This window comes from Acomys russatus, chromosome 5, assembly GCF_903995435.1.
Source record: "Acomys russatus chromosome 5, mAcoRus1.1, whole genome shotgun sequence".
Lineage (NCBI taxonomy): Eukaryota > Metazoa > Chordata > Mammalia > Rodentia > Muridae > Acomys > Acomys russatus.
In genome coordinates this window covers 43,531,659-43,795,911 of record NC_067141.1, presented here as the reverse complement: position 1 = coordinate 43,795,911, position 264,253 = coordinate 43,531,659, and the positions used below count along the sequence as shown (strand labels likewise).

The 264,253-nt window shown below is 43.8% G+C and overlaps 1 protein-coding gene across 2 annotated transcripts; it reads right to left on the bottom strand.

The window, feature by feature from the left end:
• Positions 1–27,690: 27,690 nt before the first annotated feature.
• Positions 27,691–233,882, bottom strand: Apba1 (amyloid beta precursor protein binding family A member 1). 2 transcript variants are annotated; one of them, XM_051146264.1, is made up of 13 exons: positions 233,668–233,882; positions 96,542–97,812; positions 61,482–61,577; positions 58,394–58,433; positions 56,736–56,881; positions 42,337–42,369; positions 41,271–41,357; positions 40,092–40,277; positions 38,507–38,686; positions 36,793–37,005; positions 29,932–30,051; positions 28,653–28,793; positions 27,691–27,985 (listed from the first exon to the last, which is right to left on the bottom strand). In XM_051146264.1, exons 2-13 carry the CDS (start codon positions 97,739–97,741, stop codon positions 27,914–27,916), a joined length of 2,514 nt encoding a protein of 837 aa, XP_051002221.1. In that variant the 5' UTR covers positions 97,742–97,812; positions 233,668–233,882; the 3' UTR covers positions 27,691–27,913. The 2 variants fall into 2 exon arrangements, with proteins under 2 accessions (XP_051002221.1, XP_051002220.1); XM_051146263.1 differs by having other exon boundaries at positions 233,691–233,882.
• Between the last annotated feature and the right edge of the window lie 30,371 nt (positions 233,883–264,253).

The window sequence follows — 264,253 nt, the reverse complement described above, 5'->3', positions numbered from 1 at the left end:
AACACCGAAGACAGAACAGAGAATAAAGTGTTGGCTTTGGAACTCTGGACTCTGTGTGTAGTTTTTGTGTGTACTTAAATGACCAGGCCTTAACTCATGGAGGGATTGGAGCTTGGGGATGTGGTGCCCTTATAGGTCACCAACGTAGTTTAATTTCCACAGCACCTGGATCCCACAGATAAAAATGCATCAGGCAAGCCCTGGCCTAAATCTTAAAAATGTTAGGTTGAAGGACACTGTGGACCTGCATTCTAGTGGGGCCAGAAACAGAAAACCAGTAAAGCAACTACTGATAGGATTAGTGCTAAGAAGTGAGGAGCTGGTTAGGGAGGGCTTTGGGGAAATGACATTTGAGCTGAGGTCCAGGGGAGACTGAGGCAGAGAGCAAGGCCAGGCATACTAGGAATTGCAGATTTGTATTGAAGGAGAGATAGATGGATGCCTGGCAAGTTGTGCTCTATGCTAACACTGAGATTCTGTGGAAGTTTCTAACACAAGAAAGATTGGCTTAACCATATTTTAAAATGATCGTCATGCTACTGGGAAAACAGTTAATTTAGATGGAAGAGGAACCACGGAGCTGGGAGGTGAGCACTGGCTCTTATTGGGCCCCACCTCAGTTCTAGGATAAGGGTGTTAAATTCTCATTTGATGTTTTTTTTTTACAGCCTATTTGATTGGAGCTGTTGTTTGTCTCCATTTTAAAGGCTAATGATATTTTATGGCTTGTCCAAGATCACACAGAAGCCAAGGGGCAGAGCTGTCATTCACACCAACATGGCTGGACTCAGACATGGAGATGTCTGACTTCCCAGGTAGCATTTGTATTTCCTGTTTCTTTGAGAACATTGTTGAATTGAAGGCTCTGAAATAAATCCATACAACTATGGGCACTTGATTTTTGACAAAGAAGCCAAATCTATACAATGGAAAAACGATAGCATCTTCAACAAATGGTGCTGGTCTAATTGGATGTCTACATATAGAAAAATGCAAGTAGATCCATATTTATCACCATGTACAAAACTCAAGTCCAAGTAGATTAAAGACTTCAACATAAAACCAGACACACTAAATATGTTAGAAGAAAAAGTGGGGGAAGAGCCTTGAACTCATTGGCACAGGAGACAACTTCCTGAACAGAACACCAACAACCCAGGCACTAAGGTCAACAATTAATAAATGGGACCTCATGAACTAAAAAGCTTCTGTAAGGCAAAGGACACTGTCAACAGAACAAAGCAACAGTCTACAGACTGGGAAAAGATCTTCACCAACTCTACATCTGACAAAGGGCTAATATCCAAAATATATAAAGAAATCAAGAAATTAAACACCACCAAACCAAATAACTGAATTAAGAAATGGGGTTCAGAACGAAACAGAATTTTCAACAGAGGAATATCAAATGGCTGAGAAACAGTTAAATATTCAACGTCCTTAGTCATCAGAGAAATGCAGACCAAAATGACTCTGAGATTCTATCTTACACCCATCAGATCAAAAACTCAAGTGACAGCACATGCTGGTGAAGATGTAGAGAAAGGGGAACACGCCTTTGTTGCTGGTGGAAGTACAAACTTGTACAACCACTTTGAAAATCAATCTGGTGCTTTCCCAGAAAATTTGGAATAGACCTATGTCAAGACCCAGCTATTCCACTCCTTGGAATATACACAAAAGATGCTCCAGCACACAACAAGGACATTTGCTCCACTATGTTCATAGCAGCCTTATTCATGATGGCCAGAATCTTGAAACAACCTAAATGTCCCTCAGTCTAAGAATGGATAAAGAAACTGTGGTACATTTACACTATGGAATACTACTCAACTATTAAAAACAAGGAAATCTTGACATTTGCAGGCAAATGGATAGAACTAGAAATGATCATCCTGAGTGAGTTAACTCAGATCCAGAAAGACACACATGGCATATACTCACTTATAATTGGATACTAGCCCAACATGGATGTCCTCTGAGAGTCTTCACTTAGCAGGAGATCAAGACAGATGCTGGAACTCCAGGTGAGAGTGGAATGGAAGCATGGGGAGATAGAAGGACCCAGAGGGTTCAGGAACCCTACAAGAAAACCATCAAGGCTGGAAGATCTGGACCCAGGAGGGCCTGCACAAACTGCTGTACCAACCAAGGAGAATGCATACAGTAAACCTAAACCCCCTATTCAGATCTAGCCAATGGACAGCGCATTCTCCATGGTTGTGTGGAGAGTGGGGACTGCCTCTGACATGAACTCTGGTGCCCCCTATTTTACCACTTCCCCTTGGTGGGGAGGCCTGGTGGCACTCAGAGGAAGGGGAAGCAGGCTACCAAGATGAGACCTGATAGTCTGTGATCATATGGTGGGGGAGGAGGTCTAGGGGAGGGGAATAGGGAGATACAAGTGGTGGGGATAACAACCGGGATTTAATCTGAATAAATGATTTTTTTTAAAGGCTTAAGAGAATCAATAGGAAAAAAAATAAAAAGAAGAAAGTTGTTGAACTTCCTGCTTGGTTCATGGGACTGTAGACTTCCCTGGCTCCACATCAACTACTTATGCCAGAGTGGAAGTCGGAGTGGCCTCGTGGGTAGGGGGTGCCACTGAGCTAGCATGGAAAGTGGGCTTAGGGTACATAGAAATAAAGGAGAAATGTAGAGCCATGAACAGGCTGGCTCTGGCTGACTGTGCCCAAGCGAGCTTCTGTCCTTACCACCTCCGCCCCATCCTGAGTCTGCTGCCTATGGTCAAGCCTGTCTTCTCTGTGAGTCTCTGCAGTACCCAAACCTCTGGCCTGCTTGCTGTTGCCTGCTCACACAGTAGACTGCCCATGGAACCTGGTCTTGCCACTTCCCTGTGCAGTCACTCCAGCCATCTTCTCCAACAGAGGCCCAGGCGTTCTCAGCCTACCAGAGGCTCTCCACCATGGCTGGAGAAAGGGAGTGCTGGCCACGCCCCCATGGCCACACCACCAAGCTTGCAGCATGCCTCAAAGGCTCAGGGCACATGGCTAAATGGCAGAACTGTGAACCCTTGAGGCATGGTACAAAGATGCTCCTGGATGGCCTGAGGAAGACACAAAGCCTGAGCGCACCACCCAAAAGGGAATCAGGAGGCAGAGGGGCTGCCTCAGTTTATCAGAATCGCCTCTGGAGGGTCAAAAATGCCTCATGTAATCCCAGAACTTGATACTGTTGGTGAAGATTCCATTCTCTTCCTTGACCTCTGACCTCCCTGTAATATTGCAATATTGATGATACTACAGTATCTTATGAATATTTATCTTGCGGGGCACTTAGAAGTACTACCATTCATTTCCCTGCTCGGTTTTTTGTTTGTAAATAGAGAAATACTCTCAACTACCAAAGTGGTAACAATGTGGCATGTGTGCTCATAGGTTAACTGAGTATATACAGGGTCACAGTCAGAATGATGACAGAGCATTGATTACTGAGCATAGAGATGCCTGAAGTAAGTCTTTACTAGTGAACTGAATGTCGTTCGGGATATCTGGCTGGCTGGAACACTGTACAATCATCATTGGCTCTGCTTCAGTGAGTACGAACATGGCACTCACTTAGTGAGATGGGCACAGGATAAAGCAGGACGGGCGGCTCCTTCAGAACATTCCAGAAAGCTCTTTGTCTGGGTGTCCAAGGCCAGAGAGGAGGACTTTCCTGGCTTTTGCTCTTTATGAAGACTGGCTGAGGCATGTCTAACTGGCCATTGCCCGAAGGCTCGCTTTCCTCAGAGGCCTGCCCAGTGGTGAGGTTTGGAGGAGGTGGCTGTTAGTTCCAGCTGCCTGCCTGCTTTCACTTACCACAGGGACCAGACATTTGCTCACACTGTCTGGCAAAATCTGGTTACTCTCCTTGCTCAGCTTGCAAGTGAGGAAACTGAGGCACAGTACTTACTAATTGTGCAGCGGAGGTGGGAGACCAGCACTGTAGGGTTTGGGACCAGAGTTTTCGGTCAAGGCCAGAGCAATCTCAATTTTGGATAAAAGAACAGTTCTTTTCCACAAATCTGTCATGGGCTAAAAACTTTTGTAAATTATAGTAAACAGGTTTAATAGGAAAATTAAGTAAGAGCAAAAAGAGACATGTATAGCTTATATAATATATATTACAAGACTATATAGCATATTCTTGTAAAAAGAGGCTTCTGAGCTCATTGGAAAATTGGGTGGAGGGATCACAGATTCTTGTCTGTCCTTTGTCCTCCATCGGTGTAGCCTCCCTTATTATCAACACCCCTAACCTGACTGGCACACTCATTACAGTAGACTCATAATTACCATCCAAGTCCGTGTGTGTGGGGACTGAACACAAACCTGAGTGAATGTGCGTATTTGACATGTCAAGGACCCCAATGCCTCAGACCCATAGAAATGGCAAGTCTTTCCTCTGGGCTAAGTCCAGATGTTATGAATGACGGACCTTTAGCTAACATCAGTGTATGCGGAGACTATCAACCACAGCATCTTCCTCCCGGACAAACCTGGAAACTCTCTCCTCTAGAGAACACCTACCAAGATTCACCCTCCATTATATGTATAAGGGAAGCTCCCTCCTTGTTCAGCTGTTTACAGTGAATGTCCCACCTCACTCAGTGCTATATAACAGACGAGCTGAGCTTCTGGGCTGCTGCTGTGTCAGCATCAGAGTGCACAGCTCACCAGGTCCCAGCTCTTCTAAGTGTGGGTGTGTGTGTCTGTTGTTTCTTCATTCCGTAAGCCATGCAGGGAACAGCAGTGGTGCATATGAGAGTTCACTATTTATTTATATCTTATGAGTGTAGACAATAGTGTACTACACATAGTGATTTATTTGTCTAAAAACCGTCTTTGTTGTGAGTATTCACTCCTGTTTCCTTTAACTCCCAAAAGGCACGGGGTCTTTTGTTGTCACCATAATTTCAGATTTGCTGGAATGCCATACAGTTCTTATGTTAACATTTCCTGGGGATGCATGAACAATCTCATCTGATTCCCTTCGCTAAGGCACCAACAACAGACCAAAGGTAGGATTCCACCCAAATCCAGTATGGTGACCCAAGCAGTTTCTTTACAAGAACATGGGTGTTCCCAAGTATCATTGCAAAGTCTCGCCCCGTTATGGCTGGTGACCTTTTGAAGGCTGTACCATGGGGTCTCCTTCAGCTAACCCTCCAGGTTAGGTCTATCAGAAACCTGGCTGTCACTGTATTGTTTTTCGTATTTAGTTGCAGTGGTTAATAGCTTCTTGGAACAAGGCCGGTCTTTGGTCAGATTGGCACCCATTTTGGCAGTTACCAGTCTTAACCGGTTTGCCCTTGCCTGCCTTCTTTTGTTTGCTTTCTTGAGTGTTGCTGCTTCAGGAGGACCTGCAGATGACCTGGCTCAGCCCTAAAAAAAAAAAAAAAAAAAAAGAAAAAGAAAAAAGAAAAAAGAAAAAAGACCTTTCAGATCATCTTTCAAAACTCTTCTGTTTGTTTTTTGAACTTAATCTTGTCTCTGGCCTATACTGGCTTGGGGTTGCTCTGGGGCCCACTCTGGTCTGAGTCACCCAGTTTCCCTTGGGCATGTTCTCTGTGGCGGCACCTGGGCATTGAAGAAGAGGACTGGAAGGGAACAGGAGCAGGTGGGCACACACCCTTGCTTTGTACCTCCTCTCTGTACAGGAGACTGCTAGAGGCTGAGGTTCCGCGGAGAGGCCTGTAGTGCCAAGGCCCAAGGCTCTTTGACTCCCTCAGCAGCAGGAAGAGCTGGCAAAAGGAGAGGGAGTGCTGCCAGGCCCTCCACCCAGTGGGAGAGGAATTCTTGAAGCAGAACAGTAAGCCCATCTCTTACCTTTCCCCGGGCTGCTGCAACAGAGCACCACGGAGGGGCCCCTGGAAAAGGCCTCCACAAAGCCTTCCTCCTTGGGGCTTCTGAAAAGCTAGTCAGGCCTGCAGCCAAAAGACATCACCTTTCTCCCATTGCTCTCTGCTTGTCACTCAACAAGTGTTTACTGAGCTACAGAATCCTAGGCAGAGGGCCAGGGGCTGAGGAAAGAGAGAGAGGGGTGGGTAGGTGCTAGTTACCCTAACAAGTAGGACAAATAATAATAAGAAAACAAGTAAAAAGTGCAGTAAAAGAAAAGCTTTGTGCTGGTTAAAGGCATGCTATTCAAGAGGGTACTACTGAATTGAAGGAGAGAGGTCAGATTCAACCCAGAGCACAAGGACAGCTAGAGATGTGTGCCAGGGTGTGTAGTGGTGGTGGTGGTGACAGTGGTGGTGATGGTAATGTCATGGTGGTGATGGTGGTGGTGTGGTGTGGTACTGGGTTTACAGGTTTTATGTGTGTGTGTGTGTGTGTGTGTGTTGATGGTGGTGTTCTGGTAGTGGTGCTGGGATTACAGGTTGTAGTGGTGGGGATGGTTTGGATGGTAGTGTCATAGCGGTGATAGTCGTGTCATGGTAGTGGTGCTGGGATTGGAACCCGGAACTCTGTGCATGATAGGCAAGCCTGCTTCTAAGGAGCCATATACCCAGCCTTTGAGTTATTTAATAAAATTCTTGCAGAAGGCATGTCAAAGTGAGAAGATGGAGAGTGGAGAATGAGGAATCGGTCAGATCTAAAGGGTGCAGTTTTCTTGCTAAAATTGCATCAAGTAGGTCAGGAGTAGAGCCTGAACATCCGAAAGGGGACTTGAGAAGGTCAGGGATCTCAGAGTTTGGTCCAGGAGATACTCCGCAGTCTGTATTATTTTTCAGAGTAGGAAGCTGTGCCACCCTCCTTCTTGCCTCAGGCACGTGGCTTCTGAGCAGGGAGCTCTTCTTAATTCCAGCAGCTGGCAAGCTCTCTTGGGTTTTGCCCTAACCAAAAAACAAGAGCCAAAATTCAGGATGAATCATCATTTTGCTCTTGCCAAGTGGCCGTAGGTCCCAGGGCTGTGGAGGCTTTCCCAGTGCCCTTGAGATACTGTGCGTGAATTCTGATCCAAAAAAGAGTAATTCACAGTGGACTTGGGGAGCGATTAGGCATGAGAAGATCCCAAGCAAGGAGAATGGTTGGACAATTTCTGCTTTGTTTGTGAGCTGCTTAGCCTATGTGCCTCATGCTGGCTTGCAGAAGGTGAGCAGGTTTTCAATAGTCAACCCAAGTCACAAGCCAGACGCACATGATAGGGAAGGCTGCCACTTTATTTTGTAGATGAGGAGCCATATAGTGAGTGAAAGAAATGTACTTGCTTGAGATTACATAATCTACAAGTGGTCAAAGTATGGTGTTTGTTTTCTGCCTCTGTCATGAGGGACTGTTCATTTCAGGACACTGATGAATAGGAATTAGGAGGTGAAGAGAAATTGGGAGCTGACAGATCAGTACCATGACGTCATTACTCTTATTAAACTTTTTTTTTTGTATTTGTGTTTGTGTATTTATGTATTGTTTGTGTATATGTACATGTTGCAGTGCATTTCTAGAGGTCAGAGGACACCTTGCTGGACTTGGTTTTCTCCTTCCACTATGTGGGTCCCAGAGATTGGACTCAGGTCATCAGGCTTAGCAGCAAGTGCCTTTAGCAGCCGAGCTATCACAGTGGCCCGACGTCACTTTTCTAAAGAGTCATAATAACACTACGTGTGGATTATCAGTCTGTAATCCCGGCATTCAAGAGACTTTGGTGGTAAATCATGAGTTTGAAGCCAGTCTGGATTTTGTAAAAGACCCTGCCTCAAAAAAGTCTGATTTATTATGAAATCTTGTAGAACTTTCTTTCCTTATTGCAGTGGCTGGTGTTTCTACTACAATGTGGAGAAGAATTGATATATAAACATTTTTACCCTCTTAATGATCTTAGAGGAAACAATCCTGATGCTTTCTTTCTTTTTTTTGTTTAGAGTCAGGGACCCATGTAATCTAGGCTGGCCTTGAACTTCTGAACATCTTGCCTCCATGTCCTTCACCGGCCAGGTGTTGGTATTACAGGCATGGTTTATGTAGTGCTGAGAATTGAACCCTTCAGACATGCTAAGCAAACACTGCACCAACCGAGCTATACCTCTAGGTTCCAAATATATATTATTTATCATATTAAGACGGGCCCATACTATGATGTTAATGGATTTCTATTGGCAAAACTCCTGACTTATTGAACAAATCCCACTAATTCGTGATGCATTATTTCTTAATGTAATGCTGGACTCTGCTAATATTTTATTTAGAAAACTTAGTGGTGTTTGTATATTTTCTTACATTGATTTCTTCTTGTTTCCACACAGGTATTATATTTGCTTTATAAAATTAATTAGGAGGGTTTTCCTTCCTTTTTTTGGGCCCTGAAATAGCTTAGAGCATTGGAATCTTTGATGATAGAGTTGATGGTGAGGACAGATTTCTTGTCCTGGTTCTTTTGTGGGTGACAGCTCATCAATACATGTCTGTTGTTAATATATACCCCCTCCACACCTTTTGGTACATGTTTCTTAGGGTCTTCATAGCTGCAATATTCCTGTAAAATTTAAATTAAGGAAACTTGTAAATTTGTTTTTTTGTCTTGTTCATGAACCTATGATGGGTGAAGGAGATTTTCACTCCATCTCCTATGATCTCTTTTAGCATGCCCCGCTCCTGGACAGTGACACTGGGTGCACATGGGGACTCAAGGATTTACTCTTGCTAAGGTTTGTCACAAAGGGGAGTTTGAACAGGAAGATGCTGTCGTCTTCATGATGGCTCACTCTAAGCCTTGCCTTTTTCTGTGGTTCAGACAAGGAGCTGTCTGCATTCACACATCCACTCACTCAGCATGTTTTCTCAAGCAATGAATAGATAACCAGGTACAACCGCAGATATTGGGTGCTTATGTTTGAGGGTAAAATGTTCCTCAAAGTCTTACATACTTGAACACTTGGTCCCCAGCAGGACCAATAGCCTCGCCCCAGTAGGTCACACAAGGAGGGCTTTAAATGTTATAGCTATTCCTGGCTCTGACCTATACTCTGCTTCCTGTTGCCTAACTGCTGTAAGTCACCCCTGTCTTCACACCCCTTGCCCCAAGCCTCCACACCTTCCTTGTATGATGGACTGAAATGTCCTTGAATGGCGACCCCCAAATAGGCCTTTGCTTCCCCCAATTGCTTCTGTCTGGTGTTTTGTTACAATTATGGAAAAGTTAAAACATATGAAACAGACAGCAAGAGGAAGACAGAGGTCTTTGATCTCCTTTAGCGCAGGAGCCTTTTGGTCAGCAGGAGCCGAGAAATGGATGAAGAAGTTAAAAATACCAGCATGGGCAGGCAGGGCTGTGTGGTGATGGGAGTTCCTCCCCTATACCCAGCAGCCAGCATAGGGCATGCTGCACAGTGTAGGATGCCCAGTCCTCTCTGATAGGTGACATCTCTGCAGAATCCTAACCAAGAAGAATGAGCCATGTGGGTACTGGGCCAGAAGTCTCAGAATGTGTCCATGGAGTACTGCGGTTAGAGTAGAGAGTTTGCAGAGGGGGATCTGGCGGTGGGGTGGGGATGAGAAACGAGACCAGAGGGGCTGCTGGGGTTTCCGGAACTGTGGATTTCAGGCTATGTAGGACAGTGGGATGAAACTTATGTGGAGGGCTCAAAGAAGGGGATAGAATTAGGCCTTACCAGTTTTTTCCTGCTAGGAAACAGGGGAACAGGGGTGGTGAGGATAGGAGCTGGCAGGCTACTGTAGGTGGGGGAGGGGGCTGTAGATGGTGGCAGCTAGCTATAAAAAGGACAGTGTAGGTCAGAAGCAAAGGGCAGAGTCAAGTACCCCTGTAATCGCTGTATACCAAAGGCAGCACTTCCGGGCCCAACACCAGAGGTTTCTGTTGTTTCTCTGTATTCCTGGCCAATTGATGACTTTCCCCAAACACTCAGGTTACAGAGAGTGCCAGACACTTTGCTGATGCAATGGGCCTAGAAGCGAACAAGACAGACACCTTATCACCCACACAGCACTCACAGAGTAGCAGGGAAGAGAGGCAGAGGGCATCAAGTGAATATGCTGAATATGTTCAGCTCTGAGAAAGGCACGCCATGTCCCCCTGGGGGTGTGGAAGGGTAGCGAGTGGTGCATTCTGGGAACAGCCTGGAGTCTGAATAGGACTTCTCCTGACAGTCCCCAGCCACTGAGACAGAAGAGCTTAGAGAACTGTGTGGTCCCAGGAGCCTCAAGGAATCACAGAGGCTGTGCCTGGATGGAGGTTGAAACCAGGCTTGGGGTGTCGTCCCTGATGCGTTAAGGCCTGGGACTTCATCCTGTCTGCCCAGTCAGTGACCTGGAAGCTAGCCACCTGCAGTGAGGTTCCGAGTGCAAAGGACTGGAAATATGGGCTCTTCTTGCAATAGTATTGCTCATACGTCTGGAAAGGTTTAGGGATTTAAGAACCAAGATATGAACTGCATACAAGTTATGAAAGAAAATCATCAAAATTGCCTACTATCTAGCAAGAGGCAGGAGAGTTTTGCTTTTAGAATTATCTTCACAGCTTGGGGTGTAGCTCAGTGACAACGCTTCCATAGCATATTTGAAGCATGGGGTTTGATCCCCAGCATGGATTAAAACAAAGTGTGTGTGTGTGTGTGTGTGTGTGTGTGTGTGTGTGTATTATAATACAAATATTAAAAATGTTTTCAAATAATTTCAACTTTATATTTAAAAGTCTGAAAGGAAGCCTGCCTTACGTAGGCCAGTAGGGTTGTGGATTCTCTTGGGATATTGAGGCAGTCGGTTTTTCAACTTGCCCAGGTGTGCGGCTCTGCGTTAGTCTTCCAGCGCCCACTCTTCCACCAGCTCCTTCCTTCCTTCGCTGTGGCCTGGCCGAGCCGCTGTGGCTCCTTCGTGTTCCTGCCTCAGGGCCTTTGCACTCCCCACCACTCCAAGCATGCTGCTCAGAATCTGTGTCAGGCTTTCCCACCTTCACACAGACGCCTCTTCCCTCTCCCCCCTCCCTCTCCCCCTCCCTCTCCCCTCCCTCTTTCCCCCTCCCTCTCCCTTCCCTCTTTTCTCCTCCCTCTCCCCCTCCCTTTCCCCTCCCTCTCCCCTCCCTCTCCCCAAGCTGCAACCCTATGCATGGCTTTCCTTATTTGTTGGGTTCTGCCCAGCTGCCCAGAATTAAAGCTGAAGCCACTCTTGATGACAGATAGTGGTAATCTAAAAAGACCCCGTATCAGTAAAAGACCTTTTGACTCACCACTGGCTATTTAAAGTATTACAAATGGTTAGGCTTTTTTGTTTTTAAAATAGGAACCTTTCTCAGTGGTTGTTTTGTTTTTTGTTTTTGTTTTTTTCCAGTTAGATTGCATATCAAAGAATTGTTTCCACATTATTTTTCATTTTAATTACCCACTGGTCAGTTTTGTTGTGTCCAGGAACAACATATACATATTATCCATTTGACTTTCAGATTGGAGGAGGCAGCAGCAAAGAAAATGACTGTGCAGAGAGCAAGGTGGGATGTCTGGGGTTCCTTGCTGGGAGGGCGGTAGCAGATAGCAGATAGACATCGGTGCAGGGACAGAGCAAGGCCTGGCCAGTGCTCACGGGGCTTTTGCTGCGCGAAGCTGCTCAGGGCCTGAAGTTCTGGTAGCAAGTAGCTGGGGAAGCCGGGTCGGAGGGTCCGGAGACCCTCTTCTCCTGAAGCCTTTTGGGTATCATCACCCCGTATCCTCCAGATTGCAGCCGCAAGTGGATGTGGCACACTTCTGAGCTGTGGAAATCTTGGGTGTCTCAGGTCAGGAGAAACACACCCTGCTGCCAGGTTGGCTGAACTCTGAACAGCCAGTGGGGGCCACGGTGGTGGAGGGAATGTTCTGGAATGTGGATGGGGTTGCTGGGAAGCCCCCTAAGGGCCAAGTGTTCTGGCTTGATAACTTTCTCTGCTCGATTTACTTTTTAATGAAAGCATCTTGAAGAGTAAAACAATCAAAGGGGAGTGGCTTCTTCCCTGGCCCGCTCTCACCTGACTTGGAAGGAGAAACCAGGTGACTAGAGAAACAAGAGCAGCAGAGACCCTGAGCTCGCTTGTACCTGCACCAGGTTCTAAGAGTACTGCAGCACTTTGCTGTGTGCCACCAGGTGGCGGCAGAGTACAACAGTTTAACGCACCGACCTGGGCGCTACCACGCAAAGCATGGCGACTCCCAGAATTCCTGTGGGTTTTCAGCACTTCTGCCTTCACTTACAGCTTATTTTTAGTGAGAAATGAAATAGAAAACGGTTTCATCTTGCCCTTTACTACGTGGATCCAACAATCTAACTGCACCTGCCCGGTTGTGCTCTTCACGTCAGAAAATCCCCTGGTTCCTCCGTGATTTCTGTCTTCGGACTCACTTCTTCAAATTTACACGCATTCATGTGCCAACAGGTGCTAGGGGCCCACCCGGTGTGGAGTGCTACTGAAATCACTTGGACGCATTGTAGCTTTTGATGCTGATGCGTGCGTGCGTGTGTGCGTGTGTGTGTGTGTGTGTGTGTGTGTGTCTGTAGTGGGTGTCTTCCTATGTTGCTCTTCACCTTAGTTTTTGGAACAGGGTCTCTCACTGAACCTGAAGCCCACTGGTAGGCTTTACTGACTGGACAAGCAAGTCCCTTAGGAGACTGTTGTGTCTCCTTGCTGTCTTGCTCGGATAACAGGCCTGTACTGTCACACTGTCACACTGGGGCTTTTAATGGGCCCTCGGGATAGGACCTAAGTTCTCATGTTTGCATACTGAACACTTTATCATCTGAGCCATCTCTTTAGTCCACAAATTAATTTTTCAGTAATGATTGTGCTCAGCACTGGTTCCTGCAGGGGAATGAGTGGCTGCCATGTACCACGGGCTTGGGCTGTCCCCACAGCAGCGTGTACACCTGACCCTCTGGTGAAGCCTCCGGAGTACAATAAAGGGCTGCAGTCATTTTCTCAGTGGCCCTCGGGAGTCGCTGAGGCTGTGACAACCCACAGTTCTTCCTCCTTCAGGCTTTGATCTCTTCATGAGGATCCGGAGCTGGTTTGTGGGCACAGGAAGGAAGCTGTCTGTCTCCCTGACTGGGAGGCGAATGTGTTCCCTTCAGCGTCTCTTGTGGGATGCTCCGTGGAATCCTCCTAGGGACTCAGAACCACAGGCAGCTGGATCCAATCTGAGTCCTTTTAATTAGCAGTGCGGTGTCCTTGGCCCACTGCCCTCTGGAGGATCCATGCCTGCTTCCTTAACAACAGTAGGAGGATGAGGAGGTCCCTGCAGCTGCCATGGGGTCCCAGATCTGTTGGATGGGAAAGGGTGGCGTGCATGGCCATTGAGGAGGGGGTCATCTTTACAGAAGCTGGAGCTGTCCTTTCCAGCTTCGGGTTCTTGGAAGCACACTTAACATGGGGGAAGCTATTGTCTCTGCTGCTGCCGTAAAGCAAGGACCAGATTCCTCTTATAAATGTCAGGAGTGGAAGGAGCAGAGGGTGGCCAAGCCAAAGCTACTTAGCAGGTGTCACGAAGTACATCATGCTTGGGCGGGCTGCCTCAGGCTTCTCCTGTTCCCTTCTGTGCTTGGGTTCCCTCAGTGTGTGGGAGGGAGGGAGGGAGGCACCCCCCCACACACACACACACACAGCTCAGCCAAGCACACCTGTACTGGCCAGGAAGAGGGCCCTGTTCGAGGTGTGACCTCTGGCCCCAGCAAGTCATGAGGACAGAGTGGCATGGAGCCAGCCACTGTTGCCCATCACTTCTATGGTGGAAACCTGCAGGAGGGGTTAGCTGTACTGCACTCGGCCCCAGACTCAGCAGCTGAAGTGTGTGTGTGTGTGTGTGTGTGTGTGTGTGTGTTTGTGTGTGTGTGTGTGTGTGTGTGTGTGTGTGTGTATGCTGCTGGCCATGTACACCATCAGCCAGTGACCATGGGTGTGCACTTCAATTCTCATGATGTTACACAGGCCTGGCTTTGAATACCTCTCTGAATCTCTTTTGTGTTTCTGTGGCCAACCAGAAGTTGGAGTCACTTGGACAGAATTCTAGAAAACAATAGTCTAAAGTTTAGGTTGACGCAGGGAATTCTACTGCACTCTCTTTATGCTGCTGAGTATGTGCGGATATCCTCACCACGCTGTTCCAGGGTTTGTGTCTTTAAATTCTATGGTCTCCATCAAATGACCTGACAAACTCTGGGGTGGCTATTAAGCAAGGTCAGTGCATTGTAATCTGCTTGCCTCCAGGGCTCCAGGACCTGACCAGCTTGAAGAGCCTGCTGCTGGCCTCTGGGTTTTCACACTGGAGCATTAGTTAGTGAGTCCCAGCACTAACGTTGCCTGCAGCTATAGTGTCCTCATCTAGGCTAGGTCATTATAGGCTAGGTCAATAAAATCCCTCATTCCCCTGCAGCTGCCCTCTGGGAGTCAGGACCGGTAAGTGTGACTTTTCTCTCATTATTCCACCAGAGGGCGCCAAATCTATCATTAGGTTTGTGAAGCGCCCCCCCCCCCCCTTTTCCTTGGGTTTCCTCTTCCTTGGGAAGAGCTGGGGAGAGTTGAAAACGCATGCTGAAGCAATTAGCAATGAGAGCTGTGTAGCACTACCATTCTTCCAGCCACTTCCGCCAGGGCTACCCTCCGCCAGGGCTACCCTCCGCCAGGGCTACCCTCTGCCTGCTGAGCGCAGCTGCAGCCACCAGAGTCAGCACTGCTGGGAAGGCTGGCTTCAAGCATCTCAGTCAGTTTGGAAGCCTCACTCATTAGACACCCATAGTCTCAGAAAGTCCCTTTCTCGCCAGTCTACGTAAAATAAACATCACCAAATTAATTCCATGCTAAATTAAGAGTTTTCAAATTGTGGTAGAGGATATGACAACACAAAAGTTGCCATTTCAACCATTAAAAATTTTAAATTGAGCAACATACATTAAACATAATTTGCATTGCCGAGTGTTGGACTTTAGGACCTCATGTATGCTTGGTGATCAGTCTGCCTCTGAGCTGTAAGCCTACCTGACCTTAGCTGTGGCATGTAAGTGCTCCTGGGTACTGAGTGCATGAGTGTGCATGCACTGAGTGAGGACACGTGTGGAGGCCAGGGGTCAGCATCAACAGGTAGTTCCCTCAACCACTCTTATTTTCAAGACAAGGTTTCTCAGTGACCCTAGAACTCATAGATTTAGCTAGACTGCTAGCCAACAAGTCCGCAGGATCCTCCCTCTCCCCCTCCCCGAGGCTGGGAAGGAATATAGGTTTTTTGCACCAGCGCTGGAGAGTGAGCCCAGGTCCACATGTTTACATGGCAGGCACTTTATCAACCAAGACTTCTCCCTCAGCCACGTCGGTTGTTCTTAAGTGAGCAGTTGGGTAACTAATGTCAAACACACTTGCATTGTTGTACAATTAGCCTTCCGTGCACACATCATCTGCAGCTGTTTCAAAGAAGGGATTATTTCGTAGAGGGGCCTGGAAACCCTGGGAGCACACTTGTGTGTATATATATCTCACACTTGCATTTAATGCTGGACGAAGGTCGTGATTTCTGGGTGCCTTAATGTCTTGTTCATTAATATCCCTTCTCTCATTAAGAGTCCAACAAAAACTCCAAGCTAAAGAACCACAGGATGTATGCAGAGCCTGGCCTAGACCCATGCAGATGCTATGGTCGCCACTTGAGGCTCTGTGAAGCCCTGTGAGGCCCGCTTAGTTGATTCTGTGGCCTGTGTTCCCCTGGTGTACTCGACTCCTCAGGCTCCTACAATCCTTCCTCTCCCTCTTCTTCGAAGTTCCCCAAGCTCTGCCTAATGTTTGGCTGTGGGTCTCTGCATCTCCCCACATCAGCTGCTGGAGGAAGCCTCTCTGATAACTGTTAGGCTACCAGAGTATCATTAGGAACCATTTCATTGCCTTTTTTTTTTTTTTTTTTTTTTTTTTGTCAGTCGAATTTTGTTTTACCCTAGGTCTCTTAGCTAGCCAGCTTCCGGATCCTGGCCATCTAAGCAGTGAGGCAGTGCACTTTGGTGATGTGGGGCCTCAGGTTACTTCTTTTTTTTCTTTCTTCTGAAACAGGGTTTTCTTCTGTAGCCTTGGTTGTCCTGAACTCGCTTTGTAGACCAGGCTGGCCTAGAAAGCACAGATATCTGCCTACCTCTGCCTCCAGAGTGCTAGGTTACTTTTAGAAGAGTAAAATCAAGCAATTCCGTGAGTCTTAAGGCGGTTTGCCAAGAGGCGGAGCTTGCCGAGGGGCGGGGCTTGTCGAGGGGCGCGGCTTGCTCACAAGAAGCTCTCTCAGGTTCCCCTGGTGGTACTGCCCTTCAGTTGAGGGGGCGTTGTCTTTTGAGCAAATACAACAATTTGGAAAGTAGCTTGTTCTCCCTCCTCTTCTGGTGGGGTAAGGAAGGATTTCCTTTGTCTTTGAGACCCGGCCCCCTGGGAAACGCTGGTGCCACTCATTGCAGGTGGCCCTTTTCACCCCTGCGATGGATGGGGTGAGTGTTGTGGAGGATAGTTGAGCTGGTAGCGGCAAATAGAGGGCAGTGGGCAGTGGAGGGGTGGGGGCGCGCAAACGAGAGGCAAGGCCTCTTGGTAAGGAGGGTGCTACCTGCAGCCAGGGACACAGCTCTATCAATACGGTTCTCTTTATAAGACTAGACTGCCAGGGTCTGGAGGGGGTGGCAGGGGTGGCCCTCTATCTCTTGAAACTCCTGGCCAGTAGCATAGGGTAGATGAGTGGGCCAGGAAGGGTGATCTGTGACTTCTCAAAGGAATTCTGTCACCATCTCACAGAATGGTGGTGGGGGGTGGGAGAAGGCAAGCAAGCAAGCAAGCAAGCAAGCTTCTTTTCTCAGCTCCAAGCCCCATCTAGTTCCTGCTGGGAGGTGCTCCAGTGTTAATTACTTCGGAGGTGACTGGGAAGAGTACATTTAAAACTGGTCAGGGGTCCAGCCCAGCTAGACGCACTGAGGCAGTAACTGATTTCTTAAACCCTAGGTTCTTTGGCTATACATGAGCAGGAGCCTTTGCCTCCTGCAGGTGTTGTGCGGGTTAAGCTAGTTACAGGAGGTACTTTGAAAAGGACCCAGCCACTGGGCTTCGCCCTAGGACCAGCTGAGACTAATCCTGTGAACCGCAGCTCTTAAACCTGTCATCTGCAATAGGGGCTCTCTGTTTTATGTGATGGCAGAAGAGGCTCTTGCTTATCTTAGATTTAGTGTGCCCCCAAAGTGGAAACCAAGAAGCTTTGAGTTGGTATTGCAGCCTCCGGGGAGTGGCTGTGTGGAGGAGGGGCCTAAAGCGCCACAGCTGAGTGGAAGGTGATCAAGGCTAGGACACACCTCCTTCCAGAAAGGTCCGTGCTGTCTTGGAGAAATGGGATTGGCTGATGAGTTACGTCATTCTAGAGCAGGAGGTTAAAAAGGCAGGCCACTGGCTCCCTTTCTTCACTTCGGGCCTCTGGACAGGACAGTGGTGTGAGGCTGCTCAGAGCTTCCAGAATTGTGAGTCAATGATTTTCTTGGGAAGATATTGTCCTTTGTAATTTAAAAAAAATTGACATTAAAATTCACATGTGTATGGGTTATTGTGAACTAAAATTCTCAGACAAAAGCTATACCTGTATTGAAGATTCTACCAGGAGAATTGGTTGATCAGAAGAGCGTGATTCTGGAAAGTTGGAATGTTAACAGAACCCAACTCAAATTATGTTGGGCTATTTCTAGCTCCGTTATTAGCCATCCGTGTTAGCCACCTCTGTGTCTGACCTAGCGTCAGTGATGATCCTATGACCCTCTTAGGACATAACAGACCACTACCTTTCACCAACACAGAGGCTAAGAAAGGCATCAGATAGCACCCAGATTTTCATGTAATGTTACTAATTCGCATCCTATTTTTTTCTTCTATTTCTCCATGTAAATTGTGAACATTCATTCCTGTCTCCTTTGCCATTTGTCCACGCCACATCGAACCGGTTCATCTGATTGTGGCTCTGCACTGCTTTCCTTGATGATCAGTGATGTTGCCCACAGTGCCACACACCTGTTTGTCATTTGTTTTCCCCTTTCTTCTTATGAGAAGCATCTGTTAAGGTTGGACTCCCATTTTAAAGAAGATTTTTGTTGTTGCTACTAATCTCCTTACATATTCTAAAATCACCCTTTTGCTAGTTGCATAGTTTGAAAATATTTCTCCCATTTAAAAAATTATTTATTCACTTTACATTCTGATTTCAGCCCCTCCTCTCCTAGTCCCCTTTCATATCCCGTCTCCTCAGAGAAGAGGGAGGTCCCCCATGAGGACTAGCCTACCTTGCCACATTAAGTTCCTGCAGGACTAGGTGCATCCTCTCTCACTGAGGCCAGACAAGGCAGCCCAGTTAGGGGAACAGCATCCAGAGGCAGGCCTCAGAATCAGAGAGGGCCTCTGCTCCAGTTGCTGAGGGACCCACATGAAGACCAAGCCATGCATCTGTTACATATATGCAAGTGGCCTAGGACCAGTTCATGGATGCTCTCTGCTTGGCGGTTCAGTCTCTGTGAGCCCCCATGGGCCCAGGTTAGTTGACTCTACAGTACTTCTTATGGTGCCCTTGACCCATCCAGCACCCTCAATTGTTCCTGCAGATCTTCCATAGGTCTCCACATGTTCTGTCTAATGTTTGGCTGTGGGTCTCTGCATCTGTTTATATCAGCTGCTGGGAGGAGCCTCTCAAAGGAGTTATGCTAGGCTCCTGTCTGCAAGCAGAGCAGAGTAACATCAATAGTGTTAGGGATTGGTTCTCTCCTATGGGATGGGTCTCAAGTAGAGCCAATCTTTGGTTGGACATTTCCCTCAATCTTTGATCCATCTATGTCCTTAACACATCTTGCAGGCAGAGCAAATTTTGGGTCAAAGGTTTTGTGGGTGAGTTGGTGTCCTTACCACTCCTTTGAAAGTCCTGCCTGCCTACAGGAGGTGGCTACTTCAGGCTCCTTGAGGCACAAGTTGTACTCCCACCTGCAAAGCAGGAGTGTTCCCCTTTCTCCACATCCTCACCAACATTTGCTGTCACTTAACTTTGAATGTTAGCCCTTCTGACTGGTGTAAGATGGAATCTCAGAATTATGCTGATTTGCATTTCCCTGATGAGTAAAGATGCTGATCATTTCTTCAAGAGTTTCTCGGCCATTCTAGATTCCCCTGTTGAGAATTCTGTTTAGCTCTGCACTCCATTTTTTAATTGGGTTATTTGGTTTGTTGGTATCTAATTTCTTGAGTTCTTCATATATTTTGGATATTAGCCTTCTTGCAGATGTAGGATTGGTGAGGATCTTATCCCATTTTGTAGGCTGTCATTTTGTCCTATGGACAGTGTCCTTTGTCTTGCAGAAGTATTTTTGTTTCATGAGGTCCCATTTATTAATTGCTGATCTTAGTGTCTGAGCTGTTGGTGTTCTGTTCAGGAAGTTGTCTCCTGTGCCAATGAGTTCAAGGCTATTTCCCACTTTTCTTCTATTTATTTATTTTTTGTCTCCTTCACTCTTTTAGAAGTTTTTCAGTTTGATTATCTCATTTGCCTATTTTTTATTTCCTGTGTTTTCTTATTTAAAAATTCTTGGCCATCTTTGATTTCTAATGTATTTCCCCTATGTCTGCTTCCACTCTTTTAGTTTTATGATTGAGCCTTTAATTAGAGTTGGCTTTTATATGTGGTAAGAGATTGAGGTGCAGTTTTACTCTCCTACATGGTCTAGTCTGTTCCGTTGTGTTATGGGCCCATATTTTATATCAGTAGCTTGTTTCAATTCTTATAGCTTTGTAGTGTACTTTTAAGCTAGATGATATGATGATGTATTCTATGTTCTTTGGGCCCAAATTTGGGCTCAAATTGGCTTTACAATTATTTTTAGCTTTAGCTAATATTTACTTGGTAATTCTAAATGTATCCTAGAGTGTTTTTCTACACATGGGAAGAAAGTCATTGGTATTTGATTGGGTTTGCACTGGATTTGTGGATTGCTTTAGTCAGTTCATTTTGTCAGTGTTTTATAGTTTTCATTGTGGAATTATTTTCTCCTAGATAGTTCTTTTTTTGTTACTGTTTTTTGTTTCAATCATTTCATTGTCGCTATGTAGAAAAACTCCTGATTTCAGCCTGTTTTATGTGTTGCCCTACAATTATGTGGAGTCCACTTATTACATATTTGTGTTCTTTGGTGGGGTCTTTGGAATTGTCTAAATATACACTCAAGCCATTTATCTTTTCAGTTTTTTATTTCTCTATGCCTCAGTCTTGGAAAGTTGATTATGAGCAGGAATTTGTCCATCTTTTTAGCTTACCATTTTTTATATTATTGTTCATAGTCTCTAATGTTTTCATATTTTATAGTATACATTGCATTTCTTTCCTATTTCTGCTTTTGTGTTGATTTATTTTTCCTTAATTTTTAATTGTTTTTGTAATGACCAACTTTTTGTTTTTACTAATGGTTCATTTTTTTTCTCTTTTATTTTTCCTCAGGTCTTTATTTTTTCCTTCTATTAACTCTAGGTTCAGATCTGTCTTGATTTCTTTCTTTCTTTCTTTTAAAATATATTTTATTAATTTATTCATATTACATCTCAATTGTTATTCCATCTCTTGTATCCTCCCATTCTTCCCTGATTTTTTTCTTTCTTTCAGGTACAATGATAGGTTTCTTATTTAAGAACCTTCTTTCTCTTCTTCATACTCTTCTCTTTCATTTTTCTTTTCTTTCCTCCCTCCCTGCCTCTTCTCCTCAGTTTCTCCCTCCTTCCCTCCCACCTTCCCTCCCTCCATCTCCCCCTCTCTCCCTCCCTCCCTCTTTCCTTTTCTTTCTCCCATAGATTGGATTTGTTATGTTTCTGCTGTAATTTAAAGACATTAAAAATGTTCTTTACATCTTCATTATTTATTAGTTATCTAGGAGTTGTTTAATTTTCGTGTATTTGTAGTTACCGAAGGTTATGTTAAGAATTCTTTATAGTTTATTGCAATGTGATTGGAAGAGATAGTTGATGTGAGATTCTATTCTGTTGCCATTATTGTGGCCTATTATACATATGCTTTATTGTAAAGAATGTTCCATGTGCTATTGAGAGTATATATTCGATAGCAGTTGGTAGGAATGTTTGATGTGCTTGATATGCTTGGAGCAGAGTGCAGGTTACCCCTGCCAGTTCTTTTTTGATTTTTCTGGTTGGATGCCTTGTCCATTGCTGAAAGTAGGATGTTAAACTAACTCAATCAGCATCGCATTGTGGCCTCTCTATTAACATTTGTTTTATATTCTTCAGTGATGGCTATGGGTATTTAATCATCATTTTCTCTTGTTGAATTGACCTTTCTATCACATATGAAATAGCCTTCCATGCCCATTGTTGGGGGTTGGTCTGGTATGTCATGTATTCAGATGCTGAATTCTGTGCCCTAAGAGCTGTTTGCAGTCCAGACATGAACATTGGTTAATAAAGTTGCTCAGAGCCTATAGCTGAGCGAGAGGACAGGAGGCAGGACTTCCGTTCCCAGTCTGGGGTTCTCAGGTAGGGACCATGAGAGAGGGGGAGAAGAAAGAAGAGGTAGAGAAAGGGTGTGGTCATGAAGACTGACCCAATGAAGCAGTAACAGCCCACGCAGAATCAATGTGGTAAGTAATTCAGAGTGTGTGGCTGGAAAGTAGCCAGAATACCATGGAGAGTTAGAATAGATCACATTGGCCCAGTTATAGAACCTAAAGCTTATTAATAAATATATAGGTCTTCATATCATTTATTTGGGAGTTAGAATGAGTGATTAGAAAAAGCCCCCCCCCAAATTATAACATTGTTTCAGCCCATTGTTATTGATTCTGATTTAAGGTGCATTTTAACTAATTCTAATACAGCAGCTCATGATTTTCTTTGGATTGTTTACACAGAATATCTCCATCTGCAGTAGTGTTTGTGGCAAAATACCGGGCAGGAACAACTTAAGGGAGGAAGCCTTTATTTTAACTAACAGTTCCAGAGGGGTCAGTCAGTGATGTGCGCAACAGAGCAGTTCATGTCACCATGGTCTAGGAGGCAGGGAAGTGTAGAATGCCAGTGCTCAGCTGGCTCTTTTCTTTTGCTTTTTTATTGTATCCAGGCCTCCAGCCCATGGGACAATGGCAGTCATGGTCAGGCTAGGTCTCCTCCACCTCAGCTAATCTGGAAACACCCTTGTAGATACACTTATATGTATGGCTTTCCAACCTTCTATGTGATTCTAAATCCAGCTACATGCACAATGAAAGTTAACTATCACACACTACCCTGTCATTTTCAGCCCATTACTTATCTTTAGAAGTGAATTTCTTGTAAGCAGCATATAGTTGGCTCTGAGGTTGTAACCCATTGGTTGGTTCAGTAAACCCACAGTGGAATGGTGTGGTGTACTAGTGGCAGGAGACTGATGCCGTAGGGGTTGATGCAGGTTAGGCTACAAATCTATTCCACTAGAGCTCAGCCAGGGTAGTTGGTCTACATTGTGTAAAGGTGTGTCTCTGTATATTCAATTGCTAATCGATAAACTGGCAGAGAGTTAAGTACTAGCCAGATCTTGGTATTGTTATTTCTGTGGCCCATCACCTGTCTTATATTTTGTAAATATTCATCCTTCCTTACCTGCCTATTGGTTCTAATAAAGAGCTGATGGCCAAAAGCTGGGCAGAAAGTAGAAAATGAATTGGGGAGGGGGTGAAGCTGGGAGAAGGAAAACGTGGGAGATTCGCCAGTGGACATGGGAGTGAATGAACAAACACAACAGAGTAGAGAGATAGCGCTAGCCACATGCTGGGATGTAATGCCAGGATTAGTCAGGTTAAGCTAGAGTCAACTGGGAGACTGCCCGAGCTGAAAGGCCCATGCTTTAAGACATTAAAAGACTACATGTCATTATTTTTATCACTCAGCCTTGAATCCATGTCAAAGCACTGTGCTTACTTCCTTGTCCCCAGCAACTGGAGTCTTTCCCTATGCTCTGCTTCCTGAGGTCACAGGAAGATAATGGAAGTGGTCCATTGGCCACCAAATCAATGTTCATGGACATTGGATCAGGGCAGAGGTCATGGAGTCTATACCAAGTTTGGCATTTGGTTCCACATTTAAGGGCGTCATTCAATGTTCTTTCCCTTCCACAGGTTGGAAGCGTCACTCTTCATGTTGTGTCCTTTGGAGTTGGGAGTGATATAAGCAGTTCTTTCTGGCCAACACATCATTTCATCACACTAGAACTACGTCTTACTGTGGAGGAATGCCTTGAGTGGACATAGCAGTTGTCAATAAAGCACTGGTTGGCCAATCAGCTGGACAGGATAGGAAATGGAAGGCAGAGCTTCCAGGGGGAAGTTGGAAAAACTGGCGGCTGGACAGTTGAAAGTTAGGGAGGCATCAGATTGGCATATATGTAGGCTTTGAAGCCATAGGATTAGCTGGTTTAGTTTACTAGTAGATTAGTAGTAGTTTACATTCTGCCCAGCGTAATGCATCCAGCTTTAAAATACACTATAATTTCATTGTATCAGTAATTGGCTTCCTAGGCCATACAGGTAAGTTATTTGCAACAGTCTGTGATCTCTCATCTGGTTTTGTTAGTTCTTGTAAAAGTGACTTTACTGTTGAATAGAGCTGTTTAAGATGTTTCTGTGGGGAGACAACTTGAGAGGGTTTTAGCCCACTGTCATCTTTTTAAGCCTTCCAGTGATGCTGGAGCTCAGCTGGCTGCCACAAGGGTTTTCCAGTTCTCAGTCACTACCTCCCAGGACTTCCGGCAGCTCAGATGCACATCCCCTAAGGGACCTGCAACTAGTTTTTCAGGAAAGACAAGGCAGATGTTGTCCTAATGAAGACTAGGACACTAGTCGGGTACCAGGTCTTCTGTGACGGGGACCTGCTGGCCCACTCATGCCCCTGGCAGCAGGAAATTCACATTACCAAAAACTGAAAAGTGGGATTGCAAAGAGTACTAGGTAAAAGGCTTCTGGAACATTCTCACAGAATGTTCAGGTTGGTCTCTACTGAGACACTTTCTTCCACTCTGGCTCCAGCCCTCAGTGAAGATCACTTCTGTTCTTTTTTCTTGTGGGGATTAATTTTTGCTTCTCTTCCCTCAGTGATGATACAAAGTATGAGACCCAAAGAGCCCGCTTCTCCCTTTCAGTGTGCCCCAATGAGGCTGAGAACACTGTAGGGTGATAGGCCACTGAGCCAGTTTTACAAGATAAATACCTAGGTAGCAAGCAGTTTCCATAAACCTTAGGGCTGGAGGTGGCCCACTAAGGAAAAGACAGAATCCTCCCTCCCTGCACACAGAGCCCTGTTCCTCCTGAAACCTAAGACACTCAGCCAGAGCCAAGAGGCGAAGTCCTTGTTTATTGTTGCAGCAATTCTTATACAGACGTTAGCGTTCAGTTAAATAAGGAGATAACACATTAAATACATCACAACCCCAAACTAGACAACTGCGGCCACGGCACAAAGACGGGGAGGGTGGGCCAGGACCGGTGACCAGACTGTCAGAGGAAATACATTCAGTGGGTGTGCAGTGTCAACATTCCAGGCTCATGTGTAGATATATTTTATTTATATATATTTATATTTATATATAGAGATCATTGAGTTTCATGTATACAAAGAACGATATTGTTACAAATACAATACTATACTTCTCCCGATGTTTTACAGTAGGCGCTAATGCACCCCGCTACAGAAGGGGAGTGCGGGTTCATATCCCAGGTGCTGTGCTAAGTATGTACAGGAGAGTTCATTCCCACACGGTCATCACACACTGCCTTGGATGGAGGGAAAATAAAATCAGAGTTGTGTGCTCGAGTGGACCCTACCCAGGGAAGGAGCAGATGGACGTGAAACTAAAACCAACAGGTAGCCTTGTGAAGGTGAGAGTAAAAACATCAGGAAGAGGTGGCCCTTGGTTGTAAACATTGGTGACAGCTACACCAGTGGGTGGAGAGACCCTAGCAGGGCTCTGTGGTAGGTTTTCATCAGTGTGCGACAGGGAGCATAGGTGTGGACAGGGCTGCAGGAAGGAGGGGGAGCAATGGGGGAGGTAGTAGGTTACTCTGGACTCCCTGAAGGCCAATGTTGATGGGCGAAGTTCAGAAAGCAAACCTGTGCAGGGAGGTGGCAGCCTGCTGTGTGTATGCTCTACCGCCAGGAGCCTGCTGTGGTGAGGAAGGAAGGGCTCGCTCAGGAAGTGGGCTCCCACCAGTGATCTGTGGGGCTTTCTCCCTCTCACTAACTCAAGGCTGATGGTGGCTCCCTGAAATGTACCCACTGGAGAAGGCAGAGGCAGAGTGGGTTGTGGCGCAACCTCATTGGACTAGGAGTGGGAGGGGCATCTTGGAGCCTGTCCCCAAAGCCAAGCTACCAGCATGTCCCAGCTGAGTGGGCAGAGTGGCTTTATGCCTTGCAGTTTGGGGAAGGGGGCTCCTTATGTAGTTGGCCCCATTGCTGGGGGTGATGAGATATTTACATATGTAACTATGTGTATGAGGATGCCCCAGAAGAAGGCCTGACCCCAAGTTTAACCACTCAGCCTGGTGCTTCAGCCAGGGAGCCTGGGCCAGGCTCCAACAGCTCTCCCTCTGAGAGGGAGGAACCACTTTGATTAACACAGAAACTAAGTCATCCTTAGTCACGCTAAACTGTTAGTTCTCCAGGAGCCCTCACAAGGAAAACCTGGCTTTCCAGCCCCTCTCAAAGTTTCCAGGTCTCTTGTGCAACAAGAATGGGATGTATTTTCTCTTTCCTCTTTCCCTGGGGCGAAGACACTTCCTTGTGATCACTTGGGGGTTATACTGGGCGTGACATTTGTGGAGCCTGTCCCTGACCAGACTGAGCCTCTGCTGTCCCACTTCTTTCTTCCTGTCTGGGTGCTTGGGCAAGCAGAAGCCTCTCAAGTGACTTTGCAAGGTTTCCAATGCCTGAAACGCAGCAAGTAATGTTTCTTCTTGTCCTAAGCAGCATCTCTTTGGCGGAGGAGAGATGGCCTCTTGAGCATGTATTATATTAGATACCCGGCAGATTAGTTAGCTCAGCAGATAGGAAGAAAAGCCGGGCCATGGTTCCTGGTCTTCACACCTCACTTGCTGGAGTTTGGCCTTGGACCTGGTCACGCAGCAGCATTCTGCTAGTCGCCCTTAAAAATATGCCCAGACAGCCTGGCTCCTGTGGCTCTAACTCCACAAAGCTCCAGAGCAGCATGAGGACCACTCCTTCTGAGGCAGCTATCTGGGCAGCTGGTGGCCACACATCACAAACTTTTTGTGCTAAAGTAAAGCTGAGGGTTCTACTGCAAGCCCTGGGCTTTCCCGATTCTCCCAGAGACCCCAGGGGGGGCTGACTGTCTCTTGTTCCTCATCTTGTTCTATTCACATCCCTCCCTCCCCCAGATCCTTTTCTGCCCTCCATAAATTCATCCACCCCAACACTGCTCGCTGAACTCCCATTTCCACAGATACAACGCAAACATCCCAGACGCAGAGAACAGGGGCTATATTCATAGTACAAAATATATTAGTTTTCTTTCCCTGTCTCTACTGAGGTCATCAATGAAACAAAACAAAAACAAAAACTAGCCACATCCCACACGAAAAACTCCTCTTTGGACCAAGAATAAGTGGAAACTGGCTCAGAATGATATTATTAAAACACATGTTCTAGACTGAGACGTGATCCAAAACGTGAGGCATCTGATGGAGACATCAAGCCTTCTACACCAGCTGTGAACTCCCAGACCTACCAGACAGTAGAGGATGTTTCTGGGGTATGTTTGGGGGATTCCTAGGCCCAACGCCAAGTGTTAAACGTGTCTCATTTTGTGGCTTATATTCCAGCCTTTGAAATATCACATCGTCACTAGTGGCTGTGAAAGGGCCTACACTGGCTTAGCCTTGGGGCAGGAAGCATCACATCCAGTGTGTACATGAGGTTGGGGGGGGGGGCGCTTAGAGGGCACACTGAGCCTATCAGGATTGGGAAGGCCATATCTCAGTCGGACAGCCTCTTTCTCAGGATGAGGCTGGGCACTTTCTGTGTGTGTCAACCTTCTGCTAGGAAAGTGCTGAGATTCCCTGCAGGCTCTTTGTGCTAGCTTCAGCCTGCTTCAGTGCAGGTAGAGAGCAAATGAGACACCATGCAGTGTGTGTGGTGTACTCGTAAGCGCACAGGAGGATAGTACCTGCCTGTGGCTATCTTCCAATTGCTAACCTTGGGACAATCTGGGAGGCCTCAGAGGCCCTGTGACTTGCCAGGATCTCTACAGTGTCACAGCAGCCTTGTCCAGGACGTCACCTCCTCATCTCCCTGCAGTTAGGCCTGTATTAGCACACACTAAAATAAACTATGGAAGATATATTTAAGACTGGCTCAGGAATTCTGGGCAGAAACAATGTACAGGGCGGGGCGCCCGCCACCCATATAGCAGGCAGTAAACACCCGTAAAGATGTCGGCTCTAAGGGTGTTCACCACCATCACCTGTCACCACTCTCTTCCCAACAAGTGAGGCAAAGAGGGCAGAGAGGCCAGCAATTGAGTTTTAGGCACTGCTCACTGCTCAGTCAGCTCCTATGCTGCCCCCGGGAGCTCCTTCAGGGAAGCTGTGCCTCATGGGGAGGGACAGTGCCTCCCTGGGCAGTGACAACCACCTTAGGATCCCCCAAAGGCCCTCCACAAGGATCCCAGGTAGATATTAGCTGTTCTCCACCCTCAAGGGGGCACACACAAAACTTCCCTGGTATTAAGGAAGGAACAGAAAAAAGCAAACTGGAGAGAGGGAGACAGACAGAGAGCAAAGAGGTCCTTGCCGATTCTTCTCTTCCCGTTTAAGACCAAATGCTGGGCGCGAGAGGGGAATGTCTCAGTGGGCACACGATGCAGCACAAGAGAGACGACCACGGTGAGGACAGTCCTCCATGCATGCCGCAGCCACGGAGGTGCGGCTCAGATGTAAACGGGCTGCTCCTGGGCTGTCAGCAGTCTGTACATGGCTGCTGGCATTGTCTTCATGTGGATCTGAGGAGAGGGCAGGAAGCCATGGTGCTTCTGACCATACAGAGTTTCCAAGATAGCCCACCCCACCGCTGATCCTGGGACCTGGCCTAGGAAGAGTGAAGCCCACAGGCTTTCTAGAAAGTTGGGGTGATTGTAAATGATGAGAAAATCTGGGTAAGGCTTAGTTTTCCTGTTAAAGGATTTTGTTTTCACAGCCCTTTGAGAAACAAAGGTGGCTCCATGCAAAGAAGGGCTCTGGGCTTCTGGTGGCCTGCTTCCCTTTTTTGTCTTGGCAATGTGGACATGCCAACCCATCCGAAACTGCTCTGCCACAAAAGCAAGGACAGCAGGCCCAGACATTATGTGAGGACTTGGTGTGAGCCCATACCGACACTGGGGGCTGCTGGCTTGAATATAAATAACTTTGTGTCTCCCAAGCGCATTTGGTGGAGCTAATTGGGGAAATGGAGAGAATTTGGGGAGCCACAAAGAGTGGCGACAACAAAATGACTGGAAGAGGAGGTGAGGGGGTGAGCTTGCTTCAGCCAGGTCTGAGGCAGATGGCCTGCTTACTGAGGAGCATCTCAGGAGGGGAAAGGAGGCTCTGGAAGGTTCCCAGGAAGGCTAGTGTGGCACCAGGGGCACACACAGCACCCCAGCCCTGTTCCGCCCCCAGCCTCATTCCTACCTCCCCAACAGCATTGGAGAGGATGTGGACGATCTTCTCGTGTGGCGTGGCTACGACACTCTGGCCATTGATTTCAATGATCCGGTGTCCCACTCGGACCCCTCCTCTCTCAGCGATTCCCCCTCTCATGAGGCTGCAGATCTACCAGAAGCAAACACCAGGTTACACTTGGTGGGCAGTGCCATACCTCAGAACCGCATGCGGGTGGAAGGAAGGCTGTCTTCCCTGCAGCCCTTAGTGCTTGAGTGCCCGCCTCTGAGAAGCTGACTTGGTGACTCTTTGGCCATGTCAGGCTGCAGCTCTTAAGTTCTTCTTATGAGTGATGGGCTCTGTAGCTCTGCATGGAGCTCAAGGGGCAAATGTTTTACTGGCATGCACACAACCTGTGTCTGGTCCCTATTTCACTATACAGCACCAGCAAAAGCAAGTTCTGTAGGCCCACCTGGCTGCCTTGTGCAAAAACTTTGCACAGGAGATATGGCAGGTGTGTGTGAACTTACTAGTGCCCTGAACTCTGACCACTTTCCATCCTTGGTGGGTTTATCAGCTGTTGGCTAGTGTTTCAGCCAGCCTTCCACAGGCACAAGTAGGCTCATCCACTGAACTGTTTGGTGCCCCTGGAAGCCTGCATTTGAGAATTGCTACTGCATGAGCCAAAGAGGCAAGGGAAAGCTACTCTGTTGCACAGTGTGGCTCGAGGAGAGCGATATTCATTGTTCTCAACTTGGTGGTCCCAGGCCAAACTCACAGGAATGGAATCGGTGGTACAGCCAGGCACTGCACAGGGCCAGCTGTGACCACTGGTCAGGAAAGTCCCCCCCCCCCCCCGCCGCGCTGCAGCCTGGGGTGCCCTCAACTTACACAGGAAGCAAGAGTGTGTGTGAATTTACTAAAGCTGACTTTACACTCCAGACTGTGCACCTTTATCCAGAAGTTGATGCAGACAAGACCTGCAGCAAGGCAGTTTAGCGGTTCGGGGTAAATGGGTCCTTCTGGCTCTAAGGGACTCTCAGGTCAAAGCATTCTTCAGCTGCTTTCACAGTGGAGACAAGACCAAGGGTCTAGGCTAGGGCTGTGGCTCACTGGTAGAGCACTTGCCTGGCATATGCCATCCCCAAACAAACAAAATCCCAAGAAGCTAGTCAAATTAAAACTGAGAACCCCAACCTCTCTACTGAAGGAAAAGATGAAGGGAATGGGTCAGCTGGAAAAATTTCAATATACCTCCATTTTCATTTGTCAGTGTTGGGGGAAAGGGTGTGGCATGCCTTGTACTTACAATTCCGTTCTGCACGCTGAAACCCAGCTGGTAACGAAGGTCTGGCCTCCTAATTAGCACTGTGGTCACCGGAGGGCACCTCACAATGTTCAGCTTTACTCGGGACTGGTTCTTTAAGCCCTTAAACACGAACAAAGTACAGTGTAGATGGTGACCACTGAGGCAGGCAGAGTATATAGAAGCAGATGTCACCCAACACAGAGGCGGCATCCACACCTGTAGTTTCCTGAAATCCTCACTACCACCTCCAGCCTGAAGGGGCCTGAGCTGGGGCCTTCCCCACGACGCCTCCCTGGAACCCATTCAGTCTGTGTGAGATGGGTGTCCTGGAGATGGCATCTTCATTTTAGAAAATGGCCTGTGTCAAGGGATCTGAGGAAAGTATGACTATAAGAAAACAAGTCACATGTGCTTGAAAGATGAGGGCTGTACCCTACCGGTAGAGAGCCAGGTGGAACAGGGGCCTTTCCCTCTGTAAGGCAGACTCCAGCACACAAAGGGCACACACGTGACAGCAACAGCTCATTCGCCCAGCTGGGGCAGTCTGGTCTTGACCTCTTCCTCCCCCTCCTTTGTCTGGAGAGATCTTCCTGCTCATGGAAATCACCACCACAACCGGAAGCTCCAGGGAGTGTTTGCCTTCTTGGGATGTGATGGATTATGAAGGAATGAAACAGGAAGACTGAACTAGGGTTCATCCTTGGTCACCTGCTCTTCCTCTAGCTCAGAATGGATTACAGAAGAAAAACTAGCCTTTAATGATGAACAGGAAACAGTTTCAGAAAGCCTGCTGGCACTTTCTACCTATTAGCCTCCTTCAGGCAGGCCCATCTACCAGCTCATCAGCTATGTGCTGAGAAGTGAGGACCAGGCAGAAGAAGCCAGCTCAGAAATAACCATGCTCCCTCTAGTGCTACTGGCTCTGAGGAAGGCCTGCTCTGCCCAGGCTGCCTCCTGCTTGCTAGAACAGATACTCTATAGAACGCATGCTCAAAGCTCCCAGAGCCGCTCCCTGCACCTGCTCTCCAACAGATGCTTCACATCCCAATTAAGAGAAAAAGTGATGATTTTTACATCTTGGAGCAAATGGACCACACTGGTGTGTCTGAGGCCATGCTGCTACAGATGACGCTGGGAGATCAGAGCACTGAGGAAATTCCTGACTCACTGAACTATCTGCCAAGACCAGCTGATTAAGCATGGTTCCTTGCCAGGCTCAGTGGCACATGCCTGTAATTCCAGCACTCAGGGAGGCAGAGGCAGGCAGATCTTTGTGAGTTCAAGGCCAGCCTGGTCTACAAATCAAGTCTGGGACAGCCAAGGCTACATAGAGAAACCCTGATGCAAAACAAAACAAAACCCAAAAAGGCTTAAGGTCACTTAGACTTTCCTTCAAGGGAGCACGGGTGAAGGGTCTTAAGGTAGGTGAGCAGGCTCTCCTCTGAGAGAGAGAGAGAGAGAGAGAGAGAGAGAGAGAGAGAGAGAGAGAGAGAGAGAGAGAGAGAGAGAGAGAGAGACAGAGAGAGAGAGAGACAGAGAGAGACAGAGAGACAGAGACAGAGAGAGACAGAGAGACAGAGACATAGACAGACAGAGAACGTGCGCAACAACTGGAAAGGCAGGGATTTGGGGGGAATGTTAGGTTTTCTTCAGCTTCATGATATCCCCTAGAGCTAGCACTGGATGTGACTTGATGCTCAAACTCATGTTGGTGTCACCCAGTGGTCTGAAACAGGCCAGGGGACTCCTTGTTAGGGGAGCAGTATTTTCAATTCAGTGGAATGAACTGAATGTGCTTTTCCTGCAAGAGATGCCAGTGACAGATGTGGGCCTTCTGTTGACGAGTCTCATAGTTATGTCAACGAGGGAGGGAGAAGGTCTAGCTTTCTGCTCCCAGCATTGGGACAAGCCAGGTGAGGACATGGTTGGTGGCCCTAGACCTGAGTTCCTGCCATGTTTCTGTTGTCATAGGCAGGAAGCTCTTAGGCACTTTACCTTATTTTCTCCACTGCTTTGTACACAGTGACACTGAGGTGTCTGCCATTAAGCTTCAAGATGCAGCCTCACCCCCTAACGTTAAAACTGGTATTGCAGAGCATGGCCGCCTGGACTTTGCCACATATATATATTATAATTTTCCTTGAGCACCTCCTCTTTCTTTGTTTACTTAAAAGTCACTTATATACCAAGGAAAGGGTTAGGTGCTGGGCACTGGAAGGAAGAAGATTCTCTAGGTCTCCTGGAACAGGGGTAGGGGTGGGGGCATGAGAGGCTTTGAGAAGACACACAGAGTACAGAACTAAGACATGAGGTGGGACTGAGACAGCCTGTGTCCTACTACATCCTCACACCATATCTTCCCCCTCCCTTGCACACCCTCCCCCACCCCCACAAGACCACACACACCTTGAGGCCAGGAATCTGTGGAAAACAAAAGCTGAGAGTGACAGTATCTGACTAAGGGATTGTGGGCCTTCACACAAAGCCACTTGTTTAAATGCTTATGCCTGTTGGAGGCCCAGGATTATTTAGGTGTGCTCAGGTCATTATGACACATCAAAACCCACGAGAATGCAACTGTTTTCCCAGTGTTACCTAAGGGTTTCACATTGCTCTGGTGAACTGATTTAAGATGCCTGCTGGGTCCCTCAGCAAAATGATTTTAAGGCTGGAGAAAATGTGCTCCAACGTAAAGCTCAGGAAATGGCCATCTCAAGTAATGAGGGCATCATCTGCTCTGCTATCCCTAATCAGTGTTTCAGGCTGGGTCCCATTAACTTAGAATTCTTACCTGCCATTTGGTTGGAGGTGCCAATTAAATAAGCGGTCATTTCGTCCCCATGACAACAGTGAATGATGCAGCAAATTAAACAACGGTGAGAAGGGAAAGAAGCAAGAATGGTATCTATAGCAACAGGAGCAGAACCACAACACTCTTGAGAAGGAGAAGGAAGCTGGGCACTAGGTTGGAAAAGAACAGATGACTACACTTGGAGGCAGTTGCATGAACAGAGACAGCTGCTAGCATGCTTCGCCTCCCAGTGGCTATACTTTTGGAATAAATTACAACTGGAAAGCTAAGAGCTAGGCAAGAAATAATTCAGAGGGTTTCTATAACTAGAAACATGTTCTACTTCCTGTAATCTGTGGAAGAGGGTAAGGCCAACGGGCATTGAAATGGTAAGACACAGAACACATCGCTTTAGATGTCTGTGCCTCAAAGTGCAGGCCAGGAGACTCCCTCTTGGGAGTTTGCTGGAAAGCAGAGCCTTATTTAAGGCTTGTCAGTGAGAACCGACATCTTAACAGGATCCCCGGGTAGCTCTAGTGAGTCTGAGAAGCAATGGCTGATCAAGATGCAAGATGCTGGGTAGAGTAACTACAAAGTACACTGGGGCCAGCTGAAATAAGCAGCACTATGGTAAATTTTTGAAGCCTAGACATTCTTCGGCAGTAGCTGAGGGGTTTGGGGTTGGGCAGCGTGAGCATCCTTCTAGTTCTAGGTACAAAGTGACGTCTACAGAACTATAAAAATGGCACTAAACATACTGAGTGCCAGTCCTCAGTTAGTATTGTGGGTTTCGGAACGTTGTGGCAAATGCACCCCAGCCAAGCCAAGACACTGTCTTGTGGCTATCTGATTTTTCAGCTCAACAAATCTGAGACTCTCAGGACACTGAGGGTACGTGGACAGTTTGTAGCTGGACCTGCCTGCTGCGCACATCCCAGGAGAGGGAGGCCGCTGCTTTCCCACGTTCTCTTCAGCTGTTGTATCTTTCATCATCACACAGCTTTTTCATCTTCTGAGTCCATGGAGACTCCGTTTACAGGCATCAAAGTTCAGTTCCTCAAAGAAACTTTCCCCCCAGGCAGCTCTAGGGCCCCTCTGTTTGCATTGAGCAGGCAATCTGTGGACAGACCTATGGCCCCAGGCAGCAGTCAAGGTGGCCGGGCTAACCCCCTGCACAGCACAGCCTTCATCTTGTCTCTGACAATTAGAGGGCAATCGGAATGGGTAAGAGGAGAGCTGGTGAATGGCCAGCTGGGGGCTCTGAGCCTTTGGGGTTTCAGGTAAGAGGCAGCTTATAGGAACACAGGGCTGGGAGTGATCAGAAACTCCTGCTTCACAAACTCAAGCCCATCCCAATCTTCACTCAAGTTTCTCTGTGTCTCTCCTTTCTCTCCTCTCTCCCTTTCCCCCTCTGTCTCCAGTTAGCTTGGGTTGCCACAACAAAATATTACACACTGTGTAGTTTACAGTCAATGAAAGTTACTTCTACTAGTTACGCAGGCCAGAAGTCTGAGATTAGGGTGTCAGGAGTGATGGGGGGCCTCGTCTGGGCTGCAGATTCCTGGCTTCTCATTGCGTTCACATGGAGGAAGAGGGGCCTGTAGGGTCCCTTGCATAAAGGCACTGATCCACTTCATGAAAGCATCAGTCTTAGGACTAATCACCCCCCCCCAATGTCCCCTGTGGTTAGGGCCTGAACATGATATTTAAAGAAACATATTCAGTCTAAAACACCCCCCAAAACCTTTCTTGACCCAAATCAACTCTCTATAAAATCGCCATCACTGACTTCATTCACCAGTTTCTCTCTCTCATATCTGAAATCTGCAGCCCACACACAGATCCTCAAGACAAGCACTATAAACAGCTGGGGCTAGGTAAGTCTTGACTGTGCTGGGGGCCGTCCAATGCATCACAGGATATGGCTGTAGTACCATCTTCACAGTGGACAGCCAAGCCAGCCTCCAGGCTTCTGGGGCATGCATTATTACCTATGGCTGAGGATGTACATTTGGATAGACACCTTCCCTGGACAGCACTGTCTTGGGAACAGACTGCTCACTGGGTGAGTTATCTGTCTCCACCAAGGGCCAGCTATGTATGTGATCACTGTTCTGTGCCTCAGTTTTCTACTTGTGCAATAAATGACAACAATACCTGGTGCATAGAAGTTTATGTGTAACCAGAAACTAATCCACAACTACCCTCTGGTCAGTGTTGGGTGCATAGCCCTTGACTTCTGTAACTGTGGGGCCAGTCACCTCTTCTTACTAGGCCTAGCTCCTGGGTGAGGACCTACTCACTGTCTGGGCCACACATTCCCTTGGAGTTCTCAAATGCACACACAAGTGATTTGTTCACAGGAGAGAGAGGAGAGGGCAGGCCAATGGGTAGTGGCTCTGCCTTTCAGGAGAGGTCACCATGACAATGCCAGATCAAACCTTGCCGGTCAGGCTAAGTTCTTCGCCCAGATTCAATGCCAGCCCATTGTCCATCAATTCAGACAGACACTTCTAAAGACCACTGTCCTTCCTGATACAAAGCCAGGCTTTAACTCTTTCAAAGTCAGCTTATACATTGTCCTACTAATGTTTCTTCTCCTAAACACTTGCAGCCCTTTACCTCTTTGTTTCCACACACCCTTTCAGCAATGTGATTATTGTCCACATATATGGCTTCTCTAGGGTTCAGCTTAGCATCTAACAAAGGTCCAGTTAAACATATCTGAAGGAATCTGTGCATTAAGCAGATTCTCTGAGCTCATCATTATGTACAACCATGTGTGGCACAGTGATGCTTAGTCAACCACAGAAGTCCTGAAAGACAGTAGTGGAACTGACAGATTCCAGGACCTGGAGACCTCCATAGGCCTCCACAACTCACTCCTCATGTCTGTGGTGACATCTGTGTAGACTCACTGCTCTGCCAACTTTTATGCATGCACACACATGAATGTACAAGATACTTAATAAAGGTTATGTTACTAGCACATATAAGTTTTTTTTTTTTTATCATTATTTTAGGGTATAGCCCTACTCGTTAAAACACAACATAAGCCATAAGATAGTATGTTGTCTTATGCTCTCAGCCCCTCATGAGCCCTACAATTACTGCCTCTCTTGGCAAGTACTCTGTGATATATGGAAAATGACAAAAACACCTAATGACACATCTCTCAGAACTTACTTCTCTATACATGGCTGAATAAACAAGTATACCCTGGTGATAAAAGCACAGACACATCACCCTGCTCGCTCACACCCTCGTCCCTGCTCCTCAGATGAGGGTGTTGACTTTTGTGGGTTTCTTTTGGCATAGAATGTACAGATTTATTTACTCCTCCCAGAGTAGTGTTCTCTTTGGAAGCCCTGGGACCAAGCTTCCCACTGCTGGGTGCGGGTTAGTGTCATACTGGCTATAAAAGCAGCGGCGTCATTGTTTTCTAAGGCTACACACACAGGTGCTTCACTGCTACAAAAATCCAGCCCCCTCCTACCCAAAGGAGTCACATTCATTTTCTCCTTAAGTAGCTCTTTTCGTTAGTGATGGCATCGGTGTGGGCTGAACAAAAAACGAACGTGTGGATTAGAGCAGGCTTTCTCCCTACGGGCATTCAGGCAGTGGCTCGGGGGAAGGGACAGGTGGACCCGCAGCAGTGTTCTCTGAAGAGCTGAAGTGCTGCCGTGAGCTTCAAAGGGTGGTGAGTCATCTTGCGCATGTGTGTCTGGCTGGCTATAAAGGATTACCTGGGGTAGAGAGCTGAGCAAAATCCTGCTGGGGCTGAGCCTGGTTACGTGGGAGAGAGTGACTTAACTGATGAGGTATGCTAGCATGGGCACTGGATTAGAGGTGGGTGTTATGTAAGCTACATATATTATCCTGACTTATGGAGAAACTTCTAACAGTAACTTGAATGTTAGCTGCCTTGAGTGCAAGCCCACGCCATTTGTATTTGGGTCTTCCTCAGGGCCTGGGCTTAAACGCGTTCACAGGTTTTGAGGACTTAGTGGCAGTCACACTTCACATCATTTCAAGTCTGTTACTGAGAAGGTTTTCTCATGCCTACGTACCTTAATAATGCTCTGGCAGGTGGAGAGAGGCAGGCCCACCAGGCTGGTGCCGTTAATGGACATGATCTGGTCCCCGATATTTAGCTTTCCTGACTTCTCCGCGGGGCCCCCATGCATCATGTTGGCAATGATCACGGTTGGTAGAATGGACCCCCAGCCAGACTCCACAATCACAACGCCCAAGATTTCTCCTTTCTGTTTCTCTATGAAAACCTGCAGAAAGAAAAATATGCAGAAATCTCAAATCAGCAGCTATATGGGACAGGTATCAGAGCTGGTCCCCCTGCCTGTGTGTGGGGAAAGAGAGATACTTTATTAGTCAAACAGGGAGGCAAGGTTCAATGGCAATACCTGGGGTACATGACAGTCTGCAGGAAGAATCTCAGGGGTTGGGGGGGTCAGCACTTAACAAAGACAAAGCACCAGACCACACCCCAACAAATCCCATGTCGTAGTTCTAATTCCCAGTACCTTCTCCAGTGCCTCACTGTGGTGACAGCTGAGCTAAGCTGGGCATTTTATGGTGTACTCTAATCCAGTGTGACTGGGGCTCTCATAAGAGATTTGGATGCACACAAGATGACAGAAGGACATGAATAGAAGAGGCCAACCATGAACCAAGGAGAGAGGTGTGAGCAGAGCCGTTCTTCCCAGCTCTGAAGACTCAAGCCATGCAACATCTTGACCTTGCATTTCCAGCCTCCAGAACCTCGAAGTCAATCCTGCCTACTGTTGGAGCCGTCTAGCCCGTGGTGTTTACTATGGCAGTCCTAGCAAACGGATATATCCCTGCCCATCCTGGGCCAATGAGACAGCGGGTATAGCTACTTCCAGGGCCTCTGCCCTGTGGCTCAGAAGGAGGGCTCTGCCCACTAAGACCATACACTCTTCCTCAGTACCTTCCCCAACCCCGTATTTGCTTTGAGTGCAGGCTTCCATTGAGCCTCATTAAGAATCTTCTCGGCTGTGGTCCAAGGTACCTGACCAGTGACGGCAAATGGGTCCAAAGCTCACTTTCTTATTCAGAAGTTCTTTTTATCTGGAGGATAGTGTCTGAACCTTTTGGCTGGATTTTCAAATTGGCACATTATCTCTCCTGTCTCCTCCAGTGTTCACTTCCTGCTCCAGCTGACTTACCTCCTTCCTGATGTCCCAGCATTCTAACCCTCGGGCTTTCCCACTGTTCCTTACCCTTCTATTCTCAGCTGCCCCTGAATGTTGCAATGACCCAGAACTCAGGGCAGCCTAGTTGGCCCTGTCTCCCTCCAGATACCCCTGCAGAGCTCAACCTGAAAGAGCAGAGGACCGAAGCAGCATCTATTGTATGGTCATGTGCTCTGTTTTTGCCAAGTGCAGCTGTCTTCCATCAGTGCTTGTGGTGTCCTGTCACCGATCATTTTCAGTGCCCTTACTTGGATTGAGGACTTCGTAAGGACAGAAATCAGGTCCTGTGCTCATACGTATAGAATTCCCGCAAAAGTCTATCTGACTCACAAGAGTATTTATACTTGATTTTGATAGTTATTAATGATAGGAGTCCTCTGAGGAGGCAAAGCCAGAGATAGGCATGAGAGCCACAAAATGTCCTGTCAATACCACGGTCTTCAGCCTCTTTTTCCACACACAGCAGGGCTGCCAGCCCCGCCCCCGTGTGCCCTCCCCCTGCCTTCACCCAGCTGGCTCAACCTGGGAACAAGTCCCGGGAGGTACCTACATCTTTGCAGTTTTCCGACTTGGAGAAGTGGATCAGGTCATCGTTGTACATGTCTTGGGTGTTGAGCAGGTCACTGTATTCCTTCTGGCTGAGGTCTTCCGGGTTAATCCCGTTGGCCCTGAGGAATTCCTGGTATGCGACACTGAAGGCCTGTCCTATGGACTGTGCGATCAGCTGGGCCTATAGCAGCAGCATAAGGGATGATAGTGGTGAATGGGGGAACTCCTGGCGCACCCACCCCTGGATGATCCCTTGTGGCATTTGAGGGTTCTAAATAGCAAGCCCCTCAGCCGTTCCACACCAGGGGACCAGGGCATACCAGGAACTGTTTGAAAAAAAAATTAATGTGTTTCTTCTTATGATCACCCAGTAGACAGGGTATCCTGCTATGTAAAGGTCAGTCATACACTATGACAAGCCATTCTACATCCTGTGCCATTTTTGGATATCCCACTGGACATTCATATTATATATAATTCCTGTTTCTAATAACTGTATCCTTGACTAGATTCTAGTTTACATTTAAATACAAAGACTCACCGGGCAACCCTCGTTACACTACACATTTAAAAAATATTACTATGCAAGGCGAAGGTCCTTTGAGATTTTATAGGCAAGTTTCATGTCTTTCAAGATCATCCATGTCATTCGTGGGTATGGCATCTGAGTTATCAATGATCATATCCCTGTCAACCCATGTATTCACTATGGTGCATGGAGATTCTGCTTGTGTTTATAGACCTGGATTCTTGCTTTGCCCTCAATTCAAAATGTGAAGTAGATGTTACCGCAGCATTGCACCGAATGCAATTCTAGTCGCACAGCCAAACTTAAATAAGCAGGTGTAAACATCTGGCTACTTCATGATGCTCTTTGGAATGGCTGGCCCCAAGCATTTATACAACGTATCGTGGCTTTATATTAACTTCTTTTTCTTTGTTATATTTATGACTATAAGTTATTTTGTAGGAAAAAGGGAATTGGAGAGATGGCTCAGTGGTTAAGAGGTCTGGGTCTAATGGATGATGCTTCTTCTGTCATAAGGCTGGGAGGAACAAGTGCACTAGTTTAACTATGACAGTACAAACAGTTCTGCACACCTCTGAACTTTTCCTCTGCAGAGACTCTGGTGCCATGAAGACTGGCAATCTGGATCTCCCTCTTCCAAAAAGCATGGCTGCTCTTCCTTCCCAAGCAAACTCAGTACTCCCCTGCCTTGGGGCCTTTACACTAATTATTTTCTATTATCATTTCATTCAGGTCTCTGTTCAAGGGTCATCTCCTTGAAAAAAAAAAATAGACTATGCTAATCACGCAGCTTGAGCTACTGCTGTCCTTTGTGCACTGACCCTGTTTGACACTTCAGTAAAACCACTCTCCCTGTCTCATTCATAAAGTTGGTTTATCTCCTTATTCTCTGCCCCTTCAGCCTGTATAAAGAGTAACCCCTGTGCTTTATTCAGCCTTACACCTGCAGTTCTAGAACAATGCCCGGCACACAGTAGGTGCTCAGTAAATATGTTTAATGTATGATGAACTACACTGACTCAGGTTCTCAGAGGGAGGTTGGGGAAGCCAGCCTTACGTCCTCAGACTCAAAGACATGGCAGATCATCTTATACTGTCTTTTTCCATCCTGGGAAGGGTGCGAGGCTTCCACATTCTCCTGGGAGTTGGAGCGGGGCATCCGCCTGCGGGCCATCAGCACAACAATGTTCCCAATGTCTGCGATGTAGGAAATGGTCCTCAGAGGGTGATCCATCATAGGCTCCTAGAGGCGAAGGGCAGAGCAGGGTGAGTGCTGTGCAGGACCTTAGGACTTAGGAGATGGTGCTCTTTTTCCCTCACTCCAGCTGAATATGGAACTTAGGTTGGATGGGCCAGGAAAAAGCCCTCACTGACAGACTTCTGAATCCCATCTCCAAGGCCTGAGGCTTTATTTTATTTTATTTATTTTGGTTGGTAAAGAGCAAGCGAAATGAGCAGGAGAAAAACAAGTAAGAAATATCAAACATTTTACATTTTACAGAATCTCTTGTGGTGAAGCTGAAAAGAAAATAATCTAAATGCCACTGTGTGCATGTGTGTCTGTGCACATGTATGCATATGTGTGTGTGCGTGTGTACGCGCGCACGTGCATGTGTATGCATGTATGCTGTGCAATTTTAAATAGAATTCCTTACGGCTAATGACATCTCCCCAGAGAAGTGACATGAGTGATGCACAATACACATATTCTAAGTTTTCCTTTGTGCTCTAAGAAATTAGTCACAGTCCTACCTAGCATTAGGCTTTGTGAGCAAAATCTTTTGAGCTTGATTGGAGTCTGGTGTGAGGAATGGATGAAGTCCTGACTAAATGTGTATCACTGACACAAAGGATTGAATGTCTCAGACCCATGGGGATGGCATAGATGCGTAGATGTTGACAAAATGTGTGCAGAAAACACAGACCCCAGATTTGTCCTCCCCAGTGTTTACAGCCGGAGACTGCTCCCCTAAAGTCACCTCCTACTGAGATGTAAGAGAAACACATTGAGTTTTGAGGCTGCTGATAGTTCCATCAGAGCACACGGTCCACCAGATGCCAGCTATTCTGTGTGTCTGTCCTTTCTTCATTCCCTCATCACCCCAGTCAGGTTTCCAGGACCCAGCATGCAAGGTGCAGCACCCCAGAACCTGGGCATAGCAACTTTACAGGCAGAGAGTTTATGTTAGAAGTCCCCTGGCCTTCACCACTGACAAAGGCGGGAACAAGCTGGTACCTGTGTATCTGCATTCAATACTTTGATCCTCTGGGTAGAAATGAAGAGGTCCACCTCAGTCATTGGCTGAGATTCGCCTTCAGGAGCCTAAGAAGAAAGTACACCAAAAAGAAGTTTTACTACATTATCTTAACCCAGAGGCATGGGAAAAGGTTAGCTCATACACTGGGTTACCAAGACACAGTCACCAGAATGGCAACACAGGGTTAAATTGCCAAAGCTGAAGGTACTACAGAGAGGATGGACACATGGGCAAGGGTTAGCTCTATGTTACAGGGGAAAGGCAGGGTTCCCTCTGCGCCTCCCCTACAGCAGCAGCCCACTGCAGCAGATTAACTCTGGATTTGATGGCAGGAGGTCCCTTCTGCAAGGGTGTTGGAGACCGAAGGGTAAGAGCAGCTAGCGCATAGTGAGGAGCTCAGAAGAGTCACTCGGTTTACCCTGCCAGAGCTGATGGAGGACAGTGTCTGTAGCAGGTGCAAATGAAGCCACTGGATGCAGTTCTGGTAAGAGGGCCTTCATGTTCACACATCACCACAGCAACACAGCCGCAGCTGCCTGCTCCTGCAGCCACCCCATTACAGAGGAGCCCCCAGTGTCTCACATCCTCGGAGTAATTGACAAACACCTAGAAGCTCTGAGACCCCCCAAAGTGCAGCCTGGCTCATTTAGGGCTAAACCCTGCGCATGTGTGGTTATTAGCGAGTTTTCTTTTTTGCATCCAGCAATCTGAGAAATCCTCAAATCGAGTGTAACTGCCATTGAGTAGTCCCAGGTCCCTGCCACATCACTGCTCCTGAACGGCTGCAGCTTCCACACTAGAGGATTCATTTAGCGTCTCCAATCTGCTCCCTGTCGTTCCTCTGAGGTGAAATGACCAAATGAGCAACAGAAAATGGCCACTTGAGGCAACTGAGTTTGGAGAAAGGCTGGCTTATGGAGCGATCCAAAACGAAATCGGAACAAAAACTTGCTGGATGCAGAAAACAAAAACACGAAATCATAAAAAGGCAAAACATAAGAGAAAAGGACAGGCGTAACACCAAGGGATGAAGTTGTACTGCACCTTCTTCCTGCTTTTGGCTAATTTCTGGGCCGTCTGCTTAGCATGGAACAAACAGAGACAGGAGAATAGTTAGGAAAGAATTTGCAGACTCAGTCAAAAGGGAACTGACACACTAACACTGCTCAGGGGTTTAAAGCGCTTATAGGAAGGAGATGGGCTCAACACCCCACTTTAAGGGGAAATATTCCTAATATAATGCGAGTGTTGGGACAGGGCATGAAAGAGCTCCTTATGCTTTACTGTAATTTGTCTTTTTAAAGAACTCACTTTGGGTCTGTTTAACCCTTGCCTCATTTGCTACGTCACTGATTGCAGCCTACATATTTACTTCTATCTACTTTCTTTGGGAGTAACTTGCTGAATTTTCCCTCAGCTTCTGATAAACTGCTACAGCTGTCCAGACTTTTTTCTTCTACTAAGGCTTTGGACTCCTTTCTAATCCTTGCTTTAGCCGTATTGTAGTTTTATGCACTGCAATTTCTTTACTGGCACATAACCGCCCTTCAGCTGGGACATCTTTGAACCCTGGATTATTTAGAGCTGTGTTATTAATTCCAAAATACTTAAGAGGTTTTCTAGCTATCCTTTTGGTATTGGTTTTGGAATCAATTTTCCTGTGACCCGAGAACATGGTATGTAAGATTTCAGTCTTTTTGGAAGTCGCCGTGGCTTAGATGTTGTCGGGCACATGACTGACTTTGGCGAACATATCATATGGACTGCACAGTACAGTACGCATTCTCAGTTGTCGGTTAGGATGAATTTTCAGTTCTCACATGGGTTTGTGCATGTGTCCTGATTGTCCCATCATTTTATTGATAATGATATGCTAAGACTGCGAGCTGTTACTGTGGCTTATCTTTGTCCTGCTTTGGTTCTCCCGACCTTTACCATCTCTGTGTGTAGCTGTGTCAGAGAGTTCTTATATAGTTAGGGTTGTGTGCCTTCCTGTTGAGTCAACCCTATAATTTTACCTCTTAAATTTTATAGGATTAATATAGTTTGTACCAATAAAAATGGACATATTTCTCCTTTTACTCATAATTAAAAGAAAGCATAGTTAATAGAAGCTGAGATGGACTTTCTAAATCCAGATCTTGGCTCTGCTACCTACTATTTGTGTGATTTTTAAGCAAGCCACTTAGTCTTTTTATTTTCTATATGGATTAAGATAGTATCTACCTCAAAGGGCTGTTTTAAAAGATAAAATGAACACATGAAAAAAACTTTGAGCAAGGAACTAAGTATTATATCTGTGTCTGCTATATACAATTATTATTTATATGTGTAGGATGCAGTTATTTATGTAAATGTGAGTCAGTGGCCAAACTGTGGATGATGTTATGATGGGTGTGGGGTGGGTAAAGCTGCATCATTGTGATGGATGGGTAAGGCTGGACTATTGTGACAGTGTGGGGTGGGTAAGATTTCACTGCTGTGCTGTGTGTGGGATGGTAAAGCGAGACTGTTGTGAAAGCTATGGCACTAGTGGGTAAAGCTGTGCTGTTGTGATGGGGGTGGGTGATGGGGGTACCATTCCTTGGTACTTACCTGTTGGAAAAACTTTGTTCTCAGCACTGTGTCTCTAGCTCACTAGTGATTACAATGTGTTGCCTGCGTTACCCCATTGTGGAAACTGGATGAGTCAGCCATCCAGACACCGCACAGCTAATTGCTGCTATACCTAGGAAAAAGGGCGACCCCACACCCACACAGCTTCCTCACCATTCTTCCTGTGAGCAGTCTGCTCTGGAAGACTCTGAAGTTAATAAACCACACAAAGGGTTGTAGAAGTCAGTGGCTGTACTTCTGCTTCTGAGAAAACCCTAAGCAGACACAGGTATGTACCACTCTCATGCTCATGAGTGAGAGACCTTCCCTGGATGTTCTGACCTCAAGTCAGGTTTCACCTGCCTGGTAACTTCTCCCCTAGGATCTAAGATGCTTCTTTTCTCTGCCTCTCTTGAGATGGTGTGAAATGGCCCAGGAATTCCTATTCCTGCTGATATCAAAAGCCCAACAAGACTCCCCAACTCTAGGGGAACTGTGTTCCAGCTTTGCCATCAATAAGTCACCCAAATTCCATTTTTTTCTCTGAAACTACAGAAAGATGAGGAAGGCAAACTGACATTCACAACTGGTGTTCTGACATGGCTTCCACAAAGTAGAAAATATTTATGCAGGTAGAGCAATACTGAAATCTCTTGGATTTCTGAGAATTCTGCAGCAGATCATAACATTTAGGTGTAACACTGACAGGATGAGAGAGTCAGAGCCCGAGTGAGAAATTGAAAGAGGCTTCCTAAAACCTCCTAAGGCCGAGGATGGCAGTGCCCTGGGAGGAGCTGGGTTCGCTCCTCTTACTTCAGGCTCAGTGTGCACCAGACGCTCACCTGAAGACAGCCCTTCTAGGTTGTGGGGAGGGCCTTGGCTGGCTTATCTATTCTTTACCCAGCTAGCATCGATTGAGTTACCGTTCTATGCCAGGATCCTTAGAACTGTTGCACATGTCACTGTCAAAACTCACAGCGGCCTTGTGAGGCAGGAGTTATAGTAAGACACTCAGAAGATGACAACAAAGCACAGAAAGGCTAGGTAATTTGCCTAACGTCACACAGCAGTGAGGTAGCGGCAATCTAGCCCTACAGTCTATGCTCCCCTTTGTGCAGCTTAGGCAGGCTTCTCTTCTGGACTTTCTCAGTTCCCCATAAAATAGGGCTAATAAAACCTAACTCCCAGCACTCCCTATCCCCACCCCAATGTCCTGTCTCAGCAGTGAATGAGGCAATATGGGAAAGGCCTGGTAGGAGCCAGCAGCACCCTCTCTACTGACCCAGGTCTCTTCAAGCAAGCTGGGAAGTGACATGACTTAGACAAAGCTACAATGATAGAATGTTTAATTTTACGATGAAACCATAGTTTTTGATATTTGAAAGAAATAAAAAAGGAATGGACAAATAAGAACTCTGGAATAGGCTAGTAAAGACATAAAAGAAAAATGATAACAAATGAACTGAACAAAAACGTGTGCACAGAGAATCCCTCAACAGCACCAGTGATGTCACTGTGTGAGCCTCACAGAGAGAATGGAGATGAGGACACCCTCTCTGTGTGCTCACCCACGGCCTCAGAGGAGCACCCTAACCTCTGGCTGAGGAGTCGAGAGTCCTGGGAAAAGATGACAAGGGAGCTAGCACAGGCTTACTGTACTGTAGACAGGGGACAGTCACAGTGGCCCAGCTGAGTGGAGAGGGCCATTCCACAGCATCAGGACGTGGGGCAAAAACTCTCCTGAGGTCTGTCCCACAAACCTTTCTAAGGTGCTACCAGCAGGCTTTAGCAGGCAATACACCACGATCTTTATAGTCCCTGCTTAAACAATTACGGGAGCTACTGTTTAAATAATATGAAGGGTACTGCTGCACAGTAGGAATTCTGACCATCGCTTAAGATGCTAGTCACATGTTTTATGTCTTGAGGGTTTTTCTAACTTGTCAACTTAAAGTTTTAAAAAAAATCATCCCTCATGATGCTTTGACCTTCTGTTGAATCAGTTATGTTTCCGTCTTTATTTTTGCAAATAACCAACTCTTAGCTTCACCACTCTTTCATACTGTTTTATTTCTGATCTTTGTTATTTTGGGGGTTTTAGTTCTTTTCAAACCCTTGAGGTACTTCAACAGGTTATTTGTAAAGTTTCTATTTTTATGTGGGCAATCATAAGTGTAACCTTACGGTGCATCTCACAGTTGTACTGTGTTATATTTATTTCTATTATAATTTTTTTTATTTGTTGAGGATTTCATATATTTGTACAATGAAAATGTAACCAATATTCTCATTCTCCCAATAACTTCTCTTCCTAGCTGCATGTCTTGTCTGTGTCTTTCTTTCCTTCCTTTCCCTCCCCCCCCCGGTAATGTACTAAGTTCAATTAGTTGTGCCCATGTGCACTGGTGCAGGACCATCCACTGGAGCATGGAGAACCTACCATTAGCCACACTCCCTGTTTGGGTTTGAGTAAAAATGGCCCCCACTGGCTCATGTGTTTGAATATTTGGTAGAACTGTTTGGGAAGGACTAGGAGGTATGTCATTGGGGGAAGGCTCTGAGGTTTCAAAAGACTCACAGCATCCCCAGTGTGTACTCTGCCCCCTGCTTAGGGTTTGAGGCGTGAGCTCTCAGCTGTTTCTGCCCCCATGCCTTCTTGTTACCATCACAGACTCTATCCTCTCTTTTATATAAGTTGCCTTGGTCATGATGTTTCATTACAGCAATAGAAAAAGTAACTAATATACACTCTAACTGCCAATTTGAGAAACGTATTAATCCACCTCTCACTTCCTCAGTGATCCACTGCTCTGTGTATTTGTATAATTTCTAGAGTTTCACTTGTTGGCTTCTGGTTTCATCAATCATTGTCATCAGAAAGGATCTAGCATATGACTCAAACGTTTTAAAATTTGTGACATAGTAATCTGTTCCAGAGAAATCCTAATCTGAGGGAAAAGGTGTGCTGCAGCCATGGGATGGATTATCCTATAAACATCTGGAAGTCATAGGGTTTATAGTATAACTTAACCCTGGTATTAATTGGACTTTAGGAGGTCTGGATAACCTGTTCCTTACCCAAAGTGGAGTGCAGAAATCCCGTAAGTCCATACTATTTCTGTACTGGATCCTCTCTTGTGTCTTAATGCTTATGCATAAAACTTGATGCTTCAACATTAGGTGCATATTAACTTATGTCTTGCTGTTGACTTAATACATTATCACATGGTGACTGCCTTTATCTCTTCGTAAAGTTATTGTCTTAATGTCTATTCCTATAGATAGTGATTGTTGCTCGCTTCAGGTTTTTATTCATCTGAAGTATCATTTACATCTTTCCCCTTTCAGTCTCTGTGTAATTACTTGTAAAGTAGATTACTAGCAGGCAGCATACTAGTGGCTTTTGTATTTTTAAAATCCATTCAGAAAGTCCCTTAAATTTAATCCACTTACATCTGGGTTATTACTGACAGGCAAGGACTTATTGCTGTCATTTTGATGTTGTCACGGGTATGTGATACATGCATATACATATATATGTGGTGTATGAGGGTAGAGGGCAGAGGTTAATACTGGGCATCTTCCTCAGTCACCTTATTTATTGAAGTAGGGTCTCTCAACTGAACCCAGAGTGCACTGATCCAGCTAGTCCAGGCAGCCTGCTTGCCCTGGGAATCTTGTCTCTATTTCCCTGGTGCAAGGGATACAGACATTACATAGGTGCTCAGAATCTAAACTCAGGGCTGAGCCATCTCTTCAGCCCTGATGATTTTCTTTTAGTGTTGGAATATTTTCATTTTCTTCCTGTCTTACCTTTGGGCTGTTGCTGAGGTAACGCTTGGTTCTCTTCCACTTGTCTTTGGCATATTGGTGAGGCTACTCTTGTAAGGGGATTTATGCGTTCACAGGCTTTAGCAATAGTAGTTCTCTCTCTAAGGTTTCCCTTAGGTGGTCTAATGGTCATAAATCAATTTTTGATTATCTTGGAAGGCCTTAATTTTTCTGCATGTCTGGAATAGTCTTGCTTCGTAGAGTAATTCTGATTTGGCATTTTGTTTCAGGGCTTGGAATATACTATTCTGTTCCATCACAGACTTCAGGACTTCAGCTGAGCTGTCTGTCTACTGCTATTTTAATGAGCACAAGATAAAAGTGAAAAGGTGCTTTTCTCTAGCAGGTTGTTATTTTCTTAGACTTTTGACAATTTGACTACAATGTTGGGGTGAAAATCTCTTTTGGTTAGCTGTATTAGAGGTTCCATAGACTCTTCTATCTGGATGATCATATCTTTCCAAAGACTAGAGAAGTCCTCTGATATTATTTCATGGAATAAGTTTCCTGTGTCCTTAAACAATGTTATATTTATTCACTTTAGAGTGTTACAAAGATTTTGTTTGATTCTTGTTTGTATGAGACAGTCTTGCTAGGTAGCTCAGGCTATCCTCAAATTCTCAATCCTCCTGTATTAACCTTCTAAGTATGGAAATTACAGGTCTGCTGGGATGGATTATAGGTATATATAATTTAATTATAGTGATGCTTAGATTATAGAAATATATAATCACCCCTGGCTTTCAAAGATCCTAAGTGTATATTTCTTTTTTTCCTATTCCCTCCCTTGTTTTCTTGCTTTCTTCCTGTGGGATTTCTGGGGCCTGAATTGGATAGCCAAGAAACTGCTTTTCAAATTCAGATGTCATTTCCTGTACTTGATCTAGTCTGTTGGTATTTTCTGGTTAACTGTTCTCTTTCATTCCAAGATTTCTATTTGGTTGTTCTTAAAAATCTCTGATGAATTTCTATTTCTTGTCTGGCACTGTTTTTCTAACTTCACTTGATTCTTTTAAAACATTCTCTTAGACCTCACTGAGCTTCTGTTAGCTACATTTTGAAATTCTTCAGCAGTCATTTAACCCATTTCTATTTCTTTGCAATTTGTTGCTGGACAGTTCAGTTTGTTAGGCAATTGGCTTTATTTCCAGTTGGGCACCGACGTGTAGTCTTCCTGTAGCTTTGCTGGTTATGATTCATGACTGGGCACTGGGTATGCTGTGTCAGAGTCAGAGAGGCACTGTGGCCTATGCCAAGTTGAGGCTACATTAGTAGCTTAGGCAGCACAGTGTTAACAGCCGAGAGTAGGGAATGCTGTATGGCCAATCTTACCCTGGGGGCTGTGGTCCCAGCCCAGCCATGTGTTTTCAGCTACTGATGTCAACTCTGCTCCTAGCAGGAGCCTCTGGTACGAGCAGCTCTAGCTGTGTTAAGGGACACAAAATCTTTGTCCTGTGAACAGACAGTGGCTTTGGAACAGACCCTGCACAGGGAGAGGCTAATGGGAACCACAGCCTCTCTTCTATGGTGCCTGATTATATCCAGTCTGGATGGCACTTCCTGTCAGACAAGGTGTGAGGACACCAGGAAGTAGATAGGTGAGGTAAGAGCAACTATTGTAGCATTCTCCTCTGCTGACTTCTGAGAGACTGCCCTCAGCTCCTCTTAGCCTTGTATGTCCAGGGGCAGGTTAATGGCTGGGGCTTCTTGCCTTTCTTTTCGACTCCAGGAGCCTAGTGATTGAGGAGCATGACCTGGCAGGAACAGGGCCAAGTTCCCCTTAAGGTCTCTTTAGTCTGGCATGCATGAAAGGTGACAGATGGAGTCTCAGCACTATTCAAGGCTACCTCAGCACATTCCGGTGGACAGAGCAGCCGGACAGCCATCATGTCCTGTCAGTGGCAGGTGGGTGTGGCACAGGGTGTCTGAGTGAGAGTCACCTTCAGTTCTGGTGCTGGTATGAGTCTTCATGCAGATCACCATGGTAAATGGTCTCAGAGGATGCCTGCATGATGGCTGGTTCCTAAGGGGTCACCGTCAGTTTGTCACTATGATGAAGTATCCAGCTCCAGTCAGTTGCTCTGGTGGATTTAGTTAAGTTGTCGAGGCAGCTACACACTGGGGCACGGCAGAGGAATGTGGCTAGGGTCTCAGAGATGGAAATATTAGGGGCTATGAACCCATAGAGTAGTTCTAATTCAGACGCCAGCTGCTTTCTGAAGGCAAACCCAGCAAGGCAGGCCTGGCGGTGCCTCGTGCAATCCCAGCACTCAAGAGACCAGAAAACTGCAAAGAGAACTTGGCTACAGAGACAAAACACTGCCTATGGCTCTGGACTACAGCATCGTTAGTGTTTGTAAGATTCTCTTCTGTATTAAAGCTACAGGGAAGATCTCAGGGTACTTCAGTGGTACGCAAGCCCATGAGGACAGTGAAACTTCCTCAGCTATGACTGTCCACCTCACCCTTCTTTCTGCAAAGGACAGGCTTGTCTCCCTCTCCCCTGGCTGTGTTTCTCTTACTATGTTGTCCTGTTTTTTTTTTTTTTTTTAAACTCTAACCACTTAGCTTAAAATACAGCCATACACCCTTTACTTGCATTTCTTGTTTGCGGAAGAAACGTGAGTTCTGGGAACCTCTATCCAGCCATCTTAGAAAGTCCATTCTCTAATCTTTTAACAAAGAAAAGAATTTGGAAAATATCCAGAGATTGAGCATTTCATGAACTTACTTGCTGATGCAGATCTACTAAGTAGCAAGTGCTCAGCTTAACTAGTGTTCTGGAGAACACAGCTGAAGAGAAGATGCTTCATAACACTTCCAGGGAGCAATTTTATAGTCCACCATGCACAGCAGGACCTCCTGGAGCTTGTCAGTACAGCCTCTTCCTATAGCATCATTGTCTAAGCTTCTGTCTCAGGAAGTCTGGGTCAGGAAGTCACTAGAAAAAGCCCTTTAACCCAAGTCTCAGATATATATGAGCGCCTGGTCAAATACAAGTCTTAAATTTTCTCTCCATTCGGCAAATAAACGTGGACATTTACGTTGTTAAAGAAAAAGTAACTGCTGGGTGGTGATGGTGCATGCTGTTAGTCCCAGTACTCAGGAGGCAGAGGCAGAGGCTGGTGGATCTCTGTGAGTTCAAGGCCAGCCTGGACTGATTGAATTCCAGGTCAGCCAGGGCTATGCAGAGAAAACTTGTCTCAAAAAAAAAAAATCTTCAAAATTCCAAGTGTGAACCCAACCCTGGTCCACAGCTGTGATGGATGCCACCCCGCAGAACAGGGATGCTCATAAATTGCAAGCTTTGGCTTCAGGCTGGTGGCTGGGTAAATTGCTACAACACCAGAAAGCACTCTTCCCTCTGGCTACATATACCATAGAGGCACAGGAAAGAGAGGAACAAAATGGGGGTTGTTATGGGGAATGAGAGAGAAGATAATCATAGAGAGTGACATCTCCTGAGCATGGATGGGATCCATGCCCACTGGGCTGCTGGGGTACACACTTCTTCCTCTTGCCATCAAGTCTGAACCAGCTCCCAACTCGGCTGATTTCTGGGTGGGATGGTTTACACAAGCATCTCTGCTTATCATGGAAGAAGCTTCAGGCTGTCTGCAGTGTTATCCCAACAGGCATTTAGATGGATATATTAGGAACATGAAGCAGAAAATATTTATTGACAGCCAGCAGTTCCTTCCAGCACATAGAAGCACATTGTAAAATGATACTTATAAGCTGTAAGTGAAATGTAACCATTTAATTTTACCACTTTCTAATGAATTCCTCACACTACACCAATTTACTTGTAAAAGATAAATACATGATTTTCAAATACCCACTGTGCTCTGGGAAGGCTTAAAACATAATCAGTTGGCCACCTGCTTGCTTTGAAAGTGCCATCTGATCTGAGGTTTAACTGAGCTGTGAGATTTTTGGGTGCTGGTTGCTTGGGAGTTTCAGAGTAAAGGGTCTGATTTTCATGAAGGAACTGGACTTAAAGGTAAAACCACACTGTCAGCCCCAACTATGGAAGCAAGAAAGCAGTTCAGGGTACAGTTGGTGCCAGGAGCTGGTGAAGAGATGTGGCTGCTTTCTGTCCAGGTGATGCTGTGTTTGTCACCCCCACCCACTCTGAGCACATCTGAGCCCTTCTTAAGTGGAAAGACATAGATGCTCATATGTGGGAGTACAAAGCTGTCAGGAGGTGAACAAACAAGGGGCCCCAACAAATACAGCCAAATTTGGGGGACTTGATAGGTAGAGTCGATAAGACACTAACCTCAGGGTAACCCTCAGTTTTCTGTTGCAGGAAGTCTTGAGTAACCATCAAAGTCAGACTGTTGTTTCCTTTGGAAAAATCATCTAAGTGGCCCTGGTCACCGGACTTGGTATTTTGATACAATTCTCACGTGTTGCTTTGTTCTGGATTATTACAGAGGGTGGAACATACTTGGTTCTAGCCCAGGAAAGGCCCCGTCTTAGTGGGACAATCAGTGACGTCCTGACCCATTCTCAGGAATATCTTGCAGAGCTAGTTCCTGTCTGTCAAGGGTCACTGGGCAGGCTGTGACAGGTCACTGCAGTCTGTTTAGCCATGGGAGGCTGATGGTCCTGCTCACCTGAGGGACTTAGTGCTCCATGTGGTGTTTGCAGGACTGTCCCCTTACAGTCTGGACTGAGACTCCATTTAAAAACTAGCTTGCATGAGGGCTGGAGAGATGGCTCAGCAGCTAAGAGTACTGGTTGCTCTTCCAGAGGTTCTGAGTTCAATTCCCAGCAACCACATGGTGGCTCACAACCATCTATAGTGAGATCTGGTGCCCTCTTCTGGTGTGCAGGTGTATATGCAGGATACTGTATACATAATAAATCATTAAAAAAAAAAAACTAGCTTGCTTTTCTTAAGATGCTAATACATTATTTCAAGAGCTGTGCTGGGAGGTGCTAAATTAAGATAAAGATGACCCCGAGGAAACTTTCTGGCATTTGTGAGTCTTTTCAGGGGGGTGGCGGGGGCTGGGGGTCGGCAGGCAAACAAGAGTAATTTAGGCCAACTGCTGTGATTTGGATCTGGACTGCTACTCTCCCAAAGGTCCATGGGTAAAGTTTTGGTCACTGGCCTCTGGTAATTCTCGGACATGGTGGAATCTTTTGAACATGGGGTCTAGTGGAAGGAAGTTAGTTTTTTGGGGGCATGCCCTTGAAGGGACTCCTTCCTTTCTATTTGCTTCCTGGCCACTGTGAAGCAAGCAGCCTCCTCTGCCATGTGCTTCCAGTGTGGTACTGGTCCGGAGCACTACTGCCCAAAAGCAACCCAGCCAAGGGGCTATGAGCTGACACACTCATGGACGTATGAGCCCAAATAAACCCTTCTTCCTTTGTTTATCTTGTACTTGTATGAGCTCACAGCTGTGTCAAGCTGACTGACGCACTAAGCATGGGCAGCTCATTAAGAATCCAGCAACATTCTTCTGAAAACATTACTTGGTTTGAAAACCCACAAAGTGTGAAGGTCAAACTGTTACTTCGCTTTCAAGGTGCTGCCCTGTTGGGAGTCAAGGACAGAACTTCTCTTAAAACAACAACCACCAAACCAAACCAAACCAAACAACAACAACAACAACAACCAAAAAAAACCCTCATCTTCCTGGAAGAGGCTCATTTTAAGATAAGACACTATGGGAGGGACCTCAAGGCACAGGCAACGTTTGTGTGTCACTGATGAAGTGGCTGAGTGGATCCCTGACACATGAAATAACTGTTAATCCAGACTCAACATCAAGAGTGCTATCAGTTCTGTGATCATACCTACCTTTGAGGCAGCTGTCAACTATTCCTTTAATCCTAACATATCAATGGTAACTTAAAAAGTCACATCTTACTATGTGTTCTATGGGTAGTTAAAGGAGAGGGCAGCTCTGAGCTCAGAAGAAGAGCGTTTGCTTTACAAATGAACTTCTCATAAGAGCACCTGACACTCAGAGGCTGCAGTAGTAGGTGCCCTGGAGAGCTACCAGATCAGGAAGCGATGAGAGAGGTGAAAAAATATCACAGAGCATCCTGGGGAAATGCGGAGTGAATAGAAAGCTGCAGACTTAAGATGCTTAGTCTGATTGATTGATTATTTAGAGACAGGACTTGTTATACAGCCCAGGCATTTTCCTGTCTTAGTCTCCTGAGCGCAGGGATGGCAGATGTATGTCAGCACACTGATCCTGGCGATTAGTCTTGATGAATGTGGGTAGAAGCCTAAGACAAGCACTCACTCTCAATGCCTGCCTGCTTTCTGGCTGCCACAAGGCAAGCAGCTTTGCTGATTTTTAGCCCCCTACCATGGTTTTCCACCCACTACAGCCCAGAACCAACACTTAGCTGACAATGACCTCTGCAGCTGTGAAGTAAAACCAGTCTGTCCTCTCAAGCACTTGTCATGGCAATCTACAGAGGAGCAGAACTCTGGCACCAGGAACGGTGCTGTCTTCATGGCCACTCAACTGCAGGTTCAGAAGCCCTTGTGTGTGGTTTGTGGGGAAAGTTTACAGATGCGTGTTAGAGTCCCCAGGATTCTCTCACTAAGGTTTAAGGGGTGGTGAGAGCTCAAATAATACACCATGGACAGTAAATCTGTGCTCATGGGGTTTCAAACGGAAACGGGGAGTTTATTTGGAATTGGACTAGAGGACATTTGTATTTTATTTTGTCCACATCCCAAGACTTTGTATTAGGTGCCCCTGGCATAGGGAATTTTAAGACAGTTGCCTTTCAGACTATTGCATGGACACTGCTGTGGCTTTTGGCCAGGTTTACAGTTAGAACAGGGAGCAAAAGCAGGGTGGAAAGATGTGAAAGCCTTGCAGCTTGATTTAAAGTCCATGAAAAGTTGGAGTTATGAAAGGCATGGTTTCTAAAAAGTAACCCTCAGAAAGAGAAAAAGTACTTTGTAACAAGTACAAGATGCCTCGAAAAGCATCTCAGGAATCAGCAAGATCATATGCATTGTAGGCTCAGTGATATAACAGTGTAAGGACTGGAAAGGCCTTCCCTGGAAAGAGTCGGCTGGCGGGGTACCCTGAGTGCACGCAGATGCCCAGGAAGTTATTATCATAGAATCATTTGCTGTGCTCAGCTGTCCAGACATTCAGAGGCTCCTGTAGCTGTGGTCCAAGGAGGTCCAGCTGCTGCTCTGAGCTGGGGCCAGACAAGGCTGTTATCCATGTGATACTGGTTTGGTGGGAAGCTCAAGGTAAGAGGTGAAATGGAGATGGCAGGAAATCAGATGCAAGAACAGGAAATATGTGCCACTGAAGCTGCAGGCAGTGAGTACAGCTTTCTCAGACAAAGCATGTGGGCTACACATGGGCAAGGTTGCAGGCGAGGCTGCCCAGGACCTCTGAAGCTCACGTTAAGGCACCCCATTCCTCCAGATGCTCAACAGGGGGCTACAGGACTTTGTTAGCTTCTGGGTTTGGTTCTAACAGTTCATTTCCTTGTTGTCATTTTTCTACTCTTCCCTCTGGAACGAGGATGTTTGTCCTTTGTCATTACATAAGTGTTTCACTTGCTTTTCACAGGGGCTCACAGTTGAGAGTTTGTCTAGTGTACCAGGGGAGATGTGGGAGAGTTAATAATATCCTTATTGTTTTCTTCATCTGGAGATTAATTATGGCTTGAGCAGGTATGCTTAGGGTGTTAGCATGAGAAAAGATGAACTTATGATGGTTACTTATGTCAACTTGGCTCTTGATTGGTCTGAGAGAGACCAAGTACTTAGGAAAGGATACAGCTGGGTGCTGGCGAGGGTGTTTGAAGAGGGGATTGGCATGCGTTCTTCTGTCTGTCCTCATGAGGTGAGTGACACTGCTGCTCACACTCTTCTGCCTCACTGTTCTGCCTCATCACAGCACCAGAAAAACACACCCAACCAGCCATGGACCAAGACTTCTGAAACCACGAGCCTCAACAAATTTACTTCCTTTTAAGGTGTTTCTCTCAGGCATGCATTTCCTTTCTCTTCTGCCTCTAGGGTACTCCTGTGGCGGTCCAAATCTGACATCCTCTCTTCCTGACACACCCAGTGTCTCTATTGAATGGTTAATTCCCTCTGAAGGGACTCACTTCCTCAACTGTTACCCTTCCCCATAGTCCTACACAAGACAGAGCTCAAGGATTCTCTTTTCTTTTGTCAACAGCCCAGGACCTCTCACTGTTTTCTCTTGTCTCTTTCTCACTCTATATAACCATAACAGTACCAGCCCTTATGGTATCAGAGGAGAGGGGCAGAGAAGATTTAGTTGTAACTAGTTGAAACTAGAAAAAAGTAAATTGGTGAACCCTAACGTTTCAATTTTCTGGCTCTATCTAAGCAGTGGTGCTGGCTCTGTGTGTTTCATGTGCTGGCAGCACAAAGGCATCTGGACAGCATGAATGCAAAGTCAGTGTTCCGCTGCTCTGGCATGTCTGTAATTCTAGGTGGCATTACGGTGGAGATTCTAGAGTTCTGCATTTAGACACTGATTTTGAGTGGTTCAACCTACTTGTGAACTATTGAAAGCAGATCAAATTGGTTCTTGATGTACTCATAATTGGCTTTCTCCTTTAAGTCTTGATAAAAAACTAACTTAAATAGGTTATAACTGTGTTCAAACTAGTTTTAACTGGGATTTGCTTGACTTCTTCAGACTACTCAAGTAAGGTTTGATCAAACAGTTCATTTTAATGGCAGTGGAACAGTTGGAATGGAACCTGACAGAAGACTGCTCCTGTCAATGACCTCTAGCTGCCATAGAAAGCCAGTGCTGGACCCTCGCCTTAGAGGCAGAAAGAGCAAAGTGCACGGCCATATATATTTATTCTTAAGAGCAACCTAAATAGTGTTTATATGTAAAGACTTGGGATTTTATCCAGGCAGGAATAAGCCCTACTTGCAGCGTATTAGTCCACTCTCTAAGAGCTGTGGGTTGGCACTGAGTGCCTTCAGCCACCCACCACCCCTCAGATCACGCAGACCCTCTCACCTTGATCCGGCTTACTGCTTCCTGGGCCTGCATCATGCGCACGTTTTTGGAGGGAGTTTTGTCTGAGAGTAGCTGAGTGGAACCAAGGTAATTGGCAGCAAAAATAATTCCATCGATCAAGTCTTCAGGGTCACAAGGTCCAGGAACTAGAACACACAGAGCCACAGTGGTGAATGATATCACGGGGTGGGGGGTGGGGGGGTACCCCATGCCAAGCTCCATGCTCACCGTGTAAATATGTGGTCAACCTGCTAGTCAAAGACATCTTAAGAGTCATTTATTATGAGAAATGATGTATTTACTTAAATATGAATCAGAGTCCAACAGTTTAAAAAAAAAAGTCTCCTAGACAGGCCTGTAATCCTAGTCGCTTGGGAGGCTGAGGCAGGAAGACAGTCTGTTCATGTGTGAGGCCCCAGGCAAAACAATTCCCCACCCCCTGAACACAATACTGGGGACTGGAGTACGAGCTCTTTGCCAACAGGGGACATGTCATACTCATCTTTGACTTTCATGCCTGTCACGTGATTCTATAAATTGTATGTTTGCTTGGGAGAATGGCTAGAGGAACAGAAAGCTGTAATAATGGAAGAAAACACCATTTCCTGACACTTCCTATTTCCTTTCTACCCACTCAAAATTTCCTCCTCTTTTTGGTCTCTGATGGAGAAATTACATTTCATACATGAGGAAAATTGGATATTTCTTTCCTATAATGGCTTCAGACTCCAACATTGTAAGTTGATAACATCACTGCAAAGCCATGGTCCCATGCTGGCAATAGTGCCACCTGATAGACCATGATGCTCCTGGCTTCACGTAGAGATCAATGTCCAGGAAAATCAGATTTTTCCGTTCTCACTCACCAATCTACTAAATCAAATCTCTGTTTTAAATAGAGGGACATCTGATTCTAATCATAGTCTCTATAATCCACAGCCCAAATTAAAGCGTGTCTGCAACTGGTATGTATAATGGGTTCACTGCAGACAAACATTTTAATCGTAAGTAAAACATGTATTTTCTTTGAATGGCAATTCTGAGGAGACTAAAATGTAAAACAGTTTGAAACCTCAGGTTCTAGAAATGAAGTAACTCGAGGTGGAAACAATTACTTTCCCTCTTGTGGGTCTAACCTGAAGTCATTTTTATTTTCATTTTTAATCGTCTAGCTCACCCATGAAAAACTGCTGGCCAGGGTACAAACTTAACTTATTCACTTTTTTTTTGAGACAAGGTTTCTCTGCGTAGCTCTGGCTGTCCTGGAACTCACTCTGTAGACCAGGATGGCCTCGAACTTACAGTGGTCTGCCTGCCTCTGTCCCCCAAGTGCTGGGATTAATGGTGTCACCACCACCACCCGGCGTCTTATTCAGTTTTCAACAACTAAGGCTGTGGTCAAAATAGAGAAGTAGGAAGTTAGTCAGGACCCTCACGGGATGTCTGAGGTGTAGGTTTACTCCTTGGCTAGCCCCCAGCCTTTACCTTTGGTCTGTGATGAGAACGAGCGATTCATGGTCATTACACCTCTAGTCTAAGACACTCAGAATTAACAGGTTTGTGGTCTTTCCCAGTGTTTTGTTTTACATCTGGTGCCCCCAAATGCTAAAAGATTCATGAGTGACCCCAGTACTCAATATTTTCTCTTCAGTTCTTACCTTCAACATAGGTTGGGAATGATGCCAAGCTTTTTCTTGACTGTAATCAAGACAAAGAAGTTTCAGAAAAGGGCACAGCATGATGAAATATGCATTAGACAAGCATCCATGTAACATAAAAAAAGAAATACATCAGCATTGGCATTTGTTAACCAGTTATCAGCCATTTCTCATTGCCGAGTGAAGTGTGGATAAATATATGCATTTACTTACCTACACCCAGATTTGCCCATTGAAGTTTGAAGTGATCAAAATACCTCTATGTTTCAGAGAGGTGTTTGTCAGCTTAAAAAGAGGTATAATCAGCAATAAAGACTATACTTTACATTTGAAGAATGTATTCAGTGTGAAAAACTATTGATTACTAAATACACCAATAACACAATGGTGTACTCTGGAAATACACCCTGGAGACAGGACTCCCTGGAGTTTTCTTTAGGTCTTTGACACAGGGAAGATATACTCGTATACCTTTTTATCTCTCATTGACTCTTTAAGTTGAAAAATACCATTCTGTAAATCATGAATTTGTGTTTCTTTAAAGTAAAAATGAAAGGGTAAGTTAAAAGACTAACGTTTCTTGAATTTAAGTGTCAGCTCATATCAGAAGTCAGCCTAACAGCGTTGTTGGATGGGATGAGCTAGAACCCGGCTGGCTGGCAAACCTTCCAGGAAAAATGCCAGGATGCCAAGTGGCAAAGCTTGCCATGGGCTCCTTTCAGAAGCACTTATGCTAGAAGCGGTTCTGCATGGTAGGAGGACAGGGAATTCAGTTCTGTTTTAAATGGTAACAGAGCTTGTAGCTGAAACGTAGGGGGCATCAAAGGCTCATGTTAAGAAGCAATCACCTAACATGGGCAAAAGGTAGGGTTTGCATGGTTGAGATGTTCGTTTCTGGAGATTTATCATGGGGGGATGAGATCACTTAAACACCTATCCTTTGGAGAAGGCCATCTGTTCAGTCCACTGATCTGGTAGATGACAGCATGCTCTGGGGACCTGATGGGCTAGGTGAGGAGGCTGGGTGGATAAGGACTAGGGTGTCACCGTTCCTATGCAAAGGCTCCTAACACTGCATGCTAATTGTTTTACGTGGAAAATGTGACAGGAATTCCACACTAATCGCATGGCAGACCACAAAAGGCAACGCTCAGCAGGGCCCCTGCAAATGTTCTCACTAGGACGAAATGGCACTTTACACCAAAGAAATTGGGTCTTGGATGCTATCCCATTTATGGAAAACTTCACAGCAGATGAGGCCAGATATGGCTAGGAGGCCCCATGCTATGCAGAAGCAGCTGGCTTCACAGGGGCCAAAGACGTCACTTCCCATCCCTCTCCCTGTCCTTGTTCCCAGTGTTCCAGGGATAATGAGAAGTCACTTAGCTTCATCAAAGTGGCTTAGTCTCCAGGTACCCTTAAAAAGCTGACTTGGTTTTCTTGGGCTACTAGGATACTTCTCTGAATGCTAAAACTTATTTTAGCAGAAGCTACAGCAGTACTTTAGAGTGACAATGGTAGGTGATTGGTACATTCACAGTCTCCATTTGTTAGTTTATCATCAATTTCATTTCTGGGGTAATACTGGAAAAAAAGTTTTGTGAAATGAAAGGATCTCCATTACACACAATGAGGATTTTCATCATTATTTCTAAAGATATGCAGAACCATGTATCAGGTTTTATAGGAAGTGGGAGACTAATACATCTACTTTGCTTGTTACAGCCAATGCATAATTGAGAGCTTAACATTCAGACACCTGGCTAGACCTGGCTTCTCACATGCAGACTGAGATGAACATCAGTTGATCCTTAGCATGAATTAATAAAGTTGCGTTCAAGACATTAGGCGCTAGGCTGGATGTGGTGGGGAACACCTGTAATCCCAGCATTGGGAGGAGGCACGAGGATTGTGAGTTCAAGGCCAGTCTCGACTTCATAGCAACACACCACTTCTCAGATAAAATGAAAACAATAGAAGAAATTAAAGCCAAGACATCAAGATTTTTCAGGGGTCACATGAACTCTGTTTAGAGTCCATAGGCATGGCACCATTTCCTTCTTACCCATCCATGTGCTATAAATTAAGTATCAAGTAATGCAAAGGGGCCAGCAGAAACTATGACCCTGCCACCTATATTCCAGTGAATAGACCAGAGGAGAAAACATATTTCCAGGCTAATGTTAGTATCACCTGAAGAAAAAATTTAATAAAAACTATAGCCCTCACTCACAAATAACATACATTTTAGAAGCAATTTGTTACTCAGGTAAAAACAATGCTTTGCTTTTCCAAGTTGATTTAACATAAAACTGTTAGCACAGTGGGGGAGCATGAGACATAGCTCTTCACCAAATCTCCTCAGTGCTGATGAAGGAGAAACTACTGCTGGATCCACACGTGCCCACACAGTCACTGCACAGGGAAACATTCACCTGGTGTGGACCTCCAACAGGAAGGCGGCAGTGGCTCTACTCAGGGGGAAAAAACTCTGCCTTTTTCGAGCCCCAGAAATCTTAGTGCCATCTCATCACTTAAGAGCTTTGTCAGGCTTATATGTCCCCATGAGACTTGCCCCCAAGTGACACCCTACAACCTTCTCATTGAGTAGCCCCAAGCCTAGGGTTAAATGAGAATTTCAGTTCTGCTGTCCTACTGGCCGTATTTCATGAGCTTTATGCGAACCCGAGGCTAGTGAATACCCCCGACAGCACGGATGTGGATCATTCCTTCCTCACAGATTGTTTTGAAAAAGATGCCGGTAGATAGTTTTTGAGATTCAATGTCCAGTAGAACTTCCTGCGATACAAAAGTTCCGTAACCAGCTGCAGATGGCACTGAACACCTGGAGTGTAAGCTGTATGCCTGAGGATCTGAACTCTCATATTCAATAATTAACAGACACTCGTGGTCACTGATGACCAAACTGGGCCAATCAGTCACAGCGTTCATTGACAAACTGCACAGAGGAGAGGAGAGAAAATATTTCTCCTCGGTGTAGCTTACATCAGGGAGGGCAGAGGTAAAAGCAATAAAGCATTATTGGGGTGAAGCAAAATAGGAATGAAGATTAAGGACGGCGCCCTACCTCTTTATTGGTGGAGGCTTCCGTGGGGTCACCGGGATGAAGGGGTACGCTTGATGACTCAGCACCCAGAGGTGAGGAACTTCCAGGAGATGGAGACTGGAACACAGCAAGAGGGACAGACAGCAGTGAGAGCCCGCGGGCTGCGTAGCAAGCGGCAAGGGGCAGACCTGCCCCAGGAGACACTGCCATGGGGAGAAGCCTGTGACAACAGCTGCCACCCGCACTGAGCAGACCTGGCCATGCAAACTTCCAACTCCATCTCTTCGAAGGAGTTTTATAGCTCTGAGTCTTTTTCTTCCCTTGGGCTAATATTTTAAAGAAAATACAGACCGACAGTAGGCATCAAACTTAAATAAGGGTTATTATACAATATTTTAATTTTTTCTTAGTTAAAGTTAAATACTTAGATTACACATATTTACATATCACCTGCCTAAGATGATCTGAATGGAAAAATTGAAAACTAGAACCACCCACTGCATTTTCCTTGTCAGCTCAGATGTCTATATGTTGTCTCTCTTAATTCGTAGGCCACTGAAAATTCAGACAAATTTCAACATTAAAACCACACTGTTCTGGAACATGTCAGCATATGTTAGAATCCTCTGTCAAATGACAGACTTGAAAATAAGGCTTAGACAAACAGGTTTGGGAAGCAGGCCCCTGTGTCAGTGTGGCAGTGCCTCAGTGGGTGGACACGGGCAGGTGATAGCTGTGAACATAGAACACAGCAAGTATCTTGTAAGTATGTGCTGAATGAATGGCCCAAAAAGCAAGCAATATGGCAAATACAGGCCTGGAAACATCCCCCTCCCCATATGACACCAGAAAGTTCTGTGAGCTCCTGAAATCTTGAAAGATGAGGGTCATCTTTGGGTAGCCTCAGAGATGGTTACTAATTCCGCAGTGATGGCACTGGGGGTGGGGGAGGAAGTCTGTGGTGCTTCCCAGCTGTGTGTGATATCTGAGGACCCATGTGCAACATAAAAGGAGCCATGCAGGATGTGTTCTCCCAGGAAGTGTGGAGATGGGAGCCAGCAAGGCAAATCCTCAGCTACGGAAAGCAGCACTTGTGCACATCTGACTTCCAGCAGGTGGCCCCTTTGGGGGAAGTTAAGGCACAGGGACAGTAGTAAAATATCTTCTCACAGGAAGAAAGAATGTTTCACAAACAGTGAAGTTGTGTGTGTGTGTGTGTGTGTGTGTGTTGGGGGTTGGGGGAGAGCATGTTAAGAGATCAGAGAACCCCAGCAAGCATTATTTAAAAATAAGTGAAAACTTTTCCAAAAAGTCTGAATTACAAGAAATACAGGGGACACTGAAAGATGACACAGTGCAATGCACTACTTAGCTAAGAGGCTGTGGGATCCTGGTCTCGGATCATATGGCTATTTGATTCTCAGCGGGGAGATGAGAGCCCATGAGTCCCTTACATGGTGGCACTGAGACATGTCACCACAGTCAAGGCCGAAGGGCAAGCATAAGGTGACAGCAGATATAAAGCAGTCCAGGCTCCACGGCCCCTGGCCACAATAAAGCAGCCTTACACACCTTTCAAAAGAAGCCTGAAGAAGTTTCCAGTCAGTGCCCAAGAGAGCTGCTGGGTGCTTACTGACTCAGCACTGTTTGACTGACTCAAAATTAATTTGGAAAAGGATGAGAATTTAATGCCTTAAATCTCCCCAGTTTTTCACATTGAAAAAGCATCTTTCGATATTTGTGGCTTGATTTTTCCCCCAAAGAAATTTTCTCTGTCCCAAAGACTTAAGGTTTGCACTGAGTCTTAGCAAAGCTGTAGTTGGGTTTTTTTTTTTTTTTTTTGAACTGCTTGCTTTCAGGACCTTGGACATCCTCATACAGAACTACCTGACAGCCTCATATTTCCCATTTCTTTATTTTCCACCCCAATATTCTGCAAATAGATTTCTTCCCACCCTGTGGGCATGGGACCTTCCTCTGGTGATGTGGGGAGACAAGCTATCTGGACAGTGGGCAGGGATGTGGAAGGTAGAACTCACACTGACAGATGGTTAGTGCCGGGTGCCTACCAGGGAATGCTGGGGAAGAGAGGACATGAGTGTGCTGATCATCCCCCAATAAAGCTTCTACAGCCCCACCCTGACCTGAGCAGGGGCCCACTCTCGCCAGACACCTGTGCTTGTGCCTTTTGCCCACGTACAGACTCAGGTGGGTTTTCTCCATCCGTGTCTCCCCTTCCTTTTCCCTATGTCAAAGCTCAGCTCAGGAGCACGCCCCTTACTGGGCTTTCTGAGATACCAATCATAGCTCACTTCTCCCCTATGTAATGTGCTCTGGTTTATGTTAAAACTTGTTTGCGAGTATGCCTAATCCCCAAGAACTCTTAATCAGTAGGGATCCTGTCTCCATGATAATGCAGGTGTCTAGGCTTAGGTCTTCAAAGTAGTTAGGTGGTCAGCAAAGGGAGGCATGGACAAAGGACTGGTTACCCTGCTTCCAACCTGCACTGAAAGAAGGCATGGAGCAACACTGCCCACTGCCTCCCTGGGACGATTTCTTTTAGTGGTCAGTGGTGAGTCCTCTACTGTAGTGTCCCTCTGCTTCTCTGTGTAGAACACTCACTGCTCGTCTTGAACTCTAGAAATCTATTTTTCCTGTGAGGACTCCAACTTAGGCTCCAGGGACGTTCTTTTGACACACAGGGCTACAAATTGTCACTTGCTGACTGAGGTGGTTTGAATAGGAATGGCCCTCACTAGACAGACTCATGTGTTTGAATGCTTGGTCCATAGAGACTGGCACTATTAGGTGGTGTTGGAGGAAGTGTGTTATTGTGGGCGGGCTTTGAGGCTTCCTATGCTCAAGCTATGTCCAGTGTGACACAGTCTCCTTCTGCTGCCTGTGAATCAAGATGTAGGACTCTCAGCTCCTTCTCCAGCGCCATGTCTGCCTGGACGCTGCCATGCTTCCTGCCATGATGATAATGGACTAAACCTCTGAAACTGTTAAGACAGTTCAATTAAACGTTTTCCTTATAAGAATTTACCATGGTCATGGTGTCTCTTCACAGCAATAAAACCCCAAGATACTGACCAAGGCAAGCATGCACAAGCTCCTTTAGACAGACCCAGCTCTTACAAAGCTATTCAAATACCTGCGTCAATGCCTTCTGTTTCCCTCAACCTCTCACTGGGTATACATAAAGTAAAAAGAAATTAGATAATGGGTTTCACTTTCAAAGCCTATGTCAGAGGCAAACATTATCATGGTATATCTGTGTTAGATTCTCATGCCTACTGGGCTACTATATGGGTCTTCAATCTTAGGCAAAGGGTAGGAAGCAAATGTGATTTGGTAATTCACAAGATGAATGCTGGGAAGCTGCTTGTGTGAGCCACAGACGCTAGTACCTATGTGCTCATCTTGTGGAGCCAAGGAAAGCCTGGCCCCATTCTATGGCTCCACATCAGACCCAGCATCTCCCACTCATATCCTGAGAATCCTGGAGGTCTCCTTCACAAGGTGTGGCTGCAGAGGCAGTGTTGCTACTGCTGCTGCTGCAACCATCAATGTCACCAGTCCTTCCCGTGACGACATGAGGACAGACCTATCCTCCCCACATTCTACAACACCTAAGCTATTTCAGCTGCCATGCTGCCTCTGTGTACTCAGGGATCAACTCTGTAACTCTACAGGCACATACAGAAGCCTATGCCATGACCCCATATAATATAGACACTGCTGACACCAATCAAAGGCAAAGAAATCAAAGGTTGCTTTGGAACCCACTAGAGCTAAACTCAAAAGAAAAGAACCCATCTAGCTGATGTCCTGTATCCCATCTAAACAGAAATATCTTTTCCTACGAAAGCTGCTTTATAAAATGTGAAGAAATAGAATGCTACACCAGATATGCAGACACCATCGACACAAGAAATATGAAAGGGAACATGATGCTCGCAAGGAAAAATAACTATGCAGAAATAGATCTATGTGAAAGAAACCTATGAAATGCCTAAAATAAAGAAATAAAATTAAGCAGCACTCTGAAGGAAACCCAGTGAGGCATGAAAGAGGTAAGCAGTACAAAGAAATGAGAAAAACAATTCAGGATTCAGGATATGAGTGAGACATCCTCCAAAGATAAGTCACACAAAACAAGAACTAATAAGAAAGCTTGGAAGTAAAAATGTCCATTGGTGACATGAAAAATACAAAGGAAGCTTCCATATCAGGTCGAAGGAGAAATCTCAGAATTTGAGAACAGCTCCTCTCAGAAGTTACCTAGTCAGACAAAAAATTAACAACAATATACGAGGATGAAGCAACTCTAGGAAACATGGGAAACCATTAAGTAAAAACACTTTTTCACCATAGGAACTGAAGAAAGTAAAGGGGAAAGACACAGAAATATTTTTTCATGGGAAAATTTCCCCAAAGCTCTCAAATCTTACAGACATGTGGACATCTAGATTCTGGAAGCTCACATGACAATAGATCCAACCCAAACAGACCCTTGCCAAAGCTTCTTACAGTCAAAATGACAGGAGCACATGGCAAAGAATCTTGAACTAGCAAGAGAAGAGGCCCATGTAAGGGAATGTCCCCCAGACTTACAGTAGGCTGCTTTGCAGAAACCTCACTGACAAGAGAATGGGATGATACATTCAAAATAATGGGAGAAGAAAGCCCTTCAGAACCACAGCCAGGAACATTACCAGATAATAATGAAGAGGACAGATCCCCTGTAGACCAGTGTTCTGAGATGTACTTCAGGGACCCTAGTGTAAAAACGGAAGGGTAGTTACTGCCCTGAAGACACCTGAGTACACACAAAGCTTACTAGGAGGACAGATGCATCACACACATAGAGAATTAGCCTCAGCAGGACAGAAAGGTATCATGATGTGAAGGGGGAACAGCAAAGCAAGCCCTGTAAAATTAACAAGACAGGAAGTTCATGCTTCTCAGGAGCAACCTTGAATGTAACTGGATTGCACTTACCAATCAAAACAGACTGAATGAGTGGGTTAAAAAGAAAAGACTATATACTTAATACAATGAACTCACTTCTCCAGGAAAGAATCACGAGACTAAAGCAACGTTTTAGAAAATGACACAGGCTGATGGACAAGATGGGGCACCCAGTATGTACTGCATATGGAGAGCAGAGGAGCAGAGGCTGGGAAGCAGACTGCAGAGAACAAAGCAGGGGCATCAAGCTTCTCATCGCAGCCAGACAACCTCCAGTTCAGAAGGCACAAATGTCAAGTACTCTGGACTCCTCTGAATACTGGAGCAAGTGCAGGCCCCTGGGGAACGGAGGATCTACAGAGTTCAGCAATACCCGTGAGGGAACAGACTGCTGATCCAAAACACAGTCTTGGGGACTTCTCAGACTGAACAATTGGGGAGGATAAAAAGAAGCTCGCCCTCCCACTACTCCTATTGCGGCTGGACATTCCCTGGGGTTGGGAATCACAAGCTCCAAGCACAGGGCACTCTTCTGAGTCCTGGAGTGAGTGTAGGCCCCTGGGGAACAGAGGACCAGCACTGCGAAACCAAGACAGCCCATACAGCGAGTCAGCGGTCTGGCCTCCACGCCACTGTTCTACTCTGCAGCTGATTCCTCTGAGGAGACATGTAGTGAGAGGAACCCTCCAATCCTAGGCGGCAGAGCTCAGAGAAATCTCGCTCCAGGATGACAGCGTCTGCCAAGCTAGTAAATAAAACAGCTGCCTTCCAAAGGGACTCGCTGCCTTGACTGCCAGCTTAGAAAAGCTGAGCCCCCTCAGCAGATGACTAAAGGAAAGAGTAAGAAGACAAAGAACAAAAAACCAGGACAGCATGGCTCCTCCAGAAAGCACAGGCAACAATAGACACACTAATGCAGTGGAATCTCAGGAAAATGACCTTAAAGCTATGCTTATACCATCGTTTGAGAATTATAAAATCAATTAATAAAACACAAATCGAGGAAGCCTTGGAAATGGAAAATTTAGAGAAGAGATCAGGAATTGAATAGATAAGTATTGACAAAGAACTCAAACACATGGAGGAGAGAACCTCAGGGGCTGAAGATACAATAGAAGAAATTGATACATCTCTCAAAGACAATATTAAAACAGAAAAACTCGTAACATAAAACATCCAAGAAATCAAGGACACCATAAGAAGGTGTAAACTCAGGATCACAGGAGTAGATGAAAAGGAAGACGCCAGGTTCCCGGGACCAGAAAATGTTTTCAAGAAAATCATAGAAAATATCTCCAACCTAAAGGAAGAGATGTCCTTGAATACACAAGAGGCCTACAGAACACCAGATAGGCTAGACCAGAAAAGAAATTCTTCCCACCACATAATAATCAAAACACTAAATCTGCAGGACAAAGAAAGGACATTAAAAGCAGCAAGAGAAAAAGGCCATGTAACACACGAAGGCAGACCCATCAGAATTATACCTGACTTCTCAACAGAGACCATGAAAACAAGAAGGACCTGGGCTGATGTCATCCAGACACTAAGAGACCACAGATGCCAGCCCAGACTACTATATCCAGAAAAACTTTCAATCACCATAGATGGAGAAAACAAGATGTTCCACAACAAAACCAAATTTTTACAAATTTATACACCAACCCAGCTCTACAGAACATATTAGAAGGAAAACACCAACACAATGAGGTTAACCACATCCAAGCAAACACAATATATAAATAAATCTCACAACAGCAAAACCAAAACAGGCACAGAAATACATGATCACCACCAACTCCACAATAAATGGATCCAACAATTATTGGTCACTAATATCTCTCAACATCAATGGCCTCATCTCTCCAATAAAAGACACAGACTAACAGAATGGCTGCAGAAACAAGATCCAACATTCTGCTGTATTCAAGAAACATAACTCAGCAACAAAGATAAATATTACCTGAGAGTAAAAGGCTGGAAAAAGATTTTCTAAGCAAACGAACCCAAGAAGCAAGCTGGAGTAGCCATTCTAATATTTAATAAAATAGACTTTCAATTAAAATTAATCAGGAAAGATGGGGAAGGATACTTTGTTCTCATCAAAGGAAAAATCCACCAAGAGGACATCACAATCCTGAATATCTATGCCCCCAAACAGGGATACCCACATTTGAAAAAGAATCACTTTTAAAGCTTGAATCACACATTGATCCCAACACATTAATAGTGGGAGACCTCAACATCCCACTCTCACCAATGGTCAGATCTTTGAGACAGAAACTAAATAGAGAAATAATGAAGCTAGCAGAGGTCATGAATCAAATGGACCTAATAGACATGCACAGAACTTTTCACCCAACCACAGAAGAATATACCTTCTCAGCACCAAACTGAACCTTCTCCAAAATTGACCATATAATCAGTCACAATGCAAGCCTCAACAGATACAAAAAATTGAAATAATCCCCTCCATCTTATTAGTCCACCATGGCCTAAAGCTGAACTTCAACAATAGAATTAAAAAAAGCCTACAAACACATGGAAACTGAACAATGTTCTACTCAATGACAACTGGGTCAGGGATGAAATAAAGACAGAAATTTAAAATGTCATAGAATTCAATGAAAATGAAGGCACAGCATATACAAACCTTTGGGACACAGTGAAAGCAGTGCTAAGAGGAAAGTTCATAGCATGAAGTACCTTCAAAAAGAAATTAGAGACATTACATACAAGCAACTTAATGGAACACATGAAAACAACAGGGGAAAAAAGCAGACATCTACCCCAAAAGGGGTAGATATCTGGAAATAATCAAACCTAGGGCTGAAATTAATAAATTTGAAACAAACAAACAAAAAACAATTCAAAGAATCAACAAAACTAAGAGCTGGTTCTTTGAGAAAATCAATAAGATAGATAAACCCTTAGCCAAGCTAACTAAAAGGCAAAGGGAGAGTATCCAAATCAACAAAATCAGAAATGAAAAGGGAAACATAACAACAGATACCAAGGAAATCCAAAGAATCATTAGGTCTTACTTCAAAAGCCTATATGCCACAAAATTAGAAAATCTAAATGATATGGACAAATTTCTTGATAAATTCCACTTACCAAAGTTGAATCAAGATCAGGCAAACAAATTAAATAGTCCCATATGCCCTAAGGAAATAGAAGTGGTCATTAAAATTCTCCCAATCAAAAAAAGCTCAGGGCCAGATGGATTCAGCACAGAATTCTACCAGACCTTCAAGGAAGAACTAATACTAATACTCTTTAAACTATTCTACCAAATAGAACAGAAAGAACACTACCAGACTCATTCTATGAAGCCACAGTCACTTTAATACATAAGCTACATAAAGACCCAACAAAGAAAGAGAATTTCAGACCAATTTCCCTCATGAACACTGATGAAAAGTACTCAATAAAATACTCACAAACTGAATTCAAGAACACATCAAAAATCTCACCCACCATTACCAAGTACGTTTCATCCCAGGCATGCCGGGGTGGTAATCCATCAATGTAATCAACCATACAAACAAACTGAAGGGAAAAAACTCACATGATCATCTCCTTAGATGCTGAAAAAGTATTTGACAAAATCCAATACTCTTTCATGTTAAAAGTCTTAAGACAGGTCAAGGATACAAGGCACATACCAAAGCATAGTAAATATAGTAAAGGCAATATACAGCAAGCCTCTACCCAACATTAAACTAAATGGAGAGAAACTTAAATCAATTCCACTGAAATCAGGGACAAGTCTGTCCACTCTTTCTGTATCTCTTCAATATAGTACTTGAAGTCCTAGCTAGAGCAATAAGACAACTAAAGGAGATCAAGGGGATACAAATAGGAAAGGAAGAAGTCAAAGTATCATTATTCTCAGATAATATGATAGTATTCAGCAATAACCCCAAAAAGTCTACCAAGCAACTGCTACAACTGATAAATACCTTCAGCCAAGTGGCTGGATAAAAAAAATCAACTCAAAAAAGTCAGTAGCCCTCCTGTATACTAAGGACAAACAGGCTGAGAAAAAAATTAGGGAAACCACACCCTTCACAATAGCCACAAATAATATAAAATATCTTGCTGTAATTCTAACGAAGCAAGTGAAAGACTTATGTGAAAAACTTCAAGTCTCTGAAGAAAGAAATTGAAGAAGACATCAGAAAATGGAAAGATCTTCCATGCTTGTGGATTGGGAGAATCAATATAGTAAAAATGGCCCTCCTACCAAAAGCAATCTACAGATTCAATGCAACTCCTAGCAATATAATACCTACACATTTTTTTTACAGACCTTGAAAGATCAATTATCCTGCATCCTTCATGTTCAAGCACCAAGTGTTTCAGGTTGCTGTTCCTTATCAGAGCAGGACATCTCCCAGGACAGCTTTGAACAAAGCTTCTGATCCCAATTGGTCCAGCATTTCAGACTGTTCCACACAGGACTTCTACTAAGCCTGAAATTTCTCAACATTTAGAAACTGGATCACAAATGATATTCCTAGCTTGTTTAACCATTTTCCCCAATTTTATTTGGGTCCCTACAAAAGTATTATTTGTCCCAAATCAGCTGGAAGAAACCTTAAGAGAATGGTGCCCCATTTCCCTTAAGGGTGGTTGGGTAGGTTTTTGGTTGCTTTCTTGGGATATAGATGTTTATTTTCATTGGGAGTTGGTTATAAGTTATTGTTGGTCTTATTCAGAGAGAAAATGAGGTTGGACTCAAGGATGTCTCTCTTTTCCTTTATCTTTCTTTCCTAGGTTTGAAAATAGGGTTGAAAAGAAAGAAGGGGGAATATAGAAATATGTAGGGATGATAGGACAAAAAGGAAATTATTGAATCTACTCCTCAACTTAAGCCCTTAATTGTTACTCACAAGGTTATTTTTAATTCACTGGCATAGAATTTTGTATATTGATGTGAAATAAATTTAATTTTGATACACTGGTATTGAATTCAAATTTAAGATTTTTCTTCACACACATTACATGTATTTCTACTGTAATATGAGGTATTGCACCCATGCAACTCAAGTAGAATGCAAGGTTTACCTCGGATACTTTGAAAGTGCTATTTCAGGCTGTTTAGGACTAGTAAGTTATACAAGTTAATTGTTAGTGGATCAAATCATGGTCATGTCAATTACTCGTCTATTTATATTACAAGAATATACATCCTAGGTTTAACAGATAGATATGATTCTATATATAGATAAGGTAAAATAGTTAGGTAAGGTCTTCAAAAACCTCAGAGTCATATAGAATATGACATTTAAAGTTTAAAATTTTTTTTTTTTTTTTTACTTTTTACTATTTTAAAGATTCATTGACAGTAAGATAGGTTAACTCCTGGCAACATCTAGCCTACCTCAAAGAAGATGATGAGCATCAAAGAACCTCCTTATGGAGATGGCTTCAAATATGGCAAAGCAGCCACTGAGCAAAATGTCCTTGTTTTGGCCACTATTAGAATTCTGCCTAAAAATGGGCAAGTTTGGATGCAGGCAGAATCAACAGCCAAACTCTGCCAAGACAAGGTAAGCAAGTCCCCAATAGTTCCTGCCTCACAAATATGTCTGTCAGATATACTGGGCCAGGAGGCTGAAGATGATGCTCCAATATTACAGAGAGTTTTGGGTGACTGTTCAAGGATTTTTTTCACTTTGGAAGCTGCTGACCTGCATTTCCTGTCAATCAGGTAATTATTTTTATTCCTTCTCAAGTCTCTGATGGAGTTGAAGACCAGATAGTTTTAGTTTTACAATTAAGTTTAGTTGTTTAGGGGTTAAGATGTGTTTAGGTCTAGATCAATGTTTTAATTTGAGAGAGATGAGATATGATAGATATTGATTTATGTTCAGAATTTTAGACTCACCAAGATAGGAAAGGTGTTTTCTTCAAGGTTGCCAAATACAAATAGCCAAAACACTATGAATGTAACATTAATATAAGTCCTGGGTTTTTTGTGGTTCTTCTTGCCGTATGTAGTTTATTTTATGTACGTGTAATAATATAAATGTATATATATAAATATTAAAAAAGAAAATGATACATCACACATGATACATGGAAAACATCAGCAAACAGGAATAACTACAGTAAGGCTTGATAAAGCAGAACTTAAATGAAAAAATGCAAAAAAGAGACAAAGAATGCCATTCTACAATGATAAAAAGATCAGTTTATAACAGATGCCCTTTAATAATTACCATAGGATGAAAAAGCTCCCACATCCCCCAGCGAGGCTGAATGTGTCCCTACATTATCCACTTAATGCTCAGCTTCCCAGTGTTGAGGGTGGGACCTTAATGACATGACCTGTTCTGCAGGAGATGTTTTGGCTGTTCCTGGACATGGGCTGAGGACGGGAGGGGCCCATAGTCAGCTTTAGTTGTCTGTCGGCTTGCATAGCCCAGAGCATCTGAGGGAGTATCAGCTAGGGGATTGTCCCAATCAGACTGGCCTGAGGGCAGTTTCTAGATTGCTAACTGATGCAGGGGAGCCTACCCCACTTCGGACAGGACTAGCCCTGGACAGGGGCTTCTGGGGTGTGTAAGAAAGCCGGCTGAGCAGAAGTAACCAGCATTCCTCTATGTCTTCAGTTCCAGTTTCAGCCCTGACTTCCTCAGTGATAGCGTGTGACCTACAAGTGTTTGATAAAATAACACCTTTATTGCCCAAGTTGCTTTTGACCATGCTGTTTATCATAGCAACGGAAATCAAACCAAACCAGATAGAGTTCATCCTTCCTTTCTTCCATGCATGCTTGCCTTCCACCATGCTATCACACAGCACACAGGCCCTTGGAAGATGAGGGTGCTGTACTCTGGGACTTTGTCGCCTGAACTATGAAGCAAATAAGCTATTCTTTATGAACACGAAGCAGCATGAAGCAGACAACGATGAAGATGATGACAATATTAGCAGTACCCTGAAAGAACGGGAGCATCACATGACTGAGTGAAGCCCTCAGAAAACAGCCACTGAAATGTCCATCATTTAAAAGATCCTTTCTGATCATGCTGCCAAAGTCACACGTGAATCAAGAAGGCTTTTTGATTTTATGCTTCAATGAGTTTTCTTAAAAAGCAAATTGCTTTCTCTTCCCTTCAAAGCAATGCTCTAAATATTTTCAAATGCACTATGACAGCTGCGACGAAGCAGTTCAAGCCTGAGAGGAAGCAGCGGCCACAGGGACCCCTTTCCTATCCCAGTACCCCAACTTTGTCCTGGGGACCTCCGAGTCTGTGGCTGGCTAAAGCATACACCAGTCAACTCATAAGACATTAGGTTGAGTCCTCAAAGCTACCAAGATGGGGCTCTGTGACACTAAAGGCCCATTTTATAAAACAGTGTGATCACAGGAAAGACAGTTGACATTTTTCCCCTTGAAAGTGACTTGGCTCTTTTAATTTTACATCATGGTCAAAAACAAAAGGCTTATTTTGTGTTTTAGAATGAAAATGTGGTTAAATTCTCAATCCCTGCCCTGGTATTTAATAGACAGGAGACTGAATTAGCCCTCCTTATTGATAGCTCCAAGGCTGGGCAGGTAGCTGATCCTTTCTGACCCTTCCTGAGAACAGGACAAGATGGTTCTGACCCCCTCTAAGGCTGGCAGGAGGACTGGCTGGTGTAAACGCACACTGATGGGTAGCTAGTTGTCTGGGCACCTAGTCAACATTCACCTAATGTTAGCAGTCTTTTACAATTCCAACATCACAAATTTATGTCTGTCTGTCTGTCTGTCTCAGCAAGTGCTTAGAGGGCCAGGACAGCCATGGGATGCTTTCTTCATCTCATTTTGTTTCCTCATTAAAAATTCATTCATGGATAAAGTGAAAAAGCAAGCAGAAGGCTCTATAAAACCAAACCACAGACTTTACATTAATTCATAAGCTCTAATACTTTAATGGCATATTGCTAAAAATAGCTCATTAGGGGCTATAGCTAGGGGGCCGGTGTCTACAACTGCTGTGCATAACTTCTGGCACATCCACTGCTTTCCATGCAAGAAAGGGCTGCAGATCTGTATGTTGAAAGTGACACTATTGTAGTGATTGATCTACAAGGACACGACCACCTCCCCTCCTGTTAAGTAGAGATGACCAGTAAACCTCTGAGTCAGGACACCCATAAAAGATGTCAGTTAGCTCCACCTAGCCTTGAGTCCAAGCGAGTACTGGTGCCTCTCTTCCAAAGAAAATCAGGCACAGAAATTCACTGCAATGAAGGGCAGGGAGAAAAATAAATATTAAAAGCGTATACAGCGTGGCCAAATCACCTGCAGTTGAGTTACTTAGTAATGTCACCTGAAGAGAACAATTCAGAGAAACATCTGGGTTTTCCTTCCTGCTTTTCTCCCAGCAACACCCACCCCCAATGACTGAGGAGCCATATACCAAATGAGAGCATGAAGAGTTCACAAGCCTTTTTCACCAGGGACCTATTTTCTCTCTTCATAAAAAGCTTTGAACAAATCGGTTTCGATTCAAGCCTTTAATCTATCTTCTTTGCTTGGAGCACAGGTTCCAGACCACCTCTATACTTAAGGCACCCCGAGGCTCAGCTATAACTCCCCAGCCCCCTCCCCCCAGCACTGCCACTTTGTTCTAACTCTTCTTCATTGAGCCAAACAGAATCATGTCCTGTTTCCAGCCTGTGACCTTGATGCTTCTGCTCAGTGATTTCATTTCTAACCCTTGCCTGGGCCCTGTGTACACATGAGCCTCAAAAGGCCACTGTAAATATTACTCCTCGTATGCGATCTTCCCAATCCTCTTAGGGCCCGAGGATTCCCTCTTGAATGTCTTGCATGCATTTTATCTGTGCCTTTCATGTACACCTTGACTTTTTCCCTTGTATTTTTACCAAACTACAGTACTCTAGCATAATATTTTAATAAGTCCAACAAAGGCAGGATTTATAATTAATTTACATGTTTCTTCTCCAAGTACCTAAGACAAAGGCCCTCATGAAATATACAATAGGATTTCAAAACATATGATGAATAAAAAATGCACAGACACCTAACTTGTATTATTTGAAAAAGCAAATGAGAATGGGTTTTATGTAAAAGAGTAAGCTCTGAGAACACACTTGGTTCTAACATCCATGGCTCTCCACTCATTCTGGATGAGGTTCCAGCATCCATGGCTCTCTGCTCATTCTGGATGAGGTTCCAGCATCCATGGCTCTCCACTCATTCTGGATGAGGTTCCAGCATCTATGGCTCTCCACTCATTCTGGATGAGGTTCCAGCATCCATGGCTCTCCACTCATTCTGGATGAGGGTCTGCCATCCTTGCTTGCAAATCATGCATCCTCGCAAGATTAAGACAGTATAGTAGGCACAGCAGTAAGCACTGGCATTCACAGAAGTGGCTTTTACACACACTGTGAGTGAGCACTCGGCTATTTAATCCTTCACAGCCTGAACAGCAACCTGCTTCTACTACTTTTCTACATGGAATTTCAAAGGTATAAGGCACGGGGCAAGCCATGGTACACGTCCCGGTTCTTCGGTCAACTCTGTTCTGAGACTGCATGGGACCTCTGAGTCGCAGTGCTCCCAGATGCTGCCTTTATTCCTTTCTCCAGTTCAGCACACACTGCTTCCCTACTTATCTGAGTTGTTTTAAATTAACCCAATTCCACTGTAGAATTATTTTGAAAAAAAAACCTAAGCATAATGAAGTTTTTTGTTTCTCCAGTGTATATTCATGCTTCTGAAATTTGAAGCTGATTAAGAAGTACATAATTATCTACTCTATAGTATAACTCAAACAATATTATCTATGCACATTTGTATTTCCTTAATGTGGGGAAGTAGTGAAGTTAACATGGGCATTGAATGAGCATAATTATGTCATTAAGATGATAATGGCTTGGGCTTAATGAGGTGTTTTTTATATACATTCATAATGGATTCAATTAATACTGGTGGAATACTTGGAGAGAACTGCCAGTTAACCTTCTCTTTTCCTACAGACGACATCCTTCAGTTCCCATTCCTAAGCTCATAAACCTGTGTGGAAGCTGCCAGGACCCTAGGGAGCCATGCTCAGCAGAGCTCAGCTCGGAGTGTGATTTCGTCATGGGAACAACACACATAATTTTTTTTTTTTTGGTCACCGTCACCAGAGAGTAAGCTTCTGAAGCCATGCTCTCAAGCCAAAAGCTTTACCAGTTAATTATAAACCACCCATCACCTGATAAAGCTGTGGGCATCTCTCTCTCCAAATGGCGTCACTTGGTGTATCTGAAATGCATCAAACTGGACAAACAAGAAAGTGTTTCATTCACTTCACTTTCAAGTCTGTTCACTCCTTGATGCTTGCCTAACGCTTTCCCAGTCACCTACCTGGTTCTGAGAGCAAACCCCAGGCACCTTAAATATGAGTTAGTAAATGCAGTTGAGCTGAGTGTAACCAAGCCAGGTGTGGTGGTGCACACCTGTAATCCTGGCACTCGGGAAGCCGAGACAGGAAGAGCAAAGGGTTTGAGAATGCCCTGGACTATACGGTGTGTTCAAGGCCTAGAAACTGAACTGCCTAGAAAACCCCTGTCTCAAATCAAAGCAGGCAGAGGAGGAGCTGCAGCTACACCCACAATTTATAATAGCACAACATCTGCTAGAAATGGTAACAGCTACTGTTTTCTAAGGGCTTACTGTATGCCCGGCACCATGCAGGGGACATTATACCTGTTACCACGTTTGTGCACAAGGCACTAATAACCACTGATATGCATCAGCTTTGGCAGTAAATGACACCACAGCCTAGAATGCAGGAATGCAGTGTCCAGATGAACTCATCCATCAGAACACGGAGAATAAAAAACAGCACTCCTGGGGAGACACAGCAACAAGCACACCTTCCCCAGGTCCTGGCTAAGTACAATACAGCCCCTGCTCTCTAGGCTACCATTCACTTCCAAGCTCACTTTTCTTCATCCTGGGTAATGGCCTCTCCTCACCTATCCCCTCCTATCAAGGGAAATGCAGAGCACAGTTCACAGTCTGGCCAGGCCAGAAGCAGAGGACGGAAGCCAGGCAGGAGACCCTGGTGCAGCCCAAGGGACACATACCTCTTCTTCATGACTTTCAAATTGGTACATCCAAAAGTTCTCCATCTTTCCAACTGCTGTTTGGGCAACGGGGTGAGTCTTACTGCATCCACTTGTGAGCTGGGGTGAACTGATCTCAGTGGCGCTTGGTGGACACTTTTGGTGGTGTCAGGTGCCCTCGTCAATAATGCAACCAGTAATAGGAGACGTGACCACCTCCAGAGTGTCTGACCCTCTGTATTAACCCTTCAGTGGCCGGTGGCCGGGAATGTCTCAAGTCATTGGTGCAGCATCGTCAGCTGATATTTCTGAGAAGAATCTGGCTCACTCTTGTCGTCAGCGGCACCTACTATTTCTGGGGAAAATACACTCAGCTCAGAGGTGCTACCAGAGACTTTCACACTCCCCAAACTCTGTTGTGTTTATAGAACCTGTGAAGAAGCATCCAGCTCTGGGGAAGGAGGTGGCTGCAAACGCTCTTAGGCCTTGATCAGAATGCATCTGGGTGCCTGGAGTGTGCTTAGGAAACCCTGATCACTGATGGCTGGGCCCCAATGGCACAGGCTGCTGGAAGTGTACCCACCCCCTTCCACTAACTGCATGATCTGTCACTGTGCTCTGACAACCCCTCCCCCTGTGTCACAAGTGAGAGGGGGCTCTGACAAATCAGAAAAGAGCTGCCCTGTGGTTGGCATGGCTTGGGCCAAGCCAACAGATGATCCCAAGTTGAGCTAGAATATAACTGTACCTGCTGAGCCAGAGCCAACAAGAGGAAGGAAGACATGTATCAGTAGAACTGATCTGGAGAGAACCCAGGGAAGCTGAGGTGGGAGGGGGTTGCACCAGATGGGGGAGGCTCCAGAGTTCTTATGCTCTGATTCATGGAGCTGGGGTGGCAGGGAGGGACCTGGTGCACAAAGGCTCTTGAGGAGCATCAGCTTCCTACTCAGCAAGCCCTCTGTCAAACCTGTCAGCAGGGCTCTAGTTAATGAGCTGTGGACGGGGCTAAATGGTAGAACAAAACACACAGGATCTAAAGCAATTTATAGCTGGAAAACCAACCATTCGGAACTGGTGGTTTCCTATGTGTGGGCAAGCTTCCCTGGACTGGCCCATATCTTTCATCCTCTGAGTCTAATCAGTCTTGGTGGGATCAGGGTGTACCCTCCATGCCCCTGGCTGGTGGCCTGCAATACCTGTAACTATTAGCCACCATTCAAGAAGGAAAGCCCTTTGCAGGACAGTGAACAAGGTGTTCCTAGATGACTGAGTTAGACATTTCTCCACATGGTTTTTTTTCTTTCTGTTACCTATTTTAAGTGAAGAAATCTTTGGGTGTTGGTTACGAAGTGTCCGGACTAAGACTCGCTGCCAGCTAACTCTCTCTGGCTCAGAAAGTGCTTTTGGGACCACTAGAACAAGGCTCTGGAAGCCACTGCTACCACAGAAAGCTTGTCATCTTTCTCAGGTATTAGCCAGAGAGGACCAGCTCACCCACGAATTAAGTTATCAGACAACAGAACACTCTAAATCAAAGCCCAGGCCTTCTGTGACACAGGAAGCACCTTCACGCAGCATCCTTTTGGCGTGTTGGAACGTGAACCGCTTCCCCTGGCTGTTTTGTTTTCATTCTTCCTTCCCTTTCATGTTCACTCTGTACCTGAAACCTCCTTCATTATTCATCACCACCTTCTCCAGGCCGCATCAATTATGGATCACATCTGTGATGGAAAAATTTGCTAGTAGCAAGATGGTGCTGAGATGGTAGCATAAAGAATAGGAACCACACAGCACACTAGAGAGAGACAGCACAGTGCTAGGACAGCAGGCAGCCTCAAGGCCGCTTCACTCTGCAGGCCTCCCACCTTTAATGCCTCTCCCAACCCCAGGAAGTCCCCTGAAATCCATGCCCCCAATCATCCCTGCATCTTGGTCCAGAGAGAAATGACATACTTCATATACAATATACTGGGTCAACTAGAGGCCCAAGTGAGGCTGAGCAGGGCTAAAGGCTACAGCCTGGTGGTAGGTACTTCTGTCCTCAAAGTCAAGGGAGACACCTCTCCCTGGGAAGGACATATGGGTCAGATATCAGCCTAAACATTGAAATAAGATGACAGTGGTGCAATGTCATTCTGTGTTGGATTACCAAGGACTATTGCTTCCATCTTGCCATCAGACTCTGGAGCCTTCTTGTGTTGCATACTTCAAGGGTGACACGATGCCCATAGGACAAAGTACCCTGGCCACTGTCAATGGGAAACTGAGGCTGTCAGCCAATTGGCTTTGAAGAGTTAAATCCTGCCCACAGCACGGGAGCTTAGAAGCAGAGTTTTTCCCTGATGCCCACTTATAGCCTCACAGAGGCTCTGAAACAGATATGTGGGTTGTTTTATGCTGCTAAATCTCAAGATGATCTGTTATGTGGCAGTAGTCTCAGACATCAAGTAAGGGTTCATATGAAAGCCTTAAAATCAGAATAGGCTGAAAGGTCTGCCTGTGGACTTGATAAAGGATTGGCCTAAGTAGAACACTATGCAGACAGATCCTTGTCCATCACACAAGTATCCCTGGGGTCTTGTACAATGCCTAAGGTGCAGACTACACTATAACATATTAAGATGGGCTTTCACCTTATGAGTAGGGGCCACAGTCCTAATTCTCTTCTACTTCAGTAGAAAAGTAAGGCACAGGTCATGGATGGAGGCAAGACTTAGAATTTAACTGCTGCTCATGCTCTGAGGTCAGGAAATGTGCAAAGACTTAGGACCCTACTGCCAGGTTGTGTTCTGAGGTCACAGAGGAGCACAAGACCTAGTGCCCACTGTTGGCCAGTCCCCACCCCAATTAGCCCTGTGAGGTAAGGGAGCATACTAAGACTCTTGCCCCACTGAGAGATTGTTTAGTGATTAAATTACTGGTTCTTTTCCAAAGGACCCAGGTTCAACTCCATAGTGAACACTTAGGAAAAGAAAGAAAAGAAAAGAAAACAAACTGTAGTGGCTTATATGATAGAGACACTTCTGCTCAATGTCCGGACATCAGAACCTGCTGACAGCCAAAGCAAGCACTGGATATAACCATCAATGCCTTAGAATCAGGCAGCCCTCACCAGCCCTCACCTCAGGTAGGGACTATGAGTCTCCAAGGTCTAGACAAAGCTCAGAAGAACCTAAAACCCAGGCTCCAGGCAGCTCAGCACTGCTGCTCTCCGGTGTACCTCAATGCACACGAGCCATGGATATGACCAACAAAGGACCCTCCCTGTGATCATGTCTTCCCCAAGATATCCTGCTTCTGACCTTGGTGACCACTGAGAATCCAGCACCCTGGTTGACCTGGTTAATCGGGTGACCATCTAGCCTTCGTTGTTCTCAATCTCTCAAGGAGCCCAGCTACAGAGCCAGCACCCATGCACTGTTCCTCCCCCATCAGCAGGCAGACATGGTGGCTTGTTGTGCACTGGGCTATTATCCTAGGCCTACTCACTGCCTGTGAGTGAATCCTGCCTCAGGATATCGGTGGTATCTCTTAGAGAGGTATTGTTAGGTGGTTAGATTTGCTTGCTGTGGATTGTTCCCATTTTTTATGCATGAACAATAAGCCATGCAGTTGGAAAAAGATACCTGTCTGTTTCTCTGTGAAGGGTAGATCATGTTCAATACAGATCTCCAGCACCCACATGGTGGCTCACAGACATCTGTAACTCTAGTTCCAGGGAATCTGACACTCTCTTTTGGCTTCTGGGGGGATGGAGCATATACGTGGTATACAGACATGCAGGCAAAAACATTCATATATGTTAAATGAGATAAAAGAAGTTTCAGAATAGGACTCCTGACACGAAGCTGGATTCCTCCCAGCTCTCCTTCTTCTCTACAGAGATTCCTTATCTATACAATAACTGGTCAGGAACACAGTAAGTTGCCTGTCCCCCACTGTTTTGAGTCTTTTCTTTTTCCTCTCCTGCAATCCTACCAAGGCTGCTGTGATATGTAGGGTTTCTCTGACTCGACCCACCCCACAAGCAATGACACTGTTCTACATGATCTAAATGCATGTCGTTACCCTTCTCTTTTCAGTGTACTTTGCATCCAAATGCTCATGCCCACCTCCTCTACCCCCATGCTAGTCCCCTCTTCTAACTCCTACCTAGTGTCCCTATACTAACCACCAACCTCACCACCACTTCTTGCTTCTTTATCTCCTCTTCAGACCTACAACTACTAGTAGACTAGTTGACACAGTAATACTGGTGTCCTTTACCCCCTCCCCTCCCCCCACACCTAAATGGTGGACATTTGAGGAGTATCTGACTGGGACTAGATGAAACTCAAAGGTTTTTTTTTGTTTTTTTTTTTTTTTTTGACTTTCCCTAACTACTAGGGATGATGACCAGTTTTTAAGGGATTTCTGAGCCATTTTCCCCCCTTCTTTTGAGAACTCTCTGTTCAGGACCCAAGCCCATTCTTTTTTTTTTTTTTTTTTTTTTTTTTTGACTGGGTCATTTGGGTTCTTTTAAACCCCTCTTTTTTCTTTTCTTTTTTTTAGTTCTTTATATATTCTGGATAGCAATCTTTAGTCAGATTTATAAGTGGCAAAAACAAACCTAATGCCCTTCAAGTGCTGAATGGAAAATAAAAATGTGGTATATACATATCATGGAATACTATTCAGAAAATAAAATCATGAAGTTTACCAGGTAAATGGCTGGAACCGGAAAAGTTCACACTGAGTGAGGTAACTCAGACTCAGAAAGAAAAATGTCATATATTCTTTCTCATCTGAGGCTCTTAACTCCAAAACTTCAGGTATGAGTGCATATCCCAGAGTAGCTGAAGAAAGCAGGAAAGTAAAAAGGGACCGTTGCTGGAGTGGAGGCAGGGAGCAACAGGTGGGGTTAGAGGGATACCAAGGTATAAGTGATCTAATAGGGGAAACGGGAAAAACAAGGTGTGAGGGTGCCCTAGCTAGCGAAAGAAAGGGAGGCAGATACGGAAGGAGGGTAAATTGGTAGTAAGGATGTCTGAAAAAGTCCTAAGGAATATTCACTAACTACCTAAAATTCCTATAGCATGCATAAGGTAGTATATAAATATACATATAACATTTAAATGAAAATTTCCCATCTGACAATGCTTCCTTCAAGAGCCAAAGGCTAATTAACAAAACCCCCAACATCAGACATGAGAAGCCCTCTTTTGAGTTGTTGAACAAAATCCTCCAGGATACTTGCAAAATATTATAGGATATTGCTATTGCCGTTGGCTGCCCCTCAGAGGTATAAAGTGAGTCCCTATTGCTGAAGTCACCACATATGTTAGACAAAGGGCCCAGAGGACTCTAAGCTGGAACTGATTTGAAAGAGTCTTCCCTAAGAACTAGCTTTCGTGGTACTAGACAATGCCATGCAAGTTTCCAAAGGAGAGATGCAACCAATAGTCTTACCCAGCTATGATGACTATGAACCAGAGCAATCACATGCGTAATAAACTTAAGAGTACAATAATGACACACATACCTTGGCAGTAACCAACAGTTCTCTGTTGGACTACAGATCCATTTAATAAGAGAGAATTCATGCCCGGTACTAAAAACTTAGCCAAATACCCAGGGCTAGTGAAGTCATAGATCTCGATAGAGAGTGTAAATGCCACTTTACTAAACAAGTATAATCTATACCTACATTCTAAGCATTGGTCCTTATACCTCTACAGGTAAGTGTAGTCCTTATCCCTCATCAAGGAAACTTCTCTTTGTCACAGATAGAGACCATTACAGAAAACCACAGCCAATCATGATGCAGAGTTCTGGAGGCCAGTACCAATGGATAAATAAAGCTAACATGGTATTAAGCAAAAGAGAGCTAGCACACATACAGCCACAAAATTAAAAAAGAAAGACAGGAATCAATATACACATTCAATAATAATACTAATTATTACTGGTCTGAATTCTTTGATCAAAAGATTGAGAATAGCACACTGAATTAGAAAGCAGGACTCTTCTTTCACTGTCTCCAAGAAACACCCATCACTATCAAAGGTAGATACCATTTTAGGCTGGCAGGCTAGAAAAAGTGTTTCAGGGAAATGAAAACAGGAAACAGCAGGATCAACATTCTAAACTATGACAAAATATATTTTAACAAAATCTAGTTAGAAGACATCAAAAAGGTACAATCCATAAAGGACATTGCAATTACAACCACATACACACTAAACAGAGGTAGACTTGATTTCATAAAAAATGCTATAATGCATAAAGCCATTGATTAACTCTACATCAAAACAGAGGATGATTTTAATAATACTCCACACCCACTGTTAGACAGATCATCCAGAAAAAAATTATACAGGGGAACAGTAGAATTAAATGACACAATAAATGAACCTAGTAGATATTTACAAACCATACAGCCCAAATACTACAGACTACACATTCTTCTCAGTAGATATGGAACTTTTCTAAAACAGATCACACACTAAGACAAAGAAAGTCTCAAACATAAGAAAATTGAAATAATTCTTTGTACTTTAGCTGACCACAATGGATTAAAGCTAGACATCAACAGTAAGAGAAACTATAAAAAACATTTTCCACAAAGTCATGGATACTAAATAATACACTATTGAACGATCAATGGATTATCAAGGTAAATAAAACAAAAACTCTCAGGTATCAATGAAAATATAAGACAACATTCTAAAACCTGAGCTACGAAAAGGCTGTCCTAAGGAGGAAGTTTATCACTCTAAGTGCCTACATTAAGTAATAACAATAGCAATAATCTCAAATAAATAATTTAATGATGTACCAAAAAAACATTGAAAAAGCAGGGTGAAGCTAAACCCAAAGCAGTAGATCTGAAGAAATGGTTAAGATAAGGTTAAAAAAAAAAACCAATGAAACAAATATAAACAAAAATAAGAACCTAAACCAAAACCAATTTAATGAATGAATAAAATGAAGATTTTTGGCTTGTTTCATTCTTTGAAAAGATAAATAATACCGACGAATCCTTAGCTAAATTAACCTAATGAGAGAATAAAGACCCAAATTAACAAAAATCAGAAGGGACCAGAGAAATGGCTTAGTAGGTAAAAGCACTTGCTATGAAAGCAAGAGGACCTACTTTCAAATCCCATTATTTGCTCAAAAGCCAGACATTCTGTATGTACCTATAACCTTAGCATAGTGTTGCAGACACAGATAGAGATTCCAGAAGGCTAAACTAGAAAGTTTTGGATTCATTTTGCAACCTGGCTTAAAAAATAAGCTGGAGGGCAATCTAGAGGAACACACCAGAGAACCCTCCTCTGGCCCACATGTGCATGTGCGTCAACACACACACACATGTGCACGTGCGTATATACCATACACAAATACATACGCATGCATCACATACACTCATAGACATAAAAATGAGATAAATAAAATTGGAGATTAAAAGGAGACGTTACAACAGATACCAGTAAGATTCAGAAAATCATGACATACCCTAAAATCATACGCTTAACTAAGTAGAAAAAATATGAAAGAAATGGATGAATTTCTAGGATTACCAAAGTTAAACCAAGATGAGATAAATAATTTAAAAAGATCTATAACAAGGAAATTGAAGAAGAAGAAAAAATATTTTCAACCAAAAGAATCCCATGTTCAGGAAAATTCATTGTATAATTCTACCACTCCTTCAGAGAATAGTAAGCCTCAAATAATTTTGTAAAAAGATAATGCTTTTTGGATGGATGCTCCCAAATTCTTTTTATGAAGCAATTTATATCCTGATACTCAAAGCAGATAAAGACATAACAAGAAAGAAAATTATAGACCAGATTATAGATCAGTTTCCATAATGAACAGATTTTTTTTTTAAAAAACCTAATAAATAATTGCAAACTGAATTCAAGAACAGTTCAAAAAGATCATATGTCATGATCAGATTGGCTTCATTTCAGAGTTTTAGGAATGCTTCAATGTACATAAATCAATAAGTTTAATTCAGTATATTGGCCCAAGGACAGAAACCCCATGATTACCTCAGTAGACTAAGAAAAGGCCTTTGAGAAAAATATAACATCTCTTCATAATAAAATCCCCATAGACGCTAGTGCTAGAGAGATCATATCTCTACATAATAAAGGCTTATTATGTATAATAAAACTATAGCCAACATCATGCTAAATGGAGAAACTTCAAAGCAATACCACTGAGACCAGGAACAACAAAAGGGTGTCCACTCTCTCCAATCCTATTTAATATAGTACTTGAAATACTAGCTAGAGAAATAAGACAAAGAAATAAAACTGATACAAACAGGGAAGGGAGGAACAATAGCATCCCTGCTTGCAGATGGCCTACGTCTTTACATAAAAGACCCTATGGATTCCATCAGAAAAAATGGAATTTTATTCAGCCAAAAAAAAAATGGAATTATAGGAAAATGGATAGAAACGGAAAAAACTACTCTGAAAAAGGTAACCCAGGCCCACCAATACAAGCAGTACATGTTCTCTCTCATATGCATATTCTAGCAACAAACTTTCAGAGTAGCACGTTTAAACCGCAAAGCCTGTAAAGGCTGAGAAGCCAGAAAGGATCTACTAGAGGAAAAAGTTGAAGCCTTATAGGAGGGAAGTGGCTTTGTTTGTTCAGTAGATACAAGTTAAAAGTCTTTTGGGAAGAGGGACCCTGAACTGACAAATGTCTCTATCAGATTGCCCTGTGGTCAAGTCTGTGGGGACATTTTCTTGATTAATGACTAATGTGGGAGGCCCCAGCCCACTATGGGCAGTGTCATCTCTGGGCAGGTATATTAAGGTTGCATAACAAAGCAAGCTGAGAGAGTCATGGAGAGCAAACCAGTAAGCAGTATTCTTCCACAAACTCTACTTCAGTTTCTGCCTTCAGCTCTTGCTCTGGCTTGTCATGAGGGACTGTAAAGTGTAAGATGAAATAACTACCCCTCACCAAATTTCTTTTGGTTGTAGTGTTTATCATAGTAATGAAAGCCAAACTAGGACAGGAGGATAGAAGAAAATGTGATATGAAAATACAGGATGGAAAGGTTTAAGTGGGAATGAGGCAGTAGGATAGACAGAGGAGAGGGTAGGGGAAGGGATAGCCAAACTAAAGGATGTTATGAAGAATCCCTATGTAAACTTACTATTTTGTGTATACAGCAAAACCAAACAACCCTACATTGGTGGACAATGCTCTTTCTGTAATCTTGACCTTATTAAACAGAAACTGTAGTACCAAATAAGGGATATCTCCCTATGTGATATTGGTCAGTGTATTGGTTTGAATGAAAATGGCTCCCCTAGGCCCATAGGGAGTGTCACTACTAGGAGGTGTGGCCTTATTAGAGGGAGTGTGTTAATTGGGGGAGGGCTTTGAGGTTTCAGATGCTCAAGTCAGGCCATGTGTCACTTTCTCTTCCTGCTGCCTTTGGGTCTGGACGTAGAATTCTCAGCTACTTTTCTAGCACCATATTTGCTGGCATGCATTCATGATGACAATGGACTAAACATCTTTATGAGTTGCCATCTTCATAATGTCTTTTCACATCAATAGAAACCCTAAGACTGTCAGGGAGGCTCTAGAGGCTCCCAAAACATTATGGGTTACTGTCAATGCATTTGCTTGGTCACCAGAACTAGACCCCAAGATCCTCTTGCTGAAGGCACCTCAAATTTGTGTGGGGGGACATTGAGAAATCAACTGAGTCTGAGATGGAATTTTTCTCACCACTGGATAGCATTCATAGTGCCAGGTTATGCTATGCAAACTTCTGTGGAGAAAAGTCATCAGTTAAAAATAATCTGCCTGTTGACCCCACAAGCCAATATGACAACCTCCTTGGCAAAAATGCCCAAAAGTACAACAGTGGCATGGCTGTTATGGGAGTAACCAGGAACATTTTGATTGGGTCTGAGGCCTGCTCCACAGGAGGGGCTCATAACTGGCACTGTAAATCTGGTCCATGGCTAGAAAGTCATCGGCTCTAGCGGAGAACCTATTATTATCGTTTTGTTAAATGGACATAGTGTCAAATTGCTTTCTAATTATGCATATCTATAGATCAGTACTGCTCACAACCTTTTCAGAAAAGGTTCTTTTTATAACAGATTGCCATTTGTCTTGGCTACCTTTCTAGTGCTGTGATAAGATACCATAACCAAGACAACTCACAAAAGAAAGGATTTATTTGGGGCGTATGGTTTCAGAGGGTTAGAGTCCATGACCATTATGGCAGGGAGCATGGCAGTAGGCAGGCAGGCATGGCGCTGGAGCATTAGCTAAGAGCCTACTTGTGATCTACAACCACTAAGTAGAGAGAAAGAAGCTGGAAATGGTGTGAGGCTTTTGAAACCTCAAATCCCCAAAGAAAACGTTTCATTTAAAAGTTGGTCATGGTGTTTTATCACAGCAATAGAAAAGTGACTAAGGCAGAAGATGGTACCAGGAAGTGAGATACTGTTGTGTTAGGCCTGACCATACTGAGTTGTTTTGTTTTTTGTTCATGTTGTTGTTGTTTGAGGAATGTGGAAAGCTTTTTTGGGACCTTGGACTAGGAAAGCAGTTGAATGCCGTAAATGGGGATTAACACAGCATCCTAGTAGGAGCTTGGAATACAATAGTGCTGAGAAAAATATGGACTCTATATGCCCAGCTCAAGAGGTATCAGAGGAACATATTAGCAACTGAGTAAGAGCCTATATATGTGATGTGTCTGCTTTCTGTTCTTGTCCTAAGAATCTGCCTGGGGCTAAATGAAAAACATTGGATTACTTTCCTTGGTGGAGGAGATTTCAAGTCAACCTAAACCCGACTCTGTCCTGTGCTTATTAGTAATTAATCTTCTGCAGGTCTACAATGAAAAAGGGCAAGCAGGGCAAAAAGAAGTGAAAAAAGAGCACCAGGAAATTTCAAAATGGAACAACAAAGAAAGGCTGCTACAAATGTTATTCAAGGGGGAGCAGGCTCCACCCTAAGTGGTCCCCTAAACTTATTATTATCCATGTGGTTTTTAGAGTCATGAAGGACACAGGAGTAAGCAAAGGTGTTTTAGAATCTTCCTCTGAGGTTAAGGAGAGCTGCTGATGCTAGGCACGTGGCACGGGAGTCCCTGCATGGAAGTTCTGAGAAGCCATCTCCTGAAGCTCTGGAAACAGAGCCTGGTTTGGAGACACTCCCAGCCCAGATGTTGGAGATGCCAGAGCCATGAGACATCTGCCAAGAAAAGCTGCAGATAGGGAGGGGAATAGCCCAAGAGAGAGAAGTGTGTTGCATTCAGCCAAGCCTGAAGGACAGAGCCATCTGAGCTCTTTATCATCAGTCATGAAGCTACAGGACTGTTAATGTAACGTCTCAAAATCAGTCATAGGGAAGAGAATAAGTGACTGTGGCGTGCTTGCCCTAAAGGAGACCTCTATAATGCCTCCTTCAAGGCTCAGGGAACACTTTAGATGACTAGACAGAAATAACATAAGAGCCAGAGGCTTGGGAGAAGTGCTGTGAACACTGCCTTCTGGCCATGACATGGCCACTGGACTCATGAACTCACTGAAGGCTATGGTTACCTGCACCCGATCTGCTCACACCTGGGCCTGTCACTATTTCATCATGCATGGGGGAAGGAGTCATAAGGTCCCAAATGCTCGAGGGACTAGGAGCAGTTAAGGGGTGCTGGGGGATGGAGTGCATTTTCATCAGTGATGTGACCACTGATAAGGTGCCTATGTTCTGGTAAATAACTCTCCCACTACTCATGCCCATGCAGGCAGCCACAGTTAAACTCAGTGGGTTAAAACACACACACACACACACACACACACACACACACACACACACACACACACACACAGAGAGACATGAAACTAAGAGGGGGCTTTTGGGGAAAAAAAAAGTTGCAGTGGGAGAGAAAAATGAGAGAAGGTAATGGGAGGTGAAAATGATCCTAATTTGGTGCATATGTGTGTGTATGAAATTATTTAAGAATTTAAATAAATAAATAAGATTCTTAAAAGAAAAAGCAATGAAAACCACTGCCTGTAGTTAGGCCATATTTCTTATGCAAGCAATGTTCTATGTGTCCAAGGACTCAGTTAAAACCATAATGCCGGTCTACACTGCTGGCTTCCTTTTCCAACTTCAGCTTAATGGAATGAACACACCGAGCCATTTCTGTTGCCTCTGTGCGAGGCCCTCTGCTGCCACAGTTACACTTCTGTCCAAGTCTTGGGGATGCTGGGAATATTGCATCCGTCTGTCCTCTTTATCTGAACAGTCTGAATCCCAGAAGATATGTACTCTTTCATAGCAACCTGAGCGAAGGGTGCTTACCTGGGGTTCAGTCTTCCTCAGATATAAATGTATGCAGAAATGGAGCTACTGTAAGGCCACCCTTCCCCTCCCCAAGAACATCACATCACATCCCAGCAAGGAACTGACCCACTTGGGGGGAAATGAGGTGCTGACAGAACATGTCTCCATCCTAAATTCGGTCTGCTTGACTTTGGATCCCATTTCAACTCTGTCCCTTGCTATCTGATCCTGGAAATATTGTGGCTGGCCTCATGAAAAGGGGGGAGATCTGCAGAGGGAACCCCTCAATTCAGAGCACCTTACAGGAATCCTGCACAGAAACAGGATCCTTGGCGGCAACACAGTTCTTTTTCTTGTCCTTGTGGACTCCACAACACAGTAGCAAGGTCAACAGGGTAAGATGCTGCTAATGAGTCTTAATTAATTAGCATGTGCATTTGACCTTGGTTGACGGTCTCCTAGCAACAGTAAAGAGAAACAAAGCAAAATCCTTGCAGGCTCTAATGCTGAATGCAGGGTAGAGAGGAGGTAACATCAAGAAACGTACAAGCCAGATGAAGCCTGGGTATTCCCCACTGCATCTTCCCATCAGCTTAGGGCAGGAGCCAAGATTAGGCCTTTACCTCCCAGGATGCTGATGCTGCCTCCCTTTCAGCATGAAGGTGGCTGGTTTCTGACTCTGGCTAAGCAATGTTAGTGCTGAACAACCTCCTGCCTTGAAATATTTTGTGCACTGGACTCTGGAGTGGGGAACAGGATGCCAAGATAAAATAATTGCTACCTGAAGTGGGTGGTGCTCGCTCCATTTTCACTGACTAGTAGGCTAGTGTGATTTAATTAGAGCAGTCGTGGATTTTTTTAAAAAGGCTGGTGGGTTGTTGCTTAACACAGAAGCTGGGAACCAGGGTCAACAAAGGGAGGGACCGGGACAAGTGGTGTGCTGAGAGACAGCAGATGGAAACCCCAGTGCAGGGAAGGTGAGGGAGAAGCTCTGAGGCCAAGCACACCAAATTCAGCTTGCCAGTGACCCACTCTAAATGGTGAGCCCTAACTTCCCGAAGGAGCCAACACACCACGCCTATAATGCGCATGTCTCATTTGAGAGGGCACTCCACAGCCGCAAAGCCTTCTTACAATTACTGAGGAACTTCTTTTGTGTCAAGGGCATGATGCCAACTATGCGTATAATAAGAATAAATTTCAACTTAAAGAAGGTCCCACGTATGGACAATTCATGCTTCGTGATTTTGCAGGGCTGCGTGGCCCGAGTATTTAACTGGGTCCACATACAGCTACTCTCCTCCCTGTGCCGGCCCTTTCTCCACAGTCCACCTACCACATGTAAGGTGCAGTGTTGGAAGAGGGTGACACAAATATTCTCGAGGCCCCACTTTCTAACTGAACCTGTCACATTCCTCAACTGCGTCCTGTGTGCTAACTCTAGGGACAAATTTTTCTCAGCTGAAAGCTTTTTTTTTTTTTTGCTTCCCTGTTGCTTCTCCCATGGTTTCACATATATACTGTCTGGTGAAACTACTCAGAGGGAAACATTCCTCTTGGGGGTGGGGCCAGGTGATGAGGAGAAGCTGAAACTCAGGTTCAAAAACACACTGACACTTCCCCATCAGATTGTTTTTAATGCCATGGAGCACGGAGTAGCTGGGATGCTTGACTTGCAGTGGGGCATCATGAGGGCAGATTCTGCCCCAGCGATTCCGACAGGGCAGACAGCTTTCAGGCACCTACCAGGGCTTGCGGTAAGACAATTGAAGGTAGCACTTTAGTCTAGGAGACAAGAACAAAGCAAACATTCTCCATCCCCTTCTGCTCTTTTCACGGTTGAAATGAATCATCTGCTCTCTGAATGGGAGTTTAAGGTCAAGCCTTTTCATTTCCAAGATGCCACAGTTAAAGACTATTACATCTTTAAAGAAAATTACCCCGGTCACATTGGGTCCTCGTGGCTCACAGAAAAATGGCTCCTTTTGGCTGTTGCTATTGACAACTGAGTTTTGCTACGTAGAGCACCACTCCCCGCTGTGCATCTGAAAAGTGCAGCCTGGGCTGGTAAACGCTGCAACCCTGGTGCCTCCGCCCTGGTGAACGGCAGCTCTCAGAAGCATTTCATCCTTAAAGCCAAGGCTGTGGTCTTAACATAAGTTTCCACATCTCCGGAGAAATCAGTGCACTGCCCTTGACCCCTCAGTGCACTGCCCTTGACCCCAGCACGCATCACTCCCACTGCAGGCAGTGTTCTTACCGCTCTCTTTCCCACCAATGTTCCGAGGCTTCCAAACTCTAGACGCATGTGCAAGCACATGGCTTCTAAACACTTCAGGTTCTCTATTGTCCGGTAGTATCCTATAGTTAGCGCGGCCTCCTCTTGTCCTAATTGCTGTAGTTCCTTATTCTTATGTTTGTAATGCCAGCCAAATAGGAGTTTCATGCTTAATGCAAACACTGCATAAGACTCAGGACATCCGTCTTACCGCAGGTCAGCGGCTGGCAGAGGAGTCCTTCCCTTCCTATGAGTTGAACACAAAGCACACAGAAGCATTTGCCTTTCTCTATTTATGTTCAAGCAATGAGGGCAATGAGATAATCTCTTTTGCTCAGTGAGCCATCGCTGCATAAATCCACAAACACAGTTTTCAAAGTCAAATCACACTGCACAGCTTAAAGGCAAAATTCAAATTCTTTTCCGTGCTGCTCGCTTCATGACCCCATTTTCAACCCTTCTGAAACTTTCTTCTACGTTTACTTTACGTTCAGAGGTGATGTGCCTGTATTTGCCTCGCTTTCATTTTCAGATTTGGACATTGTTTCATGGTGTCTGATGTAAATGCTGAAGTCCAAGTCCTTTCTACTACACATTTCTGCTTAATCAGCGTTCAGCGTTTGCACTCTGAAGACTCTGCCTCTGCTCTTCCTGGCCCAGCCACATGCATAGGGTACTGCGTTTCTGCTGGCTTGTCTAACTGTTTTCAGGAAGGCCAATAACCAAAGAAAACTGGAATTGTTCGAATTGGTTTTTTTTTTTGCTTAGCGTTCCATGGGCTGGTCTATAATGTATGCTAAACCATCCCTAACTACAGCTGCTCCTCCAAGCCCAGGGTCATCAGGGTCTCTCTGCTTTCTTCTTTCTGGGCGCCTCCTACTGGAATCTGAGTACCTCTGGATTCGCTGCCTCCTTGACTTTCTGCATAGTAGCCAGCCCAGTGCCTCTTCCTCATGCATCTCAGCGGGTTCCCTTCCTGTATTTCCTGTGGTGGAGCTCCTCTCACCTCTTTTCTTGGTTTATGGTTTTGCTTAGGAGCACCCCCTCCCCCACCCCGGCCCTGTCCTTGCTTATAGAAGCCACCCATTTCCAGGAAAGAATCACTTGGCCGCACACCCTAGAGGAACCCAGAGGCCTAATGTCTTCTTCCGTGACTGCCTGTTGATTGACCTTTCTTTCTCAGCCATGTCCTCATATTCCTGCTACCTGATGCATAGGGGTGTTTCAAGTTCCTAAGCCTTTCTGGGGTGTCTAAGTTCAAATCCTCAGAAATCTTAGTAGAAAGGAGGAAGCAGAAACCTCCATAGTGAATTATTCAGCACTAAGCAGGCCAGGCAGTGGGAACAAATCACCCCCAAATTCCTGCGGCCTTAGCTCAGGTTGCCTCAATGTCTCTGAGGGGCCCTCAGGGAATCCTGCTTGCTTGGGGAAGCGGAGCCTTGCTGTGCTCAGGGTTACGCTACCCCTAACCATGTGACTTCTGGGTTGGTTGCAATTAGAGCAAGAAGAATGGTTTCTGCTGCTCCTGCCTAGAAGTAACACACTAACTGCACAGGTCACTGGTCTTGCCTCATAGAAGTTTCCAGGAAGGAGGAAGTGCAAGCCTCTCAAAGAAAACTGGAAATACAGCCCAGCAAGAAAGCACCACCAAAGAGTTCAACAACACTTTATTATGATCCCCCACTTCTGCTGTTTCTTTTCTGCTTCTTATTTCTTTACTATCATTTTAATGAAGTTTTAGGAGAGAGCAGAAGTGGGCAGCTATTAGTCTTCAGCACCATTCAGAATAGCTCAACTCTCCCAGCATGCACCGTGCTGGCTGATGTCAAAACAGTTGTCCCCAAATGTCTGTGCTGCCTGGAGAGAGGTCAACTGACAGGGAAATTTTCAGAACATACTCACTATCAGTATTTTTCAAGGACAGGGTTGGAAAGAAGTTCTCAAACATACCTAAGGCGAGTCCACTCTCATGGACAGCTGATCCCCTCTGCTTATTCTGTCTACCACACCAGCAAATGAGCAACGCGTTGCTCTACATGCAATGTGTTGGGGTTCAGAGGGACATGGGCAGGCATATCAGGAGCAAGCTTAACTGTTAGCAATTACCTCAAACAATCGGTAACATGGCTATTCCTAGCTTCCAAACCTGTTTCTTTGCACGTTCTGATTTTGCCTTTTTTTTTTTTTTTTTTTTTTAAAGACACCCTCCTCACGGCTTTTGGAGTAAGATTTTCTTTCAGGATCCTCTGCCTCTGCAGACCATACTCACAGTAGTGCAGTCCTTTACTGGAGAAGGCCTCAAGTCCACAGGCCCTAAATGGGTCCCCCCTCTTTGAACCAACGGTTCTCCATCTTTCATACAACTGAGGGCTCAGGGAGAATTTATGGAACAAAACCCCACCAGATCAGTAGGCTCTGCCTCAGGAACTGGGCTTTAGGATGGAGGGGAGTAACTCTGCATTTTTAACAAGACTGCTGCAGACTGCAGACCACAGTAGTTTTAATGGAGTCTTTCTATTTTCCATGATAGCATGCATGGAATGAGATTTCAGTAAATACTTTTGACGCTGAGGTGAGGTAGAATAATACCATCAAAGGGGGAGCAAATGAAAGTCCTTCCTATAAATATAGCATGGCAGATGAAATACGGCCCACAGATCCAAATGGCTTATGGATGATGGGGGGCATATTTTACAGCACAGGTTTTGGCTTTTGCTTTCTTTTAACTCTTCATATCCTGTAAGCCTTACTAGGCCATTCCTTAGCATCAAGATTAATGCCCGACAGTGTGGGGTCCTATGTATTATTATTTTGTAATGACTTTTGTCTGGAATAAAACATAACCCAAGAAGTTTAATAACCTAAGAAGTTTAAAGTGTCTTCCCTGTTCAAAGGAACGAAAGCCACCCTGGCCCCACCACTGTCCTGGCACTCAGGGTGACCCTTGTCCAAGCCAAGCAGTTACTAGGTGATTTCAAGGGGGCTGATGCAGCTAAGGATGCTGATGGAGGAGGCAGGGCCTGGACCAGATTAAATGATGCTGAATTGAACCTCTTGACCCTTCTCTGACTTTAAGCCATGAAATTGCTTAGAAATTACCAAGGAGTATAGAAAAGGGAGAGTCAGGGCAAAAAGCATTTTTACAGCAAGGTAGAGGGGCCAAAAGTTAGTCTTCTTGATTGATTTTCAATAGTCTGTGACACCTGAGCTTGACACTGTCTCAAAGGTCTTAGGTATTTCAAAAATGGCAAATAAGCTGTCTGTTGACAGAGGCAGCAACAGCTCTGCGTGTAGCTCTTCACAATGAAGCACATCTAGTTTTAAATGGAAAACATACCTCTGTGAAATATGACAGAAGCTCATTGAGTGCTACAGGGTGTCACTGTGTGTGTGTGTGTGTGTGTGTGTGACGTGCGAGTGTGCTGGGGCTGGTGCAGATCACCTGGCAGGACATGGGGAATCTCCATTAAAGAGGCCATGGTGACCATCCAAACCTTTACCATAAGGCTTCAAGGCAGTGGTTCTCTAACTGTGGCCCAGGGTCAACCGTGTAACCTTGCCAATTGGGAAAACATTGGCTACTGCCATCCTAGAAAACTAACAAACAAACAAAGTAAAAATAAGTAAATAAACAAATAATCTCAGAACCACTCTTGAGGTGCTGCGGAACAGTCTACTGCAAAGGACCCCCTTCCCCTGTCTCACTCAGACTCTCTGACGCCCTGCTTATTCATGACAGGACTTGACACAGACCCCGCACCTTGACATACATCACCTTTTAAGCATGATCAGTTAAATTACTGATGAATCCGTGTGTGTGTGGGGGGGAACCCATAGATTGACTTTGGTGGAGTTACTCTCCTTTCCCCAGGTGCCCACACACAGACACGTGAGAACAGATTGGTTTCTGGTTAAAACTTTGTCAGGATGCCCACCTGAGCTCGGCCACCATTCCATCCCATTTCCACACACCTGTTCTTTTTCAGATTGATTACTCCTTCCCCTCAGGAACCCTGGCAGATCTTGTACTTACAAGATGCTGTTTTGCAAATACCCTCTCCAAGGCTCTTCTACTCAGAGCGGACTTGATGTAAAGTCTGGGACCCCCCCCCCCCTTCAGTTCAGGCTTTCTCAGTAAGCACAAAGAGAGGTGGGGGGGGGGCTGTAACTTTCCAGAAGCTCTCCAGGCACCATTTGGATGGCACCCGGATGCCTTATGGGTCTAACAAGTGGGATCTACTCTTAACAGTGTTGCCGGCACCACTCTGGATGAAACTACCCAGGTGAGGTGCATTAGCGCCCCCTACAGACCATTAATCCCATAAAGCAATTCCCAAAGATTTACAAGTCTTTCCTCTCTCCTCCCCCCCCCCCCCCCCCCCCGCCAGCCTGAACCCAACATACTTACATCTCCGTCCACGGGCCTTTGGTCGTCGCAGTCCCTCGTGGGGCTAATGTCCTGGCGCATGACCCAGATGGGCTCTTTGGGCTCGTCAGGGGTGTAAGGCGAACGGATGGTCCTGGTTTTCACTTCTTCGATGGCCTCCTTGATGTCCTTGATGGCCAGTGAGATGGCGTCTCTCTTCTCCTTGCTATACCGCTGCCCGGTCTCGCCGCCGCCCGAGGGTCCCGTGACCCGCTGCTGCCCTGTTGGTGCTGGCAGTCCAGGGCTGTCAGGGTGTACCCCTCCCGGGGTCGGGGCGCGCTCCAGGTCCTGCTCCGCTTCGGGCATGTCTTCGGCCGCCTTGTCGAGACTCTGCGAACTCATGCTCTGCTTGACCTCGGCCACGATCTGGTCGATGTCCTCTTCCTGCTCATAACTGTCCATGCGCGGGTAGGGCGCGAACTCTGCCTCCTTCTCGGGGCTGTCGGACTCCCCATCGGAGCGCTCGTCGTAGTGGTGTAGCCGCGCGCCCAGGGCCTCTTGGCGGTAGGCTGCCGCCTCGTCGCGCTCCTGCTCGTAGAGCCGCAGGCCATCGCGTGCCTCCAGCTCGGGCGCGTCCCCGATCTCCTCGTACACGTGCTCCTGGAGGCCGCCATAGTCGGCGTAGGGCTCGGCGTAGGGCTCGTCCTCGCCGCGGTGGAAGAGCCGGTGCGTGTAGACGTAGCCCGAGTAGGCCGCGTTCATGGCCTCCTCGTGCTCCAGCGAGTGGAAGTGCAGGTGGTTGGGCAGCGCGCGCCGGTGCGCGGCCTCGGCGTGCTCGGCTTCCGCCTGCTCCGTGTACTCCTCGGCCTCGGGCCTGTACTGCACGGCGTAGGCACTCTCATCCTCGGCGTCCTGCGCGCGCTCCGCCTCGTAGCCGTCGCGGGCCGCGGCAAGCACGTCGCCTTCGGCCGTGTCCGTGTGGTTGTGGAAGCCGCTCTCCGTGCTCGCCGAGCGCGCCAGGCACTCACCGCGCTCCTCCTCCTCCTGCTGCTGCTGCTGCGCCAGCTGCACGCGGGGCTCCTCGACTGCACCGTGGCGGCCCGCGGGCTGGGGGGGCGGCGGCGGCTGCTGCTCCTCCTCCACCTCGGGGTGCTCCAGGTCGGCCTCCACAGACTCGTTCACCTCCCCTCCTGGAGCCTCGTCGGGCACCTCCACCTCCGCAGAGCCCTCCAAGTGGTTCATGGTGGGCGTCGGGGGGATGGCTGGGGAGAGGCTGCGCTTGCTCACTGCGCTCTCATTTTGCTCCACGGGGCCTGGAAGAAACAAGGACAGAAGGCTACTGCGTGGGTCCAAACGTAACTGAGCTGATCATCAAGGCAGACATAAAAACACCCGCTATCGATCCCTTCTGAAGCTGAGGCAATTAAGACATGATTGCAAATTTAAGCTTAATCTGACAGTACTCTTGTCTTGACACACGTCTCGTAATTTGTAATTACATATTTACTTGTTTAATTGCTTATTACATTCTCCCTCCTGAGCCCCCAGACCAAGAGCTTTGTGAGCACTTCGTTCTTGGCATGCTACCTAGGTTGCTTTTTCTGAGGTCTATGCATAGAGTACTACTCAATTGGATGGGCCATTTGGCATATTTTTCTCACCTGGCTAGATACTTTAGAAGCAACTCTTTTAATAAATTTCATGTGTGTGTGTATCTGTGTATCAGTCGCGCTCGCTCTCTCTCTCTCTCTCTCTCTCTCTCTCTCTCTCTCTCTCTCTCTCTGTCTCATTCTCTCTCTCTGTCTCATTCTCTCTCACCATTGCTATGAGTATAAGCTTTTTCTGGGGAGGCTGCTAACCTCCTTGGTTCTTTTTACCTCCAACAAGGGTTTAGCTTTCTAGACCTTTACAAAGACATGAGGTTCCTTTCTTACATGCAGGATGAACACAGGAGAAAAGTGGAATCCCTAATTAAATAACCCTGTGACCAGCCAAGTGACAGTTAGCTTTTCACTGTGACTATCCAAGGGGGAGGAAGTTACAAAATGTAGGGTTTCTCTAACTCATCTGACCCAGAAACACTTTCCCTTTAGAAACCAGAGTTCTGACGTACACACAAAGTAGGCAGTTTCAAGTAATTTCCTTGTGTGCCCTGGATCAAAAATTCTGTAATTCTGTGAATGCACGACATTTGAAACTAGCCTACATTGCTAATTCTCAGAAAGTATGAGTAGAGTAGGTCTCCACCTATTTGTGGGGAAACTTACAGTTTAGAGGGAGATTGATGCCAACTATTCTCAATTCTCACCACAAGAGCAGTTTTTAAAGGACAGGGCAGATGGCCCCAGTGGGTGATCGCAATTGGTATGAAAGCAAGAGGACCTGAGTTTAAATGCCCAGCACATAAAAAAGCCAGACATGACTGTGGATACCTGTAACTGCAGTGTTGGGGGATGGAGGCAGGTGGATCTTGGGAGCTTGCCAGCTGGCTCGCTAGCTAAAATGGACAGATTCAGATTCAGATAGATTCTGTGAAACAGTATGGTAAAGAATGATCAAGGAAGATGTCCAACACCCTGTTTTGGCCTCCGAGCATATTTCTGTATTGGTACAGCGCCTCCCCCCATATGTGCAACACACACACACACACACACACACGTGAGTGCTTGCACACTTAAGCACAACCCGTACACAGTGTATATAGAAACAGACGCAGAATATAATGAAGGAAGAAGCCAGGCAGGAATCTTTGGGATTCCAGAAACCTGTGGTAAATGAGCCGTCATAGTTAGCTCCAGCTGTCGACTTCACACAACCCAGTTACCGGGGGAAGTCAGAACCTCAACTGAAGACTTGCTTAGATCAGATTGGTCTGATGCCTTGTCGGTGAGGCCTTTTCTTGATGGCTAATTGATGCCAGAGAGCCCAGCCCACTCCAGGCATGCCGTTCCTAAGCAGGTGGATCTGGGCTGTATAATGCAGGTAACAGGATGCCTCTGTGAGTTCTGCTTCAGCCTCCTGCCATGTACACCTGCGCTGACTTCCCTCAGTGATAGCCACAAGCTGTAAGATGAAATAAACCCTTCGCTTCTCTAATTTTTTTTTTTTTTTTTTGTCAGAGTGGTTTATCACATCAACAGAGAGCAAACTAGGACCCAGGTTCAATTGTATGCTTGGATTTCTCTCAATTGTATTCTTTTGTCAAATACATACAAACGGGCAGGGATACAGGGATGCCTAATCAGCTCTTAATGCCAATATTCATTACAGTCCACTCAACACCCCCCCCCCCCCCCCGCCCCGAGCCACAGCAATTCCATTCCAACCTGATGACAGACCAAATGGAAATGGAGGCTATGTTGGAGCTGCCACATCTACCTTCAAGCTGAGCATCACATCCCCACCCCCACCTCGGTGAGTTCCCTCCTCCCCCCACCACCGATTCTCACTAGAGAACAAGGATGGTTTACCAAGCCAAACCTATTGCCCCATAGTTGAAAAAGAGTACCAGATCAGAATCATTCTCTTCTGAAAAAAATGTGGACTCTTCATTAAACCCCAACTGTGGCCAAAATATAAGAAAGTTTCTCCCAAATAAGAATAAGTTGTCACTGAGGCTTTGACAAAGGTGAATAATAAATAAATGGAACAGAAAATGCAAGCGTTGGTTCTGCGGTATACCTGGCTAAGAGGTCTCCAGTGGGTTGTGGAACATACAGAACAAATTTTAGTACAGTACAAGGTCATTGTACCTGTTTCCTTCACAAGGACTCATATACAGACAATAGACACAAAAGCTTTACAGGAGCACTGACCTGTGTACCAACCCAGTTCTAATGAGCAGCACTGACCTGTGTACCAACCCAGTTCTAATGAGCCCATGGCAAGTTTTCAACAAGAGGAACATGACAGGCTTTCTTGGATGCCATCCCTGTGCTGTGTGGGTCAATGCTTGAAACACAATAACCTGAATGGCCAACAGTTCTTGATACCAGGTACAGAATTGACAAAGCCACTATTTTCTGTGAAAATGGGCTTTTCTATTCACACATGTATTACAAAGAAAGTTCAGTCTGCACTGAGTTAAATCATATCTGAGTACCAGATACAATGATTCAATAAAAATGGAGTTTTTGTACATGTATATATACCAAATCTTGATAAGGAAAGTTGTTTGGGGGAAATACCATGAAAATAATGAGGTTTGAATACAACAGAGCATTTCCTCCATTAAAGAACATAGCAGTTATGTAGCATTCTTTCACATTTGGGTGTGTTGACCCCATTGGCCCATTGCCAGATACTGTGTAAGGCAAAGGATGTTCAAAGGTGTTAAAGCAGTGATCATAAATATTATATTTATGATATTAAAATATATTAAATATTATAATTATAAAATATCTTTATAATAATTATAATATCTGGTGAGGAATGCAAAAATAGAAATAGGTTCAATACGTGGAAGGAGCCTATACAGAAAATAATGGAAGCTGCTATTTCAGCTGGAGGTCCATTTAAGTGCTGTGGTTCTTGAGAGTTGTGCATTTCTTGAGCTCCCCAGCATCCAGGAGCTCAGGCTTAAGAGAATGGCTCTACCATCCAACTGGGGCCTTGGTAGTGTCCCATGCACCTCAGGAGGCAGGAGCAAAGGGAGGAGGAGCTGGCTGAAGGAAATCCCTTCCATCTAGCTATAAAAAGGCTGTGGACCAGGAAGACATAGGTAGGACAGTCTTGGGGTCACCTACAGCATGAGAAAGGGCGTGGCTGGACTGAGAGAGTCTGCAGGCTGCCTGGGGGAAAACAAAGACCACTTCTGGTTCCCAGTTCTGGAATGTTCCCCAGCCTGGAGAAAATAAACAAAAGGAATCCATTCTGCTTCTGCAGAATGTTCAGAATGCAGAATTTCAGGATTCAAGGGCCAAATCCAGGCATCTGACACTGTTAGCCAAGATTCATATTAATTTGAGATTTACAGAAGGGGAGGCTATACATTTACTTTCATTCATCTTTCCTTAATTTGTTGCCAAGCACTGCCAGTTGACTGTCTTTTGTTTGTTTTGGTGGTGTTGAGATATTCAAAAGTAGCTTTAGAAGAAAGGTGTGACTGTAGACAAAAAAGGTGAAACAGAACAAAAGCAGGCATACCAGGTTGTTAACATGCAGGTTACAGTGTGGGTGTGTGTGTGTGTGTGTAAGCCAGAGGACAATCTTAGGTATTCCTTACATGCAGTCCCTCCTTTTCTTTTCTTAAAGACAGGGTCTCTCACTGACCTGGAGCTTACAAGAAGGCTAGACTAGCTCACCAGTGAGTCCTGGAGACCTGTCCATCTCTTCTTCCCCCAGTGCTGGGATTACAAGTGTTCACAACACCGCACATGGCTATTTTTAAAACACAGAACCTGGGGATCAAGTCTTTGAAAGTGCTTCACCCCCTGAGCCCCCTCCCCAGCACCTAATGTTTCTTATATTGCACAAAGGATGAGAGAGTAAGAATACGCATGCATTTCCTACACTACAAACCTTCTTTGCTTCCTGAGTTAGATCAATTGTGAAACATCCAATAAGGACTTCAAAGGACCTCAAGAGCCTTGGCTTGTGAGTTCCTTTAAACACGATGCACCTATTTACAATACTAACATAAAAGAAAAAGATGAAGAAGACTAAGGCTCATTAAAACTTAATCCCCTCATTGGGAAGGTCAATTTGGTAATAATGGTAGCCTAAAGATGGACACTTATATGCATTTCTCTTTCCTAAAATCATGCCCCATTCAGAAAGCTCACATGCTCAGAAAAACTCTTTCAACATAGGACTATCTTGCTCTAGCAAAATATTTTGTTACCCCTCCTATCTTTGCACCTGATACCATGAAGCGGGAGCTGGCAGATGGCACCTGCCATGATTTCTGAATTGGGTGACTACCTGAACAAAGGGATGTTGCTAAGAGGTTAAATGTAAGTTAGCTTGCAGAGCTGGGTCCTTGGGCTGAACGGTGTCCAGCTTAGATGAAGATGTGTACATCTGCGCTTTCCCCTCCAGAGTCTCTCTGCTGCTTTGCTTGCCAGTGCCCTTCTAGGACAGCCTCTTTGGACACTCCAGTAGGTATGTAGTCCTCTGTTTCTGTTTGGCCAACGAGGAGTAAGATAGCAATGAAATGAAGGAGTCTGGAGTTGAGGTATTCATTCTCCCGGGTCATCTCTGCTAAGAGCAGAACTGTAGAAACATGAGGGCTCTCACACTTCCCTTTTAGTCTTATGGACCATACTAGTGCTGGGGTCCTGAAAGGCTGTCTTTTTAGTCCTGATACTAAGTTCTTGCATCTCTGTACATTAGCTGATTTGAATACCCATTGACTTTCTACTGGTACCTAACTGTCATCTAAGGTGGGATGCTTATATTTAAGTATTAACAGGTGGCAAAATTAGTCATAGTAGCTAGTCCACTTAATAACAAAGATAATAGTCTAACTAGTACAGCTGTAGTCAAATGATGAAGGTGACATTGTAATGAGATGTACTGTGCCAGGCTCCTCTCTCTCTCTCTCTCTCTCTCTCTCTCTCTCTCTCTCTCTCTCTCTCTCTCTCTCTCTCTCTCCCTGCTTCCATGGCACGACCTCTCCAGAGGTTATATACCTTCAATGAGTTGATACAAGAAATTCACACAGGAAGCCTGATGGGCCTAAGAACCTCCAGATCCCTTTACACCAGAGCAGAGACCATCTCTCTTTCAGTCACTGGGATATTTCCATCTCTTTTACCTGAGTCTCAGCCTCCACACTTCTCCTCTCACCTCAGCAGAAGCCATTTGACCCTCCTTCACTGGCCTATTTCATAATTCAACCCTAACATTTAGTCCCCCCCCCCACCACACACACACAGGTTTTTTTAATATGCCAATGGCTTGGGTAGCGATGTGCTATGGCTGTCATGTACCCTAGATGTGGGCTGTCAGCTAGACTGAACTTCCATCCACAGCTGCAGCTGAATGTGCCTTTTAACACTTACCCAGCACGGGTATGTGAAGCCTGATCCTTTAGCAACCAGCCTTGGTAGACTCTTACTTATGTCTCAAGTGCATTGCCTTTGTTGAAAGACCTTGGATACTCCTTTTTGGGAGCAGCTCTGAAAGTTGATTGATAGGACGTGAAGTTACCAGAGTGTTGTCTTGCCATAATATTGTAATATTTAATTACATTTGTTTTTTTTTCACTTCAAAGGAGGCATCACTTCCTTATTTCCAAGTATTGGAAATCAATGGCACTTGGCATTCTTTACCTGTCAAGTCTCTAGATTATTCCATCATTTACTCTATGTAATATGGTATTGTAGTGGTTAAAAGTACAGGCTTTGGGTACAAAAGGTTGACTCTAGGCCCTGGTTTTATTACTTACCAGCTTTGACTTTGAATAACTGACAGGAAACGGGGATTTTATAGTTTCTAAAACAGCTATAATAGTAGTACTTACAGAACAGAGTCATCATAAGGATTATGCCTCTTAGTGTATGGTACTTAGAATAATAACAGATTCAGTTTAACTGCTATTTACTGTCTATTAGTACATTTTTCTGGACACAGCATAAATTAGTATTTAAGAGGCCAACATAGAATTTTAAAAAGTAAAAACTTAAATAGTATTAATATGAATGTTGGGCACATGATATATTTCTTACTATTACAATTTACTGACTAGCAGGCAGAGAACAAGCAGTTAAAGCTCTTTTAGTCCATCTTGAAATATGACTAGATGTATTTAAGTCCATGAGATAACAACCAGCTGCCTCACTAAGCAATGTGGACACATGCTCCACCTACACACACGGCTTCTTATGCTCCATCTCTGACTCTCACAATCATCTCGGTGGGAATCATTATCTCCAGATGCTGATTGGGAAGCAGATGCTCAGATGGCTTAAATAAATAGTCCAAGGTCACGCAGAGCAGAAAGGGATGGAGCCAGATCTGCTGGCTCTCACTGTGTTCTTCCTGTTGCATTACACTGAGCCCAGAAAGTAATGGGGTTCATTTCCTTAAAAACAAACATTTAAATTGGTGTAATCGCTTCTAGAATGGTGACCTTGGCAGACTCTCCATTTACCTGTTCTCCGGGTACCGCTGTTTTGTTCAAAGCACTCTGAGCACTCTCAGGTTGGAATTGGTCTCTAAGTTAACTGAAGGGTTCTGAAATTACCAGTGAGTAATTTTCCACATTCTATAGCCTTCCTTAGTTATATCTGTTTTTTTTTTTTTTAACCTAACATGTATCATCCAGATCTATCACTCAAAAGATTTGGCTATAAGTGGTTTTTAAAATTTCAATTTTCTTGTCTCTTGGTAGTTTCTAGTGTCCTGAAAATAGCAAATATGTTCCTAAGAGATACAGATGTACAACTGCCACAATTACTAAAGATTAGTCAAGTCTCTGAAGACCCTTCCAGAGGGTAGCCTCAGAATTGCTTTGGTCAGCAGCCCCATCTTTCATAATGAGACTTTATCCTCAGTGGAGAAATGGTGATGGAAAGGATAACTGGATGGATGGACCGCTGTGCCATTTCTGCATAGTCAGGTCAGTTACTATCATCCCATTTGCAATCAGCACTAATGCTAACCAGGCAGCATGATTAACTTACCCACTAGAATGAACTCAGTCATTTCAACCACAAAGCTCCACCATTTGGTTAAGAATATATTTTCTAAATGTATTCAGATTTCCTTATTTTCTATCTCTTCGTCTCACACTTTAATGATCAAATCACTCAGTTATCATTTGGATTCCAATAAAATTCATGCAGTAAGCCCACGACAACCACAGAAAGTCAGAGGGGGAAATTTTACGATTTTTATAGAAAACTCTAGGGATATTGTATATAAATCAAAGCTGATCAAGTTTCTCTGAATTTCTGTGAAAAGCCTCTGGTATAAAATCAAACATATCTACACAATCCATAATTTACACAGTATTAAGGGAGTTTGATATGGCTTTTCCTGTTATAATTCCTTTTTGTATGCCCCAAACGCCCTTCCAATCTCCATGCATTTCTGATTTCTGCTGGGTTACATTCCGTTCAAAGGTATTAAGTTACCTGTTACAGCTAATCTTGAACATTTTACTGATATTTCTTTCATACAGAAATGCACAACACACACACACACACACACACACACACACACACACACATACACACACACATCCCTCTACCACCATAGAGTTAAAGATGAGACTCTAAAATCTGTTTGGCCCACTAAGGTATCCTGTGGAGGAGAAGGAGATGGGAGTGTGCAGCTAAGGACAAATTGAACAGTAATTCATTAAAATGCAATCTTTTTTCTGAGACCACATCACCTCAGAGTTACTGTTATTGTTACTTTTACAAATCATTTGGCTCATTAGAAAGCCAGTGAAGGTGGGCTGGAGAGGTGGCTCAGAGGTTAAGAGCACTGGCTGCTCTTCTAGAGGTCCTGAGTTCAATTCCCAGCAACTACATGGTGGCTCACCACCATCTATAATGAGACCTGATGCCCTCTTCTGACATGCAGTCTTGAAACACTGTATACATAATAATGAATCAGTAAATCTTAAAAAAACAAAAAACAAAAAAAAAACCAGAAAGCCAGTTAACTCACTCTTCTTTACTCCCCCTAGTTTTCCTTCCCTAAACCCACACCAGAATGGTAGTCAAGGCCCTAATTACAAAATCTTGAATCAAATTCTTGTTTCTGGACTTCTTTTTGTTGATGGGTCAGGAACGGGTCAGCCAGGATCTGTCCGTTACACACAAACAATATTTTCACTGAATTCTCAACTCTGTGAGGCATGGACTAACCTTAGTGATTAAAAACACTTGCATGCAGGAAACGCCTCATTCACAAGCCTAAAACAAAACCCATTAAGCAACTACTATGCAATAACAACGGAGATGACTTGAATTTGAATTTGATGAGACAAAAATACCATACTGAGTCCAAGTTTACCCACTCAGCTCTCTGTTTCATCACGTTAACATAAAGTTTATAGGGAAAGAAAAATAGAGGGAAAAATGGAAAGCTAATATGATTCATGGGTAATCTGGAAACCCATCAGAATCCATGGACTGTGTTGATTAAAGAGTATGTCTCAGGTGCCCCAAATAGGAATAGTACTGGGAAGCTGGGAATCCACATGTAGAATAACAAAGCTAGATTTACTCACCACCCTACACACACACACACACACACACACACACACACACACACACACACACACACACACACACACACATTCCAAATGGATCACATGGTCCATTCAGGTATTAACAATAATACCTGAACCCCTCAGAGGCTAAAACAGAGAAAACACTTCAAGATAAGAGGTATAGGAAGAACTTTCCAGATAAGACTATGGTTGCTCAGGAAATATGGCCAACAGTGTGCAAATGGGACCTTGGGAAATGAAAATAAGCGCCATTCCTCCTTCTCCCATCTCCTTCCCCCTCTTCCTCCTGCCCTTCCTCTCCTCCTCTTCTTCTCCTCCTCTTCCTCCTCCTCCTCCTCATCATCATCGTTGTCCTCCTGCTCCTCCTCTCCCACCTCCTCCATCTTCCCCTTGCAGGTCTCTTGTTGTTTCTGTCTGTCATGCTGCATGCTAGGTTGCCTCCTGGCTAGCTGGCCAGAGAACCTTTTATGTGGGTTCTAGGTGTTGAATTCAAGCCATAAGGCTTGTGTGGCCCATATTTTTACCCACTGGGCCATCTTCGGGTCCCATAAAAACTTTATATTCAGTTAACTGAGTGAGGGGATACCCTACAGACTGGGAAACAATCTTTGCCAAACACATCTAGAATGTACAAAGAACTAAAAAACAAATATCCCAATTGAAATGGGCTAATGAGCTAAATACAGAGTTCTCAATAGAGAAATACAAATGGGCCAATACAAGCTTTATACAATGTTCAACATTCTTACCCATAGAAGGAACTCAAAGTTAAAACTACCCCAAGACCCCATCTGACCTAAGTCAGAATGGCTGTCACCAAGAAAACAAATGACAACAAATGCTGATGGGGTTGTTCAGAAGAAGACTCCATATTCGGTACTGGTGGCAGTGTCAGTTAGCGCAGCCACTTTAGAAATCAATGAGGAGGTTTCTCCAAAGCTTAAAATTGTCTAAGTACCATATGATCCAGCTATGCCATGCCTACCACCGAGATCATTGCTCATCCATGTTTACTGCTGCTGTGTTCACAATATCAAACCACAGACTGTGCCAAGTGTGAACCCCAGGAGGATTTGGGGTGATGAGGATGTGACAATACTTCAGCATCTGGAACCAATGTTCAGGGATGAGATGTTCCCTGAAGGGCAGATTGTGTGCATGGGGACTCACTAGTCTCCTTTAAATGTTCCCACAAGCCTAAGCTGCTCTTAAGCATGTATATAAGCATATCTCTCTGTGTTTATATTAAGTATATCTATGTCTGTCATCGTTCTGTCACTGTCCTGATTCTGAGACCTGATGGGCATAGGTGTGGGTAACTGGAAGCTGACTGGGCCAAGGGTTCTCTTTCTTTGCCTGGCTCAACCCTCCCTCCGCCCCCCCCCCCCCCGTGTATGTGTGTGTGTGTGTGCATGTGCACACGCACATGCATGTGTATATGCCTGCACACCATGTGTCTGCTATTTCTGGAAGCCTCCTCCCAAGCTGGTTCCAATACTCGGCCTCACAGTGCCTGCTCACCCGCTGTAGTACTCAGCTCCCAGCTGCCGCTGTGACTTTCCAACTAGCTGCAGCCAAGCCTCATTATTTTAACCTGCTCCTCAGTGAACTGCTGAGTGGCTCTGCTTGTGTTCACACACCAAGCTTCATCGACCTTGTGACACTTCGTGTCCAACTCAAAAAAAAAAAAAAAAAAAGTCCTAGCCCTAGTAAACTGTTTCCAGCTTTTGATTCACAATCATTCACTCTTTTCTTTCCTCATCTATAAAATGAGACGAGGAAGAGGATTAACTTGAAAGCATCTATCGAAATCACCATATAGAAGAATTTACATATGTGGCATATTTACGCACAGGTGTATGAAATGACTCAAGTACAGAGCGATTTACGGTTTTGTTCACAAAATACAGGAAACAACAACAGTGTCCACCATGAGAAAATTGGTCAAGCACACATGTAATAATGGATTTGCCCATGGGGCAGAATAGATAAACACAAAAGACATGGAAAGAACTCCCTAGTCAATTAAGTTAAAAGCAAGGCCAGAAAGAGTGTGGTGAATGCAGCCACCTCTCCCTCTTATCCTTGGCACATAGGCTTCAGGACCCTCACTGGGTGTGGGAAACTGAGGATGGTAATGAGCCCCAAGGCTCAGTATGTAAACTAGGCTAGGAGGAGGCTATCAAGAATAACCCATAATAAACTAGAACAACTGTAACAACATACTGTAATGAAAGTCACATGAATGTGGTCACTCTCAAATACTCTTACTATTGTACTATAGTGTTTGGGGACCTTGATTTACTGACTGTGAGACCATGGATAAGGGGCACTATTGTATCTAGTACACTGTAAGTACCAAAAGTGTGAGTGTGGTACATACACACACACACACACACACACACACACACACCAGAAGGGAGAAGAGAAAGCAATGCCAGTTGCTCCCTTCAGGGTGAGAGGCAGGAATGAGAAATGGGTAGGTTCTCATGCATAAGCACTCTCTGATGTTGGAACAACGAACCTAGTTTAAACTCCAAACACACAGTGAGAATCCTGCCTCTATACAGCATGGCAATTGTTGTTTTCGATGTAGAGGGCCTGGGAGCCACGCCCTTCTCCCTTGTTGAGGAAGGCGCTCAATCGGGGCTGCATCCCTGTAATCTTTCTGCTGTGCTTTGAACCCCATCACCATTTGTCAGGCTTCTTGATGTCATGCTGGCATCCAACCTCTGTCTTTGTGCCTCATTTTTTTTTTTTTTGAATTTTATTTATTTATTTATTTATTTATTTATTTATTTATTTTTGTGCCTCATTTTTCAAGAGCAACATCTCTGTAGATGGATTGTGGGGCTGCGGGAGGCGTTGATAAAAATGGCTTCAGGAGTCATACATCCACAGGGATCTCCAGTCTAGGCTGTGGTCACTCATGTTTGCTCTCCAGAAACATATGGATATAAACTCGTGGACATAATTATAAAGTAGTGGGATTGAAGATATCTCCAAGGCAACAAGAACCTTGTTTTACAGGGAATGGAGCCTTGATCATCTGAAAGAAGCAGCTGGTTGCTAGATCTCTTTCTGAACTTCCTTCCCCTCCTCCACCATAGTGCTAAGGTAAGGACGTGGGCCTGGTAAAAAGCGGACCTACTAAGTGATTATAAAAGCAAGGAATTAAAAATATACTAATAACTCAAACAAATCATCTCTCCCATCCCAGAACCCCAACGTTTCCAGGGTGCACTCACATGCTAGTTGGATGTGGGCATTTGGAAACAGAGTGGTTTATTGTTCAGTAAAATTCTGAATGCATCTGTGATTTGAATGTTACCATTAAATGTCATGTTGAAATGCAATGAAATCAAACTGTTGTTGAGATAACCACTACTCCATTCACGATCATTCGGCTTTCTCACATTTGTCTCTAATATGTTTGATAAATGTTCTTACAGACATATGTCATTATGTGTGGGTATGGTTATTTCTATGAGAGAATGTTCAGAAAGTATAATTAAGTGGAAAAATTCTAACATATGGAAAACTAGGAAGAACAATGCTATCATCCAATCACTTTGATTTTTGAGGGTTGAAGACAGGATGAAGGCCTGTTGTGGCCTATCCATACCCCTCCCCGCTTCAGCATCCTCTTGAGTTATGTTGAGGCAAATGCAAACAATCTAATAATCTCATCTGATTGAATAAACATTTTATTAGATGTGTATGTGTGTGCCTGCACGTGCGTGTGTGTACGTGTGTACGTGTGTGTGCGTGTGCGCATGTGTGTGCGTGTGCGTGTGTGTGCATGTGCGCATGCGCGAGCGTGTGTGTGTGTGTGTGTGTGTGTGTGTGTGTGTGTGTGTGTGTGTGTGTGTGTACATGCTATCGCACTCACAGAAAAGTAAGAGGACACTTGTTAGAGTCAGCTTTCTCCTTGCACCATTTGTGGATCCTGGGAATGGAACCCTGGTTGTCAGGCTGATTGGCAAGTGCTCTTACTGCTGAACTGTCCGACTGGCCCCAAAGGCATTCTTATTCTGGTACAACCCCCCAATATTATGCTACATATTTATGTTGTAATGCATATTGACAAAGTGGCTTCCTTAACTCTTGGCAATTCCTTGCTAACTCTGAAGAATTTCTCTTTCTACACATGTAACCATAGGCATATTTTCTTTCTTTCTTCCTCTCTCTCTCTCTGGAAAAATTTTCTTTTACTTCCTAAGTTCTAAACTATCAAAGAAATACATGTTAGCCACAGAAATACAGATGTAAATTTGCACCCGATACAGTGTGCCCTCAGATTTGCCACAGCATCTTACTTTCCATCTCTGCACTAGGTGGGTATCTTATGTCATCACTGGGACACCATGGGGCCCCTCACAGGTGCACAGCCCACCCAGAGAAGCCTCAAACAGGGCTATAGGTATGTGACATGCATCCTTATGGGAAAAGAGGGCACAAATGGCACCAAGTCCCCTTGACCTCTTTCCCTAAACTTACTAACAATATACCCCTCTGGGCATGAGGGGCAGGAAGAGGTCTATACCACAACGAATCGAGAGGCAGAGAAATGGCGTTCCCTTACTAGATGTTACAGATAGACTTAATCCTAGCTAGTCTGCTAAGGGATGGCTTAACTCAAGTTTCCATAACAGTTGATAAGGAGGCCTCTTTTTTATAGGCAGGCTGGATGGCTATCATATTTCCTCTCCTTTCAATGGCTTGAAATTTTTATTGACTTTTTAATTTGTAGCCACTTGAAGGAGGCCTTTGAATATTAGAGATATTAAATGTTTTTCTGTCACATGGTTGCAAGTATTTTCTCCCAATGTGTCATCTGCCTGCTGGCTGCCTTTGTGGTTTCTTTTTCTCAAGAAAAACTTATTTCATAACGCCACCGAGGAAAGATGAGGATTACCTTGTGAATGAGCTTTCTCTCCAACAAGTGCAATAAAAAGCCATGCTATAATAATCTCCTCCTTTTCTCTCTGGTTGACAACAAAAAACCTCATTAAAATCTATGAGTGGTTCAGTTATCCATATGACACCTGGCTATTTACATGGGCAGAATTATAAAACCAATTTAAACAGTTTGGAAAGCGAATGAGGCCACTTAAATGATTTTAATCTACTACACTAATTGCACCTAAAGTGCCTGCACACTTTTCTCCCAATTAAAAATTCTAATTAAGCATTGACACCTTTAAAAGCCCTCTGGAGAGTCTATCTATGCCATTCGCCCTTGTCCATCTGAGATGAGAGGATTGTCTTCACAAACCCATGGGATTAAAAGACAAGAAAGACCATTAGAGTTTTCCTGGTCTGAACTCTCTGCTTACAGGATGGTGAGCATGTGAGTAGGGTTCCACCCCTCCTAGGGCTGTCCCCATCTTCTTTCTCTACCCCAAGCCAGGACAAGGGGTCTTTGCTATTTATCCACCTGCATATTACAGGCCTTTGTCAGAGATGTTTGGGTAAGTGGGACTCATGGTCACATGACCAGCAAGGATCCGAGCTGCCCTGACTCTTGGTCCAGAATGTGCCATTGTAGCACACAACCTGGGCTTTGAAGTAAGAACATGTGAGTTTAAACTCTAGTTCTGTCACTTGCGAGTTATAGCCCTTTAGCAAGATCTTCCATCCTTCTGTCTTCTCTGGGCCTCTCCTTTCCCTCAGTTCTGCCTTAAACGTCCTCCAGCTGGGCCCTCATCCTCGCTGCTCCACGGGCTCAGCTTCTCCCTATGTACCATGCTCTACAATAAAGACGGTGGTTTTCCTGACATTATAACTGGGCAGCATCTCCCACAGCCAACCATACCCGGTCTCTCAAAGCAGGCTTCTCTCCTGGGTGCAATACCACTTTGTCCTCAGCTTTAATGGTTGTTTCTCCCGTCTCATACGCGGCTTCCTCTTTTCTTCTGGGTTTCTCTACACTGGAAGACCCCCCCCCCCCCCGGTTCTCTGATCTTTATGTTTACCTACCAGGACCACTCAGGGAACCTTATCCAGGCTTGGTTGTCATCTGTAGTGATGGGTCTCTGGCTCATACTGACAGTCGAGACCCCTCTCCTGAGCTCCTATAGATGTAATCTGCCTCCCTAATATGCTGCCATGGGTAACTGGGCAGTGCCTCCAAGGAGGATGTTTAAGAGCAGACTTCTGCCTTTCTCTTAAACTTATTCTTTCTACTATCGCTTCCACAGCGATTCCAGCTGTACAAAGCCTTGGCATCATCCTCAAGTCCTTTCCTTCACTCTCTAGCAAATCTGTGAAAACCTTGTATCATTTCTACCTGATCAAGAACTAACCAAACTGTTTTTCTTCCCCCATTACAATCCCCACCATCTCTTACAGGGAGATGGGCAATTGACTTCTAGGCTTCAGCAACCATGCCCAAATGTAAGTTAGATGTATCTCTTCTAATGATGTGCTATGTCTCATTCTACTTTCAGTGACCTTTGACCTCAACTTCTATACACATACTCCCAGCCACAGGGACCTCCTTGCAATTTCACGAAATGCCAGCATTTCCTCTGCATTCTCTGTCCCTCTGCCTGAATGTACTGTCCTGTCCCCTAGAGAAGACACAACTTATTCTTGTTATGTATCTGCTCAAATGTCACCATACAAGAGAAGTCCCCTGAATCACAGTCCCCAGCACCATAGTTACTTTTACATGTCACCTGATATTGCATACATTTGTTTAGCTCCCTCTCTCATCCATTTTGTTGCACTCCATGTACTGTGTCCCCAGGGAAATAGTGTGTGGTACTTCACTAGTGCTCATTGATTTATTAGTATCTCAGTACAACAAAGGGCGTGGGGCCTATCCTAACGGATTTAAACAGTGTAATAGGGGTTTGTTAACTCTAAGGAAGATGTCCAGCAGAGCTCTGGGTATTATTTACTTTGTATAACTGATTTTTTTTTTAACCTGTTGGATGGCAGCTTCTCTCCACTACTCCCCAGGTGCTGGCCGCTGTCATTCTACTCTTTCCTTCTGCCAGCAAAGATTAGATTCTTCATGTAAGTGAGCCATGCAGTATTTGTTTTTATGCAACTGGCTTATTTCACTTAGCAGAATGTTCTCCGCAGTCATCTGTGTTGCTGCAAGTGGCAAGAATACTATTCCGTTGTATGCATAAACTTTCTATCTTTCTCCATCAAAGCACATTTAAGCTGTTAATGCATCCTGGCTATTGTAAATAGTGCAACAGAGAACATGTGAGTGTAGATATTTCTGTGAGATCTTCATTTTAATTCTTTTAGATAAATATCTAGAAATGAAATTGCTGAGCAATAAGCTGTGACCATCACATTAGTCCCTGATTTGATCTCTGCCCCTTGGGAACACAGAGGAAGGAGATGCAGGCTATCCAGATGAGACCTGATAGGCTGTGGTCAGATGGTGGGGGAAGAGGACTCCACCGGTCAAAGGTCTAGAGGAGGGGAGTGGGGCAGAATGGGGAGGGAGGGTGAGAGCAGGGGGATTACAGTCAAGATGTAATGTAGATAAATTATAATAAAAATACAAATAAAAAGAAAGTATTGTAACCAAAGAGAAAGGCAAGTCCTAAAATAGAAGAGTATTTCTTGTATATTAATTTTCTAGTTTTGAATATATAGCTCAGAGGACTCAGGTTCAATTCTCAGTATTCACATCTGGTACCCTCCTACAGACATACATGCAGATAAAACACCAATGCACATTAAAAATGAATCCTTAAAAAAATAATCTCGATACAATTTTCCACAGCAGGTATAGGACTTTCTTTATAGTCTTACCAGCAAAATACAAAACTTCTAGATTTTCTACATCCACATCAAGGCTTCTTTATTTTAAAGTGGCCATCCCAACACGTGTGAGCTGATACATCATGGTGATTTTGATTGGCATTTGCTTGCGATGCTGGACATCCTTTTATGTACCCACTGGCCATTTGTACTCTCAATTCTTTTTTCATTATTGTTTTCTTGCTATTGAGTTATAGGTCAATACATATTTTTGAATGAATGAATGAATACATGAATACATGAATGAATGTCTCCAGCTATTGATGACTAAACCAACATATTATAAAGCACATAACAGACCTCAGTACACTGGTAATAACAGAACAAATCACTACTGTTAACCTAGAAAGTGGGGTGGAGAGACTTTAGTATAAGCTCCCATACAGAGTGCAAAAGACACTGTGGAAAAGCAGTTTACTTCCCCTTGACTTACTAAGCACACTGACATTTATTTTCCTCTTAGCTCCAATTAAGAGCATCTTGCTCAGAAGTAAGGTGAACATATGCTCCTGCTCTCCAAAATAATCCCATTTTGATAAAAATATTTTTGGAAATTATTTTAAAGTGTGACAGTGACAGAGCTAATAAATATGTGCAAGCAGCACAGTTTTAAAAGAGAAGGACTGTCCACCCTGCAGGGATCCAAGCAGATGCTGAGACTCACAGCCAAACTCCGGGGTAGAGCACAAGGAGTCTTATGGAAGAGCTGGGGAGTAGAAGGACCTGGGGGCGGTCAGGAGCTCCACAAGGAGACTCCACGGAGCCAACAAAACTGGGCAGAAGAGGGGGCTGCTGCAGAGACTGATGCACCAACCATGGACCATACATGGTGAGGATCTAGACCCTCTGCTCAGATGTAGTAGATAGGCAGCTCAGTCTCCTTGTGGGTCCCATAATATGGGGAGTAGGGACTACTTCGGACATGGAGTCTGGCTCCCACACATCGATTACTTCCCCTTGATGGAACAGCCTTGCCAGCCCAGAGGAAGAGGATACAGGCCGTCCAGATGAGACTTGATAGGCTCAGGTCAGATGTTAGGGGAGGAGGACTCCCCTTTCTGAGGACTAGGGAAGGGAGGGAGGATGGGACCAGGAGGCTATGAGGGAGTGGGCTACATTAAGGATGTAAAGCAAACACATTTTTTTTTAAAAGTGAAGGACTACCTAGAACAGTCTAGGTTCACACAAAAACTGAGCTAGAAGCATAGCAAGCTCCCACATAGACAATCCCCTCAGCCTTTCCAACCACTGTCATCTCCACTAGGGCGAGGCATTTGGTACAGTATGTGAACCACACCAGCATGTCCTTATGGCCAGGGCTTACACTGGGGTTCAGGCCTGGTGTGTGTTCTATGAGTTTTGATAGACGTTGGAACACGTTCCACCATCGTTAACAGAAGCACATCCACTGCCCTTCAGGCTCTCTGTTCTCCTTCCTTCTATCCCCCCCTTTACCTAGCTTCTGGGAATCACTGACTTTATCTGCCTTGATAGTTTTGCCTTTTTCTAGAATGTCATATGCAGACAATCCTCTCAACCTGTGATGTCTGACTTATGCCATTTTTTTTTTTTTTTTTTTTTTTTTACTTTCAGATTTCTACGGCAATACACTTGTTGTGAAATGGTACTTCAAGCTTTGCATCTTGGTCTCTTCCCAGCTTAGCAACAGAAGGTACATCCTTTTGGAGATGCTGGGACAGCACCAGTGAGGCAGGAGAATCTGCAGGGAAACTCTGGTACTTTGTGTTGTGCTCTGTTGCCAAGCAAATATGCTTAGGAGGCTAGGAGCAGTGGGCACACCCTGGACTTGATGATGCTTCTAACTTACCACAGGTTCATTGGGATGAGTTGAGGACTAGATAAAATTGAGCCATTAGTATGTACATTTTCTGACTGGCTTGCGTAGTGTACACACTAAAGAGTCTTCCTTGTCTTTTTGTGCCTTCATAGCTCACTTCTTTTTAGTACAGAATGCTAATTTGAAAATTCATGTGCCAACTGAAGGGCATCTTGGCTGCTGATATGTTTTGTCAATCATGATCAATGCTGCTCTAAGCATCTCTTTGTGTGATTTCTATGGAAAAAAATTTCAATACATTTGGGCACGCACCAAATGCCTAAATGATGCTCATACATATGGTAAGCATATTTTTAGTTTTGTTAAGAAGCTGCCAAACCATTGTCCAAGGAAAGTAACATAATTTTAGTTATGTTGAATACCTCCTTTGGTTCTCAAAACTGTCCAAATTTAGGTGTTCAATCAGACCATGACTATATTTAAGACAGATAATTTCTCATGAATTACAGAAACTCAGCATTTCACCTTAGTGTTTCTATAGTTGTATCTCTTTGAAACAAATTAAAACCCATCACAGATAGCAATTAGTCTTCTGGGGATGACTATGGAGAAAAGAGAGGGCAAGTGAGCCCATCTCTCATCTTTCCTTCCAGGAACGCTGAGCTCGGTGGGCCCAGCCACCCAACTGCACCTCAGACGGCAGCCAGCTTGTCTCCAACCACTCTGGGCTCACATCCTTCCCAAGGCCAGAGTTCTTCCTTTAGTGTCCAATTACCAAGGTTTCCTTGGGTTCCACAAATGGCACCCCATAGGTTTAAGCAGCCCATGGCGGACTTGGGGCGGAGGTTGACATCTAATGAAAATAGAGAAGCCCTGATAATTCTGAGCATGTGCAGAGCTGCAGGCTACTGAGCCCTCTGCCTCCTCACGCCATTTTGCTGGCCTTCCTGTCTACTGGTACAACACAGCTCTCAGGTCATCTCACTTTTTCATTGCTCTTGGTTTCCCTACTCATGTGTGTGTGTGCACGGGGGGTGGGGGGGGGTAGGGTGTGGGAGACAGTCTGAAAACCAGCAGGAAATGGAGAATTATAACAAGCAAGAAAAGCCTGATTAAGTGCCTTGCATCCTACCCGGCTGAGGAGGCTGCTGTGCTCAACATACCATTTAGCTCCTCCGCCTCATCAAGTACACATACATGCTCCAGGCTGTGAATGTCATTTTCTATGTTCCAGGGGCTATTCTGTTTGCTTAACTATTATTCATCCTTAAAAAATAACTCTATGAAGTGGTTATTGCACGCCTTCAACATTAATAGGAGGAAACTGAGAAACAAGGTAGGCTGGGTGACTCTCAATGGTCACAGAGAGGTGAGTGAGGAGACTGAGATTTGAACTTGTGGACTCTGGCTTGTTCCTGAATAATAAACACCAAAGCCATGAGCTTCTCTGCTATTTCAACAATGTCTAGCTCTTCACTACCTTAACCCAATGTGCTGCTAATTGGATGTCTCTCTCATCACAGTTGTCGTCCAAACTAGTAAAAGCACATTCATTTAGATCCAAATAATTTAACATGAATTTCATGGATCATAAACTCAATTTCCTTCTGTATAAAACAGACATAGATACAGTGCCCATGTCTGTCACAAGAATAAGACAAAGAGAGGGTTTGAAGGAGCTGACATCCCATGTCAAGAAAGCGTGTAACAATACTAGCTTCTATGATATTGGTTTTTAAAGCAACAATTGGCCTTTCCTTTTGCAATTTCTATGAAAAGAGGTGGTAAGTTAGTGAAGTCAGTACTTTCAGTACTTGCGGCATCTTTAAAGGATATTTTTGAAACACTTTGAAGGCATTTGCTCACATTTCAACCACCACCCCACAAATTACAAGTCATGCCTAAATTTTCCTTATGGCAGGCTGCATGGGCTCTTTGCTTCTCAGCCGTTTGTTGGCTGAGTTCCTGCTACTCAGTGTGGCTGAAAATAATACAGAAGCTGTCAGTTTAACAGTTCTCTAAGATTCAGAATGAACATTCTAACAATTCGGCGTACGTATGCATCTAAAATGCTTCCACATAACAGAGTGTCTTTAGACAAGTTCACGAGGATGCAAGCAAAGAGGGAACAAAAAAAAATGAAATTCACGTGGAGAACTTCCTGTCAGCCAACACATGCCCACAGCTTCTTGGCCCGTGCCTCACCTTACACACAAGGGTTTTTAAAATAGTGTATACCTAAATAAAAATGGCCCTGTGACCAGTGCCCAGTGATTTGAGGAATATGATGACGACAAGATAAAAGTAACTTAGGAACAGGAGTTTAAACTGCCTGAATTCACTGACATTGAAACCTATCTAGAAAGCATCTGCCCTCATCTTCTCAGGGTGTAGCACTAACTGAGTCTCAGAGATTGGTACCTACGTAGCTGCTGCAAAGAAAGACTCACAGTGAATATGAAAGTCTATCTTCCTGTCTGTCCACTCTCACCCAGGCCTGGGCTCACAGCCTAGAGACCAATGTGAGGTTCTTCAGTCAGACTCCAGGACACCTGTGGAGGCTCTGCAGCTTATTGCAAGTCTCCTTTCTCTGGAGTTGCCTCCCTACCCTCCAGGGTACTCTTAAAGACTGGCACCTGCCAGCCTTGTTCATGCCATCTTGACTTAGTGAACTGACCCGTTAGAGACTATAGTTCTTTCTGTACAAAGTTAGCAAGGGGACTAAGACTTCAGGTCTCCTCTGGGCTGCTTGACTTTCTGAACAGAACAAAACACACAAGGAGCTGCACCTTCTCTGGATTACACAAGATGGGCTTGGTGGGTGCACTACCTGGCACAGAGAAAGGAAGGGCAAGTGAGAGGAACCAGGGCTAAACAAACTAAAACCAACCCCAAGCCTGAAATCCCAAGCCCAAACTGGCTAGCAGCAGTCCAGTCCCCCTGATGGCTGGGCTGTAATTTGGGTCTTGAGACCCATAAGACACTTGCATACCCTTCAAATATCTCCTGATCACTTTCTCCTTTCCCTAAGCCATTTAAAAAAACTGGTTCTATTGCAAACAATAATTCTAAGCATTAGAAACAAGAATGCAGGGTCTTGGTGGGCAGGTGCACAGCCACTGGTGCACTGGGAGATGACCTCAAACAGAGGCAAAGTGTTTGCATATTTTTGCTCTTGCTCTTTGCCATGCCTTTGATGGGGCTCTCCCCTCAGCGAGCACAGTGATGGCAGGGACAGAGCCACTGTGAGAACTGTAGTCTCTAAACTCAAGTCCATAACGATCACTGTACAGCCCCCTGGCTCTTGCTATTTTGGGCTCAGCCCTTAAATGATTTTTAGATGTTAGAAAGAGAGTTTGAAAACAGGATGTTTAAGCCAATTAGCTTACCGCTGGGTGACCTTCAGCAAATTGGCTTTTAAATGTTTTAAATGTCACAGAAGATCCAGGTGGAAGTCACCTCTTCAGTGGAAATAAGGAACACATGAAGAGATGTCAGCTTCCACTGGTGGGAGCTGTGCCCTTATTCCTCTGAGACTTACACATTTTTCTAATGTGTGGTGACTTTTGAAATTATAAAGATAAATTTACTTTTTCTCCCCAGTGCTGATGACGGAACTCCTTGCATTTGCTAAAAAGTAACCTCTCTAGCACTGAGATAAGTCCCCAACCTCAAGATAAATTTACTTTAGAAGTTCACAGTTTAGGCTGAGAATTCTTCAGTTCAGCCATATGAGAGTGCCGTTTCTATTCGGGGGTATTGTGCGTACCTTTTGGCCTAGATTCTATTTGATCATTTATTAAAATCAATGTTTTGCCTTTCAGGCAAGTCCCTGAGACTTATAAAAACTGTAATTCTTCAGACCAGATCATTCATCCATTCTGCTGTGACATAACTGGCCGACTCATGCCGCAGGCTTCCTCTCCTGGCCACAGTCCTGTTCCTTGAGGGATTGCTCCACAAGGCACTCAGCCCAGGCTGCTGTGGTTTGATTACACTTGGAATCTTTGGGTGGGGGAGTGAGGGAGCCTCTCACTTAGTGAGTCTGGATGTCCAGAGGCTGTGAACATCACCTCTCTCTATTTGAGCTGCCTTGAGCCAAATAAAACCTGGATTCTCTTAGCAAAGAAGGACAATTAGAAAGACAGAAATGGATGTTGGATGGATCGCTTCATGTCAACAACAGAATGCTAATAGAGTTTTCCTTCCCTACTTTCTCTTCCTCCCTCCTTCCCTCCCTCCCTGTCCCCTTCCTCTGCCACCTTTCTTTCTTTCACAGGGTCTCACACAGTGACCCCGTCTGATCATTAACTTGCAGTGATTCTCCTGTTCCCTGTTGCTTGAGTGTTGGAATTACAGGTGTAAGCTACCATGCCCATCTTGGGTTTTTGTTATTGTTGTTGCTGTTGTTGTTGTTGAAGAAACCTTCAACTTGTTTATTATACTTCAAAGCTGAACCTACTTGGCAGTGTTCTAAAACATCGTAGCCCACACAGCCTTGGCCAGGCTGTGAATACAAGGCTTAGAGAAAACGAACTTCACTGTCTCCTGTAAGTGCTTGAGGGCCCAAGTCCCATTTCCGGATAAAACCACCATGTGTGCTTCCTTCCAGTGCTGTGCTAGGCAGAACAACAGCCACCACAGTTGTCCACACCAGATGCCAGGGCTCAGGAGCACGCTGCCCTGTACCATGCAGGGCATTTGCAGTTTGGGAGAAGTGAGAGTAGATACTGAGATAGGGAGATTATCCCAGATGGTCAGGTTGGGCCCTACCTAATAGCAAGCCCCTAAGGGGGAAAAAAATAAAATAAAATTTCCAGCTGAGTCAGCATAACAGAGCAGAGAAAGAGCAGAGGTTTGTTGGCCTAGGACAGTTTGACCCACAGCTGACTTGGCGGGCACTGGGAGAAGGACAGCAAATCAGACAATGTAAGCATCTGGGAACTGCCCTCTGCCAACGGCCACTAGGAAATGGGGACATCCATCCTGCAACCACAAGCAGCTGAATTCTGTCATCCAGACCAAGCAAAGAAACGGGGCCCTCCCTGCAGCCTCCAGCAAGGAGCAGTGTTCCCAGTCTTACTCTGTGGAGCCTGGGTCAGCTTCTGGTGTCCCCTTCTCAAGTTGACACATTTGTCCCGTTCCAGTCTTAGGAATATAGTCATTTGTTACAGCAGCAACAGGAAACGAATACACATGGGTGGGCAGAAGCTGTTTTAAAGCAAAGTGATAAGGGAACTTCCCTTGATCTTCCTCCTCACAGAACAAGCCAATGGGGGTGAAAGCTCTCAAAGAGCTACAGAAAGTACGATGCTTAAGATAAAAGGAAGCAGGGTGTTCAGGACACCTGAGTGAATGTCCTGCTGTCTTAGAAATAAGACGGCCAGGGCCCATATCTGTTCGTTAAATAATTGACCTCTGGGGTACACAGAGGGGTTGGACCCAGGGCGGGGGCAGGTGAATGAAGGAACCCAGTGGGAGGCTGTGATGGCTTCTGTGTGGAGACTAAAGAGAACATACCTTGCCAGAAGCTCTTCAAGGCAGTGAGAGTTAACATATGGCCTTGGGCAAACAGTTCCAGCAAAAGGCTGTATGAAGCTGCAGGATCGTCCATTTCTGCTAGGGCCACCAGGGGAGGCGGGACACCAGAAGGCAAGAAGGGCAAAAGAGGCGAGGACAGAAAGGTGCCCAAAGGCCTCCAGAGAAGGGAGAGTGAGAACCAAACCTCCAGGAGAGAAAGGACACCAGCCTCACAGAGGCTGCCTCTTTCCAGTGGCATGTGGACACAGATGCCCACAGGGCCTGCCATGCAGTGATGCCCTAGTTAGAACATCCTGTCCACCCACCCAGCCCCCATCCTTTGAGGCAGACAAGGTCATGTGCTTCAGGTCTCTGTTGGAGAATGTGCGGACGTCTCTTTTGTTGCAGACGCAGCTGGTGAGACAGGAAGGCAGTGGAGGCTCTGAAAGACCGGGGGCTGTGGACATGAGACGGTCTCCTGAAGGAAGAGCAAAGAAGCTTGTCTTCACGGAGGACAGGGTGAAAGAGAGCCACATGGAGCTCCAGGGACAACCTCAAAAGTCCATAGGGCTGAGCAGGTAGAAAAGGACATACCGAAATACCTAACATTGTGGCTAAGTGCAGGCTCTCAGTCTGCAATTGTCCTTAAAGCAAAAGGCTGAGTAAGGGTCTCAGCAGCCCACTAGTCACCTGAAATGCTGGTTTCGGGAGGTCAGTCGCCCTGGCTCTCACTCTCCTAGCACACCACAGCTTGGGCCCGGGACCCTGCACGTGCAGTGAACAGCGTCAGGGACCGTGGTTAGTGAGGAGCCTACGGGCTCCAGCCTCCTTCCACCCAAGGTGCTCCTCGAAACTACAAATCTCACTTCCCACCACTTCGATACAGTGAGTCATTACATTCTGTCAGGATCTATAAATTTTCACTCTCAAGTTCTTCACTACTCAAAAGTGCCAAGGTTTTGCCCTCACCGGGTTGTGAGTGACCCCTTGTGGCGAGTCTGTGTAATTGCAGCGTGAAGAACCTCAAGTTGAATTTGATTCCTGTTAAGCCAGTGTCCAAAAGGAGAAAGACAGCTTCTAAAATAAGTTTGTAAAATCAAAATAAAAAACCCAAACCAACAAAAAGTAATTGTTTGAGGCAAATATAAACCTGGTATTGAGGCCTACATCAAAGCAGAGAAGATATAATTTTCCTATTGGTTTTTAAAAATAATTTATTTATTTTTATTTTATGTGCATTGGTGTTTTGCCTGCATGTATGTCTGTGTGAGGGTGCCAGATATTGAAGTTACAGGCAGTTGTGAGCTGTCATGGGGGTGCTGGGAATTGAACCCGGGTCCTCTGGAAGAGTTTAACTCAAGATTGTTGCAAAAATCTTGTTACATCTCAGGTGTCAGATTCCAAAGTCAAAGCATCAACTCTAGCATTGAGTACGTGAAAGGCATATGCATTGCCCCTCGTCTTCCCATTTAAATTCTCTGATACTTAAACTGTACACCTGAAAAGGAGGTTCCGTACAACATGAGCAGGCATGTATGGTGTTGACTGGGTTGGACCTTGATGTTTTTGGTTCACGACACACCTCACCAGTGGTCACAGCCATGTCTCTTTCTTCCACCCTCCTAAATGCCTTCAGAAAGTTCCCTCCTTTTCCTCAGCTCAGCGTGGACTATTCCCCCACCTCCTAACCACTCTGTCTTCACTTGGTTTTCAGATTGTCCTGTGGGTGCCAGGGTGTTAGCTCACACACAAGGCTTTTTACTAGGAATGGTGCCTGGTACACTACAGAGCATGGGATCAGATCTCCTTGAAATCATCCACTCCTCTTTCCATTTTGCAAGCATTTCTTGAGTTTCTATGATATGTGTGGCATCGTGGTAAACACTAGGAACGTGGACTGAATAAAACAGACAGGGTAGTTGCCCTTAATGGAACTTGTACAGAGGAATTTACAATATGGATATATACACTTGGACTTCCAAAATGAGCAAAATGAAGATGCAGGAGAGGGGAGGATGGATGTCTGGCTATCTGGGGAGGGAGGAGCATCCAGATAGAGGGAACAGCACGCTCAAAGTTTAAAGCTCCTGAGGCAGACTCAAGAATATTACACTGTTTACCAACATCTATAACTTACAGTCACTTCACATACATTTGATGTGTTGATGTATGTATGAATATTCTGGAAATAATGAAGATATATACTAAGGCATCATCAGAGGCGATGTGAAGAGACTGGTGCCGCTGTGCTATGCTTTCAGATAATGGAGTGCTTACAAACACACCTGAGTCTCTAACCCGCTGCTGGGTCTCAGTGACAGATTCCGGTGACGTGTCCTGGCTGCTCTGGATTGCTGTCACAAGTCCGGGCTCACAGGGCCATGTGGGGCTTCACAGCTTCACATCTACACTCAAAACCAACAATAAGATGTCTCTGCCTTCTTACTTTAGTGGTGGGACTTCAGAATCAAAGCCTTTTCTTTCTTCTTTTGCTACTATTGCTATTTTGTCACAAAAAGTAGTTTGGGTGACCTTTAGTTGTTGTTGTTGTTGGGACTAAAATTCTAATACTTTGTGTTATGAAGTTTTGAAGGCTGAGCGGTCCCATGCAATCTTTTGGTGAAAAAATAAAACAAAACTAGTCAAAACAACAACAACAAAACCACCTGTGCACCAGGAAATGGCAAATCAGAAACACTGCAGTTTGAGAATGAATCTGCTGTAGAGATGGATGCAGGCTCTGTTTCTCTCAGCTCAGCTCCTTTCTTGGTTGCTTTGCTGGATGGGGTGTGGTTTGTGCTTACAGTGGGGAGGTGAAGACACACTGCAGGGTGCAGAAACGACTGCAGAGAGACCGAGAGGAGTTGCTCTGTAGGCTTAAGGAAGTGCCACATGGCCCAAATACACAGAATTGGGGGTCAAGTTTCATGCAGGTGATGGATACCGCTAGAAAGACTGCACGAATAAGACAGGCAAGATGGTCTATGAACTTTTTACCATCATGAAGGTTTCGAAGAGTAAAAAATGAACCAACGGTGTCAGTGTCTACCTTCCAGATGGTCCTCACAACTTGGGTGATGATTGTGTCTAGACTCAGCTTACAAGCTGCTTCCACCATGCCTGATACATTATACTTTTCCTCTTTAGCAAATACCACAGAGCAAATGAGAGCAATCAGCTGGTGGCACATTGCTAAACACAAGATGATAATGTCCTTCATGAAATCAATACACAGCACTCAAACATATACCTGAGTTATTCTCTAGGCAGTGTATTCATCCCATTTCTCCCATGGAGGAGTTTAACAAGCCCAAGCTGAAAAGATGAATTTACAAAACAATCCGCTTTTTTCTCCAGGTGAAAATATTAATGCATCCAAAGACACATTAAAAATTCAGTGTCGCTTTAGAATTTAAAACTGATATTCCCTCTAGCTGTAAAAGTGAGTATTGTTTATACTGTATCTTATTCTAGAACTATTTTCTTGATAGATGCCACTTACTACACTTACTAACTTTAAATCAAGGTCAGGTAAAATATTTTAAATAGACCTATAACCCCTAAGGAATAGAAGTAGTCTTTAGTCATTAAAAGTCTTAAAAAAAAAAAAGAAAGAAAGAAAGAAAAGAGAAAAAAGAAAAAGAAAAAGAAAGCAAGCCCTGGGCCATATGGTTTTAGCGAAGAATTCTACCAGACTTTCAAAGAAGAGCTAATACCAATACTCCTCAAACTATTCCACAAAATAGGAACAGAAGGAATATTGACAAACTCATTCTATGAGGCTATTGTCACCCTAGTACCTAAACCACACAAAGACTCATCCAAGAAAGAGCATTTCAGAGCAATCTCTCTTATGAACATTGATGCAAAAATACTCAACAAAAAACTCACAAACCAAATCCAAGAACACATCAAAAGCATCATCCAAGATGACTAAGTAGGCTTCATACTAGGGATGCAGGCATGGTTAAACATATGAAAATCCTTTAATGTTACCCACCATATAAATAACTGGAAACAAAACCCCCACATGATTATCTCCTTAGATGTTGAAAAAGCCTTTGACAAAATCCAATACCCCTTCATGTTAAAATTCTTAGAGAGATGAGGGATACAAAGTGCATACCTCAACACAATAAAGGCAACATACAGCAAACCAATAGCCAACAACAAATTAAATGGAGGGAAACTTAAAGCAGTTCCACTAAATTCAGGCACAAGGCAAGGCTGTCCACTCTGTCCATATCTACTCAATACAGTATCTGAAGTCCTAGCTAGAGCAATAAGACAACCAAAGGAGATCAAGGGGATACAAATTGAAAAGGAAGAAAAAGTCAAAGTATCACTATTCACAGGTGTAAGGCACGGCCGCACCCAATAATGGCGGCCACCGTTACCACTCCCGCGCGCGTGCAGAAGCATAAGCTCTCCCAACGTGCCCCTCCTGAACAGGGGTATGCAAATGAAGCACTCAGATGCGGCCCTCTCAATTTGGGCATGCTAATGAGGCATCCGACTACTACCTATGAGACCATGACACGCCACGTACGAACCATACTTAAACGATGTGCTCGCGGGCATTCAGGGTCTTTCGCTTCAGCTTCAAGGGCACTCCCAATAAAGCGTGATTGAGAAGAATCCTGGTGTCTGCATCGTTCCTGCCGGCGGGAGGGCGCAACACACAGGTAATATGATGGTATACATAAACAAACCTAAGAATTCTGCCAGAGAACTCCTACAGCTAATAAACACCATGAGAAGGGTGGCTGGATACAAAATTAAGTTAAAAAAAAAATCAATAGCTCTCCTGTATACAAGTGACAAGTGGACTGAGAAAGAAATTAGGGAAACAATACCCTTCACAATAGCCACAAGTAATATAAGATATCTCGGTGTTACTCGAATGAAGCAAGTGAAAGACTTGTATGACAAGAATTTCAAATCTCTGAAGAAAAAAATCTGAAGAACATATCAGAAGATGGAAAGATCTCCAATGCTCATGGATTGGCAGGATCAACATCTTACCTTTTAACCATCTACAGATTCAAATTGCCAACACAATTCTTTACACACCCGGAAAGAGCAATTATCAACTTCATATAGAAAAATAAAAACCCAGGATATCTGTAACAACCCTGTACAATAAAAGTATCTCTGGAGGTATCATCATCACTGACTTCAAGCTATACTACAGAGCAACAGTAATAAAAACTGCATGGTACTGGCATAAAAACAGGCAAGCTGATCAATAGAATTGAGTTGAAGTCTCAGAAATAAGCCCACATACCCATAGACACTTGATTTTTGACAAGAGGCCAAAACCATACAAGGGGGGGGGGGTGCAGCATTTTCTATAAATGGTGCTGGTCTAACTGGATGCCTGCATGCAGAAGAATGCAAACAAATCCATATTTATCACCACGCACAAAACTCAAGTCCAAGTGGGTCAAAGATCTCAACATAAAATCAGAAACACTAAATCTCATAGAAGAGAAAGTGAGGAATAGCTTTGAACTCATTGGCACAGGAGACTACTTCCTGAACACAACATGATCAGCTTAGGTATTAAGATCAACAATTAATAAATGGGATCTCATAAAACTGCAAAACTTCTGTAAGGCAAAGGACACTGTCAACAGGACAAAATGGTAGCCCACAGAATGGGAAAAAATATTCACCAATTGTACATGTGACAGAGGACTAATATTCAATATATATTTAAATTAATCATCAACAAACCAAACAATCCAAATAAAAAGTGGGGTATGGAGCTAAGCAGAGCGTTCTCAACAGAGGAATCTCTAATGACTGAGAAGCACTTAAATAAATGTTCAACATTCTTAGTCATCAAGGAGATGCAAATCATAACAACTTTGAGGTTCCATCTTACACCTGTCAGAATGGCTAAGATCAAAGCTCAAAGGACAGCATATGCTGGTGAGGATGTGGAGAAAGGGGAACACTCCTCTGTTGCTGGTGGGAGTGCAAACTTGTACAACCACTTTGGAAATCAATTTTCACTTTCTCAGAAAATTGAGAATAGATCTACCTCAAGACCCAGCTATATCACTCTTGGGCATTTACCCAAAAGATGCTCCACCATACAACAAGGACATTTGTGTAACTATGTTCATAGCACCCTTATTCATAATAGTCAGAATCTGGAAACGACCTCAATATCCCTCAATCAAAGAACGAATTAAGAAAATATGGTACATTTACACAATGGAATAATATCAGCTACTAAAAACAAAGACATTATGCAATTTTCAGGCAAATGGATGGAACTAGAAAAGATCATTCTGAATGAGGTAACCCAGACCCAGAAAGACATACGTGGTATGTACTCACTTATAAGTAGATATTAGCCATAAAGTACAGGATAACTGTGCTGCAATCCATAGACCCAAAGAAACTAAGCAAGAAGGAGGGCTCAAGGTAGGATGCTTGAACCTTACTCAGAAGAGGAAATAAAATAGACATCTAAAGTAGATGGAGGAGGGAACTGGGTGGGAGATGAGGTGTAGAGAGGTCAAGGTTGGGGATGGGAAGGTGAGGAAGATTGGAAATCAGTAGGAGGGCATCTTTGGGACAGGGGAGACTCCCAGGAATCTATGGAAGTGACTCTAGCTGAGACTTCTAGTAGCAGGGAGGAGGATATGAAGCCTGGAGTTTCTACCTCCTGTAGCCAGAGGGGGTGCTCCCAGTGGCAGGAAGGGAACATCAACTCACCAGTAAAACCTTTGACTCAAGATTTGTCTTGCTCACAAAAAGTGCAGGGATAAAGAGGGAGCCGAGATTGAAGAAATGGCAAACTGAAGACTGGCCCAACTTGAAACCCATCCCATGGGAGAGAGCCAACCCCTCTTATATTAATGATGCTCTGCTCTGCTTGCAGACAGGAGCCTAGCATAACTGTTTTCTGAGAGGCTTCATCCAGCAGCTGATAGAAAAGATGCAGAGACCCACAGCCAAACAATAGGTGGAGCTCAGGAAGTCTTGGGGAAGAGTTGGCGGAAAGACTGAGGGAGCTGGAGGGGTCAAGGACACCACAAGAAGACCTACAGAGTAAACTAACCTGGGCCCATGGGAGTTCACAGAGACTGAGCCACCAACCAAAGAGCATGCATAGGCTGGACCTAGGCCCCCTACACATATGTAGCAGATATGCAGCTTGGGCATTATGTGGGTTATTTAACAATTAGAGCTGGGATTGTCTCTGACTCTATTGCTTGCCTTTGGACCCCTTTCTCCTAGCTGAGCTGCCTTGTCTGATCTCAGTGGGAGGAGATGCACTTAATTCTACAGGGACTTAATGTGCCAGGATGAGTTGGTATCTATTGTTTGGGGGGGGGGGGAATTCTCCTTCCCTGAGAAGAAGGGGAGGGGGCACAGGAGGGAGGCGTAAGGGCAGGACTGGGAGGAGAAAAGGAAGGGGGCTTCGGCCAGACTGTAAAGCAACTGAATAAATAAAAGGGAAAATATATAAACAAGGCATGTTTTTTAAAACCTAAAAACAGAAAAAAAAAAAAACTTTAAAAATTAGGAAATAATTTATTCATGCTGTAAAATCTAACCTGGCAGGTTTTATTTAGTTTTAATAGCAGGGTTCAATAGTAGTTTCATTTTTACAGAGTTTATAGTCTCTAAATATAATTTTATAGAATCTATTAGTATAACAGAATTTATAGAATATAAACTGTGGCCAGGCACAGTGGTGCACACCTGTAATCTCAGCACCCAGGGAGGCAGAGGCAGGTTTCTGTGAGTTTGAGGCCAGCCTGGTCTACAAAGCAAGTCTAGCATAGCCAGGGCTACATGTAATGAGCTCAGATCCCAATGGCAAGCCCTTGTGTCTAAGCTTCCCAGCTCACCCTGGTTCTGTAGTAAGAGCATCCATGGGAAAGTCAGCTCCCTTCACAAGTGGACAGTTTCTTCAGGATGCATTGTACGTGTAAGCAGGTGACAGTGTAGACAGCCATAGGGAGAGCTGCTGACAAGTTTTGCACGTGTCCTAAAAAGGCACCGTTTCCATCATTTAAGGATTCAGAACTAAGCAAGGCAGCATCGGACAAGAACGGTCCATCAGCGGACAATTATCTGCTTGGAGACAGTCCAGCTTTCCTCTAAACATGCTATAACAATGCAAATGAGTTTCGGTGACATGTGCATAACTGTTTCCTAGTACATGGAAAGAACCAGGCTACAGCACTGAGTTGCTCAGTGAGCTCTGAAGCATTCCTTAGACCAGTGGTTCTCAACCTGTGGCCCACAACCCCTTTGAGGGTCACATAGCAGATATCCTGCATATGAGATGTTTACATTACTATTCATAACAGTAGCAAAACTACAGTTATAAGGTAGCAACAAGATGATTTCATGGTTGGGAATTACCACACCTTGAGGAACTGTATTAAAGGGTGACAGCATTAGGAAAGTTGAGAACCATCGTTGTAGACTGTTTGAAGGGCCAGTAAAGGGAATGGATATCTACCCTGAACTGGACACAACATACCCTTACCTGTCTGGGGAGGTGAGCAGTGGGAACTGGGACTACCTAAAATAGCATTTGTCTTTTTCATACACGTTTTCTAGGTTATAAAACATCTCTATAAATGGGTGTTTAATTCCTGAAAGTATTATGATTAAGTCACTGCCAACATTTAAAAACAATTAGCTCAGGGCTAGAGAGATGACTTGATGGTTAAGAGCACTGGCTGCTCTTCCAGAGGACCCTGGTCTTATATCCCAGCACCCACATGGCAGCTCACAAGCATCTGGAACAGCAGTCTCAAGGGACCTGATACTCTCTTCTGGCTTCTGTTGGCAACTGTATGACTATGCTACACAGACACACATTCAGGCCAAACACCCACACACATAAAATAGAAACAAACAAACCTAGGGGAAAAAAATTAACAACAAAGATATGATCACCTCAATCTAGACAAAGGCGCAGAGAGATAGGGACCTCACTGAATATGGACATCCTTGGGAAGTACAAAAATGGTAGAATTATTTAGCAAATACTTTGTCAATACACATGAAAACTTACTGTTTTTAACAAGACTCATCAAAAATTGAATGCCTGTACTGCATCATCGTCATCATCATCATCATCATCAATTTGTGTGTGTGTGTGTGTGTGTGTGTGTGTGTGTGTGTGTGTGTGATGTACATGTGGGCGCCCAAGCTACAGAAATCCTTATAGAGGTCAGGGGGCACAACTTTCAGGAAATGGTTCTCTATTTTCACCACCTGGTTCCTAGAGACAGACTCTGGGCTGCCAGGCTTGTTAACAAGTGTGCCCTCCCCTACCCAGCTGGCTCATTAGCTCTCACCTTATTTTTGAGACTGAAGTTCTCGCTGAATTTTCAACTTGTCGTTTCATCTAGGCTGGCTAACCAATGAGCTCTAGGGACCTGTTTGTCTTCACTATGCTACCCCCAGTACTGCAGCTATGGACATGCTGTGTCTTGTGTGGGAACGTGGGATCTGAACACAGGTCCTTGGGCTTGCACGGTAAGCACTTTATCCCCTGAGCCATTTCCCTGGCTTTATTTTCAGAAGCTTTAGAGAGGGGTGTTTCATGGTTGTTTTAATCCACATTTTGGTGGTTACTGGTGAGTTGGGCAGTTTCTCGGTACACCATGGCTATCTGGTTTTCTTTTTAGGGGATTGTTAAGTTCTCTGCTCCATTTACCTGTAAAATTTTGTATATGATTCAGGCACCTGCCTAATCTAAGCTAAAGTTGATGAACTCAAAGTGAAAAAATAGTCTCTGTGGCATAAGCAGAGAAAGTAACAACAAAACAGTCCTTTTTTTTTTTTTTTTTAAACAATGAGACATGATTGTTACTTGAGAAAACACATTAGCTAGTTCTCTCATGGGGACTCAAATGCAGTGAATTGAGTCTTTCACAGGAAACTTTAAAGTATAGCAGCCATTCAAACATAACTCCCAGATTTGCCGCCATCATACTGTATATCAAGTGGAAAATACGAAGTCAATTCAAATATATCAGCATGCAAAATAAAGCTAAGTTTCCCTGGTCAGCAAGAATGAGCGACAGCCTCCCAAATGGTCATTTTGTTCACACAATGAAGTCTGAAGTCTTGGGCCAGATATCGGAAGGCAGGGACATGCTGGACACAGATGCTAAGATGGACAGCTCATTGCGGTTTCTACAAACGCAGCCAGAGGCAGCTTCTAACACGTGAAGAAGTCTGATGCCCAGGCTGGGTGTGTGACCAAGCACAGTCATGTTTCAATGTTCCGTGATGGAACCAGTAGCATTTTGAAAAGCACAGATCTGGGCACTGTATTTAATCCCTAGAGATAGGACAAAGCTTGCCCTCAGTAGTTGCTTTAGTTCTTCAGTTATAGTGTAAAATAAACGGTGACAGATTGCTTTATGCCTTTTGTGTCAACCAGAACACCCACGGGATACATAATTTGGTGATCAAAGCCTTAACTGAAGGAGGTTAAGGAGGACTCCAGAAGACGGTCGGCTCTCTAATTTGCAAATGCAGAGTGGAGAAGGGAAATGGGTGAAAATTCAACTAAAACGTTCTCAAGGGCAGGAGCCGTGGTAATACGTGGAATCATTTCAAGCCTGAAGAAAGCTACCTGTGAGAGACTGCTGGGTCACTTCGGGAATGCTGCATTCCATTCAGCCTAAAAATGGATCCGTCTGTGGAATTTCCAGGTCAAAAAAAGATGAGGAAGAGATACTGAGGCCTAACAAAGTGAGGGGCTAAAATGCACATGTGTAAGTGGTTAAGAACACTCTAGGCTTACCAAGGAGGACTATCTAAATCTTGAACAGTGTAGCTATGATAATAATTATTCACACACCATGAAGAAGAGGCAGGACAAATAAATGTCTAAGTAGAATTCCTAGAATCACCATGAAAAACCATGTGTTTATTCAACTTCACACAGAGAATCTATGTCCAACAGTGTGTGTGTGTGTGTATGTGTGTGTGTGTATGTGTGGGTGGGTCTTACTAAATGTATTCAGTGTGTAACTGCAGAAAAAAAGATATTTAATCTGTTTTTTCATGTGCTCAGAGAAAGACTTCATCCAGCCTCTCCTAGAGGTGAACTATGGAGGACCAGGAAGAACGAAATCCAAATCCATCACAGAAGATTTAAACCAAACTTTAGACAAGGGGCTCTTATTCATTGTCGCTTCCTGCCTTTTGGTTTCTTCGACTCTCCCAAATAAGAAATGCTTGTAACATAAAACTGACTGGTTGGGAGGCTTATCCATTGATGGCTTCATTCTTTCCTCAAAGAAAACTATTCATGAGTCTACCCGAGAGTGCGACCAGGTGGGATGGTAACAGCAGCAAGTGCTTCACCCTGGGTGATGTCAGTCAGATTAGCACTTCAAAGTAGAAGCCTTTGGCTTTAGGTAGGTTTTGCCTTAAGAAGACCCTTTTAGACACTTCTTTTGTGGCCTTACGTTCAATTTGTATCAGTGATGGGCGCTGTGTCTGACTAGGGGCAGGAGTCTTTACACAGTCAAAGTCAAGTTCATGTATAGGTGGTGTTTAAACCATCCTCTGCTCGTCTTCTGTTGATTGATCTATCATGGTTTTGTGGGAGGTGTGTCTTACATTCCTGAGTGTTACTATAGAATTGCTGGCTTCTCCTTGCCACGTCTATTTACAGGGGCCAGGCTCAGGACTTTGATGCTTTCCTAGCGATTTGTTTATAAAACACCGTTTCTGTGTGAAATTCCTCGTTCTATGGTGTATGTGAAGTACATGTGAGCACATGTGTGTGTACATGTGTGCTATATACATTCATAAATTACTTTTGTATTATGAATATTAGCTGGCTCTCTTTTCCGTTCTCTTACTTTCTCCTACCTGTTCCTTTTCTGTATTTTCTCCTGTCCTGATTTTTTTTTTTTTACTAGATAGAATAACTTCTTAGTTCTTCTTTCCTGACCATTTCATGAAAACCAGATATTCTATTGCTACTGTTTTGTTTTTTTAATTTATTATAATTTATTCAAATTACATCCTGAATGTTATTCCCTTGCTTGTATCTTCCCATTCCCATCCTCTCTCCCTCCTTTTTCTCCCTGTTCCCCTCCCCTAGACCTGTGACAGAAGGGGACCTCCTCCCCCACCATATGGCCACAGCCTATCAGGTCTCAGTTTAAAAATGTTTCTAAGATCAAGTCAAAGTTAAACCACACTGTACTTCCTCTAGAGTAAAGCAAACAAGGACCGTAAACTCTTCTGGCTCCAGCTCCCACTTCCCACCTCCCATGATTCTTAGTGTGTCAGTTCTATCTAGCTCTAACGCCTTCCCATCAAAGCCATCATTGTAGTTGTTGCCAATGTTTGCTTAAATGAAAATGCTTACTTACTAGTTCCCCCCCCCCCATTGTTCATTATTAAGGCCCACTCCAACCTTCTAAGTTCTATCCCTTTTGGGGGGGGGGATGTTCTTTTGTAGTTCCTTAATATTTAAAAAGCAAAATTAATTTTTTGTCTTATACACTCCTTCTTCTTAATCAATATCTTTTTGTTCAGGAGGCTTGAAACACATACTAGTGAGGTATGGCATATGGGTGTGAGCAAAAGTTGTTCAGGACAATGAGCTTTGGGTATGCACATAACCACGCAAACAATACCTAGATCATCTTAAAACATTTCATTTCTCCAGATGGCTCTCTCGTAGCCCAAGTCTGTCAGTCACCATCCCTGCCACTCAGACAGCTATTCCTAGCTATTAATTTTCCTTATTCTAAATTTCACATGAATAGAATTGTACAGTAATCACTCTTGTTTCTGGCCTGTTTATTCAATATAATATATTTGAAGATTGCTGTGTTTATAATTATTTTTCTTCTTTCTCACTGTGCATTCTATGTCATTATCACAATGAAGTGATAGTTTAAGAGGGTATAGAATTCTGGGGTAATAATTGTTTTTCTCATATTTTGAAGATTATTCTAATTTCTTTTAGTCTTCATCACTGCCAAAAAGGTCCATCATGACAATGCAATTGCTTTTCCTTTGATGACCATTTCCTACAGTCGTTACTTCCTCCCCTCTGTTTTAAAAAGCTTCCTTCATCTTTGGTGTTCTAAAAGTCTATGATACATCATAGTGCCAATTTGCTTTGGGTAATATTTAAGGAATATTACCCAGAAGTCAATGTGCTTCATCAGTCTACAGCCTTATGACCCTTTACTTTAGAAGCCCACTTCAGACATCTGTCCCAGGAGGAAAGGGGTGAACTCACACAGTACACCAGTTCATAGAAGAATGTGATAGATAGAGCTTTAATTTCTTTTTTTGAAAAAGATTGTGAGGTGCTCAGCTTTTAGAGTTCATATTGTGTGCTCGCTCTCTGCATGCACAGGTCAGGTCCTGACTACTGCCCTTGCAGGTCTGGAGATTAAGGAGGCTGCCTCTCTCTAGAGTTAGCAGCTCCCAGCACCATGGCTTGTCTTTCTGGCTCCTCTGAGCTTCTACTTCCTTCCTCCTGATGATTTCTTTCCTTTTTTATTCAAACTTTATTTTATATGTACGGGTGCTTTGACTGCATGCCTCTCTATGTCCATGTACATACCTGGTCTCTTTGGAGGTCATTAGATGATGCCCTGGGACTGCAGGTACAGGGGGTTGTGAGCTGCTGTGTGGGTGCTGGGAATCAAACCTGGGTCCTCTGTGAGAAAAGCCAGTGATCATAACCACTGAGCCATCTCTCCACCCTCTCTGTTTCTTTATTTTGATCTCAACTATCATAACACTAAAAAATGTTAGAAAATGTTAACCAGTTTTTATAACTCTGCATGGATTTTGCCTACCATGCTGCCAGAAGCCAAATGTTTCCCTTACTTTTCTGCCTTATACCTACAGCCTTGTGAATGGTTAACAGTCAGGTTCCTATAAGTAGAGATTTAAATCTTGGTCATTGGTACCATAGCCAAGTAGAGGAAAACTACCAGCTTTCAAATGTGCTGGATCTAACGCTGTGTGACCTGTGTGTCTGTTTGGCAGTGTGCACTGATGGCCAGTAACAGTGTACTGTTCATGCTTTTAACTTGGATCTCAGGAAAAAGCTAATTGTCCTTTAAAGGATTACTTCTTTGTCCTAAGCAAGTTGCTTGTTTAATAAGGGAAGTTAGTATACTGTTGATTTCCAGAGGGCCCCAATACCACTCACCGGATATTCTACACTAGATCTCCATGTCTTTGTTTCATCAACACTGAGAGAGAGAGAGAGAGAGAGGAGAGAGAGGAGAGAGACAGACAGACAGACAGACAGACAGACAGACAGACAGACAGACATTCTTACCTTCAAGCACTATTGTGAAAATAAAACATGTGGCTGTATATAAAGTAGATAGCACTCAGTAAAGCCTGACCAGTCGCTAATATTGTTACTGTGAAAACACCATCCCTTTAGTTAGTTTGCCCACCCGGGAAGTGGATAATGTAAAGTTGATACTCCAGACATAAAGAATTTCATGAAAAGGAATAAAATGGAACAGCTGGATATAATAACATAGAGTTCCTATATGCTGGGTATAATGGCAAATCCTTACATGCAGGACACTTTACAAACACACCAGTGGACTCCTGAAACCTTGGACAATAGCATCACACATATCTTATTTTCTTCATACATAAACACTATGATAATGGTTGCTTTATAATTGGGCACAGTTGGGGGTCAGCAATTACTACTAGTAAAATAGGCCTATAATAATACACTGTAAGGTATATAAATGTACTCTCTATCTCTTTATCTCTAAATATCCCAATTTATTATTGCAATGCACCATGCTTTCAGACCCCGGAAGACTCTTGAAAGCAAAACCACAGATAAGAGCGACTACTCTATGTAAAGCTGTTCTTTCAAACACTATTCAACAACAACAACAAAATGCCATGCTCCTATAGTTTCCTTAGGGTTAGAGAAATCTTTTAAAGTCAGAGAGAAAATTAAGATAGAGAGACATACCAATGAACACGAGGCGGGGTCTTGCCTCAGTGTATAAGTGAGTGCGTGGAGAAAGGCGCCCTGATGAGAGGCCCACTGAAGAGTGTATTCTGTGGTGAATGGCTTCTGTGAGCGTGTGGCTCACCGCAGCCTTGGAACAAACAGCACAGTGGCCAGAGTGAGGATCACTGGCCCAGTGTTTTAGGGAAAGATTAATACTATGGAAAGAGCAATACTACTGTTCTGTAGAATGTGTCCCGAGGGCTCAGGGCCAGAGTAAAGCAGTAACCTCAGGCAGGTGTAGAATGAATCCTGTCACATCATCAGAAAACATGTCACAGAGAACAACATCTGCTGCAGACTCCAGAGGGTCCCTGGAGCCTTGAGAGCAGGGAATTTGGGGATACAGATGGTTCTGCCCATCCTGTAATTTACTATTTATGGGTCTAGAAGACTTGGGTGTAGGTGACTGTGGTTGCTACAGCAATCCATTCTGCTATTTGATCTCTAACAGAGGAGTGATGGTGAGGTGATGCTAAGTTAGGTTTATCATTATTTTCTCTAAGAAGCATCTGTTGTAATCACTTGCTGCGCTCCAAAGAGAGAAGATAGTTTCCATGTACACTTAGAGAAATTAGCTGGTCCTCATAAGGCCAAATCAAACATTAGATTTTAACCACAGCAAGAATATGCCTTTTACTGTGTGTTATATGTCAATATCAACACTATGGATTTTTACTGATTCTACTTGTATTTCTGCTTTAACTAGTTTAACTATCACTAGGATGACAAACACACATATGAACACACATGTGTGCACACATGTATTATACATGACTAAATGTGCTTAGTCTTTTCAAAGAGAGCTAAATCTACCTAAACAGAAACTTCAGAATTATTGTATTATTATTTTTTATGTATGCCATGAGTTTGCAGTACCTATGGAGGCCAGAAGAGGGCATGGGGTTCCCTGGGACTGGAGTTAGAGACGATTGTGAGCCACCCGGTGGGTGCTGGAGATGTAACTAAGGTCCTCTGGAAGAGCAACCAGTGCTTTTTAACTGCTGAGTCATCTCTCCAGACCCCCAAGTTGAATGTAGAACATTTTCATTCTGAGCTTAAATATATGACAGTGCTATTTTATAATAAAAACAAGAAGGTTAAAAACCAATCTGACAAAAATGGTATTCGTAGACAGAAACACTGTTTTAAAAATACTATAACTACCTATTCCATACAAAGTTGCTTATACAATTAGCTTATTTCTTCAGAAATGAGCAATTTTTTCAAAAAATGAAATTAAAATTATCAGATGAGACGGAAGTCCTTCTACTACACTTTGCTCTGGCCTTTGGAAGCCCTAGGCTAGGCCATTTCATTTGTAAATTAAAGTCTCCTCCCCTTTTTTTCACATAAGCCTCAAGTCTATCTTGGCCCATAAACATTAAATGACCCAAATTGGAAAGACCCTAAATAAAATTAATTACAGGACCTTCATGCCTTGATTCAATCAAATAAATTTAGGTAAAAAAGTGTAGCTAGCTCCAACTTTTCTACCCAGAATTGGTTTGTTTTCCCTATTGGTAAAAATGGCCTTTGAAAGCAAAGAGGGGACCGCAAACCTTCTTAAGGGTTGAGCGCAAAGCTGCCCTGCTGCTAACATGGTTCTCAAGGTACAATGTAAGCTACAGTGTCTATCCTCTGAGGTGAAAAAAAAAATCCATTTAATGTAGAAGTAAAAAGGTTACTATGCGGGTTAATGTAATTTCACGGTTTGCGTGGTTACCAAACCAGCACAGTGGCATAGTCTTTTCAACTTCACCTGGTGCCTATGTGGAGAGAACATATCACTTCCGATATAGCCAATGACTTAGCTTTAATTTTTAGGCAACTTTTCTAGAGAGCCCGGTGTGTCCATTAAGACCAGATCACTAAAGGACCTGCCCTCCCTGCTCAGCAGCTCAGCAGCTCAGCAGCTCAGCAGCTCAGCAGCTCAGCAGCACCCCAACGCTTCTGACACTGTGCGGACCAGCTTTTCCCCAGGATACAGCGAGGCCAGGGAGCAGAGCCTTCTGACTTGGCCAGTACTGAGGATTTCCACAGTGCCCATTTAGCTTTTGCTGATGTGAAAGTCACTAGGACGGAGGGTCAAGAAGCACAAGCCGCCCTCTGTGAAGACGGTGCAGCTACTCCTCAGTGTGGCATTCACTGAAGCTACAGGTGTCCCAGCAGCCCCATCTCACGCAAGCGCACAATAAACGTGACTCTCCAACTCTCCGAGTCCCAGAACTCCTGCCCAAACATTCACTCTGACTTCTGCCCTTGTAATAACCGCATCTCGGTTTCAGGGGCACAGGCAGACGGATGATGGAACTCATACCCGAACAGTTAAGTTTCTGAAGAGCATGGGAGGAGCGGGGGCAATTTAATCTCTGCAGCAGCGCTCTGAACCCAGTGACAACTGTAATGGACTTAATACCAAGTGACAATCTCCTCTCAAGAGCTTTATGAATATTAATAGAGCCATTACAGAGAACAGTTAAAAAACAAAAGCCTGTCTTCACTTTCAGCTACAACATTTCTCAGCTACCAGAGGTCCAGCTCCTGTCATCTTCACGGGTTATGGGTTGCATTTCGATGGCCTTTATAAATGAGGTTAGGTCATGTGACCTCTGCATGCTCTTGCTCAGCTGACCACAGTGAAAGTCCACGATTTCAATCTGTCAAGTTCTAAGTAAATATCCGGTGTGTGCTGCATTCGGCGAGCGGTTGGGATGAGGTAGATGATGTGGTCTCCCAGCCATCCCAGTGGCTATTGTGTGAAAATCAGAACACAAGACAGGCAAGACTGGGAAAACTGGAACCATAAAGCGTTGCTGGTGGGGATGGTGGATGGGGCCACTGCTATGGAAGACAGAATACCGTTTCAGACAAAACCAAACCTGGAGTGACCACATGCCCCAGCAACTCCACCTCTCTGGGTTTCTACTCACAATCAATGAAACAGAGACTCCAAAAGGTACTTGTATGCCAGCATTCCTAACAGCCTTATGCACCTAGCCAAAACCAGGAATGAAGTGAAAACAGCCCAAAAGGAAATCCCCTCTTTTGAACTGAGAGTCCAGTAACACCTCCAGAAATAAATTTGTTGTAAGGTAGTTAGTTGAAAAGCTTCGGATTGGATAAATAAGGAGGAAGAAAAGCCATCTTCCTTTGTGGTTCCTCGGATAGCAAGGAGCACTGAGCCATGAAAAGGAAGCATCTAAAAATGCCTGTTCTAATCTTAGAGCCACAGCAGGAAATGGCTGCAAAAAAACCCAGCCCAAATATGAAGATGAAGGGAGGCAACTGTCAGGCAGAGTCTTAGACTCACTGATCACCTCGCAGGCCACCTGCCCAAAGCCCCTCCTGACTGCAGTGTGCCTCTGCTTCAGGTCATCCCAGTGTGTCCTGAAACACCACAGTACACCTCTGCCACAGGCCAACTGAGAGAGACCTGAGGAAAATACCTGCGTCGCGTGGCACCATCTGCCCATTCCCTCAGCACATAGCCCTACGTCAGCCCTCTGTGGAGGTACATACTAGATAGCCAATGGCTTACTACATATCACCTTGGAGCTGCCACAAAATATTCCCAAAGGAGCGCATCACCTTCTACCCCTAGCTCACTGCTTCTCTGCATGACATTTCCTCCTTCTGTTGGTAGACAGCCCAATACTCACCGTTTTCCAGCCTGCACTATGGTAACGACTGAGACTCCGCCTTCCTCTATCAAGTTCCATGCCCTCTCTCTCAGGCAGTTCTTCCCTTCCTTAAGTCCACCATGTCTGATCTTCACCTTGGCCTCAGCATAGCTTCCAACTGTTCCCTTTTGGCTTTTCAGTCTTTTCTAAAACGTTCTCCATTCTGAAGATAAACTTCTAGAACACATGTCTATCTGATCATGTTCCTTTTTTCTATTTAAAGTGCTTCTGTGCCTTCTACTAGAACAAGGCACTGGCCTTCCATTCAGACACCCCGGAAGACCAGCTTGTGTTGGCAGTCTCCCCATAAAACTCCCTTTACGGCCCTCAAAAAAAGCAATGTAACATTGGTCAAAAATGCAAAGTAAGGGAGATAGGCCAGAAAGGGGGGTGGTTGCATTCTTGTACAGCCTAGCCTACCTAGGAGAAGAGCTATAAGCCACTGGAATGTTCTGAAAAGACCCCATGCACCATGTGGAATGTCTCAGTAGGCACATGATCCCATGTCAACAGTAGCAGCAGACGGACACTTCGGCAGCCTCTAAGCCTGTAACAAACTATTTCTTCCTCTGAATGTCTAAATCTGGGCAGAAAGATTCTACCCAAGCACCCTAGATTTTACAGCTTAATCTGTTACTTGAATCAGAAGAGAACTAATTACATCTTCCACTTAATTGCTGTAAAAATACAGCGAGAATGCTTCCGTTCTATCATGTGCACGCCAGCAGAACGAGCAGCAGTTTCCCCCCAAGTCTCTGGTTGCCTCTGCTAGAATTTTCTGTATGTCTTTTAAAATGGGTGCACGGCCCTCTTGTCAGCAATGGAGGAAGAGGTCCTGTCTACAATGAACAGCTTAGGGTTATGGTCAGTTGAGGCTTTTGAAAAGCAAATGCAGGTGTTCTTTGGGTGGTGACACAGTGAAGTGGCTGAGAGTGAGCCCTGCCCTTGAGTGGCTGTGTGTACGCATGGTCCACATCTGGCGCTCCAGGTGTTACACTGTGGCATTAATGGTGTTTGCCTTGTGGGACTGTCATAAATACAAGAGAAAACAGTGAGAGTCAAGGCTTAGGACAGTCTCTGGCGTGTCTTGAGCAATCCCCATCAGCGCTGTTACTTCCACCCAAGACTATTAGAGGTGTATATGAGCCAGAATCTCAGACATGAACTTCAAAGAAGCCTAGTGTTCACAGTCTGATCTATTAGTGGGAAAGGATGCTTAAAATGGAAAGATCTAGAAGAGAAAGCAACAAACATTGACACAATGCTCACTTAGCTACAAGCAGATATGTGCTAAATTTGTCACCTTTCCAAGCCACCTTTCTTATTCAGGTGTGGCTTTATACACCCTAATCACATCATCATATCTGTAAACTGGACAGGTATTCCTAAACATGTGGATTTCATTTAGTAAATGAGAACCAAACAGAATGCTATACATACAAGCATGAGAATATATGTCATGCGCATTAACTGCTATAGTCTAGTGTATGAGTGTGACTGACTCTCAACTGAGGATTTTGTTCCCATACCCAACATATTTGCCAATGTCTGAAGCCATTTGTTATTATAGTGTGTGTGTGTGTGTGTGTGTGTGTGTGTGTGTGTGTGTGTGTGTGTACAGGAGGTACAGGAGGTAAAGGCCAGGGATGCCACTAAACCTCATATACTGCACAGTCCACGTGCTATGGTTAGATACACACAGTTTCAACATGTGTTGAAAACTTGGTCCTTGACTGGTAGAACTACTAAGGGGATTGGATCATAAGGGTGCTGAGTTCATCAGTGAATAAATCTACTGATGGCCTCTTAGGAGGCAAGGCCTCGTTGGAGGAAGTAGGTCACTGGGGTATGCCTTTGAAGCCACATGCTCCCACCCCGCCATGGTCTAGCTGGCCTCAGGTCCTAAGCAATGGGCCTGGGGGGAAGTCACATGCCCTCCTTTCTTTCTCTACAGCATTTTGTCACCACAGCAAAGCACTAATCTATCATGGAGGCTGACCCTGAGCTGAAGTGGGGCAGGACCAGGGTGAGATTCTGACTTCTGGGCCTTTATTCTCTTGAAGTCCTGGGAACTGTGATTGCGGGAATAAGAGCTCCACAAGCCTGGGCTTCTGGAACACCCTGCCATAGAAAAAGGAGAGGCTCCTACCCTCCCACCCACCCTCCTCACCCCCCTTTCCCCACCCCCTGCCCCCACTGCCCCAACTTCACTGAGGACTTATAATGGTTGAGGAGGAGGAGGAAGATTTTCTTTTGTGGGGTAGCCACTGTGAGGTTAACAGCTCTAATAAAATCCCCTGAGTCACTTCCTCCAACCCGGAAAGACATGAGTAGAAGAGGACTAGTGGGTTAGTGGAAGTGAGGGAGTCAAGAGAGGGTCAAGTGGTGACAGGATCCAAATGCACTACGTACATGTATAAAATGTCACAAAGAAACCCATTATTAACCAGTACATGCTAATAAAAACATTTTTTAAAAAACCTTACTAACATAAGAATTGTCCAGCTGAGGCTGAGAAGCTGAAAAGCCCGTGCACCTATGTCTCTTATGCATATTAATGTGGCTGCCAGAGGCAAAGACTCCTACTAATGTGGAGAGGAGAGCTGTGCATAGTCTGAAAGAGTAGCAACGTCAAACCAGCTCAAACTATGGGCGAGGTGGGGGTGGGGAAAACTTCCTAGAGTCTTTCTTTCTTCCCAGACAGATAAGAGTAGTTGAATGAAGCCACAGAAAGGATTGAAGAGGCTGCCAGGCACACACTCTTCACCGTAAGACACTCTTGCCCCCTTGCCAGGTGGGTCAGGGTTGAGGTGAGGATTAAATGTGTTCTAATGTAGACTCTGAACCATTGATCAGGAATCTGGAAAGCTTGAGGAGCACATAACACAATGCCTTTCCTTCTAGAGCCGTGGGTGGTTCTCAACCTTCCTAAAGCTTTAATACAGCTCCTCATGTGGTGGTGAGCCACAACCATACAATTATTCCATTGCTACTTTGTAACTGTAATTTTGCTACTGTTAAGAATCGTAATGTAGACATCTGATTGCCAGGATGTCTGATACACAATCCCTAAAGGGGTCCCGACCCCACAGGTTGAGAACCATTATTTTAGAAGCTGGGCATGGTACAGATTTGGGGCCTTAAAGCCTGTTTACTACAGCTTTGTAAATACATTTTTAAAATTTAATTTTAAATGTGTATATACGTGTGGGTGTCTGTGCATGTGAAATGTAGTTTCCTGAAGAGGCCAGAGGAGGCAATCAGGAGTTCCTGGAGCAAGAGTTAAAAGGAGGTTGTGAGTTGCCCAACTGGATCCTGGAAACTGATCTCTCCTTTCTCTCCATCCATCTCTACACCCTCAGCACATCTTAGTAAGAGTCACTAGCTGGGACTGGGGATGTAGCTCAGTGATAGAGAACTTGCTTGGCATTTACAAGCTCCAGGGTTTGTCTTCAGCACCACACCCATACAAGCAAGCAAGCAAGCAAACAAAGTGCCCCTCCCAAACACAACGTGCTTATTCCAGTTGTATTTAATATAAATTACATTGTGTGTTTACTGTGTACTAAGCAACAAGGACACAGAGGCGGGAGGCACATCCTAGGCTTCCCTTGGCTGGAGATGGAGACACTCAGAACAGAAGAGCAGCACCAACACGGTGGTACCACCTGATGTTCACACAATCTTATAAGAAACCCGGGTGTCATAATAGGGTAGCTGTGGGCATGCTTCTGAGAAGCAGGATGTGTTCTTGGTTTTTGAAGGATGCAGAACCATTTGCCAGATAGAATGTTGGGCGGGGGGCTCCTGTGTAGAGAGGCAGGGTACTGTACTGTGGTCTAAAATGTCAGGGCACATGAGGAAGTTCAACAGCAGATTCCTGGAGCTGGAAGAACACGTATGTCACCATGCACAGCCAACATACTCTAAGTTGTCACTAGAAATAACTGCTGGAGCTAGACACATAAGCATGGGTTGCTTTTGTTGGTGGTGGTGGTGTGTGCGTGTGTGTGTGTGTGTGCGCGTGTGTGTGTGCGCGCGCGTGTGTGCTTTTGAGACTGGGTCTCCTGCTAAACCCACAGCTCACCAACTAACTCCAGGGATCCAACTATCTCTGTTCTTCTACCCCCAATATTGGAGTTATTGACATGTATGACCATGCCTGGCTTTTACATAGGTGTCAGAGACTCGAACTCGGATCCTCATGCTTGCGCACCATATGCTTTACCAAACTGATCCATCTCCCCAGCTCCTAAGTGTAGTTGTAGCAGCATAAAGTTAAGTGTTGTTGTCATTGCATATGACCATTTTGAGATAGTTTAGTTTATAATCTATGTTTGCTTTGTGTGTGTGTGTGTGAGAGAGAGAGAGAGAGAGAGAGAGAGACAGAGAGACAGAGAGACAGAGAGACAGAGAGACAGAGACAGAGACAGAGACACAGAGACACAGAGAGAGAGACAGAGACAGAGAGACAGAGACAGACTGGGTCTCACTATGTAGTCACGGCTGGCCTAGAACTTCTTATGTAGAGTAGGCTTGCCTCACCTGCCTCTGCCTCCTGAATTCTGAGACTAAAGGCACGTGATATCACACCTGCCTACTCTCTATCTTAATTCAGAGTGACTCACCTTGAAAGAGTTTGGAGCCTTTTACAATAGAGATTTATGAACAGATATGACAGGATGGTTCCCTTCCAGGAGACAAAGCCTTTACAGTCCCAGAATTCCCCTTTCTAGCCAGTGCCTAAGTGGCCTAAGGAGCCCAGAGATGCTGTAGAGAAATGCCCATCATTTTCTTTGTACCCTTCTCACCCAAGTAACAATTCTAGCAACACAGCTGCAGGTTAGCGTCTGCACTCATCTGTACTCTCTCCCTACACAGCATCGTGGATACCACACAGGAACGTGAGCAGGCTCTGAATTAAATTGCACTTCACCCCGGAGCCACTGATCCCTAAGGTCTGTGCGGACAGTTTGGCTGTCCCTCTTGGTTTGTTTGTGAGTGTGCTCAAAAAAAAAAAAAAAAAAAAAAAAGAATATTGTGTTATTAAATCAACATGAACAACTGAGGCCCAATAAAACAAGTCCCTTCTGGTTTTCATGACTTATTACACATTGATAGATAAGCCTCCTTGCAGATAGGGGTGGAGGGAGCTCTGGGAGACCTGTCTCATAGTGCACAGAACTCCATTCTCTGCAGTTCTCCACTGTTCTGTGGCTGTGAGCAGGTCAGTTTTCCTGGACGTTAAGATGCCATGGTGTTAGGAAGGCATTGTGCGGAGTTTGGATTTCTTCATCTCTCTGTCCGACATGTATTTCTTTGTTAATCTAAAGCCAGGTAGGATGTGAGGCAGAAGCATAGCTTTTATTACCGACTGGGAGCTTTGGAAATTCTAACGTGATAAACATGTTAATTATTGAATGAATGGATGCTGAAGCTGAGAAACCATTTTAAGAATTATGGAAAAGGCCACCTTAAAAAATAAAAGACAAATTGTCAATAATTTTAATATTATTGTTACATATACCAACTTCTGAAGCTCTAACCGTGAACTCCATGCAATTCACTGAAATAATTATTTCTCTATAACACGGAATATAATATAGATGCTATCTTTTCTGAGGCTATTTAATTACATGCATAATAAAATTCCTCACTAGGAAGTTAAATGATACATATAGGATATAAAACTGTGAAATTATGACCATAATTTTTAAGTGTACAGATACACACAGAGAAAGAGGGAAAGGGAGGGACAGAGAGCAAGAAAGAGAGTGAGAGAGCAAGAGGGAGAGGAAGAGGGGGGAGGGAGAGAGGGAGAGAGGGAGAGAGGGAGAGAGAGAGGCAGGAAGACATAGGTGCCAGTTTGGGGATGGCAGAATTATCTCTAAGCATTTTTCCCCCAGCTTCTGTAGTCAACCCTTATCATCATGTAAAGGAAATAAAACGTTTCCATGCTTTTAGTGTTGGTAACTATCGTTTCAATACCATATATGATTCTATTAATTATGGCTCTTCAGAGAGGAAAAGCAGATCACTTTACTTTTTAAAACTCTTGTAGGCTGGGTGTTTTGTATCTAACATGTGTAGGATCAGATTGCCAAGTTTTCCATTCTGAAATATCTGCGGGACTTGACTGGCTGAGCATCCACAGAATCTGAAATGGCAAAAAAATCTGAGACCTTCTGAGCAGTGGGTCTGCATTCAGAAGGTTCTGGACTTTGGGGTGTTTCGGACTTCAGATTAGGAATGCTCGTCCTGTGCCCCTTCACGCTGAATTAATTTCTGCTTGGGCTTCTAAAATAAAATTGAGGCTGCCAACAATCCAACTATGCTAAGCACAGTGTAGAGATGCAGGCACAGATGTGAGCATGGAACTTCTCTCAGCATCCTGCTTTACCGACCCTTCAGATCTCAGTGATGAGATGAAACCAAAGGAGATGCTGTACAGAGTTCCCGCATGTCCAGGGCGCCCAGAGAAGATGGCTGCTCTTGTTAATCTCCCTCCTCCCCCACCCTTCCCCAGCCACCTGAGCACTCACTCCAGCCATCAGAACTAGCAGAAGTAGACTGAATACCCCATCACTTCCCCCTCCCTTCAGCTGCTAGGGCTGCCATGTGCGGTTCTCTTTTAGGAAACCCTTTCATTTCCTCTGACTGTGCCCAACTTCTGTCTATCTACTTTATGTATCTAGCCTCTTCTGATGTGAGCCACTCTGATAAATCCCACATATACACATACATAAATATGTACTTCATATATATATTTGTAGACAACACATGCATATCATATGCATGTACATTTTATACATAACACACACACACACACACACACACACACACACACACACACACACACACACACCGCTTCAGTTCTGATCCTTTGCAGAGCCCTGGCTAATCCAGGAGGATTGCTTATATTGCGGAATCCTGGGGCCCAGTCTCCATCCTATCCCACTTACTGCTGCAGTGTTCTAAACGCATTGACACAACAGCAAGAGTTAACACTCTCCCTGAGAGCTGGCACTTTGCTACCGAGACCACTGACTTTGGTGAAACACACACATCACACTGACAGGTTGGGAAGGTTCAGGGCTGGTTGCTTTTCTCAGCTTCCATAGAAGCTGCAGAGCTGACTCAACAGCAGCTTCTGCCTTTCAGCACTGGGATCTTGCCACATTCCTGTGTGGGTATGCCCCTCTCTGACCTGGTTACTTTGTGCTCCTTCTAGCTCTGTCTTATTAGATTACACAAAATTGGTGATATCCAAACATTTTTTTGTCCTATAAAATAGTAACAATTATGGGGTGTGTATACATGTAATTATACCTCTTCAAATAAATGTTTTAATAATAATGCAAATACCTTAAAATGTTCAAACGTGACTGAGCCTCTGTTACTGGGTAAGCAATGTCTGCATTTATATTTGTCTAATGTGAGGCACAGGGCTCAAAAATCTGCCAGAATAACCATGAGTTGGCTAAACTTTACAAACCGTCAACACAGAACCTCATCGTTCTGCATAATGACCATGACCTCTCTAAACACGATTTCACCCTGCCTTCCATCTTAAGGGCAAACATTTGCTTGTATATACTTTTCCTTAACTAATGATTATGCATGCTTTACTCTGTGTTAAAAATGGAGGTCAGATCTACTGCTGGGTGGAGGCTCTCAGAGGACAGCTATACTAAGCTCCCCTCTGCAAGCATAGTAGAGTATCATTAGAAGTGTCAGCAGTTGGCTCCTCCCAGGAGCCTATCCTGTTGTAGGTCTCCAACTTGTCTCAGAGATACCACGGCCCATGTTTCCTCTTCTCTGTTCAAGCTCTCCGTCTTCCTACCTCTTCTCCCTACTTCTGATCTCTACCCTCATTTCTCTCCACACTCATTCTCCTACCCTGCAGAGATGCACAGCCAAACACTGGGCAGAGCACAGGGAGTCTTGTGGAAGAGTTGGGGGAAGGACCCAGAGGGGGACAGAAGCTCCACAAGAAGACCAAGAGAGCCAAGTAACCTGGGCCCAGGGGAACTCACAGAGACTGATGTACTAACCAAGGACCATGCACAAACTCGACCTAGGCTCCTTATACATATGTAGCCAGTGGCCATCATGTGGGTCCTCTAGAAAGGAGAGAGGGGCTGTCTCTGACATGGACTCTGTTGCCTGCTTTTTGATCACTTCCTCCTGGTGGGCCTGCCTTACTAGGCCACAGGGAAAGAGGGTGTGCTCAGTTCGGATGCGACTGGATAGGCTGCTGCTGCAGGTTAGGGAGGAGGGGCTTCCCCTTATCTGAGGGGTAGGGGAGGGGGGATAGGGGAAGAAGGAGGGAGGGTGGGACTGGGGGGAGACGAGGGAGGGCCTATGATTAGAATATGGAGGGAATAAATAAAAAATATAAAAAAGAAAATGAAAGTCAGCAGATTAATAAGTTAACATTTTTTTAAAAATCTCATGTTTATAGAGATAATCTGCAACAAAATAAATAAACATGTCAGTCTCTTATTGAACTCTGAGGAAGGCCCTCGGGAGCGTTCTGGGGAATGAAAGCTTAGCTTAGCCAGCATAAAGGGTCACTCTGTCTTTGGAAGGCAGCATGCTTGTTTTACATTTATTAGGGCACAGGAAATGTATTTATAAGAAACTTAATTTATTTTTGTATGAGTAAAGAGGAAACTCAGTCTAATAAAACATGAAATATTTAGAGTGTAAAGCTGTAGGAAGGGGAGAAAGGCAGGGTTGGGGAGCCCTGGAGGGACCAACCCTGTGCCATGCAAAGTCTTCCTGCTTTCTTATTTTCTAATGAGGACCCACTTTAGCACACCTGATGCAGAGAGGAAGGGTGAAACAGAGCGCGTAAGCTTTGGGAAGAACATGGACCAGTCAGGACCATCAGGATAAGACAGTTAGGGAGCTGTAGACAGCCTGAGTGTGAAGAAACAGCATGAGGAAATGTTTTTCAATTAAACGATAATAAATTAATGACAACAATTATTATTATTATTATGAAACAGGATTATCCATTACAGGATTGTTTCAGACTCCCAATTCTGCTCAGAGTTTTGATGTTGGAATTATAAGAGTGTGTAACTATATCTGGATTATTGAAATGAAATGTGAAGTCACAGCATTATTGTATACTGCTGTACACACCTGAGATGACTAGAATACGGGCAGAAGGAATAGAGATAATCTAGAAGCTAATAGTAGCTAAGCAATGCTCATTCTTTAGTTACCTAAAATCATCCGACTATCTCTGCTTGGCCTGTCAGCTAAGGTCAAGTATAAAACTATCTAGCTAACTATTCTAGGGAATGTTTTATTTAACTGAAGTTCTTCGTATTTTATATGATTCATAACAGGTCCTGAGAGGTGGCTAAGGCTACCCTGTTGGAACTGACAACTTTGGACTTCTTCCTATGTGGGAACAGCATGGGCAAGTCCAGAACCCACACTGCCCTCCTTTGTCTCCAGGTACTAGCAACACCCTCTTCTGCATCTCTTAGCTAATCTAACAAAAAGCACTTGAGCTTCGTTGTGCTGAAAGTACCTGCTAAAGGAGTCTGGGCCAATTAACAAACATTGATTGCAGTTTCTCCCTCTAGAGTGAGAAATTAAATCAAGCAAAGTGAGAGCATCACAGGCGCTGTGGTGAGACAGCCTGGCCAGACCCACCATGGCATAAGAAATGGAGACTCAGGGCCCCTTCTGTGCTCACCAGGCAGCTCTGTGAAACACCAAATCAGACCCAACCACCCTCAGCAGGCACAATTGCCACATCATGGCTTCCTTTGTGAGCAAGTGGCAACCCAGCGGGGGGAGGGGCGGCTGAAGCATCTAAGGTGAAGATTTTAATCATCCTTTGAGGTTCAACTCATACAATTGGAGGGTTCTGGAGTCCTTTCACCTTCACGGATTTCTCCTTGGAATTCTGCTCAGAACTCTGGGTAGAAAGTGGCCTTGAGATTGTGATCTGATCGAAAGCAAACACACAGTTTGGGTGCTTCAAATACAGAGTTGCAGTTTCTAAAGTGTTTTTTATTCATATTTTAAAGCAATTGAGAAACCAATCATTGTTCACTGTTGGATTATTATACAGAAGGCTGGGGAGATGTGGTGGGTTTGAAGACATCTACCCTGGACACCACTGGTGTCATCCCTGCTCTGTCCCCTTGCAGACACAGCCCACTTAGCACATACAGTCTGTGTGCTCTAAGATTTGCATTAGAAACCAACCATTTTATGGAAACTGCAAACTTTAAATACATGGCTCTGTGAGGACAAGGGCATTGTCTTTGTGTACACGTACACATAGCACTCAGCACACACAGAGCAAGCATCTCATTGGCTCTTACGAAGCACTGAATGTTCCTTCCATAGACGGGTGTGTGGATGCCGGATCGCTGGGTGTGAATAAGAAATGTTTGGTCAAATGTAGCTTTATAGAAAACCATTCTTTCAGTAGACAAAAGTGGATTAGGACACGGAGTTCCCAGAAATAATTGAGTTCTGTGTCCTAGAAGGTCAGTATCAGTGAAGGCGACAAAAAAAAAAAAAAAAAAAAGGGACACCATTTGTTAGGCAGCTGCCAGTTTCTGTGAAAAATACCCGAGATGACCTACTAGAAAGAAGAAAGATTGATTTAGCTTTATGTTGTCAGGAGCTGCAGTCCACAGTCGCTTGACTCAGTTGGTTGTCCTGGAGCCTTAAGAGGCAGAATATCCTGTTGGGGAGGTGGGGGAGGGGAGACAGGGACACAGTGGCCAGGAAACAAAGGTGGGGGGACCAAGGTCTCAGTATCCTCTTCAAGGGATGTTCCTGGTGAATTAAAGATTTCACTACCTCCCAATAGTGCCAAAGGTTGGCAGCTAAACCACAGTACACAGCATCTGCAGGATATTTCAGACTCAAATCATAATGCCATATTCTTCTGGTTCCTGTTCATAATCTCATGCTTTATGCAGACTTCAACTATAGAAGGAATGTTTGTATTTTTCTGTTCAATTCTTTCTCTACTTTAATTCTTCAGTTAAAGGTAGATAGGGGGTATATTTTATGGCTGTCCATGTAATAGCATTTCTTCACACTAGCCCAAGCCTGGGTTTAGACTTATGTTACTGCTGAGTACTTTGGGAAAAGTTGGGGAATTAAACCCAGGCAGTGTAATTTTTAAACCAGTGTTTTTAAGCACCTCATCAATGCTATTATTGTGCACCCAAAATGGTAGATGCCAAATGTGCATGCTGTCTGACCTCTTATAAATATGCCATAAGTGAAAGCATGGCGGGAGGACAACATGTATGTGTGCGTGTGCATGTGTGAGTATGTGTGTGCATGCGCGTGTGTGTGTGTGTGTGTGTGTGTGTGTGTGTGTGTGTGTGTGTGTGTGTGTCTTTAGGAGAGAAAAAGAAAACCCAACTTGGAAATAGATCTAATTAGATACTTGCACATTTTATCCCAGCTCTCAAAAAGCCAATTAAACGCAGGAGTAGTTTTTATAGCTGTGAACACACCTAGCTGGATCAGACAGTATTTAGCTCACAGCTGTGATTATTATCTGTAGTCGTATATGGATTTTTCTTCTTACTTCTTAAAAATATACCTGTATCTGCCCACTAAAACCATTCTCAAAATGCAAATGAAAACTTGACAGCTGACCTTCCCAGGACAACAAAGATAGCCACGTAAAGAGTCCCATTGCTGGCCTTCTGTCCTTGAGGAACTCATTTTAAATGCCTGGACAGCACCCTTTTGCTTGCCAACCCCCGTTGATTCATTGCAGCTGCCAAGCGCCTTTGAAGCAGATTCCCGGCCTGGATTTGGATTTCATTCTCGGGTAGGTGCTGTGATAAATCGAGATGTCCACTTAGGGCACACAACATGGACTTCTTTGGTGTAAGAACACTGAGTGCATAGTCACACACCAATTCCCTTCTTCAAATTAAGGCTTAGAAACCTTTATGCTGACCAGAGCAGCAGAGCCTGAACTTAAGACAGAGAACAGATATCCAAAAGGGAAGGCAAACTTAGCCAGAAGGGTATACAGGGAGTATGAGAGGCACTGCCCATCCTCTTGGCCAATACTAATGCATTGTGGGTGGGCTCTGTATGTGGTGCCATGGGAGTGCATGTGCTTAGCATAGTGAGGCCCTGATTTTAATCCTCAGCACCATAAAAAAAAAAAAAAAAAAAAACCAAATTAATCCTATTGGTAGTTATCAGTAGTGCATTATTTCAGCAAGGCTCCAAATCCCTCCTTGCAGTGGCCTGACAGCATCTGATTGAATAGGACTCCGAGGGAAGTCTCACTAGGACTCAGTTGTTTTGTTCTGTAGGAAACTTGCTGATGGGTCTCCTTTGGGAAACTAAAAGCGTGAAATGTTTTTCAGGCCAGTGAATGGCATTCCACGGGACACAGGGATTGAGCCTACAGATGCCTGCAGGCTACAGAAAGTACCTTCCCACTCTCCACTAAAGAAGCTCCAAGTATCTCTCGGTGTCCCCTCGGTGTCACCTCGGCAGCTCCATAGGAAGACCCACTGTGAGCTCAGTGGTTGTCTCCACACTGAATAGCTGGATTATTTTGCAGATACCTGATGGGTATTCTGACCCGGGTCTGTCTTTGACATGCCTCTTTGAGCCTCTGACATCTTATATAACTTATAAATGATATTGCATTTTCTTAGCAGCAGGTGACAGAGATCAAAGATGACCCCAATTGGTGGTGCTACCTACACAACCCTGCGAATGATATCATCTCCGCGCACTTTCTGGCTTTGTTATTTTTTGGGATATCTGACCTAAATCAAACTTGGGCTCCCAGCACACCATTTAAAATGGCAAAGAGTGTCAAAAATGCATCTGCCTTAACCCTGCCCTGCAATTTCTCCACCTTAGATTATATGTTTGCCTGACCACTGCTATTATTTCTGTTGCAAGTGAAAACTAAGATCAGTCACGAAGAGGCTCGCTGAGAAAACATCCCTGATATTTATCTATTGCACATTAAGAATATGTAGTGTAGCACATGTCTCTAAGGATGGATGACGAAGACGAAGGGGTGGGGAGAGTGGGACAGTAGATGGGGAACTCGGACAACAAATTCCTGTCTCCTTCAAAAACAGCTTTGTGTCACAAAAGGACAAATTATTTTGTTAAGGAGGCACATAGTCTTCAGGTGTGTTATGGTGGGGCTGACTGTTGGAAACTTCCATGCTTTAAGGAGAATTATATTCTCTCCTTTGAAATTCGGTTCCAATACAAGAAACTACTTTCTTGTATTACCATAACCAGAAGAGAAAATAGCAGTACATGGTAGGTGCCCCATAACTATTAAATGATGGGGGAATAGCTTCTCTAGCAAGACCATTTCTTTATGCCAATGCCCTGGGGAAGGAGGGGGAACAGGCTTAGATAACAGATATGAATTCAAATCCCCCTTCTCACAGAGAAGAGAAGATTCAAATCCACTTCCTACCTGCATTGCTTCTTTCTAATGTGCGACTCTACCACGTCTCCCCAGTTACTGAGCCTTAGTCTCCTTTGGGGTGATCTGAGGATAAGGACTGGGGCAAGATTTCTCAGAATCTGCCTGAAGACAATGAGCAGGATGGAGACCTGTCTGTGTGGAACAGCCCAGCATAGTACAGTTGTTGACAGAGTCCTGAGTTGAGAGCCAATATACCAGTGGTCCTGGTAGGACCAGGTAAATGATGGCATTGTTCCAGGTGACTCTTACAGAAGGCTGATGTCCTTGCTTCAGTCATTCTACAGGTATGATGGGAAGAAAAGCTAATTTTTTCCCCTAGCAAATGGACAAACATAGTCTGAGACTCCTTGGATAGCTAACCAGTGTCTAACATTGTAAGGGGAGGCATGATGTGTTTGCAGACTTAAAGGACCAGACAGTGAGATAGGCTAACAGTGGCAACTCTTGCAGAGCTCAGTCCCTCCTTTGGCAGTGTGGGGGTCTACACAAGAAGTCAAGTCTTACACACTCCCAATTCCTGCCGCAGCGGAGACAGTCCTCCCTCTCTCGGTGCCAGTGGCTCTCCACCCATGAGATTTAGATACTGAGATGGAAATGTTAAGAGCCTAGGAAGTATACAGACGTGCACACTCGATGCCTTTGCCTCTTGTGTGCACCTCAGCTCAGGTGCTTCCAATCCTAACTCATCTCCCTCTTCAAGCCCAGCCTCTTTCCTAGTGAAGTGAGGGGACACTGCTGCAGTGCCATGACCTCTTTTGGAACTATGCTTTCACACAGCCCTCTCCATTCTAGCCCCGTCCACATCAGTCTCAAATCACCAGTTCTACCTACTACTGATGATGCCTTCCTCTTAGTGGGGCCTTAGCCTTTCTTCTGGTCCCCTAAATCCTGCTTTCTCAGCTAGGGAGGTGAGGTGATGATATCCATGCAAGATGGAAGCTGTCATGCTACTTTAGAACAAATCCTGGATAGGCTCACAGTATGTGTTGGTTGAGTGAATGAATGAATCAGGCCAGTGAATGAAGAAACAGACAACCAACCTACATGAAAGCCTTGAGTGTTAATGGATATATATGACAATGAGGATTTATTTTAAATCTATAACTGCACTGCAAAATTACCCTGCATCAATCAGATGGCGTTCTTAAGAATTCTATCTTAGGCTCCTGTATCTCAAGTAATTATACTAAAATGGTGTTATTAGAGCTAGCTCAAGAAAATTATCCAGCAAATGAATGGAATTTAAAAAGAAAAAAATCTTCAAAAAGATTTCTAATTACATAGTTTTTTTTTTTTTTTTTTTTTTTTTAAGATTTGTTTATTATGTAACAGTGTTTTGCCTGCATGTATGCCTGCACACCAGAAGAGGGCACAAGATCTCATTATAGATGGTTGTGAGCTACCATGTGGTTACTGAGAACTGAACTCAGGACCCTTGGAAGAACAGCCAGTGCTTTTAACCTCTGAGCCACATTGTATCTCTAATTACATAGTTTAAAAAAAAAAAAACCAGAATTTCTGTCTGATGACGCCTTGCACTTCATGAAAAGCCTTAGAGAGCAGTATGTTTCATGATCCATTCCCTCTCACCCAGGCAGCAATCCTGAGGTTCTCATGCATGGCGCTGCAGAATCAGGGTATGGGCTCCTTCATGTACATTAGCCAGCTGAGGTCCCCAGGCAAGCACCTGGCCTCCCCGGGCTCACATTGCTACATCTCCTAAATGTGGATAACAGAACCTGCCTGGCAGGGATCGGCAAACATTCAAATACATCTTTCTGCATAGTGAGCACTGCACAAATGTCAGCCACCATCCTTCCGCTCCACAGAGCTTCTGCATCAGGTCAGCCGAAGGGCAGCTGCAGCCTGCACTCTCTCACTCTGCTTGGGATGGTCACAGAATAGGCCTCACTTGATGATGCCAGCGTTAGTTCATCTTTCCTAACTTCTCCCTCGAAGTCCAGTCCACCCATCCATATTTATATATACCCACACCTGTGCATATGTGCGTACGTATAGCATTTGCATTGTGTTTATCTTCCCTATAGTACTTGGGGTCCCTACAGGGGTTGATAGGTGGACAAGGCCAACAATTGCCACATACACATCAGATCCTACTCTAAGTGTTTTGTATTTGATGCTCACAAGAAGCCTGTGTGGTGGTCAATATTCCTATCTTTTACTCATCTAGAAATTGAAGAATTATATGGTATATTGGTGCACTTTTAAAAGGTATCTAGTTGTTTAAAATGAAAAAAGTAGGGTAAGCATTTATGGAGATTATTTGTATGAACTGGAGCAATGTTGGCTTATACATCCCTGGGTGGGAAAAGCTCTGCTTTATGGCTACACTGTTTCCTCAGTACCTGGTGATGAAGTCTGAAACTTTCTTAGGATGAGCGAAGACAAGTAGCTCCCATGAGTACCATAGAAAAGCAGAGCGAGGGGCGTGTTTTTCATCACTCGTGTTTGGGTCTCTGTACACTCAGTTTGGCTCTCAGTCTTTCTCGTGTATAGACAATGTATTTTTAAGATGCTGTGCACAACAGAACGGGTCTTTGTTGTGCTTGGTTTTAAACAGAAAATACAGTGAGTCACTGCTCCTTCTGTTCGCCTCTTTTTTTCTTACTTCTTCTTTTTTTTTTTTTTTTTAAAATCTTCATTTATACCAGTGTACTCAATGATGGGCAACAGTCAGGCACGTTGTAGAGTGTCAGCGGTTTTGTCCCTTTGACAGTATGCACGTTTATAACAGGCGTTAGCGTTCTATGACAGAATGCTCTAGTTCCAGTGCCAAAGGTTCAAATCAGCGTGTGTAACCCAGGATGTGTGCATTTATTTCTGCTCTTCTTAAAAATGGCACTTAAAGAGACCATCCTTAGCAAGGGGTCCATGTTGTTCTTTTTAGAAGTGAAAATAAAAGGGGAAAAACAGAAAACACATGGGTCAATGAAGAATGGTTGTTTGTTTCTTTCTTTTTTTGAATAGTATCTAATGCACATTTTAACATGATGGTCATAATGCATTGTGTAGCTAGCTTTATGAAAACTCAGTCTTGTAGCTATTTTTTAGATCTTCAGCTATTTATTTAAAACCAAGCCAAAATCTCTCTTCTTCCCTACTTCCAAGCAGTATGACCTTAAGTAAGCTACTTTGCTTTAGTGTCTCTGTATACCAATTTCTCCAAAGGCAAAATGAGACTAAGAATAGTGACAATCATAACAACAACAATATAGCACCACAGGCACTTATTAGAAAAAGGAGAGGTTATATATTAAGGACTTAAAATACTGACAGGTATACTTTAGGTATTCTTGTTAACTTTAGTTAATTTATTATATCCATTTTAAAGGGGGAAATAATACCCTTTCTATGAAGTAAAATTGATTCTATTCATTCTAAATACAGGCAAACAAGGTCATTTTTCATTTCCTGCATGAAAAATTAAAGGCTAAACTTTGATTTGACATAAAAATCTGAACTACTCAAAGAACAGCAAAAAGGATGAAGGAATAACCATTTGGTGCCCAGGAATAATTAGGCATTATTTACTACAATATCCAGAGGACACTAGGTAATTTAGCATAAACCTATGAGTTATTTAACATGGTAAAAATGTGTGGAAAGAGTAGAGCTAGAGAAAATCTAACAGAACAAGTGCTTACTTGCTTATTCATTTATTTAAATCTGTTCACTCAACAACCATGCTGAACATCAACTATATACACCCTACTAGATTCTGGGGACCCAGTAGTAAACAAAAAACAGAGACCTTGTTCTTGGGGAGCTTACAATCTTGCCTGACAGAGATAGCTAGCAAATGATTACATATGTAACATACTAGGCAGTATATCTCATTGCTAAATTTATGTTTTGCAAAATATCTTAAAATACTAGAATGAGAGCAGAAAGGCTTAAAGACTTAAGGTTGCTGCTGCACTGCAATAACCTGTCAGGCCAGTTAGCTTGGTGATTCCACCCGCCTGTCCGGATCCTCTGAATGAAGGCAGAATGACGATGGCACAAGAGAAGGGTCTTCACCAGATTCCTTCACACCTACTAGGAATGATGGCTGGCCTAGGCCAAATTTCTCTGGTGAAGAGAAATTTCAGAGACTGGTCCAGTCCTAGCTCTGGGACACAGTTTCTGTACCTCTCCCCTGGCCATGATGATTCCGCCCAACCCCATCTGCAGGTCAGCAAGGACGGGTCCTCCCAACTTGATCATGATGTGTGCTAGAGAGACAAGATGTTTGAAGCTATGATCTATGCTTTGGGTTGAAAGTAAAATGTTTCCCACAGAATCCGCCTATACTCACATGTTGAATGCCTGGCTCTCAGCTGGTGGTACTATTTTAAAAGATTGTAGAAACTTGAGTTGAGTCCAAGTCAGAGAAATAGGGCACCTTCCCCTCTGGCCTTTTCTATTTCATTTCTCTCTGCTTCCTGTCCACCATGAGGTGAAGAGGCTCCCATGGCATCTGAGGCATGATGTGGTAGCCCACCATCATGAGGTTCTGACTTCCCAAGGAGCCTAGCAACACTGAGGCTGACCACTCAGAAAGCTCAATATAGCTCCTTCTTAATTTATATTAAGTTATATATTTTAGGCATTTTATTATAGTAACAAGAAAAATAACCAATAGTGTCTGACATCCTGATACAGTATCCAGACCTCTTTCTACCAGTTCTGATCTGTACTCCCTAATATGAAAAGTGGACTTTCCCTCTCTTTCTGAGTCTGATGAGATTCCTGTTTGATCTGCCTAGCAGAGCTCGCTCTGGTTACCTGCCAAGCATAGAACTTAGACCCAGCTGCTTAGCTCTTCTAGCCCATCCCATTTATAAATCACATTCATCTCTTCCACATCACACCCACACAGCCACGGTGTGGGTCATTCTACCTGTATGTATGCTTCATTAGCATTTTCCAAGTGGGCTTGTTTCTGTGCTGCCCACTGATGTATATGCCTGCCTTGCCACTTCAGGGTAGACCCTGCCACAATCGCCAGATGCATGGCCCAAGACTTTGCTCTCATGCATGGATCTCCTGAGCCTTCACTGGGGCAGCTCTACAGCTTCCCTGCTGGGACAAGCAGTTGGGACCATTATTCAGTGCCCTTCCACACAGGGTGACCCTGAAAACAGTGGAGCAGTATATTTCTAAAGCTCCACCACTGTAGTGGTTACCCACAAGCATCAACCAGGGGAGTGGCAATTATAGTCTTCTTAGCCTTCTGACACAGAATCAGCCACAACTCTATCTTATATTCCAAATGCAAACTCATTACCAAACACCTGTGTTGATATTATATATGGCGACTTTATCTCTCTACCTGTGTTTATCAGCTTTCCATTACTTGTAACAAATACTTGAGGCAGCCAAAGTTTCCCTTTGGCTCCTGTATTTTGGAGTTTGAGTCTGTGTTTACTTGTGGTCTATGGTGAGAGAGTATATCATAACAGTGAGAATATGAAAACAACTCTGCTCATCTTGTAGCCAGGTAGGGAAACAGGAAGAGACAATGGTAAAAAAAAAAACATCTCCTTCAATGGCATGTTCCTGTGACATAAAACTTTCTACACATCCCCACCTCTTATGAAGTTTCACTACTCCTCAGAGTCACATTGAAGACTAAGTCTTTAACACAGGGGTCTTTGAGGGAAGTCTGAGATCCAAGTTCTTCTCCTTGACTGTAAACTCCACAAGGATAAGCACTGTGTTTGATTTGATCACATTGTATCTGCTGAACTCCATACAGGGCTGGTCACCACAGATATCAACACACATTTCTTTTTTATTGGTTTACCAAAGAAATTTCTGGTTGACAGACACAACTGAAATCATGATTTTAAAAGAACTGGCTCCTGTGTGGACCATCTTAATCTAAGAATGTTCTTTACAGACTCTCTATGGCCACAACCTAGTGCTCTCAGCAGAGCCATCCTTCCCTTGTAATGTTTTCAACGGTGACAGTTTCTTTAGCATGACTCTTATTTTTCTGCACCAGAGGAACAGTTGCTACCTTCCTTATTTCTCAATAAAGATTCTGTCGTTTCACTCTTGCTCTCTAAGGCTCCCTCAAGCCGATTTAGGCATCCAACTACGTCTGACTCATTTACCTTCACCCTTGGGCTCTGCCTACTTCCTGGACATCACTCTGGATGATGTCAAGAGAAACATGACTCCTACGTTCTTGAATTTATCCCCTCCAAGGATCTTGTTCTTCCATTACTTTAGTTAGTGTATGTCACTCTAAAATGTCACTGAATTTTCTATGAACTCAGCAGAGGTAGGTTGAGTTCATACACCAGAAGTCCCAGCTGACTGTTACAGCTAGCAACTCGTTCAGTACCTATTACTTTACGAGAATGAAGCCAAGTACATTTATTCTTGGTGACCGAAAATACAGGCTAAAGTATAATGAAGCAAAGAACCATGCATTTCCATGTACTTACGAGTACCGTGGTGGCTGCACACTATGCTCGGACAGAGGCCAGTTCTTCTAGGAATCATTTAAGAAGAAAATGTGGTCCTGATATGAACTCACTTGGAGAGTGTTTGGAGTTGTATATAGTTGGATGATAAATAATAGAAGCTGTAACTTTATTTTCAAACCCTGTTTTCAATAAGAGTCCTTTCATAGTTAGCACCTACCTCACTGTTGATCCAATATGACTCCCATGGCTTCCAGCCCAGGCCTCAAGTTCAAAGATGGAGAGCTCAGCATCAGTCTGAGGCCCCTAACGGGTCACATGCCCTTTGTAAGTGGTTCAGTGATGGAACATAGACTCAACTGAGTGAACAAATTTCTACCGTAGCTTCCAGCTACTGTCGCACCATAAGTGGAAACACAGAGAGAGACAGCCTCCCTGAGACTGTGAGCAAAGAAAGGGAAACCTGAGATGGAGAGGGAAGACTGGGGAGTCTGGAGTCACAAAATATCTGGATGAAGTCACACACTTAGACTTCTTGTGATGCGGAAGTCAGTGACATTTTCATTTTCCTGAGTAAAAATACCCCCTGGCCTTCTTCACAGAAAGGGGCCTATGAGAATGAACTCTAGCTAGAGACTTATGCAGGAGTAAGGTAAGCCATTCTCAAGACTTTTCCTAAACACAGCCTTTGAGGTCCTCCACTTCCCTGACCCCACAAAGTACCCCTGCAGATGTTCTAAAACAATAAAAGGGATGGAAGAAGTTGGAATGGAAGTGGGGGGAAACACTGCCAGGGGAATCTTTATAAAAATGACATTTGAACAGAGACCTGATTTGAAAAACTGAGAAAGCAAAAGAGTTGAGAAAGACTGTTTCCTCTAGATAAAAACTGAATTCAGAGATCATCAGGCAAAAGGGGGCTTGGCACCCTGGAGAATCAGGTGGAAAGTTCCCATTAGAGGAGGTTTTAATTGCAGGAGGATGAACAGTCCAGTGGTCCATGGTGCCTTGAAGGAGGTGATTTTACAGTGTATTTTTGGAAAAGCACAAAGCTTACTGGTTGGCTGGAAGTTAGGGATGCAATAAAGGGAAGAAATCAACGATGTCTCCTGAGTTGCTGACTTGACTTGAGTGGCTTACAGAAGCTGTTACAGTGTGGCTCTCGAGCATCATCCCATCTCATCCCCAACCCAGTAAGCTCATGGCTTGAGTGCTTCATCCACAGAGTATGCTGCCATTTTGACAGCTAAAGAGCTTTGAAGGTTAGCTGGGCTGATGAGACTCTGAAGGTCCTGAACAATTTTTTGTCTGGCTCAGACTTTTTGCTTTCTGGTCCATTAAGATGCAAAGAATCTGCCACATGCTCCTTCCGCCATGAACTCTGCCATGCCTTTCTGTCTGTGATGGACTAAAACTCCCCAACCTTCCCCCCGTGCAGCTATTTCTGCCAGAGTATTTAGTCAAGGTGATGAAAAGTAACATATAGCTATTAATACCATTTAATCAGATGCAAGGTAAGGCTAGACCCAGGGAAGTAAACAATCAGCACTTCCAATTTGGGACATGCTGACTTTGATCTGACTATTAAGGGTCCACATGGAAATGTCAGCACAGACATCAGTGCTTATATGTCAGAGCTAACTCCCTCTAGATAATGATGAGGATGATTGTGGTGGTCATGTTGTTGGTGGTGATGGTGATGATGTTGGTGGTGATGATTTTGGTGGTGGTGATGGTGATGATGGTGGTGGTGCTGTTTGTGGTGATGGTGGTGGTGATGATTTTGGGGTGGTGATGGTGATGATGGTGGTGGTGATGGTGGTGGTGGTGATATTGGTGGTGGGGATGTTGATGATGGCAGCTAATATTCACTGAGCATTATGAAATGTCTGGCATTGTCTTACACAGACTGTCTCATTAAATCTCATGATGGACCTGTCAGCTAGCACCCTCGATTACACACACCAAAACCTTGTCAATAGTAACGTGTTTACTAAAGACATGGAAGAGTTCTACTGTCTATGCCATGAGACTTCATCACATGCACAGTTCTTTGGGGGAAGAACCATGTCTTTTTTTTTTTTCTCTCTGAATCTCCAAAGTACTGGGCAGAATGCTCTGTACATAGACGGCACTCGGCCATCGCTGTTTGATTCCTCGCTCCTTGGAGGAGAGCAGGGGTCCTGAATCAGCCTTCCGTGCTGATCTCTTTTCTCTGCCCTCTCACCTCCTTATTCATCTGCTCCTTGTAGTACGGGACTTCCAGCCCAATACCTCACTTCCCCCTTCCACTTAGAGCTAGAGAGCCATACAGAGGCACACGCTCTGCCTGTCATTAGGGGTTTGAAGGCTAAAGTTGTCAAGAGCATAAGAGGTCAGGGTCTCAGTCCAGTTTTCACTCACTATCTCATTCATTTTGTGGTTTTCAGTGGGGCCTTTCAGGCTACTGGGATAGTGGTTAGTAAAGTCAGAGCTCATTCTGTGCACTACACTCCCATCTCCCAACTCACAGAGTTTCCAAAAATTGCTGCAATCACGAGCTGGAATTGACTGAATCAGATTAGAGCAATTCAAACTGGAACTGGCTTTTCTATTTCTCCCTGGCCAAACGGTTTAGGTCAATCTTTCACTTGATGAAATAGAAATAGAAAAAGGACAATTCAATACACGCTCACAGCATCTTTCATTGTAATTTCAAGAGAAATGAGGTGCTGAAGAAAAGGTGAACACCTCCCTGCTTTTCCATAGAGGACCCCTAAAAGTGGAGTGGTAGCTGCTGCTTCTCAGCAGAGCACCACAGGAATCTCTGTGGTGGTGCTGTGGTGGCTGCAGCACTGTGAGGGGCCCTGCTCAGCCCCCCGCGCCACCCACATGCTTTCAGCCTCCCTTCTTACTCCTAATAAAGCCCAGGTGCTCTTCCACTGTATCTCTATCCCTGTGGGGATCCCATCTAATGTTTTTAAATTATAAATTATGCTACCAAAGAATCCCCTGTCTCCTCCGTGGACTATGGGTTCCTCTTGAATAGAGGTCACATGTGTCTTATCTTAGAAAGCCTAAGGTTTAGACCAGGTCCTGGCAGACTAAATATGGCTAAAAATAAATCATTGTTGAACCACATGGTGAGCAGACAGGAAGACAGAATGCTGTGACAGGAAGCTTTGGTTCTAGCCCAGGCTTTTGGAGAGCTCCTTATACACCTCTGGGGCTCTATTTCTTCATCAGTTAAAATAAAGGCTGGACTAACTCAGCTCAGAAGGGCTCTCTGTGTTCTAGCATCACTGATGTGTGGGTGAAGATGAGCAATCAATGGAGGAGAACACATTTACAGCTCTACGAGGCCCTTGTCACCAATCACAGCTCTCCAACTAGACAAAGTCCCTTCCTAAATGACCCACAAAGGATGTGGAAACCAGCAACAGAGGAGCTGGATCCCCAGACAGAATCACACTCTTAAGTTCTAATAACTGTGTCGGTGTCTTAGTTAGGGTCCTATTGCTGTGAAGAGACAGCATGGCCAAGGCAACTCTCATAGAGGGAAACATTTAATTGGGGGCTAGCTTACAACTTTAGAGGTTTAGTCCATCGTCATCATGGTGGGAATCATGGCAGCGTATAGGCTGACATGGTGCTGGAGACGGAGCTGAGAGTTCTACATCTTGATCCGTAGGCAGTAAGGAGATACGGTTTGCCACACTGAACAAAGCTTGAGCATATATGAGACCTCAAAACCGCCTTCCACAGCAACGCACGTCCTATAACAAGGCCATACCTTCTAATAGTGCCACTCCCTATGGTCAGCATTCACACACGTGAGTCTATGGGGGCCACACCTATTTAAAACCACCAGTCAGTATTCCTACTCAAGCGCATACAACTGCACTTTCTCAACTCATACCTGGCTTCCCTAAGATGGGACCAGGCAAAGGTCATAGCAAAATCTCCACTGACAGGCTTCCTGTTCCCTGGCACCTATGACAGGGCATGTAACATCTCAGAGAACATTGTGCACATTGTAATATCCACCTGCTTCCAAATTCAACATAAAGACCAAAGTCCTAAGAGACAGCTGGTGGCTTTAAGTGTGAAGTTTCTGTCAGCAAAGGTTGTAACAGATCCTTCAGGAACATCCTCTACCATGGTGGCCACGCCTCCAGGAGGGCCCTGAATCCTTTGTCCCAAACTGGGAGTGGAGTAAGCAGAAAAGAGAAATGATGCTTTCTCTGGAGGAAGGGTGTGTGTGTACGCTGCCCCTTGAGCTCTGCTTGTCCCTCTGCAGCCATGTGTCTTCTCTTCTCTTTAGTTATCTATCTTTTCTTTTTCTTTCTTTTTTTTTAGTATTTATTTATTTTATATGTATATGTGGTTTGCCTGCATGCATGCCTATGCACCGCATCCATGCAAGTGGCTGCAGAGAATGAAAGAGGACATTGGGCGCCCTAGATCTGGAGTTATAGGTGGTTGTGAGGCACCATGTGGGTTCTTGGAGCCAAAAGCAGTTCCTCTGAAAGAATAGTCAGGGTTTTTAACTACTCAGCCATCTCTGGCTCCAAGTCTCAATCTTTCTTAGATTCAGTCTTTCCTTTTTAGTTACCAAATCAAGCCAATGAGATAGCATTCCAACATTTCTTTTTATGTTTCAATATGGAAAGTGTCCATCTTTTTAAAAATTTTTTATTAATTTATTCTTGTTACATCTCAATGGTTATCCCATCTCTTGTATCTTCCCATTCTTCCCTTCCTCCCATTTTCCCACTATTCCCCTCCCCTATGACTGTTCCTAAGGGGGATTACCTCCCCCTGTATATGCTCATAGGGTATCAAGTCTCTTCTTGGTAACCTGCTGTCCTTCCTCTAAGTGCCACCAGGTCTCCCCCTCCAGGGGACTCTCAAAAGCTAAACACCACACCTGCCACTCCTCCTGGACGTCACATAACTCAAGCCATTAATGATCCATGGCCAGTGTCAACAAGTCAGATTGTTAGCATGTATTCACAATTTCCAAATGACTTGGTGGGATGGGTGCTTTTTAAAACACAAGTTACAGTCTCACCTTACTTGTTCATGACTGACATTAAAATTTCATAATGTTTTCGGGTGGGTTGCATTTTCTTACTTGTAAAAGTGACTTTTTAAGTGGATATGCTCATCACTTTTGATAACTAGAAAGCAATTTACCTAAACTGTCCCATTTAAAGGTTGAAAAGAGACCTTCATTGTCTCCACATCTTATGGTCACAGAGCTTTACGATGTCTTTGCTTTTAAGAATAAAACTCACCACTTTTAAGCTCAAGAAAGTGATTCCTTGTACGAGGTTTTCTTCACAATATTTAACACCCCCTCTGTGTGTGAGTCTGTTCATGTCTGTGAATCTGGTATGTATGTGCTGTGGTGTTTGCGTGGAGGCTGCCTTCCACATTGTTTGAGGCAACTTCATTGTTCCTCACTATGTATACTAGAGCTGTGAGCGTCTGAGGATTCTCCTTTCTCCTCTTCCCATCTCATGTTTGGAGGATAACGTGATAGATGCATGCCACCATCACCAGCCTTACACGGACTCAAACTCGGGTCCTCACGCTTTTGTGGCAAGTGTTTTACCCATGGTGCCAGCTCTCTAGCCATTCATACTCTTAACAATAAAATTGTCCTAAGCCTGAAAACTGAAATATATATACATATATATATGTGTGTGTGTACACATTACATATATACATGTACATATATATGTACATATGTGTGTATAGAATCCAGTAGTAGAAACTGAGGGTTTTTTGTGTGTGTAAAGAGGACTGTTATGTCATTTTATCAAATTAAGTAAAGTAAAATGACAAATGCTTCTACTACCAAGAATGCCTGATAAGAAAACTAGCCAGTACTAGAAACGATCATACTGAGTGAGTTAACCCAGAAGCAGAAAGACTCACATGGTATATACTCATTTATAATTGGGCACTAGCCCAAAAGGCATGTCCCATGAAAGTCTTCACTTACCAGGAGATTGGGATAGATGTGAGGCTATCACACTGGGATTCTTGGTAAGAGAAATATAGGAGACAGGGAAATAGAAGGATCCAGAGGATCTTAGAAACCAACAAGAAGAGCATCATAATGGGTGGATCACGGTCCAGAGGGGTCTGTTCAAACTATTGCACTATTTAAGTCTTTCTGCTTCTGGGTTAACTCACTCATTATGATCATTTCTAGCTCAATCCATTTATCCACAAATTTCGGGAATTCCTTGTTTTTAATAGCTGAGTAGTATTCCATAGTGTATATGTACCACAGTTTCTTTATCCACTCTTCTACTGAGGGGCACTTAGGCTGTTTCCATGATCTGGCTATTATGAATAAGGCTGCTATGAACATGGTTGAGCAAATTTTCTTGTTGTGTGCTGAAGCATCTGCTGGGTATATTCCAAGGAGTGGAATAGCTGGTATACTCACTTATATCTGCATACTAGCCCAAGAGGTATGTCCCACCAAAGCCTTCACTTACCAGGAAACTGGGACAGAGGGGAGGACATCCTATTGGGACTCTAGATGAGAGAAGCATAGGAGAATGGCAAAGTAGAAGGATCCAGAGGGTCCTAGAAACCTACAAGTAGAACATTATGATAGGCAGATTTGGGCCCAGGGGTCCCACTCAAACTAAGGCACCAGCCAAGGACAATACAGACAGTAAACTTTAAACCCCTACTCAGATCTAGCCAATGGACAGAACATTCTCCACAGTTGAGTGGGGTATGACTTTCACACGAACTCTGGTGCCTCACATTTGACCATGTCCCCTGGAGGGGGAGACCTGGTGGCACTCAGAGGAAGGACAGCAGGTTACCGAGAAGAGACTTGATACCCTATGAGCATGTACAGGGGGAGGTAATCCCCCTCAGGAACAGTCATAGGGGAGGGGAATAAGGGGAAAAGGGGAGGGAGGGTAGAATGGGAGGACACAAGGGATGGGATAACCATTGAGATGTAACAAGAATAAATTAATAATAAAAAAGAAAGAAAAAAAAAACTATTGCACTAACCAAGGACAATACAAGTAGTAAACACCAAACTCCTACTCGGATCTAGCCAATGAACAGGACATTCTCCACAACTGGGTGGAGAGCAGGGACTGTGAAATGAACTCTGGTGCCCCATATTTGATGACCTCCCCTTGGTGGGGAGGCCTGGTGGCACTCAAAGAAAGAATAAGCAGGCTACCAAGATGAGATTTGATAGCCTATGACCATAAAGTGAGGGAGGAGATCCCCCTCGATAATAGACTTAGAGGAGGGGAATAGGGTGAAAGTGGGAGGGAGGGAGGGAGGAATAGGAGGATACAAGTGATGGGATAACAATTTAGTTGTAATCTGAATAAATTAATTAAAAAAAAAAAGAAAGAAAACAAAACTAGCCAGTCAACTACAGTGAGGAAGGGCCCAGCCTTTGGCTTTACAGTACCCATTCTTCATAATATCATAATGTTTTCCAAGATAATGCTTTTAAAATACAAGACTATGAGCCTGATTTATGCACCAGTTGCCCTTTGAAAGTCAAACAAAAAACTATTTCTTTCTCCATATCAGAATGTTTGAAGGGTGACAGAAATATACTCGTGCTCTTCTGTGTCTATTTACTTATAATCTCTGGAAGCATGACATTTTTGCTTCAAGAATTGGATTTTAAATTAGCAGGTACACTAGCGCGCAGATATGATATTAAACAACTCCGATAATGGAAGATGCAGTGTGCAATTAATTCCTCATCCTCACCAGACAATACGGAAAGAATTTTAACCATAAGAATTATCAACAGCTATCAGCTAAGTGGTGGAGAAGGCAGAGGAGCAGGGAGCTTGCAGAGCTGAGGCCAAGGAAGCAGAGAACAGCTGTGATCTGAGGTAGGAAATGACTGGAGGTTAAGGCTGCCTGCTCTTGCCTGGAAGCAACAAAGCATTTTTATGCATCAGTTTGGAAAACAATGGGGCAGAAGACAAAGGTCTGACCATTTGCTGACTGGAAGTTTCAAATGCACTGAATTCTTTCACAAATCTACTGACCCTAGTGAAAGCCAGACATAGAGAAGAGAATGAAGATGTTTTAAAATTAAGCCAAATAAACAAAATTGCTGTTAAAATGGAGACTTTCTTTTTAATGAGCTTTTTTTTTTTTTTTTTTTTTTCATCCCTGAAGGATACACCACTCATGAGATTTGTTCAGGAACACTCTCTCTAATGTTGTCTCTTGAATAACCTCCATGACCTTGGTCATCTGGCCTTTACTTAACTGTTCCCAAGTTGGACTTACTGCATCTGCATATTGATGGTGTGGCTGGGTGTGCTGGCTTTAGGTTTCCCGGGCGTTCCCTGTGTTGACGAAGCTGGTAAGCCTCTTCTTCTTGGCTTGCCATGCCCTTGAGTTGAGTACAAGCTGAGTCTTCTTTCTGTTGGTTCTGCCTAGTTCCAACTTGGAACGAGCCTGTGGAGTGACCGGCCTATGTCACATCATGGCTGTGGCATGGAAAGGGCCAAGCTGCCCAAATGTTCATGGGCCAAAAATTCCCTGGGGGTGGGGAGGAGGGTCATAGCGATGATTACGATCCAGTGGGGATGAACACTAAATCTGTGTTTCTGTTGGGCTCTCAGGTGACATCAATGTTGTTGACTACACATTTTACCCTAAGCCCCCAAGAGCTAAGTACATAATCAAAGCCCCACCTCCTTTGGTGGGTCAATGTTTCAGAGTACTTTTGTATGACCAGTCCGCTTTATCCATCTAGATTACTATTCCCAAAAAGGAGGGGTTCAGAATAAAATTAACTGAAGGAGGTGAGAGAACCAGGGGTAGGGTGGCGAGAAAAGAATGACATATAATTATTAGATGACGTCATGGAGGGAGGGGGCTGTGGTAAGAATACTACTAGTGGGCATGCCTATGCTACGATCATGTGACCATGTGTGATGGGAATACAGTCATATATTAATATCATGACTGAGGATTTAGGGTGATAATATGAGATAAATACTGATAGAAAAGTTCTTCCGACTTGCTTTCCAAGGGGTTCTTTAATGCCTTTCATGCAATAATTTCAGTTCTTTTCTGATGTGTGGTTATTACTCAGACCAACCACACCATGCTTTTTACAGGAAACAGCAGGCAAGAGCAGTGCTCTCAAGTTTGCCAAGAGCCTAGAATCATGATTTTCTGGTACTTGCAGTATTAGGCAATGACCTAGCGTCCCTCAATATAAATCTCTTCACCTGTAGTATGTGATATTAACAATCAGAATTTAGTTGCAAGAATTAAACAGGAAATATAGAATGAAATGCTTAACACAAAGCAATCACTTGATTCATGACAAATGATATAAACACTATTAACAGTGGGACACAGGTTCAAGATGGCGAGTGGGCTCAGCAGAAAAAGGCATCTGCTGTCAAACCTGATGACCTGAGTTCGAGCCCCAGGATTCATATGATGGAACGAGAGAACTGAGTCCTGAAAATTGTCCTCTGACCTACACACACACACACACACACACACACACACACACACACACACACACGGGGGGGGGGGATGTTACAGTTCACTTGAGACATTCCTGGCAAGGATGATGCAAAATAAACTAAAGCTCAAATTCACTTCACACATAAGCTGCCATGGAGTGTCTGGGTAGTAACTATAATGTCTTTTAGTTTGAGGTATTTGTTCATTTGTTTTTTAGACAGAATCTCCCTACATAGCTCTGGCTGTCCTGGAACTCTCTGTAGACCAAGCTGGCCACAAACTCATAGAGATCTGCCTGCCTCAGGCTCCTGAGTGCTGGGATTAAACGTGCATGCCACCATGTCTTCCTTTGGCCTGAGTTGTAACACTAAATGTTACATAAGCAATAAGACAAAGAAATATTAGGTATTTACTATTTTCAGTTTTTTTTTCTTTGACTTCCATGGGAATCCATGCTTTTGAGGAGCTTTTGCACAGACTGAAGCAAGTTCACCTAGCTCCTACTTTCAGATTCTCTATTAGCAGAATCACTGTTACAATGGCAGACCACTGAGGCTGGACTGTCCTGGTTGACCGCTAGTGATGATGTCTCTGCCACTCTTTCAAGACCTATTTTATCAGGTCATTAATTCATACGCCACTTTATGTCTGCTTGGCTGCAAGCTGAGGGTGACTCCATAAGACCCGAGCAATAAAGGATATACATTTACCAGGGACTATTTCCATTTGTATTCAAAGATATTATTTTTTGTTTATGGACTCACAGATCATTTCCAGGTGGGGGGAGTTGATAACAGTTCACCGAGATGGTGTAAGTCTATCCATATCCATACGGTGTCCAGGGGTCTGGTATAAGGAGGATCAGGAGGCCGAAGCCCAAGGAGGCACTTAAGGGGCGCTCAGCCATCGCAGCAGACTAACAATAGAGGACTCTACTGACCACCCAAGATCTAGGCTCTGGAAGCTTCTTCACATATGCTAGTTTTGTTCTGCCTGTGAGCTGAAGTGGGGAGGAGGAAGGCTGAGATGAGGAGAAGAGGGAGGTCTTTAGACACGCTATCCAATCAGACTGCTTCCTCTCATCCACATATAGGTTGCTTCTGCTGACACTGGCTTTTGAAATCGACAATGTGGAACACCCCATTTGTGAGGCATCTATATCCCTCCATCCAATTCATCTATGTACCTTTGCAGTGAGATTTCCCTGCAAGTAACCATGATGCCAGCACACTGCGAGTGTTTATGTCTTTTGCATAAAATCCAGATTGAGCCTAGTGTGATGGCACCAGCAATGTGGAACCAAATAGCTTTAAGCTTTCCCTTGCATTTTCTCCTAAATGTGGTTTTCTTTCTCTTATGGTCTGAACTGGAATTTGACCTCACCCATGGTCTAAGCATCACAGAGCAGTGTGCCCATCACCTTTAGAGAAGACATCTAGATGCTGCATTTGTTCATGACTCATTGACATAACTTATTCCCTATGCTGGTTACACACACCCAGCTAAATACGGATGCTCCCGGCTTACCATGGGCCCAGCATGAAGAAGCATCGGTGTTCACCTTCACAGCTACAGGGGTGACTAGAAGCCATGGTTCACTGCTGCTGCCTAGCTTCGAGGGGATGCTGTGCCAAATATCTCAGTCCAAGACAAAAGATCAGAATTCATACTTCAGAGTATAGTCCCTGCTGGATGTGTGCTACGTTTACACCAGGACAAAGTGGAAAAATTGTAAGCGTTGGAATGTACACTGGGAAATTTCAGTCCTCTGAAGTTTTAGTCTTTTTCAGGGAGACAGAAGAGCTAGCTTCCTGTAAGTACTAGGATATGAGTTCAATCCCCAGAACCTACCTCACAAAAAGTTGGGTGTGGTGGTGTGTACTTATAACCCTAGGCTGGGGAAAGGGGAGACAACAAAATTCCTGGGATTTCCTGGGAAGCCAGACCAACCTAACCAGTGAACTGAGACCTGCACCTTGCTCCCCCCGCCACAATAAATAAATAAATAAATAAAATAAAAGGGAAATGGACGTGTGGCCTGCACATACATGCATACACATTCATACATACCTGTGTGCACACAAACATGCTCTCCTCACAAAAAATGAAATAGAGAAAAGACACAGAAAGACATAACCTATCTCCTGTTACTGACCGTCTGCAGTCCAGTTGGTTGGAATATCTGCCGTTCTTGTCAGATTTTCATTGAGCTAATAAATTAGGAGGCATCGTGGAGACACCTTGAGAAGTGACAAGTGAAACAGCAATTGTACTGAGCTATGCAGAGAAGCTCTGAGCCACATAGCAGGGACAGAGAAAATGTGTCTGTGCAGGGCAACACCTACCTTGGTTACGGAGCAAGGGTTAGATTTCCTTTGTACATTCTGCTGAGGCATGGGAGGACAGGCACATGAAAGAAGGACTCCTATCCATCCAGTCAAGCATTTTAGAAGACATTAAGAGCCAGAGCTTCCTCATGCGGAACTGGCTTCCTGCACATCATCTCACTGTGTGCAGGCAGTGAGGGGCACAACCTTTGTTCTAGCTCTCTTGGCCTTCTGAAGTCTTTGGGGGTGGGGAGGCTAATGAGAAGGCATATAAGCTTCTCTCCAGGTCCCTGACCCTTGAGTGGGGGCCTATCTACATCTAGTATGTGGTAAATGTGTCTCTTGCAACAAACAAATGAAAAGCTGAGGTGGAGGGCTGTGCTCTCTCTCTGGGAGCATCAACAAGACGGGTTCCTTTATGAAGCGGAAATGAAGTTCACCGGTCCAAAGATAAGAGCGGGTCTGTGTGCTCAGACGCCAGCTTGCACCTCACCCACAGTAGCCAGTGCCCACTCTGAGTCTTCCAAGAGTTCCTTCTGGTCCTAGGCATTGTTTCTAATCAATTGATGGAACTGTCGAATTGGTTGTTAGCTCTCATCCGCTGCCTGCCAGCTGCTCATCAGAGCTCCTTAAGAACAGTTTTATTTATTATTACTATTATTATTATTATTATTATTATTATTATTATTATTATTATTATTATTATAGTTACATTCAAGTGTCTGTATAGAGCTATGTGTATGTGAACACAGGTGACATGGAAGCCAGATGTGTTGGATTTCTTGGAGTTACAGGCAGTTGTGAGCTGCCTGACATGAGCGCTGGGAAGAAGCCATCTTGGGTCCTCCGCAAGAGCAGGACATGTTCTCTACCACTAAAGCAGTTCTCTGGCCACCTTACCAGAGCTCTTCAAACAGCTGGCAGAGTCAGTAATTTGTCACCTCCCATGCTCAAACCTTCTCAAGGTGCCCTAATGATTTTCACCCAGAGACTCTGGGGAGAGGAAGGAGGGGGAGCCAAAAATCCTGCTTTTCCATATCCTTGAGGGAATGACCACGTATATAGAAGCATGAGAATTCCCACTCTTGGAAGTCTGGAACCTCCAAAATGTTAGGAAGCAGCAAAGAAGCAGGAAGAGAGTGACAGAAGGCTGATGTGGGTTATAAGCTGGATCGGCAATGGCTGAAGGCACACGTTGCCTGGGTAACATGGCAGACACACACACACACACACACACACACACACATACACCGTGACCCCCTGGCCTGTATCAGGGATCAGCAGCTCACCTCTCCCTTCTTGGGTCTGTGGTGTCCTTGGTTATGACCAGGATGGGGATAGTCACAACTGTGGTACCATTAGTAACTCTTTCTTTGCTTTCATAGGAACCACAGGAAATACATAGGCTGAGGTCACTAGCAACTTCCTATGATCCAAATACTTGTGCGGAAATAATGCTAATGGCAGAAAGCCTTACCTCCAGTCCAACTTTAACCTCTAATTAATTGTGTGACCTTTGCTTCTTTTGTTATGGATGAAAATCAGCCTAAAGGCACAGTCTGAACCTTGCCCTATCACTTGCCAGCTCATGCCCCACGCTGTAGCAAATTTCCTAGTCTTTAGAATGGAAATATTGGGCTGAGCATGGTGGAACGTGCCTGCAATCCCAGCACATTAGAGGTTAATCAAGAGGATCAGGAGCTCAAGGTCATCCTCACTTACCTAGAGAGTTTGAGGCCAGCCTGGGATAAAGGAGGGAAAAACAAGTATATTTAAGAATTATGAGAATTGAGATTTTTTTTTAAAGGATGTGCTTATTTATATTTTGTGTGTATGAATATTTTGCCTCTATGTATACCACATATGTCCCTGGTGCCTACAGAGGTCAGAAGAGGACATTAAGATCCCCTGGAACTAGAGTTACAAAGAGTTGTGAACCAACATATGGGTCGTGAGACCCAAATGTGGGTCCTCTGAAAAAGCAGTAAGTATTCTTAACATCTGAGGCATCTCCTCAGCCCTGAGATCATATTTTTATACATATTGTATATCTCCCACACGATAGAGAGATACATTTAGTATTAACAATGCTATAAAGATTTCATCTATATAAATACTAGATATTGTCAAGTGCCTTTAGTCCCAGCACTCAGGAGGCAGAGGCAGGTGGATCTCTGTGAGTTCAAGGTCAGCCTGGTCTACAGAGAAAGTTGAAGGACAGCTGGGACTGCACAGAGGAACCCTGTCTCAACAGAGAAAAAGAAAGAAAGACAGACAGACAGACAGACAGAAAGAAAGAAAGAAAGAAAGAAAGAAAGAAAAGAAAACAAAAGGCTAGCTGGTGAATCAATGGGACATGGAGAAGATTCAAACACTTGAACAACAAAAAAATGATCCAAGTTACGAAGACCATCATTTTAACTTGACCAGGACTTAATATGCACCTTCCAGAAACGTTCGGAAACACGAGAAGTTAATATACTCCAAAGCTCAAAGGCTCAAACTCCTTTTCTGATAAGAAAGCCAGTATTCCATTCCTCTCAGCAGAGTCCTCAGCTATGATAAAGGGCCATTCTGCATGGTCACACAGCCAGACACACTCTTTTCAGACTAATTTTATGTCTACTGCTTGGGAGAAAAGACCATTCAAAAAGACCACCATAAATATAGAAAGACATTGTTTTAATTTCTGCCTGACCTTGTGTTGAAAAAGAGAGAAAAACAAGTCCACATTCGCACCCTCTGATGCCTGGGATGACACAATACAATCACCTGGTGGCCATCAGCAAGTAGCTGAATTACACAAATTCTGATAAATCCCTCCAGATTACCTGTCACAGGTGAGCTAATGTTTGGGGGGTGGGGTGGGGTGGCATTAACCTGTTTTGACAGACTTCACTCTCTGAAGGGTAGCAGACTCATGGGGACTTTAAATGGATTTAACAGGAGCACAGAACAAAGGAGTTGGGCTAGTGTGAACTAAGACTCCCTCTAACAAAGGTCTCTCTTTCCTCCAGTATTAAAAATGTCAAAAAGTACTACAATGTCCTCTCCTTTGGTAATGCTAAAATCAAACAGACTCAACAGACAGGCTGTTACTCTTATCATCTCTGACGCCATTCCCTTTCTCAGCATCCTAACTCCTCTGCCTAAATAACTCTGCTCCACCAGGCCACAACCCAGACATACAAGGGACCCACAAGCCATGCTTTGAGCAAAGCAATTCTTTACAGTATTTTGGTATAGAAAAGCAACCATCAATTTTCCCAAAAGACACAGTTATTAGACACCAACTACAGCAGTGCAGAAGGTATAGAATGCAGCTTTTCTTCTTTGTGAGTTAAAATAAGATAGAGTTAGCATTCCACAACGAATCTATTTAATGGCCTGAGCCTGGAAGATGGAGTACTAAGGAAGGGGAAGAGACCCCGGGAAAGGAAGAAAAGGGAAGATGATAAGAAAGAGGAGAAAGGAAGAAACACATGATGGAAGCATGCCTTGAGCAGAAATTTCAATGAAATCCATTAATTTGCATAGTTAATATGACTGAATAATTGAAATAGAAATATACTGAGACAAAAAAAATCCTTTTAAAATATGAAATTGTGCTTAATAAAGTGGTCAGAAAACCATGCATTCATTATCACTATCTCATCCCAGCAGATTCCCACCACAGGCAAAGAAAAATGTACGCAGTAGCAGTTACTGTCCAGATTCTTCTTCCCTTCAGCTGCCGACTCCCAGCCCCCGTGGCATTCCCTCATCCTTACAGCTCGTGAGCTCCTACGTGGCATTAGACACTGGTTTAAGTGCTGGAGGGGAGATGACTAGACACAGTAGGCTTCAAATCTTTCTCAGTGGAACTTCTAATTCCAGTGACGGCACACATTTCACACACACACACACACACACAGAGAGAGAGAGAGAGAGAGAGAGAGAGAGAGAGAATGAGAGAGAGAGAGAGAGAGAGAGAGAGCGAGCGCCTCTGTTTTGGTCACACAGAAATAGATATAATAAATGAGAACACAGTCAGGGCTCCTTGTACACTGTTCTACTTTCCACAGTTTCAGTTTTACTCAACTGGTCTGAAAATGTTAAATGGAAAGTTGCAGGAATACACAATTCATAATTTCTTGTGTGCCTGCATATGTGTACTCATGTAGTTTACACATGTGTTCATGCGGATGTGAGTACATACACACATGTGAACATGTGTGTGGAAGCCAGAGGACAACCTCAAAGTGTTGTTCTAATGAGCTGCCCACCTTGTTTTCAAGGCAAGGTCTCCCACAGGGACCTGGAAGTCACTGAGTAGGCTATGCTGGCTCACATGAAGCACCAGGGACCTTCTGCCTCCACTCATCCAGCACTGGGATTGTAAATATCCCCACCACACCCAATGGCTTTGTTTTTGGGTGCTGGGAATTGAATCCACGTCCTCATGTTCACGGAGCAAGCCCTGGGCTGACCAAGCCATCTTGCAATTCATAGGTTTTGAACTGCACGCTCTTCTGGGGATTGGCGGTCTGTCAGTTCCTACCCATGCTTCCAGGACACCCACGCTGAACACTGGCCTCCCCTTAATCATGCTTTAGCTATGCCAGACCAACTGTAACACTATCCCAGGGTGTCATGTAACCCCTATTTTACTCGGTAACCACGCATAGGCAGCAAGGCTGGCAACTCAGCTACGCCAAAGAGAAGCAGTATGATTGTTCCTGTAAATGCAGGAGGGAAAATTCTTAAAGAAAGAGCAGCAGCTGTACTCGAGGCTGCTAGGATCTATGCTAAGGAGGGTTTTGTTTTATTTTATTTTCCATAGAATTGTGAAGAAGAATAAAAGTCCATACTCCTGTTGCTGTCACTTCTCAAGCCGCTTCTCCGTAAGTGCTGAGGCATTTACCTCATCTCGTCCCTGGCATCACCTCATCTCAGATCATCATAGCAAGACAGTAAGATGGATACAGTGTAAGATACCCCGCGAGAGTGAGAAACCATGTTCACAAAACTTTTATTACAGTACATTACTTATATCTCCATTTTATCACTAGTTATAGTCTTAGACTTACTGGGCCTAACTTATGAATGAAACTTTATCATAGCTTTGTATGCACAATAAAAAGATATAGAGACTGTAGAGTTCAGAAATGCCTGTGCTTTCAGTCTTCCTCTGAGGGACTTTCATTATATTCCTCCCACAAACTCCAGGCAAGGAAGGACTGCTTCATGCGCAATCAGACAGACAGACAGACACACACACACACACACACACACACACACACATTACAGTATATAAGCACAGATCTAATCATCTTTCTTAGCTTTTTCCAGAAAAACACTAGTAGAAATTCCCCTTTTCTGTCCTCCTGGTCCTCTGTGGGGGTGGGGTTGGGGGTTGGGGTGGGGCTAAGAGTCAAGCCAAACAGCCCAAGAACAAAAGACAGGAATAGAGTGAGGTGTGCACTGTGGGTAGCCTAGACTGTTGGCTTCAGCATGGCAGACATGTTCTCAGGTATGTCTGCAGGCCTTACTCCATCAGATGCTGTTATAGCCCAATCACCGGTTTAACGTCCCACCTCTTAACACCAAAATAAGTTCCTGACAAAAGCAAAACTTGCATTCAAAATAGCAGTTGGCAGCCCAAGCCTTTGAGCCCCTGTTCATCATTGATGCATTTGTTTCAGGTGGGACAAGGTAGTGCAATTTTGTCTTTTAATATTTTGAAGGAAGACTATGTCTAAATCCTGTTACTCCCTGACTGGGGTTTGCAGGCTTTGATCCCCTGGATGTTTGAATCTTCTCATCAGATCATAGTTTTCAAAAGGTTCTGCTGAAGATAACCAGCCAATCACTGCTCTGAGGTAACCAGCTTTCTGCCATTGCTATTATACACTTTCTGAGCATCTAAGAGAGAAGTTACAGAAAAGTCTGTGAATATCATCTCTTAAGACGTCAACATGGTTCAATGAGAACAGAGGGTTAATGAGGAAAGTAACAGAAACAGCCTTAATTGGATCCAGTGGAGCCATAGGCCAAGTTCTTTGTGGAAATGGAGCTGCTTATAATGTATCATCAGAAGCAGAGTGAAGGGGTCACTGTTCAGAGGTAAGGTGAGACATCAGTCATGAATCTGGGCAGTCCCAGACAAATTAGGAGAGGCGTGTGGTCACTCTACGAATGGCACCATCTGGGTGCTAGCGGAGAGCTGTACCTCAGTGCTGACCCAGAGCCTAGACTCTAGAGGAAAGATGAATACACTGCTATATTACATTGTAGAAGATGCTAATTATTTTACAAAGGTCATCTCTTATGATTGCTCTAATCTCAGGCTTAAGATGGCCTGGATCTTAAAAGCCTGTGAGGCCAAATGTTGAAACGTTCTATAGAGCAGTCCATGTGGGAAACAAGTGACTAGGGTGACTTAGTGGGAGGAGGTTACTGAGAGGAGCCCAAAGTGTACATGTACGAACATGGATAAATAGCAAGGATGAGAAACTTTGTTGTACCCCCTTTCCCTTTAGAAATGATTATGAGGACCAGTCAAGTCACACGTGCATGTAAGTGTCCTCTACTTCCCAAGTAGAGGGAGGAGGATCAGAATTTTAGATCCTCCTCAGCTGTAACTGTCCTGGCAGGAATGCAGATACACCCATGGCCTTCCCTCTGGCTCTCAGATTCTAGAAGCAATGGAACCCCAGAGGTTCAAAAATCTCTTAAAAATCATATGCTGCTAGAAGAGAGAAGTTGAAATCCTGGTACCAGGTCCAGGGACAGCTTTTCTCCTGTAAAGAGAATGTGTATAGTTCTGACTCGTCAACACCACCTTGCTGGAGAGATTGGAGCAGAAACGATGGCGGTGGCAGTGCACCTTGCCAAGGCTGTGTACACCTCTTGCCCTCTAAACCTAAATGTCATAGTAGCGCCCTAGCAGCTGAAGTGGGGCAGGGGGCACTGGGTCTCTTCCCTCCTTATCACAATGTGGCCACACTGTGGCACTTGCCTTTCTCTCTTCTTCACACATTGGTGTCTCCTCTGTCTCTTGAGGGTGGGTGGCTGAGCCTAGGGTCTTAGGCTTCTAGAGCATGGCTCTGACTTTGCTCCAGTAACAAGGCTACATGGTGAGTTTGAGGCCAGCCTGAGGTAATTCTGTGTCTCAGAATTAACCAAGTAATTCAAATAATTGTAGCAAATAGACACATGACAGTTCTGTTGTGAGTAACGTAAGAGCATGAAAGCTCAGCTCATAAGTACATAGATCTGGGGGTGAAAATAGTTACATCTTTCCACACAGCTCTTTCTTTTTTCTGATAAATCAAGGATATAGGTAGGTTTTTTTTCCCTAAACTATTCATATTCCCAGAAAGAATTTTACCTATAGGCAATCTTTTTCTGGAGCAAGCATTTGTACTTGAATAATGGTGCTGGCTATCTTTACAGAAAAGAGAATTTATTTCATGCCTTCCAAGGGCTAGTAAAAAAAAAAGTTATTATTATTATTATTATAACACCACGAATGCCTTATGTTTAAGGCTCTTACAGTGTTATAAAATCAGCAGAAATTTATAACCAATAATATAAATAAGGCTACAAAGTCAATAAAATCTGAATGAATCACATTAATACATGTAAGAATATTGTGTTGAAATTAGTTTCCTCACTGTGGCCTGGCTCTTCAGACTCCTGTCTGGCCTGTTCTGCTCAGTGGTGTGCAGTAACCTAGGCTTCCACTTGCATCTGCCTCTCAGGCACAAATGCAGCCTTCAGAGTCACCAAGGCTTCCCTACACTGTCTTCCGGCCTGGCTTCAGCTGCAAAGGACCATTTGTAATTACAGTCACTTCTGCCATTGGAGTTGATAGTAATAAACAAAATCCATTATCTGATGCCAGGGCACCAACGGCCACATAACAGTATGGGCACTAAAACCTCACAGCAGCATTTAGCTTCACGGTGGTCACTAGAGAGTCCAGAATGTGCTCCAATTGAATTGGCTTAAATCCTCAAACTGAGTTTCACTAAAATTATAACTTCCATGTAGTAAAGGACACGAGTATATTTTGTTGACTGTAGTTATTTCTAGTGCTTTGCAGTGTACCTAGTATATTGTAGCACATGTTTTTTCACCTAGTACATATACACCTACATATACACATACCCACACACATAAACATACACACATATATACACACGATATGTACACACATATACATATAATGTACCTGCACATATATGTGCACATACACATATATACATATATGCACACGTGCACACATTCACATATACACATATTCACACACATACATGTATGCATATATACACACCTACATAAACATACACATACATTCTACAGACTCATATTCAATAAACTGATGATTAAAGAATAGAAGAGAAATTCTCAAAGAGAACTCTTATGACCACAAGAAATATGTCTATGGTCCTCAGTCTACTGGGATCTGAAGGAACATATAGGCCAAGAGTTCTACCAACAGGTTTGACCACTGTACACATACATAAAACAGACATAGTCTCATACTAACTAGATTTTATGTTCAAATCACCGTGGGAATAAAAAAAAAAAATCCATGTGCCAACAATTCACTGGTATTTCCCAAGAATACCAATGCAGCTTGAGAGGGCACCTTTGACCATCAGCAAATAATTGCTTTTGATCAGCAAAACCAGCATTATCAAACTTCATGCAGTGGAACAGGAGGAAGTGAGTGGGGACAAAGACAGAACTTGAATACATGGCTTAGCACCTGTGACAGGCCAGAGGCATTGTGCTGGGAACTTAATATCTGCTGCTTAAACTTTCTAAGAACTCTGTTAGGCGCTTTATGGTATTTCCTATTTTTTCCACTCTCTCTTCCTCCCCCCCCTTGTGTGTGTGTGTGTATGTGTGTGTGCATGTGCACATGTGTGTGTGTGAGTGCATGCATGTGTGTGGGTACATACAAGTATGTGCGGGTCCACATGCACATACATGCATGCAGATGGGAGGCCCAAGGTTTATTTGGGGAATCAGCCTCGATGACTCTGCCACTTTACTCACTGAGGCAGGGTTAATAAACCCCAGAGCTCATTAGCACACTGTTCTTCTCACTGGCCAGCTGCCTCTAAGGAGTCTCCTGTCTCCACCTTCCAAGGCTGCAATTCCAGGTGGGTTCTGGGAGTTGGGACCCTGGTCCTCATATTTAAGATGTAAGCACTTGGAAGACAGAGTCATCTCTTCAGCTCTGAGCTCCTTATCATTTGACAAAGAAATTGATGCCAACAAGTGAGGCAAACTGACACACAGGGAGTAGGGAAGTTGGTCCGGGGTCTGTCCAGTGGAGTCTTATCACAGTTCTCAGGCTGCCCTCCTTCCCAAAAGAAGTGGCACATGGCAATGAGAGGATAAGAAGGCAAGAAACAGCAGAGGATGGCATGGTCTCCTGTCTTCAAGAGACAGATGATTAAAAGGTATGTAGTTCCACTTATTTCTAAGAAACACAGCAGGATTTGGAAACTCCCATATTTCCAGGTTGAATTTCATTTGCCTTAGAGATGAGAAGTTTGACCTTCATCGGTGTAGGGGTTGCAGCATCTACCAGTGCCCTGAGGACCGGTAGGCAAACACAGCTTTTGATTCAAGGGTCCTCCATCACCACAGCTAAGCTGCATCCTGAGCCCTGCCAACACATACCATCCTTACTGGTATTTCCATCAAGAATTTTTTTTTTCTAATTTTGACTTCTGAAACTAGTCAATGTCAAGTGAAGGCTCAAGGGATGGAGGACTAGGCAGGAACTGAGCCAGCTGTGGCTCCACAGACATGCCTTGGGTTGTAATCTCAGCCTGTTCCTTTCTGGCTATGTAGCTTTGAACCTATTCTTAAGTAGAGTAAGCCCTAATTTCCTTATTGTTAGAATGGGGATATTGCCAACAGCTCTCTCATAAGGAGAGCATTTGTGACGTTATGTGTGTAAGGCACCGAGTGTGTTTGCTATAATAACAACCAAATCAACGCTTTATCAGAGTATTCTGGAAAATAGTAGAGCTAACAATGTAGCATCTGATGGAAACAGGCTACTATTTTTAGATTACTTTGATCATAATAGATTACATTTACCCAATAGAAAGTGCATAATACTCTGAATGACTCCACAACTCATTCTTGTTATAAGCAGCGGTATTCCCCCTAGCATACTTAGCACCATATTTGGGGAAAGAAATCACAGAATCTTTTTAATTAAAATAATGAATACTGTTGGCTGCAAACTCAGTAGTAAAAAATAGAAATGTTTACCAAGGTGGAAAGTTCCAGAGTGATACATTAATGCGCCCACACCAGATTAGACACATCTTAATCCATATGGCACACTTTTTTTCTTAACTGGAAGGAATTTTTGAATCTCTGTTATCACCTCCTAAAAAGGAAACAGGATGAGGTGGATCAGAGAGTGGGACTATAATCAAATACCCACTACTATCACTTGGATTTCAAAGTCTGGAAAGAATATGCAGAGAGAGTGCGGGGGGAGGAGGGAGTAGAAGAGAGAGGAGAGGGGAAAGAGGGGAGGGGAGAGGGAGGGGAAGGAGGGAGGGAGGGGGAGAGAGAGAGGGAGGGAGAGAGAGAGAGAGAGAGAGAGAGAGAGAGAGAGAGAGAGAGAGAGAGAGAGAGAGAGAGAGAACAGGAAAGTCCTATTTATATAGGACTTTCTAATATGTTGCTTCAATATTTTCCAGGAAGAGGATTCTATGAATGCCAAGCTTTTCAAAAGTGCCCAAATAGGTCATGTTGTCCTCCTAAGAAGCAATGATAAAGACATAAAGAGTAATTACACAATTACCTTCATCAAATTAAAGCAAGGAGCACCCAGAGTAAGAACTATGATTTGGCCTCAGTCCCAATCTAGCATACTTTCTCAACCTTGAGGCCAAATGTTCTGGTTTCTAACTTTCCCATTCTGTTCCATGTTAGATGTCCCTTCTTGCCACCAGGGAACACCTCACCACAGTATTTTCTATTTTCTAGATATAGTTTACTGTAGTGGATGTAAACATGTTTTTTTTTTAATCTCAAGTGTGGGATGTGAAACAGACTTGTGTGAGGTCATATGATATTTGTCCACTGGAAACAGACTTGTGAGAGGGCGAGTAATGCTTGTCCACTAGAAAGGGAACTGCTTCTTGTAGGGGCATGTTATTGTACAGTTGCAAAACATTCTGTATGGACTATGGGAGAGTATAAATAGTTCAAATAAGAAAGAACAATTGCTTTTGAATCCCTTTGCATTGCTTGGCTGTTCATCACTCTCCTTTGAGATGCTCCTAGAGAGAGAGAGAGTCACTCCAGAGAAGACTTTGAAGAGACTGCTGGGTCTGCTGTTGCTCCCACTACTACTTGTTCCTGTTGCTGTGTTTTCTGTTGAAATCTTGATGATGAACAATGGAATCTCCCCAAGGAACTGAGTCTAAAACGTTCTACTTCCACTGTCCCTATTAACCTTCTTTCTCTCCTATCTAGGGTAGGTGGGTTGGAAGGGAGGTAGAGGCATTAAAGAACCCTTAATAAAGTATGTTTTAAAAAGATCAAAGCCTACAGTCTACTAACAACCATTAATATTTCATTAGCTCTTGCCATGTGCAAGTGGGTGGTATTTAACATGGTGCAATATCTGTTGTTTATCAAACAACCATGTGTTGTATGTGTAAGAGACTGCTGCTCTAGGCACTATGAAGAACAGAAAAGCAAATAAGATACCAGTTCTAATTCTTCACTTAACAATTTTTAAAATGCTTAATATATTCTTTTTTTTTTTTTTTTTTTTTTTTTTTTTTTTTTTTTTTGGTTTTTTCGAGACAGGGTCTCTCTGTGTAGCCTTGGCCATCCTGGACTCACTTTGTAGACCAGGCTGGCCTCGAACTCACAGTGATCCGCCTGCCTCTGCCTCCCGAGTGCTGGGATTAAAGGCGTGCGCCACCACGCCTGGCTGCTTAACATATTCTTAATGGGCATTACACTGAGGAGTTGAAGGAAGACATGATGCTGACTACAGTAAGTGCAAGATTCATAGACATGGTGGGTGCTGCGTGTCTGCCACCCAGCTACCTCAGAAGACGAGGCAGAAGGATCACACGTTCAAGGCCAACTTGACAACTTAGTAAGATCCTGACTCAAGAAAAAATTTTCGAAAAGGCTAAGAGGTGTAGCTCAGTGATAAAGTACCTCTCTGTAACATACAATGCTCTGGTTTCAATCCCCAGGACTGTTTCCCCATGCCAGATTCATAGGCATATAGTTAGTTTGTGTAATCCAAAAGGCAAAAGAGTGAGATGGCATCATGTAGCAACTGAGAATTCATTTTATCTGTCCTGGAAAATCAATAGTGGCTGTTATGGTTCAAAAATGCCCCTTCCAAATTTCACATTTCCAACATGGTCATGTTTAAAAGTGGAGCCATTACGAGATCCTTGGGGTAAGGAAGCCCATCCTCTGTGCAGAGGCTTATGCATCCCTGCACAAGGTCTGGAGGAGCTGCCTCACCATTTCCCTTCTCTCCTCTGCCACGTCATCCAGCAACCAGGTGCCGGCATGCTGACCTTAGACTTCCCAGCTCTAATCCAAGGTGGGGAGTTTCCGTCCTTTACCAATTGCCAGTCTGTGGTACTCTTGTTTTAGCAGCATAAAATAGGCCAGGGCACAGGCTAATATAGGCTGTGTGCATCCAGCCTATATTTGAACATTATATCCATCAACAAGCACCTGTGGACTCGTCCCTATAATAAGAGTCAGAAATTCACTTTCATGACCAATGCACCTGGATCCTGGTATCTATTTGCTATAGACTTACGGAAATGTTACAGAAGAATCACAGACAGTAAGTAGGGACCAAGCTACCTCTCCACTGTCCTCCAAACCTCCACATGTCCTTACCACTCACCATGATAGTATCAACACCAAACAGTTGAGCTTTTCTTCCAATTTAAGATAGTTTTTGTTGTTCCATATAATATATTCTGATTACAGTTTCTCCTCCCATATCTTCCCTCTCCCCACACCCAAAATCACACCCTTTCTTTTTCTTTCTCATGAGAAAACAAAGGGGCATCTAAAAAAATAAATAAATAAAGTAGTAACAACCCAGAATAGGGGAAAACAAACAGAATTTAAAAGAGCCTAAGAAAAGGCACAAGAAACATATGGGCGTGTCTTTCAAAAAAGGTGTAGTAAAATATATACAAGCTAGAACTTACTATCATAGCCATACTCAGTACTACTGAATACTTTCATACTGGCTGGGCCACTATACTTCTTTCTACATCTTTCTCTCTTCTCAATCAGAAGACTCGGTCTGCTGCTTACTGACATACTTATGTCTAGCAATGCTGACGTCTTGAGCTCCAGCTGCCCTATTGTCATACTTACACGTGTAGATACACACAAACACATGCACCCATGCTCACACATGTGCATGTGATGTAAATACATTTTCTTAAATGTCTATCTCAAATGCTGTGTGGGCATGGTTAGCACCAAGACAGAATAGTGATTCAATAGTGAGTTTGTCTCAGGTGTGGGTTGGGTAATGAATGAAAGTGACCTGCATACCTGTCACTTCTGGACTGGCCACTATATTATAGGGCCATGTAAAGGGAATACGGCTCACCATTTTGACAGGCACACAGTCACAGATGCTAGCTTTGTGGGGCATCACTGTGTCTCTTCAGACTCTTCAAGAGCCAATGGCGAAAGCCACTGGGTTGACACCACATGTCTGTCTTGGAACTACTCAGTTTCTCTTGACCCAAAAGCCTTTACTCAGTGTTTAGTGTATCCTTCCTGGTAGAAGAGATGATATTCTAGGCTCTGCAGTGACTAAGTGATAAGTAGGATGGATATGGTCAATACCCCGGAGGGGTTAAGATAGGTACCTGGACAACAGCTGCAGGAGATAGAGATGATACCTCTTGTGGAAAGAGATACAGGGAAAGTCAGAATCACCAGCTATGTTCAGCCAAGGCCCAGTCTGGGCCATGACAAATCAGAGCTGTGAGAAGCAGCACCAAGCTAGGGTAATGTGCAAAGCAGGGAGAGAAGCATAAGACACATGGTTCACTAGGCTGTCCCAAGAGGAGCTGGGGCACAAGAGCCATCAACAGAAATTCATGGATAAGTATTTTCAGCCTTTTATTACACTGTGTGTGTGTGTGTGTGTGTGTGTGTGTGTTAACACATGTACATGAAGGTTAGAGGACAGCTTAGGTGGGGGGAGGGTCAACTCTTTCTACCATGTGAGTCTTGGGGGCTAAACTCAGGTCGCCAGGGTTGACAAGAAGCACCTTTACCTGCTGAGCCATCTCATAGGCCCTTAGCATGATTTGTTTATTTATTTATAAATAAAGACACTACCTAGAGGAAAAGGTGTGAGTGTGGTGAAGCCAGAAGATCAGAGCTCACATTCTAACCCTACAGGCTCCCTGATGTGGATCCACAGATCAGGGTAAGTCAGCCAGCCAGCTCTCAGCTCCATCACAAGAATGGCAATGCCCACCCACCAATAATGGGAAGAAACCATCATGTGGTCTGCAAAGCAGCCACTCAGATATGGTAGAAAGCTCTAGGCAGAAGAGTGGGCGGTAAAATAACATCCACCACCATTACTGAAACAAGCATAGGATTTGGTGTTTTGAGGCAATCCAAATGAAATTTAAACAGTACATCCCAAACCCCGGAAATTTATCAAGTGGTGAAGAGACATACATCTTTAAAAGCCAAGACACTGAGATGGCTTAGTGGGTAAAGGTGTTTGTTATGCAAACCTTGTGACCTCAATAAATTAGAGAATAAATATGAGGTTTTTAAATACTATTAACAGGCTTGCTGGTTCAGCCCTCACTTTTGCTACCTGTGTGACTTTGTACAAGTTGCTTAATTTCTCTGGTCTTTTGTCTTCTTTGTCAGAAAGACCAGATTAATAGCCCCTTCTCTTGTGAGACTAAGGATAATGTGCATGCATGGATTCGACCATCTTTAGAAGTCATAAATGCAAGAGGCTACATTTCCTGCACCTCAAAGAGTATGAGAATAATCTCAGTTATTAAAATAGCCTCCTTCCCCACTTCTGTGTAGCCTTGGACAGACAGGAAAGCCTCCTAGCTTATACAATAGAGCATGCTCTATGAAAAAGGTCAAGCCAGATATGCATTCACTTCTTCAGTTCTGGATTTGAATGGATGTGGCCTGACCTACTTGTTCACATCAACTTGGAAATTTCTCTTATATATTCCCCGCCCCTCCCCTCTCTCACTCACACACACAGTGTTCTGCTTAACAACATAAAAGCAAAGTTTCTATTTGATGTCTATACAAACAACCAAATTTTCTTACAAAACCACAACTTCTTGTTCCGTATTTCTGTGTGAAAAGTTTCCTGAAGCTAGTTTACAGCATCAGAAAAACAGATTCCCAACACTCAAAAACAACAATTAAGTGTTGCAGTGGAAGGCCTTCCCCAGGCATCTTGGTCTCGGTCTCCAAGTAACACGTCTCTGAAAAGCTTGGTCCAAGCAACAAATATACCTCTTCCTGTCTTGCCAAGTCAGGGCAGGCAGGCAGCATCAGGGCCCTCTAGTTTCCCCCTAAGAATGGTCTGGTTAGTGAGTTGAAAAAATTATCCTCTAGTTCAGAACAAAGCTTGACATCAATTCTACCCATGTTGGCATTGCCAGTGTTGAGTCAGGTGAGGAGCAGGTGGAGAGGGTGCAATAAGAAGATGGATGACACTCAGGCTGGCAGTGGGGCAGGAGGATTGGCTCTAGAGATGACAACCAAGTCCACAGTCACCTCTTCCTTGTGTGTGTGTATCAGGGAAGCACCTGGGGACAGAAAGCTGCACAGGGCCCTGCTTCAGTCACTTAAGGCCACTGCATTCCATGGAAATTAGAGTGAGCAGGCCAGGCCTGTCTGGCTGCCCTAGCAGCTATAGGAGCAAACAGTAGCCAGACTCAGAAAGAAATGGCAGCCTGAGCTGAGCAGAGCACAGGCAGCAAGGGAGCCAGTGCTGAGAAGGGACTTCAAAGGCCTCTGACGACAGCAGAGCCTCCTGCTTGGCCATCTTGTCCTTGGGACATGAGAGGGTTTGGGGATAGTGTTAACCTCTCACTCAATGTATTACCTGAGATTATGTGAATTAAATACAGCACATTACTCCATTTGGTAACTTGTCATCCAGTATTGCAGTATTCAAATGCTAGGAAAGCCTTTCCTGAAGGCAGTGCCACTGCTGTTAGGTTTCTATCTCCCCTCTGGCTTCCATGTATCTGACACCACACTTCCTGATGCTGTTGATCTCACTTTGCTCGGAGAAAATCTGTTCTTGCTGTTTCCTGGCTCTCCTCTTGTTCTTTGACTTTTGCTTTGCCCTTCCCTGACTTTTGGCTCAGGAGGGAGGCCACTGCCATGGCTGCTTCCGTGCTCCTGGCAGTCTGCTTGTGACTCACCCCGTGCTACCCATGTGTGTTCTGTTTCTTCTCAGTCTGCCTTCTAGTCACGCTTGGAGTGTGAGAGCTGAGTATTTCACATGTCCAGAACATACCTCAAACAGCCAGTACAACAGACAGGCAGCTGCTCTGGTGACCAACTGGAGTCATTCCAACCAGCCTTCAACCCTGGAGGGAAGCTAACAAAAGCCACATAGTATAGAGGCTGCCCAGGTCTTGTGTTGGATGGCTTAGGTTTAAGGTCTGATCCCACCACTTATCAACTGTGGGACTATGGTCAAGCTCTTTGTTCTCTTCGTGACCCACCATCCACATCTGTAAAACGGACACACTAGTAACCCTTGACATTGGTTGTGGCAGTTCAATAGGTTCGTAGAAAGTCCACAACTTAGACAAAGAGTGTTAGATCATTATTATGCCTCTTCCCCAGGAACATAACAGGAACAATATGTGTGAATAAGACCCAGCAGGCTCCTCAAGCAAATGTTTTATGATCATTAATCTGTCTTCTACTAGTGACTAAGCCATGGCATTTGGCAGAAGTGAAGTAATTAATTGGAACCCAATGGTGGCTCTGATTAGCAACAAAGTATGTTCTATTATCCCACATACACCTGATGACCAGGGTAGACATCGTCCCTTGTCCCATCAAAGCTGGAATGGTCTTAAAGATCCTCTGATAAACTGGCTACCAAACACCTGAAACATCAGGGGCACATCGAGAAAGTACATACCCCAGACCCTCCCATCAGATTGTGCCTCGGTTGGTCTGAGATGTGTCCAAAGAATCTAGAATAATATATGTTTGTTGGAATCACTGATTCAATCCATTTTCTTCTTGTCAAAGATGATCAATTGAAGACAAAACAGAATTAGCCTGCTTGCCTGACATCTCAGCAAGAGAGGCAAGGCAACTCTGACATGTCATACCTATTGCCAGCATGCAAGTGAAACAAAGACATGAATGTTACACCATAGGCTTAATGCTGGGGGTGACTAAAAATGACTAAGGACTAAGTGTCTACATGTAGTTCACGGCTAGGTTTCAGGAGTTCTGCATTTGCAGAGACAAACGCTACTGCAAGATGTCTCTGACCTATGAGGTCACTTGGTAACACGCCTGCGCAGGCCAGTGTAAAGAGAAAGCAAAGCCCACTTTAGGCCTTTTCACTTTGAGAAGCCTCTGACAATGTAAGGTATGATTCCACAGGCCCAAGAACAACCGTTCTGAATTCCTGCCATGCTAAAGATCTCCTCCAGAAGGGTCAGCACAGGAAACAGTATTTCCCAACCCCAAAAGCCTTCTAATGTTTGGAAAGGAGCCCGTTATACATAGTGGACTTGGCAGTCACAGTCCCTAGAAACAGCGGTGTTGTCTTTGTGACCAGCACAAGCAGCCACAGACTGAACAATGACCTCATGACTCAACGGTCCACTCCCTTGGCAGAGGCACAGCTCCTGCTATGAAGATAAGGCCGAGACTTTGTCACAGCAGGGCACTATCAGACATGGGTCTTTGTCTCAAAGAGCCAAACTCTAATTGAAAAGTCTGGAAAATAGCATATTCAAGAGTAGCTTGGAAAGACTCATCCAAAACCTACGTTACTAAGCTATTAATATTAAGTTATTAAGTTTTCAAATGTGCTTTTTAAGAGAGATGCTTCAACTTCACTGTGTGTCCATTTCCTCTGGTTTTCTGGGACCAAAACTGGCCAGAGGCTGCAGTGAAATAGATGACATGGAGTGATCGTATAGCTTACGGGGGGGGGGGGGGCGTCATTTCCCTCATCCCCAAATGCCTCCTACAAATACATCTCTTAAAAGCGTAAGTCCTACAGAAGAGTGGCAGCTTCAGCTTTCATTCATTTTCCTCTCAAAAGATGTCTGATCAACAGCAGCAGAGAGCAAGCTTGAAGTCATAGAGGGGGACATATTCAGAGCCGGAGGACAAGTCACACAAATCTTCCTCGATCTCACAATTCAGCCAAGGGCTGACTTTTCTAGACCTAACTGTTCTTTTCTTTTTTGATTTAATAAAGTTTTATTTTTTTCAAATATACAGTTGATTGAATCTATCATGCATCTTTGCCAGGAGCTGGGGCATCTCCACCGTTTGTGTTCCTGGTGTAAATTACTTGGGCTCTGTGCTTTGAAACCAGCCTGGTAAGTCTTTGACTATGTAGCTCCTGAATTATTGCTCTGGACAAATAACCTCCCATCTTCAGTCTCTCAGGGACCACAGCTGGGAACCTCCTTACAGAGTTTGTCATAATGTAGCTTTCTGGTCCTGAACATTGCCTTTGGACCAGTTCTTTTTGGACCTGCCCCTAGACTTGTTTAATGGGTCTTTGTCTTTCTTGAACAATTAAAAATATAAAGTACTGAATGAAAGATATACCTGTTCTTTATGCCACACATTCTCTATCTAAACCCATGTAAGTCAGCCAAGGAGCCAGGGCCTTTAAATGCAGATTCCTAGCCTCTGGAATGGAACGGTCTGATGCAGGAGGCTCCCAGTTCCTCTCACCTCCCATCCTCTCTGGGTTTTCTCCTTTTCTGTCTCTCATTAGAAAAGAACAGGCTTCTAATTAATAACAAACAAACATGACAAATAAAATATAATAAGATAAAACACAAACCATCACATGGAGGCCAGAGCAGGCAACCCAACATCAGGAAAAGATCCCCCCAAGAGCAGGAAGAAGACAAGGTGGCCTATGCCCTCTATACCTACTCAGTATAGTACTTGGAGTCTTAGCTAGAGTCATAAGATAACTGAAGGAAATCAAGGGTATATAATAGAAAAGAAAGAAGTCAAAAGATCTTTATTTGTAGGTGATATGACAGTATAAAAAGTGACCATAAACATTCCACTGGGAAACTCCTATAACTGATAAACATTTTTATCAAAGTAGCTGGATATAAAATTAACTCACAAAAATGTTAGTCTTAGTATTGGGGAACACAATTTATACCCTTTATAATGTTTGAAGAGAACTGGCGAGCAGTTTTGTTGTGTTAGCCTGTGCCCTTGAGGAGGTCTTTGATGTCTGATTTGTGTTAACACCTCTTGAGAGCTCCTGTAGTCTTATCTCATAGATACACACAAGGTAGGTATGGACACAGTTTTGGAAATGTAAAAGCAACGTAAGTATAAAAGATAATTTATTATCATCCTCTCTTTTCATTTACACACACACACACACACACACACACACACACCCTGTATTTAGGATATCTTGGCAAACTGCTTCTGAAGGATTCTGGATATGAAATGCCGAAAAGGTCTTAGATGATCAAGTAGAATTAGTGCACAGCCTGAGCTGGCTTTCAAGGAAAATCAACATTTTCTAAGTTTAATAAGGAATAACAAGAATTTATAATACTGGAGCATTAAGATGGGTGTCCAGAATGCATTAGATCAATGTAAGATATGCTTAGGCCTGAAGTGCCCAGCAGGCTTCCTGAGCCACTGTGTTCATCTGCGCTCTGCCATACCATCTAGTCAGATCAGAGTAGGGTCCCATGTGGAGAAATGCATTTGAAGTGGAAACAATGTTTCTATTCCTAATAATTACTTGAATTCTTAGTAATTATTTTGAAAGTGCCCATAAGGAACATTTTCTGCAAGAGCAGGAGATTGCGCTTGGGCCCTGGCCCTGGCCCTGGCCCCACCATGCCTCCACAGAAGTCACCCAGCAGCGTACAATATGTAGTTCATGCTGTCATCTACCGAGGCCTGACTCATCTGAAGAGTAACCATCTCCTGGGTTTTAGAAAGCAATCCGCTAGAGCCAAATTTCTAAGAACTTATGCCAGTCTTTAAAAAAAAAAAACTGTAGCAGTGTGACCAAAAGTTTTAAAAAGCAAAACATGATTTCTAGCTGTTCACAAATGCAGAGGCTTAGATCGATAGCCAGCGACAATAAAGAAAAAAGTATGGCAAATTCTCTTTCTCTACTAGAATGTATTTCCCAGGTTTTTCTTCCTGTTGGAATAAGAAAGCAGGTCACCGCCAGCCTTTGTTAGCTCAGAGCTATAAGAACCAACCCAGGCAGAATCCCCCAGGCCTCTGGCTCTATCCTGCCTTCATGAAGCAGGCATTCAGAGGCTCTTTGGTTATGTCAGCACTTAAAACTCAATTTCTCCATATGCCATACAAAAGCTGGCCTTTGTATTAGGCCACTTCCTCTTTCCCGATACCTCATAGCCATAAAAGCTTTTGACCTATCCTTCAACACACCAAGATTGCACCAGCAGAAACTTCTGGAGTGTCTTCTCTTTTCACTTTCCCCATAGCCCATCTTTCCAGATGTTGGGATCTCCTTCAAAGTAGTATTTTCTTGCGAAACCTTCCCAGGCGTCTCTCTCCAAAGTCTCTGATCCATAACCCTTGATCAGGACAACCTCACTCATTAGCTACACAGGACTGATCCCCAGCTTATGCTTAAAACAAACAAACAAACAAACCCACAATCTATACTTTTCTTACTTGCTTTAAATGGAGTAGTAGTGTCTTAGGGACTAGGACATCTTTCTATTGACCATCCTGACATCTGCGGTCTAGGACTGTGACTGGAACAGAGTAAATCCAAGGGCCAATGAATAAAGGGATCCCCGAAGATGTCTGATGAATGCTACATCTTGACAAAGTCTTAGGACCCAAGCATTTGTGTTCAGAAATGTGTCACTTTGCAGACTCAATTAACTTGAGTCATGGTCTAATTTAATTAACACGCAGCGCACGTGTGTCATTTGGTCTTTGTGCTACTGAGTCAAAACAATACTCCCCTAACTATGACAGGTCCAGTGGCATGTGGCCAGCTAGAAGGGTGCAATGTATGCCACCGGGCCTGGATTTTACCAATGCCCAAATTGCCCTCTGAGAATAAATCCAGCAGACGCATTCCTGAGTGCATTGCTGGGTTGGTATGTACAATACAACCCAATCATTTGGAAAGGTTTTACTGAATTCTGATAAGAGGTTTCCCGGGGAGACTCAAACACAAACATTACCACTGAAACATTATTCAGGGTCTAGGAGGAAAGTAATTTGCACAGGCCATATGAAATATTTATTCAAGTATTTAGAGGTGATATTGTTCCAGGATAATAAGTAGATTTGAAATATAGTTCAGGAGCTAAAAGGTCATCAAAGAACAGGTGCGTCCTGTGGGAAACATGAGGCTTTGCTAAAGACAAACCGAGCTTCAGCCGTGAGCCCTCGCCAGAAGGTGCTGACATAGGTTTAGGTTATAAAGCACTCAATGTTGCAGGGAAAATATGTAAAAAATGTACATCAGTAGCTATAAGTGCTATTAAAGAGTGATATAATAAGTAACTGTAGGGAAATTATAAATAAGATTTAAATCAGTATTTCTCCATTTGCAACCACCCTTTTACAGTAGAGGAGACACAGTTATGCATGTACACACAGGAGGGCAAGAATGTGCTGTGAGCATCATGCACAGACAGAACCTGAAAAACACAGGCTAGGAAAATGACAGGGGCCGTTCCTTGGACAGTACTGTTCTGAGAAGCACACGGCACCTCTGTTTGTTTATATAAATTTGCTTGTAAGACTTGGCCAAGCCTCCTGGAGAGAATAGAATTGGCATATGACCTTTCCAAATCTAAGAGAAGAAAGAAATATTATGATTTTATATTCACGTCCCAAGGCATGCTGATCACCATAAAAGCCAGTGGTTTCTCTCCTCATATATTTACCTACTAATGCCAGACTGTACATCCCAAAGGCTTATAAACCTGAGGCTAGTGGAAGAAAAAAAAAAAAACAAAAAACAGTACTTATGGTGGGTGGGGAAGACTTGGACAAATCCAGCGTGGTTATTTCAAACAATGCCCTTACTTTTGTAATTTCTGCCTCTATAATTCTGGCTGTCAGTGTTCCCAAGTACTTCTGAGTTACTATTCAGAACCTTTCGATCAACGTGGGCCCCTGCTGACCCATTCTCTACCCTGAATAAAACTAATGCTATCTGTGGGCCTTTCTAACTTTTTATTGATTCTTTGTGAGTTTCACATCATGCTCCCCAGTCATCTTCCTATCCCTTCGTATCTGCCCTCCACCTTAGCAACCCCCCTCAAAAGAAAACACAAATACAAACAAACAAACAAACAAAACAAAACAAAGCATAGAAAATATCCCTTCGTGGAAGCTGTAGTAGGTCACAGAGGTCTCACAGTGGGTTCCTTTTTGTCCACACATCTTTACTTGCAAATGTTCATTGCAATGAGTTGTTGGTCCTGTTCGAGGCCTCTGACTTTTGCCACACCATCAATACTGGATCCTCACCGGGACTCCTCTAGGATATGTTGTTGTTGTTGTTGTTGTTGCCCTGTGTTATGGAGATCCTGCAGCTTTGGATTGGCAGGACTGGCCCTTTCATGGCTCCAGCAGACCATCAATGAGGTAGATTTTGAGGTGGGCCAACTCAAAGCCCTGGATCTGGGCCTGGGTGGTGGCTGAGTTGGTCAGCCCAAAGGCTCTGCCACATCCATACTACCCAGCTCAGCGCTACTGTGTTGTCGAAGAGAGGTACAGGGCTTGCATCCCACTCCATTGACCTTGGATCCAGCTCTACTAATTGCTACAAGTGGTGTGAGGCAAGGGGGACAGGGAGCATCACCTCTACACTATGGGCGTTTCCTAAAGCACTTTAAAAACAAACCATTAATAAGAACACAAACAGAAATAAGCTATATTGTAATCATAAAAACATGGTCCCTACATTTTAGAAATTTTTGAATGTATGAAAAATATAGTATTACTAATATAACCTATGAAGGGCCACTATATTTTGTCTTTTTATTTTCTTTCTTACATGATCTTTATGTTCACTATAGTTCAGTAAGATTCACCCTAGGGTTTTTATTTTTCCTTCCTATTCCTCCAGTCAGAGTCTGAAAAACAATTCTTTCATTAACTAGCTCTCCAGGGATAAGTCTTTCCTTTGCAGGCTTACACGAGAGGGCAGACATTCTAATTTTGTAGAAAAAACCCAGAAAAATTGTGGGTGGGATGGGCTTCCCCCTAATTGTAGGACTCTTTCAACAGAGTGTGTGCCATCTGGGTGTTAATTTGTTGTTATAACCTAAATGGCTTTCCTGGGTGGCATAATGAGAAGCCGAGCAGAAATATGGTTAACGCCACGTGAAGCATGGATGACAGACAGCTAGCCAAACTTCCTTCCTCTGCAGCAGTCTCTGTTTCCCTGGGATATCCTCAGGAGCTCGCTGCATGCCCTGGGGAACCATGAAGGATCCCACAGTGGAAAGAAGAGTAAGAACGGAACACCAATTTGTCACGTACCTAGGAACAAAAATCGAGGCGAGCTGCCTTGGTCTTCTGCCCTCCTTCACTTAAGCAGAAGATGTGATGTGATAACCAAAGGTCAGAAGTGCAGAGGGGTATAGAACACTGAGTAGGGGAGCAGGACCCCACAGTGACCCTGAAGACTCTGCCTGGTCCTCTACAGTGTCTACTATTTCCCCTTGTAAATTGTTTTAACCAACAGAACAAATCAGGTGTTAGGACCCTATTTCCAACACTGTTAAATCAGACCAGGGTTTCATGGGCTAGAGTGAGACTCTCCCTAGCTTAAAGATGTAAGTGGCCATGTTGGGAAAGCCACATGGCAAGGAACTGTGGGTAGACCCTAGTTTACAAATAACAAAAGGCTGACTCCTCAACAGCAGCCATAGTTACTAAGATAGAACCTGAACAAGCGCAGAAGCTGATTCTCCCTAGACTAGAATATAGCCCAAAGGCACTTCCACTGCAGCTTTGTGAAATCCTGGTCTAGGCCCAGACTTCTGCCCCATGGCAAATGTGTGGCCAGAAGTGTGTGTTATTTTAAGCTGCTAAACACAGAGCAGTGTGCTATGCAGGAACAGAAAACTACACACTGAGAGAAGAAATGAGAGTCCTGTTTATCCTTACAGTGAGTCAAAAATCAGTCTAAGCCTATCTGAAGGAGTCTTTGTCAATGTCTCTCTTTTGAAAAAAAAAAAGGGAAAAAAGAAAAAAAATCATAGGAAGACACATTCAGAAAGCATCACAGGGAGCCAGCTGAGCGCTGTGGAATGTCCCAAAGGGTATCTGTCAGCTTCGTAGATGCTCTGAGTTCTACAATGGAAACCTTATTAACCAGAGCAACTTCTGAAGCAGATAATGAAAAATAACGGTGGTAGTAACATGTTCGAAAATCTTATTGCATTATACAGGAAATGCCTAAGTAGCTTTGCTTGAAATTACTGGAAAGGAGGAACACTGAGAGACAATCAATTTGTCTTCATCTGCTGACGTCCTGCAAGTGAGATTCCATTAAGTATCCAAACCTATGAGTGCATAGAAGACTTCCTGAATAGAAGTAAATTAAAAAGAAAAGCCTACCTCACATGATCTTTGACCTTGAAACTCTTCCAACAGGGCTGTGATAGTCTGTGTACTAATTTATTCCTGTGATTATTATATTTCCTGTAATTTCAGAAACTACACAGCTTTTTGTTAGTAGGACGGGAATGTCAAAAATTAAGCACATAGGGTTTTTTTCTTGAAAAACTATATAAATACTAACTTTAGAACATGTGGCCCTTGTAATAAAGCAGTAATAAAGCAGACTAAAATCAGAATTGAAACTAATTCTGACTTCTAAACATATTCAGTGTGTGTTCAGGGTTCTGTGATATACTCTATCCCTTCTTCAGTGCTCATAAATCTGAAGCATTTAGCTGAAGTCTTACTTCCTAAATGATTAGACAACATGCTCATGCCAGAATATTCCTAATATTAATCACAGTACATCCTACAAATGGGTTCTAAGGTTCTCCCTAACGCTCACTAGTCATGATTAAGCGTAAGTGTTGAATAGTTCTTTCTTTCTTTTCTTGTTTTTGATTTTGTTGTTGTTGTTGCTTTTGGTTTCTTTGAGACAGGGTTTCTCTGTGTAGCCCTGGCTGTCCTGGAACTTACTCTGTAGACCAGGCTGGCCTTAAACTCACAGAGATCTGCCTGCCTCTGTCTCCCAAGTGCTGGGAATAAAGGAGTACATGGCCATGCCTGGCTAAAAAATTATTTCTTAATTATCTAAAGACATTAAGGATTTACAAGAAAAAAGAACTTACAGGAAGAATGGACAGAAAGTCATCTGTATGAGAATGACAAGTTGCATAAAATAATGAAGAATCATATTTTGTGTTACTGTCAATATTGATGTTCTAGAAGTTTCTGGAAGGGCAAGGCATGACAGAGATCTGGAAACTGACAATCCAAGTTGAGAACTGTGGATCATCTGGGCTGTAGGCAACATCAAAGGGCCAAAGGCTGGGTATTTGGTCGGTAGGGGACAGAGCCATCAGTCACACAGTATTTGTTCATTGAGTTATTGTCTGCTGGACCATCATGTAAAACTAGTAGGGCTGTGCTTCTGTGCTCCAGATAATAAACAAGAAGGCAGAGAGAAAGTCAAAGGGATTTCTAAGAGTCAAGTTAGGCTGACTCAATGTCCTACACCCTGCCAGGCAGCATTGTGGAACACAAACTATGTCAGCAAGCAAAAAAGGCAGGGGTGCACACTGCCTTGGAGGTAATACTCTATCTGCCAAGGGACAGGCACATAGTCATAATGAGCAGTGGGTTATACACTGCGATGAAAACTAGTATGCCCTAGTAAGTAGACACTGAGATTGGAGGTGACTGGAAGTGCATATGTGGAGGGTCACGATTGTAAATGGGGTATTCAGACTAAGCACCTATGAGGGGCCATCAGAGCAGACCCAGGGAGGAAATGGGCTATGAAGAAGGGACCACACGACCATGAGTCAAAGAGACTGAGGGGGACTGCTCTCGAAGGAGTGGCCAGGAAAGTCCTTTCTGAGAAAAGAAATTCTAGCTGAGATTACAGTGCCTACAAGGCTCCACACATACATGAACCCAGAAGCAGACCATCCCCAGGAGTGGGCACCACAGACACAAAGGCACCAATGTCTGACTGCTTGGCATGGATGTCTAGAAAGAAAACCAGAGTGAGAGGGCATGACGATCCAGCGTCAGGACCTACAACATGGGGAGGGCCAGGTCATCTAACGATCTGTTGCCTGCATCCTCAGCTGCTTGCCTGCTGCACTGCTGAACTCCCCCCCTCTGAATACTGTTTTTGAGTTGGAAACACATCCTCTTTAATTCTCTCACTCTCTTGGTCACCACTCATTTTCTTCCTCCCTCCATTTCCCCAAAAAGGAAATCTAGACATATAACCCCCAGCCTGGCCTTGCCATGTCCTGTTTGCTTTCCCTTTGTTGAGTGTCTGCCCCCACACTTCCCTGGAAAGCCACCAATGGTCTCCACACAGGCAAAGGCAAGGGACACATGGCCTTTGCTCATCTAACTTTCTGCTGCCTCTGGCAAAGGTGGCCATGCTTACTTGTCATCAGAGCCATACTCACCTTCTGCACCATTTCTGGATGCTCCTCAATGACTCCTTTGGGAAACAATCCAGGAGTAAATATAGATGTCAAAATGAAGACACACTCAGCTGTTTTGAGGCAGTGAGGGCTCACCTGATAGCCTTGCTGACTCTGGGAAAAAGTCATAGCCCACAGGGACACAAGGGTGGAGACCTGCCAGAGCTTGCCACTTTCTAATGACTTTACCTCTGGCAGTATACTATACCTCCAAGACTCAATCCTGTCACCTGTACAATAGAACTCCAACTATCTGCCTTGTGAGGCTACTGTGCACATGAAATGACTTGCCATCCTCAAGGTTTCCAACCAATACCTAGCACTTAGCAGAGACTGTTTTCTTGCTTATGGCCCCCAGAGGCTCGGAAAAGCATCTTCCATCTAAACAACACGGGGAAACAATTACATTAAAGAGGAAAGATGCCTTTAAACTTGTTGTGGGCAGGGTCACTGTAAATGACCCATAATCAAATTAACTATTGCCTTACAAATCTAGCCTAAAATTCCTTACTGTGAGAAGAGACTTCAAGCACACCAAACTCCTTCAGTTATCTTCTAGGTATCAACAGAAAATAAATATTAATCTTTATGAAACAGTCTAGCCTCACTCCTCAGACTCATTTTATGTGCTTTTTCTTTTGTTTCTTTTTGTTGTTTCTTTTGCTTTTTTGAGTCAGGGTTTCTCTGTGTAGCCTTGACTGTCCTGGACTTACTTTGTAGACCAAGCTGGCCTCAAACTCACAGAGATCCTCTTACCTCTGCCTCCTGAGTTCTGGGATTACAGGCATGTGCCACCACATCTGGCCCGATGTGCCTTTTTCTTTACTGAGAGACAGGGCGGAAAGTAGTTCAGCTTTGGAGCCTGGATTTCAGTCTCTACCCCCATACCTTGGCAGCTAAGAGTCTTTGCAAGGGACCTGGGTTCCCTGTGATAATTGTACTACGTGGACTTGCTTGGAAATGTAAGCGAGTTAGTACAGATGAAACGCTTAGGACAGTACCTGGCACAAAGTCAGCACTCAGTAAACATGGAGATGACAACCACAAGGACAGCTGCTGCCACAGCTGGCCCTACAATCACTGGAACTCCTCTTTCCTGCTTGGACCCAGGTCAAATGCAGTGACATGTGGCGCCCTTTCAGTGATGTGATATCAGGCATCCTAACTACTTTTCCTCACTTGACATTTTCCTGTGAAAAACACTCCCTATGTATGTGTATTACGGGAAGGAGACATTGCTGGATATTTTCCATTTGCATCTGCGCTGACTACTGTCTTACTCTGTGCTCCAGAAGGCTAGCCTCCTGAGCCAGTAGGCTACCTTATCCTCTGGCTTCTGCAGGATTCAGTCAATAGAAACATCAGCAGTAGAGGAAAGAGGAAGATCTGGGTATCTATCTATGCATTAGCTCCCTGCTGGCTGGGTACTTGAGATTGGGGGTGACTGGAAGTGTATATGTGGAGGGTCACGATTATAAATGGGGTATTCAGACTAAGCACCTATGAGGGGCCATCAGAGAAGATGGTATTTTTTCTCCTCAGAGCTGTGGCTCTAGCTAGGTAGCCTCTAGCCCTCCCTCTCTTGGTCTGATGAGGCAGAGCAGAGGTGAAGTCCCTGACTGCTGCAAGCCCAAGGATACTTGCTAAGTAATTTTGTTCCATTCTATATATTCTGTTTTAAACAGGCCTTTCACTAGACATTTTTTAAATGGGGGTGTTTCCTGCTAGAACCCAGGCTGAAACACAAGTCAAATGTAGTGTCATGTGGTTGTTCAAACAATGCCGGCAAGGTGACAGCTTAAACATTTTATTCAAGTGAAACGCAAGATCCTCTACAAAGCATTCCACTTAAAACTCGCCTACCACCACAGTTGGGAAGTTGGTACAGAGGGCCAAGCGAGGGTCTCTGCATCCACCAGCTTAACTGGCTTGTTCATGCAAATGTCGTTTCCTTGGACAGTGTGTAAGATCAGAGGCCCTGCTGATCCTCAAGCTCTCAGATGCTCAGTTGTCTCTGCACCCAATTCAAATCCTTGAGAGCACTTGACCCCTTGCCCTGGAGAATGAGCTCAAACACAAGCATCTCCATTGCTACCTCATCTTTTCCAAGCTGAACTGAAGGAGCTGGCGTTAGAGATGCAGCCTGCTGGCAACCAGGCCCTTGGTAGCACTGTATGCCCCAGGGCCGCAGCACTTAATTAGAACCAGCAGAGTAATTTTAGAAGGTGACACCAGCAAAAGCTTCCAGCCTCACAATATGAGCTAATCATTAACTGCATCTTTAGGTCATAATCTATATGAGACAATGATTCCATAAGTGTTTGTGTGCTGCTTTAGTGACAAACCATCACCTCGCATAAATAAATGGTCTTTTTAATAACAGGGCAGGGCAAGCTCAGGCTAAGATGTAGGGCTGATGTGTTCTCATTGCAGAGAAACTTGTCTTCAACACTGTTTCCTGAAAATTGAATTGGGGACCCCCTCAAACACCGAGAACCAAGTACACAAGATTTTCAACTGTTTCAATATTTTTAAAAACCAAAACTATGAACAGTAAGTTATGGAGTTACATTTTAGTAATATGTGGATAATGCCTAAGTGAAAAGCCAGATTAGCGATGGTCAACAGAAGAAAACTAGGAATGAATATGACACAAGGAAGGGATGAAAAAAATCAGGTGATCAGGGCCAACTTCCATGTTTAATTGTGACACGTGATCCAGGATTGGTGCCATTACCAAAAACGCAGAACCCAAACTGAACGGCATCAGCAACCTGCAGCAGTGGGGTGGCTTCTTCCCTAGCACAAAACAACTGATGAGCTATAATTCTGTTTACTCAAGAGACATGGTTCTGAATTGCCGTATGCAAATCTAATTTGTGTCCAGACAATCGCATTTGAAATGCACTAGGGCATCTGGCTTCATGGACAGAACACTCAAGTGAATAATTTGTAAAGCGAATAATATAGCCCTTGCCCCGGCCCTCACTTCCTCTGCGTTCATGAGATTAACAGCTGGCTTGCGTGCTGCAAGTGTGGATGTGAACGTAGGTCTTTGCATGCTTAAATGAAGGGACCATTCAGGGTTCAAGCCAAACGAGGCACGTGGAAGTGATTAAAATTCACACAGGGTGTTTACTATAAAATTTGGGTGGGGGGGGATCTAAGGGAAGATAGGAAAAACATTTTGCTTTTAGATATCTCAGTACCCACTCAGAAGGTCAAGAAGAACACGTGAGTAAACACAAACAAACAACTCAAGAGAGTCACAGAGGACAGTATGGAACTATCCACTAAGATGGGGCTTCTCAAGCTGGAGGGTCCAGGCTCTGTTCTCAAGAGCTCGGGAATGTGCAGGAATGTACCGAGGCTCCCATTCCGTCACAGTCCAAGGCTCTGCTGCCTTCATTTACTCTACATGGTTCTGCGAGTCCTAAGTACAAAGATTTTCATTTTGCAAGGCAAGTCTGCGGCAGAAGAGATTTTGTGGTGCTATATTCACCCATCGGTTCTTGACCTTGGTATAGTTCATGGAGGTTGCATGAGCTTGCGGGAACTCCACTTCTTATACAGAAGCAATCCCCTCATATTGAATGCGAATGAAAGGCTAAACCACGAAGTAGGCTACCTTTTTTGTTTTGTTTTGTTTTCTTTTAAGTGTATTTCTTAAGCCTCCCTCTGAAACTGGCTTAGGATATTATTTCTCACCAAAAGGAAGCAGGTGGGAGGAATGGCTGATTGTAGGTCTGATGCAGAATGTGTGAAGATGACCATGGACGATTTCACCCCAGAAGTAAGGGACCATTATAGATCACCAGGAGTCACCCAAGGGACACCGAGGAAACAGACTGCTGTTGGCCAGCTCCAACTGAAGTGAAATGTGCTCAGAGTCCCAGCACTGAAGTCCTCGGCAACTGCTCTTCCTTGCTGGCTATCACTAGAAGTGCTAGCAACCCAACTCCTCACTTTGCAAATTACGGAATGGAAACACACAGGGGTGGGGGGGGAGGAGGGGAAGAGAGAGGTAGAGGAGAGAGAGGAGAGAGGAGAGAGGAGATAGAATGCTCTCATTTGCTCTGCCTTGCCAGTTGAATTATATTTCAGAAGAACTAGATAGAAGCAAGAGTAATTTTCTCTCTAGAGAGGAAGTTTAACCTATACACACAAGAACATAAAGTTAGAGTTATCATCATTTAAAAAGCTCCCAATAAAATGACAGTTTTAGAAGAAAATTAAATTTATATTCCCCCCAAATAGTACAAGTAGAATGTGATGAAACTTCTATATCTTCCTGCCAATTTGAATAAAATACAAAGACCAGAGGGCATGCTAAATGTGCCTGTGGTGAAAGGAGCAACTCTACAAAATCCAGGTCATGAGGAATCCACCAGGGAAGGGGAGGGGAGACCTTCATATTTTTCTGAATCAATTACAAAGGGAGAGATAGATAAAATGAGAATATGGACTAAAGCAAGCTTTACCCAGATTTGATAGCATCTATTTTGCACATGTGTATATATGTAATTCCTAATATCAACACACACACACACACATACACACACACACATACACACACACCCTACTATAAACAAAAAAATTATTTGAAAGTGACTTGGAAACAAGTATAATTTTAAAACATAATATCTTATTTAGAAATCATGAAGTGCCATGAGATTTTCATACTTGGGCAATAAAGCAGATTTAAATAACTTAGTACAGCAATGCTCAACTGGGACACAGTCAGGCCACCTCTTGGTAGAAATATATAATTATTGGGAATAATAATTTGCAGTGGTTTGCTTTATAATTTCACTTTATACTTTGAAAAGTTTAAATTTATTTAATGTATATAATGCTGGTATGAAGATCTAACAGTTTAAATTTACTGCTGAGTGCTAGATTCTATGCTGGACATCACCCCCATTATGTAACAGGCATGGCACAACTATTATTATCCCTTCATTTTGAACAAGAGGAAGTAACATGCCTAAAGCTATATAGCCAGTTTAGAAAGCCACACAATCATCTCAATGAATGCAAAAAAAATCATTTCACAAAATTCAACTCACATCTGTAATAAAAATTCTCAGCAAACTAGAAATAGAATGACCTTGACAAAGGGCAACAACTAAAAGCCCTAAAGCTAACTCCACACTTAACAGTGAAAGACTACTTATTTTTATATTACTTCTATTTAGTATTGATAGTCTTAGCCAGGACTATAGGCAGGAAAAAAGAAATAGAGAGGTAAATTTTCTTTACTTGCTGATGACATAATCACCTATGCATAAAATTTCTAGCAATATATGCAAGGTATAAAAGTACTGGGTATAACAATGTTACAAAATACATGGCCAATATAAAATTATCAATTACATTTTTATATATCACAATGACTAGAAGTTGAAATTAAAGTGGAAAATCCAAACTTACGCACTTATAGATAACTTTAACAGAAGAGGTGTAGTAGAAACTATAAACCGTTGGTAAAGGAAATTAAGGGAGAAGTAGGAAGTTGGGAGATCTACTGCCCTAATCGATTAGAAGACTCAGTAGTGTCTCGTGTCTGAAGGGATCTACAGCAGCAGTTCTCAGCCTGTGAGTTGTATCCCTGTTTGGGATTTCATTTCATTGCATTTCAGACATCCTGCATATCAGATGTTTACATTACAATTCATAATAGTAACAAAATTACAGGTATGAAGTAGCAATGAAATGTGTTTATGGTTGAAGTCACTACAACATGAGGAACTATATGTCAAGGTCTCAGCATTAGGAAGGTTGAGAAGCAATGGTCTACAAATTCAATATAACACCAGACAAATCCCAACAGTGTTTCCTATACAAATTGGTAAGTAGAGTCTAAAAGTTACATGGAAATGCCAAAGATTTAATTATAAAATATATATAGAAACAAAAAGTTGGGTAGATCCTATCTGAATTTAGGAGTTACAGTAAAGCTACAACACAATATTAAGCCAAGACTGACACTAGATTAATAGAACAATAGAGTTAAAAAATAGGCTCACCACATATGATAAATTGATTAACAAGATAAGTGTTTAGACAATTCAATGGGGGGGGATGGTATATTTTTTTTTAAAAACTGACACTAGATTAACCAGATATTTATTTATAAAGAATAAAAGAAGTCTGGGGACATAGCTCCATTGTAGAGTGCTTGCCTAGCATGTGTAAATCCTTAAATTCAAACCCTAGCACTGAGAAAGAGGGAGGGAAAAGGGAAGGAGGGAGGAGAAAAAAGTGGAAAACAAAGCAAAGATAAAGAACTTAGATTCCATTTCCTTACTATCTACAGAAACTAATTTTAAATAGTTCAGAGAGACCTATGTGTAAGAGGCACAGCTATAAAATTTCTAGAACAAAGCACAGGAGCAGGTGTCTGGTTTGAGGTAAGGCAGTGATGACTTAAATATTACATAAAAATGCACACAGTGCGAAAGCAAATGCTGACAGTTTGGATTTTGTAAAAATGTAAAAACGTCTATCCCTCTAAAGACTGTTAAGAAGATAAAACAAGGAGCCGGGCAGGCCTGTGATCCCAGCTCTTGGGGAGGCAGAGGCAGATGGATCCCTGTGAGTTTGAGGCCAGCCTGGTCTACAAAGTGAGTCCAGGACAGTCAAGGCTACACAGAGAAATCCTGTTTGGAAAAACCAACCAACCAACCAACCAACCAACCAGAAGATAAAACAAATGACAGAGGAAAAGATATTTGCAAACCTGTGCCCAATGATAGGCTTGCACCTATGGCATGTAAGCAACTCTTACAAGTCAGACAGATAAACAATCCACTAAAAATATAAGCAGAATACTGAAACAGACACTTTACTAAATAAAACACACAACTGCCAATTGCTACATGGAAAAAGATTAGACAATGTTGTCATAAATACGACGATGCATTGTTTCAGCTCTATGGCCTACTAGAATGACTGAAATTCAAAATAATCGAAATTCCAAGTGTGGGCAAGAATGCAGAGTGGTGACAACGCCTATACTGAGACTGGAAAGTAGTGGCCTGATGGTTAACTGTATGTATTGAGTTTGCAGGGGCAAAGCGAAGTCATTACAGGTGACTTTGCTCCTCAGAGAACAGGTACGTCTTTAGTTTTGTAACAAACTGTGTTAGACAAGGTGTGTGTGTTCGGGTAGAGAGAGCAAGACAGAAGAGGGAGGACAGAAGAGGGAGGACAGAAGAGGGAGAGGGCGAGACAAAGAAAAAGACATACAGATACCTACATATTCGACCAAAGATTCTCAGTGTAGCTGTGAAGAATTTTTATGAGATTAAAATTTAATGGTTGATGCTGAATAAGTCAGATAATCCTCCATTATGCAGGTGAGCTCCAGGCAAATAGTGGACAGCTTTAATGAAACAAAGACTGGCTTCTGAGCAAGAAGGAATTCCACCGGCAGATGCCAATGAGCCCAAGTTTGAACTCCTCCCCGGGTCTCTAGCCTGCTGTCCTAGCCTGAAGATGGTAGATTTGCCAACTGTCTAGAGTTAACCAATTCCACACTCTCCCTTCTTCCTTCTGTATCTGTTTTCTCTGTCTCACTCTCTCTCTTTTCTGCCTTCTCTCTACTTTCCTTTCTCCACCTAAACACACACACACACACACACACACACACACACACACACACACACACACACACCATTTGTCTAACACAGTTTGTTACAAAATCAAGTACGACTTCTGCCTTACTCCTTTATGTCTTATTCTTATGTCTCACGCTTACACAGAGACAGAAACCAGCTGTTTATACCTATGAAGATAAATCAGCAGCTTTATTCTTGTAATAGTAAAAAGGGGGAATAGCCAAAATATACATCAAGTAATGTATAAACCAACTGTGGTAGTGGAATACACATAGCAACAAAAAAGGATAAACAACAGGGATTCAATCTTTAAGTATCACGCTGAGTGAAATAAGATACAAAAGGCTGCATAGTGGTAGGATTTCATCCACATGAGATTTCACAAGAAGCAATTCTGTAAGGATAGAAATCACATGAGTGGCTGACAGAGACTGGGGATAGGTGGGCCTTGGGACTTAGGAGATGACTAGGGGACACACGGACCTTTTGAGGATGATATGAACCTTTAAAAAATTTATTTTATTATTTTACTTTATATGTATGGGTGTTTGGCCTGTATGTATGTCTGTATACCACGTACCAGAAGAGGACTTCAGAACCCCTGGAATGGGAGTTCTAGATGGTTGTTCCCTGCCATGTGAGCGGTAAGAAGACAGTTGGCCTCAAGAGAGCTTGGCACTAGGACTCTGCACATCTGTCCTCCTCGGTGCCTATGCTCTTCTTTCTGCTTCTTTTCCCTCCTGTCTCCTATTTCCCCTCTACTCCTCTTTGCCCATAAGCTAAATATGGCTGGCCCAGCCCAGCCCAGCTGGTCTTCTAACCACTTTATAAAGTCTTTATATCCAAGTTCTCAGGAGAATCAATCTGGCGATTGATCATGACATCCATTTGGCTATATATCCATGGCTGATGTCTCAAGGCCCAAGGCCCAGTGACTGACTGAGAAGACAAAGGTCAGGGAGGGAAGATGGAGCAGAGGAGAAGTGGCCAGTTCCTGGGCCTAGAAAGCCCACCTGGAGCTGACCCCTGACTACTGCTTTTACATAGCCTGGTCATCCTCACTAAGCACATTGCTTCATGCAAGCCTTTGCACTTCCTCCTGCTGCGGCTAACATGGCTCTTCCCAGAGAGATTCACAGGACTTGCTCCCTCACTTATGAAGCCTTCTCTGACCATCATATCTCAGATAGCATCCGCTGTGTCAGCCATAGTGTTTGTCATAACACCTTTATATTTTCTCCACCACTGTAAAACACAACGTCATATGTATTTGGTTGTTAGTTTGCTTATTATCCATTTCCCTTTGCGAGAGTAAGTGGCAAAGGAACAGCTATACGTTATTCCCAGCATTCCTTGCACTGGGATGTTTCCTTGCAAAAGTAGATGTTTCATGAATATGGATGAATACATGCTAATTTGTTTGTTTTACAGTAATTAAATGGCCACCATCACAGCCTGCTCACACGACTGTGTCTCACAGTGCAGATTGCTGGCTGTGCTTATCTCAGTACAAATCCCTCTTCTAGATTTCTGTTGTTAGTTCTCAGTAAGGCTCGCCCCAATTCCTCTGCTGTCAGTCAGACACATCTGGCAGCACCAACTTACATTTCTTCATCTGAAAGACCCGTGCTCTTCCCCTAGAATGACACTTCTAAGAGAGCCAAGAGAGCTTCAGAGGCTCTGCTCTTTTCTTTCCAACTTGGCCATTTCCTAGATGAGACTAGGAGTTTAAACTTTTTAAACTTAATGGCAGGATTTCTATTCAGTGACTTAAAATCCAAAGCTGCTTCATGAGTGTTTGTGGACTGAGGTTTAATGAGAGGCAAACACAGGAATCTTTGTTCCAGATGATCTCTTAATCATGACCACTGTGTTGCTGCTGCACTGTGGTAGGGACCTGAGCAGACCTCTAGAGTCCTCTCACACCACCAAAGAATGCGTGGCAGCTGGTGAGATGGCTCACCAGGTAAGTCTGACACCCTGAGTTCCTTCCCCTGCACCCACAAAACTGAAGGAGAAAACTGGCTCCCAAAAGTTATATGCTGACTGCCATGTGTGTTGTGGCATGTGTGAATGCGCACAGAGAGAGTGGGGGGAGGGGAGGGGAGAGGGGTGGGGGAGGGCAAGGGAGGGGAGGGGAGAGGAATAAAAACCGTCTCCACGAATAAAGGAAATCACCTCAGCATCAAAGACTCCACATCTGGAGTGAAGCGGATCCTGCAAGTTTGATGCTGAGCTTAGGAAGGAGATCTTGGAAAATGAACAAGAAATGTTTTGAACTGAGTTAAAGTGAAAATATTCCAGGTAAAAAAATTCTTAAGAGATACAGCTAAAATATCACTTACAGGAAAAATACATACCTTCAAATGCATTGATTAGAAATCAAGGAAAACTTTAAAATAAGTAAGCTAAATAGTCAAATATAGAACTTGGGGCAGGAGGAACCAAAAACAGAGAAATCCCAAAGAATCAAAAGGAAGAAAATGCTTAAGGTGGAAATCAGTCAGTGAGAGAACGATGACAGGGGGTTCTTTGAAAAGGAGTGAGACCCCAGTGCACGAAATATGTAAATCAGAGTGTTATAAAGAAATGCGTCATGTTTGTGCAACAATATATCCTAATAAGAACGAAGGTTTAATAAGATAAACATTTCAACTGACTAGTTCAAAACAGAGGATTCCAAAAAACGGAAAGAAACTAGAGAAATAATGACAGATGTGACACAGTCTTAGAAACACAAGCATGGAATGTTTTTAAATGACAGGGAAGGCACCCAGGAACAGGACAAAGTGTGGCAAAGGGGATGGTGAGAGTGTGTGCTTGGTTTGCACAGAAGAAATAGGGAATGTTTGTTGAGGACTGTAAAATAGGTTTAGACAGAGCACAACCCCAAGTGCCCTGGAAGTAGAGTCTGTTCTGGGATTGGCTGGGAGCTGCAAATGGATTCTGAGAAGAGAGAAGAGCCCTGGTCCAGGGAGATACCCAGTCTCAGCAGCATTACAATAGTAGGGTTATGACAGAGACAGCCCAGAAAGTAGGCAAAGCATCTGTACTGTAGCAATGGAGGGTGTGTGGGGGATAGGAGTGGAGGTAGGGGTGGGAGGACTGTACATGCTGCCATGGTGTCAAGCTGGAAACAATCCTTGGATCACTTAGCAGAAGAGCCAGGTCAGTCCTCAGGTGACAGTTTGAGGAAGAGGCTGATGAAAGGCTTTAAGAGATTGGTTGAGGATTTGAGTGGCTACAACATACACACAGTCTTTATCTTTTTTCCCCCCAGTGTATTTTCTTGTTACTCAATCATTATTCTGTAGGATAAGCAGGTTTTTAAAAAATCTAATTTGTTTAAGGAACATAAGCCAAGAAAAATGAATTCAGTTTCTCTATTGTGATTGGGCAGGAAAGCAGCCATTTGGAAACATCAGTTGAGGCAGAGACCCACATGCCGAATGTGTTTTTCTCCCTGGACACGCACAGCCTAAACTGCATTCTGCGTGGCATTTTGTGGGTCCAGGCTGGCCCAGCCAAGACAGCTCTCAAAGTGAGGGGAAAATCCAGATACTTGCTCCTGGGTTTCTGCTGCAGCTGGGGAAGAGCTGAGGGGCTGCTGGGCTCTGGTAGCCAGGTAACCTGTGGAGGGGGCTCTGTAGTGGTCAAGGATGGCATAGCCAGCAGCTGTGACTAAGGTGAGGGCCTGACACAGAAACAGCGTGGTTTTGAGCTGTTTGAGCAGCAGAGCTAGTGTTTTCTTGTCAGACCCGTTCTGTTCTGAGGTCTCCTGTTGGGTGTTATTTCAGGATGAGCCCTCATCTGGGTCCAGTTCAGCAGCCACTCACTCTTCTGCAGAGGCAGCCAAAGTCACTTTCTCTATTGCATCTAAAACTATGCATGCATGCGTGCATGTGTGTGTGTGAGAGATATGTATATGCCGTAGCACTGCCCTGTAAGACAAGAATAGGAATCACTGTCTTTGTTTACTCTTTGTTTGTTTGTTTGTTTGTGTGTTTTGAGGCAGGGTTTCTCTGTGTAGGCCTGGCTGTCCTGAAACTCACTTTGTAGACCAAGTTGGCCTCGAGCCCAGAGGTCGGTCTGCCTTTGCATCCTGAGAGCTAGGATGAAAGGCGTGCACCACTGGCACCTGTATTGAAACGCTGACTTTTAGTAACACATAGGAATTCTCATCTAGAATTATGAAAATTAAAATAGGATATTTTGAAGTGAAAGGAGGCAAGATATAAGCAGGAAAGAGTCTGTGCTCCGGTTACACAAGAAGCCGTTATACCAGAATGTTGCCATTATCCTGGAATTTCAAGAGAGTGGCATCAGCTCCCTCCATTTGGCTGATATGCATGTGTCTTTGTATGACAAAGTTATTCTTAATGACAGATAATAATCATGCATCGCTATGGGGCACGGTGCGGTCGTTTGCTACAGATCTATTTTCTGGACACATAAAAGCTGTCTGCTTTCTTTTGCAAACATGTGAATCATCATCACTGTCTACTCCAGAAAGCTTTGGAGCAGTGCCCTCACCTGGGCCTGCTTCTGACCCTCTGGCTGCTGCCCTCCCTCCTCTGAACAGTGTAGGAGGAAGTGTTCTGGGCATGGTGCTAGGCACAAGCTAGCGCTCACCCTCCCCGCCTCCCCCCTCTCTCTCTCCTCTGACCATCTGGGGAGGCTACATTTTAGGCTCTTCTCTGTCCACAGGTGAGTCTCCAGGCATGGGGTGGCACTGTGCTGTGGTAGAAGAGCTAGCATGATAATGATTCCAGACTGTCCTGGGCAGCCCAGGACCTACGGTGCAGCCTCCAGCTGGCACTGCCATCTGCAGAGCTCCATCTGTCTCCTCATTTTGTTCCTCATCTGGTTCCAAAGCTGAGAGGTATCCTAGGCCATATTCTGCTGTTGTAATAAAATATCCGAGTTGGGCTCATGTACAAAGGATAGTGGCTTATTTAACACACTCTTCTGGAAGCTGGGACATCCAAGAGCAATGACATTGTCCGCCTGCATCATGACACAGCAAGATGTGCAACCATGTGCCAGCTCAGGTCCTTCACCTCTCCTTGTGATGTCACCAGGCCCATAATGCGGGCCCTTTCTGATACCCTTTTCTAAGCCCAGTTTCCCCGTGCCACGGATAAGGAAGACCACTGCAGTGTGAGTGCTAGAGGGAACATTTAAGCTGTGGCAGGAAGAGAATGAGGATGGGGTGACCCCAGCCACCCAGGAACCTAGTAACCTCAGGCTCCTCAGTGCCTTCCTGAGTAAGCCCTGGGACGTAGAAGAACACACACGGGTTCATATTCTTCTAGCTCACTAGTAAAGGGGGAGGGAACATGCAGCTCACTGCCATATGCCATGCCTGCATGTAGCCTCTCTCCACTGCCTCCAAAGCAGTGGCTCCCACCCTGCGAGTCGTGACCCCTCAAGGGTTGAATGACTCTTTCACAGAGGTCACTGGATGTTTACATGATGTTTCAGAACAGTAGCAAGATCAATAATTAATATGCCATTAGTAATTAATTATAAAGCATTACATAAGGTATAACTATATACTTATTATATGTTATTTAATAATTAATTGATTGAGTCGTTGATTAATATTAAGGACTCAGTGCTTTAGTCGCAGGGGCCTATGCTCCTTGGTCATCAAAGAAAGACCTGATGCTCAGACCAGAGGTCTCATTAACAGTGTTAAATTTTAATGGTTATTATAGGGTGTTTTTTTTTTTTTCTTTAGAAAATAGTGTTCAACCATAGACAGCTTATCATTGCTACATTTTTTTCGTCATGAAATATGTAAGAAGCCAGCCTAGGATCCAAAATTCATTATTTCTTGCCTCCCTCAGATAAAGGAACTTATATAAATTATGATTCTTAAAAATCCATAAAGACACATGGGTATTCCAAAAAGTTTATCAGCATTTTACAAAGTAGCCAGATATGGAAAACACTTTAAAAACAGAGGAGAAGCCAGCCAAATTTCAGATATTATACATAATCTTTACTTGGCAGCTCTCAGGGTGGACAATAACCAAAGTCGGTCCCTTCTTTCTTGGGGTTTCCTGACTGTGTTTTCCTCAAGTTCATTCCTAGGTTATAATTCAAGGTCACAAAAGCAGTAATTTAAACCACTCCTGCCCTTAAACAGGAAGACAAACCTCACCACATCTAAGTGGCTTCCAGAAAGAACCAAAGTCTGTTACACAAATGAGAGGGTACGGGCACACAAGAATGGAAACCTCTCTTTGGGCTGTCCGCAATTCTCCCCCAAACTATTCTTGCAGAACCATTTCCCAAGAATCCAGCCAATAGCCCAAGAATCCAGCTAATAATGCTGAGTGAGTGGTGAAGCTTGTGCAGCCCTTTTTTTTTATTATTATGTATACAGTATGCATCAGATCACACTATAGATGATTGTGAGCTACCATGTGGCTGCTGGGAATTGAACTCAGGACCTCTGTAAGAGCAGTCAGTGCTCTTAACCGCTGAGCCATTGCACGGCCCTTTTTAAACAAGGTGCAGAGTGCTGCCTGGGCTTCCAGCGGCTGGCCCTGGGCGACCAGGATAGGGGTTGATAGGGACTGTGCTCACAGGCCAGGATTGCAGGGCCCTTGGGGACTCTGCTCACCGTGTCCAGGCAGCCGAAGGCTGGTCGCCTGACAGGAAGGGAGATGTGTGTTCAACGCTCCCTCCTGGCTCCTCACAGTTGCCAGCCAGAGGGTGACTGGCCTTGGCATTTTGTACCAGAAGTGGTGATTAGGGAAAATCCAGAGGGAGATGAGAAAAGGGTGGAAACTAAGGGTCAGAAACATAAGTGACAGAGGACCCTACAAACGGGAAGTTCTACAATGAAGTCACTTTTCTAGTAAACCAGCATGGGGGGGGGGGTGCTGCAAGCTTTATTACTGTCCAGGTTCCCATGGTAACATGCTTACATGTGTCTATGTACACCTTCCACCTAGATAAACAATAAAAACATCAAATACTTACAAACGTGCAAACCACATCTGCTCGGCTGTTTCCCTTCCCAACCTATCTGCTCACTGCACAGTGTGCAAAAAGTATTTTTAAACAACAAAGAGGTTTTCCGTGTTAAGGGCATAGAACACCCAGCCATTACAAAGTTCTACAGTCCGAGGACTTCAAGGCAGGTCCCGGGCAGAGTCACCTCCCTTTCAACAAGGATAAATCCACACACCCTCCTTCCTGGTAGCCTCCTAGAGTTCTCACCCAGGATGATGGGTTTTTGTTTTGTTTGTGTTTGTTCTTTCTGTTTCTCAGTATGAAGGTCAGCTTGGCCCTTCACTGTTGTCCCAGCCTTTTCCATTTCTGAGATTACAAGAAGGGGCCACCATACCCATTTCCAGGCTGCTTTTTTAAATTTTTCCTTTTAAATTTTATACGTACAGGTGTTTTGGTTATGTATATGTGTCTGTGCACACACAGACCACAAAACAGTGTCGGATCCCTTGGAACTGGAGCTACAGAGGGTTGTGAGCTGCTCTATGGGTGCTGGGAATCAAACTGAGTCATCTCTCAAGCCTCTTGGTGCTATCTTTTGAGAGCACTCGATCTTCCAAAGCTCAAAACATTAAGTGTGGGTTCATGAGTTTAATTTCTAAATCCATGATGCTTAATTGAGATATCCACTGGTGCATAGCACCCCTTGGAGTTTTAGATCTTATAAAAGGCCCAACTTATACTTTGCTGGAGGCCTCATACTAGCCACGATGTATTCTTTACTTCCTGCCTACCCACCCAACTAAGTAATGTTTTATTTTTTTATTTTTTTTTAATTTCACCTCCTACTTAGTGACTGAAACCTGGGAGTCCTTCCTGTTGCCCACTCTCCTTTATTCCCCGGCTTCTCACACCCAGTGCGCTCCATTCCAGCATGCCCCACAGCTCCTCCCTCTGAGTTCTGCAGCCGCCTCTGAGTGAGTAAGCAACTTTTGCCGCATAGAATTATAACTGTTTTCTTATCCAGCCCCCTTCCCAGTCTAGGATCAGAGAAGGTAACAGACCTGACTGAACAAGTTCTTATTTGAAATGCTAAAATGACTTCCTGCCGTTTTTGTACAATAAAGGCGGTCCTTAGGGTGTCCTGAAGCTCTGGCCTGGCTAGCTCTCTAGCTCAGTCTGTGGCTAGTTAACCCTCACTGTCACCTGTGGACATAGGCTTCCTTCCCAAAGTATCTCCCCTCTGCCCAAGTCACTCCCCAGACAGCTAGTACAGGATGGGTCTCCCAGTCAAATGCTGGAACTCCTGTCTCCCTGGCACTTAAAGATTAGTTTTTCAGGGTCTCTGAAGTTCTTCAGCCACAATGTCCCCCTCTAACAGAATCCCCCAAGTGTGACCTCCTAGAGTATGTGGGGGCGGGGCAGTGGTGTTCTGATGTGATTTTTGAGGGCAATGACAGTAGGCTGGCATCCGTCAAACACCTGACTAGTGGGCTCCAGTAGAGCAATAATAAGACTTCAGCTGCTTTAGTCTAAGCTGAAGAGATGTCCCCAAATGAGGAAGGAATGTTCTCCCCAAGAACCTGCTCCCCAGGTGTAATCAAAAGCTTTAAAGAGACTGAGCAGTATAGTTTATTGAGTAAATGCACACGGACTCTAGACCTTGGCTAGCTGCATGCAAATCTTGACTCTGTTGCGTACTGACTCTCCTACGTAGGGCAAGTCAACTAATGTCTCTGTGCTTCAAGCCGTTAAAATTCTCTGCCTTCCTCAGTTGAAAGAGGGTTGTGATTGCAGCACATCCTGTACAGCTGATGTGAGGACTGAGTGAGTGGATGTATTTGTTATACGATCTGAGCAGGGTCTCATGCCGTCCACGGCAAGCAGCACACGGATACTTACCATTCTATCATGACTGGGTGTGGTTTCCAAAAGAGCCTTCACGGCATTCTGGCAGAAGCTGTTACATTTTGGCCACAATAGAACTCAAAGCTTAAAACTAAAATGTTAAAATTAAAATATCCACTAGCTTGTTTTCTTTCATATAAAACTGTTTTTAATGGAAATATTCTGAATGAATAACTTTGTTGATCCAGATAAAACAAACAAAATGTCTGTTAGTGGATGGCTGTTGGCTTAACAGAGTGTGACAAAAAACATTCCTCAAATATGCATAATAGCCTGTTCACAGCCAGTGAATCCACATGCACATGGCCCTGTTTACATTTGATACATAAAGACCAAAATCACATTCAGTTAGCTGTGTTCCAAAATCAAATGAACCAAACTCAACAAGACATTGTACTAAGGCAGAGCACATATACTCCTGACTACCCAAGCATGAAAAATATACTTTAAAGACCTAGGGCTGTAGCTTAGTGATATGATACTTGCTTAACATTGTGTACACATTAAACACATACACACAACTATATAAAATGCCCATGTCTATGTGTAAAAAAATGCAACTGGACCCATATTTGTCACCTTGCACAAAACTTAAATCCAAGTGGATCAAAGACCTCAACATAAAACCAGAGACACTAAGTCACTTAGAAGAAAAAGTGGGGAAGAGCCTGGAACATATTGGTACAGGAGACATCTTCCTGAACAGAACACCAACAGCCCAGGCCTTAATGTCAACAATTAATAAATTGGACCTCATGAGGCTGAGAAGCTTCTGTAAGGCAGGAGACACTATCAAGAGAACAAAGTGACAGCCTACAGACTAGGAAAAGATCTTCACCAACCCTACATCTGACAAAAGTCTAATATCCAAAATATATAAAGAACTCAAGAAATTAAATACCACCAAACCAAATAACCCAACTGAGAAACGGGGCTTGGAACTAAACAGAGAATTCTCAACAGAGGAATATCAAATGGCTGAGAAACACTTAAAGAAATGCTCAACTTCCTTAGTCATCAGGGAAATGCAAATCAAAACAAGTCTGAGATTCCATCTTACACCCATCAGAATGGCTAAGATCAAAAATTCAAGCAACACCACACGCTGGCGAGGATGTGGAGAGAAAGGAACACTCCTTCATTGCTGGTGGGAATGCAAACTAGTACAGCCACTTTGGAAATCTATCTGGTGCTATCTCAGAAAAATGGGAATAGGGCTTCCTCAAGACCCAGCTATTCCACTCCTTGGAATCTACCCAGAAGATGCTCCAGCACACAAGAAACTTTGCTCAACCATGTTCATAGCAGCCTTATTCACAATAGCCAGATCATGGAAACAGCCTAAGTGTCCCTCAGTAGAAGAATGGATAAAGAAACTGTGGTACATTTACACTATGGAATACTACTCAGCTATTAAAAACAAGGAATTCCCGAAATTTGTGGACAAATGGATTGAGCTAGAAATGATCATAATGAGTGAGTTAACCCAGAAGCAGAAAGAGTCAAATGGTATATACTCACTTATATCTGCATACTAGCCCAAGGGGCATGTCCCACGAAAGTCTTCACTTACCAGGAAATTGGGACAGAGGGGAGGACATCCTATTGGGACTCTAGATGAGAGAAGCATGGGAGAATAGCAAAGTAGAAGGATCCAGAGGGTCCTAGAAACCTACAAGAAGAACATTATGATAGGCAGATTTGGGCCCAGGGGTCCCGCTCAAACTATGGCACCAGCCAAGGACAATACAGGCTGTAAACTTCAAACCCCTACCCAGATCTAGCCAATGGACAGGGCATTCTCCACAGTTGAGTGGAGAGTAGGGCATGACTTTCACACGTACTTTGGTGCCTCATATTTGACCATGTCCCCTGGAGGGGGAGACCTGGTGGCACTCAGAGGAAGGATAGCAGGCTACCAAGAAGAGACTTGATACCCTATGAGCATATAAAGGGGGAGGAAATCCCCCTCAGGCACAGTCATAGGGGAGGGGAATAAGTGGAAAATGGGAGGGAGGAAAGAATGGGAGGATACAAGGGATGGGATAACTATTGAGATGTAACAAGAATAAATTAATACAAAAATACAAAAAAAAAATCCCCAAATAATTATAAAAACTCAAATAATAAAACAAAACAGTGGAGTAAAATGTTTCCAGCAGTCACATGACTATCTCTACCCCAAGAATTTCAACTCCTAAATATATACCCAAGACATCATTAAGGTAACAGCAGGATTCCTTACGATAGCTCGCTCATAATAGCCCATAAGGGAAGAGAGCACAGCTGCCCATCAACCGGAGAATGCATAAACAAACTGTTGTATGATTATGCAACCGAATGTCAAATATTAGCAGTATGGATGGAACTCAAAGAAATTATGTCCACATAAAAGAATACAGATCAAAAGTGATATAACTGTATTGGTGTGTATGATTACTGTAAATTTATCTTGAACTCCTTCCAAAGACATGGGAGTTGAAGGCATGGTATTAGAAGGGGTGAAATGTTTAAGGGAGATCTAGGTGGGAGGTCTTTAGGTAATTAGGAGGGCATGCTCTCAAAAAGAATTCGAGGACTCAGATCCCTCATGCTCTCTGTTTTAGTTTTCCTGGCCTTGACATGAGCATTTGCTCACACACCTACTTCTGCCATGACAGCACTTGGCCACAGGCTCAAAGCAACACCATCAATTGAGCATGGACAGAAACCTCCAAACTCATGAGATCAAATAAGCTTTTCTTCTTTACAAGATGATTATCTCAGGTATTTTGCTATAGTGATGAAAAGTTTACTAACACAGTGACTGTGTTTATGTGAAGTTTAAGAATCATCAGCCATAGTTAGTAAGTCTATTAACCCAAGAAGGAAGCAGGTACTGACTAGGAAGGAGCAAGAGAAACTCTTAGAGGATGTGAACAATGTTCTATTATTCCCCCTCCCCCGCCTCCCTCCACCCCCCTCTCTCTTTGGTTTTGTTTTGTTTTTTGAGACAGGGTTTCTCTATGTAGCCTTGGCTGTCCTGGACGCCCTTTGTAGACCAAGTTGGCTTCAAACTCACAGCGATCCACCTGCCTCTGCCTCCTGAGTGCTGGGATTAAAGGTATGTGACACCATGCCCTGCTCTATTATATCTCTTGATTTGAGGAGTGATTAAATTGATTTATACATGTGCAAGATTCATCAACAATCTAAGTATGTGTGTGTTTTACTTCCATTAGAAAAATGCTCCCAAGCAGTAATTTAAATTATAATTGATTGTACGTGAACTTCACAAAACTAATTTCCCTGTGCTTATTCCATATGTTACCGGAGAGCTGGCAGAGTGCTCTACCCACAAACACACAAAGCCAAGCATTACAGGCTGAACCGTGAAGCCCACAAAGGCCATTCTTTGAAGCCGAACACCTAACATGCTTCTAGTTGAAGACGGCCTGGTGGAGACAATTAAGGCAAGTGGAGGACTAAGGGTGGTGCAACTTGTGAGGAAGAGCTGCCAGGGATACATAGGCAGGAAAGACCATATGAAGATACAGCAAGAAGATGGCCATATGCAAGCCAAGGAGGAAGCTTCCAGAGAGTCTGGATCCACCAACTTCAGACTTGGACTTGGAGCCATCAGATTGGGAGAACCTAAGTGATTTCCTATGTTGCCCCATCTAAGGTGTTTTGTTACAGCACCCTCAGGAGACTAAAACATCAGGAAAAGAAACGTCTGAGACAAACTCCAGGGGGTCATCACAGGCCTGGTGGCGTTGGCTTCTTATTGTTGCTATCATAAAAACAAAGGCTAGTCAGACCTATCTGGGAAAGGACGGAATAGGGACTATGCTGAGACTGGAGGCCCTTCTAATGGCAAGGGAACAGGGTGTGTGTTCTCTGTGGCCACGGTGTGAGCCCCAAAGGAGTAGCCTGCCTGGGCTGGAAGAGCTGGTTTAAATCTGACAAGCTGAACACTACTACACCCTGACTAGACTTTCCAGTGCTAAATGCATGGTAGGGTACCAGGTACATGCAGACATGTAACAGTGAAGTGCTGCTGGGGATGTAAACTGGCTGGTTTAACCTCTTTGGAAAACTATTCAGCAAAATCTCTTAAGCTAAATACATACTTATATCATGACCCACAGTCCCACTCTTCAGCATACACCCTACAAAACTCAGTATGTATGTACACCAAAATAAATGTATGGAAGTGTTTACAGAGGAGCAGCATCGGTGTCCTTTAAAAGAAGAATGGGTAAACTCAGTATACACAGACCAGACAGCAAAAAGAAGAAACAATTGATACACAGAGCAGCTGGGCATTTAAAGTAATATTAGACAAAGATGTTATGCACTATTTATGAGTCCATTTATTGGAAAACTCTTTGGTGACAGGATAGGGCCAGTCTTTGGCGTAGAGTAACTGTGACTGGAAAGGGACTTTAAGTGGCCACTGGGGCTCTGTTCTAGGTAATGATCCGAGTGCTAATCATACAGGTTTTAGATATACAAAAGTAAAACAAACTAGGCACCTGGTATTTCTACTCTCTACTATGTTTAAAGCATTCTGTAATATTTAGTTAATATTAGATAGGAGGTTTTAATTTCTATTGTTACACTAGATTGTAGTCCATGAGTGAGAGTCTGGATTTGATTCTGTGCTACTTAAGAACAGGGAAACCCAAGGGACTTCCTCAAGAATCTATTACAACAAAGAGAAGCCAGTCCTAGGATGTCGTGCAGAGGAGCTGGGGAGAGCTGGAGACGCCGCTGTGTGCACTCCAGCGGTCCAGTCACCCAGTTCCCCTTCCAAAGCGACTGCTTAGTGTCCTGCTCATGATTCAATGCCACAGATTAACTGTGGTGTGACAACATGGCAGGCAGAGTTCCAGCTGACACTAGAAGGCCTGTGTCTGATGATAATATGCAAAACTTTGTATAACATAGAAAAAAACCTCGATTAGACCAAAGATCTCACAATAGCCATGTCCCCACCACCACCACCACACACACTCACCTAAAGATCATAGCATATAGCTATTTGGTTCGACCAATACATTGCTCTCCTGGGTAAAAGTTTAGATCAGCTAATTAGCAATTACTGGGCCCCTTTCTGTGAAATTACAAGAATATAATTTTTCAAAGATTTTTTTTAATCTTATTTTTAATTAATTATAGGTGTATAACTCCAGCCCCAGGAATACAAAATTTAAGCATGCAAGCAATCTAGTTTTCTAATGAAGTTGTAAAGTCCCCTTTTTGCTTTTGTTTGGTGTGGTCCCTGGTTGAAGATGGCAAATAGACTAAATTAATTTATCTTTCCCCCTCAAGAACCTACTTCAACGAGTACAAGATATAGATCTGACATAAGTCTGCAATGAGAATATGAGAGAAGATTCACAAAGCAGAGATTTCAGCACATTTCTTTGGAATGGTACACTGTAGAATTTAGTGTTTACAAGCCTATCAAAGAATGACATGGAGAACATTCTGGAAACAGGATCCATTGGACAAATTCAGTAGTGCTCTCTGGGCCTCTGCTCTGAGCAACACACTTGTCACCTGAAGCCAGCAGGTGTTCTTTCTCATGACACATTGGATCTCTTCAACAGTGTCTGACAGGCATACAGAAGGAACCAGAAACCTCTATGTCCTGCCCTGCCCCCACCTCTCTCCCTCAAACTCCAGAGTGAGGTCACCCTACAAGGCACTTTGAGCTCACACCCTGGGCTTTTCCCCTCCCAGTTGCCCTGGCAGAGCTCTCTCCTTAATAAAGCAGCCCAGAGGTGCACAAACTCCCTTCTCCATGTCTGCTTCGACAGAATCTAACAGGCAACACCCAGACCTCAGCAGCTACTATAGATTGTCTGGCTCAGCGGTCAAGAGGCCTTTCCAAAGGGTCTGAGTTCAGTTCCCAAAAACCACATGGTGGCTCAAAACCAGCTATAGTGTGATCTGATGCCCTCTTCTAAAATGCAGGTATACATACAAAGCACTCATAAACATTAAGTAAGTAAGTAAGTAAGTAAAGAGAGCCATCAAAGTAAAAAAAATGAGAGCCAAATAAACCCATTGCCATTTCACAAGTGGGAGGAGGAAGGCGTGGAGCACCGGAGAGAAGTGAAGCATCAATTAAGAAAAGCCAAGGTCACTCAGTGAGGCACAGATAACACGGTAAATGAAGCTCAAACCACTCACCTTCATAAGCACAGTCTCCATTTCTGCGAGGGGAGCTTTTTTTCCACAAGAGACACTGGCAACAGATGGATAATTAGCTGCCCACCACCCCCCAGTGATTTCTAAGCCTGCCCTCCCTGAATGCCCCGCCCCTCCACATTCATTCACTGAGAGTAATTTTGCAAACAATCTTTGCACAGCTGGTAAGCACTATGTTGTGTCTCATGTGGAGCAGCTTAGACACAATAGGAACAGAATCCTGAGCCCCTAGTCCTCTGCTCTTCCCCAGCAGGCTTTAGCGATCTCCCATCACTTACATGGAACACACATACTTTTAACATTTGTTTAACATTCTGTATTTAAGACAAGGCAATCATAGTGCACGCCAAGTCAAAAGCACACTTTACAACTTATTTTACACATACCCTGTATTTTTCCAAGTTATAGCAAATCAATGTTTTGGTAGGCTAAGATAAAGGATCTACTTGAAAACTGACATAATTGTTCTTTTCCTTGAATAAACTTTAATGAGGATTTATGCTATTAATGATTTTTATCTCAATTATCTAGTATAGTCCTTTCTTCCAATCCCTTATATACATGCATGCAACACACACACACACACACACACACACACACACACACACACACACACACATGCCTTATTATAGTTATATGCAGATGGTATCTGCACAGGATGGTTTTGCGTGTCAACTTGACACAAGCAAGAGTCATCAGAGAGGAAGGAGCCTCAGTTGAGGAAATGCCTCCATGAGATCCAGCTGTAAAACATTTTCTCAATTAGTGTTCAGTGGGGGAGGGCCCAGCCCATGGTAGGTGGTTCCATCCCTGGGCTGGTGATCTTGGGTTCTATAAGAAATCAGGCTGAACAAGCCATGGGGAGCAAGGCAGTAAGCAACACCCCTCCATGGCCTCTGCATCAGCTCCTACCTCCAGGATCCTTCCCTGTTTGAGTTCCAGTCCTGACTTCCTTCAACAGCAATATAGAAGTGTAAGCCAAATAAACCCCTTTGTCCCCAAGTTGCTTTTTGGTCATGGTGTTTCACTGCAGCAACAGGAACCCTAAGGGAGTCTCTGAGTTAGAATACTTAGAGGTATGATTTCTCTCTTTGTGATAATACAAAATTTATATCCATTTGGTAGAAAGTGCACTTTTCAAACTGGGAATATAGATGTTTCCTTGGGCTGACACGTGGATGGCATACTCTCAGAACGCTAGGAAGGGACACGCAGCTGAAGCTCCCAACCAGAGGAGATTACAAGAGCAATCTCTACAGTGAAGTATGTCACTAGGCCAGAGTACTCAGTAGGTTAGGGGTACTGAATGCATCTCCTACTTTTTTTTATTTCTAATAGGTTTATTGGGATATAGCCTTGTCATAAGTTGGGAGCATCTGTTCTTACCACAGGATACTGGAAACACATGCAACTGCCACTAAATCACCCAGGGTTTGCACACTTCCTTTGAGAAGATGAGTTACAATTTATACACTTCCAAATAGTCCCAACTTCTAAGCTAGAAGTTGAGATTATTCTTAAAGTGCTTTGAGAAAAATCACACTCATAAGCAGAGCTATTGACCAGCAAGGCCCAGAAGTGGCAGCATGGAGGGACAGAAAGCCTGGAGGGACAGAAACCTCAGGGCGGAAGCATTGGCCCTGGCAGTTACGCTCCAGCAAGCCCCTTTTCTGCTGAAATGCTGGCTTTGTTTTGTCCGTTTGTTTTTTCTTCTTTCCTTCCCTGACATTCTTTTCCTTTTATGGTAGATAGCAGAGGGGGTAAAACCTTAAGGCAGGAATCTTAGAGCCCCTAAATTTAATCATAGAATGTTAACCCAGTCACTCCCAAGGGTTGGTTAGAATCAAGGCAGAATTTCTTTCATAGATAGAAAAATAGGATGCACAGAGAAGCAAGGTTCTCCTGACGCTTACTGTGTGTGAATAGTTGCTCACTACGCAGGAGGTGTGTGAGTGTGCACAGGTGCACTGTGCTAGGGCGAAGCAAAGCTCTATGAAAACCCAGGCCATGAGCCAGCAAGCTGGGGTTCATGAGACAAACCTACCCAATTTTCTGGCACTGTACTGCTTCAGAACTGAAACAGGCCTAAATTTTAAATAGCTGGAAAAAAATTAAGAGCGGTTAAAAATTTCTGACATGTGGAAATCACATCAAAGCCCAGCATCCTCGAATATGCCTGTCAGAGCACAGCTATGCTTGCTGGCCTTCACAGCTGTCAAGGGCTGTTTCCCTGCTCCAGCTGCAGAGCTGAGAAACTCTGACAGAAAAGCCTGCCCACAGCTGGAGTAGAGGAAAGCAGTGCTAGGGACTAGGAACCATTTTGCTTAGTGCTATTATGAAGGAGGAGGTGTGTCTACCTTACTTTAGCCTCTCAGGTCTCGCTTAGGTTTCCCGATGCAGTATGGGAAGCAGTGGGAAGCCCATGTTTCATTATTGCCCTTCGGCAGCTGGGAAAGCTGAGGCGAGGAGCAGCCCTGTGCACTGCTGGTGGCTTATGGTGGCACCGCACTCTGATTCATCTTGAGTCTTTCCCAGTCCGTGAAATCCATGCAACATACATACACTCACTCTCTCTCTCTCTCTCTCTTTCTCTCTCTCTCTCTCTCTCTCTCTCTGTTTTACTCTTACACTCTCATTCACAGACACACTTTCATTCACACACCCTCACTCATACATAACAACACTCACACACACACACACATTCTCACTCACACAGACATACTTTCACATACAGTCTCACTCATACACATAATCCCATACACACATGCTCTATCACACACATACTCTCTCATACTCAGTTACATACACATACTCTCTCACACACTGTCAATCACACACACACACACACACACAAATGACGTCATCATAAATGAGCATCTAGCTTGAGCAGATAAAGTGAGAAATTGTTTTGAGGCCAGAAAGACAGAAGAGACTTGGGGACCGGGAGCAATCTAACCTCACTCCTACCTATGGACCTCAGGATATTTTCCTTTGCCTTGTTCTGTAGCTTGTTCTGAGAAAACCAGTGTGGGTCTCAAAGTTCCATCCCAGCTATAATTCTTCTGCTAATGTAGTTTTGGAAGTTGTAAAATTAGTAGGATTTGGGCATGTGGATGCCCAACACCTGGCACTCCTTCCTGTTCATCTGCTTGTAGTCATTGTACTGAGAACACGCTGAGATTATAGAGAAGGGTTTCCTATGTATGCCCATTACCCGACTAGACAGCCACAAATTGTGCAATCGTTCCTGAATGCAGATTTGAGCCAGGGATGCAGCTCATCGGTAGGATGCTCGCCTAGCATGTACGAGGCCCTGGGTTCAATCCTCAGCAACGCACAGGAGATTCAAGCTTTTGTTCATCCCATCACTATGGAAACCTTCATCTACAGACCAAGTTCCAGCTCCTTCAGAACAAAGCTTCCCCAGGTGTCAGCTCAGACAAACTGATTCTTATATTCCCAAGTCATTTGAAAGAAAAGTGAATATAAAAAGTATTTCCACAACTAGGAAAAATACAGTAAACTAAAATTAGAATTCAGTATCTGACTTGAACATCCAGAGACTACATGGAAGCAAGCTAGGGATGAGGGGAAGGGGTCAGGAAAGAGCTATGGGGAGGGAGGAGCCCACCCCTCAGGAAGCCACACTTTCCTCCAGAGTCACACTCCCAGGAAGCTACCAGACCTAGCTAGGATTCCACCCCCCCCCCATTCCATTTTACACACTTTTCAATACTTTGCATAACTTCTTCTTTTGGAAATAAAATATATACTAAAAAAATAACACACACAAATTTTCCCTTTCTGAGTGTTGTGACATCTACACCAAATACCCAAATATGTTAATGATTTGAAACAAACAGAAAAGCCCTTCAGATATAAATTATTTCATATTGTAAGGAAATAAATATTCTTCTGACAGGTTTAATATAATGGGGCAGTGTGTTTTACACTGCGTGTCAAGACCCGTTACTGCTGACATCAGTTTAGCATGTTGGCAAATAATGAAAAAATAGAAGCAGAACAGGGCAGAAAACTGTGCATCACATTTAGCAGAAGACTGATATTGTTGCACATACTTGTTTCTGTGCTGTTTATGCATGAGTGTACTCACACAAATGCATCTAACAGTGCCGTGGTAAGTTGTATTCTTGCTAAGAATGATGGTCCAAAGCAGGCAGCCATCATTACAACCGAATGCGAATCACTGCAGTACAGTCTAGTAGAGTCATCCTAGTCCATTACATAGAGAAGTTAGGTGGTAATTACTCTTGTTAAATGGCATCTCTTGAAGTGACAAAACTTCTCACTGCATTAAAATATGCTAAAACTTGGACTAGATTGACATGCCTGCAATCCTAGCTACTAAGGGAGACTGAGGCAGGAGAGTGGCTAGTTCAAAGGCAGCTAGGGCAACATCATAAGATCCTGTCTGCAAAATAGTGCTACTATATGCAGAGAGAGGATACTTAGGTATCCCTTGTCAAGTATACGTCTTTAAATTATATGTAACTATTCATATATGTAATATACTATATAGTAAATAATATGTAAATCTTAATAAATAAATGTCTCTATTAATAAATAATAAACTATTAATAAATAAAAAAATCAATCAAGAGATGCAGAATCATCAAAAGTCAGACACACAGATCCTTACATAATTTGGAAGATGAACAATCACTTCTTTACAAAGCAAACCAGTGTTATTTTTCACGGTACTTGTACACTAATGAGTACACCATAGGATGCAAGAGGAAGCTTCCAGAGAAACCTGGCAGGCAGAGTTGGCTTTGCCACAATCATATCTTGACAACTTCTCATGGTCACTTCACAGACACCAACATGAAATGAAACTGCCATTCCAAAAGAGTAAAAAGCAAAAACAAACAAGCAAACAAAAAACAAAAATTAAAGTTTAGGACAGAAAAAAAAATCTGCTTTATTTTTGAGTGCTTACAAAGCTTCCCCCATTTTGAAGCGCATTCTCTTAGTTACTTTCTCCTGATTGTCAGAAACGCAAAAGCCTATTATTACCCGTGAGACAATTGAGATTGAAACTCAAGCAAGTCATTAATGCAGGGGTGACAGCAACTGACTTTAAAGACAGAGGCCTTGTCTACAGTGGATAAGCTGTAAGCCTGCAGGCTGCATGAAAAGCAACAGTGTTCCAGGGGCTGCCTGACAACCACGGAGAGAAAAGAGCCTGAACAGTACAAGACAGAGGCTGCTTATGAAGGTTGTGTGATTGACATGCCATAAACGACTGTGTCCATGAGGAAAGGAGACCAAGAGCTAATGGTAATTGAAGTAGAAATTCCTGGGAGGAGCTGTGTAACTTCCTCTGTTGGATGTTCTGCTCTGGCCACGGGGAAGCATGGGTTGGGACATCATGATACTCCTGTCGGAAGAACTAAGAATTGAGCTCAGAGTGGCAGCATTTTACAGAAAGGCAAGTGGTGCCATATCCCAACAAGGAAGGAAATGGGTATACACACAAACTGGTCTCGTGATAATACACTGCGACGCTGCCCTAGTTTGTTTTGGGATACTCAGATAAAACACTGACCAGACCAACTTCAGAGAGGAAACGGTTTATTTGGCTTACACTTGCCCAGGGGTGACACTGCCCACAGTAGGCTGCGCCCTCTCTTATCAACCATTATTGGAGAAATGCCACATAGATATGCCCATAGGCCAATCAGATGGTTCACTATACCCAGGTGACTCTAGTTTATGTCCACAAGTTGACTAAACTACTGAGCACAGAAGTTAGAGGCGTATGAGAATAAATGATCCCACAATGCAGGACAATAGATGTACTATTTCCAAATTATTAATTTTACATAATCAACTTTAAACATATTCAAGTTAATTAACACGTTAGGTATAAGCAGACACTTTTACTATCTACATTTATTAGTAGAAAGTATATATTCAAAAAGCCATGAAACCTTTTTCAAAACCTTCTTTTTTCTGGAAAACTTGGGGCCATCTTATAATCAAGAGTGCTTTACACATGAGAACTGAGAATGGTGTGCATCTCCACTGCTGAGTGCTGTCAATGGCTGCCTCGTGAGCAAATGGAATATGGGCAGCAATTTAAATCCCTATACTAAAATTCCAATAATTGCTGTCAAACCAATATATATTCTTTTGAGACGGGGTTTCTCTGTGTGACCTTGGCTGTCCTGGACTCACTTTGTAGACCAGGCTGGCCTCGAACTCATAGGGATCCATCTGCCTCTGCCTCCCAAGTACTGAGATCATAGGCATGTGCTACTGTACCCTGCTACCAATTCTTAATCCATTAAAAAATTTTTTTTCTTATTGTGTCTCTGTGCCATATGGAACAGAGCTCTGGGCCTCCTCAGACCACTTCTGAGTCTATCTACAACTTTGATCGACTGTGCCCAACACACCGCTTGGCCTTCCAGCTAGTTCATTCTGTCTGCTTTTCTGCTGCGGGCTTTTCTCAGCGCTTCTGAGCAGTGCTTGGGCATACACCAGGAGCCTGGAAGTGCTGAGGTCTTACCTCTATAGGGGAAATGGTGGGAAAATGCCTCCGGGCTCCCCCATCCTCTGATGAGTAATTGTAAGTTGTGGTGCACAGGTCAGTTGCTCAAAGCAGTGACCTGCTTATTAGCTCAATCTCTTATTGGCTTGCTTTTTCTCTTTGTCTTGGGTTCTTCACTCTCAATTTGTATTTCTTGGTCTTGTCTTCCAAAGAAACTATCTGGAGTCAAGTCTTTGCTCCAGGGTCTAAATGCATAAACAAGCTCAGTGTCATATGGAGATGTGCTGTCCTCCTTTGGAAAGCTGACTGCAGAAAGCAAACTAAAAAGAGTGTTACACCCTCATCTCTTATACCTGGGTTGTGAAAGTCATTGGAAGTGTCTGATCTGATGGCTGACAATGGATACTTAAAGACCTCCTATTAATACAAAGAGTTGTCCGACGTGTTAGGGGGTCTAGCTATTCGAACAAAACGGAGTTCTAGCCTGGAGGACTTGAAGCGTGTATGTGTCCAGAGGGGAGATGAGACTATCACATTTAAAAGAGGATCCAGACCTCAGAAGGGGGTTGCTCTGGCAGACCAGCAGCTCATCGCTACCTACAGTCACTCCTCAGGCTTTCTAACTTTAATATGTTTGGCTGAGAACACGTACCATTTCAGAAGCCAGCATCGCCTCTCAGGTCAGTGCAATTTGGTACAAGGTAACAGCCTTGTGGGTGGCAGATTTAATACTGAAAGACAAAGCAGATGTCTCTGCGTGGCTGCTCCCTCAATCAAGCAGGACACCTTATTTCCAGGTAATCCACAGAACCCAAAGGTGTTTCCCTGACGTCCCTTAATCTTGCAAAGTGTGTTCCCACCTGCAGTCCTTCTCTCAAATGTTTCCGTGACTCACTCCCTCTGGTTTTAAAGCCTTTACAGTGCTCTCTGGTTACCCTATATGACACCATCCCCTCTGTCATCCCACTGCATTGCCTCCTGTTTTATTCTCTTCCCCCGCCCTTCCTTCTTTTCTTGTATTTGTGTATGTGGTATGTATGTATATACATGTATGCATGTTGGCATGTGCATGCATGAAGAGGCTCTAGATAGATGCTGGAATGGTCCTCATGTGCTTTTCTACCTTATTATTTTTGAGGCAAGCCCTCTTAATCAAGGTTGGTGATATGGCTCATCTCTGTGGATGCTCGGGGGACCCTGTCTATCGCCACCACAGACACCGGGCATTTATGTAGGCTCCGAAAATCCGGACTCTGGTCCTCCTGCTTGCACAGGAAGCACTTTCATGACTGAGCCTTCTACCCAGCCCCTCTCCCCACCACTCCATCCTTATCCATACATGATATACAGCGCCACCTGTTTATCCCCTTGCAGTCTACTTCCGCTAAAAGCTTTGTTACCTTAGGGGCTCTTCCAACTCCCATGTCCCACGTCTATCCTTGCAGCTAGCCTGGCCCAGAGAGGGCGTTTGATAAATATTTGTTAAAAGTACAAACAGATTTCAGATCTCAGAAGCTATATGTGATTTATTGAAAGAAATTAATTTATTCATGAATTCATGTGACAAAATATATGGGATGCTTATGATGGGCATGGTGCTGGGTAAGGTGTTTTATTTGCATTTTGAAAGGTCAACTTTGAGCCGGGCATTGGTGGCTCACGCCTTTAATCCCACCACTTGGGAAGCTGAGGCAGGTGGATCTCTGTGAATTCGAGGCCAGACTGCTCCACAAAGCAAGTCCAGGACACCTAAGGCCACACAGAGAAACCCTGTCTCAAAAAACAAAAACCAAAAAAGCCAACTTTACACTTCACTGTATAAGCCATATCTTACTATAATATATAAGAAAAGTTTATCTTTTAAAAAGCTTTGTTTTTCTCTATTGTTTTATTACAAGTATTATTCATTGAACTCAAAAGTCCCCAAGAGAAAGTTCTCATGGGAAAGCCTTCAAATGAAGTTTTAGACAATCCAGGCAAATTAAAAGTAAGCATTCTTTCCATGGAGAATAAGGGACAGAAATCCCAATGAATTTAACAATATTGAGTGCTTACTATTGCAAAAACTAAGTAGCTGTCAAAGCATAATTGACAACTTATTGATGATAATTTGACATAAGTAACAAAGCCTGCTGCTTCCTCCATAAATTCAAACACAGAGGCCCTCCTTGCTGAGCCATGGTCATTCACTCATGCCAACTTTCCAAATTGCCACAAGTGTTTGTTACTGTGCTGCTGGCCTCAACGTGCCTGTATCTTTTCTAAGACATTATAACCATATTCTTTTCCGTCCATCTCAGAATTCCTGTTTCCACCTCCAGAAAAAAAAAAAAAAAAAAAAAAAAAAAAAAAAAAAATTCCTGTTTCCATCTCCACTCAGTATGGCCCACCATCTTGAAAGCTTTTTCATCTTAGCTTCCTGCTTCCATCCCCCTCCCATCCCCCTCCTATCCCCCTTCCATCCCCCACCCATCCCCCTCCCATCCCCCTTCTTCTTAATGAATTCACACCCAAGCTTATGAAGCAGGCTTCCTCCCCCCTGCTGTGCCATTGCTTTGATGTATCGCCCTTTCCTTCAGCACCCAACTTATTAAAGTACAGGTCCGTTTTTCCCTGCTTGCTGTTCTCTCCATCTCTTCTTCCTTGTGCCATAAAAGCCCAATTTCCCCCGTGGCACCATGGTTTATCCCTTTTGGCACTGCAGGTCAGTTTTCAAATGTCTTTTATTTCCAACTCTACTGAAAGAACAAACTTTTAAAAAGAGGCTCATAATAGAAGGGGGAAAAACAGCATTAAAAAGCATTAAAGCTACTTTACGTGAAGAAAAGGCATTCGCGCAAAACAAATGGCTTGCTGCAGGCTGCACAGAACGGCACAGCCATTTACCAAACCGAATTACAGATCCGAGCTGTACCTTTAACCTCACCAGGCCAAATGTTAGAAAAGCAGGGCTTGGCATTTGAAATTTTTTTCTCATTTACATGAGAAAGGAAATCAGAAATTCCCAAGTCATCGATTGTGCTGCCATGCAATTCTCTAATCAGGCTAATTGTTAGTAATTTCTAATAATCTTGAGCTTTTTTTTTAAATAAGGAATTCACATATATGGTTTTACTTGCAAATACAGAGATGATAACTTTTTTTCAAGTAAAGAAACCAAAGCCTCTTAGATGATTTACATCCATCAGAAAGAGACATGGCTGAAGCAGTAAGAGAGTAAAGAACTAAGATTCAAAATTCATTTTTATAAATCCTCCTTTAAATCTTGGGTGAGATCCAACAACCTCACATTAATTCTTTAGAAGGCTTGAATTGAAGGACATGGGGAAATTTACTTTACTTTGACAGCTTCCCAAGCACCTGGTCCATATATCATTATTAATTTTTAAAAACAAATGAGAAGAAAAAATTATATATGGATAGGCTTAGTTTTATAATTTTCAATGTATCAATGGTATAATGCAATCTTTGTCCCCAAAACAAATTTTTTTCAATTAAAGAAAAAGAAAGAAATCTTTGGTATCAATATGTTGTTCACGTATTTGTATAGCCTTGAATTGTGAGAGGCTTCTCAAAGAGACCCAGGGCAGCCCATTTGGGTTCTGCCAGCAGCTCAGTAGAATTTAAGGTAATTGTCACTAAAATATGTCCCAAGTAGGCTAATCCACTCATACGGTTTCAATAAAGTACTGAGCTATCAGCATAAAAGCGCATTCACTCTTATGGATACTGCAGGAGAAATACAGAGTCCAGGGAACCAAGCTGCAGTGGACACTCATAGAATATGCCATCTCAATTCCTCTGTCTACCCAACCCTATCTTTATTACGCAGAGAGATTTAAGCATCTATAGTCTCTGAGTGCTTTCCTCTGTCCTGGTTCCTAGACATCACTGGAGAGCCGGACATTTGCCAAATATCCTAAGAGTGAGCTGCACTGGGGAGGAAAGGGGAGGACTTCACGACCGACCCGAGATCTTATCACCATGGGTCTCAGGAGATTTCCGTTTCTAAATGGACCTTCTAACCATTGTGAAAGCTGGGAGAGTGAATGTTACCAGCAGAAATAAAGTAGACCACTTCCCATGGAAAAACACCCAACATTTCCTGGTATGGTCTTTTTCCTTTTTTTTTTTTTTAACCGCCCTCCAAATCTCTCTTTCGTTTTTTTAACCCCCTCCCCCCACCTTCTTTAAACACCTCCAGAGTTTATTCTAAAAGACGAAACACAGAGACTACCCGTAGTTCAGCCAGAAGGTTTTCAGTACTTAAATGTGGAAGAGAGTCTGGTGATAAAAGTTGTGGGAAGAGGAGAGGCAGGTGACCATTAAACAGCCTTCTCTTTGGGTTAGACAAGCGATAAACAATAGAAATTGCAGAGTCAGGCGGTCAGGAGAGGCTGGGAAGTGTCAGGGAAGCTCACTTCAGAACCAGGGACACCAAGGGTCTCAAAAGGTGTAGTCATTAGCCTGCTTCCCTGCCCTGCACCTCAAAGCAAAAAACTCACTTCCACATCCCGGTGTTCCGAGGTCAGGAAAAGGAGAAGTGGGAAGCCTTACTTACACCCAGCCACCCAAGACAGAAGCAGAACAGAAACTGTTCTCAGACTTGCAGGGTCAAAATAACCAATTCTGTCCCACAGTGTTAGCTGGTGGCATCAAGTCAGGAAACGCTGATCGCTGGATGTGGGACGCAGTTTTTGGAGCGTAGATCCAATTGCACGCTACACACTCTTACATGGGATTTTACAAACCCGGCCTTACCCTATTGCCTCCCTCCACACTTCACACACCAAGTGCATCCTGCCCACCTCATGGTTTCCAACATCAGTCAGCCAGAGAAGAGGGATCCTAGCGGGGATTCCTGGAAATGTCATCCCCCTACACCTAGGATCTGCCACCTCCATCCCCTTTGCGATTACACACACACACACACACACACACACACACACACACACGCACGCATGCTCCTGCCATGACTGTCATCAGGCCAGCTCCCAAAGCCGGGTATCTCAGCTCGCACCGGACGCCTGGCATCTCTCTGGAACACACCCTTCCCCCGCCTTGCTGACTCCAAGCATTGCCCTCTGGATGTCGCCTGCCATCCCTGTTCATCTGCACTATTGTTCCACGCAGCACCCTTAGCTCTCGAGATCGCCCCTCCAGGAGGACCCAAGCTCCATCCAGGGCGTCCGGGGCGTTAGGCGCCCGGCACTCACCCAGCCCGCCCTGGCGGTGGTACCTTGCCTGACAGCTGGGTCCGCGGGCCCACGGGAGCAGGCGGCGCTAGTGACAGCAACCTTGCCAAGCCTGGGAATAAAACTGTTCTCCAGCCGCTCCCTCCTGCAGCGCCACCATCTTCCCCCGCTGCCACGGGGACCGCAGCCGCCCGCGCCCCGCTCCGGCTCTAGCTCGGCAGCGGCTCGGGCCCCCTCCGTCCACGGCCCCACCCCCTGTTCGCCGCTCGCCGCCTGCTCGCCCTCGTGACGCGCGCCCGGGCCGGGCGGCTGCGACTGACGGCGAGGGGAGCGCGCGCACGCCGCGTGCAGCAGCGCCCCTGCCTCCCACGCCCACCCGCGTGTGCGCGCAGCGCGGGACCGACACGGCGGCGCAGGAGTCCCGCTCCGGCGCGCGTGAGCGTGGGAGGTGTCCGCACCCGTCGTTGTGGACCTGCACGAGTCCCTCCCTCTCGTGGCCAGGAGCCCGGAGTGGACGACGTGGCTGCCTCCCGGGGGGACCCAAGGGGATCTCCACCGTCCTCAATCCCAGGTCCCTAATGCACATCCCGGGCCTGACCTCTGAGTAGAGGGTCTTGCCACACTTAGGACACAGAACCAAGCAACTGCGTGGACGGCTGCGCGTGTCCTTTTGCTAGTGACTCTCAGCTTTCCCGCTCCCAGGGCCTGAAACCCCGCGGCGCCGCGGTAAAGGATTTGGGATTGCAAAGCGGCGCTGCACTATGCATGTGGCCGCTAGGGGGCCCACGCGCGGGCTCGAGCGGAACAAGCTGGGTCCCAGGCCGCCCACCGGGGACGCTGTCCAGTCCCGCCCCACCCAGAAAGCGTCTAGAAGGCGGGGTCGGGAAATGGTCCGCTTGGCTTCGCCGTGCTGGTTGCGGTTGCTAGGAGCTTAAAAGAGTCTTCCAGCCCGGAACAGGCAATCCGCCTGGTACACAACGCGGATCTCGGGAGGATGAGGACCCTTTACATTAGAGACCAGGTGGCAGGTGCTGTGCCTTAATGAAAAGCTGCTCTGTCCCCTGGGGGTCTGGGTTCAGGCGCCAGCCCCACCCGTAATAGGCGATGTGATAGCTACATCCTTTTCCCTCTTCGTGCCAGAGTTCTCAATTTAAAAATTAAGTGTCATATTCCTCTGAAACCTTATAATTTTCAAGTTCCCTCTTTCTACACATACTCTCATCTAGTGAAATGAAGATAAGCCTTGCTTATTCGACCTCAGGAGAGATGAATCTATCACTACACAGACTTTCCATATTAAGCACAGTACCTCCAGAAATATCTTCGGGTGTAGCCTGAAGCATTCTAAAATTCTCGTTTAGCTTTAAAATTCATATAAAATTTTGCATTCTACTCCATAATAAATTTCTTTGCTTTGACGAAGAAAATTATAACTTCTCCTGCCCCCAAACATATTTTAATAAAACTTACAACATATACTAGAAGAATGTACCATTGTTGCTTGTCCTATGACATTCATTATCTATTGTCAGTCAAGGTGCTGTCACGGGTGAAAGCTAGATAGGGTCCTTGTCCCTCCAGAATTCATAGCCCCCTGCGGAAAATGTTACAAAACCAAGAGCAACTGGGCGCTTTCCCACTTAGAAGGTGCAGAGGGATCTGATGATGCCTGGGTTGCCTGAGGAAAAGGCCTTTCCAAGAGACCAGTTAGAAGGAAAGAAAGGTGTGAAGGCCCCATAGGCAGGACTGAAGCACAGGATGCCTCAGGCAGGCAGCAGACACAGCTTTTACTTCTTGAGGAAAAGAAAAGAAGAGGAAGAAGACGGAGGAGGAGGAAGAGGAGGAGGAGAAGAAGATCCTCCCGCTGTGGCAGTTCATCTCTGTCAACCTGATGAGACACTTTAGAGATTCTCTCAGACAAAATTTCTAGATTGATTTGACCGAGCAGGAAGACCCACCCTAAAACGGGCGAACCGTTTTCACAGACTGACTCTAGCCTGGCTATAAACAAGAAATTCAATGGAGCCCAGCATCTGGGTCCTCACTTTGCTTCCTGACAGTGACACTGACGCTGTGACCAGCTACCACAGTGTGCTGCATGCCTGCTCCAGTGTGATGGAGCCTTCCTTCCCTTAGTTGCTTTTGTCAGGTGTCTGGTCACTGCAATTTCAAGAAAAGTAACTACTACAGATGCATCCGCTCCCAGTCCACCAAGTGACTTGCAAGACTGGGATCTGATAGGCTGGTTAGTCAATGCCGTTGGCCTTTTGGGTATTAGTTTAAAATCCGCCATCTTCTGGCAGCAGCAAGAACAAATCCTAGATCCACAAAATGAGGAGCATGAGCAGAAGGGGGCGGGGAAAAAACCACCAACTTCCCTGTGCACTTGTCATAGGGGAAGCCAGACCCTGGAGCTTCTAGCCCTTATCACCTTGTTGGGACAAAAATACCTGACAAGGAACAGTTTAGGGAAGGAAGAACTTAAGTTGGCTCACATTTGCGATGGCATAGTCTTGTCCTTGCAGTAAAGGAATAGCTGCTTTGGAAAAGGATCACATCCAAAGACCTTCTGGGTCTATGTGATCTGGCTGGACTGGAGACACACTCTGGATTACAGTATGATCTGGCCGGAGTACAGACATGCCCTTAGTACATACCGTTAATCCCAAACAATGAAGGTAAGGTTAGTTTGTAGGAGAAAGCAGCCGTGCTTGAAAGTGACATCTAATTGAGAGAAAGATTTGACAGTAGAGTCAGAGATAGGATACACCTAACTTTCAGGAGAATAGGACAGGAAACAGAGGCTACTTAAGAGCAGCACAAGGAAAGAGAGGAGGTTTTTTTGTTTGTTTGTTTGTTTGTTTTTGTTTTTTAAACCAAGAGTTTTTTACTGGGACAGCTTTACAGAGTCAGGATGCAGAGAGAACAAACTAGTCACAGGTGAAGACAGAATGATCTAGAGAATGAGAAGGAGCCAGAAGATTTAAACATATTGGTAGAATTAGTTTGAGACTGGGCAGAGAAATTCGGCCAGAAGCTAAGAGAAACCAGTTTGAATCAGTCAGCTCAAGAAGAGTTTGTACCAGAACAGCTGAGTTGACCCAGCCAGGGAGAAAGAGCTAGAAAGGCCTGGGAACGGCTCTCATCTCATCTTCGGCAATAAAAACAACATTTATACTCTTCGTTCCTTTGAACTTTATTTCCGTAATAAAGTACCTGGATATTATGCCCATCTTGTTGGAGTATCATAAAATATTGATATATGTAATTTCATCTTACAAACCAGGGAAAACTTTACTAGAAGAAGATACGGCTTTGTGTTTGCTATAAAATATAGCAGTGCAGTCGGGAGCACATTTCCTCCAAAATAAGGAGCTATGAAATTAAGTGCTTGGTGATTTAATGCTTTTGTCAGTACATGCCTGCTTTGGATGTGGATCTTTTTGTCATCGTATAAAATGCACCAAAGGGGCTGGGGAATAAGACTCGGTTAGTCAAGTATTTGCTGCACAGGCAGGAGAGTCTGGGTTCCCATGCATAGCATCTACATGAAAGCTAAGTACGATAGTACAACAGCAGGCTGACAAAGGAGAGCTAGGCAGGTCCCTTGAGCTCACTGGCCTGTAGGCCCAGCCCAATCAATGACCTCAGGACTCACTGAGAGACCTGGTTGCAAAAAATAAAGTGAGAAATGATGAGGGACACTGGACATTGATCTTCACCTGTGTGTCACCATAACTGCCTGCACGCCTGCACAGAGCCAAGCGAACATGTTTACAAAAGCAAACTCTACTAAACACCAGTAGCAGAAAGAAACGTGTCCAGGATAAAAAATTTAAAACGCAGGGAATTTTGGGGCTGGAGAGATGGCTCAGAAGTTAAGAGCCCGTCTACTGGCTGCTCTTCCAGAGGTCCTGAGTTCAATTCCCAGCAACCACATGGTGGCTCATAACCATGTAATGAGCCTATAATGTGATCTGGTGCCCTCTTCTGGTATGCAGGCAGAACACTATATACAAACAAATACATTTAAAATGTATAAAAGGAAAAAAAAAAAAAAAGACTTCAGAGAAGTTTAATAGCCATTAATTCCTCTTTTAATAGTTTGCAGAGAAACAAAGAAAAAATAGGCTACCATTGATCATTTTTGACAGAATACCTTATTGGTGCTGTTTCTGGGGTAACACCAAGATACCAATGCATGACTTAAAATCACTGCTCTAGTCCCATTGTGTCTTTGTGTGTGATACTTTGTCCCAAGTACCATGGTGTCGCAGCTCAAAATAGTTTCTAAGTCCTGAAAAACAGTGGTAACTCAATGTTGGTAATGTCCCTTGCTGGTTCCTGTTCCAAACATCTGGCATGCTGTTGAATGTCATCACATATTGAGGCTGATGGATTCATTAAGTGTCTAATTATCTAATTAGGTCATTCAGAGTGGCTAAGATTATTTTGTTTTAAAAAATAATTTTTTATTTTTATTAAGGTCCAATGGTTTCTGATGGGGGGGGGGGTGGAGGACAGGGGCATCTATTGACTTAAAAGTAAGGGACTGAGATAAAGCTTTAATAGAAAATAGTATACAGGCAATTTTTTCAGACTTTCATCTCCTCTGCAAGCCAAGGGAGATCACGTTGTCTCTCTTCTGTCTCACTGGGTGTCTGTCTCCATCTGTTTCTATCTCTGTCTGTCTCTCTCCTCTTTCATTGTGATGGTTAACATTGGTTGTCAACATCGTTGGATCTAGAATCACCATGGAGAGAAGCCTGCAAACACACCTGTGAGGGATTGTCTAGCAACTCAGCCTTTGGGCATGCCTGTAAGGGATTATCTTCATTAGGTTAATGGAAGTGAGAGGATTGCTCCATTCCAGGCCTGGGATCTGGAGCCCGTCTCCTCTGTCTCCTGGCTGTGGGTGGGAGCTGAGCACCAGTGCCCAACTCACTGCCTCCTGGCTGTGGGTAGGAGCTGAGCACCAGTGTCCATCTCACTGTCTCCTGGCTATGGGTGGGAACTGAGCACCAGTTTCCATCTCCTCTGCCTCCTGGCTGTGAGTGGGAGCTGAGCACCAGTGTCTGTGTCCTGGCCTCCTGGCTGTGAGTGGGAGCTGAGCACCAGTGTCTGTCTCCTGGCCTCCTGGCTGTGAGTGGGAGCTGAGCACCAGTGTCCATCTCCTGGGCCTCCTGGTCATGGGTGGGAGCTGAGCACTAGTGTCCATCTCCTGGGCCTCCTGGTCATGGGTGGGAGCTGAGCACTCGTGTCCATCTCCTGGGCCTCCTGGCCGTGGGTGGGAGCTGAGCACCAGTGTCTGTCACCTGGCTGTGGGTGAGAGCTGAGCACCAGTGTCCATCTCCTGGGCCTCCTGGTCATGGGTGGGAGCTGAGCACTAGTGTCCATCTCCTGGGCCTCCTGGTCATGGGTGGGAGCTGAGCATCAGTGTCTGTCACCTGGCTGTGGGTGAGAGCTGAGCACCAGTGTCCATCTCCTGGGCCTCCTGGTCATGGGTGGGAGCTGAGCACCAGTGTCTGTCACCTGGCTGTGGGTGAGAGCTGAGCACCAGTGTCCATCTCCTCTGTCTCTTGGCTGTGGGTGGGAGCTGAGCATCAGTGCTCATCTCACTGCCTTCTGGCTATGGGTGCGATGAGACCAGCTGCCCCACGCTTCTGCTCCTCGACTTCTCTAGAACTGTGAGCCCAAACACACCCTCCCTTAAGTCGATTTGTTGGGTATTTTATCACAGTGACAGGAAAAGTAAGATATTTGCTTATTCATCTTTTTCTGAGTCGCCCTCCCCACTCACGCTTGTAGAGTATCATCAGGATAAACAGTAGCAATGTAATTACCAGTCGTCACGATGTTGATGTTTCCAATAGATTGCCCTGTGAAAAAGACAGCAAACCAATAGATCCCTGGTCTACAAATGTCATTCATCTCCTACCACATGCCAGCCACCATGGTAGGAATCTAAAGGCCCAAGAGGCCGAGTTCTGTCTCCAAGGATGTTTCTGTCTTGAGGAAGTCAGGCAAACCTGACACAGGCAATTTTACAAATATATACTGGCTGTGATAAAAGCTACTCACAGGAGATAGGGCCAAATATGGTGTTTTGGTTATAGATATAATTTGTTTGTTTTGCTAAATGCAGGTATTTAGGACATGAAAGTAATTCTGTTTTTTTTTTAGAAATCAAATGTCTAGTAATGTGACTTGCTGTAGAGTTAATATTCTTCCTTAAAAGGAATTTTATTAAAAATATTTTTGCCGGGCACGGTGGCGCATGCCTTTAGTCCCAGCACTTGGAAGGCAGAGGCGGGTGGATCCCTGTGAGTTCGAGGTCAACTTGGTCTTCAAAGCAAGTCCAGAACAGCCAGGGCTAGAACAGAGAAACCCTGTCTCAAAAAACCAAAAACCAAAAACCAACAACAACAATAAAATTTTGAAAAGAAAGCATCATCAGTCTGATTTGATGGTTTCCCCTCAACCAGAGGCATGAGGGTTTCTTTTAGGTGAGCTGTCCGTTTGGAAACACTGTGACTACATGACACACGTGTCAGCTTCAGGAAAGAGGTAAGCATTCAGATCACCTTCTGAACGGATGGAACCTCTGAAAAGAACCTGCAACTCTCTCATTTCTTATAAAATAGAAAACGGACTTCGAAAAAAGCACATTCCTCACCATAAACTGTTAACACATACACATACACACAGCACACACACAAATGACACAACACATATATACTTTACATACACACAATATACCCATACATACACACAATATATACGTATCACACATATACACAACACACATATGTACAATATGTACAATACACATACAATACACTTATACACACATGTGCACACATATAACACACGCACAGAGATACACAACACATTAACATGCACACATACACACAATGCACTGATACACACCACACATAACATACACATACACATAATGCATATACACCACGCATACACACAACACATGCATACACATATATACAATATACACAATACACATACATTACATACACACCACGCATATATACACAACATACATATATAATACACACAACACACTCATATGCATACATACACACAATGAGCTCATACACAACACACATAACATGCATAATGCATACATGTGCACAGATACAACACATATACTTACATACACACATGCACATATACACACATACTCACAACACACACATAGACATGCAACACATTCCGACGTACAGTTTCTACTTTTATTCCTCGGAATTTATCTCCCTTCTACCTGCTATCCCAAACTCATATCTTCTTATTAAATCTGTCCATGGAGATGCTTCTAGTAAGTTCTGCTTTGCTACGGATTGAATTTCCAAAGCACATTTTCATTTCAGGCCCCATACAGCTGAGCACTGCAAGGCAAATAGGCGGGAGGTACAGGAGCCAAGATGGAACCAAGAAACCTTTCAGGTGCTGACAGATTTCAGCCAGTCGTAGCAAAGTCTTGTGGGTTAAGGAACTGCATGTTGTGGGAGCTGGAACGCAGCTTTCTACCCGGCCTTGTCACCTGGGAACTATTCTCATCCTTGTGGTGCTGTGAACTGGTCAAGGAAACAGAATCGACACGAGCCCCACTGAGCTGTGTAGCACGAACCTCAAACCTGCACAGCAGTGAGGCTCTCTGGACAGGAAGGGCTGTGTCATTAGCATGTTTCTCACAGAGCAGTAAGTATGCATTTTAATTTGTTTGTTTGTTTGTTTGTTCAAGCTGATAACCCAAGTTAGATCCCTGGAAACCAAGTGGGAGGAGAGAAAGGAGCCTGAAAGTCTTCTCACCTCTACATGCATGACATGGCATGTGCATGTCACACATATCACACACACACACACACCCTACTAATAAAAGTATGAAAATGTTAAAAAAAAAAAAAAAAACCATGTGGATCCTGGACATTAATTGCCAGGAGGGCATGGGCAGAGTGAGTTACATAGAAATACACAGAATGGGGTCTTTATAGGCACAAAATGGGAACCATCCGCAGCCCTTAGACCATGAGACACAGTCATTTCTTTCCTCCATGCTAAAGTGAGTGACAGCACACAGTAGTCTTGCATGCATGCAATACGGCAAGAAGTGGACTGCAGCAAGTGTGCACATTAGTCACTCTGTGGGGACTGCAGCTGCCCAGCATGTTTCCTTAAGCTGAAACACTGTTTTCTATGTTGAATGTTTCCCTTGTAAATCTATACACTGCCTGGAAAATGAGATTCTTGCTCGCTTCTTCATGTGAATTGAAACATGCATTTATACTCACAGCACCTTTGAAAAGATCCATAGTTTAGATTGATTTGGCCAACCTGAATTATATTTATGTACACAAACACACACACACACACACACACACACACACACACACACACACACGAGGTCACCGTTCTGGTCACTTATGGTGAATTCATTGATCAAAAACATTAAATCAGGGCCAGGTGTGGTGGCCCACGCCTTTAATCCCAGTACTTGGGAGGCAGAGGCAGGCGGATTGCTGTGAATTCAAGGCCAGCCTGGTCTACAAACTGAGCCCAGGGCAGCTAAGGCTACACAGAGAAACTCTGTCTCAAAAAAACAAACCGCCCCAAACCAACCCAACCCAAACCAAACCAAACCAAACTAAACCAAAAAACACTGAATCAGAAACATCATTAATAAAAAAATAAACAAAACAGGGCAAAGAATGGTAGATAATGCTCACACAGGCTTGGGAAGGACACTGAACTATTAGCTATGGTAAGAAATTTTCAAGGAGTGAGGATTTGTTTAAAAAAACAAAAAAGTAGTGAGGGCCTTTTCATGTGATGCAGAGATGGTTAACTCCAGGACAGCAGCAATTTGTTTCTCTAAAAGAAGGGTTCACTCAGAGACAGAGACAGACAGACACAGACACAGAGACAGACACAGAGACAGAGGGCAGGCTTAGGGGTTTAGAGAACTTAACTGCTCTTGCAGAGGACCTGGCTTTTGTTCCCAGCCTACATGGCAAAACTGATTCTGTAACTGCAGTGCCAGAGGATCCAACACTTTCTTCTGGTCTTCTCAGCCTCCTTCATATACACACGATGTACATAAGTGCTCATGCACATGTGAACACACACGTATACATACACAATTTTGAAATGGCCACCATCTAGTTCCAGAGCAGAGGTAAATGGATTCCAGAAACAACAGGTATATAGTTGAATATAGCGCGCCATATGTACATATACGGCACTTTAACAGTAGGAAGTAAGTGCGTTACTGAATTTGCAGCAATCGGCCTGCTAGTCAGCCACTGTTAAAAGGCTGAGTGGAGCTCTGTCTTAACCCCTACAACAAAGTAACGTCAAGGAGCTTCAAAAGGAGAAAACACAAGCCAGGTGTGGTGACATAAGCGTGTAATCTTAGCACTACTGAGACAAGGCAAGAGGACAGTGAAGCTGAGGCCTAGTGAGGTGATATAACAACACTGTTTCCAAAATCAAACCGTACAAAGGTAAAAAATGAAACATAGACTCTCGCTCAGAAGGGAGAATATTATTTATAATTTTCAAATGGAAAAAAATCCTTCCTTTGCATAACACAAACCTAGACTTAGAAAATATTTAAACTACATTAAGATTAAAGAATTTTTCTGTCAAAATGAAAACAAAAAGTCAAAAGATCTTAGAAAAATATGCCTATTCAATAACAGATGGTCGTATTCTTTCCCAAAGAAAGCTCAGTAAATAAGAAAAACAAATAGAAATATAGATACCAGAGGACCATGGCAACTCTGTTTTTTTTTTTTCCTAGAAGGATGACAATCAACCAGCAAGCTGAAGAAAAGATGGCCAAAATACCAAAGAAAACGATGCAGCATTGCTGTGTTTTAAATTGGCCCAAACAAAACAAAGCTTAGTGCCGCACATTTCTGAGGCTATAAGGAGCCAGGTGTCCTCCCCACGAAGCAGTTGTCAGTATAAACAACACACAAGCCTGCTTAACAACATTCCAATTCCAGCCCCGGGAAAGTACGCAAAGGCGCGTAAGAGGAGCACGCTTACGTAAAATCTTCAAACATTTTACATTTGTTACACAAGTACTCAAGGCCACAAGCAATATTCCATATAGTATTGCGGGCAAGGAGGAATTGGTGACATAGATGACCATCAGTAGAAAATTGGTTAAACAAACGCTAACATATGGTAGAATACTATCAATAATTAACACAGATGTATTCTTACGATGAAAACTGACTCCAATATACGGTTAATTTAAAACTCAAGTTAAAGCCAAATATTTAAATTAATTACCATTATTGTTTATTGATTTTTTTATTATTATTGTGTACATACATGCATGTGAAGGCTAGAGAACAACTTTGGGTGTTGTTCCTCAAACAGGGTCACATTTTCTTTTTTCTTTTTGAAATGTGTTTTCTCACTCGCATGAAACTTGCCAAATAGGCGAGGGCGGGTGTCCAGTGAGCCCCAGGAATCTGCCTGTCCCAGTGTTACCAGCACTGGGGTTAAATGTGTGTGCCTACACCAGTAGCCTTATTCACATAGGTTTTTAGTGGCCAAACGCAGGTACCCATACCTTGAAGACAAGCCCTTTACCCACTGAGCTATTTCCCCAGCTTTGATCTCAATGCTATTTTTAAAATGTTATGCATGCATGCATGCAAAAAAAAGATGGGAGTCGTATACCCAGCAAACACAGTAGTAATCACTTTCTCCATTATATAGTTAGAGCATTTGAAACTTTTATAATAAGTATTAATTATTCTTACATGGAGACAGTCATTGAAAAAGAAAACAAAACAAAAAAAAAATCAGCATGAAGAAATTGTAGTGATTCATAGTCTTATTTAAAGATTGCTTTTTCTTCCTCAACTAAAGACTGGATTTCTTCTTACATTCGAGTAATATTCCATTGTGTGATATGCTACACTTTCATTACCCATCCATCAGTTGATAGACAGTTAGGCTGCTTCCATTTCCGTGCTATTGTGAACATGGATGAACAAGCACCTCTGATGTAGGATATGGACTCCTTGGGTACAGGCCCCAGAGGGATGTGGTTGGATCATCATCTTTCTCTCCCTGTTCTGGGAACCTTCACACAGATTTTGACAGTGGCTGCACCAGTTCAAGATGCCACCATCAGCAAATAAATGTTCTCTCTCCACATCCATGCCAACATTGGTTGTCTTTTTAAAAATTCTTAGCCATCCTGGCTGGAGTAGTAGGACATCTAAAGTAGTTTTGATTTGCGGTTTTCTGATGCCTAAGGAGGTTAAACATCTTTAAGCCAGTTTGTTGTTGTTGTTTGTGTATTCTAGACATCATGTCTCTTTTCTATGTACAGCTGGTAGAATGTTTATCCCATTCTGTAGGTGGCCTTTTCACTCAAATGGTAAGAGTCCTTTGCTGTACAGGAGCTTTTTAGTTCAATGAGGTCTCTCTTTACTATCAATGGCCATAGTGCCCTTATTGCTTTGGAAGTTCCCCCCTGTGCCTACAGTTTAAAGCATATCCTACTTTGGTATGCTGGATTCCGGCTTTCAGGCCTTCCATTGAGGTCCTTTGACCCATACGGAGTTATTTTCTACAGGAAGAGAGATAAAGTGCTGGTTTCATTCTTCTACATGGAGCCGCCCAGTTTGACCAGCATAATTCACTGCAGACAAATTATGTCTTTTCTCCAACGTGTGTTTTTAGTCTCTTTGTCAAAAAACTTATGAGTGTAGGGATCCAGGTGTGTGTGTGTGTGTGTGTGTGTGTGTGTGTGTGTGTGTGTGTGTCCTCAGTTCTATTCCATTGGTTAATGTGTTTGTTAGGGCCATGCTGTTTTTATTACTATACCTTGGTAGTATAACTTGAAATTGGGGATTGTGATACCTTTGGCAGTGTTTTTATTATTCAGGGTTTTTTTTTTTTTTTTCTTGTTGTCTTGGTTTTTGTGTTTACATATGAATTTTAAGATTACTTTTTTAAATTCTTGGTAATATTTGTGTTGAGATTTTGATGGACATTGCATGTAATCTATAGGTGGCTTTTGGTAGGATAGCTGTTTTCACAATATTAATCCTATCAATTTATGATCATGGGACATCTTCCAGTGTTCTGATATCTCCCTCGATTTCTTTGTACAGTGTATTGTGCAAGTTTATTTTTGTTTGTTTTTCGGGACAGGGTTTCTCTGTATAGCGTTGGCTGTCCTGAACTAGCTTTCTAGACCATGCTGGCCTCAAACTCACAGTGATCTGCCTGCCTCTAACTCCCTGATTGCTGGGATTAAAAGCTTGCGCCACCACCATGCAGGGGGCATTGTGCACGGTTTTATTACCTTAGTATGATGTACCCCACGATACATATTTAGAGGCTACTGTGAATGCGTTCCCTGCCCTGGTTTCTTTCCTCGTGTGTTTGTTGGCGGTGTGTAGGAAGGCTACTGAGTTTTGTGTGTTTTGTATCCTGCTACTTTGCCAAATGTGTTTGTCACATGTAGCTGTTCACTGGGTGAGTCTTTAGGGTCTTTTACATGTACAGTCATTTTACCTGGATACACCTTGACTTCTTCCTTTCGTATTTGTATCTCCTTTGACAACGTCTTATGTCTTACTGTTCCAGCTAAGAGTTCAAGCACAGTAGTAACCTGGGGTTGAGAGAGTGGGCATCCTTGCCATGTGTCTGATTCAAGTGTTCTTTTCTGGTCCTGTGTGTTGGGTGTTCTGTAAGCCTCTGGGGCTTGGATCCCATCTCTTTCTCTAGGTTTGGGAAATGTTTCTTCTATGATTTCATTGAAAAAAAAATTCTGTATGCCTTTGCTATGGTGTTCTTTATGCTCGGAACTCAAAGGTTCCATATTTTCATGGTGTTCCAAAGCTCTCTCAGGTTTGCACACATTATTTTACATTTCGCATTGAGCTTTAATCACAGTGCAATTGTGTTTTGCCTTCCAGCCCTGACCCTGCATTTTCTGTTGGTGAGGCTTGTCACTGAGGTTTTTAATTTGCCTTACTTAGCTTATCATTTCATTTCAGTTTGGCTTTTCCGCGGCATTTCTCTTGAACTCATTCTTCCAAATTGACATTTTATATCCCTTATTATCAGCTGCATGGCCTACAAATATTTTCTGTCTTAATTCCCTCAGATAAAAGTATCTCAGATTGGGCAATTTATAAATAATACAAATATACTGTTCATAATTTTGGAGGCACCGACAGATTCTGTGGAAAAGGGTCACTTTCTGCTTCAAAGAGGGCACCTTTTTTCTATGTTCTCATGTGATATAAAAACACATAAAAACAGCCAGGGGTTGGCTCTCTCCCACGGGGTGGGTCTCAGGTTGGGGCAGGCATTAGTTGTACATTCCCTCAGTCTCTATCTTTATCTCTGCACACCTTGTAGGCAGGGTAAATTTTGGGTTGAAGGTTTTGTAGGTGGATTCGCGTTCTCCTCCTACCACTATAAGTCCTGCCTGCCTAGAAGCTGGCCTCCTCAGTCTCCATGTCCCCAGCTTAATAACACTATGCTATGCTTATAGACAGGAGCCTAGCCTAGCCATCTTCTCAGAGGCCCCACCCAGCAGCTGATCGAATCAGATGCTGAGATTCACAGCTAAGCATTAGGCGGTGCTCAGGGAGTCCTGTGGAGGAGTTGGGGGAAGGACAGAAGGACCTGGAAGGGACAAGAACACCACAAGAACAACAACAGTCAACTAACCTAGACCCACGGAGGCATATGGAGACGGAAGCACCAACCAAAGAGCATTCATGGACTAGACCTACATGTACCTGATGGGCAGTTTCATCTTCATGTGGGTCCCTTAGTAAGTTGAGCAGGAACTGTCTATGGCATAGACTCTATCGCCTGTTTCAATCACTTCCCCCTAACAGGGCTGCCTTGCCTGGCCTCAGTGGATGAGGATGAGTTCAGTCTTGATGCGACTTGATGTGCTGGGCCGGGGGCGGGGGGGCGCTCCCATTTTCTGAAGAGGAGAGGGAGGACAGGAGGAAAAGGGTTGGAGAGAGGGATCAGGAGGAGAGTAGGGAAGGTGCTATGATTGGGATGTAAAGTGAATATATAAAATACAAATAAAAATAAAACAACTAGGTTCCCTCAAGGCTGTTCTTACTAGCACTCTCCTGATGATGGCAGTGAAACTGTAGAACACTTGGGAGAATTACCTCCTGAAGGCCATACCTCATAATACCATCATCCTGTTGGTTACATTTCCATGACATTTCCATTTTGTGTCAACTGGTTCCTTTGCTTACAAGCACTTTATTTATGTAAGCCCATTGGCCTGGTTTTACTTTTGCTTTCTGTGATTTCAGGGTTTTATTTGAAAAAAAAAAAAATGCTATAGATCTCTGGCCTGGTTTTTCCTTTACTAGTGTCCAGGAGATTCACTTAAGTCCCTAAAATGTTTGGGCTTATCTTTGTATATGGTCCCATTTCTTACACTATGGATGTCAATCCCTTCTGGGCTTACTAAACTGAATATGGGAGTCAACAACAGTGACAGGGTTCAGAATAAACAACAACCAAACCTAAATTAAGAAAGTAATGAATAATGTGTTCCTGGCAAAGTTTGGCTGGGTTTCATCAAACATCTCCACCGGATTTGGATCTGAATTACAGCTTTGCACTGCAGAGATTATCACATCACACAGAGCCGACTAGCGCCTCAAGCTCTACAGGTCAAATGGAGACCACTGTGCTTCTCACTGTAACACAGTTTTCTGCTCTTTAGAAGCAAGTTCATTTACAGAAAACAATGCATTTAATACTTTCTTATTCTCTAACATGCAAGTTTGGAATTAGTATATCCTTGGGTTGTATTGTGTCAAAACATTTAATCAAAAATACCTTATTATTGAAATTGCTGACTTAAGTTTCATTTTTTAAAAATCCTAAATGAACACTGGACATGATGTCACACACCTTAATCTTAGCATTTGCGGGGAGAGGCAGCTAGGGCTCTGTGAATTTAAAGCCAGTCTGGTCTACAAAGGGAGTTCATGTCAACCACGTCCAAAAAGCAAAACATAACAAAAAACAAAAACAAAAACCTACCAAAAGTTAAATTTGGCTTTGAATTGGGACTTCCAACCATTTATGAAATGGCCATAAAACTTCTATTATTTTGTACTGCATATTTATGTAGATTTCTCAGCATTGATGGTTATAAAATAAAAATAACAGCCAACTCTGAAGAACACTGAAGATGCTCTTTAACCCACGGTATCACATATTCAGCCAAGATCTAATTGTTGATGAAAAGCAAACAAGTCCCATCTCATTAAGAAACATATTTGCTTTCATCTTCAATAAATGGAAAAACTGTGTACACCAGGGAACTGTTTAAAATAAATAAATATATCAGTGAGTGACTGCTTTGTATACATCCCTACAAATGTCTCTGGGTGTGTGGCATCAGATAAGCTTTGATGCCCTTTATTTTCTTCAGATGAACGGACACCCACTTTCTCAGCATAACTTATTAAAGAGGGTATCCTCCCCAGGGGTGTGTCTGGGTACCTTTGTTGTGAACCATCTGGAAATAAAAGCATGAGCTTACTTTGGTATCTTAAACTGCTAATGCGTTAACTTTGATTTTAAAAAAGCACTTTTATCTCCCTTCCCATTTATGTTTTTGATGTAACAATTTACATCTTTTTGAATGGTGTATCCATTGATAAATTTTAATAGCTATTATTGCTTTTAATAGTCTTTCCTACACACATGTGACTAAGAAACCACCATTATATTTTCTTGAATATCTATCTATCTATCTATCTATATATCAAGAATACTGTTTACTTCTTTTTACCATGACTTCTATATTTTCACATTTCTGGTGTTATTCTGAGTTAAACTTCTATTTTCTAGATAGTTGTTCTAACTGCTATTGGCAGTTGGGTGTTAAGATTTCCAATTTAGCTGGGTCCGGTGGCTCACACCTGTAATCCCAGAACTCAGGGAGGCAGAGATAGGTATATTTTTGTGAGTTCAAGGACAGCCTCTTCTATAAAGCAAGTCCAGGACAGCCAAGGCTAAACAGAGAAACCCTGTCTCAAAACACACACACACACACACACACACACACACACACACACACACACACACACACACACACATTTCCAACTTACTGTTCTGTAAAACTAAGTATTATTGTGTATGTTTATGCACTGGAGTGGGTGTATGAATACTGAAATTAGAGGACAATTTTGTTCAGTCTCTTCTTTCCCAACTGTGTGAGCCCTGGCAATTTAGTTTGGCTATCAGTCTTTTGAGACAAGCATCTTTACCTGCTGAGCTATTTCCCTGGACCTCTAACTAGTACTAACAAATTGTCTTTGCTTTCAATTCTGACAGTATGTGGGGTTGAATTGCTGTCACCTTGATGAATTATCACCAGCAAGATGTATATCTGAAAACAGCCTTTGTCTTGAAGTCTTACTTTATTGTTGCAGGATATTTGACCCTGTTGTGAATTCGAAGATTGTGAACTGCAAACACCTGCTTCTAGTTGTGGCGTGGCTTAGCCCTAACACACACCTTTAACCCAAAACCTTTCTGTAATCAGGATTAAATAGTTCACCCTAGGTCAGGAGGCAGAGCAAGCAACCAGATTGACCAAAGTCAACATAGGAAAAAAACCATAGAGAGAGGAAGTCCTGAGGACTGATAGAGATGCACAGGAAGTAGAAAGGTGGGACATTAAGTTGAAGGGTATTTAAGACAGCATGGAGGAAAAAGGGCTTTTTCTTTCTGGGACATGAGCTGAGTATGAAGGACTTTTTCCTTCTGGGATGTCACTGTGTAGGAGGGTCAGCAGGGTGCTTTCTCTGCTTCTCTAAGCTATAGGCTTTCACCCCAGTATCTGGCTGCTGAGTCTTCATTGGTAAAATGGAATGTTTGAGATTTTTTTCTTTATAACACTTTATCTCTTTTTTTTCTGTTTGCATACTTCTGTTTCCACTTTACTTTCAGCCCATTTGTATCGGTCATTGCATATAAATATGCCTCGTAATGATGGCACACTGTTGAATTATTCCTTTTAAAATTCATTCTTTCACTCTTCCCCATTAATTGGGAGTGCTTAATCCACTTGGTTTCTGATAAAGTAGGATCTACATTGTCATTTTGCTATTTTTTCTTTTTTTTGGTTTTTTCGAGACAGGGTTTTCTCTGTGTAGTCTTGGCCATCCTGGACTCACTTTGTAGACCAGGCTGGCCTCGAACTCACAGCGATCCGCCTGCCTCTGCCTCCCGAGTGCTGGGATCAAAGGCGTGCACCACCACGCCCAGCATTTTGCTATTTTCTATGATTCTCTCTACTTCTTAATTATTCTGCAATCCCCCTTTTGTTATTTACTGTATAATTCTAGTCACTTCTTGTACGATTAGATGTTTTGTTCTCTTAACGCTTACCCTGAAAACTATCATTAGCATCTTAATTTACGCCAATCTTGTTGAGATTAACGCCACTTAAACTTTAACAGTATACAAAACTGTTTCTGTATAGTTCTCTGTCCCATCCCACTTATGCCGTTTTTGTCATAACCTACCACAAAATGTGCCTACTACTATAGACTGAGATTTATTGCAAAATGCAGTAATTAGAATAAAGAGATGAAGCACATATAAGACTATCAAGTAGAAATATAAAATCACTCACCTCTAACTTAAAGAAGATTCATCCTCTTACCAGTCCACATGGAAAAGGCTCACTGTCTCAGAATCTAGATAACCTTAGATGGTCACCATCCAGCCCAACATGACCCACTGCCACATAACAATGCCTTTCAGGGAAATCAGATGCATGAGCATTGTCTTTTCCCAAACCAATTACTTTGATAAGTGTTTGATTTGGCTCACTTGAGCTTTCAGCAGCCTCAGCACCATTTCTTTGGAGTTAACGGAAATGGTGACTAAGATTTCTGCCTACCTTCAGGCTGACAGGGATCAGAAGACACTAGATGTGAATCTAAGAGCTACTGTGCATGACAAGTATACAGTACAGTACAACCTACCATTGCTGTGATAGGACACCACAGCCAAGGCAACTTGTGGAAGAGTGTATTTTAACTTAGGTCCAGCGACTCAGAGTTCATAATGACAGGGTGGAGGCAGCAGGCAGTATGCTGGTTAGAGCAGGAAGCTGACAGCTCACATCTTGAACCGCAAGTGTGAGACAGAAAAAGTGAACTGGAATAGCTGAAGGCTTTTTATCATTCAAGTACACTCCAGCAAGCCCAGTGCTTCCTAAACCTTCAGGAAGAGCGCCACCAACTGGGAACAGAGTATTCAAATGGCCAAGACTAGGGGAGGGGCATTTGCCATTCAACACAAAACCTGGCTGCTTTTGCTTTTCTGTGAGGTTTTTTTTTTTTTTTTTTTTTTTTTTTTTGAGTATATCATCATTTGTTGCTTATAGACTTACAAATTAAGTATCTATTATGCTTTATATTGTGAATGTTCCCTAAAAGCCCGTGTGTCAAAGATTTTGGGCCCCCGGACAGCACTATAGGAGGGGGGTGGAACCTTTAGGAGATCGGTACCCTGGATAGCAATTCTTGGGTAATTGTCAGGGTACCCTCAAAAGGGTATGGGGCTTGTTTTGCTTTCTTACCCTGAAGTAAGGTGTTTTCTCCAATAAGTGTTTCCCAGCACTGGCATTTGGAACCCCATCAAGCCTAAAAGCCATGGGTCTAGTCAACTATTGTCTGAGACTTAAACTGTCAGCCAGAATAAATCTTTTACCTTCCTAACTTTCGCAGGCATTTTGTGATGGAAAGATAAAGATCAGTGTCTTTCATCTAATTGGGGATGTTTGCAGCCAGCCTAAGTTCAATATGCCTTTTGCCTTGCTCCCTCTCTTATTATCCATGAACCCCATATCAGCAAGAGTGGTGAGGTTCCAGCAATCCCTTGTTTTCCGTTTCCTTCTCCTGCTCCTCCACTTGGTTATTGGGAATTGACCTTTCTTCAAGTTTACTGACTACTCTTCCTCCTTACTCTACTACTCGCAGGGGTGAGTTGTTGAAGAGATAGTCCCGCAGTTCACAGGATCTACAACTCCCTCAGAGCACTCACACCAGGAGGCTCACAACCACCTGTGAACTCCAGCTCCTGGGAATCCAAAGCCCTCCTCTGGCCTCTGCAGAAACCTGCACTTACTCCTCCTCCTAAATACACATAATTAAAAAAAAAATTTTTTTAAAAAAAAAGCTTAAAAAAAAGCAGCCACTTCAGTAGATGGTGATGATTATGGTAAAATCCTTCAGTATAAATTGCCAGAACTGTAAAACATCTCTTTGTTCATAGTGGTCCTGTTTTCTTCATTTAAGTTTGGTCATTTTTAGCATAGATTAAAAATAGCTGCTTTCAAGCCTTGCTGAGCCTAATGTCTGGCTGTTCTCTGAGACCATGCCTGGGACCTATTTTCCTTTTAAGCCTGGGAATAGTCTATAATGTTCCTTTCTGTACTTTGTAATATTTTGGTTGAAAGGTGGGTATTTTGAAAAATGTGCCAGCCTTGTTTCTCCACTAGTTTCGAGTTTGCTGTAAAATTGTTGTTTGGCATCTTCCTGGAAATATAGTCTTATATTCTTTATTGTGCGTCCAGGGAAGGCTTTTTCAATAGCATAGAGGCCAGCTAATGACTAGGGCAGAGACTCTCTGAACTGATAAGCCCCCACTTTGCATAATGGGATAAACTGCACTCATCCAGGTAGCTCCCAGCTCTGCCTGAGCTTTTCCATCTTGCTTGTGAGTAAGAGCACCCTTGTTCTCAGGTCTTCTCTGAATGTGTGTGTGGAATCAAAGGCACACATAACCTGGGCTTTGAAATGTGTCCTTACTAGTGCTTCCTCATTATCAATCTGTTCTCTTAGTTCCCTGTAGTTTTACGGACTTAGCTGTTTGTTCCTCATCATGGTTCACTAAAGTTGTCTTTATGTGAGGTAGTCATTAAAGTTCTCCCTTCCATATGGACACCGCATTAATTATCATTTAACTTGCTTACTGAAATGGCATGGCTCTTTGGCCGGGAGAAAACTAACAGAATGGCAACAGGCCTACTTCTGGACTCTCTCGTTCCATCAGTCTGTTTATCTAGTAGACTTGTGTCACCATAATTTAATTCTTGTGGCTTTATAGCCAGATTGTTAGGGGATCGAGAGATGGGCTGGTGGCCAAGAGTACTCAAAGCTCTTCCAGAGACCTGGGTTCAGTTCCCAGAACCCGCATGGTGGCTTGCAACCATCTATAATTCCAGTTCCCAAAATCTGAGGGTTCATGGGGCACTGTACACATACAGTACACATGTATACATGCAGGCAAAATACTCACGCATATAAAGAATAAATAAATCTTAAAAGGTTGTAATAACTATACTAAATCCTTTTTATTGCTATATACTTTTGTAAACATCATTGTTTATTTAGTACCGAATTTACACAAACTATTATCAGTAGATCAGTAGAATATATTATTTTTAACCAGCTTTGCAGTACAATTGACATATAATGGAACCGGACATATTCACAATACACAGTTAATAGGCCTTTACAAATTTATATACTTGTGAAACCAATACCATAATCAAGATAGTGAACATATCCATATTTCCATACAACCTGCCAATGAAAAAAAATCCATTGGCGTTGACAACAGTTTTGAATCTACAGATCAACAATGGAAAAATTGTCTCTATATTGTCTAATCATGAATATGGGACCCTGATTTCTTTGATGTTTTCTCTCACTTAATAATAAGAAAAGTACCCATGTATATGTGAAGGTGTTCTCACTGCACAGGGTAAGAAGTAGAACCCAGCCAGCAACCTCTGCATTTCTCATCTTCTTCCAGTCTTTGTCAGGGTCCCACTGTCTTCCAGACTTAAAAATTTTATTGCTAATTTCATGTATGCCTGTAAGTCTGTAGGCTATGTGCATGTGGGTGCATGTGCACAAAAAGCTTACAAGGGTTTTGGATCACGTGGGGCTGGAGGCACAGATGGCTGTGATCCGCTCTACTCTGGGACTAGCAATCAAGTCTGTGAGCTCTCAGCTGCTGAGCCACCTCCCCAGCTGCTCCCTTCTCCTTGCCCTCTTCGAAGATGTCAGCGTCTAATTTTAAGGCTTTATGTGTGTAGAACTGTGTGTGTGCATGGAGTGTGAACAAGTATGCACACACAGGCATGTGTACATGTGTGTATTTACTTACAGTTTTCATCAATTTTTACTTATATTTCTAGATCGCCACTTCCATTATCTAAAGCACATTGATAATTTCAATGCTGTTGTTCAAAAGGGGCTTTTTGTTTAATCCTTTTTCTTAAGCTTCATTCAAGACCCTTTCCATCAGTGTTCTGGTTTAAGTAGGATTTCCTGTTTACTCTGCTTTAGAAAAACAATTTTTTCCTCCAATAATTTTACTATTGTTCAGTAAGTTAATTCTGCAATGACTGAAAATAAGATTTTAAACCTTGTTTTTTAAAAAAGGCTCTTACTTTAGATATAACTTTATACCTTATTCCAAAAGTTAAATTGTGGACTATTTTCCATATAATTCTGCATTCTTCTATTTTTACGCGTATTTGAAAAAAGAGCCATTCACTCAAACTGGCGTCAATCTTTGTGATTTCCTACTGCAGTAACTGTTACAAAGAATGCTTCCATTGTTTCTCCTGTGGCATTACTGAATTAATGATGACTTTTATATCACAGAATGTATACAAATCATTTGAGAAAGAAAATCTTCAGAGAACTGGAGATTTCCCCCCACCCCCACCAAGAGACTAAGTAGAGAGCAAAATTACAAAACTTATTTAAAAATGAAACAAATGGGTGACTAATGCTTTAACAACCCCATTTAACGATCTAATAATCTTTCAAAATTCTGTCTGTTGAGATCACTAGCAACTTAAAAACACCAAAACACAACATCCCACTAACTCCCAAGGCAAGGAGTAGACCTTCCACTATGTGTAGTTACTCCAAGAGGAATAGAAAGCGTGTAACACAAGCCTTTGGCGACTCCCAGTGCTTCGCTATGAACACACAGATTTTAAAGCGTTAAATTCTGTCTATCCTAGAAGCTAATATCACTCAAGGAGCTTTCTGTGGAAGGACACATGCTAATCATTGCTTTCTCTGAGGCTTAGAAGAGTGGGCAAGAGGCCATTCAGTGTTTGCTATCCTTACACAGGGCACACATGATACACTGCTGCTTAAAGCTGTTGTCTACCCCGGGCCATTGGGAAGGCGTGCCTAGGAGACAGGCGATACGGTGTTCATGTCTTTTTAAAGATATACTTGTTTAAAATAATGCAATGCTAAAAGTGAAACTCTGAGATCATAGCACAAGGAAAATGGTGTGTTTGCTAAGTGCAACCAACAGCAAAGGGTCCTCATGGTAATGTAGCTGGCCGGTGTACCAGGCACATGCTACTAGTGCTAACCTTGCATTTGGGAAAGCATGCTGGTAAACAGTATGATTTTCCAGAGAAGCACTTTTCTAATACTAATTTTGTCATATTTATACCATCTGCCTATTAGTCCAAATTAAGACTATCTTTAATAAGCTACTTTCCCTACCATATTAAAACAAACAAAAATCCTGCAATTTGAAGTATTTTATAACTCTTTGGAATGATGCAAAATGAACCGCATAATCGGTTTCCTATAAAACATGCATAGATAACAGCATATCATTGCTAACATAACCACGGCTTTAAAAAAGCCCTTCTCCGCCAACAGCTGCCTGGAGTATTAAAATCTGAGTGAAAATAGTATTTAGTTCACAGGCCACTTTTCTGGGTCCATCTATAGGTGTCTTCACCAAGTGTAAGTAGCTGTGATTTCTGGCTTACAGCACAGCAACAAAACAGGTGTAACACCATTAACATCTCACTTTAGACCTTCATTTAAACACATAAAAATAGAGTATATCTGGACACAATGACTTTCCTAAGTCAACCTATCACTGGTGATATGTTTTAAGGACAACTATGCAATTTCTCAGAGTTTGATTTTTTTTTTAATGTTCTATTTTTTCTATGTATATGATAATCAGGTACCGACTTTGTTCAGACAATAGTTCTCCTACCTACCACAATCAAAGCACTCAGCTAGGCATCTCGGCAGATGGACGTAGCCAAGTTTAATACGCATAGAGATAAATCACACATAGCCCTTGTTTTAGGAGAGGTAATGTTTACTTAGACATCAGCAAAGACAACACCGATTCCGTTCTGCAGAAATACAGTAATTTACAGCTGGTTTGGTATATGACCCCATGTAGAAAACAAATCTAATGGGAAAAGAAATGGTCCATCCTATTTCTCTGCCTTTTATCATAATTTATTTTATTTTATTTATTTAGTTTTTCAAGATAGGGTCTCTCTGTGTTAGCCTTGGCTGCCCTGGACTCGCTTTGTAGACCAGGCTGGCCTCGAACTCACAGCGATCCGCCTGCCTCTGCCTCCCGAGTGCTGGGATTAAAGGCATGCGCCACCACGCCCGGCCCTATCATAATTTAATAGGTACATCATTATGTTCTGGCAGACGGCTGTACAGATTAGAATCTTAGGGCTGCTGGTTAATATATATCATTGTATAACAAGAATAATAAAAACGAATAGGTACAGATATACAGCAAGCATGCAACTTAAGCTAATATTCTGAAGAAACAGGATAGACTTTAGTAAAAACTAAAAATTCTGTTGTTACTGCACCATCAGTACCTTTAGACAGTAGGCGTGGCATTTTACATGGCACAGGATTTCTTCTTCGCACAATGCTGGGCAAACTGGATCAGGCTGACCCAATTTCTAGATAGAATTTAAGTTAAAATGAAGGAAAACTCCATTGGATTTCTTCCTAAACAATTCTTAAAGGACTGAAATTTCTTGTCTACTTGTGACCTCAAAATTTAAACAAGTTCGTACTTTGTACCCCATGAACCTGCATTGCTGATGCAGCAGCATCTAGCCATATGAGGACACGACACATGGCCAGAGTGGAGGGGCAGCGTGAGTGCGGACCACACGCTGAGTTTTGAAGACTAATAAAAAGGAAAAGGAGAAGATCAGAGAGCTCATTAATTTTGTTACATTAGTTATATGTTGAAATGGTTATTTTAAAAGTTAAATAAGATGCATTATTAAAGTTAATTACACTTCTTACACATTGCTAGTAGAAAATTGTAATTTCTTTGTGGCTCACATTACATTTCCACTGACTACCATATAAACAATGCATAATCATGTTAGCCTTAGAATTTACATTTAATTTTAGCCAAAAGTCCAAGTGATAACCTTAGAAATTAGCATAATGTAATCAGCCCGGTAAACCAAACCCCAAAATACCACAAGTGTACTTTGACATATCTTTTTGCAAAATTTTTCTTATTCCCCTCCAGGGTATACATTTTAACTGTAAAGAATTCACAAGGGATTTGATCCTTTGAAAACTGTGGGCTGCTGTCCGTAAGAGCGAAAGGAGCCCCAGCGCAGAGTGTCATCCCTGGGGAAGTGCTATCTACCTATCATCCGGAAAGAAGCCGCTGTCCCCAGTACACCGTGAGCCAAACTAACGCTTAATGCCTGGGATCTGACGGTGCGCCATGATCACACTAACGTGTCCAGCGTTAACTGCAGCCTGCTAAATGTTCTTTTTGGACAGTCTACAAGCAACGTAAACACCACGGATGGTGAGTTCTGATAGTAGAATACAGCAAGTGAGATCGTTCTCGTCATGAGAGCCCCCCAGTTTTGCGTTAAACTAAGCAATTAACTAGCGTACAGAAACCCGGAGTTTAGAAAAAGTTGTTGCTGTACTTTTAAGATGTCTTCCTTTAAGTTTTTTTTAATAACAGTATACAAATATTTGGCAAACTTATAACACCTCATCTTTTATCGTTTCTGGCCCAGAAATAGTATGTGATCTAGCCTAGTGTACACACTCCATTACTCTCCTAGAACAAAACACACCAAAATGACAGAGCTGACTCCAGCCACCGACACGACCACGCAGCAGCAAGCTCACCAGAAGACAAACCCTAACTACACTTGCACTATACACTTGGTCCCTCACAGTTCAGGTGGGAATGTTTGTTTCAAAACTGTTTAATCTTTTGCGTCAGGTCAACTCAGAATAGGCACCCAGAGTACACTACTACTGGTAAAACTTTCTTCCTCATGCCAAACATATTCTGAGAAAAGCATATGAAGTTACTCAGTGTAACTTCCTATTTTATCATCCCTTTTAAGACAATGGAAAGCAACTGAGAAGTAGGGAGAAATAAAATGAACCGCTACTAGAAAGTACTGGACCTGCCGATATATAAACGGGCTGCAGAAGACTTCATAGCTCTCTTAAGAGTTCAGCTGCCAGTATTTAGCCATTTATTAAATGCGCCTTGTCCAGGAAGATATTGCTTAGACTTCCTCCACCTCCTGTCTCCCTCCATACCATGGTTTTATTAAATGTCTTAATTATGTGTCTAACTCGAGCCTAAATAAGCAAGCGTAATAATTAATGTCATGCAGTAACATTTTTCACTGTCTAACATATTTCTCAGTGAAGGGATGGCAACAGTCTCCTTGGTGAGAGCTAGGCTAGTCTGATGTGAGAGCAATAGCTTACCACCCGCTTATTGAACAACTGCACCCCATCTACCCCACTTTAACCAATAAAGCCACCGGCTCGCCTCAAATGCACGACACTGGATGTGGGGAAAAATGGACATTTCCTGGGAAGTGTCACAGGGTTAACACTCCTATACATCCCCATGGCTCATGTGGTGTCATCGCTTTAGAAACATGATCAGATCATCTGTTGTACACTGTACAGCGCTTTTAGGAAAGTGATTGCTGGGCATGAAATAAATGCCGATTCCTTAACGATATGGAAGAAAACAGAATAGAATGGTTTATAAACCACCAAATACCTAATCAAACAGTTTTCACAAATATTTAAGTAGGGCGAATGGACACATGTCAGTTTCCAACTTTTCTGGAGAAGTTTATCTGCCTTAAATAAAAACACTTTGAGCAAATATGAAAATAAAAATTCAAAGGATAAAATCTTTTGTAAAAACTTCATATCTGCCTAAGCTCCAGATCTCTTTAGATGTATGTCTGTGCGTAAGCATACATGTACTCACACACAGACATACACAGACACAAACACACATTTAGATACTTAAGAAGAACCACAACTTTGGTTGTGATGTTATACAGCTGTGTATCTTGCCTTGTATATTTAAACATGACAATGTGTATTTCATACAAAATAGTATAGCTCACCCAAAACTAACAATGCCGACAATGGTAAAATAGAAATATGCTAATAATATTCCTTCTCGAGCATTTATCAGTTCTGACTTATTTTGCGATGTTCCGAACCTGTCTGGGTTTTGCATCTCACACTTGCAGAGAAAAAATGTCTTAGGAAGGAAAAGAACTGTCAGCTTACATAACAACAGTAATTGTTTTCCTCAATATGAATTTTAAAGTCAACTGAAACAAAATATAATCTTCTCCACCTCCCCAAAGTAGAAATATAACACAGAAGTCCTCTTCACGGGCAACATTCATGGTAACATTCATAGCACAAGTACAGGGCAAGCAGCGAGTGGTATGCATTAGCTCTTGCACAATACTAACTAGCAACACATTTAGTATATTTTGCCTTTTCTTCTTGGCCACAGAATATAAAATGCTCTGCACTGACTAAGTCTTCTACACCCTGAGGAATAACAACAGACTACTAAATGTCAGGGTCAACTTTGTGCCTCATGCGTTTGTTCAGAAACCACAAACTACAACAGCTCATATCCTTTGAAGCACACCGTTTCATCAGCAGATCAACTGAACTGCCATTTATTTTTAAGCGACCGGTCTTGGGCTGTTCCATGGTAATGGGGGTGGCATGAGAATTCCCCCTCTAACCCTAAATTCACACAGGATACATTGGTTTCTGTGTCAATTATGAACACTATGCAAACAGAGATATATTAATCAAGAATTCTCTGCAAAGCACTTTGGAATCTTAACCATAAGAATCACAATGACAAACTATTTGCTATCATGATTTGTGACAGTCCAACTTTCCCCTTCCACACATAAATACTTATAATTTGAAATTTCATTTTAGTATTTACTACTTTCCTTTTGGTATTAGCCAGCCCCATTCCCCTCCTTTTTAACTATCCTACCCCATGTCTGAGTTCAGGAGGAAAGGCAGGACCTCAGAACAAGGCAAAGGGTCACTTGGGACAAGCACCTGCTCTCTGCAGTGCGCTGGTTGGCATGCCTGCTTCCTTTCAAGCACAGGCTGCATAACTTCTGTGACTTTGATTGTGCGTACACTGCCCTGTATTTATGATGCCTCCAAAACTCAAAGCGTTAGTTGCCAAAGAATTAATTCTAAGTCTTGGTATTCTTGGTAGCGCACTTAAAATATGCTCACTAATGACATATAAATCAAAAGGTCCTATCTTCCCCAGTCAGCATTTTACTGTGTCATAACAAGCTCATAAAAGTTCTACGTTTTTACTGCTTAAACACAAGCGTTTGGTATAACATAATCCTGTACCACACACTGAAGTTGGAAAGGCACTCAAGTTAACACATTGCACAGTTATTTTAAAGACACTGTGTGACAGTATGTGGACTTCTTCTTGGGGTGGCTCTCTCTTGCTTACTGGTTCTATGAAACTGAGTTTGCTAAAATTTCCTGGTACCCCAGCATGCTTCTCTAACAAGCAGGAGCTCATTACAGACTATGTGTTGGGGTGGGGCAGGGGAGATATATTGCTTGGGTTTGCAGCTTTATTTAAGACAAAGATATGGTTTTAAAATTGTTTACAAACTTCAGAATAAAGCATTTTAAAATTTAAGGTACAATTTTCTAGTAGAAAAATAGCAGTAAACCCAAAAAGCATTTTAGGAAAAGAAAAGTTTTTTGGGGGTGGGGGAGGTATTCGCTATTCATTTTACAGCTGAGTCTTCCCTGACTTAGGGAGCCAAATGAGATGCTTGTATGCTGGTCATTCCACTCCAAAGGTGTATTTGGCCCACATCAGACACTACTTTGTGCTGGGTAAGAAAAAACTGCACGACTTTCCATTTATAGCAATTCTACACACACACACACACACACACACACACACACACACACACACACAGACACACACACACACACACACAGACACACAGACACACACACACACACACACACACCATGAACTAAGAGGATCTCAACATTCTCTAAGTGATAAAGTCCACCACATATGCTTTCTACAGACCACGGCATATAAACTCAAAAGCTTGCTTCTATATATGTTACATAGCCCTTATTTGAAAGTATAAGTGGCTTTTGGTGATAATATATATACATTTAATTCTATGACTGGTTGTTAATCTGAACTTGAGCCTCAACACTGGCAAAACAAAGAGAAAATAATTAATGAAGCATTTAGCTTACATTAGAACTGTGCCATAAGAATAAGAAATGTGATGAAATTCTTGGCCCAGAGCTTCTAAAGAAGGTATGAAATCCTTAGGCTTAGAGAATGACTCCCACAGGTTCCAGGAGTACCTAAAAGGGCCACAGTTCAAGTTGGGGACTAGGACGACTCATGTGCAAACACAGATCAACAAGCCTCTAAATTCCAAGAATTATTCCAGCTGTTCAGGTGTGCCTCTGGCTCTGTATGCGAGGGCTGCTCCCCAACATTGTGTAGTGAAAGAAAACAGCATTCTTACTAAATGGGTCTAACTGACTGAGAGGTTCCAGTGTAGACAAAGAACAGCTAAGAGAATTCTAGAGTCCCATCTCATGATGAAGAGTTAGCAAGTCCAGACACTGTCATGAAGACACCAAGTCTAAGCCTCACTAAGTTTACATGTGGGAGTGTCCTTGAGAGTTCCAGAGCTAGCTCACATCACTTACAACTTCTTAATTTCCTGATCATTATTCCATCATTCATGACTAACCTTTCCCTTAAAGAGCTAATTAGTTCTTAACCTAGCAATTATTAAGTCCTTATAATGTGCAGGGCATATGACATAATCTGGAAATGCAATTACCAAACTAGACAGTCTTTAAAAGAAAAAAGTAGGATGGGGTTGTGGTGAAAATCACAGATTTTACTGCCTTTTGCATGTCAGCAGGTTTCTTGATCCACAGGAGTGAAAATCAGATGCAATATGCCAACCCAAACCATCTCTTCCTTTTAACAGCAACATATGTGCAGAAGAATATGACTAAATAAGCCCCTAGATTACACATATTTTTTCTACTGCATGAATTCATTTGGTCAAAAACACAGTAGCTTGCTAGTGATGGTAAATGCCAAACACTTAGGGAAAACATACAGGGAAATCGTAAGTCCTGTGAATGAGCACTTGAAAATGCTAATTTCAGAAATAATGTAGCAAAGACCCACACAGAAACAGGATCTTTTTTATATATCTTCATTTTTACTACGTACTTCCAATTTTATTAGGAAGCCAAAAAATAGTATTATTAGAGGACTCCACGGCTTCAGGAAGGCACAGGCTGAGCCTTAGAAGACAAGGAACACTCACACTTTAGCTGACATTCATAAAGCAAGCTTATGTGCATGTCCTAACACACACTACATCGAATATAAGCCCTATTACTTGGGAAGCTAAAAAGATATTGAGAAGAAAGGTAACACTGAGTAAAGACGGGATTCGGCAGCAGGAACTGCTGTGTTGTTTCTACTCAATCTCAGAGGAGCTAATATCGTGTAATGGTTTTCCCTATAGAGGTCCACATAGAACCTGAGGTATTTGATGCTTCAGAATATCCTTTGTATATAGAAGGCTGTGGAATTATGTTCATAATGGCAAGTACTTTATTATCTAAGTACTACAGAATAGTAAAAAATAACTTTGACCTAGGAGAGCAAGATCTATCTACTGAGGCCAGTAAAAAAAATTTTTTTTCTGGTTTTCTAAGCATCACCCAGCTCAGCAGTCTGCTACACACAATGCCCAAGAAAAAAATGTGTTTCTTTTCTCCTAGTGCAGGATGCCTAATGCAAGTGTTAAGTGTCTACTAGAGCAAGACAGGGGAAGTTTGCCTCCCCCTCTGTCCCTCAACCTACACTATACATCACCAAGTGTGCAAAGGAGAACATGCAAACCATGATGGCTTACTTCTGTAATCATCACTTGCATTTTGTGCATACACAGGACAAGAGACAGCTTCTACCACATTGCTGGCTAGCTTTATGTCAGTTTGACCCTAGCTAGAGTCACATGAGGAGAGAGAACCTCAGTTGAGAAAATGCTTCTGTAAGATCTGGCTGTAAACAAGGTTATATAGGATTTTCTTCATTAGTGATTGACAGGAGAGGGCCCATCACTGTAAGTGGTGCCACCCCTTGGGCTGGTGGTCCTGGCTGCTAATAAGAAAGCCAAATGAGCAAGCCATGGAGAGCAGGTCAGTAAGCAGCACTTCTCCATAGCCTCTACATCAGCTCCTACCTATAGGTTCCTGCCCTGCTTCCCTCAGTGATGGGTGTTGCCCGGAAGACATAACCC

Excerpts from the sequence above, each read along its gene's own strand:
- Apba1 (XM_051146264.1), bottom strand. The coding sequence starts at position 97,741 with ATGAACCACTTGGAGGGCTCTGCGGAGGTGGAGGTGCCCGACGAGGCT. Across the intron at positions 41,358-42,336 it reads TAGCCAAAAGCAGGAAGAAG|GCTCCTGAAGGCGAATCTCA; the intron begins GTGCAGTACAAC and ends CTTTCTTCTTAG. Across the intron at positions 27,986-28,652 it reads TCTCCAATGCTGTTGGGGAG|ATCCACATGAAGACAATGCC; the intron begins GTAGGAATGAGG and ends CCCTCTCCTCAG.